The sequence below is a fragment of the Macaca mulatta genome, chromosome 20, assembly GCF_049350105.2.
Source record: "Macaca mulatta isolate MMU2019108-1 chromosome 20, T2T-MMU8v2.0, whole genome shotgun sequence".
NCBI classification, from domain to species: domain Eukaryota; kingdom Metazoa; phylum Chordata; class Mammalia; order Primates; family Cercopithecidae; genus Macaca; species Macaca mulatta.
This window is the reverse complement of record NC_133425.1, coordinates 51922389-52207051: the sequence shown is the minus strand read 5'-3', so window position 1 is coordinate 52207051 and position 284663 is coordinate 51922389. Positions and strand designations below refer to the sequence as shown.

General features: G+C 43.9%; 10 protein-coding genes, 4 long non-coding RNA genes and 1 other non-coding gene across 27 annotated transcripts; 5 read left to right on the top strand and 10 right to left on the bottom strand.

Moving 5' to 3' along the window:
* Positions 1-2702: 2702 nt before the first annotated feature.
* Positions 2703-4053, bottom strand: MT1M (metallothionein 1M). Its single transcript, NM_001301296.1, is given in 3 exon segments — positions 2703-2946; positions 3293-3358; positions 3943-4053. Coding segments are annotated over 3 exon segments (186 nt in total). The 5' UTR covers positions 3971-4053; the 3' UTR covers positions 2703-2854.
* Positions 4054-8226: 4173 nt separating this feature from the next.
* MT1E (metallothionein 1E) lies at positions 8227-9560 on the bottom strand. Its single transcript, NM_001195830.1, is given in 3 exon segments — positions 8227-8465; positions 8814-8879; positions 9464-9560. Coding segments are annotated over 3 exon segments (186 nt in total). The 5' UTR covers positions 9492-9560; the 3' UTR covers positions 8227-8373.
* A 6226-nt stretch (positions 9561-15786) lies between these two features.
* On the bottom strand, positions 15787-17048 carry MT1L (metallothionein 1L). The gene is given in 3 exon segments (NM_001301288.1): positions 15787-16016; positions 16361-16426; positions 17015-17048. Coding segments are annotated over 3 exon segments (183 nt in total). The 5' UTR covers positions 17043-17048; the 3' UTR covers positions 15787-15927.
* Positions 17049-25359: 8311 nt separating this feature from the next.
* Positions 25360-26259, bottom strand: MT2A (metallothionein 2A). Its single transcript, NM_001301287.1, has 3 exons — positions 26170-26259; positions 25796-25861; positions 25360-25589 (listed from the first exon to the last, which is right to left on the bottom strand). Exons 1-3 carry the CDS (start codon positions 26195-26197, stop codon positions 25498-25500), a joined length of 186 nt encoding a protein of 61 aa, NP_001288216.1. The 5' UTR covers positions 26198-26259; the 3' UTR covers positions 25360-25497.
* Positions 26260-46759: 20500 nt separating this feature from the next.
* Positions 46760-48872, bottom strand: MT3 (metallothionein 3). Of its 2 annotated transcripts, none has more exons than XM_077983592.1 (3): positions 48676-48872; positions 47925-47990; positions 46760-47005 (listed from the first exon to the last, which is right to left on the bottom strand). In XM_077983592.1, exons 1-3 carry the CDS (start codon positions 48743-48745, stop codon positions 46896-46898), a joined length of 246 nt encoding a protein of 81 aa, XP_077839718.1. In that variant the 5' UTR covers positions 48746-48872; the 3' UTR covers positions 46760-46895.
* Positions 48873-63657: 14785 nt separating this feature from the next.
* LOC114674494 (U7 small nuclear RNA) lies at positions 63658-63719 on the bottom strand. The gene has a single exon (XR_003725650.1). It is a non-coding gene; the product is annotated as a U7 small nuclear RNA (small nuclear RNA).
* Positions 63720-69107: 5388 nt separating this feature from the next.
* On the bottom strand, positions 69108-73407 carry MT4 (metallothionein 4). The gene is made up of 3 exons (XM_015126186.3): positions 73295-73407; positions 70311-70376; positions 69108-69328 (listed from the first exon to the last, which is right to left on the bottom strand). Exons 1-3 carry the CDS (start codon positions 73323-73325, stop codon positions 69237-69239), a joined length of 189 nt encoding a protein of 62 aa, XP_014981672.2. The 5' UTR covers positions 73326-73407; the 3' UTR covers positions 69108-69236.
* Positions 73408-98936: 25529 nt separating this feature from the next.
* LOC144338028 (uncharacterized) lies at positions 98937-116679 on the top strand. 2 transcript variants are annotated; one of them, XR_013411756.1, is made up of 2 exons: positions 98937-99072; positions 113468-116679. It is a non-coding gene; the product is annotated as an uncharacterized LOC144338028 (long non-coding RNA). The 2 variants fall into 2 exon arrangements; XR_013411755.1 differs by lacking the exon at positions 113468-116679 and adding an exon at positions 101623-104563.
* Positions 116680-118151: 1472 nt separating this feature from the next.
* LOC106995034 (uncharacterized) lies at positions 118152-124854 on the top strand. The gene is made up of 6 exons (XR_013411757.1): positions 118152-118192; positions 118739-118804; positions 119818-119936; positions 120762-120897; positions 122117-122214; positions 123087-124854. It is a non-coding gene; the product is annotated as an uncharacterized LOC106995034 (long non-coding RNA).
* A 1790-nt stretch (positions 124855-126644) lies between these two features.
* Positions 126645-129133, bottom strand: LOC144338030 (uncharacterized). Its single transcript, XR_013411760.1, has 2 exons — positions 127581-129133; positions 126645-127279 (listed from the first exon to the last, which is right to left on the bottom strand). It is a non-coding gene; the product is annotated as an uncharacterized LOC144338030 (long non-coding RNA).
* On the top strand, positions 128753-161977 carry BBS2 (Bardet-Biedl syndrome 2). Of its 3 annotated transcripts, XM_001091861.5 has the most exons (17): positions 128753-129031; positions 134416-134643; positions 139040-139165; positions 139419-139481; positions 140261-140338; positions 142851-142955; positions 143039-143125; positions 146277-146412; positions 146623-146762; positions 147578-147722; positions 147807-147978; positions 149238-149367; positions 150562-150693; positions 151286-151423; positions 152404-152516; positions 160636-160784; positions 161498-161977. In XM_001091861.5, exons 1-17 carry the CDS (start codon positions 128915-128917, stop codon positions 161602-161604), a joined length of 2166 nt encoding a protein of 721 aa, XP_001091861.2. In that variant the 5' UTR covers positions 128753-128914; the 3' UTR covers positions 161605-161977. The 3 variants fall into 3 exon arrangements, with proteins under 3 accessions (XP_001091861.2, XP_014981685.2, XP_077842188.1); XM_015126199.3 differs by lacking the exon at positions 151286-151423; XM_077986062.1 differs by lacking the exons at positions 150562-150693; positions 151286-151423.
* Positions 161978-169728: 7751 nt separating this feature from the next.
* On the bottom strand, positions 169729-196176 carry OGFOD1 (2-oxoglutarate and iron dependent oxygenase domain containing 1). 7 transcript variants are annotated; one of them, XM_077986066.1, is made up of 13 exons: positions 196133-196176; positions 194278-194423; positions 188742-188822; positions 184398-184498; positions 180776-180892; positions 180065-180156; positions 179738-179866; positions 178688-178801; positions 176611-176690; positions 175905-176206; positions 171594-171716; positions 170974-171032; positions 169729-170493 (listed from the first exon to the last, which is right to left on the bottom strand). In XM_077986066.1, exons 2-13 carry the CDS (start codon positions 194310-194312, stop codon positions 170332-170334), a joined length of 1395 nt encoding a protein of 464 aa, XP_077842192.1. In that variant the 5' UTR covers positions 194313-194423; positions 196133-196176; the 3' UTR covers positions 169729-170331. The 7 variants fall into 7 exon arrangements, 6 of the variants coding, with proteins under 6 accessions (XP_077842192.1, XP_077842191.1, XP_077842193.1 ...); XM_077986065.1 differs by having other exon boundaries at positions 188742-188788; XM_077986067.1 differs by having other exon boundaries at positions 188742-188788; positions 194306-194423.
* Positions 196177-196354: 178 nt separating this feature from the next.
* NUDT21 (nudix hydrolase 21) lies at positions 196355-219899 on the top strand. The gene is made up of 7 exons (XM_015126197.3): positions 196355-196602; positions 200583-200783; positions 201884-201947; positions 208924-209013; positions 213851-213926; positions 214239-214353; positions 216257-219899. The coding sequence occupies exons 1-7, from the start codon at positions 196487-196489 to the stop codon at positions 216276-216278; spliced, it is 684 nt and encodes a 227-aa protein (XP_014981683.1). The 5' UTR covers positions 196355-196486; the 3' UTR covers positions 216279-219899.
* A 3957-nt stretch (positions 219900-223856) lies between these two features.
* AMFR (autocrine motility factor receptor) lies at positions 223857-281993 on the top strand. 3 transcript variants are annotated; one of them, XM_077986060.1, is made up of 15 exons: positions 223857-224332; positions 235298-235390; positions 240449-240613; positions 241919-242071; positions 245088-245128; positions 245291-245423; positions 247175-247308; positions 248452-248562; positions 253567-253757; positions 254087-254182; positions 256928-257031; positions 274462-274596; positions 276266-276349; positions 279347-279531; positions 280397-281993. In XM_077986060.1, the coding sequence occupies exons 1-15, from the start codon at positions 224078-224080 to the stop codon at positions 280542-280544; spliced, it is 2028 nt and encodes a 675-aa protein (XP_077842186.1). In that variant the 5' UTR covers positions 223857-224077; the 3' UTR covers positions 280545-281993. The 3 variants fall into 3 exon arrangements, with proteins under 3 accessions (XP_077842186.1, XP_028697153.1, XP_077842187.1); XM_028841320.2 differs by lacking the exon at positions 254087-254182; XM_077986061.1 differs by lacking the exons at positions 223857-224332; positions 254087-254182 and adding an exon at positions 224416-224495.
* On the bottom strand, positions 245934-257331 carry LOC144338031 (uncharacterized). Its single transcript, XR_013411761.1, has 2 exons — positions 255909-257331; positions 245934-246195 (listed from the first exon to the last, which is right to left on the bottom strand). It is a non-coding gene; the product is annotated as an uncharacterized LOC144338031 (long non-coding RNA).
* Positions 281994-284663: the final 2670 nt, after the last annotated feature.

Genomic DNA, 284663 nt, shown 5'->3' with positions numbered 1-284663 from the left:
GCCAAGAGCAACATTCATCCATCCCAAAGAGTCTTTGTATCTTTGAACTGAGATAGGCCAGATTTAGCATCCAGTGGCATCATAATCTACCAGCTGTGGCCAGGGCCACAGATCAGGTGTAGCATAGGTTCATTCATCCCTTCATTTCTGAGCTATATGACATTTGATATGTTACTTAACTAATCTGGAAGACAACATAAGCACTCCAGGCCCTGCATATTTGCTGTCCCAGTCTTGAGGCCTGTGGCTGTCGTTCCTGAGGTCATGTGATCAGATGATATGAAGGATGGAAACGGATTTTATGTCTGCTCAAAGGTGGGGGCAGCATCTTATTGAAAAGCATTTTCTGTAGAAGGTCATCCACACTCCTCCTGGCAGGGTCAGCTTGGTTGCAATTCCATTCCCAGCATCCAATCCACACCAATGCTTTCAAACCCATAAGGTTTCTCTTAGCTTTGGGATTTAACAGGATTCATTTTCCAAAAAAACCAGTGTATAGAGAATGATCATAACTGCTATTATTTATTAAACCCTAGCCAGGGGCCAGACCATGTTGTCATTTAATCGCTGCTTTGAGATATAATCTGGTTTCTACAAATAAGGAACTGGAGGTTCAGAGAGTTTCAGTGTTGCACTCAGGCCACACAGCCAGTACATGGTGAGGTGGGCTGTGAACCAGGACTGCCTGACACCAAAACCTGTGCCCTAGGCGCAGGCTGCCTTCTGAAGTCTCCTCTTCACAGGGTAGCAGTGGGCAAGCGTGCTCCTGACCTCTAGGCCAGGAGGATCATCTTCCTCTTTGAGTGAATGTCAAATAGCGTTCCCTCCACATAGCCAGGGGAACTGATTGTTGGCTTTAATTATAAGTCAGCCAGGGCCTCACTCTTTCCTAAGGAGCACCACTGCATCCTCCAAACTGCAGAATCCGCTGTCATTCCTGCATGGGCAGACGCGAAGTATTTCATGTGGAACCCATGATCACACACACTTCATTTTGCCAGGAACATGCTGTGCATGTCCTTCCATATTCCCAGTCACTTTACTGGTTGGAAGTAGTCAAGGGCTGAAATTTGAAAGAAGGACAAATTCAGCCTGAGTTTGGGAGGAATTTCCAAAGATTCAGAGCCAAGCCACAACAGGGAGTCTGTTGTCCAGGCTGGAGTCCAGTGTCGCAATCTTGGCTCACTGCAAACACTGCCTCTGGCGTTCAAGTGACTTTTCTGCCTCAGCCTCCCGAGTATCTGGGATTACATGCAATCATGCCCAATTAATTTTTGTATTTTTAGTAGAGATGAGGTTTCATCATGTTGGCCAGGGTGGTCTTGAACTCCTGGCCTCAAGTGTTACGCCCACCATGGCCTCCCAAAGTGCTGGGATTAGAGGCCTGAGCCACCACAACTGGTCTAGTTTGCTATTTCTGGTCTGCAATGAACGTCATCATATGTTCAAAGTTTGTACATCTTTCATTTCCTGTTATTTATTGATTGATTTTTTTTTTTTTTTTTTTTTGAGACGGAGTCTCATTCTGTCGCCCAGAGTGCAGTGGTGTGATCTTGGCTCACCGCAAACTCTGCCTCCCTGGATCACGCCATTCTCCTGCCTCAGCCTCCTGAGTAGCTGGGACTACAGGCGCCTGCCACCACATGAGGCTAATTTTTTTGTATTTTTAGTAGAGACGGGGTTTCACCATGTTAGCCAGGATGGTCTGGATCTCCTGACCTCATAATCTGCCCACCTCAGCCTCCCAAAGTGCTGGGATTACAGGTGTGAGCAACCACACCCGGCTATTTATTGAATTATTTCTCATTGAATCTGAAAAATGACTTTTGTATTTTATGTTGTATTTCATTATCTCCATAATCAATACTATTACACTTACCAAGGTTTAAGCCTGTGATAGATAGGAAATAAAAACTGTCCCTTCACCACAGTGTTTGAAAAGCCCCATTGGGTTAGCCTGTTTGCGTCGTTATAAGGGAATCCCTGAGACTAGGTAATTTACAAAGGAAAGTTTGTTATGACTTCCACTTCTGCAGGCTGTGCATAAGTGTGGTACAGGCATCTGCCTTTGGTGAGGGCTGCAGGAAGCCTGCAATCCTGGTCGAAGACCAAGGGAGAACAGGCACAACACGTGTGGAGACAGGGAACAAGAGAGAAAAGGGGACGGTGTCTGACTCTTAAACAGCCAGCTCTTCCTACCAGAGGAAGAACTCACTCTTCACCATGGGATGGCACCAAGCCATTCTTTAGGGATCTGTCCTCATGACCCTGAAACCTCCCACTAGATCCCATCTCCAATATCGGAGGACACATTTCAACATGAGATTTGGTACTGACAAAACATCCAAATCATGGCACCCACGTAGGATTCAAGGAACTGAGGAGCTGGGTTCCAGCACTGTACTACTTTTAAGCCTAAAATCCAATTTGGATCTGAAGTTGGGCAAGAAAATCAGAATATAAAAATGATGAATGAAGTTTCTGTGCCACATTGACATGAGACAGGAAGCGATCATGTATGACTCCCACCCATATGGTGTGCACAGTGTAATACCATTTTATAAAAGTGTAAACTCAGTAGCTGGCCTGAAGGTGTTCACATTGTTGGTGGCTCCCATTTCCATCCAGAGCCTGGTCTCTAAACTCCTGGTTTAACACCCAACCCAGCCCATTTTTTCCAAGGTGCACAAAGAAGACCAGAGTAAGATTCAAGTCAAAATTCTTTTATGACAATAAAACAATCACATATTTAATATAAAAAATTTGCAGAAAATGGCTCAGGGTTGTATTAAAAAAAAAAATCCAGGTTGTGCAGGTTGCTGTATTTACATCTGGGAGCAGAGCTGTCCCCACATCAGGCACAGCAGCTGCACTTCTCCGACGCCCCTTTGCAGACACAGCCCTGGGCACACTTGGCACAGCCCACGGGGCAGCAGGAGCAGCAGCCTGGGGAAGAAGGGGAGAGTGAGAGTGGCAGTAGACTGGACCAGCCGCCTCCCTGTTCCAATAGCAAGCCTGGCTCGAGCTCAGACGCCAGATCCAGAGGACGCTTTTTTTGTCTGGCACAGCTATGTTCTGAAACCATAGGGGGTACAGTTGAGGTTTGTGTCCCAAGAGAAACACGTTTCCCTGCTCCATCTGAACTCAGGGCAGAAAGCCTAGAGAGGGAATGACATGGCTAACAGGAGCAAAGAAATCCCAGTTCCCCAGAAGGATGCACTCACGGTCAGCCTTGGGTTCCCTCCCAACCTTAGCCACAGCCCCAGATTCCTGGAGATGGCCCCGCACTCACTCTTCTTGCAGGAGGTGCATTTGCACTCTTTGCACTTGCAGGAGCCGGCGCACGTGCAGGAGACACCTGCAAGGAAGAGAAAAAGGCAGTGGGCAGTGAGTGAGATGCAGAAGGTACAGCAGCGGGTCAATGAGTCTCCAGTGCCCCCTCCTCTGTGCAGGGCCAGCCCTCAGAGCTCCTTTCCCACTCAGGACAGAGGAACAGAAGCCGCATGTCCTCTCCACTCACGCTGGGAAGGGCAAGTACCTTCCTGTTTACCCCACCAGTAAGCTCCCAGGTGCAAACCCAACCCAGGAATACTGAGATTGCGAGCTAGAACCTTTTGTCCTGAACCCTGAAGACTCAATATCTCCAGCCCCCCATCCACCCTGACAGAGCACTGGAGAGCACTGGAGCCCAGCCAGCAGGACCCTGACCAACTGGGTGATGTGGGGCAGTTCAGCCTTGAGCCTCAGTATCCTTAAGTCTGAGGTAGAGGCCCAGGGAGGAGGGCAGTGCTCTCAGGGGCGTGATCAGGAAGAAAGCACCTAACGAAGTAAAGGAGTCCTCTTCCCCTCAGAAGTTAAAGTGCGACCTCCTAAAACCCAGAGATCCTCTGTACTGGAGCTGGGAAATGGGGATCCCAGGGCGCAGAGACGCGCTTCCTTTACCAGCGGTGCAGGAGCAGTTGGGGTCCATTTCGAGCCAAGGAGATGCTGGAGCTCCCACCAAAGACTCGAACAGGAGGTCAGGCAGCTGGAATGCGCGCTGGAACCCTGCAGCCGGCTGCTCCTCTTTTAGACCGAGGTGGGGCCGGGTGCAGAGGTCCCGCCCCGCGCTTGCTCCCGCCCCTCTGAGTGCGCGCTGCCCACGTTCCCGGGCTGGGCTGTGCGCAGCAAAAGAGCCGGGCGCACCATACCCTGAGCTCTGCGCTGTGCTCAGCGCGGGACCGCCCCCTTTTTTCGGCAGCTCGCGCGGGAAAGGGCTGTGCGGCTGGCTTCCCAGAGGTCCACGCCGGCTTCCCAGTTTCCCTGCGGTTGTTTACCAGCTTTCTCCCCGCGTGTTCCGGGACCCCAGCCTTGGCGTCGCTGTCTTCACTCCACCCCTCCCACCGTTTTCAGCTGGGCCTGTCCCAGAGCCCGTGTGCAGCCCTCTTGCTCCCGTCCCGGGATCGGCTGAGTGCCGAGCGGGGCGCGTGCGGTAGCGAGCGAGTTGTGTGCAGAGCACCCGCCACCAATGTGGCTTTCGTTTCTCCTCGTCCCCCGCCTTGCCTGTCCCTGTCTACACTGCGGTCCCTCGGACCCCCTCCTCCGTACACAGCAACACAGGGAACACGGGTCGGCCTCTCTCTCCCGTCCATTCTCCTCGCCTGAGAGGATGTGTGGGCACATTTGTCCAGGTCCTCGTTTGCAGATAAGTCTCCATGCTCCCCACAGCCTAACGGGCCACCACAGTACCGCCTGGCAGTTCTGGACATGTGGGATGTCCCCAAAGAGAGATGACTTCAGATGATATGCAGACCGTGCTTTACATTAAAAAGCAAGATGGGTGATGTGGCAAGAAGCTGTAGTCCCAGCTACTTAGGAGGCTGAGGTGGCAGGATCACTTGAGCCCAGTAGTTCGAGTCCAGCCTGGACAACATAGAGAGTCAACGTCTTTAAAAAAATACAATTAAAGGCCGGGCGCGGTGGCTCACGCCTGTAATCCTGGCGCTTTGGGAGGCCGAGACGGGCGGATCACGAGGTCAGGAGATCGAGACCATCCTGGCTAACACGGTGAAACGCCGTCTCTACTAAAAATACAAAAATTAGCCGGGCGTGGTGGCGGGCGCCTGTAGTCCCAGCTACACGGGAGGCTGAGGCAGGAGAATGGCGTGAACCCAGGAGGCGGAGCTTGCAGTGAGCTGAGATCCCGCGCCACTGGACTCCAGCCTGGGGAACAAGGGAGACTCCGTCTCAAAAAAAAAAAAAAAAAAAAAAAAAAAAAAAAAAAAATTAAAAAGCAAGAGATACAGTTATTTCTCTTCAGTATAGCTGACTATTGCATAACGTAGAGTCTATACCAGTCCCTTTTTAATCTCTTTCATTCTTTGAATCCTCACAGCAATACTAAATGGAAATACTATCTATGAACCCGTTTTGCTAATCACAGGACTACAAAGAAAAGAGTCCAAGTAACTGGCTGGTCTTCACAGAGATAAAAAGCTGTGCACTGATTTAAATCCAGCCAGCCTCTTAAAGGAAAGTGTCCATGATAAAGCCTTCCTTTGGCCCAGGTATATCATCAACACTTTTGTACTGCTGGAAATCTTTTAAACAACAGGGGCTGGGCAAGGTGCCTCACACCAGTAATCCCGGCACTTAGGAAGGCTGTGGCAGATGGATCACCTGAGGTGAGGTGTTCGAGACTAGCCTGGCTAACATGGTGAATCCCCGTCTCCACTAAAAATACAAAAATTGGCTGGGCATGGTGGCAGTCTCCTGTAATCCCAGCTCCTTGGGAGGCTAGACAGGAGAATCACTTGAACCTTGGAGGCAGAGGTTGCAGATTGCGCCATTGCACTCCAGCTGGGTGGCAAGTGCAAAATTCTGTCTCAAAAACAAAAACAACCAAAAAATCCCCAAATAAGCAACAGGAAGCTACCAGCTCTACCACGATTGCAAAAGCAATCTGTAAGTGTAATACACACACACATATTAATTTGGGGCTATCTTCCATGTGTGGCACAAGATTGACTTTCATTTTTTTCTGGCGGAAAAGAGTTTGCTCTTCATAAAAGTACGTGTAAGAAAATAATCATTTCTGTATAAAATATTAACTAAAAGATGGTGCAAGTAGTAACAGAAAGGGCATTCTTCTGTATCCGACATGAAATTTGAAAGAAGGGCAGGCCGGGCGCGGTGGCTCAAGCCTGTAATCCCAGCACTTTGGGAGGCCGAGGCGGGTGGATCACGAGGTCAGGAGATCGAGACTATCCTGGCTAACATGGGGAAACCCTGTCTCTACTAAAAATACAAAAAACTAGCCGGGCGTGGTGGCGGGCGCCTGTAGTCTCAGCTACTTGGGAGGCTGAGGCGGGAGAATGGCGTGAACCCAGGAGGCGGAGCTTGCAGTGAGCCGAGATCACGCCACTGCACTCCAGCCTGGGAGACACAGCGAGACTCCGTCTCAAAAAAAAAAAAAAAAAAAAAAAAAGAAAGAAGGGCAAATTCAGCCTGAGTTTGGGAGGAATTTCCAAAGATTCAGAGCCCAGTCACAACAGGGAGCTCTCAGGGGTCAGCGAGTGTCCTGTCAGTGACACTGGGCAGACCAAGCCTGATGGTTCCTTGTGGGGATGTGCTGGGCAGTGCTGCTCAGTGGGCAGTGCTCACTGGGGCCATTTTGCTGTTTCCTTTCTTTTCTTTTTTTGAGACAGCATCTCAGTTGCCCAGGCTGTAGTGCGGTGGTGCAGTCTTGGCTCATGGCAACCTCTGCCTCCGAGGTTCAAGCGATTCTCATAAGCTTCTGCAGGCTGTGCAGAGTGTGGTGCTGGCATCTGCCTCTGGTGAGGGTTGCAGGAAGCCTACATTCCTGGCAGAAGGCCAACAAGGATGAGGCACATCTGGTGGAGAGACAAGAAAAAAGAGAGAAAAAGGGAGGGTGTCTGGCTCTTTTAAACAGCCAGCTCAGGAGTGAAATACCGGAGGAAGAACTCACACTTCACCATGGGATGGCACCAAGCCATTCTTTAGGGATCTGTCCTCATGACCCCAAAACCTTCCACTAGTTCCCACCTCCAATATTGCAGGTCACATTTTGACATGAGATTTGGCAGTAACGAAACATCCAAATCATAGCACCCATGTAGGATTCGAGGAACTGGGGAGTTGGGTTCCAGCACTGTAGCCACTTTTTTTTTTGAGATGGAGTCTCTCCCTGTTGCCCTCATTTTCCGCCCTGTGCAATGGTGGATTTCGGCTCACTGCAACCTCTGTCTCCCAGGTTCAAGCGATTCTCCTGCCTCAGCCTCCCCAGTAGCTGGGATTATAGCTACGTGCCATCACGTGCAGCTAATTTTTTATATCTTTAGTGGAGACAGGGTTTCACCATGTTGGCCAGGCTGGTCTCAAACCCCTGACCTCGTGATCCGCCCACCTGGCCTCCCAAAGTGCTGGGATTATAGTAGCCACTTTTTTTGTTTTTTTTTGAGATGGAGTCTCTCTCTGTTGCCCAGGCTGGAGTGCAGTGGCACGATCTGGGCTCGCTGCAAGCTCCGCCTGCCAGGTTCACGCCAGTCTCCTGCCTCAGCCTCCTTAGTAGTGGGACTACAGGCGCCCGCAACCACGCCCGGCTAATTTTTTGTATTTTTTTTTTAGTAGAGACGGGTTTTCACCCTGTTAGCCAGGATGGTCTCGATTTCCTGACCTCATGATCCGCCCACCTAGCCTCCCAAAGTGCTGGGATTTCAGGCGTGAGCCACCGCGCCCGGCCTGTAGCCATTTTTTTTTTTTTTTTTTTTTTTTTTTTGAGACGGAGTCTCGCTCTGTAGTCCAGGCTGGAGTGCATTGGCGCGATCTCGGCTCACTGCAAGCTCCGCCTCCCGAGTTCACGCCATTCTCCTGCCTCAGCCTCCTGAGTAGCGGCGCCCGGCCTGTAGCCACTTTTAAGCCTAAAATCCAATGTGGATCTGAAGTTGAGCAGGAAAATCAGAAAATAAAAGTGAGGAATGAAGTTTCTGTGCCACACTTGACATGAGAGTGGAAGTGATCATATATACCCCCTCTACCCCCACCAAAATGGTGTGCACAGTGCAATGCCATTTTACAGAAGTGTGAACTCAGTGAGGTAACCTGGCTGGCCTGAAAGTGTTAACATTGTTAGTGACTCACATTTCCATCCAGAGCCTGGTCTCTAAACTCCTGGTTTAACCCCCACCCAGTCCATTTTTTCCAAGACACACAAAGAACAGAATAAGATTCAAGTCAAAATTCTTTTATGACAATAAAACAATCACATATTTAATATAAAAAGAAATGCAGAAAATGGCTCAGGGTTGTATTAAAAAAAAAATCCAGGTTGTGCAGGTTGCTGTATTTACATCTGGGAGCAGAGCTGTCCCCACATCAGGCACAGCAGCTGCACTTCTCCGACGCCCCTTTGCAGACACAGCCCTGGGCACACTTGGCACAGCCCACGGGGCAGCAGGAGCAGCAGCCTGGGGAAGAAGGGGAGAGTGAGAGGTGGCAGTAGACTGGACCAGGCACCTCCCTGTCCCAATAGCAAGCCTGGCTCGAGCTCAGACGCCAGACCCAGAGGATGCTTTTTTCGTGTGGCACAGCTCTGTTCTGAAACCATAGGGGGTACAGTTGGGGTTTGTGTCCCAAGAGAAAAATGCTTCCCTGCCCCATCTGAACTCAGGGCAGAAAGCATGGAGAGGGAATGACATGGCCAACAGGGGCAAAGAAATCCCAGTTCCCCAGAAGGAAGCACTCAGGGCCAACCTTGAGTTCCCTCCCAATCTTAGCCACAGCCCCCAGATTCCTGGAGATGGCCCCGCACTCACTCTTCTTGCAGGAGGTGCATTTGCACTCTTTGCACTTGCAGGAGCCGGCGCACGTGCAGGAACCACCTGCAAGGAAGAGAAAAACGCAGTGGGCAGTGAGTGAGATGCAGAAGGTACAGCAGTAGGTCAGTGAGTCTTCGGTGCCCCCTCCTCTGTGCAGGGCCAGCCCTCAGAGCTCCTTCCCCACTCAGGACAGAGGAACAGAAGCCCTATGTCCTCTCCACTAACACTGGGAAGGGCAAGCACCCTCCTGTTTACCCCACCAGGAAGGTCCCACGTCCACATCCAACCCAGGAATATTGAGATTGCGAGCCAGAACCTTCTGTCCTGAACCCTGAAGAATCAATGTCTCCAGCCCCCTATCCACACTGATTGCTCAGAACCTGGACAGAGCACTGGGGCCCAGCCAGCAGGACCCTGACCAACTGGGAGATGTGGAGCAGTTCAGCCTTGAGCCTCAGTATCCTTAAGTCTGAGGTAGAGGCCCAGGGAGGAGGGCAGTGCTCTCAGGGGCGTGATCAGGAAGAAAGCACCTAACGAAGTAATGGAGTCCCCGTCGCTCAGAACTTTAAATGCGACCTCCTGAAACCCAGACACCCCCTGTAATAGGGCTGGGAAACGGGGCTTCCAGGGCCTAGAGCTTCCCTTACCAGTGGCGCAGGAGCAGTTGGGGTCCATTTCGAGCCAAGGAGATGCTGGAGCTCCCACCGGTAAGGCAAAAACGCAGTCAGGCAGTTGGAAAGTGCACTGGAGCCCTGCAGCCGGCTGCTCCATTTATAGACGGAGGTCGGGCCGGGCGCAGAGGCCCAGCTCTGCGCCTGCACCCGGCCCGCTGAGTCCGCTCTGCCGGCGATCCTAGGCTGGGCTGTGCGCAGCAGAAGGGCCGGGCGCACCATCCCCTGAACTCTGAGCGGTGCGCACCGCAGGACCGCCCCTTTGGCGCCTGTTCGCGCGGGATGGGCTGTGCGCCCGGCGGTACGCGGCGTTCCCGAGGTCCAGGCCGCTCTTCCCGGTTTCCCCGAGGTTGCCTTACACCTTCCCCCCGGCGTGTTCCGGGACCCCGGCCTTGACATCGCGGGCGTCTCCACCCCACCCCTCGCCCCGAAGTTTTCAGCTCGACCTGTCCAGGAGTCCCTGTGCAGCCCTCCTGCTCCCGTCCCGGGATCGGCTGAGTGCGGAGTGGGGAACGTGCGGTAGCTAGCGAGTTGTGTGCAGAACATCCGCCACCGATGTGGCTTTCGTTTCTCCTCGTCTCCCGCCTTGCCTGTCCCTGCCCACACCGCGGTCCCTCGGACCCACTCCTCCGTACACAGTAACACGCGGAACACGAGTCGGCCTCTCTCTCTCTCGTCCATTCGCCCTGCCTGTGAGGATGTACGGGCACATTTATCCAGGTCCTCCTTTGTGTATAAGTCTCCAAGCTTCCCACAGCCTTCGGGCCACAATACCGGATGGCAGTTCTGGACATGCGGGATGTCCCCAAAGAGAGATTACTTCAGATGATATGCAGACCCTGCTTTAAATTAAAAAGCAAGCTGGGCGAGGTGGCGCTTACTGCTGTAGTCCCAGCTACTTGGGAGGATCACTTGAGCCTAGGAGTTCGAGTCCAGCCTGGGCAACATAGGGAGTCAACGTCTCTAAAAAAATAAAAAGCAAGATAAATGGTTGTTTCTCTTCAATATTGCTGATCTCTTCAATATTCCAGGCTCAGTGCATAACATTGAGTCTGTACTGGTGTCTTAACCACTTGCTTTGTGATCTTAAAGAAAAATACTATTTATGAACCTGTATTACTAAACAGACGGCTACTACAGAGTTAAAGTAATTGGTTCAAGTCACAGAGTTGAGAAGTTGTCACTGATCTGAATCCAACCAACCCCTCAAGAGAAAGTGTTCATGGATCAAGCCTTCCTTTGGCCCAGGTATGTCATCAGCACTTCTCTCTTGCTGGAAAGCTTCTAAACAATGGCAAGCCACAAGCTCAACCATGTGCAGTGGCAAAAGCAATCCATAAGTGTAATACACACACACACACACACACACACACAAAACACATTTATAGTTTTCCTGGCTGTCTTCTATGTATGGATAAGACTGATTTTCATTTTTGGAGGTGGAAAAGAGTTTGCTTTTCATACAAATATATTTAAGAAAATATTAATCATTTAAATATAAAATGGTAAGAAAAGTGTGCAGGTGGTAACAGAAATGCCAGTCATTTTATATCTGACATGAGGGAGAGAATCTTGCTCGTAGCTCGATAACCCTGGGTTGAGGATGATTTTATGGGAGCAATGAATGGCTCTCTTTGGACCACATGACATATGTTCATGTGGTAGATGACAATGACAGTATATACAGCTAGGCACTCCAGGCCTGGCTTCTTTGTCTGTAAGTAAATATCCCCCATGCAATGTATAATTATTTTTAAAAAATAATAAAGCAATAACTAATATTGTAGAATGCTTGCCAAGCACCATTCCAAGCTCCTCACATGTATAAGATTCTTTCACCTTACAAGCCAGATGCCATTATTATGCTCCTATTACAGGAGACACAGAGAGGTTGTGAGGCACAGCTAAAAGTGATAGAGGTGGGATGTGCACTCATGCATACTGTCTGCACCATCATGCCCTCACCCATTGTATTAGTTTGTTTTCACACTGCTGATAAAGACATACCCAAGACTAGGCAATCTACAAAAGAAAGGGGTTTAATGGACTTACAGGTCCACATGGCTGAGGAGGCCTCACAATCATGCAGAAGGCAAGGAGGAGCAAGTCATGTCTTACATGGACGGGAGCAGGCAAAGAGAGAGCTTGTGCAGGGAAACCTCCATTTTTAAAACCATCAGATCTCATGAGATTCATTCACTATTACGAGGACAGCATGGGAAAGACCTGCCCCCATGATTCAATCACCTCCCACTAGGTTCCTCCCATGACACTTGGGAATTGTGGGAATTACAATTCAAGATGAGATTTGGATAGAAGCCCAGCCAAACCATATCTTTCTGCCTCTGACCCCTCCCAAATCTCACATCCTCACATTTTGAAACCAATCATGCCCTCCCAACAGTCCCCCAAAGTCTCAACTCACTTCAACATTAACTCAGAAGTCCACAGTCTAAAGTATTATCTGAGACAAGGCAAGTCCCTTCTGCCTATGAGCCTGAAAAATCAAAAGCAAGTTAGTTACTTCCTAGATACAATGGTAGTACAGGCATTGGGTAAATACAGCAATTTCAAATGGGAGACATTGGCCAAAATGTTTTGGGGCTACAGGCCCCATAAAAGTCCAAAATCCAGCAGGACAGTCAAATCTTAGAGCTCCAAAGTGGTCTCCTTTGACTCCATGTCTCATATCCAGGTCACGTTGATGCAAGAGGTGGGTTCCCAAGGTCTTGGGCAGCTCTGCCCCTGTGGCTTTACAGCTCCCCTCCTGGTTGCTTATATGGCTGGCATTGAGTGTCTGTGGCTTTTCCAGGCACATGGTGCAAGCTGTTGGTGGATCTACCATTCTGGGGTCTGGAGGACTGGAGCTGGCCTTCTTCTCACAGCTCCACTAGGCAGTGCCCCAGTAGGTCCTCTGTGTGAGGGCTCTGACCCTACATTCTCTTCCACACTGCCCTAGCAGAGGTCCTCCATGAGGGCCCCATGCCTACAACAAACTTCTGCATTTCCATACAACTTCTGAAATCTAGGCAGAGGTTCCCAATTCCTGACTTCTGTGCACTCACGGGCTCAACATTATGTGGAAGCTGCCAAGGCTTGGGGCTTGCACCTTCTGAAGCCACAGCCAGAGCTTTACATTGGCCCCTTTTAGCCATGGCTGGAGTGGCTAGGATGCAGGGCACCAAGTCCCTAGGCTGCACACAGCACAGGGACCCTAGACCTAGCCCATGAAACCACTTTTTCCTCCTAGGCCTTTGGGCCTGTGATGGGAGGGGCTGCCGTGAAGTCCTCTGACATGCCCTGGACACATTTTCCCCATTGTCTTGGGGATTAACATTCTGCTCCTTGTTATTTATGCAAATTTTGGCAGCCAGCTTGAATTTCTCCTCAGAAAAGGGGGTTTTTTTTTCTATTGCATTGTCAGGCTGCAAATTTTCCAAGCTTTTATGCTTTGTTCCTCTTATAATTCTGAATGCCTTTAACAGCACCCAAGTCACCTCTTGAATGTTTTGCTGCTTAGAAATTTCTTCCATCAGATGCCGTAAATCATCTTTCTCAAGCTCAAAGTTCCACATATCTCTAGGGCAAAGGCAAAATGCCACCAGTTTCTTTGCTAAAACACAACAAAAGTCACCTTTGCTCCAATTCCCAACAAGTTCCTCATTTCCGTATAAGACCACCTCAGCCTGGACTTTATTGTCCATATCGCTGTCAGCATTTTGGGCAAAGCCATTCAACAAGTCTCTAGGAAGTTCCAAACTTTCCCACATTTTCCTGTCTTCTGAGCCCTCCAAACTCTTCTAACTCTTGCCTGTTACCCAGTTCCAAAGTTGCTTTTTTTTCTCTTTCAAAGATGAGACTCTCACTTTTTTTGTTTTTTGGTGGTGAAGTAGGCTGTGAACCAGGACTGCCTGACACCAAAACCCATGCCCTAGGCTCAGGCTGCCTTCTGAAATCTCTTCACAGGGAAACAGAGAGGTCAGTGGCCCTGACCTCTAGGCCAAGAGACTCATCTTCCTCTTTGATTGAACATCAAATAGGATTCTATCCACATAGCCAGGGGGGACTAATCACTGGCTTTAATTACAAGTCAGCTAGGGCCTCACTCTTTCCTAATGAGCACTCACCACACTCCCCAAACTGCGGGATCTGCTATCACTCCTGCGTGGGCAAACGGGAACATCTGCAACCCATGATTACACACACCGCATCGTGCTTGGAAAATGCTCGGCTCTTCCCTCCACAGCCCCAGTCACTTTGATGGATTGACATAGTCAAGGGCTGAAATTTGGAAGGGAAAATTCAGCTTGAGCTTGGGCAGAACTTTCAAAGATTCAGAGCCAAGTCACAACAGGGAACTCTCAGGTGTCAGCAAGTGTCCTGTGACTCTGGGCAGGCTAATTCTCTTTTTCTTTCTCTCTCTCTCTCTCTCTCTTTTTGAGACAGAGTCTTGCTGTATTAACCAGGCTGGAGTGCAGTGTCAAGATCTCTGCTCATGGCAACGTTCACCTCCTGGGCTCAAGCGATCCGCCCACCTTACCCACCCTCTCTCACCCCCCACCCGAGTAACTGGGAGTACAGGCACACATCACCAAGCCCAATTACACTTTGCATTTGTTGTAGAGACAAGTTTCGCTGTGTGCCACGGCTGGTCTCGAACTCCTGAGGTCAAGCAATCTGCTGGCCTCACCCTCCCAAAGTGCTAGGGTTACAGGCTTGAGCCACTGCCCTCAGCCCAGCTGATGGTATCCTTGTGAGGTTTTCATGGCCAGTGCAGATGAAAGTGTGTGGTTCACACAATGGCACCAGTCCATCGTTTCTAGTCTATAGTGTACATCACTCATGAACATATGTGCGGAGTTTGTAAATCTTCAAGTTTTCTGTTACTTTTTTTTTTTTTTTTTTTTTTTTTGAGATGGAGTCTTGTTCTGTCACCCAGGCTGGAGTGCAGTGGCAGGGTCTCAGCTATTGCAACCTCCACCTCCCGGGTTCAAGCGATTCTCCTGCCCCAGCCTCCTGAGTAGCTGGGATTACAGGTTCCTGCCACCAAGCCCAGCTAATTTTTGTATTTTTAGTAGCGACGGGGTTTCACCGTGTTGTCCAGGCTGGTCTCAAGATCCGGACCTCTGGTGATCCGCCTGCCTCGGCCTCTCAAAGTGCTGGGATTACAGGCATGAGACACTGTGCCCGGCCAATTTTTCTGTTACTTCTTTATGCATTTATTGAATTCTTTCCTGTTAAATGTGAAAAATTGTGTTTTGAATTTTGTGTTTGATTTCATTTTCTCCATAATTGACATAATTATATTTATCTTCCCACCTAAGAGGAAGCATCCTCCACCACACCGCTCAGCAGGACAGTTTACTCATCAACTTGCCATGGTTTTTGCCAAAGCCAAGATTTTGAAGCAAGTGTCAATCTGGAGCACCAAGGCTCAGGCCATGCAGCCTTCCCCAGCCTCATTGTCACTTGGTGTCTGCGGTCAGGAGTTGGGGAGCAGGTAGCAACATCCCAGCCTTGGGATGGCTTCCCTTTCTTCTTTGTAACCAGATTTTTGAAACATTGTTAGTTTATTTTTATTTTACTTTTTTTTTTTTTGAGATAGAGCCTCATTCCATCGCCCAGACTGAAATGCATTGGCACGATCTTGGCTCACGGCAACCTCCGCCTCCCGGGCTCAACTAATCTTCTCACCTCAGCCTCCCAAGTAGCTGGGACTATGCCAGGCTAAAATTGCTAGTTTCATCAGGCTCTGATCCACAATGGCCTTTTGCTATCAGCCTCTTGAGAAATCTCTCTCTTTTTGTATAAATAACAAAGTTTTAAAAATGTATTTTCTGAAATCAGTGTTTTACACACCAAAATTTAAAAAAAGGTTTATGTCTGGGAAGCATAGGTAGTAAAAAGTTCCTTCACCACGGAGTCTGAGAAGCCCGGTGTGGGAATCAAGCAGCTGACGAATTGGGTTCCACCCCTGTCATCTCTTTGAAGCCTAAAATCTGATGAGGAAACTGAAATTGGGTAGGGAAATCAGAAAATAAAAATGAGAGATGGAGAAGTTTCTGTGCCACATTTGATATGACCAGAGGTGATCATGGATGTCCCCCCATTATGATCTGGTACAGTGCAATTCCATTTTCTAGAAGATGAAGCTCAGTGAGGTAACCTGGCTTGCCTGAAGGCGCTCAGATTGTTAGCGACTCAGATTTCCATCCAGAGCCCGGGTCTCTCAACTCCTGGTTCAATCTCTAACCCTGGTCCATTAATTCGAAGTCACACAAAGGAAAGGAGAGTCACAATCAAGTCAAAACTGTTTTATTGTCATTTACATATTTAATAGAAAAACGAATGTAGCAAATGGCTCAGGGTTGTATAAAAAAAAAAAATCCAGGTTTGTACAGGTTGCTCTATTTACATCTGGGAGCAGAGCTGTCCCCACATCAGGCACAGCAGCTGCACTTCACATCCCCTTTGCAGATGCAGCCCTGGGCACACTTGGCACAGCCCATGGGGCAGCAGGAGCAGCAGCCTGGGCAAAAAGGGAGAGTGAAAGGTCAGAGCAGACTCAATCAGGCACCTCCCTGTGTCAACAGCAGGCCTGGCTCGAGGTCAGACTCCAAACCTGGAGGATGTCTTTTTAGGTTGGCACAGCTCTGTTCTGAGACCACAGGTGGTACCTTTGGGGTTTGTGTCTCAATAGAAATAGGCTGCCCTGCCACATTCGAACTCAGAGCAGAAAGCCTGGAGAGGGAATGACATGGCCAACAGGGGCAAAGAAAGGCGTTCCCCAGAAGCGTGCACTCCAGGCCAGCCTTGGGTTCCCTCCCAAGTTTAGCCACAGTGCCAGATTCCTGGAGATGGCCCCACACTCACTCTTCTTGCACGAGGTGCATTTGCACTCTTTGCACTTGCAGGAGCTGGCACAGGAGCAGGAGGCCCCTGGAAGGAAGAGATAAAGGCAGTGAGCAGTGAGTGAGATGCACAAGGTACAGCAGTGGGTCATTGAGTCTCCAGTGCACCATCCTCTGTGCAGGGCCAGCCCTCAGAGCTCCTTTCCCACTCAGGACAGAGGGAGACAAGCCCCACGTCCTCTCCACTCATGCTGGGAAGGGCAAGCACCCTCCTGTTTTACCCCACCATGAAGGTCGCAGATGCACACACAACCCAGGAAGACTCGGACTGGGGCGCAAAACCTTCTGTCCTGAATCTCAAAGACGCAGTGTTTCCTGCCTCCCACCCACCCTGCTTGCTCAGAGCCTGGACAGAGCATTGGGGCTTGGCCAGCAGCCCCCTGACCAACCAGGTGACGTGGAACAGGGCAGCCTTGAGCCTCAGAACACTCACCTGTGACACAGAGGCACAGTGAGGAGCGCAATGCTCTCAGGAGCTATTCCAAGGAGAAAGTACTGGACGAAGTAAAGGGTCCCCTTCTGCTCAGAGCTCAAAATGCGACCTCCTCAAACGCAGGGACACTGTACTGTGGCTGGGAATTGGGCATTCCCAGGCGCAGAGCCGGGCTTCCCTTACCAGTGGCGCAGGAGCAGTTGGGGTCCATTTCCAGCCAAGAGAGGAGGGGAGAGGCGAAGAGGGCGTCAGGCAGCTGGAAGGCGCATTGGAGCCTGGAGCCGGCTGCTCCCTCTGCAGGCGGAGATGGGACCGTACGCAGAGGCCCCGCCCGGCGCTTGCACCCGCCCCGCTGAGTCTCGGCCTCCTGTGGGTACAGGGCGGAACTGTGAGCAGCAGGCGGGCCGGGCGCAAGGTGTGCGCCGCGGGTGTCTTGTTTGGCGCTCGCTCGCTCGCTCAGGCCTGTGCACCCGCTCGTCCGCGGCGCCCCTGCCGTCCTGCTCCCCACAACTTCTCCATTTTCCGCATTTCCTTGTGGTTGCTGGACATCCCAGTCCCCGAGCGTTCCGAGAACCCAGCCTCTGGTGGTCGCAATATTCTCACCCCCACCACCCCATCTGCGGTATTTCGCCTTTCCTGGAGCCGGTGTGCAACCCCAGCTTCGTCCCTGGATAGGCCTGAGCCGGCGAGCGCGGCGAGGGAGTTGTGTGCAGAGAACAGTCATGGATGTGAGCCTTGCTTTCTGCCCTCCTGCCCTCTAGCACTGCCTGTTATTATCTCCACCATGGTCCTTCTGCCACTTTCTCTTGAGCCCAGCAACAGGGTGGAGGCGAGCCCACCCTTCCATTCCTCATGCCTGAGCAGTTGTATGGGCACATTTGTCTGGGGCCTCCTTTACACAAAATTCTGCAGGGGCTCCTCCAAAGCCTAGCGTGCCCACCCAACTCCAGGAGAGTAGTCCTGAAAATATGGAGTGCCCCCAAGGGCGGGATCTGCTTAGGTGACTCCAGACCCGGAGGATGCAGAATCTGTGTTCAATAAGAATATTTACCTTTCAATTTTCCTATTATGCAACAATCTGCGTGAGTCTGTTTAATCATTTTAGTTTTTTGAACCCTCTCAAGAACAATAAAAGAGAAATACTATTCTAAACACGTTTTTCCTATGGAAAAACTAAGGCACAAAGAGCCTTAGTAACTTGCCCAAAGTTATGGCTCTATGAAATGGTGCTATGCTACCTGAATCCAGTCAGCTTCCCAAGAGGAGGAAAGAAAACATAAGGATTTCTTTTGGCCAAGATACGTCTGCAACACCACTGTGCTGCTTAAAATTATTATTATTATCATTATTTTGAAACAGGGTCTCACTCTGTCATCCAGGCTGGAGTTCAGTGATGAGATCATGGCTCACTGCAGCCTCAATCTCCTGGGCTCAATCTATCCTCCCACCTCAGCCTCCCAAGTAGCTGGAACTACAGGTGCAGGCCATGTCATGCCTGGCTAATTTTTTGCTTTTTTTTTTTTTTTTGGTAGACACAAGATTTCATCATGTTGCTCAGTCAGGCTGGTCTCAAACTCCTGGGCTCAAGTGATCCACCTGCCTTGGTCTTCCAAACTGCTGGGATTACAGGCATGAGCCCCTGTGCAGGTCTGCTTGAACTTTTTAAATCAGGGGCGGAGTGCGGTGGCTCACATCTGTAATCCCAGCACTTTGGGAGGCCGAGGCGGGCAGATCACGATGTCAGGAGATTGAGACCATCCTGGCTAACATGGTGAAACCCCATCTGTACTAAAAAAATACAAAACATTAGCCAGGCATGGTGGCTGGCACCTGTAGTCCCAGCTACTCGGGAGGCTGAGGCAGGAGAATGGCGTGAACCCAGGAGGGGGAAGCTTGCAGTGAGCCCAGATCACGCCACTGCACTCTAGCCTGGGTGACAGAGTGAGACTCCGTCTCAAGAAAAAAAAAAAGAAAGAAAGAAAGAAATTTTTTAATCGGGGAGAAGCGTCTCTCTCAACCCTGGACAGCTTGCAAAGTGATGGAGATGGGAAATTTATTAAATATGTATATATACACGAAATACACATTAGAGTAATCTATGTCTATAAGTAAGACTGATTCTTGATTTTAGCACTGGTGAAAACTTTGCTTTCATTTAAATATATGTGATGATTAGTTTTATGTGTCAACTTGGCTAGGCAAAGTGTCCAGTTCCTTGGTCAAACACCAGCCTAGATATTGCGGCAAAGTTATTTTTTAAGATGTGATTAAGGTCGGGCGCGGTGGCTCAAGCCTGTAATCCCAGCACTTTGGGAGGCCGAGACGGGCGGATCACAAGGTCAGGAGATCGAGACCATCCTGGCTAACACAGTGAAACCCCGTCTCTACTAAAAAATACAAAAAACTAGCCGGGCGAGGTGGCGGGCACCTGTAGTCCCAGCTACTCGGGAGGCTGAGGCAGGAGAATGGCGTAAACCCAGCAGGCGGAGCTTGCATTGAGCTGAGATCCGGCCACTGCACTCCAGACCGGGCAACAGAGTGAGACTCCGTCTCAAAAAAAAAAAAAGATGTGATTAACATTTAAATCAGTAGTCTTTGAGTAAAACAGATGTCAGAGGGGATTTATCAAGTGTTACCTGCCCATTCAACCTGGGAGTGTCCAGAGGATACCACTTTCACCACATCTATGAGAAATAAATTTGTGAGGGGCACCTACCATCCTGGAAGAGCTGTGTGGTCACTCTTTTTTGCAGGTAGAAATTCAGTGGAAACTGCTGCCGCTGAATTGGGAACCCTAAATGCAATGGCGATAATTTGGTCCCAGTGTGGCAGGGGCCAAGCAACAGCACTTAATTGCCAAAGGCAGCATGGGCCTGGTTGTTGTCATGGATGGCACAGTGAAAGCAGAATAGTATGACTTGCAGGCCAGGAGCAGTGGCTCACGCCTATAATCCTAGCACTTTGCGGGGCTGAGGCAGGTGGATCACTTGAGCTCAGGAGTTTGAGACCAGCCTGGCGAACATGGCAAAAGCCTGTCTCTACCCCTCCAAACATACAAAAATCAGCTGGATGTGTTGGTGCCTGCCTGTAGTTGTAGCTACTTTGGGGGCTGAGGTGGGAGGACCACTTGAGCCTTGGAGGTCGAGGCTGCAGTGTGCCATGACACTGCTCTCCAGCCTTGGACAACAGAGCGAGACCCTCTCTCAAATAAAAAGAATAATATGATTCACAGAGACCTGTGGTGTTGGCTAGTTGATCATGGTGGTCGTACGAGCAAACAGAGGAGTCAGCCTACAAAAATCTTACTCATCTGTAGAATCAAAATATCTATTTCCTGTCCCCATGACTTTATGCTTTGCTGGTCTCAAGGTATTAGTTCCAAAAGGAGGAATGCTTCCTTGGGAGACACAGTGATTCCATCAAACTGGAAGTTTTGAGTCCCACCAGGCCACATTGAGTCCTCAGACTTCTGTATCAACAGGCAAAGAGGCTGGGCACTGTGGCTTACACCTGTAATCCCAGCACTTTGGGAGGCCAAGGTGGGTGGATCACCTGAGGTCAGGAGATTGAGACCAGCCTGACCAACATGGAGAAACCCCATCTTTACTAAAAATACAAAATTAGCCAGGCGTGGTGGCGCGTGCCTATAATCCCAGCTACTCAGGAGGCAAGTCAGGAGAATTGCTTGAACCTGGGAGGCGGAGGTTGCGGTGAGCTGAGATCACGCCATTGCACTTCAGCCTAGGGAACAAGAGCGAAACTCCATCTCAAAAAAAAAAAAAAAAAAAAAAAAAGAAAGAAAGAAAAGAAAAGAAACAACAACAACAACAACAACAACAAAAAAAAAAACAGGCAAAGAAAGGAGTCACTATTCTGGCTAGGGTGATTGTGGTTACTTCTTTGTAATCACAATCTCTGCAATGGAGGTAAGGAGGAGGATGTCTGGAATACAAGAGATCCCTTAGGGTGTCTCTTATTATTACCATGTCCTGTGATTGAAGCCAGTGGAAACATCCCAACTGGGACAGGAATGCATGGCCCAGACCCTTCCAGAATGAAGGTTTAGGTCACCCCACCAAGTAAAGAACCACCATTGATTGAGGTGTTTGCTGCAACAAGAGGTTTACACCTCTTTTAGGTTGTAAAAGAAGGAAGCTATAAATAGCAGCTATGACCATGTGACCAGTTACAGGTATGGAAATGAGGAATGTCATTGTTATGGGTATTTCTTCATTATGTTGTTATAACTGTGTGTGTGTGTGTGTGCGCGCATGTGCGGCAAATATTTTTGTTTTCTTCCGTCTCTTATCCCATTGTCATATAACAGGGGACGTATTAACCTTACATCACAATATTTAAGTATTGCTAACTTTATATCATACTATTTAGGTTATAGGATGTCAAGGAACATGCCTCAAGGATTTTGCAATCAGTTTTGGGAAGAGAGTTTGTGTAATTTCAGGCATACACAGGACAGTTGCCTCACGTTAGGTGGAGGTATGACCTTGTTTTAACATTAAGTATAGTTTAAGGAGATGTTTATGTCTGCCAAATTAACAAGTGGTGGACTGCAATGGTTAGTTTTATGAGTCAACTTAGCTAGGTTATCATACCCAGTTGCTTGGTCAAACACTAATGTAGATGTTGCTGTGAAAGTGTTTTTTTAGATCTGATTACCATTTAAATCAGTAGGTTTTGGCTGGGCGCAGTAGCTCATGCCTGTAATCTCAGCATTTTGGGAGGCTGAGGTGGGTGCATCACTTGAGGCCAGGAGTTAGATAATATGGTGAAACCCTTTCCCTATTAAAAATACAAAAATTAGCCGCTTAATCTGTTAAATAAAACACAAAAATTACCTGCTCTTTGAAAAATACAGAAATTAGCGTGGTGGTGCATACCTGTGATCCCAGCTATTTGGGAGGCTGAGGCAGGAGAATTGCTTGAAACCAGAAGGCAGAGGTTGCAATGAGCTGATATCGCACCACTGCACTCTGGCCTGGGTGACAGAGTGAGACTCTGTTGCAAAAAATAAAATAAATCAATACATTTTGAGTAAAGCAGATTACTCATCATTATGTGTGTGGGCCTCATCCAATCAGTTGAAGGCCTGAAGAGGAAAAACTGAGACTGAGGTCCCTGGAAGAGAAAGGAATTCTACCTGTAGACCACCTTCAGATGAAAGACTATAATAACAACTTCTAACAGAATTCCCATGCTGCCAGCCAGCCTTGCAAATTTTAGACCAGCCATCCCCACAATCACATCAGCTAATTTCTTAAAGCTTTCTTTTTATCACTATCTATCTAGGGACATTTTATTGGTTCTGTGTCTTGGGGGAAACCATGAGTAATACAAATGCATGTTGGAAAATATGAATCATTTAAAGGAGAATTGTTAAGTAAAATTGTGATGTAGGTGGTAGCAGATATGGCAGGCATCCATTTGTATGTGCCACAAGGGCATGGACTGTCCTGCTCATGGTTTTCTGTATCCAGTGCTGATCACAATTTCATGGGAAGACTGAAGACTCTCTGGACCACAGTTAACATGCTCAGGTAGTTGATGAGGAATGTAGAGGTCGCATGGCTGGGAACAGCAGGCCTGGCTTATTGGTCTGGAGGTAGAAAAACGTCCCTATGCTATGAATAAAGATAATAAAATTATAGCTAGGTTGTGCATAGTGGCTCATGTCTGTAATCCCAGCACTTTGGGAGCCCGAGGCTAGCGGATCACTTGAGCCCAGAAGTTCAAGACCAGCCTGGCCAACATGATGAAACCCCATTGCTACTAAAAATATAAAAATTAGCCAGGTGGGATGGCATGTGCCTGTAGTCACAGCTACTCAACAGGATGAGATGGGAGGATCACCTGAGCCCAGGAGGTGCAGGTTGCAGTGAGCTGGGATCACCCCACTACACTCCAGCCAGGGTGACAGGGTAAGACTTTGTCTCAAAAAAAAAAAAATAAAATAAAATAAAATAGGCCGGGCGCGGTGGCTCACGCCTGTAATCCCAGCACTTTGGGAGGCCGAGGCAGGCGGATCACAAGGTCAGGAGATCGAGACCACAGTGAAACCCTGTCTCTACTAAAAATACAAAAAATTAGCCGGGCGCGGTTGTGGGCGCCTGTAGACCCAGCTACTCGGGAGGCTGAGGCAGGAGAATGGCGTGAACCCGGGAGGCGGAGCTTGCAGTGAGCCGAGATCGCGCCACTGCACTCCAGCCTGGGCTGGGCGACAGAGCGAGACTCCGTCTCAAAAAAAAAAAAATAAAATAATAATAATAATAATAATAATAATAAAATAAAATAAAATAACAAAATAAAATAAAATCATAACTAATATTGTAGTCTGCTTGATACATGGCAAGTGCTATTCTAAGTTCTTTGCATGTATTAAGTCATTTGCTGTCACCAGCCAGACCCTATTATTCAGCCTATCTTACAGTGGAGGAGACTGAGCCACAGAGAGGTTGTGTCACCCAGGTATAAGTGACAGAGCTAGGTTTTGCAGCCATGCATGCTGACTGCATCTTAATGCCCTCAACCACCACCCTGTGTCACCATGTTCCGTGAAAAACAAGGACACTGAAAATCTGGTAGTGAGGCAGCAGTAGAAGGAGCGCTGAGCTGAGGTCACATAGCTCTGTGACCTCTCTTGGCCTCAGTATGCCACCTCTCAAGCCAGGGACACAAATGGGCTAACTGACCAAGGGCTGACCCAGCTCTGAACTCTGAGAGGCAGGGCTTAGAGCCCAGTGACATCATGATCTGCCAACTGTAGCCAAGATGAGAGACCAGCTATAGTGAAAGTTCCGGTCTCTGACTTCTAAGCTGTGTGACCTTGGGCAGGTTGCTTAACTACTCTGGAAGATGACATAATCAGTTTCGTCCCTGCACGTTCACTCTTTCACTGGCTCATGGGGTGTTCAAATGATAGGAACAATGAGAATGGTTCTTACGTTTGTTCAAATGCTGTGGCAGCATCTTAATCCCAGAGGGCTTTGTGCAGGAAGTCATCCACCCTCCCCCGGGTACACAGTCAGGAAAACTTCATTCCACGCCCCAGCCTCCAACCCAGACTAATTCTTCCCAGACCCGTTTTTCCCCAAGAGCTTATCAAGAGAGATTCTGTCTCCAACAAAGTCCATGTAAACAGAATGATCCTAATGGTTATTAAACCCTAGCCAGGAGCCAGGCCAAGATCTCACTTAATCCGTAAATAGGGATACCATCTTTTTTCTACAGATGAGGAAATTGAGGCTCAGAGAGGTTGAGTGACTCGCCCAGGCCACACAGCCAGTAAGTGGTAAAGTGGGCTGTGAACTAGGACTGCCTGACATGAAAACCCATGCCCTTGGCACAGGGTGCCTTCTAAAACTCTCTCTATAAGGAGCACCTTCAGGCAAGTGTGCTCCTGATTCCTGGGCCAAGGGACTCATCGTCCTCTTTGACTGAACTTCAAATAACATTCCCTCCACATAGCCAGGGGCCTAACCGTTGGCTTTAATTACAAGTCACTCAGAGCTTCACTCCTTTCTAATGAGCTGCACCACACCCTCTAAACTGCTGAATGCCATCAACCCTGCGTGGGCAGACAGGAAGAACTTCATCTGCAACCCGTGATCACACACACTGCATCTTGCTGGGAACATGCTGGGCATTTCCCTCCACATCCCCAGCCACTTTGCTGGTTTAAGTAGCCAACGGCTGAAATTTGAGAGAAGTAATTTCAGCCTGACCTTGGGAGGAACTTACAAAGACTCAGAACCAAGGCAAAACGGGGAGCTCTCAGGGGTCTGAAAGTGTCCTGTCAGTGACACTGGGCAGGACAAGCCTGATGGTTCCTTGTGGGGATGTCTGGATCAGTGCTGCTCAGGGTGTGCCAGCCACACACTGGGGCTAGTCTGAGAACTGTTACCAGGATGCAACACACAACTTTGGACAAATGTGTAGTGTTGATCATTCTTTTATTTTTCCTATGTTAATTTGTTCTCCATATATTTGTTGAACATTTCCTGTTGAATCTAAAAAACGGTCTTTGTATTTTGTGTCCTTTAAGCATTCATTTTCTTATTAACTCATTATTTTACCAGAGTTTAGGTCTGTGACTAATGGAAAACAAAACTGGTCATTCACCACAGGGAGTTTGGGAAACCGGATGTCAGATTCTAGCCACTGGGGAGCTGGATTTCACCCTCTGCAGTCACTTTCAAGTCTAAAATCCCACGAAGAACTGAAGTTGGGCAGGGAAATCAGAAAGTGAAAATGAGGAATGGAGAAGTTTCTGTGCCATATTTGACATGAAACTGAAAGTGATCACGTATGTGTCCCTCCTGCCCCCATACGATCTGGCTCAACGCCATTCAGTTTTACAGAAGATGAAGTTCAGTGCGGTAGCCTGGCTTGCTAGAATGCACTCTTTCTTAGCGGCTCACATTTCCATCCACAGCCCAGGTAGAGCCCTCTCAGTTCCATCGCTCAACCCAGTCCATTATTTTTAAGGCATATAAAGGAAACCAGAGGCAGAATCACGTCAAAGCTGTTTTATTATCATTCATATTATTTCATAGAAAAAGGAATGCAGCAAACGATCAGGGTTGTACATAAAAAAATCCAGGTTTGTAGAGGTCGCATTATTTACATCTGGGAGCAGGGCTGTCCCAGCATCAGGCGCAGCAGTTGCACTTGTCCGACGCCCCTTTGCAGATGCAGCCCTGGGCACACTTGGCACAGCCCACAGGGCAGCAGGAGCAGCAGCCTGGAGGCAGAGAGGAGGCGGCAGAGATGAGTACTAGGGACACAGGGAATAAGGATTCCTGCTTTCCCTGATAAGGATCACTGAGGAGGCAACAACTTCCGCGTAATGGGGCATCCCCAGACTGCTTTCATTCCCCTGAGGATGGTGGAGAGGGGACAGGCTGGGAGGACAGTGAGGGGTTAGAGGAAAGAGAGAATCCCACTTACTTTTCTTGCAGGAGGTGCATTTGCACTCTTTGCACTTGCAGGAGCCGGCGCAGGTGCAGGAGTCACCTGCAAGGAGAAAAGACAGAGGTGATAACGGTCCCTGGATACCTGAACGTGGGACGGCGTGCTAAGAGCCCGGGGCAGAGTTCCTCTGTCCACAACCGATTCCTGGGAACTTGAGCAAGCCATTAACTCAGATCTCCTTAACGGTAAAAGGAGGGCTCCGAATAACCTAGAATGGATTGAAAAATACCCTAAAACGCTTTGGGAAGGAGCAACTCCTGTCCTGAAATTGAGTGATCAGAGAAAGAAAGAGGGGTCAGAAATTGCTTCTCTAGCGCTACAGTCTATACTTGGCATCCCCAGCCCCTTACCGGCGACGCAAGAGCAGTTGGGATCCATGGCGAGTTGAAGAGGCGGCTGGAGTCGGGACAGGTTGCACGCGGGCTCGCTGGGACTTGGAGGAGGCGTGGTGGAGCGGAGCGCTGCGAGCAGTGTTTATAGCTGAAAAGAGCCGGAACGAGTGCAAAAGCCCCGCCCCGGCCGGGCGCTGCCTGCACACGCCCCGCGCTGAGTCACTCGCGGCTCCCAGCTAAACACCCGGCTGCGCGCACCGGGCCGGGCGCACCCGGCCTGCACACGGACCGCGGGAGGTCAGTTCCCTGAAGCCCGCCCACGTGCGCCCCGGGGACGCCTCGGGGCGGAAGGACCTGGGTGCAGCGGCAGGACACGGTGTACCGGGAGGACACGGTGTACCGGGAGGACACGGTGTACCGGGTGCCCACGCCGTGCGCCCCCGCCGTATGCACAGCTTCCCTCCCTCCTGTCGTGTACTCGAACCTGAGCCGTTAGCGCGCGGGTGAAAGCGGGACTTGGGAATGCTGCTTGCGTGGAAAACTGGTTGGAAGTGCAGACAGGTTACAACTCTGCGGCAGTCAAGGCTTAATAATTGTGCAGCATCACAGTAAACCCGTGGAGTTGTTACTGATGACGTATCCGTTGCATGTTGAGTACTTGAGCGTGCAACAGGGACCGTAGGAAGTGTGTTGTGTGTGAGATATCACTTCATTCTGCAACAACCCATAAGATAAGGACTCTCCCATATTCTCATCGTAGAGAGGAGAAACTGCAGGTCCAGAGAAGTTACTTGTCCAGGGTCACACAGCTAGTGAGTGGCAGAGCAGGGTGAATGCGACCAGGCCCCAGCAGATGCTGACGGTCCTCTAACATAGAGACACCAAGGAGGGAGAATAAGGACAAGAAGCCACAAGCTTGGTCCTCAGGAAGCTCAGGGGCTGGGGGAACAGAGAGGAGGAGACCCCATCCAGCCTGGGAGGAGGTGGGCCATTGCCTTGGGCCTGAGGGTAAGAAGGTGTTTGCCAGGCAGGGAGGGGGAAGGATTTGTGTTCTGGCCTGGGAAGGGAAGAACTAGCGGGAACACTGGGATCGCCCTGAGACATTTGAAAGGGAAAACCCCCACAAGAATGTTCTTCCCCTGTGGAGGCTGAGGGGAAGAGCCCAGGTGGCATCCAGATTCCTGTCTGGAGAGGCACATCCTGCCTCCCTGTCTGCACGTGTCTGGCGCTGTGTAAGGGTCTTAGATCATCAACCTCGGAAAGCCCGAAGTGTGTCATGCTAGGAGTCAGGAAGCGGTTACTGGAAGCTTCCTGGCAGGCTTAGGAAATGCTGATTGCCGCAGTGGGAGTTTAGTGAGGTGGTGGGGCGGGGGCGGGGAGGACAGGCTGTCCTTGCAACCCTTACTGTAAGTTCCTGTGGAAACGTCTTCCTAGCTCAGCCGAATCTCACTTCCTCTGGGGACCCTGTCCTGGCCCCCATGACTGTGGCTGCCCGTGGAGGTGCTGGTAAACATCCTGTTCATTCCCCTCCTGGCGCTTTCCACGCCTGTGGTATGTATAAACTGTGGGGACTCTTGGATTGGTGTCTCTGCCCCTCCTCACCAACCCCTGACCACTGGAAACGCCAAGGGCAGTCATCGCCTGCCTCTGGAATTGTGTCTTCAGCTTCTAACACAGGGCCAAGTTTGCAGTAGATGCTTAATAAATATTTGTCAAATGAATTCATGAGGGTAATGGCCTGGATTGTTCTTCCCTTCCCAGCCCCCACCTTGTATGAAGGCCGACTACAAAATGAAAATAAACACCTCTGCACCACCCTGGGACCTGTGTGCTCACTCAAGTAAAAACACCGCACAGGGCAGGAGGGGTGAGCTCTCAGATGTACTGAATTTCAGTGGTCACTCGGCCATTCACTTGCTCAGTGACCTTGGGGCGATTACATGCCTGGACTCTTCTGATCCCTGGTTTACTCATCTGTCAGATGACTGGGTTGTACTAGAATTTATATCCAAACATACTCTGATTTTAGAGCCAAGATCTTTTGAAATCTCATGACGTCTGGCAGCTCTGTGGATTGAGAGCTCTCTGGGCAGTGGGCCGATTTTGTTGTTGTTATTTATGTATGCACAGTATTACATACCAAATCCCTGGTTGCTAATAACTCAGATGGTCACCTATCCACTCAAGGCAAACAATCCAACTCTGTGAAGAAACAGAAGAGCTTATTTTGCCCTCAAAAGCATCGGTTCTAGCCCTGGGTTTGTGCCAGCCATGCTGGCGGTAAAACTTGCTTGTGGGCCTGAGCTGTCTCCTTTGAATCACTTTGACTCTGTGAGGGGAGGGAGGGATAGTGACTCAGGGAAGGTGGAGCAGGCCACAGGCCTAGTCTGTTCTTTTCCATGCCCCCAGAAGCCGCGGTGCGCTTGGGACAGAGGTGGAGAGGGAGGACCCACCTGCACGTTTGCATCCCTGACTTGGCAGGGGATGAGGGAGTGAAACCAAGCAACATTGGATGAGGAAAAACATCCCCCCGAATATCTGGTGTGAGTCATCAGTGTGAGGTGATGCTGCGGCCCTGGGCTGCATTAAGAGAGGTATGCCATGTAGAGTGAGAGAAGTTATGTTTTTCATTCTCCTTTTAGGTGCAGGGGTGGATACATATAGGTCTGCTGCCCAGCCATCCACTTGTCCTTCCTCTGTGATGATATCCTTGGTTTTCCTTTGAAGAATCACCCCTCCTTATTCCCAGGGCATATGGTTTTGATGGAGTATGTCCCATCCATGAGCTCCTAGGCCATTCTGCCTACCTAGCTACAGTAATTGGCTCTGATTGGGCCACACAGCCACGAACCAAAGAGAATCAGTGAGATTTTTGCTGGGAATGCTGGGAGAATGGCAGATGGTCTTTCCATCTGGACTTGAACCTGAGAGGAAGTGAAGTTGAGTGAGTTTCTAAAGCTTTTTGGCTCTGTGAGAAGAGCCCAAAAATAAAATAATCACAAAGGAAATGGAGCCTGACAATATCTTGGAACACCTGGATCCAGCCATGCCTGAAGCCATTATGAGCCAATCATTTCCTTTTTTGCTTAAATTATTCCAGATAGAGTCCTCACTGGCATAGTTGGGTAGAATCCCCCTCTGCCCTGAGGGCCATGTTCATTGTTGGGCTTCTGTTGTCCAGAAGACAGCTGATCACAGGGGTCCTAAGGCCCAAAACCCTATCATGTGAGCATCAGCTGAGAGAGAGAGGCAGGTTCGATCTGGAAGGGAACAGTTACCTTCAAATATTTGGCAGTGGTTGCCCCAGTTATCTGTAGCTGTGCAACCAATTACCCACAATTTAGCAGCTTAAAACAACGACCATTTTATTTTCTTTCCTGAATTTGTGGGTCAGGAGTTGGAGCAGTGCTCACTTGGGTGATTCTTTTGTTTTATGTGTCATTAGCTGAGGTCACTCGGTGCTGTTCGGCTGGTGGATGGGCTGGTCTGGAGAATCTAAGCTGGCTTCAGTCACACATCTGGCACTTTGGCAGTGATGGCTGGAGGCTGGGCACAGCTGGAACTGTTGACCAGAGCGCCACATGTGGCTTCTTCAGCATGGTGGCCTCAGGGCAATTAGACTCAGGTCATATAGGTGAGGGTTTCAAGAGACGGGAGTGGTAGCTGCAAGTCTCTTAAACCCTGGACCCTGAAACTAGTACAGGTCGCTTGCACCACACTCTATTGGTCAAGCAGTGAGAGAAGCTGCCCAGATTCAAGAGGAGGGGAACAAGACCCCCTGTCTTGAAGGGAGGAGTCAACAAATTTCAGGCGTGTCTAATCTGCCATAGTAGTCATGGGGAATAATATCGAGCTCCTGCTGTGAGTCAAGACTTGTGCTAAGAACACTACGAGTTTATCTTAAAGCCTAACACAGTCCTATAAGGCAGGTGCTGTTGTCTCCATTTTACAGATGATGCGCTAAAGAGTTACAGGATCTGTTCAGGGTAACATAGCTTGTAAGTGGCAGAGCTGGGATTTGAACCCATACCTACATGTTTATGCCATGCTGAAAAGAGGAAATTAGGCTTGCTTTCTGTGGTCCTAAGGGCAGAATCAGGACAATCGCAGTCGGTGGGGAGGGGGTAAGGTTACAGGAATAAAGATTGTGTTCCAGGTAGCAGGGTCTTTCCCCTCCTCTCCTCTCCTTCCCTCTCCTCCCATCTCTTTTACTTTATTTTCTTTTTTTAAAGACAGGGTCTCAGCTCTGTTGCCAGGCTGGAGTACAGCAGTGTGATCATAGCTCACTGCAGCCTTAACCTCCTGGGCTTAAGAGATCCTCCCACTTCAACCCTCCTGAGTAGCTGAGACTATAGGTGTGTGCCACCACACTTGGCTGATTTTTTTTTTTTTTTTTTGGTAGAGATGGGGTCGCACTATGTTGTCCAGGCTGGCCTTGAACTCCTGGACTCAAGCAACTCTCCTGCTTCAGCCTTCCAAAGTGTTGGAATTACAGGCGTGAGCCACTGCACCCAGCCAGAAAGGCCTTTCTTGCAATTAGAGCTGATTATGAGTGGAAGGGACCCCTTGGGGGATAGTTCCCTGTTACTACAGCAGAGGCCAGCAGATCCCAGCATTAAATAGGGGGATAGGAAGAGGTTAGTTTCCTTCTTCCCCGGGAGATTCTGTGACTCAGTGGCCCCCATCACAGGTACCATCTATCCGCTCTTAGTTCTTCCTCGTTCTGCGGATGCTGCCTTCATTTTGGAGGTGTATTAGTTATCTTGCTGCATTACAAATTACTTAGCAGCTCAAGACAACACACATGAACTATCTCATAGTTTCTGTGGGCAGGAATCAGACAGGCTTAGCTAGGCCCTGTGGCTCAGGATGTCTTATAGATAGCCATCAAGGTGACAGCCAGGGCTGCAGTCAGCTCAAGTGTCAGCAGGGACAGGATCTGCTTCCAAGCTCCCTCATGTGGTTGTGAACAGAATTTGGTTCCTTGTGGGCTATGGTACTGCGGCTTCCCTCCTTGTGACGTGGGTCCCTCTACAGAGCATCTCACCACAGGACAGCGAGCCAGTGAGAGGGCCAGAGTGCGAACAAGGGTGGGAGCAAGAGAGAAGTCGTAGTGTTTTATTTTTTTAATATGTATTTATTTATTTATTTGAGACAGAGTTTTGCTCTTGTTGCCGAGGCTGGAGTGCAATGGCGCGATCTAGACTCACTGTAACCTCCGCCTCCCAGGTTCAAGCAATTCTCCTGCCTCAGCCTCCCAAGTAGCTGGGATTTCAGGCGTGCGCCACCACGCCCAGCTAATTTTGTCTTGTCATCGTCTTTTATTCATTCATTCTTAGCGAAAGATGATACTAACTTTATTCAAGAGGCATCCAAGGCATGGGATCTCAATCACATGGCCTCCAAATAGTGATATGATAGTGGCCCAGGGCAGAATACAGTCCCCTTCTCTCCCCTGCCATATGGGGCGGGGATGAACAGGAAACGTTTCATTTTAAAACAGCAGAAAAATTAGGCCGGGCACGATGGCTCACACCTATAATCCCAACACTCTGAGAGGCTGAGGTGGAAGGATCGCTTGAGATCAGGAGTTTGAGACTAGCCTGAGCAACATAGTGAAACCCCCGTCTCTACAAAAGATTTTAAAAAGTAGCCAGATGTGGTGGTACTCACTGCTAGTCCCAACTACTTGGGCAGCTGAGGTGGGAAAGTTGCTTGAGCCCAGGAGGTTGAGGCTGCAGTAAGTTGTGATTGTGCCACTGCCTGGGTAGGGAGGGCAAGATTCCATCTCTATTTTTAAAAAATTAAAATAAATAAATAGGCCAGGCGCAGTGGCTCATGCCTTAATCCCAGCACTTTGGGAGGCCGAGGTGGGTGGATCACCTGAGGTCAGGAGTTCGAGACCAGCCTGGCCAACATGATGAAACCCCATCTCTACTAAAAATACAAAAATTAGCTGAACCTGGTGGCGGTGCCTGTAATCCTAGATACTCAGGAGGCTGAGGCAGGAGAATCACTTGAACCCAGGAGGCGGAGGCAGGAGAATCGTTTCTATCAGGCCTCTGAGCCCAAACCAAGCCATTGCATCCCCTGTGACTTGCACGTATGTACCCAGATGGCCTGAAGTAACTGAAGAATCACAAAAGAAGTGCAAATGCCCTGCCTCGCCTTAACCGATGACATTCCACCACAAAAGAAGTGAAAATGGCCTGCCCTTGCCTTAAGCGATGATATTATCTTGTGAAATTCCTTTTCCTGGCTCATCCTGGCTCAAAAAACTTCCCCACTGAGCACCTTGTGACCCCCACTCCTGCCCACCAGAGAACAACCCCCCTTTGACTGTAATTTTCCTTTACCTACCCAAATCCTATGAAACGGCCCCACCCTTATCTCCCTTCGCTGACTGTCTTTTCGGACTCAGCCTGCCTGCACCCAGGTGATTAAAAAGCTTTATTGCTCACACAAAGCCTGTTTGGTGGTCTCTTCACACGGACACACATGACAGTTTCAACCTAGGAGGTGGAGGTGCAGTGAACTGTGATCGCGCCACTGCATTCTAGCCTGGGTGACAGAGCGAGACTCTGCCTCAAAAACAAATAAATAAACATCAGAAAAATCATACCATTGACAATCTATAGTCAACCCAGGTGAAGATTTTCATTCTACAGATTGTTTCCATATAGTAGAAATCCTCTTTGTAAACCTTCACTTCTCTCAGTACTCTCCGTTGTTCCATAAAATAGGTATTTCTCCCTTTTCCAAATTATTTGGAAAACAGCTTCCTCCCTTCTTTTTTTCTTCTAATATTTGAATTAAGAAGTCATCATCTTTTGTAACCTAATCACGGAAGTGATCTCCCATCCCTGTTTCAGTATTCTATTCTTTTTTTTTTTTTTTTTTTTTTTGAGACGGAGTCTCGCTCTGTCGCCCAGACTGGAGTGCAGTGGCCGGATCTCAGCTCACTGCAAGCTCCGCCTCCCGGGTTTACGCTATTCTCCTGCCTCAGCCTCCCGAGTAGCTGGGACTACAGGCGCCAGCCACCTCGCCCGGCTAGTTTTTTGTATTTTTTAGTAGAGACGGGGTTTCACTGTGTTAGCCAGGATGGTCTCGATCTCCTGACCTCGTGATCCGCCCGTCTCGGCCTCCCAAAGTGCTGGGATTACAGGCTTGAGCCACCGCGCCCGGCCAGTATTCTATTCTTTAGAAGCAAGTCACTAGGTCCAGGCTGTACTCAAGGGGAGGGAATTACACCAGGGCATGAATACCAGAGTCTAGCATCACTGGGACCATCTTCAAAGCCTGGCTACCACTGGGCAAAGGTGCTGATACATGTGTGACTTCAGACTCTTTGCAAGTGCTGTTTCCTTTGTCTTGGATGCTCTCCTTAACCCTCTGTCTCCTTCATCTGGTGGGTCTCAGTTTAAAGGCAATTTGCTCAGGAAAGCCTTCCTGGAACCCCAAATAGGCCAAATCCATCTGTTACCATCAAGCACATCCCTTCTTTGTAGGACTTATTGCAATTACAGTTGCCAGTAAGAAAGAAGCTAACACTTTTCTTTTTATTTATTTTTAATAGAGATGGGATCTTGCTATGTTGCCCAGGCTGGTCTTGAACTCCTGGCCGCAAGCGATGCTCTTGCCTCAGCCTCCCAAAGCATTAGGCTTACAGGTGTGACTCACCACACCCAACCTGCTAACACTTTTCTATATCACACATCCCGTGCCAGCTGTTCAATTCTTGGCACATGTGAACTCAGTCCTTTCCACGGCCCTATAAGATGGGGACTGTTATTATCCACATTTGACAGAGGGAGAAACCGAGGCTCAGAGAGGTTAAGTAACACTGCCAGTCACTCACTAAGAAAGGGCCACACCAGGCATTGGAGCTCCAGAGCCTGAGAGGTTGGCCTTCTGTCCCTCAGCCTCTCCCAGCAGCCGGTACTGTGTGTGGCTTTTTGTTTAATCCTTGTCTCCCCACAAGGCTGTGGGCTGTGTCTGCTGCATTCATCGTCCTAGCTCTGGCACCTGGCACTGCGCCCGGCTCATGGTGGGTGCTTAATAATGCAGAGGAATGGAGAGAATTGGATCCTGCCAGGAGCTGGAAGGAGACTCTGTGAAGGGCGAGGCCCGACTTGTGGAGAGCCAGCTTGGAAAATCTGCATTCAGGGAGAAGCTAAAATCCTGCTGCATCATCCCTTCCTCACCCATCTGGCCTCAACTTTCCTTCTCTGTCTTACCTGTCCCCAAGCCCTGTGCTTCTGCTGTTGGATCGGACCCTGCCATGCCACATCCTTCTCCAAACACACACTCCAGGTTTTTTCTACCATCCTCCAAATGCCCCCTCCTCCAAGGAGTCTTTACTGAGCCCCCAACATGATGGCATCTCTCCCTTCTTTTTTTTTTTTTTTTTCTGAGACAGGGTCTTACTCTATCACCCAGGCTGTAGTGCAGTGGCTCTGTCACAGTTTACTGTGGTGTCAACCTCCCAGACTCAAGCAATCCTCTTGCCTCAATCTCCCGGGTAGCTGGACCACAGACATGCCCTAGCATGCTCAGCCAATTTTAAGAAAATTTTCGTAGAGACAGAAGTCTCACTATGTTGCTCAGGCTGGTCTCAAAGTCCTGGCCTCAAATGATTCTCCTGCCTTGGCCGCCCAAAGTGCCAGGATTACAGGCATGAGCCACTGCGCCTGACCATCTCTCCCTTCTTTTTTTTTTTTTTTTTTTTTTTTGAGACGGAGTCTCGCTCTGTCGCCTAGGCTGGAGTGCAGTGGCCAGATCTCAGCTCACTGCAAGCTCCGCCTCCCGGGTTCCCGCCATTCTCCCACCTCGCCCGGCTAATTTTTTGTGTTTTTAGTAGAGACGGGGTTTCGCCGTGTTAGCCAGGATGGTCTCGATCTCCCAACCTTGTGATCCGCCCGTCTCGGCCTCCCAAAGTGCTGGGATTACAGGCTTGAGCCACCACGCCCGGCCCATCTCTCCCTTCTTAAAGCACCCAGAGATTTTGAGTTGCACCTTCCCTCCCTCCCTGAGCCGCAGTCTTCCCATCTATCAAATGGGCACAGCCTACGTGCCTTGGCCTGGACTTCTCTTCCAGCTCTAAAGCATCCAGGATTCCACTCAGGTTGTTCTTGCAACAGTCTTATCCTCCCCATCAGTCTGTGAGTTCCCTGAAAAGCAGAGACCGTTTCTTTTCATGTATCCCCAGTGACCAGCAGAGGGCATGGTGATTTTTGGGCATCCATAAATATTTTTGTGATGAAACCGTGTGGAGGGCTGGGTTGAGATGCAGACTCAGTGGATATATACGTCTCCTGTGTGCTCGATCCCATGCAAAGCCAAAAAATGTCATTAAAAGGCTGAATGGCAGAAGATAAAGAAGAACCCAACCAGTAAAAGAGCAAAGTTGGAGGACTCAAAGTTGGAGGACTCACACTATCCAATTTCAAAAGTTACAATAAGCCACAGTAATCAAGGCTGTGTGGTACTGGTACCAGGACAGGCATAGATCAATGGAACAGGATTGAAAGTCTAAAAGGAAATCACATGTATGGTCAATTGATTTTTGATGAAGGTCTCAAAACAATTCAATAGAGAAAGGGTAGATGTTTAAACTAATGATACTGAGACAACTGGATATCCACATGCAAAAAAAAAAAAAAAAGAAAGAAATTAGATTTTTACCTCACATTATACACGAAAATTAACTCAAAATGGATCATAGATTTAAATTTAAGAGTTAAAACTGCCGGGTGCGGTGGCTCAAGCACTTTGGGAGGCCGAGACGGGCGGATCACGAGGTCAGGAGATCGAAACCATCCTGGCTAACACGGTGAAACCCCGTCTCTATTAAGAAATACAAAAAACTAGCCGGGCAAGGTGGCGGGCGCCTGTAGTCCCAGCTACTCGGGAGGCTGAGGCCGGAGAATGGCGTGAACCCGGGAGGCGGAGCTTGCAGTGAGCTGAGATCCGGCCACTGCACTCCAGCCTGGGCGACAGAGCGAGACTCCGTCTCAAAAAAAAAAAAAAAAAAAAAGAGTTAAAACTATAGAACATAGAACACCTAGAAGAAAGCATAGGAGAAATCTTTATGACCTTAGATTAAACAAAGAGGTCTTAGATATGATACCATAATCACAATTTATCAAGGAAAAAACTGATGAATTGGACTTTCTTAAAATTAAGAAGTTTTGTGCTTCAAAAACATCATCAATAAAATCAGAAGACAGTCCCAGAAGACTGGGAGAAAATATTTACAAAGCATATATCTGATTAAGGACTGGTATCCAGAATATATAAAGAACTCTTACAATTCAATAATACAAACAATGGAATTTTAAAAAGGGCAACGTCTGTAATCTCAACACTTTGGGAGGTTGAGGTGGGTAGATCACTTGAGGTCGGGGGTTCGAGATCAGCCTGGCCAACATGGCAAAACCCCATCTTTACTAAAAATACAAAAATTAGCCAGGTGTGGTGGTGCACGCCTGTAATCCTAGCTACTCAGAAGACTGAGGCAAGAGAATCACTTGAACCCAGGAGGTGGAGGTTGCAGTGAGCCAAGGTTGTGTCACTGCACTCCAGCCTAGGCAACAGAGCCAGACTCTGTCTCAAAAACAAATACATATGAGCCAGGTGTGGTGGCGTGCACCTGTGATTCCAGCTACTCGGGAGGCTGAGTCACAAGAATTGCTTGAGTCCACGAGGCAGAGGTTGCAGTGAGCCAAGATCATGCCACTGCACTCAAGCCTGAACAACAGCGAGACTCTGTCTCAAAAATAAAAATAAAAATAAAAATAAACTGGCAAAAATGCATACCGAAAATAATTGAAAGCAGGGACTCAAACAGATATTTGTATAACACTATTCATAGCAGTATTACACATGATAGCCAAAAGGTGGAAACAGCCTGAATGTCCATTGATGAATGAATAAACAAAATATGGCATAGACATGCAATGGAAAATTTATTCAGCCTTAAGAAGGAATGAAATTTTAACACATCTTACAAAGTAAATGAACCTTAAAAACATGATGACTAGGCGCAGTGGCTCACACCTGTAATGTGAGCACTTTGGGAGGCTGAGGTGGGCAGATCACGAGGTCAGGAGTTCGAGACCAGCCTGGCCAATATGGTGAAACCCTATCTCTACTAAAAACACAAAAATTAGCCAGAGTGGTGATGGGCACCTATTGTCCCAGCTACTCAGGAGGCTGAGGCAGGAGAATTGCTTGAACCCGGGAGGCGGAGGTTGCAGTGAGCCGAGATCATGCCATTACACTCCAGCCTGGGCGATAGAGCAAGACTCCATCTAAAAAAAAAAAAAAAAAAAAAAAATTATGCTAAATGAAATAAGCCAGACACAAAAGGACAAATACTGTGTGATCCCAGTTTATATGAAGTAAGTAGCATAGTCAAATCCACAGAGACAGACAGTAAAAAGGTGGCCCCAGGCCTGGGTGGTGGTGGGGTGGGGCGGGGGTGGAGTTAGTGTCTTATGGATAGAGTTTCAGATGGGCAAGATGGAAAAGTTCTGGAGATGGACGATAGTGACGGTTCACAACAATGTAAATGTAATGAAAGCCACAGCACGGTACACTTAAAAATGGTACATTTTATGTTATATATATTTTACCACAATAAAAAAGAGAAAAAAATGGGCAAAACCTTCTAATAGATATGTCACCAAAGAAAATACATGGATGGCTAATAAGCACATGAAAAGATGTTTAACATCATGAGTCACTAGGGAAATGCAAATTAAAACCACAGTGAGGCCAGGCGTGGTGGCTTACACCTGTAATCCCAGCACTTTGGGAGGCCAAGGCAGGCGGATCACAAGGTTAAGAGATCGAGATCATCCTGGCAAAACTAAAACAAAATAAAAATTAGCTGGGCATGGTGGCACACGCCTGTAACCCCAGCTACTTGGGAGGCTCAGGCAGGAGAATGGTTTGAACCTGGGAGGTGGCAGTTGCAGTGAGCCAAGATCGTGCCACTGCACTCCAGCCTGGTGACAGAACAAGACTCCGTCTCAAATAAATAAATAAATAAAAATAAACGACAGTGAGAGACTACTTTATACTTGCTAGAATGGCTATCATAAAAAAGACGGACAACAAAAAGTGTTGGTAAGAATGTGCAGAAATTGAAATACTTATGCATTGCTGGTGGAAATGTTAAGTGGTATAGCCACTTTGGAAAGCAATTTGGCAATTTCTTCAAAAGTTAAACACAGAAGTACCATATGACCCAGTAATTCCACTCCTAGATATCAACCCAAGAGAAATAAAAATATATGGCAAAGTAGAGCACAGAGTCAAGCACCTGTAGTCCCAGCTACTCAGAAGGCTGAAGTACGAAGATCAATTGAACCCAGGAATTCAAGGCCAGCCTTGGCAACATAGCAAGACCCCCATCTCGAAAATATACATATATGTATATATCCACACAAAGACTCATGCATAAATGTTTACAGCCATTTATAAATATAGCTATCATCCAAAATAGCAAAAAATGACAGCAACCCAAAAGCCCGTCAATTGGTGAATGGATAAACAAAATGCAATATGTAAACACTACTCAGTAATGTAAAGGAATAACGAATTACTAATACATACAACAAAGCGGAACGAATCTCAAAAACGTTATGTTAAGTGAAAGAAGCCAAATGCAAAAGACTACATATTGTATGATTCCATTTATATAAAATGTCTAGAAAAGGCAAACCTATAGAAACAGAAGGCAAGTCAGTGGTTGCCTAGGGGTAGGGGTGGGAGAAGGGGTTAACTACAAATAGGCACAAGGGAACTTTTGGATGATGGAAATGCTCTAAAACTGGATTGTGGAGATGGTTGCACAAGTCTAAAAATTTGCTAGTATCATTGGATTGCACCCTTACAATGGGTGAATTTTATGACATGTAAACTGTACATTGATAAGAGTGTTAAAAAATAAAAGAATATCACAAGGAGGCCAGAAACTTTGAAAACTTTCTGAAAAACAAAAAGCAGATGGAAGACAAAGGATCAGTGACCAAAATATATAAAGAGCTTCTACAAATCAATAAGAAAATGACAAATAACTGAATATGGAAAGAACGAAGAACATGAAATAGCAGTTCACAGAAAATGACAACTAATAAACCAGTAGGAAAATGCTTAACCTCATTGCTAAAAGAAAAGATGCAATTTAGAACCTAGGATGTCATTTTTCACCCACCAGGTCGACAAAATGTAAGGTTAACACCTAGGGCTGATGAAGAGATAAAGCATTGAAAATTCTCAGACACTGCAGGTGGAATGCAAATTGAAATAGCCTCAGTGGAGGGCTGTCTGGCAGGATACATGAAAAGTAATAAGGGCTATTTCCTGTGCTCCAGTGATTACACATCTCAGCTTATAACTCAGAGAAACTCACTGGCACAGGTGCACAGTCTGCATATTGAAACAAGTGGAAGCCACCTAAATGTCCATCCATCAGTTTGTAAGACAGTTGCAGAATGAACTATGATATAACCATTCCATGATGTTTTCTGTAGCAGTTATTAGATCTTTATCTCCTAACATGGAAAAATTGTCAAGACATTTTCTTTTCCTTTCTTTTTTTCTTTCTCTCTCTCTTTTTTTTTTTTTTTTTTTTTTGAGACAGGGTTGTGCTATGTTGCCCAGGCTGGAGTGCAATGGCATGATCATAGTTCACTGCTCTCTCAAACTCCCTCAAGTGTTCCTCCCACTTCAGCCTCCCAAGTAGCTAGGACTGCAGATGTGTGCCACCATGCCTGGCTCATCTTTTTTTATTTATTATTTATTTATTTTTTTTGAGATGGAGTCTTGCTCTGTTGCCCCAGTTGGAGTGTAGTGGCGCGATCTCGGCTCACTGCAAGCTCCGCCTCCCGGGTTCACACCATTCTGCTGCCTCAGCCTCCCAAGTAGTTAGGACTACAGGCGCCAGCCACCGTGCCTGGCTAATTTTTTGTATTTTCAGTAGAGCTGGGGTTTCACCGTGTTATTCAGGATGGTCTCGATCTCCTGAACTTGTGATCCACCCGCCTCCACCTCCCAAAGTGCTGGGATTACAGGTTTGAGCCACCGTGCCCGGGGCCTGGCTCATTTTTAATTTTTTTGGAAAGACAGGGTCCCACTTCTCACTTTGTTGCCCAGGCTGGTCTTGAACTCCTAGGCTCAGGTGGTCCTCCCACCTTGTCTTCTCAAAGTACTGGGGTTATAGGTGTGAGCCACGATGCCTGGCCAAGACATATTGTTGAGTGAAAAAAAGGTAAGTGGTACTATTCACTTGCGTACTTAAAAATTAGCCAAACAGAAGTGAACATTAATATGTGTAAAGCTAAAGACCCCCTTGATTCTCCTGGAAAATTCCATTTCCTTTCTATACACAAATGTGGAGTTTTTAATTCTCTTTTTATATAATTAGCATTATACTATATGTATTGTATAGCATTATATGATATGCACTGTTCTACAGCTTTTTTTTTTTTTTTTTTTTACACTTAATGGTAAGTTGTGGAGGTGTTTCCACTGCAGTATCCAAGTCTTACATCATTCTTTCTATTAGATGTTCATTATGATTTTTTTTTTTTTTTTTTTTTTTTTGAGACAGGCTGTTGCCTAGGCTGGAGCGCAGATCTCAGCTCACTTCAACCTCTACCTCCTGAGTTCAAGCAATTCTCCTACCTCAGCCACCTGAGTAGTTGGGATTACAGGCATGCACCACCACTTGGCTAATTTTTTTTTTTTTTTTTTTTGAGACGGAGTCTTGCTCTGTCACCCAGGCTGGAGTGCAGTGGCCGGATCTCAGCTCACTGCAAGCTCCACCTCCCAGGTTTACGCCATTCTCCTGCCTCAGCCTCCTGAGTAGCTGGGACTACAGGCGCCCGCCACCTCACCCGGCTAGTTTTTTGTATTTTTTAGTAGAGACGGAGTTTCACCGTGTTAGCCAGGATAGTCTCAATCTCCTGACCTCATGATCTGCCCGTCTAGGCCTCCCAAAGTGCTGGGATTACAGGCTTGAGCCACTGCGCCTGGCCAATTTTTGTATTTTTAGTAGAGATGGGGATTCGCCATACTGGTCAGGTTGGTCTCAAACTCCTGGCCCCATGTCATCTGCTTGGCCTCCCAAAGTGCTGGGATTACAGGTGCAAGCCACCGCACCTGGCCCATTATGATCATTTTTAAAGTCTACTTCTCTACTAAAGGATATTTAGCTTGTTTTGAGACTTCTGCTGATACAGATGATAATACAATCCTGGGTGAAGTATATACCCAAAGTGGCTGTACCTATTTACACTCCATCAGGGGATGGAGGTATGTAACCAGTCCCCTACCCATCACTATTAATAAAAAAAACAACCTTTTATGATTTTGCCAAATGAATGACAAAATGTTATTTTAGTTTCCATTTCCTTGGTATAATGAAGTAAAATATTCATTCTATTTCATTTCATTTGTTCTTTAGCCTTTCAAGTTTATTTTTCCATGAATTGCTTAGTTATATCCTTTACCTAATTTTTTTTTCTTTATTTGAGATGGAGTCTCGCTCTGTGGCCCAGGCTTGTGGGGAAAAGAAAGAGAGATCAGACTGTTACTGTGTCTATACAGAAAGAAGTAGACATAAGATACTCCATTTTGTTCTGTATTTGAGATGCTGTTAATCTGTAATCCTATCCCCAACTCTGTCCTTGCAAGAGACATGTGCTGTGGTGACTCAAGGTTTAACGGATTTGGGGCTGTGCAGGGTGTGCCTTGTTAAACAAGTGCCCGAAGGCAGTATGATTGTTAAAAGTCATTGCCATTCTCTTAATCTCAAGTACCCAGGGACACTTGCACTGCGGAAGGTCGCAGGGACCTCTGCCTAGGAAAGCTAGGTATTGTCCAAGGTTTCTCCCCATGTGATAGTCTGAAATATGGCCTCATGGGAAGGGAAAGACCTAATTGTCTCCCAGCCTGACACCTGTGAAGGATCTGTGCTGAGGAGGACTAGTATAAGAGGAAAGAAGGCCTCTTGGCAGTTGAGATAGAGAAAGGCATCTGTCTCCTGCCCATCCCTGGGCAATGGAACATCTCCGTGTAAAATCCGATTGTATGTTCTATTTACTGAGATAGGAGAAAACCGCCTTAGGGCTAGAGGTGGGACGTGCTAGCGGCAATGCTGCTCTTTATGCACTGAAAATGTTTATGGAGATGTTTGCATATGCACATCAAGGCACAGCACTTTTCCTTAAACTTATTCATGTCACAGAGATCTTTATTCATATGTTTTTCTGCTGACCTTCTCCCTGCTATGACCCTATTGTCCTGCCACTTCCCTTTTTCTTAAAGATGGTAAAGATAATTATCGATAAATACTGAGGGAACTCAGAGACTGGTGCCGGCGCGCGGGTCCTCTGTATGCTGAGTGCCAGTCCCCTGGGCCCACTTTTTCTTTCTCTATACTTTGTCTCTGTGTCTCATTTCTTTTCTCAAGTCTCTCGTTCCACCTAAAGAGAAACACCGACAGGTGTGGAGGGGCAGGCCACCCCTTCACAGGCTGGAGTGCAATGGCACGATCTCGGCTGACAGTAACTTCCACCTCCTGGGTTCAAGTGATTCTCCTGCCTCAACTTCCCAAGTAGCTGGGATTGCAGGCGCCCACCACCACGCTTGGCTAATTTTTGTATTTTTAGTAGAGATGTGGCTTTGCCATGTTGGCTTGAACTTCTGACCTCAGGTGATCCATCTGCCTCAGCCTCCCGAAGTGCTGGAATTACAGGCGGAAGCCACTGCACCCGGCCTTTTGCCTAATTTTTAAATCATTGTCTGTTTCTTATCTATTTATAGAAACTATTTATATATTGTATATACTGATCTTTTGTCAAACGTGTGTGTGTGTGTGTACAAAAGATCATATGTATGTAGACAGTAGTACCCCTTATCCAGAGGGGATACCTTCAAGATCCCCAGTGGATGCCGAAGCTGTGGACAGTACCAAGCCCTATATATCTTTTTTCCTATGTGTACATAGGTATGTTAAAGTTTAATTTATACATTAGGCACAATAAGTGATTAACAAATAATAGAACAATTATGACAACATACTGTAATAAAAGTTATATGAATGTGATCTCCCTCTCTCTTGTCTCATAACATCTTATTGTGTGTAATATTTTTGGACTGTGGTTGATTATAGGTAACTGGAAAGTGAAACTTTGGATAAGGGGGGACTACTATATACACACACTATATGACTCAGCTCCGGCTGCTATAACAAAATACTATAGACTGGGCAGCTTACAACAGACATTTATATTTTCACAGTTCTGGAAGCTGGAAGTTCATGATCAAGGTGCCAGCATGGTCAGTTTCTTGTCCTGGCCCATAGGCCTCCCCCACCTCACTATCTTCACAAAGAAGAGGTGTACTCACGTGACCTCTTCATGCACAAGAGGACAGGTGAGCAAGTGAGCTCTTGGTGACTCTTCTACAAGGACACTAACCCTATAGTTGGAGGGCCCCACCCCTGTAACTTCATTTAACCTAAATTACCTCATTATAAACCCTGTCTCCAAATATAGTCGCATTGGGACTTCGGGCTTCATCATGAATTTTGTTGAGGGGACGCAATTAAATCCACAGCACACAGTATATTAATAGAAACTATTGTCCTTCATCATTTAGCTTTGTTTATTGTTTAAAATTGTAAAATACGATGACATAAAATTTGCCATCTTAAAGATTTTTAAGTGTGCAGTTCAGTAATGATAAGTACATTCAGATTGTCTGCAACCCATCTCCAGAACCCTTTTCATCTTGCGAAACTGAAACTCTATATTGATTAAACAACTCTCAACTTCCACCTTGTATTAGTTTGTTTTCACACTGCTATAAAGATACTACCTGAGACTGGGTAATTTGTAAAGCAAAAAGATTTAATTGACTCACAGTTCCGGATGGCTGGGGAGGTCTCAGGAAATTTACAATCATGATGGAAGGCAAAGGGGAAGCAAGCACCTTCTGCACAGGGTGGCAGGAGAGAGAGAGAACAGAGTGGGAACTGCCAAACACTTTCAAAACCATCAGCTCTCATGAGAACTCACTATCATGAGAACAGCATGGGGGAAATCATCCCCATGATCTGATCACCTCCCACCAGGTCCCTCGCCTGATACGTGGGGACAGAGCCAAATCATATCATCCTTCCCTCCAGCCCCTGGCAACTTCCATCCTACACTTGCACCTGTCTCTGTGTAGATAGACTATAACTGCTCTAGGTGTCTCATACGCATGGAATCACACAGAATTTGTCTTTGGGTGACTGGCTTGTTTCACTCAGCATGATGTCCTCCAGGTTCATTCATGTTGTAGCATATGTCAAATTTCCTTGCTTTTTAAGGTTGAATAATATTCCTTTGTATGTATATAACACACTTTGTTTATCTATTCATCTGTCATTGGACACTTGGATTGCTTCCACTTTTTGGCGATTATAAATAATCCTATGAACATGTGTGTAAGAATACCGCTTCAAGACTCTGCTTTCAATTCTTTGGGGGTGTACCTAGAAGTGGAATTGCTGGGTCATATGGAATTCTATTTTTAACTTTGAGAACTACAGTTTTCCACAGCACTGCATCATTCTACATTCCTACCAGCAAGGCACATGGGTTCCAATATCTCTACATTCTGGCCAACACTTTTTATTTTGTATTGCTGATCCTAGCCATATTAGTGTATGTGAGGTGATTTTGCTTCTTTTTCTGTGATTTTTGTAACACAAGGCAAGCCAGAAGCAAGAAAACAATGCATGCTTAAGTTTAGAGGGCTACCCTTCAATTAGACAGTCTGTATTCAAATCCTGGCTATACCACACCACTCTAGCTGTGTGTCCTCATGCAAATTTCCCCAACCTCTACTGCCCCATCTGTAAAATGAAGTTAAAAATCATACTGATAGCCTTGGCAACATGGCAAAACCCAGCCTCTACCAAAAAAAAAAAATTAGCTGGGCATGGTGGGATGCATCTGTAGTCCCAGCTACTCGGGAGGCTGAGGTGGGAGGATTGGTTGAGCCCTGGAGGTCCACACTGCAGTGCCCTGATGGCACCACTGCACTCCAGCCTGACAGAAAAAACAAAACAAAACAAAAAACCCTGCCTCCAATCCCAGCACTTTGGGAGGCCGAGGCTGGTGGATCACTTGAGCTCAGGTGTTCAAGACCAGCCTGGGCAACATGGTGAAACCCCATCTCTACAAAAATTAGCCAGACATGCAAACTGTTCCAACACCTTTCACTGAGTAGTGTGTACTTTCCCACTGGTTTCTAGCAACACAGAGGTTTGTTTTTGGACTGTCCTCTGTGCAATTGATCTATTCCTGACCCTCCACCATTTTCCAGAGCTTTGGAAACAAGTGGAGCTACCAGGTTGGAGAAAGCTCCCTTTGTTGTTCCTTTTCAAAGCTGGCTTGGCTTTCCCTGCATTCTCCTTTTCTAAACTCAGCCTGTGTGTGTGTGTGTGTGTGTGTGTGTGTGTGTGTATGTGTATGTGTATATCTCCTGGTGAGCTTTTGAATTAACTGTCAGCAAAAACTAACGTGGAGGAAAAGTGATGTGTTCAGAGCATTGTATCCTCTTACTGGGAAATTTTGTCTCCCAGAATTTGTTTCTCCCTTCTTAGCTCACCCAGGTAAACCTGAGTGTTCTCTTTCACCAAGGACTGGATCACAACCACTGTGGATAAAAGCTCTTATTACCCTTGAAGACAGGAGGGGCTGGAGACAAACTGCCAAATGAGAAAATGTGAAAGGGAACCGAACAATGTGCTTTGGGGAAACAGGCTACTCAGGGTGGTGACCTTGGGAATGCAGCTGACCGTCAGCCAAGACAAGCCCCTGGGCCTCCTGGACATTCCTCTGATAAATCTGAAAACAGACAGCTTTGCAGAAGCAACTAGAAAATCCCCAAATTCACAGGCCCCACAGGCTAGGGGCTGGCCTTAACTCCCCCTAACTCTATTCTACAGATGAAGAAAGTGAGGTTAGGAGGTTGGAGAGGGCCAAACCTAGATGAGCCTGGTCTCTCCTGTTTCCCTAGACTTGAACTTGACTTAGCAGGAGGGTGGGGTGCCATCTGAAGGTGGAGGAGAACGCATTCTGTCCCCCAGGCTCCACCCCAGCCCCAAACAGACCAGTGGCCAAGTCTCAAGTGTTTCTTTCTTTTTTTTTTTTTCTTTTTTTTTTTTGAGACAGAGTCCTGCTCTGTCGCCCAGGCTGGAGTGCAGTGTAGTGATCTCAGCTCACTGCAACCTCCACCTCTTGGGTTCAAGTGATTCTTTTGCTTCAGCCTCCCGAGTAGCTGGGATTACAGGCACCTGCCACCAAGTCCGGCTAATTTTTGTATTTGTAGTAGAGACAGGGTTTCACCATGTTGGCCAGGCTGGCCTTGAACTCCTGACCTCAGGTGATCCACCCGCCTCAGCCTCCCAAAGTGCTGGGATTACAAGCGTGAGCCACCGCGCCCAGCCAGGGTTTCACTCAACTGGGTGGCTCCCTTGGAGCAGACCCCCCCACTGCTCCGCATCCTTCCCCCCTTTAAGAAGAGACCAGTCCTTGGCTCATGCTGTTCATGGGATTTATTGCCACTCCCCTAAGGTCAACAGGAGAAGGGGACACCAGCCACACCTCACCACAGGCATAGGTGGCACTGAGCCACCTGGCACTATCTCCACGTGCTCCACATGGAGGGGTGCTTCCTCACTCGCAGCAGCTGCACTTCTCTGCCTCTGCCTCGGCCCCCTCTCCGCCTTTGCACACACAGTCCTTGGCACACTTCTCACACTCCGCAGGGCAGCAGGAGCAGCAGCCTGCAGATAAAATGGAAGATGACCAGTCTGATGCACACTCCCGAAATCCGTCCCCATCAAAGGGGAGGGAAGGGTGCTGGGTGGGGAGTCATCCTCGTTCATTCAGCCAGGGCTGGTCACAGCCCCCTTCTTAGTCTCGCACCTGCTCTGACTCAGCATCTAAGTCGCGGCAGTGGCATCCTGCACCACCACAGGAGAGAGGTACCCAAGAAATAGACCAGAGCCCCTTGGGTGGATGCCAGGAAGTCCTGGGGGCTGGTGGGCTTAAGCTCAGGTTAGGTGGGTACTAGGCCTTAAGGAGAAAGCATCACAGGGTAAACGACCTTGAAAGGGGCCTTGAAGGATAAACTTGGGAGGGGCAGATATGACGCAGATGTAGGGGGCCCAGGAAAGCCGTGGGGAGGGGGTGGGGACCTGTGCCTGGTCTTATACCTAGGGAAGAAGGGAGCCTTCCTCCCACCTCTTAGTCTCTATGCATATTACACTGCTGTGAGCTGGGGAGATTCTGAGATCAAACTGAGAGGATCTGTAAGGCCTGAGAGAGGCCAAGGGACCGGAACTCCAGAGCTGAGCCCCAGCCTCCCTAATGGCTTCCCCAGGTTTTGGGGGTTTTGAGGGGTGGGGCGGGAAAGACTGGACCAGTGTAGCAGTCCTCAATCCCAGCTGCCATTGGAGTCTTCCGGGGATTTACAAAAACCTCTCGTTCCATGCCTAGGCCATCAATTCCTGGGTGTGGGGCAAGGGCATCTGTATTTTAATGTCTTCCCGGGTGGTTCTGTTCCAGCAAGAGTCAGAAACCACGGGATTGGGGCCTGGCGGTCTCTCCGTATCCTGCGTATCCTGCGTATCCTGCGTGGTGAGACACCAACTCCGCAGAGCAGAGGGGGCAGCGGCAGAGGGGAAGGGTCCCCGCACTCACTCTTCTTGCAGGAGGTGCATTTGCAACCCTCGCACTTGCAGGAGTCCGCGCAGGTGCAGGAGCCACCTAGAGAGGGCGACGCCACAGGAAGGGTTAATGTGGACAAACTCGGGTCCCCACGCCTGTCACGAGGAGATGGGGCACCAAGTCTCCCTGTTCTCCGCGACACAGGCATGCCCACCTTTCAGGAGGTGAAGAATAGGGAATCAGGAGCCCTTCCCCCAAGTGTCCTTGAGCGAAGGCGCGGGGCGTGGGTTTTTTTTGCAGGTACAAGGGCGCACAGTGCCGCAGGATGGGAGCGGCGGCGGGGGCTCACCAGAAGGGCAGGGGCAGGTCTCGGGGTCCATGTCGAAGCGAGCAGCAGCTGGAGGCTGTGAATGGGCTTCTCCAAGCAACTGGACGCGCGGCTTGGCTAGTGGCAGCAGGTGGCGATGCTTTTATAGCCCCGGGCGGGGGCGCGCATGCCAAGCCCGCTGGGCGCCCGCCCCTGCGCACCGCGCCGGCTCTTTGCGTTTGTGCACTTGGGCTCCGGCGCACGCACTGCGGCATCTGTCCCCTGCCCCCGCCGTGTGTGTGCACGGCCAGGGCCCGTTCGCCCACGCCCGCGCGTGCGCCCCCACTCCCACCCCGCAGTCGCTTGCACGACCCACTCCCCGCCGCCACGCGCGCGCTGCCAGTCCGCTCCCCGCGTGGGTCCCGTAGGGGACGTGCCCGCCGCAGCAGCCGCCACTGCGTGGAAGCGCGCACGTACCATCTCCGAAAGTGGAGGAAAAGGCGCTTTGCGTATTTCCCAGCTCTTCCCTTCCTCTCTTCCCCTTCATTCGAGAATTCTCCCGGATGCCAGATCTGTTCAAATGGGTTGCTGGGCTGGGGGCAGAAAGAGGCTCCTCATGTTGAGCCCGACACTGACTCTTTCACCCTCCGAGTGCCACTGGCAAGGGGCGTGTTCCATTTCCCGGCTGTCCCGCCTGGCATCTTCAGGTCCTTGACTCCTAACGCTCCATCGTAAGTAAGAAAAAGTGAGGCCAGAGAAGCGGGAATGTTCGTAGGTCTCAGAATGAGCCTGAGGCCGAGCCAGGCCTAGAACTCAGAACTCAGGTACCTAGAGGGATTGTCAGTGGGGGGCATGTTAAAATCAGGGCAGCTCGGTGAGATTTTTCTATTTATAAAAAGGAGGCCGGACATGGTGGCTCACGCCTGTAATCCCAACACTCTGGGAGGCCGAGGTGGGCAGATCACCTGAGGCTGGGAGTTGGAGGCCAGCCTGACCAACATGGAGAAACCCCATCTCTACTAAAGGTACAAAATTAGCTGGGTGTGGTGGCAGGTGCCTGTAATCCCGGCTACTTGGGAGGCTGAGGCAGGAGAATCACTTGAACCTGGGAGGCAGAGGTTGCAGTGAGCCCAAATCACGCCATTGCACTCCAGCCTGGGCAACACAAGGGAAACTGCGTCTCAAAAAAAAAAAATTATTTGGGTGTGGTGGCATGCACCTGTAGTCCCAGCTACTTGGGAGGCTGAGGCAGGAGGATTACTTAAGCCCAGGAGGTTGGGGAGGCTGCAGTAAGCCTTTTTGTACCACTGCACTCCAATGTGGGTCAGAGCAAAATCCTGTCTCAAAAAGAAAAGAGAGCCTAGGTAAAATAAGATTGATAAATATTTATATGAATATAAGGGATTTCGGTGCAAAATGAAAGGAAAAGAAGTCTAAGCTGCCAAGGAGAATCATTTGTGACTGAGCAGGGTAGTGTGAGTGAGAATGAGACCCCGAGAAGGGGAGAGGAGAGAGGTCATTGAAGTTTGGGGGCAGCAAAGAAGGGACCAGAGCTGGGAGAGGACCTCTGTAAAAGGCATTTTAAAAAAAGTTATTGTGAAGTGTTTGACTGTCACCGTCTCTGCTGTCCCTCTGAGACTTTCTGAAAATCTTCCTTACTTGCCAGTGCTTTCACAGAAGGGGCTGTGTTTCGGGGTAGATGGAGTCGAGCATTAAGATGACTCCCAAGGCCAGCGGCTCACGCCTGTAATCCCCATATGCTTTGGGAGGTCAAGGTGAGAATCACTTGAAGCCAGGAGTTTGAGACCAGCCTGGGCAACATAGTAAGACCCCATCTCTACAAAATAAATAAATAAAATAAAAATTTTAAAAATTAGCCAGGAGTGGTGGGGAGCACATGTACCCCTAGCTACTTGGGAGGCCGGGGTGGGACGATTGCTTGAGCCTAGGAGTTTGAGGCTGCAGTGAGCTCTGATCACACCACTGAACTGTAGCCTGGATGACAGAGCAAGACCCTGCACCTCCCTGCAAAAAAGATGGCCCCCAACTGAAGGCAGGGACAGAGGAGGTGTTTGACAAAGAACTACTCACACTGGAGTAACCCAGTAAAGAAATTCATCCTGAGATGAGAATTTTTAAAGCAAAGCCCGCACTGGGCAGGGCAAGAGGCGCTGCATGCTGTGCTACCACAGGAGAGGGGTACCCAAGCCAACCAAGGCTAACCAAGGTCCAAAATAGAGCCTTGTATGGAGAGTCGGAGGCTGTATTCCAGTGTAGGCTCTCACATGGACAGTGTAGGTTCTAGCCACTGGACAGTTGGAATATCAGATCTCAGAGTTCGCCAGCTCTAGCATCAGCCAGTCATCTGTTTCTTTGCTTTCATTTTGCCTAAGGGCACTGTGACCTCTAACTTCTTTGCTCTAGGCCCTGAACCTCAGGGTTTCTGTATCTAGGACCTTCACGCTTGGGATACATTCACCCGAAGCTGCCTACCCCGCAATCTCCCTCAGGCCTCGCAGATTTCTTTGGGACTGAGGTTTCAGAGCTGGCATAGCAACCTCCTTCCTGTCCCAAGGATGGCCAGGATATTGAGGGGTCTGAAAACCACAGCATCTTTCTGATACCCCCTACCCCTCATCCTGCATGTGGCCTTCAGTTCTCAGCCTCTGTGAGGAGCACGCCATGCAGGTCTGTCATTCCAAGAGGTCCCTTTCTCCCCTACCTTTATCCTCTCTGACCCCTTGTTAATTCTTACGTCTCGAAGTGGCCGGGCATGGTGGTTCACACCTGTAATCCCAGCACTTTGGGAGGCAGAGGCAGGTGAATCATTTGAGGTCAGGGGTTTGAGACCATGCTGGCCAACATGGTAAAACCCCGTCTCTACTAAAAATTCAAAAAAATTAGCCGGGCATGGTGGTGGGTGCCTGTAATCCCAGCTACTAGGAGGCTGAGGCAGGAGAATCGCTTGAACCCAGGAGGCGGAGGTTGCAGTGAGCTAAGATAGCACCACTGCATTCCAGCCTGGGTGACTGAGCCAGACGCCATCTCAACAAACAAACAAACAAACAAACAAAAACTCGAAGTTATCTTGTCTATGTTTCTGTAGCCTGTGATTCTCCTTCCCCAGATAACCGTGCAAGTCACTCCCTTCTTTCTTTACTTCTTTTTTTTTTTTCTTCTGAGACGGAGTCTCACTCTGTTGCCCAGGCTGGAATGCAGTGGCCAATCTTGGCTCACTGCAAGCTCCACCTCCCGAGTTCACGCCATTCTCCTGCCTCAGCCTCCCAAGTAGCTGGGACTACAGGCACCCGCCACCACGCCAGGCTAATTTTTTGTATTTTTAGTAGAGATGGGGTTTCACCGTGTTAGCCAGGATGGTCTCGATCTCCTGACCTCATGATCTGCCTGACTCGGCCTTCCAAAGTGCTGGGATTACAGGCGTGAGCCACTGCGCCCAGCTTTCTTTCTTTACTTCTAAGTCTTTGCTCAAATCTGCTTTCTCTGTGAAGCCAGTCATGATCACGCTATGTAAAATTGCATGCTTCGACGCCCCAGGACTTCTCATCTCCTCTACCTTGCTCTATCTTCCCTTTTTCCATAGCATTTAACGTTCACAAGCAAACTAAATAATTTATTTATTTGTAATCATTATATGTTGTCTCTATTCTGCTAGAATTTAAGCAAGAAAGAGCAAGAATCATTGTTTTTGTTCACTGGTGTCTCTGGAGTGCCTATAACAGTGCCTGGTATGTGATAGACATTCAAGACACATTTACCTGATGAACGAACGAATGAATGAGCCTGAGGTCATGCTAGTTGAGTTTACAGTGTGACTCTGCCGCTTAATAGTAATATGGCAGCCGGGCATGGTGGTGTGCACCTGTAGTCCCAGCTACTTGGAAGGCTGAGGTAGGAAGATCATTTGAGCCCAGGAGTTCAAGGCAAGCCAGGGCAACATGGCAAGACCCCTTCTTTCTCTACAGCAAACAAACAAACACCATAGCAGGTTACTAACTAGGTCAACTTAACATTTCTGTGCCTTGAGTTGCTCAACGGTAAAATGAAAATAATAGTAATAGTAATAATAGTTCCTGCTTAATAGATTTGTCAGGGACTTAAATGGGATGGCATTGGGAAAAGACTTACAGCAGGGTCCTCACCACATTGGTTCTCATCATTTACAAATGAAGAGGTCAGGTGAGGGCTCTGCAGGGAGCCTGGGTTCCTAAAGCTCCTGCTTGACACCCAGTCTCATGGTTGGCCTCAGCTCTGTGCTTCCAGAAACATAGTCACCTGTGGCCTGTAATTGGTACAGTACTGCAGATGCCAGCATGGGCCACCTGAGTCACAGACATCAGTCCTCAATCCAGACCTTGTACCCAATCCTAGAGCTTCTGGGAGAAGGGAGTTCACAGAAACTTTTACGTTTTCAATTTGACTGGGGCCAAGAGGCAAGACCAGTAGGCTGAGGGGTGGAGATCACTCAAGGTCACACTAAGGGATGGAAAATCCCCAGATGATCTCAGAAAAAAAGCAAGACCCCAGCAAACCCCACACCCTGCTGAAATTGGTCCAGTGCAGGATTAAGACTGTTGCATCGCTCTCAAAGAGTTTCCCAATTTACTATCCTGGGACTGAACAACTGGCTAGGATTTTAGGAGCCTGGGCATACAGTATACAAAAAGAGTTTGCAAATATGCAAATCTACAAATAAAGTCATTTCTTGGAGAAATCTGGATGTGTTAGTAGAATGAATGTTGAATGAACAATTTTGTGCACAGGGCAGCTGAAGCGAGAGAAAGGGCAGGGGTCTAGAAGTTCCGTGGTTTCTAGTTTCAGCTTGTCTAGTAAGTGGTGTGGTGAACGCAAGGAAGCCTCTCCTCAATTTGTGCCCCTCTTTTCACAGGGGTTGACCAGATGACTGCTAATGGCTACTATGGACAATGTCTTCCACTTGCTGGGAGTTTACCATGTACCTGGTACCATATAGAGCACTGTGGGGAGCTAATCTCATGTTATCTCACTGACTCCTTCACATATTATCTCATGGACTCCTTCCAGTTATCCTTGTGGTAGGCATTGTTAACTCCGTTTTGTAGGGAAGGAAATCGAGGCTCAGAGAGATTCAGTGGCTTGTCGTGGAGGCAGACCCTGGACTTAAATCTAAGTGCATTACTCTTCAGCCTGCCCTGATGTCTTTAATTCAATCCACTATGAATTCTAGTTATTAGGCATGCTACCCACCAGGCCCCTGGATAGTTGATAATGCTTTGATACCCCAATCAAACTTTACAGAATTGCGGAATCTTCATCTGCAACAAAGAAAGTCATCCTGCCTCCTCTCTCTACCTACAAGGCAGGTCCTCAACCTCTGGAAATGCCCCATTCAGGCCCTACATGACCTGCACCAGTTCTGACTCAGCCCACAGCCTGGCGTGTGATAGTGTACATGGTTTCCCACACAACAGGACATCAAAACACTGACTTTAGGCCAGGCGTGGTGGTTCACGCCTGTAATCCCAGCATTTGGGAGGCCAAAGCGGGTGGATCACTTGAGGTCAGGAGTTTGAGACCAGCCTGCCCAACATGGTGAAACCTCGCCTCTACTAAAAATACCGAAATTAGCCGGGCGTGGTGGCAGGCATCTGTAATCGCAGTGACTCGGGAGGCTGAGGCAGAAGAATCACTTGAACCTGGGAGGCATTGCAGTGAGCTGAGATTGGATCACTGCACTCCATCCTGGGTGACAGAGTGAGACTCCATCTCAAAAAAACAAAAACAAGAAAAACAGAACAAAACAAAATGAAACACTGACTTTAGACCTCTCCGTGAAGGTAGATTCTCCATTGCAAGCAGATCCTGGCCTGGACCAAGTTCCAGCCCACAACAACCTCCTCCCAGCACTTATCCGGAGGAGGCCAAATCTCTCAGCCTGGTGCAGTTACTGTGAGCCACAGGAACTAGCTTCTGGGGACCTACATTCTTTTAGGTCTTTCGTGATGTCGACTTCCCAATTGTCACTGGATCATTGATGCCCGGAGATCTTACCCTCAAGTTGGCAAAATGCCCCTCCTCCCCTGTCCTATCCTTTATGGAATCCTAATTAGGGAAAAGGAGTCAGACCGGTGGGACCAGAGAGAGCAAAGAGAGAAAGCAAATAAGCTCTAGGTCTACCTTGGCCCGTGCAGATCACGTACATAACTTGCAGACTTCCCACTTACCATTAAACGCCTCAATTTATCAAACACCCCCGCTGAGGAAAGAACATAAGTTAAGCTCCCTGCTGCTCCCTATCAGCCCAAGTTCCATTCTATAAAATCCTCAGAAAGCCTTTGTTTCCTTGCAGTCAGCTCCTCTTCTGCTGGTTTTGCCAGTTGCTCCCCAGCAATGTATTTTCATACTTTTAAAAAATAAATCTGCCTTTCTTTATCTACAACTGTCTTGGTAAATTCCTTTACCCCTACACCCCTGGCCCAGATAGCTATCGCTCACCTGTGACATCCTTGCCCCACTTACACCAGGGTCTGAGTAGAAATCCTGAGACTCTTCCTGAAAACTCATCCTGTGAGTACCATCTGCTTATTTCAGCAGATGAGGAAACTCAGAGACAGCATAGATTTTGTCCAAAGTCACACAGCAAAGTTATAATGAAGCCAGAACCTGAACCATGTCTCTTGACTCCAAGCCTGACTCCACTGGTCTAGCTTCCCAAAGTGAGATGAGTGTATGAAATAACCTTGAATCACATTAAAAAGCATTCTCTTTTCAGTTCTTAATGAATCTTCCTGGTTGCTCCAAGGAGACTCAGCTTGGAGCTAAGATGCCTTCAGTGCCTCCCCTTCTCTCTCTCAGCGCCCAGCTTTTCTTCTCTCTCTCAGTGCCCAGCTTTTCTTCTCTCTCTCAGTGCCCAGCTTTTCTTCTCTCTCTCAGTGCCCAGCTTTTCTTCTCTCTCTCAGCGCCCAGCTTTTCTTCTCTCTCTCAGTGCCCAGCTTTTCTTCTCTCTCTCAGCGCCAGCTTTTCTTCTCTCTCTCAGTGCCCAGCTTCTCCTTCTCTCTCTCTCTCTTTCCCTCCCTCCCTCCCTTCTTTTTCCTTGAGACAGGGTCTTGCTCTGCCACCCAGGCTGGAGTGCAGTGGTACAATCATGGCTTACTGCATCCTTGACTTCCCTGGCTCAAGTGATCCTCCCACCTCAGCCTCCTAAGTAGCTGGAACCACAGGTACACACCACCATGCCCGGCTAATTTGTGTGTATGTGGTTTTTGGGGTATTTTGTTATTGTTTGTTTGATTGTTCATTTTGGTAGAGTCAGGGCTTCACCATGTTGCCCAGGATGATCTGGAACTCCTGGGCTCAAGTGATCCTCCTGCCTCAACCTCTCATGCTGGGATTACAGGTGTGAGTCACCGTGCCCGACCCCAGCTCCCCTTTTTAACAGAGAAAGGGGTGAGGAATCAGGAAAGAACAGGGGAGCCCCACCATACCACAGTACCTAGCTAGACATTTAATAACTTGGCTTTTTTTTTTTTTTTTTTTTTTTTTTTTTTTTTTTTGAGACGGAGTCTTGCTCTGTAGCCCGGGCTGGAGTACAGTGGCCGGATCTCAGCTCACTGCAAGCTCCGCCTCCCGGGTTTATGCCATTCTCCTGCCTCAGCCTCCGGAGTAGCTGGGACTACAGGCGCCCGCCACCTCGCCCGGCTAGTTTTTTTGTATTTTTAGTAGAGACGGGGTTTCACGGTGTTAGCCAGGATGGTCTCGATCTCCTGACCTCGTGATCCACCCGTCTCGGCCTCCCAAAGTGCTGGGATTACAGGCTTGAGCCACCGCGCCCGGCCAATAACTTGGCTTTATGTTCTCTGTATTTGTCTCCATGGTTACCTCCTGTTTATGGCAAATGATTCAGCATCTCTTCCACAGTAGTGATATGAGATTTCCTTTTAAAAGAAATTTCAGGCCGGGCTCATTGGCTCACACCTGTAATCCCAGAACTTTGGGAGGCCAAGGCGGGTGGATCACCTGAGGTCAGGAGTTTGAGACCAACCTGGCCAACATGGTGAAACCCTGTCTCTACTAAAAATACAAAAATTAGCTGGGCATGGTGGCGGGTGCCTGTAATCCCAGCTACTCAGGAGGCTGAGGCAGGAGAGTCACTTGAACCTGGGAGGCAGAGGTTGCAGTGAGCTGAGACCTTTCCACTGTACTCCAGCCTGTCTCAAAACAACAAAACAAAAAAACTATGTATCCTTTTAGGCCCTGCTCAAATGCCACCTCCTCCAGGGAAGCCTTCACTCCTGCCTGCAGCCAGCTGTAAGCTCCCCTCCTTGGCACTTCTGTGGGGTCTTGTCGAGATATATTCTCCCTATAGGAGAGGAGACAAGATATTCTGACATCTCCAAGACAGACTCTGAGGTCCCTGAAGTTGGGGGCCAGGAGGGATGATTCCTTCCACTCCCACTGCCCACTCCTGTGCTTAGCAAATTTCCCTGTGTACCTGAAATGTCCTTTGAATGCTGAATGAATGAATGTGAGAATTGAGTGAGTCTGACTTTGGGCTAATTCTTTTTGTGGGACACCTTGAAGGCTGAGTCATGAAGAGTCAGGCTGAGTTAAATACGGAGGCATGAAGTTACCCTGTAGCCCCCATCATCCTGCTTGGCTTAAAAGAGTAACATGGTGGTGAATTTCATTTCAGACCACAAATATCTATTGAGCACAGCCTTAATCCAGACCTTGTGTTAGGAACGCCAGATACAAAGATGAGTAAGACAATGTCCTTCTTCACGAACCCACAGCCTGGGTGAGGAGGAAGCTGTTTAATAAAAGATCAACACATGGGTCAGGTGCGGTGTCTCACACACCTGACCCATGTGTTGATCTTTTATTAAGTGCTGTAATCCTAGTACTTGGGGAAGCCAAGGCGGGCAGATCATTTGAACTCAGGAGTTTGAGACCAGCCTGGGCAACATGGTGAAACCCTGTCTCTACAAAAAATACAAAAAATTAGCTGGGTGTGGTGGCACGTGCCTGTGGTCCCAGGCATTTGGGGGACTGAGGCGGGAGGATCGCTTGAGCCCAGGAGGTTGAGGCTGCAGTGAGCTGAGATCATGCCACTGCACTCCAGCCTGAGTGACAAAGTGAGACCCTGTCTCAAAAAAAAAAAAAAAAAAAAAAGAAAGAAAGAAAGAAGGAAGGAAGGAAGGAAAGAAGGGAGCAACGGAGGGAGGGAAAAAAAGAAAGAAAAAGAAAGAAAGAAAGAAAGAAAGAAAGAAAAAGAAAAAGAAAGAAAGAAAGAAAAGAAAGGAAGGAAAGAAAGAAAAGGAAAGGAAAGGAAAGGAAAGGAAAGGAAAGGGGAAATAAAAGAAGAAAAGAGAAGGAAAGAATAAAAATGCTGCTAGGAGTCTGCATAGTAGATTGGTAGCACCCACGCCATTTTGCATAAACTAGTCTCCCCTCTCTCCCTTCCTAGTTATTAGCTTCCCAGGTGCAGGAACAGGCAGCATTGCCTTCTCCCAGGAATGACCTTGGGGCATCAAAGATCCCTCTCACTCCTTGTTGATCTCAGTGGTTCTCAGCTGCGGGTGGTTTTGCCCCCAGGGGTCATTTGGCAATGTCTAGAAACATTTTTGATAGTGGTGGGGTTGGGGGGCAGTGGCACTACTGGTTCTAGTGGGTAGAAGCCAGGGATACTGCCAAACATCCTAAAATGCACAGGATAACCCCCCAAAACCAAGGCTCATCTGGCCCCAAATGTCAATATTGGCAATTTGAGATATCCTGCTCCACTTTATCAAGGCAGGTAACAAACCTGTCTTGATTTTTAGCAGCTCAAACATGTGAGGAAAAGAGCCGGGGAAATCAGAAAACCTGCTTCACAATCCCAGCCTTATTGCCAACTTGCACGTTTGGCCTCTATCAAATGCAGAGTGTCATGGGGTGCCCCTGCCTTGTTGACAAAGGTGTTTGGGGGCTCAAATATGTCAGATCAAAGGAGGACACTTGGGGAAGTAATTTGCAAGGGAAGGTGGACAGTAAGGCAGGTACAGAGAAGGGGGAATCCTCCATTTAGCCTCTATCTCTTGTCATCAAATGGCCCAACTTTTCCAAGATGTTTTCAATTCCAAATATTCTTCCCTTTCCTTGTCTTCAAAATTAAATTTGATAATTCATGTCATCTGTGCCTCAGATTTTAAAAACACCTGGGTCTCCACCTGGGTCTAGCTCTTCTCCCCAACTCCTCTTCCTTCTCTGTTGATTGTAGAAAATTCTGGAAAAATATGAAAAGTACATATATAACTTAAATATAAAATTAGAAGCCCACAGTACATGCTGATTTATAAATGACTTTCTTCCTTGCTTAACAGTAGATTGTGAACAACCATGACATGAATTTCACTTCTACAATTTTATTTTAATAGATTCATTCCATAATTGACTTACCCAGTACCCTACTTTGAGACATTTTGATTGTTTCCAAATCTTCACTATTATAATTCATGCTGTGATAAACATCTTGGGAGCATTTGTATGTGTATATTCATGATTCTTTTTTTCCTTTCCATACAACATTTCTTAAAGTAAACCTTCTGGCTCAAAGGATACATGCTATTTTTTTTTTTCCTTTTCAGAATGTATTTATTTATTTTAAAGAATGCTACTTCAGAAAATTTTGGGAAATTCTAAAACACAGAAAGAAGGAAAAGTAAAAATTATCTTTTACTGTGATCTGAACACAATCCCTGTTGACATTTTAGTATATTTCATTTCAGTATTTTGTATTCTCTGTGGCTTATTTTTGAAAAACCACTGCATAACTAATTTATGGCCTATTATCTGTTTAGGTTTTGCTATAACCATTCTCTGTGTTTTTGCTTTTTTTTTTTTTTTGAGACAAGGTCTCACTCTGTCACTCAGGTTGGAGTGCAGTGGCATGATCTCGGCTCACTGCAACCTCTGTCCCAGGGTTCAAGCGATTCTCCAACCTCAGCATCCCTGAGTAGCAAGCATGCACCACCACTCTTGGCTACTTTTTTTTTTTTTTTTTTTGTATTTTTCAGTAGAGACAGGGGTTTCACCTGGCCAGGTGGATCTCAAACTCCTGACCTTAACTGATCTGCCTGCCTCAGCCTCTGAAAGTGCTGGGATTACAGGCATAAGCCATAGCACCCGGTCTGTTTTGTATTTTTAATAGTCTTAGCTTACTTGAACATTTTCGTAGACTTGGACCTTAGGTTGTTTCCAGTTTTTCACAAATGTAAATAGTACTGCAATGAATCTTTTTGTGAGTAAGGCTGTCTTTCTTTTTTTTTCAGACAGGGTCTCACTTTGTCACCTAGGCTGGAGTGCAGTGGTGCAAACATTCACTGCAGCCCTGACTTCCTAGGCTCAGGTGATCCTCCTGCCTGATCCTTGCAAGTAGCTGGGACTTCAGGTGTGTGCCACCACACCCAGCTAATTTTTGTATTAAAAATGTTTTTTAAATAAATATTTTGACAACTGAGATGGAGTCTTTTTATGTTGCCCAGGCTGGTCTTGAACTCCTGGGCTCAAGCGATCCTCCCACCTCGGCCTCCCAAAGTGCTGGGATCGCAGGCATGAGCCACCATGCCTGGTCAATTTTTGTATTTTTTGTAGAGATGAGGCTTCACTCTGTTGCCCAGGCTGGTCTCAAACTCCCAGGGCTCAAACGATCCACCTGCCTTGGCCTCCCAAAGTGCTGGATTGCGGTGTGAGCCACCATGCCCAGCTTTCTTTTTCCTTCTTTTCTGAATTTATGGTGAACTCCTTAAAATAGGTTTCTAGAAGTAAAACGACGGGGTCAAGCAGGAAGACTGTTTTTATGGTTCTTTGATGTACTCATCATATATTGCCAAATTATTTTAAAAGCCCACACCTTGTGAATCTGGGTGATTTGCACGTTGTTATGGCCTGTTGAGCCCTTGGAGAGCTTGTCCTGATTTGTCCTCCCAGCAGCCATGTGTGAAGGTCCCACGACTTTTCTAGGCTGTCTTGGGCCCCAACAGCAGCCAGAGTGAAGTGAGAACGTCTGCCCTCAAAACTCAGATGATTCCTGCTGCCCCTGTCTCTGGGCCTGGAGCGCCCCCTACAGCCCACATGAGGACCTTGCCTTCCTGTCCTGTGATCTGGGCTCCTCCTGCCTTCTCACCACACCCTCCTCTGGCCTCCACCCCAGTCCAGGTATGGCCTGAGCAGGTGCAGAGTGGGTCACAGCCTCTCTGAGGTTGCCATTGTCCCTTAGGCAGTACAGGAACACAAGCCATGATGTGTCAGCCTCCTGACACAGCACTTTCCTGCTCTAGGCTGCTCTACCATGAGAGAGCTCTTATTTTTCTTGACCTAAAATCTGTTTCCTTGGTGTTTCCTCTCAATGCTCAAGTGTTATCCCTCAGGGCCACACATAGCCACTCTGCTCACTTATCCCTGCGACCTTTCTTCCCCTCCAGCTCACCTTCCCTCATGGCCTTAAAGCTTCTCCACCAGCTGGTTCTGCTTGAGCTTGGGACGAGGTCTCTCACTTCCTTGAGTCTCAATTTTCCTCACCTGTGGAATGGACAATAATCTCTATACTGCAGAGTTATCATAAAGATTCAAAATCGTACCAGTAAAAAGCCTCGCTCAGATTTTTGGCTCAAGATGGGAGGCTGAGCACATGGATGTTCCTCTCCTCCTCCTGAACACACATTGAAAGAAAGTAAAGAAGGATAAAGAGGGGAAAAGAAAAACCAACTAAAGAGCTGTGTTGGGGGAGGTGGCTGGGACAGTACATCAAGAGATCAGAGATTTTACCATTTCTGGAATACTGGAATGAGTTAAATCACATTTATGGGTAAATGAGAGTAAAGAAAGCCACAGCTCAAATCAAGAAGTGAGGAAGTCTGTAGGAGATTTTGGTGTGCTTTGTTTTGGTTTGGTGGGGTGAGGTGAGGCCGAGAGAGCAGAAGAGGAAGGAGGAGTAAAAACCAAGATGGCAGCTAATGGAAGGTCTGGCTGTAGAACTGACATGTGTTTGTCACACTGACAACCCCGTACCACTATTTTGGGCAGCCCCACCATTTTCCCCCAGGCTGAGACTGCAAGATTTTCTCTGAAGAAATTGAGTAACCAGCCTAGGAGGAGTCAGGGCTTCTAGATAAGGGTCGACCCCACAGAAGATGGCCCTTCTTCTTTTGACCCTAAGGAGTGGCCAAACTTGGCTACCATCTCCCCACTGGGCACACTAAAACCAAGCTTGCCAGTCAGCAAGCTCCACTCACCCACAGAGCCTTCTTTCAGCTCAAAGAAGCAGAAATAATTCAAGGAAAACTTAACCACATATTATCCCTAGGTCAGAGTATAAAATCTGGCTTATAATAGGAATTCAATAAATATTTGTTTAGACCTCCAAAAAAAAAAAAAAAGAGAAAACAATAAGAAATTAAAACCCTTTAACTCATCGGAATGATTCAAGAAATGACTCCAGGCTGGGCGCGGTGGCTCAGGCTTGTAATCCCAGCACTTTGGGAGGCAGAGGCGAGTGGATCACCTGAGGTCAGGAGTTCAAGACTAGCCTGACCAACATGGAGAAACCCGGTCTCTACTAAAAAAAAGAAAAAAAAATGCAAAATTTGCTAGGCGTGGTGGCACATGCCTGTAGTGCCAGCTGCTCAGGAGGCTGAGGCAGCAGAATCACTTGAATCTGGGAGGCGGAGGTTGCAGTGAGCCGAGATCGCGCCATTGCACTCCAGCCTGGGCAACAAGAGCAAAACTCTGTTTCAAAAATAAAACCTCCACTCATAAAATAAAAACAGAATATTATGATGAAGAGACATTCAAAGAAGAAGAGGGTCTTATATATTTAAGTATGGTTGACAAAATTTTTAAACATCAGTGAAAGTACTACAAAAAGTACTTTCTAATGTCTCACTTAAAAAGGTGAGAGAGAGAGAGACCCACGCACATTGAGACAGAAATAGATGCATACTAAAGGAAAATATTTTGAGACATAGAGGATTGATCCAGGAAAACCAGTAACCACTGATAGGAGTTTTAGAGGAGAAAATGGAATGGAGGGGTGAAAATTATTAAAGAAATAATTTTCCAAGACTTTAGGGGAAAAAAAAGTTATTCTTCAGAATGAAAAGGCCTAGCAAACACAGAGCATGTTGAATGAAAAAAAAAATTCAAATTTGGACCCATACTACATATCCTAGAGTGCCAAGGATGAGTTAAACACCCAAAAGCTTCCAGTGGGAAATAAAAGGCAGGTAGGTAATGTTGGTGTTCACAACAGCAGCAACACTGACTCTCAGAAGACAATAGAATAATGCCTTCCAAAGTGCTAAGAGAAAATGGTATTGAACTTAAACTGGGCACGGCGGCTCGTGCCTGTAATCCCAGCACTTTAGGAGGTGGAGGTGGGTGGATCACCTGAGGTCAGGAATTCAAGACCAGCCTGGTCAACATGGTGAAACCCCGTCTCTACTAAAAATACAAAAATTAGCTGGGTGTGGTGGTGTGTGCCTGTAGTCCCAGCTACTCAGGAGGCTGAGATACGAGAATCGCTTGAACCTGGGAGGCAGAGGTTGCAGTGAGCCGAGATCGCACTGCTGCACTCCGGCCTGGGCGACAGGGCGAGACTCCGTATCAAAACAAAACAGAACTTAACTTTGATATCCAATCAAACTGTCAGTTAGGCATGAAAGAAAAATAAAGATACTTTCTGACATTTGGGACACTGAAGTTTCTCCCAATTCATCCTTTTGGTAAAAAATTGCTTGAGGATGTACTCTAGCAAAATGAAAAGGAATCCAAGATAGAGAATGACAGGGAAATCCAAGAAGCAATGGTTCTAAACTAGGAGAGCAATGAAAATATATCCCGGAATGACAGTTGTATAGCAGATCTGGAAACAAGTCAGTGAATATTAGATCACTCAACAAATGGCGTGATTAAAAATGGAATGATCTTGGCTGGGTGCGGTGGCTCACGCCTGTAATCCCAGCACTTTGGGAGTCCGAGGCGGGTGGATCACGAGGTCAGGAGATCGAGACTCATCCTGACTAACACGGTGAAACCCCGTCTCTACTAAAAATACAAAAAAATTAGCTGGGTGTGGTGGCGGGTGCCTGCAGTCCCAGCTACTCGGAAGGCTGAGGCAGGAGAATGGTGTGAACCCAGGAGGCAGAGTTGCAGTGAGCCGAGACAGTGCCACTGCACTCCAGCCTGGGCGACAGAGCGAGATTCTGTCTCAAAAAAAAAAAAATAGAATGATCTTAATGATAAAGTAAAAAAGACATGTCTGCCCATGTGCCTACACAAGGGGGAAAAAAGACAGTTGAAATGCCAGGAAAACAAAAAAGTCCTGTAAGGAAATAATAGTCCAAATTGTAAGCAAACTAAAATGTGACCTGATTCTGAGCAAGTCTCAGAAAAGAATATTCTTCTTTCTTTTATTTCTATTTTTGTATGGGTTTTCTGGTGAGAAGTGGAAAATCTGCTAGACAAATTCTAAAAGAGCTTAACTTCTTTCTCTAAGTGGTCCACGTTTATTGATATGGAGTTATGGAGTTACATATTCTTCTTTGTGGATCCATTTATCCTTGGCTCTCCAGTAAACAGTACTTACATAATCATAATATTGTAAAAATGATTGATTTATTTGTTTATTATTATTTTTTAGAGGCAGACTCTTGCTCTGTCAGGCTGGAGTGCAGTGGCATGATCATAGCTCACTGCAGCCTCAAACTCCTGGGCTCAAGCGATCCTCTTGCCTTAGCCTCCCAAAGTGCTGAGATTACAGGCGTGAGCCACCACATCTGGCTTTAAAATTTTATTTGACATTTTATTTCAAATTTTATTTTATTCCAAATTTCATAACAACTTAACAGACAGAGCATGGAAGACTTATTCATGGTTATACAATACATCAGATTGCTTTTAGCTGAACAGTGGCTGAAACCCTAAATAGGGGGTTATTTTTCTACTGTTATGAGGCAGCCAGCGGTGGTCATCCCAGAGACGCATGTGCTTAAGAATTCTTAAGCCGCCAAGATCATCTACATTTCTCCATCCAGCTTCAATGTCCTGGTATTATTTAATTGCTTTCTTTCTCTTTCTTTTCTTTCTTTCTTTCTTTTTCTTTCTTTCTTTCTTTCTGTCTTTCTTTTCTTTTCTTTCTTTCTTTCTTTCTTTCTTTCTTTCTTTCTTTCTTTCTTTCTTTCTTTCTTTCTTTCTTTCTCTTTCTTTTCTTCCTTTCTTCCTTTCTTCTTTCTTCCTTTTTTTTTGAGACGGAGCTTCACTCTCATCACCCTGACTGGAGTGCAATGGTGAGATCTCGGCTCACTGCAACCTCTGCCTTCCAGGTTCAAGCGATTCTCCTGCCTCAGCCTCCTGAGTAGCTGGGATTACAGGCACATGTCACCATGCCCAGCTAAGCTTTGTATTTTTGTAGAGACAGGGTTTCACCATGTTGGCCAGGCTGGTCTTGAACTCCTGACCTCAGCTGATCTGCCAATCTTGGCCTCCCAAACTGCTGGGATTACAGGCTTGAGCCACCATGTCCAGCCTATTTAATTTCTTAAGGATTTAATGAAATTTTATTAAATATTTTTATTAAAATAAAATGATTCATTCTTCTAGAACTTGATGTTCATCCAGTTGAAATATTTAAAAATTCTGTCTACATATAGAAAGGTATATCTTACATATTTATGTATGTCTTAGTCAATTCAGGCTGCTATAGCAGAATGCTATAGACTAGGTGGCTTAAGCAACAGAAATTTATTTCTCATAGTTCTGGAGGTTGGGAAATCCAAGATCGAGGCGCAGACATATCTGGTGTCTGGTGAGAGTCCACTCTCTTGTTTACACGTGGCCTTTTTCTGGTTGTATCCTCACATACAGTGAGAAGAGAGACAGAGAGATCATTTCGTGCCTCTTTTTTTTTTTTTTTTTTTTTTTTTTTTTTTTTTTTTGAGACAAGGTCTCATTCTGTTGCCCAGCCTGGAGTGCAGTGGCAAAAACACAGCTCACTGCAACCTCCTCCTCTGCCTCCTGGGCTTAAGCAATCCTTCCACCCCAGCCTCCTGAGTAGCTGAGACTACAGGTGTGTGCCACTATGCCTGGCTAATTTTTGTATTTTTTTTTAGAGATGGGGTTTTCCCATGTTGCCCAGGCTGGTCCCGAACTCCTGGGCTCAAGCAATCTGCCTGCCTTGGCCTCCCAAAGTGCTGAGATTATAGGCATGAGCCACTGGGCCCAGCCCATCTCTTCTTATAAGGTCACTGATTCTATTCATGAGGACTCGACTCTACAACCTAATCACCTCCTAAAAGCCCCTCCTCCAAATACCATCACACTGGGGATTTAGGCTTCAACATACGAATTTTGGGGGCACACAGACATTCAGTCCATAGTATGTATATCTGTATATTTATCTATAGCTATAGCTCTATCTACACCAATTTAAGAGTAATGTGAATTTATGTGACTAATATGAATTGCTTAATATTACAAAACATTCCTCAGTTGCCTTGTGCAGCTTCTGCAATTAGCATAAAATCATAAATATTCTGGAAACACAAATTGGAAAACAAAAAAAGCGAGGAAATGGACAAGTCACTCTCATGGGAAATGATGTGTGACATGAGAGTCGGTTGCATTCATGCTTTTTGAGGAGGATTTGATGAGTTTATTAATTTGTCTTTTTTCTAATTTCTACACTTAAATCCTCCCTGTACTTTGAAGACAGTGTCTATCTCTGACATCAGCATTGGGACAATCTATAAAACCATCCTGGCATTCAAATATAGTCACTCTTTGTTTTGAGGACACAGGGCAAGAGATGGAGAAGTGTTTCCAAGGGCCTGAACAGTGTTAGTCACTAGAGAAGATGTTTAGGATTACTTGACCACACTGTAATGGCAAATACAAGATCCTGAGTGACAGGGTCCCCAAGTATTCTTTAATAGGGGCTTCCCCAACCCCAGGGCTGCAGTACTGGTCGGTGACCTGTTGGGAACCAGGCCGTGGGGCAAGTGAATGTGACCACCTGAGCTCTGCCTCCTGTCAGATCAGAGGTGGCATTGGAATTCCATTGGAATGAGAACCTTATTGTGAACTGTACATGCGAGGAATCTAGGTTGTGTGCTCCTTATCAGAATGTAACTACAGTTTCATCCCCAAATCATCTCGCCCTGTCCCACCGTCTGTGGAAAAGTTGTCTTCCACCGAAACTTGTCCCTGGTGCCAAAAAGGTCGGGGGCCGCTGCTTTAACACACGTGTGTGCTTGTGGTGTATGTGCTGTCTAAAGTACAAGGCCCCAGGCAAAGAGTCTTCGTGCCTGGATCTGGGCAGCATTGCCTGCAGCCTCCTTTCTGCCTCATCCATATCACATAGACAAGAGCATGGCCTCTGGGTCAGGCAGACCTGAGCTCAGTTCCCAGTTCTGCCCCTTGGAAGTCTTGTGACTTTCAGCCATTGACGTTCCTGGAGCCTCAGCATCTTCCTCTGCAAAGTGGGGGATCTAAGAGGATCCTATTATCTAACAGGATTCTCTTCCAGTGTTGTTAGTGCAGGCCTGCCCCTAACACTTGCAGAGCCTAGGGCAAAATCAAGAATGGAGGCCTACGTGCAGTTCACCCCTTGCTCTTTCCACCCTGACTTCTCCACTCTATGTAGACATAAAAACTCATGTGTCCAATCTCTGTTCACACATCCTCCCATCTCTGAATACCTCTGCCCTTGGCCATCCTTCTGGCCCAGGAGTGTACAGACTGATGGCATGGTGCACCTTCAGGAAGCATAGACAGGTGGGAGAGGGGGACTACGCAGACCCTAGAACTAGCCTTTGGGGTCCCAGGTACTCAAAGTATTGTCTAGACAGTGCTAGATGGGGGACTTATGGGAGGAATGAGCATGAGTTCTAGTTGGACTGATCTCCTGGGACCCTCGGACTCCTCTCCTGTGGGGAAGAGGAAGACCAGGTCCTCTAAAGTAGAGGGCCCAGTGCAGAGCCCTGGTTGTCTGGCTCTGAAGTGGTCCTGATAGTGCAAAGTCCATGAAATGATGTTTATAAACTGCTTAGGACAATGCTTGGCACTTATTAGGTGTTGAACACATATTAAATGCTCAATAAATATTAGTTGTTGATATTATTATTATTAATATGAGAATCTGAAGGCTGAATCTCCCTTTCAAGGATGTGATGGGAGTAAGTGAGATCCTGCAGAAGTACCTACTCTAAAGGCATTTGGATGAGATGAGTTGGCATCTCAGTGGGTATTGAGGCTGAGGTTGCAGGGTGAGTGGCCAACCTGCTTGCTGGAGGCACAAGGGACTGTTCTTTCCCCTGGAAGGTATAATCCCTTGCATTGTGTCCTTCTCAAGGTGCTTAAGAGCTCTGCGATGACAGAGAATGACTTGGCAGGGGCCTTTTCAGAGATCAAGCAACAGAAGTCTAGGATAGGCTGTAGTTCTGCTAAAATCCCTGTTAATGGAGCACCTGCTCTGTGCACAGATTCTATGCTACAGTTTCTGTCTACAAATCTGTGAAGGAGATGCATTTCACAGATGAGGAAAATGAGCCTCAACAGGGTAAATGACTTGGTCAAGGTCATGTCGCCAGGGAGGGGTAGAGTGTCTGACTCCCAGGGCCAAGCTGTTTCCATTGCACTATGATTCTGCATCTAAGGCACAACTCATGGACAGAGGGTGAAAACCTTCCTAGGGAGGCCCCGGCTAAGTTCCAAACAGGGATAATGATAGTGTGGATTATGAAAGTGATCAGTTCCAGGAAGCACGCAGTAAATCCTGCTAGCTGAGCCCAGCCCACCCTGGGGCTGCTCTGTGACCTTGGCAAAGGCTCTATTCTCACCCACTCCTGCATCTGACGGTTGCTTGACAGAGGCTGGTGGAGGAGGAGGCCGCTCTAGTCTCTGATGGGCCCTAGTTCAGGCCCTTGATGACATGAATGAAAATCATCTCAGAGCTTGGGTTTGTCTTCAGCTCTGTTGAGGATGGTGGTGTGGGTGAGAGTTGAGGATCACCCCCAGTCTCCAATGCCAGCCTCCAGGGACTTCAGCTTTCTCAGCTGTTTAGCCAAAAAGTCGTCTCCTAGGAGTTCTGCTTAGGATGTTGTTGCTGCACCTCCACCAGCGTCTTCTTCCTGGTTCATGCCTTCCAGGTCATCCAGTCCTAAAGACTGGTCCAAATAACCAAACCAGGGCAGCTAATGCCCTCAATGTCTTGACCTTGGAGATTTCCTTTAGATACACACAGCCTTCATTCATGAGTGATTCAGTGCTCAAACCCATTAAACAGCTATGTTTGCACAATGAGTCATTCTGGGCTATGGCAGGAGAGCCTGGCCAAGATTAGGTTACCCACAAAGCAGACCCTATCAAGTAGTTTCTTTGGGTGGAGATCCCAGAAAGCAATGGTGGGGAACTGGGGAGGTGAGGCAAGGAAGGAGGCCACTGTAGATTACATTAATGAGCAGGTTACTTCTGTGAGCTTTTGAAGCTCAGTGCTTCTAGAGACTTCTGGGAGACAGCATAGAATGAGTCTCAGAGTTGTTCCTTTTGAGGGGTAAAGATGCTGGGATATTTACCCACCGCCCTACACTTGTCATTAGCGAAGGGCTATTCCCAGGGACTTTAGCTCCTCAATACTCCTGGCCTGTCCTGTGCATGGGTCAAGCAAGCTTGTGCAGGAGGAGAAAGTCCCCAGGCAGAGTCGCAGGAGCTTGCAGTAGGCAACCATCTGTCACAGGTACAGGTGGGTGGCGGTTACAGGATCTGCAACAGAAGCAGCCCTTTTGGTCCTGCTGGGTTAGGGTAAAACAATGCTCTGAGCCACCAGACAACCAAGAGAGTGAAAATTTTATTGCCCCAAGTACTTTACATGAATGTGACCAACACCACATTTGGGCAAATATATAAAAAGCACAACCTATTGTACAATTATTCCACCTTCTCGATTCATGCACTGTACAGACACTTCCCAGGTTTCTCTCCTGGGAAGAGGTGGGCACGATGGATGGGTTTCATGGGCAGCAGCTGCACTTGTCTGAGCCTCCTTTGCAGATGCAGCCCCTGGCACACTTGGCACAGCCTGGCGGGCAGCAGGGACAGCAGCCTGAAAGAGTCAGGAGATGCGCAGATCTGCTATGGGTCAACACTCCCATCTCACCACTGCCCCTCCCACCACTTAGAGGAAGTAGGAAAAGAGGGGTGTGTGCATGAGGTTTCAATCCACATTAGCAAAAATCCTGGGACAGAAAGTTGAGGGATGTTAGAACTGGAAGGGATCCCAGGGGCCATCTAGAGTCCATCAGAAGCCCACAGAAAGGAGGTTTGCCAAGGTCATGAGACAGTGGCAAAGGCAACACTAGAACCTAGGGCTCATGACGCCAGGCCAGTGCTCTATCCCTGTTACCACTCGGCAGAACAGAACCTCCCCTCAGTCTTTTTCCTGCTCCAAACGCTATGGATGGCCTCATCCCTGGGTAGGCTGCAGCCATGGAGAGCTCTGCCATAGGTCTCTACACGGTTCTCGTTTCAGATATCTCCCAAATGGGTAAAAGGCATCTAGACTCCCTCCCCGCAAGCCCCAATCCACCATGGCTGGAAGATTGAGAATGGGGATTGGACCTTTCTTTCTTTTCTTTTTCCTTCCTTCCTTCCTTCCTTCCTTCCTTCCTTCCTTCCTTCCTTCCTTCCTTCCTTCCTTCCTTCCTTCTTTCCCTCCCTCCCTCCCTCCCTCCCTTCCTTCCTTTCTTTTTTGACTGATTTTCACTCTTGTCACCAAGGCTGGAGTGCAATGGCGTGATCTCCACTCACTGCAATCTTTGCCTCCTGGGTTCAAGCAATTTTCCTGCCTCAGCCTCCCAAGTAGCTGGAATTACAGACACCCACCACCATGCTTAGCTAATTACTGTATTTTTAGTAGAGATGGGGTTTCACCATGTTGGCCAGGCTGGTCTCGAACTCCTGACTTCAGGTGATGCACCCACCTCGGCCTCCCAAAGTGCTGGGATTACAGACATGAGCCACCATGCCTGGCCTGGATGAGACTTTTTTAACTCCCAGCCCATGGTGCCCCCAGTCACCATACTCACTCTTCCGACATGTTTTACAGTTGCAGGTTGTGCATTTGCAGTTGTCTCCACACATGCAGATTCCTCCTGGAAGAGAGGACAGCCACCACGAACGTGAGGATGGAGATGGAGTGGGAAACAAGGCATGATGCCGATTGTCACAGTGGCAAGGCTTCTGGGCTGTCCTTAGGGACTGGCTGGACGAGAGGGTGACAAGGCTGCTGAGCATCACCCCAGTGTCAAGAACCATGCAATAGTCCACAGTCATAGGCCATGGATGGGAACTGGCATGGCTGCATCAATCATGCCTGGGATAATTGTAAAAATGCAGATTCCTGGGACCAACCCTTGAGATGTTCTGATTCATAAGTCTTGGTGGGGAAATGGAGTCCATATTTTTGAAAAGCAACTCAAATAATTCTTAAGTATAATGAGAACCAACAGACGAGGCCAATGTTTCCAAGCCCAAGGTTCCTCTGAGAACTATCAAAGCCTTTCACCCTCTCTTGGCTAGGCATACTGGCTCACGTCTGCAATCTCAGCACTTTGGGAGGCCAAGGGAGGTGAATCACATGAGGCCAGGAGTTTGAGACCAGCTTGGCCAACATGGAGAAACCCCATCTCTAAAAGAAAAAAAAAAAATTAGCCAGGTGTGGTGGCACACACCTGTAATCTCAGCTACTAGGGAGGCTGAGACACGAGAATCTCTTGAACTTGGGAGATGGAGGTTGCAGTGAGCCGAGATCGTGCCACTGCACTCCAACCTGGGTGATGGAGTGAGACTCTGTCTTTTTTTTTTTTTTTTTTTTTTTGAGACGGAGTCTCGCTCTGTCGCCCAGGCTGGAGTGCAGTGGCGCGATCTCGGCTCACTGCAAGCTCCGCCTCCGGGGTTCACGCCATTCTCCTGCCTCAGCCTCCCGAGTAGCTGGGACTACAGGCGCCCACAACCGCGCCCGGCTAATTTTTTTTTGTATTTTTAGTAGAGACGGGGTTTCACCGTGGTCTCGATCTCCTGGCCTTGTGATCCGCCCGCCTCGGCCTCCCAAAGTGCTGGGATTACAGGCGTGAGCCACCGCGCCCGGCCGAGACTCTGTCTTAAAACAAACAAACAAACAAACAAACAAAAAACCCTTTTACACCCTCGTCACCTTCACAAGTCAAGATGAAAACCATGAATGGTTTAAGAAAGGTGAAGGAACATCAGTGAACTCAAAACAAGAGCCACAGAGCCACACTTTGTTTTGTTTTTCCTTTCCTTTCCCTTTCCCTCCCCTCTCCTCGCTTCCTCTTCCCTTTCTTTTTCTTTCTTTTCATCGTTCCTTCCTTCCTCCCTCCCTCTTTCCTTCCTCTCTTTCTTCCTCCCTCCCTTTCTTTTTTCTTTCTTTCTCTCTTTCTCTCGCTCTCTCTCTCCCCCTTTCTCTTTCCTTCTTTCTTTCCTTTTTCCTTCTTTCTTTCTTCCTTTCTTTTGACAGGGTCTTGCTCTGTCACCTAGGCTGGAGTGCCATGGTGGGAACACAGCTCACTGCAGCCTCAAGCTCCTGGGCTCAAGTGATCTCCCTGCCTCAGCTTCCTGAGTAGCTGGAACCACAGGCACACATCACCACACCTGGCTAATTTTTTAAATTTTTGTAGAAACAGGGTCTTAGTATATTGCCCAGGCTGGTCTCGAATTCCTTGGGTATAAGCGATCATCCTGCCTTGGCCTCCCAAAGTGCCAGGATTACAGATGTGAGCCACCACCTTGGTTTTATACCATAATGACTATCTACACTTAAAAAAAATTATCCCATCTTTCATTTTCAGTTTCAAAATGCTGGAAGCTTCTGCCTCTTTTGCAAGTTTTTGGTACAGAGATGTCCAGTTAAAAGACAAAGGAGTCTTGTAAGACTTTATTTCCTTCCCTCCTTCGTTCCTTCCTTCCTTCGTTCCTTCCTTCCTTCCTTCCTTCCTTCTTTCCTTCCTTTCTTTCTTTCTCTCTTTCTCTCTTTCTCTCTTTCTCTCTTTCTCTCTCTCCCTCCCTCCCTCCCTCCCTCCCTCCCTCCCTTCCTTCCTTCCTTCCCTCCCTCCCTCCCTCCTTCCCTCCCTCCTTCCTTCCTTCCTTCCTTCCTTGGGTCTTGCTCTATTATCCAGGCTGGAGAGCAGTGGTGCAATCCTAGTTCCCTGCAGCCTCGAATTCTTGGGCTCAAGCGATCCTTCCATCTGCGCCTCCTGAGTAGCTGGGACTAAGGTGCACACTACTACACCCAGGTAAGTTAAAAAAAGAATTTGTAGACATGGAGTCTCACTATGTTGCCCAGGCTGGTATTGAACTCCTGGTCTCAAGTGATTCTCCTGCCTCAGCCTCAAATTGCTGGGACTACAGTCGTGAGCCACAGCACCCAGACTTGTGAGACTTCTTTATACTATTTCCATGATTGTAAAAGCCCAGGATGGCTTTGAACCCCGATTTCTCTCCTTCTGACCAACATGCTCCTGTGGAATTAAGCAGCTTCAGTGACTCAAGAGTCCACATAAGTTAGGGGAGTCCACAACTCCCCTGACATCTGCAGGTGCTTAATGGTTTTAGCACTTTCATAGCAGCTCTGGGATGTGGTTGGCTGGGAATAAGGAATCTCAGTCTACAGATGAGGAAAGTGAGGACCAGAAAGAATAAGCATCAGGGAGGGGATGGCAGTGATGGACCCAAACCAGGTTGCCAGGTTCTGGACCAGCGTTCTCCTCACTCTGGTGGGTGCCCTTAGGGGCCAATGCTAGAAGGACCAAAGTTTGCAGGTCCCCTGTCAGCCATTCCCTGAGCCAGGATATCAATTCTAGAAAATCAGGCTGGGAGCCAACAGAGAGTAGGAGCTGCCTCACAGGTGGCCAGTCCACCTGTCAGCTCCCAGGACGAACCCCATTGGTGGCTCCTAATTAGAGGGAAGATAAGTTTTCATCGGGGACCTGCAGACTCCCTGTAGGAAGCTGGTCCAAGGTTCCCAGACCCCAGGGAGGGCTTCCTTACTCACCAGACATGCAGACACATTCCCTGGGGTCCATGGTCCAGGTGTCCGAAAGGTTCCAGTGCTGTCACGGCTGGGGAAGGGAGGCTGAGTGATCAGCAGCCAGAGGCTCCCCATTTATAGCCATGTGGGTGTAGTCTGCAGCTCACCCCACCTCTCCCTGGGGCCAGACGCCCTGCACACGGCCCAGCCAGGCATCTTGGGCTGGGAGTTGGGAAGAGTAGGCGGAGGAGGGCAGAGGACAGACCGAGCAGTACAGTCATTTGGGTGGCTTTTCACTAGGGGTGCAGGTGGCTGCACCCACCTCACCCACCCACCTGGCAAGGTTTCAGGGAACCAGGCTGAGGCTCAAATGCACACATGCAGCTCAGATCAGCAGCTACGTCCACCCTGTCTCCAAGTCCTATAAGTCCTATGCATTCTGTTATCTGCCATTTCTGTTTCCTCCTTCATAGGGGCTCCTCCTGCCTCAGCTTGGGGCCTCATCCTATCTTCCCTGGTTGACTGTAAAACCCCTTACTATGGGCAGGTGGGGGCCTCTATCCTTGGCCCTGAGCTTTAGAAGGTCCCACCAAGAACCTCTACTGGCCACACCCTCCTCATGAGTGAAAGGGTGGAAAATCAGGGAGTTGTGCCCACCCAGAGCATGCAAACTTTCCTTCTAGACCACACACAAAGCAGATGCAGCAAGAGGGGACTTGGGGGAGATTTAACCACCTCTTCACTCTCCATTATAACCCCATTCTTTGGTATGGGCGGCTGAGTACTTTTCAGTTTATTTGTTTGTTTGTTTGTTTTGAGTTGGGGTCGCATTCTGTTGCCTAGGCTAGAGTGCAGTGGCTCGATCTCGGCTCATCGCAACCTCCACCTCCCGGGTTCAAAGGATCCTCCTACCTCAGCCTCCCAAGTAGCTAGGACCACAGGCGCAAGCCACCACACTTGTCTAATTTTTTTGTGTATTAGAGATGGGGTTCTGCCACACTGCCTAGCCTGGTCTTGAACTCCTGAGCTCAAGTGATCTGCCCGCCTCAGCCTTCCAAAGTGTTGGGATTACAGGCCACCATGCCCGGCCTACTTTTCAGTCTTTTGTAAAGTGCCCTATAGAGGATGAAGCTTCAAGCTTCCCTGACAAGCTGCCATCTGCACCCAGTCCCCATGGAGAAATTCTGGAGCTGGTGCTGATTACACTTCCTCCAGGAAGCCACCTCTGATCGCTCCCTTTCTTAGTTGGGAGAAATCTCTCTCTCTATCCCTTGGCTGATGTGTCTGTATATTTCTCATGACATTTACTACTTGCTGAGCTGCTGTATGATTATTTGTGTTGATGGCTCTTACCTTTCTCGCCCCAATCTGGGAGCTCTCAGGTAAAAAACCTGTGCCTGAAGCATCTCTAAACCCATTCAACATTCTGCACAATGTTGGATGAATGGATGAATTAATCAGATGAGTAATCAAAGGACCAAAGGCATGAGTGAGAGAGTGGATATATAAGTGAACAAATGACTAAGTGAGTGACGAGTGGACAAATGCATGTATCTCCTGCGTGTGGCTCTACTGAGGACCTCTGCTGAAATATGCTGTTGCCATTCAGAAAGGCAAAAAATGGGCCTGGCCATAACCATGGGAGATCATTCCTCCAAGTTCTCAGCTTGGTGGGGTCTCCATCATTCATCCATAAGGACCACTTGGGCCTCAGTCTGACCCATGGAACCATGGATTTTGGGCTGAGAGCTTCTAATGAGGAGAAAGGGATTTGGCTCCATGGTCATCAGCAGGTCACTGTGGCAGGCACTGGGGAGGGGAGGAAGGGGCAATACTGTAGTGATCCCCAAGTGGTGCCCTCCTTAAAGGAGTTCACAGCCTAGTAGGGGACATGTATTCATTCATCACCCTCCAAGGGTCAGGCACTGTGCTGGGCACTGGGGAGCCAATGGTGAGTAAAAGCAGTTTATGGTTCAGAAGGTCTGGAGGACATCTCAGCCCAGGAGATCCATGACCAGGTGTGGCTGCTCCCAGAGTCTTGAAGCTGGATCCATCTTCCCAGGCTTGCACCCCCAGCCCAGTTCTGGCACATCTCTCATGGCAGGCCCAGCCTCCTCCACCTCTTGGGCTGCCCTCCAGCAAGTATTAATGGCTTAGAAGGTCTGGCTTAACCAAGTGAGACCAGAGACAGGAAGGGATTTTCCTTCACCTTATTGAAGCCATCTCTCTCCCTCCTCTGCCTAGGCCAGGAATCGCTTTTTCCTTGGATGATGGACAGTGTGAAGTTGCTTAAGGCCCCAACTGAATGCTAATATCAAAACCAGGCCAGATGCGGTGTCTCATATCTGCAATCCCAGAACCTTGGGAGGCTGAAACGGGAGGATTGCTTGAGGCCAGGAGTTCGAGACCAGCCTGGGCAGCATAGGGAGACTTGTTTGAGCTCTGAGACTCAGAGCTGCTTGACCTCTCTGAGCCTCAGTTTCCTGATCCGCAAAATCAAGCTCGTGCAAATGACAACCCTACAGCACTGTTGTTGTGGAGGTTAAATGAGAGAATACATATTAATCACTGAGTTCAAAATCTGGCGCAATATTATTATCACCGACATTATTACTATTAATAGGATTATCACAATCTGTATCTAATACAAATTGGTAGTTTGGTTTGGCCACCCACCCATTTGCATGTTTCAGGCTCATAGATCACCATATGGTTCTGTAGTCCTGAGCAGGATGCATTCATCAGCCGTAAATATTGTGGGGTTTTAGCGTCGGGGCTCCCAGCTTTTATACTCAATGGAACTTTTGAGTCCCAGGGCCAAGAGAGCATGGGGCACTGTCCTTTCTGATTCTCTTTGCTGCAGTTTCTCTCTGTTTGGAAGCAAAGTTGACGTTTCACCTACAGAGGCCTCTCCTGGGGGGTATTTCTGGCCTTATATGTAGGAGTAGGCATGAGACCCTGGGGGTAAAATCAGAGAGGGCAGAGTGGCCTATGGGGCACCAGCTTGAATCCCAGAGGATCAGCACTGGAAGAACGCTGCTAAGTCAGAAGCCAGCCCCTCGTTGTCCAAATAGGAAAAACAGGAGCCCAGAGAGACGGGCCAAGCCCTGCCACTGAGCTTAGGTTGGTGACGGGGGATATTTGAATTTGACTTCTCAGCTTGTTGCTGGCACTCATGCCTTACGTCCAAAGCCCTCGTGACAGAATTGTTCAGCACATTAAAGCCTCTGTGGCTTTATAAGCTGTTTATTAATTAATTTTTTATTAGAAAAAATTGAAACATACTAAAAAGTACAAAGAATAGTATTCCAAACACCACTGTATCTACCACCCAGAATTAACAGATGTTGACACTGCCCTATTGCTTCAGCTGTTTTAAGAAATAAAAATTCAACAGGGCTGAGCACGGTGGCTCATGCCTATAATCCCAGCACTTGGGGAGGCCAGGGCAGCAGGATCGCTTGAGCTCAGGAGTTCAAGACCAGCCTGGCCAACATAGTAAGACCTTGCCTCTATTTAAAAAAAAAAAAAAAAAAAAAAAAAAGCCAGGTGTGATGGCATACAGCTGTAGTCATAGCTACTTGGGAGGCTGAGATAAGAGGAATGTTTGAGCCCAGGAGTTGAAGGCTGCAATGAGCTATGATTGCATCACTGCACTCCAGCCTGGGTGACAGAGCAAGGCTCTATCTCAAAAAAAAAAAAAAAAAAAAAAAAAAAAAAAAAAAAAAAAATTAACAGATTAATGGCTCTAAACACCACTTATGTGCTGGTTGCCCCCAACTTATGCTTCAACCCAGCCTCTCTTCCGAACTCCAATCTCGTAGCCTGGCTGCTACTCAATACCTCCATGTGAATGTCCAACAGCATCTCAAATTCCTCCTGTCCTCAGCTGAGCTCCTGCTTACCTCCTGCCAGATCCTCCCGCAGTCTTGTCTGCCTCCATGGCTGCTACCTGATTTGAGCCACCATCATATACCCTAGACTCAGCACTTGTTTCCTAACTGGCCTCCCTGCCTCTGCTCCTTTTGCTATCCTTTTTACCTCTTTCCAAACCCCCTAATTAGCCACACAACACTCAGAGTGGTTCTATTAAAATAAAAGTTACAACCAGGCATGATGGCTCACGCCTGTAATCCCAGCACTTTGGGAGGCTGAGGTGGGTGGAACACGAGGTCAGGAGTTCGAGACCAGCCTGGCCAACATAGTGAAACCCTGTCTTTACTAAAAACACAAAAATTAGCCATGCATGGTGGTGCGTGCCTGTAGTTCCAGCTACTCTGGAGGCTGAGGCAGGAGAATTGGTTGAATTTGGGAGGAGGAAGTTGTGGTGAGCTGAGATCCTGCCACTGCATTCCAGCCTGGGCAACAGAGCGAAACTCTGTCAAAAAAAAAAAGAAAGAGAGAGAGAGAGACAGAAAGGAAGGAAGAAAGGAAGAAAGCAAGTGAGAAAGAAAGAGAAAAGAAAAAAGTTACATCGTGTCACTGCTCTGCTCAGAATCCATTAGAAGCTTTCCATCTCACCTAGTAAACAAAAAAGCTCTTGGCCACCAGGTCAGCCCCTGTTCCCTCTCTGCCTTTGTCTCTATGGCACTTCCCAGCCTCTCTGCCGGCTCAATACTTGAACTTGTCAATCATGCCTCAGCCCCAGGGCCTTTGCACATCTCTAAAACATCTTCCCCTAGGTATCTGCTTGAGCTATCTGGAGATATTTTTCCTCTCCTTCAGGTGAGGTAATCTCTGGCCACTTTATCTGAAATCTCCACACTATGTGTGTGCCATTTTGCTTTCTTTTTCCTCTTTGGTACTTTTCACCATGAAACATACTATATATTTTGCATATTTGTCTAGTTTATTGTCTGACTCCTTTTCCAAAATGTGAGCTTCACATGTGCAGGCATTTTGGTCTGTTTTGCTCACTACCATATACTCAGTGTCCAGAAAAGTACCTGGAACAAGGCAGGGGCTCAATTTGTTGAATTGAATATATTGAAGTTCCTTTTATATTTCTTCCCAGACTCCTCCCCCCTCTCTCCAAAGGAAGTCAATGATAAAATTCAAGTGTATTCTCTCCATTCTTGTTTTTATTCTTTTCTTATGTATGTGTATACATGTATACAGTATTGCTTTATGTGTTTTTTAAAAGTACATAAGTGGTACTATAACGTAAATATTGTTCTACAACTGTTTTTTCCTTCCATCTTTATGTTTTTTTGTTTGTTTGTTTGTTTTGTTTTGTTTGAGATGGAGTCTCACTCTGTTGCCCAGACTGGAGTGCAGTGGCATGATCTCAGTTCACTGCAACCTCTACCTCCCAGGTTCAAGCGATTCTCCTACCTCAGCCTCCCAAGCAGCTGGGATTACAGACTCCAGCCACCATACCCAGTTAATTTTTGTATTTTTAATAGAGACGGGGTTTCACCATGTTTGCCAGGCTTGTCTCAAATGCCTGACCTCAGGTGATCCGCCCACCTCAGCACCCCCAAAGTGCTGGGATTACAGGCGTGAGCCACCACGCCCGGCCCCATCACCATGTTTTTGAGATCTATCTATGCTGATGCCTGATTATGATATCACATTGTATGAATACACCATATTTTCCTTATCCATTCCCCTACTGACATTTAACTTGCTTTCACATATCCTCTATTACAAAAATGCTGCAAGGAAAGAATAGTCCCATTCATGTTACGTAGATAGATGAGTGTTCATTCCTCCCTAGAAGGATGGCTAGGTTGTATGGGGCAATTGGTCTCCAAAGATCCTATGCCAATTTATGCTCCTTCTAGCAATTTCTGAGAGTCCCCATTTCCCCAGTACCTCCTCCGACACTTCCTTTATTCAGACTTTGAAAAGTGTGCCCACCTAATCAGTGTGAAGAAGTGCAATGGTATCTGAGGTACAATGTGTATGTTTCTGCCTCCCAGCTTCATCAACCATTAACATCCAGAGAGTAAGCTATGGTCCAGTCTTCCCCATTCTGACTGTCGTTTCTCATCAGCCTTTCACTCCCTAGCAAGAGACAACACGGTGAAGATCATGGGCTGCAGACCTTCAGACTTGGTTTTCATCCTGGCTCCTCTCTCTGTTTGCTGCATAACCTCAGACACGCCCCCTTGTCTCTGTGAACTTCAACTACAAAATGGGGATAAGTGGGTCTATTCATGAAGTTATGGTGAGAATTGAGAAAATAAAGGTCTGACATTTAACGCACCAAGTGTTCAAGGAATGGTAAATGATATTAAGGTTTCATGTTTATAGTGTTTATAGTGGAGGGATAAGGCAACTTGATATGGAGTCACATATATCTGGAGTTCAGCCCCAATGCTTTCAACAAGGCACGTCACCTCTCTAAACACCAGTGTGTCATCTTTAAAAGGAAGATGATTATAAATGGAAGAACTACTCTCTTAGAGTAGTTCTAAGGAAGCCTCTCTTCCCAACCCAAATATATGCACAAACACATGCAAAATTCTGCTTTTCTGGGACCCAATTCCACTCTGGGAGCCCCAGTAAGGAACTCCACAGCCAATGTGTAGCCAGCCTCCCAGGAGGTGGGTCCCAGCGCTGTGGATTGTAAAAACCAGGCCAAGGCTAATTAGGAGTTGCCTTGCTCAGGGCCCAAACCACCTGTGCACTAGGCAACCTTCACAGACTCTCCGGGGCTTGCGGCTGCTGGTTAATTACATGGGACTCGGCTCCACAGCTATAATTCAGTACCCACTGGGCAAGTGAAACCCTCTGCTTTGCACACAGCCCCCAGGAAGGATGAGTAAGGCTGAAGCCAACAATTACCCACACTCATTGCCCCCAGCAGCAAAGTGACTGGTCCAGGTTGGCTGGCAGCCCAGATGCTGGCTTTGGAGAGGGTGAGGAGTCTCCCCGTCCGTTCTTTCTTCCTTCCCTCCTCTTTTCTTTCTTTTCTTTGTTCTTTTCTTCTTTGCTTGCTTTCTCCTTCCTCTGTTTTTTTTTTCTTTCTTTTCTTTCTTTCTTTTTAAGACAGAGTCTCACTCTATCACCCAGGCTGGAGTGCAGTGGCATGATCAGAGCTCACTGCAGCCTCAAACTCCTGAACTCAGGGCATCCTCCTGCCTTGGCTTCTGGAATAGCTGGGACTACAGGTGTGCTCCACTGCGCCCAGCCAATTTTGTTTTTAAATTCTTTGTAGAGACCAGGTCTTGCTGTGTAGCTCAGGCTGGTCTTCAACTCCCAGGCTGAAATGATCCTCCTGCCTTGGTCTCTCAAAATGTTGGGATCATACATGTGAGCCACCTTGCCCAGCCATTTTTTACCTTTCTTTTTTCTTCTGTCCTTCTTTAATCAATCTTTCAGCAACAATATTTAAGACCTACTGCATGCCGAGCTTTGAGCTTGCCCTCTGGATGGGGTGAGTGAACCAGACACAGAGCTGAGCCGTGGTCTTGAGGAGCTTGCTTTTCTAGTAGGGGTGATGAGTGTGTCCATGACTATCAGAAAAGGAGAGCGCAGGCAGGGTTTCTATGAGGGCACACAAGGGCAGGGGGGCACTTGAACCACCCCAAGAGTGAGCACCTCCTGAAATGCTGTGTCCTAGGCAACTCACCCATCTCACTCTTTTTTTTTTTTTTGAGACAGAGTCTCGCTCTGCCGCCCAGGCTAGAGTGCAGTGGCGTGATCTTGGCTCACTGCAAGCTCTGCCTCCCGGGTTCACGCCATTCTCCTGCCTCAGCCTCCCGAGTAGCTGGGACTACAGGTGCCCGCCACCTCGCCCGGCTAGTTTTTTTGTATTTTTTAGTAGAGACGGGGTTTCACCGTGTCAGCCAGGATGGTCTCGATCTCCTGACCTCGTGATCCGCCCGTCTCGGCCTCCCAAAGTGCTGGGATTACAGGCTTGAGCCACCGCGCCCGGCCTCACCCATCTCACTCTAATCTTGTCCCTTCATTTCTGCCAGTCTAGGCAGCCTCCAGGTTCCTCATGGGATGTTGGGGCTGGACTAGGGGTATTCAAGCTGTGCATGCTCAGAGCCCCAGGGTTCGTGGAGAATGGTAGGGGCTGCTGTAGGTGGGATGCTAGGTCCATCTGTCCCCAACTTTCCCTATCTACACAGGCAACTCCTCTTTCAAAAATCTGTTTTATCCTGTACATCCCACCTTTCCCCCCTCACACATAATGCCTTTATGGTACCAGGGGAGATAGTGCTGAGTAAGAACCAGTTGGAAAACTGCTGAATACAGGCCCTGCCTAGCAAGGTTAGTGGACTTGCCCAGGACAACAGAGATTTGTAGCAGATCTGCGTCTGCAGTCCCAAGTGGACGGAGCTCATGGCTCAGTGCTTTTCTATGTTTTTTCTTCTTTTTCAAATTATTGTTTTGGCTGATGTGGTGGCTCATGCCTATAATCCCAGTAATTTGGGAGGCCGAGGAAGGAGGATCACTTGATCCCAGGAGTTCCAGACCAGCTTGGGCAACAGAGGGATAACTTGTCTCTGTAAGAAATTTTTTAAATGATGGCCAGGGCGCGGTGGCTCACGCCTGTAATCTCAGCACTTTGGGAGGCCAAGGCGGGCAAATCACAAGGTCAGGAGTTCGAGACCAGCCTGGCCAACATGGTGAAACCCCACCTCTACTAAAAATACAAAAAAATTAGCCGGGCACAGTGGCACCTGCCTGTAATCCCAGTTACTTGAGAAGCTGAGGCAGGAGAATCTCTTGAACCCGGGAGGTGGAGATTGCATGAGCCGTGCCACTGCACTCCAGCCTGGGCGACAGAGTGATACTCCATCTCAAAAAATAATAATAATAATTAAAAATAATTTTTAAAATATAAAATGAACCAGGCGTGGTGGCACATACCTGTAGTCCCAGCTACTTTGGAGGCTGAGGCAGGAGGATTGCTTGAGCCTAGGAGGTCCAGCCAAGAAGCTGCAGCAAATCATGATTGTGCCACTGCACTCTAGCCTGGGTGACAGAGGGAGACCGTGTCTCTAAGAAATATTTTTAATAGAATAGAAATTATATTTTATTCTCAACTATTTTTAAAACAGACCAGAATCGAGAATTAAATACGAAACCTTCGGGGGGCGGAGCAAGATGGCCGAATAGGAACAGCTCCAGTCTCCAACTCCCAGCGCAAGCGACACAGAAGACCGGTGATTTCTGCATTTTCTTTTTTTTTTTTTTTTTTGAGACGGAGTCTTGCTCTGTCACCCAGGCTGGAGTGCAGTGGCCGGATCTCAGCTCACTGCAAGCTCCGCCTCCCGGGTTTACGCCATTCTCCTGCCTCAGCCTCCCGAGTAGCTGGGACTACAGGCGCCCGCCACCTCGCCCGGCTATTTTTTTGTATTTTTTAGTAGAGACGGGGTTTCACCGTGTTAGCCGGGATCGTCTCTCGATCTCCTGACCTCGTGATCCGCCCATCTCGGCCTCCCAAAGTGCTGGGATTACAGGCTTGAGCCACCGCGCCCGGCCGATTTCTGCATTTTCAACTGAGGTACTGGGTTCATCTCACTGGGGAGTGCCGGACGATCGGTGCTGGTCAGCTGCTGCAGCCCGACCAGCGAGAGCTGAAGCAGGGCGAGGCATTGCCTCACCTGGGAAGCGCAAGGGGGAAGGGAATCCCTTTTCCTAGCCAGGGGAACTGAGACACACAACACCTGGAAAATCGGGTAACTCCCACCCCAATACTGCGCTTTAAGCAAACAGGCACACCAGGAGATCATATCCCACACCTGGCCGGGAGGGTCCCACACCCACGGAGCCTCCCTCATTGCTAGCACAGCAGTCTGTGATCTACCGGCAAGGCAGCAGCGAGGCTGGGGGAGGGGCGCCCGCCATTGCTGAGGCTTAAGTAGGTAAACAAAGCTGCTGGGAAGCTCGAACTGGGTGGAGCTCACAGCAGCTCAAGGAAACCTGCCTGTCTCTGTAGACTCCACCTCTGGGGACAGGGCAATAACAAACGCAGCCGAAACCTCTGCAGACGCAAACGACTCTGTCTGACAGCTTTGAAGAGAGCAGTGGATCTCCCAACACGGAGGTTGAGATCTGAGAAGGGACAGACTCCCTGCTCAAGTGGGTCCCTGACCCCTGAGTAGCCTAACTGGGAGACATCCCCCACTAGGGGCAGTCTGACACCCCACACCTCACAGGGTGGAGTACACCCCTGAGAGGAAGCTTCCAAAGCAAGAATCAGACAGGTACACTCGCTGTTCAGAAATATTCTATCTTCTGCAGCCTCTGCTGCTGATACCCAGGCAAACAGGGTCTGGAGTGGACCTCAAGCAATCTCCAACAGACCTACAGCTGAGGGTCCTGACTGTTAGAAGGAAAACTATCAAACAGGAAGGACACCTACACCAAAACCCCATCAGTACATCACCATCATCAAAGACCAGAGGCAGATAAAACCACAAAGATGGGGAAAAAGCAGGGCAGAAAAGCTGGAAATTCAAAAAATAAGAGCGCATCTCCCCCGGCAAAGGAGCGCAGCTCATCGCCAGCAACGGATCAAAGCTGGATGGAGAATGACTTTGACGAGATGAGAGAAGAAGGCTTCAGTCCATCAAATTTCTCAGAGCTAAAGGAGGAATTACGTACCCAGCGCAAAGAAACTAAAAATCTTGAAAAAAAAGTGGAAGAATTGATGGCTAGAGTAATTAATGCAGAGAAGGTCATAAACGAAATGAAAGAGATGAAAACCATGACACGAGAAATACGTGACAAATGCACAAGCTTCAGTAACCGACTTGATCAACTGGAAGAAAGAGTATCAGCGATTGAGGATCAAACGAATGAAATGAAGTGAGAAGAGAAACCAAAAGAAAAAAGAAGAAAAAGAAATGAACAAAGCCTGCAAGAAGTATGGGATTATGTAAAAAGACCAAATCTACGTCTGATTGGGGTGCCTGAAAGTGAGGGGGAAAATGGAACCAAGTTGGAAAACACTCTTCAGGATATCATCCAGGAGAACTTCCCCAACCTAGTAGGGCAGGCCAACATTCAAATCCAGGAAATACAGAGAACGCCACAAAGATACTCCTCGAGAAGAGCAACTCCAAGACACATAATTGCCAGATTCACCAAAGTTGAAATGAAGGAAAAAATCTTAAGGGCAGCCAGAGAGAAAGGTCGGGTTACCCACAAAGGGAAGCCCATCAGACTAACAGCAGATCTCTCGGCAGAAACTCTCCAAGCCAGAAGAGAGTGGGGGCCAATATTCAACATTCTTAAAGAAAAGAATTTTAAACCCAGAATTTCATATCCAGCCAAACTAAGTTTCATAAGTGAAGGAGAAATAAAATCCTTTACAGATAAGCAAATGCTTAGAGATTTTGTCACCACTAGGCCTGCCTTACAAGAGACCCTGAAGGAAGCACTCAACATGGAAAGGAACAACCGGTACCAGCCATTGCAAAAACATGCCAAAATGTAAAGACCATCGAGGCTAGGAAGAAACTGCATCAACTAACGAGCAAAATAACCAGTTAATAGCATAATGGCAGGATCAAGTGCACACATAACAATCTTAACCTTAAATGTAAATGGACTAAATGCTCCAATTAAAAGACACAGACTGGCAAACTGGATAAAGAGTCAAGACCCATCAGTCTGCTGTATTCAGGAGACCCATCTCACACACAGAGACATACATAGGCTCAAAATAAAGGGATGGAGGAAGATTTACCAAGCAAATGGAGAACAAAAAAAAGCGGGGGTTGCAATACTAGTCTCTGATAAAACAGACTTTAAACCATCAAAGATCAAAAGAGACAAAGAAGGCCATTACATAATGGTAAAGGGATCAATTCAACAGGAAGAGCTAACTATCCTAAATATATATGCACCCAATACAGGAGCACCCAGATTCATAAAGCAAGTCCTTAGAGACTTACAAAGAGACTTAGACTCCCATACAATAATAATGGGAGACTTCAACACTCCACTGTCAACATTAGACAGATCAACGAGACAGAAAGTTAACAAGGATATCCAGGAATTGAACTCATCTCTGCAGCAAGCAGACCTAATAGACATCTATAGAACTCTCCACCCCAAATCAACAGAATATACATTCTTCTCAGCACCACATCGTACTTACTCCAAAATCGACCACGTAATTGGAAGTAAAGCACTCCTCAGCAAATGTACAAGAACAGAAATTATAACAAACTGTCTCTCAGACCACAGTGCAATCAAACTGGAACTCAGGACTAAGAAACTCAATCAAAACCGCTCAACTACATGGAAAGTGAACAACCTGCTCCTGAATGACTACTGGGTACATAACGAAATGAAGGCAGAAATAAAGATGTTCTTTGAAACCAATGAGAACAAAGATACAACATACCAGAATCTCTGGGACACATTTAAAGCAGTGTGTAGAGGGAAATTTATAGCACTAAATGCCCACAAGAGAAAGCAGGAAAGATCTAAAATTGACACTCTAACATCGCAATTAAAAGAACTAGAGAAGCAAGAGCAAACACATTCGAAAGCTAGCAGAAGGCTAGAAATAACTAAGATCAGAGCAGAACTGAAGGAGATAGAGACAGAAAAAACTCTCCAAAAAATCAATGAATCCAGGAGTTGGTTTTTTGAAAAGATCAACAAAATTGACAGACCACTAGCAAGACTAATAAAGAAGAAAAGAGAGAAGAATCAAATAGAGGCAATAAAAAATGATAAAGGGGATATCACCACCGACCCCACAGAAATACAAACTACCATCAGAGAATACTATAAACACCTCTACGCAAATAAACTGGAAAATCTAGAAGAAATGGATAATTTCCTGGACACTTACACTCTTCCAAGACTAAACCAGGAAGAAGTTGAATCCCTGAATAGACCAATAGCAGGCTCTGAAATTGAGGCAATAATTAATAGCCTACCAACCAAAAAAAGTCCAGGACCAGATGGATTCATAGCTGAATTCTACCAGAGGTACAAGGAGGAGTTGGTACCATTCCTTCTGAAACTATTCCAATCAATAGAAAAAGAGGGAATCCTCCCTAACTCATTTTATGAGGCCAACATCATCTTGATACCAAAGCCTGGCAGAGACACAACAAAAAAAGAGAATTTTAGACCAATATCTCTGATGAACATCGATGCAAAAATCCTCAATAAAATACTGGCAAACCGGATTCAGCAACACATCAAAAAGCTTATCCACCATGATCAAGTGGGCTTCATCCCTGGGATGCAAGGCTGGTTCAACATTCGCAAATCAATAAACATAATCCAGCATATAAACAGAACCAAAGACAAGAACCACATGATTATCTCAATAGATGCAGAAAAGGCTTTTGACAAAATTCAACAGCCCTTCATGCTAAAAACGCTCAATAAATTCGGTATTGATGGAACGTACCTCAAAATAATAAGAGCTATTTATGACAAACCCACAGCCAATATCATACTGAATGGGCAAAAACTGGAAAAATTCCCTTTGAAAACTGGCACAAGACAGGGATGCCCTCTCTCACCACTCCTATTCAACATAGTGTTGGAAGTTCTGGCTAGGGCAATTAGGCAAGAGAAAGAAATCAAGGGTATTCAGTTAGGAAAAGAAGAAGTCAAACTGTCCCTGTTTGCAGATGACATGATTGTATATTTAGAAAACCCCATTGTCTCAGCCCAAAATCTCCTTAAGCTGATAAGCAACTTCAGCAAAGTCTCAGGATACAAAATTAATGTGCAAAAATCACAAGCATTCTTATACACCAGTAACAGACAAACAGAGAGCCAAATCATGAAGGAACTTCCATTCACAATTGCTTCAAAGAGAATAAAATACTTAGGAATCCAACTTACAAGGGATGTAAAGGACCTCTTCAAGGAGAACTACAAACCACTGCTCAGTGAAATAAAAGAGGACACAAACAAATGGAAGAACATACCATGCTCATGGATAGGAAGAATCAATATCGTGAAAATGGCCATACTGCCCAAGGTAATTTATAGATTCAATGCCATCCCCATCAAGCTACCAATGAGTTTCTTCACAGAATTGGAAAAAACTGCTTTAAAGTTCATATGGAACCAAAAAAGAGCCCGCATCTCCAAGACAATCCTAAGTCAAAAGAACAAAGCTGGAGGCATCACGCTACCTGACTTCAAACTATACTACAAGGCTACAGTAACCAAAACAGCATGGTACTGGTACCAAAACAGAGATATAGACCAATGGAACAGAACAGAGTCCTCAGAAATAATACCACACATCTACAGCCATCTGATCTTTGACAAACCTGAGAGAAACAAGAAATGGGGAAAGGATTCCCTATTTAATAAATGGTGCTGGGAAAATTGGCTAGCCATAAGTAGAAAGCTGAAACTGGATCCTTTCCTTACTCCTTACACGAAAATTAATTCAAGATGGATTAGAGACTTAAATGTTAGACCTAATACCATAAAAATCCTAGAGGAAAACCTAGGTAGTACCATTCAGGACATAGGCATGGGCAAAGACTTCATGTCTAAAACACCAAAAGCAATGGCAGCAAAAGCCAAAATTGACAAATGGAATCTCATTAAACTAAAGAGCTTCTGCACAGCAAAAGAAACTACCATCAGAGTGAACAGGCAACCTACAGAATGGGAGAAAACTTTTGCAATCTACTCATCTGACAAAGGGCTAATATCCAGAACCTACAAAGAACTCAAACAAATTTACAAGAAAAAAACAAACAACCCCATCAAAAAGTGGGCAAAGGATATGAACAGACATTTCTCAAAAGAAGACATTCATACAGCCAACAGACACATTAAAAAATGCTCATCATCACTGGCCATCAGAGAAATGCAAATCAAAACCACAATGAGATACCATCTCACACCAGTTAGAATGGCGATCATTAAAAAGTCAGGAAACAACAGGTGCTGGAGAGGATGTGGAGAAATAGGAACACTTTTACACTGTTGGTGGGATTGTAAACTAGTTCACCCATTATGGAAAACAGTATGGCGATTCCTCAAGGATCTAGAACTAGATGTACCATATGACCCAGCCATCCCATTACTGGGTATATACCCAAAGGATTATAAATTATGCTGCTATAAAGACACATGCACACGTATGTTTATTGCAGCACTATTCACAATAGCAAAGACTTGGAATCAACCCAAATGTCCATCAGTGACAGATTGGATTAAGAAAATGTGGCACATATACACCATGGAATACTATGCAGCCATCAAAAAGGATGAGTTTGTGTCCTTTGTAGGGACATGGATGCAGCTGGAAACCATCATTCTTAGCAAACTATCACAAGAACAGAAAACCAAACACTGCATGTTCTCACTCATAGGTGGGAACTGAACAATGAGATCACTTGGACTCAGGAAGGGGAACATCACACACAGGGGCCTATCATGGGGAGGGGGGAGGGGGGAGGGATTGCATTGGGAGTTATACCTGATGTAAATGATGAGTTGATGGGTGCAGCACACCAACAGGGCACAAGTATACATATGTAACAAACCTGCACGTTATGCACATGTACCCTACAACTTAAAGTATAATAATAATAAATAAATTTAAAAAAAAAAGAAACCTTCTCACATTATCAAATACTAACATTAAGTTCTATTCATTTCAATTTTTTAAAGAGATGAAAAAAGTCAAAGACTGTGGAAACTCCCTGTGTAATCTTCCCTGATCTCGTTCTTACTCCACCACCAAACCAAGGAACCAATTTTACAAATTATGTGTTTATCATGTCCACATAGTTTTCTTTCATTTTTTGTGACCTATACTGTCTCCAGACCACGCATAGTTTTCTGCTTTTACTGCATATGTATGTGTCTATAAAAATTACATAGTCTTGTGTTACAGGTTTATAAACCTTGTATAAAATGGCATCATTCGCCATGTAGCTTATTATCTTTTTTTGTCTTTTTTGTTCCTAAACTGGGAAGTTATTAAAAATCAGAAGTGTGGAAAGACAGAGACATCCCGTGTGTCTGAGAAAATGATATAAACTGGTCCCAAAGTGGGACTGGTGAGTGCTATGTCCCACCGAGCAATCACAGGCTGCAGCATCAGCATGTTAGAAAGAACACTGGACCACAGAGAGGGGCCCCGCGTGGCCAGAGATCTTATGATAGTGTGAAATTTCAAAATTGACCTACGATTTTAACTGCTTTATGGTATTCTACTATAGAACTATTTCACAGTTTCTCCTTTTCCCTGTTGATGGGCATACAGACATTTCCACCTTTTCATTATGATGAACACTCTTGCAATGAATGTCCACATAGACATATTTCCTTATTTGAAATCCATCAGTTTCTCTAGGGGGCATGCCTAGGAGTGGACTTGCTGGTTTGAAGGGAATGTGCTTATTCTACTTTACTAGATATTCCCAAATCACTCACTGTAGAGGTTGACACTCCCACAAGCAAAGTACTCAAGTATCCATTTCTCTACATCCTTGTCAACACTTGGTATTATCAGACTTTCTAATCGTTTCTTTTCTTTCTTTTTTCTTTTTTTTTTTTTTTTTGGAGAGATGGGGGTCTCACTATGTTGGCCTGGTTGGGCTCAAACTCCTGGGCTCAAGTGATCCTCCCACTTCAGCCTCCCAAAGTGCTGGGATTACAGGTGTGAGCCACCATGCCTGGATTCTAATTTTTGCCAGTTAAACAGTGTGCTAGGCTTTGGGTTAGCCTTCTGGTTGAGACAGATACAACAGATATGAAATGTCACTTCCTTGGTTGTGGATTTACATTTCCCTAATTACTACTGAGGCAAAGCACGCTATCGTAAATTCTCTGGCCATGTGGACCTCCTCTCTGTGGTCCAGTGTTGTTTCTAACATGCTGCACCCCATGATTGCTTGGCCGGACACAGCACACACCAATCCCAATTTATATCATTTTCTCAGACACACTGGGTGTTTCTGTCTCTCCACGCTTCTGATTTTTAATAACTTTCCAGTTTAGGAGGCTCAAAAATGCCCTTGGAAGATGAAGATGATGAACATACTGGTATGTCCCCAGGGAGGTCGCCCAAAGTAGCTGGGGAGTGGAGGGAGGTGGCAGCCGGGATCAGCACCCTCGGCCTTCACGTCCACCAAAAGCGGTTGCTAACCCCATGGGGGATGGTCTTACCGACTTGAGCAAGGTCTGTGTTAGGTTCCTGGCACTTTATCCCCTGTTCATTTAGAACCTTTTTCTTCCAGTTGTAATTAATTCATAGCAAGGAGTTCTGGACTTGGTCTGTAATGCCTCTCACAAATACTTGAAGAAGAAGGAGAGAAGCAGAGTAACTTGGAATTGACAAAATTCTAGATATGCCAGAGCTCTAAGAGCAGGAACATGGTCCAAACTTTCTCTTAGTCTAAACCCCATTTGCAGATTGGGAGCCTGAGGCCCACAGGGGAAGTGCCTTGCCTATCATTCCACCCCAATGCGACTCAGCTGAGTGGGCTGGCAAATTGGGGAGGAAACTCCAGGTGCCTTTGAAACCTCTTAGGCGGCTATGGAGTGTGGCCATTTGCAGAACCAACTTCTTGGATGAAGCAATCGCGAGGACCCCACAAAGTGCCATGTGGTTCAACCTGTGGTACAAAGAAGGTTTTATGATGTCATTGAAGAGTTCAGACACCCAGAAAAGAAGTCGTTGGCGGGCATCACAGAACCATATGCTCAGATGTGAAATTAACTAAGGCGCCCCAGTGCACCTTAAAAAGAGCCTATCTCTTCTCTCGTGCTCCGTTTTTTTGTTTGTTTGTTTGTTTTTTGTTTTCTTGAGACTGAGTTTTGCTCTTGTTGCCCAGGCTGGAGTGCAATGGTGCCATCTTGGCTCACTGCAACCTCCACCTCCTGGGTTCAAGCGATTCTCCTGCCTCAGCCTCCCAAGTAGCTGGGATTACAGGCACCTGCCACCATACCCAGCTAACTTTGTATTTTTAGTAGAGATGGAGTTTCACCATGTTGGCCAGGCTGGTCTCGAACTCCTGACTTCAGGTGATCTGCCTGCCTCAGCCTCCCAAAGTGCTTGAATTACATGTGTGAGCCACTGCGTCTGGCCTCATCTCTTCTTTTCCTTCTTCTCCCTTTTCTCTCCTCCTCCTTTTCTCTCATTCTTCCTTTACCCTCTCACCTCTCATTTGTCTCCTGTCTCTTTTCTCTCTCCTAGTGCAAGAACACCAGCCTGGGACTCAGAGCATCTGAATCCTCCAGACTCACCCACTGGCATCACTCACTCACGAATTCACTTCCCTGCCCGGGCCTCCATTTCCTTGAAAGAATGAGGTGTTCACACCTGGAAGACTACTCAGGCCCCTCCCAGCTCTGTTCCTGGAGTAAGGAGACAACCTTTTGGAGGATGCCTGTTCCTAAGATTTCCAGAGGGGCAACCCCTTCCCCAAGCCAATGTTCCCCAAAACTAGTTTGTATAGAAGGCATTGGGATCATAGACACTCTTGGGAGAAACCTCACTGATTGTTCATTGTCCTAGGCACTTGTTGCTCATGCTTTTCCTCCAAAGACATGGGTGTGAATTCAGCAGCTCAGGCCCTGCAGCCCTCGCAGGGTGCTCGACACAGAGCGGGTTTCCAGATTTCCACCGTTTCCTCCTGTTCTGAAATCCCTGGGATCTGTGAGCTTCTGTTTGAACAGCCCTCAGGTAGCGGGACCAAGGCTCAAACCAGAGAGTCCTTACCCACCTAGCAGGGATTTCACTACAAACCCAGACCATTGTACACTGATTGTGTGTTGATTTCTCCAGTATGAATATATAGTCCTCTGAAAATAATAAGATCATTGGCTGGGTGAGGTGGCTCGCGCCTATAATCCCAACATTCCGGGTAGCTGAGGCCAGAGGATAGCTCGAGCCCAGGAGTCCAAGACCAGCCTGGGCAACATAGCAAGACCCCCATCTCCACAAATAAGTTTAAAAAATTAGCCAGGCATTATGGTGTGCACCTGTGGTCCCAGCTACTTGGAAGGTTGAGGCAGGAGGTCCACCTGAGCCCAGGAGGTCGAGGCTGCAGTGAGCCATGATCATGCCATTGCAGTTCAGTGGGTATCAGAGTGAGACCCTTTCTTAAAAATATATATATTTTATGTATATAAAATATTAAAATATTGTATATAATCATATATATATCAGGCCAGGTGCATGCCTTTGGGAGCAATCCCAGCACTTTGGGAGGTGCTTGGGAGTAATCCCAGCACTTTGGGAGGCTGAGATGGGCAAATCACCTGAGGTCAGGAGTTCAAGACCAGCCTGGCCAACATGGTGAAACCCCATCTCTACTAAAAATACAAAAAATTAGCTGGGCATGGTGGTGTGTGCCTGTAATCTCAGCTACTCAGGAGGCTGAGGCAGGAGAATCACTTGACCTGGAAGGTGGAGGTTGCAGTGAGCCAAGATAGTGCCACTGCACTCCAGCCTGGGTGACAGAGTTAAGACTCAGTCTCAAAAAAAATAAAATAAAATAAAAATAAATCAGATAACCTCCAATTAATGTTAAGTAGAAAAAACAAAGGCAACAGTTTGAGCATTTATAGAAGGAGAATAATTAGCCGCAGCATTCATTTCTTGTGTTGTAAAGGGGCTGATGACAGAGCTTGTTGCCCCCATCAGTAGTGCCTGTGGGTTACTGACCTAATGTCCTCACACAGATTGGATCTGGGGAGCCCAGCCTGAGAATGAGACAGGGTGGCCACGACAACCCTGGCTGGGCATGAAGGCCTGGGTGTGCTAGAATTCCTGGGCCAGATACAGGTCTGAGGGAGCCTGGGGTGGACACAGATATATGCTGTCACTGCTTTGATTCTCTCTCTCTGTCTCTCTTTTTCTCTCTCTCTGTGGCCTTGGGCAAGCCACTTGTCCTCAGTTTCTCTGCCAATAAAATAGGGATAATAACATATCCCTTTAAGGGTGCTTCTTAAGAATAATTGGCCAGTTTTTGCAGGGCACTTTGAAGAAAATTGCTGTGGGGATGTTCTACTGGCCCTGGAATTTTCCTTCATGCAGATATCAAACAGACAAGGATGGCCAATGTTCTGATTCTGGCACTCCCAGCCAAACCACTTTCCCCAGTTCAGTTGGAAGGGAGGAAGCGGGAGGGGCTGTGATCACAGCCTGGGCCTGCCTAGAATATTAAAGGCACAACCCGGCCTTTGATGCCTGCCTGCAACGCTTGTTAATTTTAATAGGAAGTGAGCAGAGTGCAGAAGGCTCTGCCTGGCAGAAGAAAACAGGTCGAGGCCAAAGAGGATGTGTGCCAACTAAATTTAGATCTTGTTTGGCTTTGAAGTGCTTGGCCCCAGTGCTAGAATTACAGGACCTAGAGGTCAGCAGTTGGGAGGCAGGGGGCTGGGGAAAGTGTAGACCTTAGGCCCCTCAGTTCCCAGCTCAGCCAGGAGCAAACAGCCCCATCTCAATTTGGGAATCACCTTAGAGTCAACAATATCCAGAGCTGATGAATTCCTGGGAAACTTTGAATTAAAGAAAGCAAACTTAAGTGCATTCAGGGGCTAGGTGGTTAATACATAGGAGTGAAGTAGGCTGACTGTAGGTAAAAGGGGGTGGTGGGTGGGGACTATGGCAAACTGTCTGAGCTTCAGTTGAATATTGGGATTTGGGAATAAGGGTCAAATTTTGCTGGCTCTTCTGATTTTTTGGTGGGGGGAATTGGGGCAGGGATGGAGTCTCACTCTGTCTCCCAAGAAGGAGTACAGGTGGTGTAATCTCGGCTCACTGCAAGCTTCATCTCTGGGGTTCAAGTGATTCTCCTGCCTCAGCCTCCAGAATAGCTGGGATTACAGGTGGGCGCCACCACACCCGGCTAATTTTTGTATTTTTAGTAGAGATGGGGTTTCACCATGTTGCCCAGGGTGGTCTTGAACTCCTGACCTCAAATGATCTGCCCACTTCGGCCTCCCAGAGTGCTGCGATTACCGTTGTGAACCACCATGCCCGGCTTAGCTCTTCTGGTTTTATAGAGAAATTGAAAATCAGGACTGTGTGTGTGGCAGGGAGGCGGTGGGGGGTGAGGTGATATTGCAATTTTTAAACATGGACAACTTTTAAACCATGACAAGGAGCTGTTCCTTCTGGGGGGTGGCACTTCAGGAGCAGAACACTCCGTAAGATCCTTCTGAGTCAAGGCCGTTGGAGGAGATGCTTCTTTGCCTTGAACTCTTTTAAACTTCAAGGGAGACCTCGAATCCTTCTAATCGTTGAAGCATCCATCCCTCTGCATCCACTTTGGGACTTTATAGATCTAATTCAAGCCAAGCCTCCTTTTCTCCACGTGGAGAAAAGGCCTCATTTCCTAGCTCTGTCATCTCATCATCCCTTTGATCTCTGTAGGCATCTGTAGTTGCCTGACAAATACACCCAGGTTTGAATGCAAATGCTCCTAAAGTGTCTTCACCCACCTTTCATCCTAGGGCTTCTGGAGAAGTAGAACACATGTACCTGCTGACACGGGCCCGAGGACATAGGGAGGCCAGAGAGTGACATCTTTTTACCAACCCCACAGGAAGCAGGAAGATGGGATGATTGGACACTTCTTTTTTGTTGTTGTTGTTTGTTTGTTTGTTTGAGACGGAGTCTCGCTCTGTTGCTGGAGTGCTGTGTCAGGCTGGAGTGCAGTGGCGCAATCTTGACTCACTGCATCCTCCGCCTCCCAGGTTCAAGCAATTCTGCCTCAGCCTCCCAAGTAGCTGGGATTACAGGCATGCCACCACGCCCAGCTAACTTTCTGTCTTTTTTGTTTGTTTGTTTGTTTTTCACCATGTTGGCCAGGGTAGTCTCAAACTCCTGACCTTGAGTGATCCACCCGCCTTGGCCTCCCAAAATGCTGGGATTATAGGTGTGAGCCACTGCACCTAGCGGCCACTTCTCATGGAACGGATGCCTGGCAGAGACCCGCTCATGTATTCATTCATGCATTTATTACACAAATATTTACCAAGGTCCTAAGATGTACCCAGCTCTAGATTGCATGCTTCAGAGGTAGCAATCCTTTAAGCAAGTCCTTGCCCTCCTAATTCTAATATTCTAATAGGGGAGAGAGAAGACAGACAAATCATCACACCCATGAGTAATCACAAAGTGTGATATGTGACATGGAAGAATACAGATACATGAAGGGAAATCCAATTCAGACAAAGAAGGTGACCCTTCAGCTGCAACTTGTGGAGGAAAGAGCATTCCTGGCAGAGGGAACAGTATACGCAAGGGCCCTGCGGCTGGAAAAAGTTTGACTTTTTTGAGAAACTGAGAGAACGCCAGTATAGCTAGAAGTAGTGACTAAGGGGAAAGCGTTTACTGCAAGAGCTGTGAATCAAATGCCTACAGGGTTTAGCAGGTTTCACAAATGAGTAACGTGAGCCAGGTCAGAGACAATAGGGAACAGTGGAGACTGTGGCAAAGCAGAGAAAACATGACCTGTAGAAAAGAGGCAGCTACTGCTCAACTGCAGCCAGTTTTATACATATGGAGATGGAAACAGTGAGTTCAGTGTTGCCAGATATATTGATTTTTCAAAAGAACCTCTAAATAGATAGTTTTATACAAAATCTCCAATTGAAAAAAACAACATTGAGATCCTCACAACACATTTGGCAGCCTGGGTGTTACCTCCTTGCAGCTCCTGAACTGGGTAAATCCATAGGGGAGAATCAAGGAATTGTACAGCAGGGAACGTCTCACACTCCTGTGAGGAAACTGAGGCCCAAAGAATTCTCAGCCCTCAGCCCTTGTTCCATAGGTGGTTTCCTGAGGAACAAGGGACATTTCAGGTGGGTTTTCTCTTTGGGCCCCAGGCAAGCTTTTACTTTGGGGCTCAGTTTTCTAATTTGCAACTGGGAGGGTTGAGGCCAAGTTTGGCCAAGTTTGGCGGCTGCCTGGGGCTGTGGTGTGTGGGGTAATTAGGGCTTGGAAATGACTTTGAAGCTTTCCAAGGCAGAAGAAAGAGCTAAGTACACAGTAAAGCTCAGAAGGGGATTTCAAAGGCTTGTTCCTTAAAGTGTTACCATATGCTTCATCTCATCCCATGTCCAGGGGGCGTGATCCAGAGGGTATATGAACAAGTGGCTGTGCTCTGCTGTGGGAACCTGGGGAGCACCCCAGTATATTCACATCTCCCCTATTACCCTATCTTTTCCTTTAGTTCCCATTTTCTTTCTCACCCAGGTACTCAGTGAGTCCCTTCTCTGTGCCAGCCATGGTACCAGGTAGAAATACATCCCCACGGAGCTTGCAAACCCAGCAAGGAAAATAGGGAATCAGAAATTCCACTTGCATGACCAGGTGCGGCGGCTCACATTTGTAATCCCAGCACTTTGGGAGCCCAAGGTGGGTGGATCACATGAGGTCAGGAGCTCGAGACCAGCCTGGCCAACTTGATGAAACCCTGTCTCTACTAAAAATACAAAAACAAACAAACAAACAAAATTAGCCAGGCATGGTGGCATGTGCCTGTAATCTCAACTACTTGGGAGGCTGAGGCATGAGAATCTCTTGAACCTGGGAGGCAGAGGTTGCAGTGAACTGCGATTGAGCCACTGCACTCCAGCCTGGCCAACACAGCGAGACTCTGTCTCAAAAAAAAAAAATTCCACGTGTAGTGTGCGTTACAAAGTGGAACTTGTAGGGGCCCTAGAAGCCACAGAAGCAAATAACCCTTTTAAGGGCTTAACACCCCCCAGTCCTGGGTAAGTGATGCTACAGTTGAAATCTGAACACTGAGCTGGAGTTAGCCAGCGGGGAGGAGAGGATGGGAGAATATCCTGGGGAGAGGGAGCTTCCAGGATCAGAGGCTGGAGGGAGGATGAGGGAGCTTAAGGAGTCTCAGACCTTCAGAGCCCCAGAGCCCAAGGTCAGACGATAGACTGGCAGCTAGGAAGTGAATAGGAGCCAAATCACACACACCCAGAGCCTTTGGAGCCAGAGTATGGGTGTTTTTGGTTCTGTTTTGTTTTGTTGTTTTTGTGTGTGTGTGTGTGTGCGCGTGTGTCTGTGTTTACCTTGAGGGTAATAGGAAGTTTCTGAGTTTCAACCCAAAAGGAAATGTTAGGATTTGATTGCATTTTTTCAGAGCTCAGTAGTTACTTCCTTGATTTCATCTCCTTACAGGAAAATCTTGGCCAATGAGTTGCTTCTAATTGTATTCTTCTCTGGTCACCAAATCTCATTTTTGCATCTTAGCATCCTAAGACACCGGCACCTCACTTGCAAAACAGGTACTATTGTAAACTGTATTTGAGAGGAAAACACTGGCTCAAAGAAGTCATCTGCAAAGGTCACCCAGCCAGGAAGAGGCAGAGTGAGGATTTGAGCCTCAGTGTATCTGGTTCCAAAACCCAGGCTCTGTGCACAATGCAGGCATGGTCAAGATAATGGATCAGGATACCACCATGTTTGTAGGGGAATGAGGGAAGTGGGAGGAGGCTAACTAATCATACTCATTTGTTTATAAATAGAATACATCTGCCAGGAGACCACTTCCTGTTTGGGACAGAAATGCAGAACCTGGCAGAATGCCTGGGAAGTGACCTGTCTCAGCTACATTTCCAGGCAGAAAAAAATCTCCTACCTGTGCAGCAACCCCACAGATACTGAAGGGGAAAAAAAAAATCCCACCTATAAAATCAACATCTGCAAAGAGCTAGGTTCAGGAGGAGCTAAAGCTTTGCTCTGCGTGTGTTTGCATACTAATGAGGCTCATTACCAAGGGCCTGACCTCCAGGGTTCTTAAAATGCCAGTCTTTATCCAAGCCTTTTTTCTTTCAGAGAACATTGAGCTGGTTCCTGGGACGGATGCTGCACAAAAGGGCCTTTCAGGGCCTCCTATTGAACGAAGTGTTCTGTTCCCATCGAAGCTTTGAAAGACGTGGGGAGAAAACGAACCCAGAGTGACTAAGAAGTGCTGCTTCTCAGGGATGGGCAGATAGACGCCCTGCAACGTCCCAGGACAGGCCTGCTGTGGGATAGGGAGGCTGCCCTTGGCATGGGCTGCCATCACATACCCAACACCTTGGTAAATTATCGCTGTTGGGCTTATAGCTAGAAAACCTGAAAGGAGACATGAGTCATTGGACATGATGAGACACACATTGGTCCAAATGTTCCAGTAAGGGTGGAGACCATCCCTCATATTGTCTTATGCCCAATTTCTGCCTCCAAAGAAAGAAAAAGTAAAAACTAAAAGGCAGAAATGAAATCCACAAGCAGACAGCCCGGCGTCACACCCTGAGCCTGGTAGTTAAAGATCGATCCCTGACCTAATCGGCTATGTTATCTATAGATTACAGACATTATGTAGAAATGCACTGTGAAAATCCCTGCCCTGTTTTGTTCCGATCTAATTACCGGTGCATGCAGCCCCCAGTCACGTACCCCCTGCTTGCTCAATCGATCACGACCCTCTCACATGCACCCCCTTAGAGTTGTGAGCCCTTAAAAGGGAGAGGAATTGCTCACTTGGGGAGCTCGGCTCTTGAGACAGGAGTCTTGCGGATGACCCTGGCTGAATAAATCCCTTCCTTCTTTAACTTGGTGTCTGAGCGGTTTTGTCTGCGGCTCGTCCTGCTACATTTCTTGGTTCCCTGACTGGGAAGCGAGGTGATTGGTGGATGGTCGAGGCAGCTCCTTAGGCGGCTTAAGCCTGCCCTGTGGAACATCCCTGTGGGGGACCCTGACCAGCCCGAGCGACGCGGATCCTGAGAGCGCTCCTGGGTAGGCATTTGCTCCGGTTGGACGCCTCGCCAGAGCAGTGCCTGGCAGGCCCCTGTGGAGGATCAACGCAGTGGCTGAACACTGGGAAGGAACTGATACTTGGAGTCCAGACATCTGAAACTTGGTAAGACTAGTCTTGAGAACTTGCTCACTCCATGTGAGTGGAAGTGTGGCCTGATCACCCACAGCCTGCCTTTATCAGCACTTTGGTTTGGTTTTGGTTTTGACTTGGTTTGAATTGCTTGATAGGACCGGTCTTGGGAACTTGCCCACTCCATTTGAGTGGAAATGAGGCCTGATCACCCACGGTGTGCCTATACCGGCACTTTGGTTTTTGTTTTTGACTTGACTTGGATTGCTTGATACTTTGGTTCTGGTTTTGACCTGGCTTGGATTTTTGGATACTCTGATTTTGGTTTTGATTTTGGTTTGGTGTAAATTACTAAAGTGTGTGTGTGCCTTTTTTACCCGTTCTTTGTTTTGCGGTGTGTGTGTGGTGTGAGCATGGTGTTTTGTCTCTAGGAAACACGGGTGAGGCACAAAGTAAGCTCACCCCACTAGGAACTTATGTTGAAAAATTTCAGAAAAAAGCATTTAAGGGAGACTAAGGAATACTATGACACCAGGAAAACTTAAAACTTTGTGTAAGATAGACTGGCCAGCATTAGAGGTAGGTTGGCCATTAGAAGGAAGCCTGGACAGGTCCCCTGTTTCAAAGGTATGGCACAAGGTAACCTGTAAGCCAGGGCTCCCAGACCAGCTCCCATACAGAGACACTTGGTTACAGCTGGTTTTAGACCCCCGCCCCCAACACACAGTGGTTGAGAAAACAGCAGCATAAGCGGCTGGCAGAGGCAAGGAAAGACCAGCAGAGAGAGAGAAAGGAAAGAGACAGAGAGGAAAAGAGGCAAAAAGAGAGAGGAAGAGACAGAGAGGAAGATACAGACAAAGAGGGAGTCAAGGAGACACAGAGAGAGAGAAAGAAAGAGAGAGACAGGGAGAGAGAGACAGAGGCAAAAGGAAAGTCAAAGAGAGAGAGACAAAGTCAAAGAGAGAAAGAAAGAAAGAAAGAAAGAAAGAAAGAAAGAAAGAAAGAAAGAAAGAAAGAAAGAAAGAAAGAAAGAAAGAAAGATGATTTAACATTAACCGCTGAAAATTCCCTTAACCCAGCAGGTTTCCTAACAGGGGATCTAAATCTCAATTACCATACGAAGGTCTGACCAGACCTAAGAGGAACTCCCTTCAGGACAGGATGATTGATGGTTCCTTCCGGGTAATTGAAAAAAAAAAAGCCATCTATACTAATTCTAATTTGGACAAAACAAGGTCTTAATAATAGCAAAGGATAGTTAAAATTCCAAACTTACAAGATTTTCAACAAAAGTAAAGTTTGCTAAAAGTTAACAGTGTCAGACGGGCGCAGTGGCTCACGCCTGTAATACCAGCACTTTGGCAGGACAAGGCAGGCGGATCACAAGGTCAGGAGATCAAGACCATCCTGGCTAACATGGTGAAATCCCGTCTCTACTAAAAATAAAAAAAATTAGCCGGGCGTGGTGGCGGGCGCCTGTAGTCCCAGCTACTCAGGAGGCTGAGGCAGGAGAACTGCGTTAATCCGGGAGGAGGAGCTTGCAGTGAGCCGAGATGGCGCCACTGCACTCTAGCCTGGGCGACAGAGCGAGACTCCATCTCAAAAAAAAAAAAAAAAGAAAAACAGTGTAAGCTGTATTATAGTAACTTCTATTCTTGTGGCCTTAGACAGTCTAGTCCACAGACATAAAAAAAGGTTCGTTTTGGAAACAAATGGTTATTATCTTCGAAAAAAGAAAAGGGAAAAAAGGGGGGGGGTGGAATTTATATAAAAAGAGTGTTATATGGTAAATTCTTGTCCTGAAATAAATTAACTGGTTGTTTAAAGAAAGAAATGTTTGTAGTAAGTCAGAAAGTTAAGGCATGTCGAAAAATTGCCTGTAAAAGTCGTGAAAGAAAAAAATGGTTATAAAAATAAGTGTGTTAAAAAAAGAATTTATGCAAAAAATGTTGTGTAATTTAAAAGTAACCATTATGAGGAAGCATAAGTAACCTTATGAGGAGGCATAAGAATGTATATTTTTACCTACATTAAAAAGTTTAAAAAATTATTGTTTTGAAGATTTAAGCAAGTTTTAAAACATTAATTGTAAAGAAAATTCTGTGTTTAACATATTAGCTAAAGTTAAATAAGTATCATCCAGTTTTTCTGTGGACTGGACATTAAGTAAAAGCATAACAGGTTTTTCTTAAAGCACCAACCTGCTCTTTAGCAAAAATTATAAAAGGTTAAAAGAGTCTATAAAATCTTACCCTATAGTAAAACATTAAAAATTAGATAACTATGTCTACAAGGTTTTATTAAAATTAGGTTTAACATTAATAACACACTAATATAAAGATAACATTTAGCTTATCTGGTATAAAAATCATACAAAAAGCATTATTAAATATAAAATAGTGTTTAGCTTTCTTTGGTCTAAAAACTAATAAAAATAGGTGCTAAAGGAAATTTCTCAGTAAAAAGGCACTAAGGACTATAAAGTCCACTGCCAAGGTCCCCACATTTAAAACAAAAGGTCAATTTCTTAGAAAATATATACTTGGTTTATCTTCCACTTTCATTTCTCTCAAAAACTAAAAGTCTTTTAGCACATGTACCACCCCTAGAATTTCCAGTAAACCAGCACCAGCCTGAAGATCACGTTCTCATCGAAAGGTGGAAAGAAGAAAAACTCGAGCCATCCTGGGAAGGACCCTACCTTGTGCTGCTAACCACCAAGACTGCTGTTCGTACAGCAAAAAAAGGATGGACTCATCACACCCGAGTCAAGAAAGCACCACCCCCTCCAGAGTTGTGGGCCATAGTCTCAGAGGAAAATCCTACCAAACTAAAGCTAAGAAAAATCTAACTCTTTTCATCTATTCTATTAATCTTTCTTCTTTCTGTGCTCTATTGCTGACCATCTAGTTATTAACATAACCAAATCAATTTCACCTCAAACTATTGCATTTAGTGCTTGCCTTGTTATACCCTGTGGGGGACTTGCCAAGTCAAAGACAGCTTTCTACTTCAGAAAAGTACTTCTGTCCCTCCTGACTCTCCTCAGACTGGGCACTGGTAAACTAGGACCATTTAATCCAGGGAGATTTTGATAAAGACTCCAGTGCCAACCATGAGTCTTGCCCCCCGATGTAGAGCTTTCATGCCATATTTGGTCCAACGTTCTGTGGACCACTAAAGAGCAAAGATTGACTGCCCCAACCAGTTTTTGTAATTTCCTAAAACCATACATTCATTTTACTAGAGGATCATAGAAGTTAAAGACTTAAAACAAACTGTAGCAATTAAGACAGGATATCAAGATGCAAATGCCTGGTTAAAATGGATCAAATATTCCATTTGTGCGTTAAACAAAAGCAATTGTTATGCTTGTGCACATGGCAGTCCAGAGGCCCAGATTGTCCCCCTTCCACTAAGGTGGTCCTCCAGTCGACCAGGCATAGGCTGCATGGTAGCTCTTTTCCAGGATTCTACAGCCTGGAGTAATAAGTCATGCCAAGCTCTCTCTGATATATCCTGAAGTCCGGCACCCTTCAGGTCAGCCCCCGAGGGCCATCCAGCTTCTTCCTCCCAATACTAAGTTCACTTCATGTCTCTCACAACAGGGAGGAAACAGCATTCCTTGGAGACCTGAAGGGATGAGATGAGCTTAAGAATTTTCAAGAGCTTATCAGTCAGCCCTTGTTCATCCCCGAGCGGATGCGTGGTGGTATTGTGGTGGACCTTTTATTGGGCACTCTGCTGAATAACTGGAGTGGCACTTATACTTTAGTCCAATTGGCTATCCCTTTCACCCTGGCATTTCATCAATCAGAAGGAAAAAAAATAGGACATCGTAAAGTGAGAGAAGCCCCTTATGGGTCTTTAGACTCTCATGTCTGTTTAGATGCAATTGGAGTCCCATGAGGAATACCAGATCAATTTAAAACTTGAAATCAAATAGCTGCAGGATTTAAGTCCATATTTTGGTGGGTGACAGTTAATAAAAATGTAGATTAGATAAACTACATCTATTACAACCAATGGCAATGAGGTTTTCATGAGTTAAAAGAAAAACTCATGTCGTCCCCAGCCCTGAAGCTACCTGACCTGACAAAACTCTTTACACTCTATGTGTCAGAAAGAGAAAAACGGCAGTTGGAGTTTTAACCCAGACTGTGGGGCCCTGGCCAGGTCAGTGGCCTATCTCTCAAAACAACTAGACAGGGTTTCCAAAGGCTGGCCCCCAGGTCTAAGGGCCCTAGCAGCAACGGCCCTGTTAGCACAAGAAGCAGATAAACTAACCCTTAGGCAAAACCTGAATATAAAGGCCCTCCATGCTGCGGTAACTTTAATAAATACCAAAGGACATCATTGGTTAAGAAATGCTAGATTAACCAAGTACCAAAGCTTACTATGTGAAAATCCCCACATAACCATTGAAGTTTGCAACACCCTAAACCCCACCACCTTGCTCCCGGTATCAGAGAGCCCAGTTGAACGTAACTGTATAGAGGTGTTGGACTCAGTTTATTCTAGCAGGCCCAACTCCGAGACCATCCTTGAACATCAGTAGACTGTGAGCAGCATGTGGACAGGAGTAGCTTCGCCAACCCCTGCCAAGTGACTCTGAAGAAGACGACAAGCCCTGCTCCAGTCACACCCGGAAACTGACTGGTCCACGCACGGCCGAAGCATGAGGAAACTCATCACAGGACTCATTTTCCTTAAAATCTGGACTTGTACAGTAAGGACTTCAACTGACCTTCCTCAGACTGAGAGCTGTTCTCAGTGTATACATCAAGTCACTAAGGTAGGACAAAAGGTTGCTACGGTCCTATTATTTTATTGTTATTATAAGTGTACTGGAACTCTAAAGAGAACTTGTTTGTATAATGTTATTCTATACAAGGTATGTAGCCCAGGAAATGACCAACCTGATGTGTGTTATGACCCATCTGAGCCTCCCATGACCACAGTTTTTGAAATTTCCACAATTATCTCACTCATGGCCTATACAGCAACTTTTTTTCTGGTTCAGGATCTAACCCAGGAACAACAATTACATTTAGTTGTCCTGTATTTTATTCTCTGTTCACGTGAAACCATTCCTCAGCTTTTCTTTTTCCTCATGAGCTTGACAGGTTTCTTTTGTTTTTAAAAATAGAGATGGGGTTTCACCATGTTGCCCAGCCTGGTCTGGAACTCCTGGGCTCAAGCGATCCACCCGCCTTGGCCTCCCAAAGTGCTGGGATTACAGGCATGAGCCACCAAGCCAGGCTGACCTTGACAGTTTTGAAGAGTATAGGCCAGTTATTATATAGAGTGCCCCTCAAGGTTTGCCTGATAAACTTTCTTAAGATTAGATATAACAGTTTCTGCATTTCTGTCAGCAACAGAAATGATGCTGTGTCCTCAGTCTGTCCTGCCGAGAGGTGTGTGATGTCAGTTTGTCCCATTACTAGTGACATACATAGTTTTAAAACACAAAAACAATTAGCTTATATTAAACAAGCTACTTTGCAACCTCCCCAATCAAAAATTGTGATCATCTTTATTTTTTAACATTCACTATTTTTAGTTTTATTTGTTTGTTTTTCTTTGAGATTGAGTCTTACTCTGTCGCCCAGGCTGGAGTACAGTGGCATGATATTGGCTCACTGCAACTTCCACCTCCCAGGTTCAAGCGATTCTCCTGCCTCAGCCTCCCGAGTAACTGGGACTACAGGTGCCGACCACCATGCCTGGCTAATTTTTGTATTTTTAGTAAAGACAAGGTTTCACCATGTTGTCTAGGCTGGTCTTGAACTCCTGACCTCAGGTGATTCGCTTACCTTGGCCTCCCAAAGTGCTGGGATTACAGGGGTGAGCCACTGTGCCCAGCCAGTTTTATTTGTTTTGAATAGATAATATAGTTATATGGTATAGTATAGTAACTGGACTACAGGCATGTGCCACCACACCCAACTACTTTTTTTTCTTTTCTTTTCTTTTCTTTTTTCTTCTTCTTCTTCTCCTTCTCCTCTTCTTCTTCTTCTTTTTTTTTTTGTAGAAACAGTCTCACTATGTTGCCAAGGCTGGTCTCAAACTCCCGGGCTCAAGCAGTCCTCCCACGTCAGCCTCCCAAAGTGCTGGGATTATAGGCGTGAGCCACCACACCTGGCCAGCGGGCTCCTTTGATCCCTCTAGAAACAGGCAAGATTTCTTGGAGACCAGTCTAGTAGATGAGGTGGGACACTCCTTTGGGCTCAGAAAGCAAGGTCTGGGTTTCAAGTGATGCTGTAACCATCTTTCCATGGTGAATAGATATACTGCTACATCAGCATCTAAGGAAGCTCGTTCCGGTCCTGTTTCAGGGAAGCCCAAGATCCACAGGTCAGAGGCAAATGGTGGGAGTGAGGGTCTGAGAGCGCCATGAGCAGGAGCTATAGACTGGGACGGTAAGCCTAAGCCTGAGCAGGGCAGCGTTCCAGCCAGACTCTGGTACTAATCAGTCAGCTGGGTGACCCTGGGCAACTCCTTTTTTCATCCTTCTTTCCTCATCTGTACAATAGGCATAATTCCACCACTACATTTATTTGTATTTTTGTTTTTTGGTTGTTTTTTTAGAGATAGGTCTTCACTCTGTTGCCAAGGCTGGAGTACAGTGGTGCCATCAGAGCTCACTGCAGCCTTGAACTCCTGGGCTCAAGCGGTCCCCCTGCCTCAGCCTCCTAAGTAGCTGGGACTATAGGTGTGTGTCATTGCACCTGGCTAATTTTTTTATTTTTTGTAGACATGGGGTCTCTCTATATTGTCTAGGCTGGTCTTGAATCCTGGGCTTGAACGATTCTCTTGCCTCGGTCTCCCAAAGCACTGGAATTACAGGCATAAGCCACCATGCCCACCCAGCCAACATTTAGCTGTTTTGAGGAATAAATGAACTAATCTGTAGGAAGTCCCTGGTACTCAGCAGGCACTTAGTAAAAGTAACTACAACTTCCCAACCCAACAGGGAGGTAGAAATCACAGCCAGCAGGTGACCATGGGGGCTCTCCCAGTACACACCCCTTTCAAAACCCACAGGACAGCAGCCCCGCCCACATCTGCTGGACTTGCTGAAAGGCATTGATTTTGATGACAATTTCACTTCCTTTGATGTATCATTAGTACTTCTAGAAAGCCCAAAATACTGCCTTCCTTTGAGTCAGGGACTGTTCCCCAATAGCCCCTATTCCTTCAAACTATGAAACTGAAGGGAATACTTTCTTTGGTCAGGGGTTTTACTGACTTTTCCTGGGATGTGGGGTTCTTACCCCGTGTGGGAGGCTATGAGACTCAGGAGTCATTCAGTCGTTCCCTTCATTCAATAAATATTAATTGAGGGCCAGGCAGTCTTCCACCTAGGTACTTGGAATAGATACATCAGCAAACAAAACTGGTGAATATCCCTGGCCTCGTGGAATTTACATTCTCAGAGAGGGCAGGAGGAAATAGAGTAAACATAACCAATCAATCATGCAGTTTGTTAGATCATGCAGTTGTTTGTCAGAAGGTAATAAATGCTATGGGAAAAAGTACAAGTAAAGAGGCCCAGAAGTCGCCGGGGTAGGCAACATGTGGTGTATACAATCAAACGGTCAGGGTGGGCTTCTTAGAGGAGACGCAAAGCCCTTCAGCAGCCCTGTGAAGTGGTGTCCATTTCACAGATGGTGCAATTGGGGCAGAGATGGGCTAAATAACTTGCCTGAGGTCACACTGCAAGAAAGGGCAGGACCAGGATTCTAGCCCAGGCTGACTGGCTTGAGGCTGCATTTCACCAATTCCTTATATAAGAGCTGCAAGGAATCTGGGGATGAGGAAACTGAGGCTCAGAGAAAGAAAAGAAAGTTGCTAAAAGTCATGGAGCAGGAGGAAGTGTGGGGTTAGAGGTGAGAGAGGTGCCCTAGCCTGGCATTCCCAAAAGGGAGAGGTTTTTAGATGATCCACAGAAAAACTTTTGTTGTTGTTGTTTTAAATAGTTTTAATTTATGTATATGAAAAAGAAATTATAAATGCATTGAAAATAATTTCACAAAGATTAAGTGCTTAGGATGAATAATTTTTTTTTTTTTGAGACCGAGTTTTGCTCTTGACCCCCAGGCTGGAGTGCAGTGGTGCGATCTTGGCTCACTGCAACCTCCACCTCCCAGGTTCAAGTGATTCTCCTGCCTCAGCCTCCTGAGTAGCTGGGATTACAGGTGTCTGCTACCACGCCCGGCTAATTTTTTGTATTTTTAGTAGAGACGGGGCTTTGCCACGTTGGGCAGGCTGGTCTTGAACTCCTGACCTCAGGTGATCTGCCTGCCTTGGCCTCTCAAAGTGCTGGAATTACAGGGGTGAGCCACAGTGCCTGGCCAGGATGAATAATTTTTAAGTGAGTTAATTTAATGAAGATAGTACTAAATAAACTATAGCACAGTAGAACATAGTTATGGCAAAATTTAGAGGACAGTGCTGCATGCTGAAGTTTGGAATGTTTTGCCTTCAGTCTGTTATAGGACCAACAAGTTCGTATGACCATGGTACAGTAACAGAAAAATACTCTAAGACAGCAGGGTTTGCAGCAGAGAAAGTTTTTGCAGAGCACCACATAAGGAGATAGAAGAAGACTCAAATCCATCTCTCCAAGGAGTGCTGGGCTGGGGTATTTTTTGAGGCAGAGTCTCACTTTGTCACCCAGGCTGAGCTGGGGTTTTTAAGAGGATCATGGCAGGTGAGGGGCTGGAAAATTGAGGTCATTGATTGGTTGGGGTAAGAGGAATGAAATCATCAGGATGTGGAAACTGGGTTTTTTGGTGTGTCAGCTTCTCATGGTGTCCTTCTGACCAGCTGATGTCAGTGGAGTCCTTCAGGCCAGCTGACGTCAGTACTTTCACTGTTACGCAGGACTTGAAAGACTATCTCAAATGGAAAACAACATTTCACAACATTCAAGTTGTTATCTACAGAGCAGTTAAGGGGTGGCAGGGTTTATGTCATTCGAGGGCAAGAGGCAGTGAATGACCATGAGGAAAGAGGCCAGGGAGCAAGGTGACCTAGTGATTAATGCTGAATGTCCTGAAAGCTTGGTTTAGTTTCACTTCCCTCCCTCCCTTGTCAGCTGATTAATTTTATAAACTTTATAGGGATGGTTTCAAATCATAGCTTCCCAGGGCCAGAGAAGGAGATTTTTGGAAGGGCCTGGAAACTCAGCCTCCTTGTTCAAGGATCCCATGTTGTCATCACCACAAGCCTCCCCACAAACTGTCCCTGCCTCACTGCCTGCACCTGTGGGAACCAGCCCTTTTTATGGACAATTTTATCTTCAAAGTGCTTTTGGTTTGTTAATTGCCCGGTGCAGCCCTGCCAAGGATGGTGGTTCGCACCAAGCCCACTAAAGAACCCAAACATCCCTGATGGGTTGATGTGAACAGCGTGGGGAAGACCTTGCCAGGCTGTCTTGGCAAGGCACGGCTCTGAGTTAGAGAAGCCTGGGAGAGAATCCCAACTCCACCACTTTAATGCATCTCTGGGAGCCTCAATTAATTATTATTATTTTTTGAGACAAGGTCTCACTCTGTCACCCAGGCTGGAGTGCAGTAGTGCAATCGTGGTTCACTGCAACCTTGACATCCTGGGCTCAAGTGATCCTCCTGCCTCAGCCTCCCAAGCAGCTGGGACTACAGGTGTGCACCACTATACTGGCTAATTAAAAAAAAATTTTTTTTGTAGAGTCTGGGTCTCATTATATTGTCCAGGCTGGTCTTGAACTTCTGGGCTCAAACAATCCTCCAGCCTCAGCCTCCCAAAGTGTTAGGATTACAGTAATCTTTTTAAACCTATGAAATGGGGATAATAGAATTGTCAGGAAGACTCGATGTAACAAATGGCTGTTGCTCCCTTTCATATCTAAGTGTCACATCCTCCACATGGCATTCGGTGTTGGGTACCATCTCTCCTTTAGCCTCCAGAACATTCTATATGTTCCTCTTGTATAACACAGATAAGTTGTCTGCCTTGTATTGGGGTGAACTGTGTCCCTGTCGCTCCTCGAGGGTGAGGTTTGTGGCTAAGGTATCATTATATTTCTCTCAGTAGGAAGCCCAGGGCTTGGCACGAAGTTCAGTAAGTGTTTGCATGCCTGAGAGGCAGCTCATGTAGTAAACAAAACAAGAGCAAGGGCCCTAAAGTCCCACTCTGTGGGTTCAATCCCTGGTTCTGTCCTTCACTGCCAGGGGATCTTAGGCAAGATACTTAATCTCTTCCTGCCTCAGAGTCCAGACCTGTAAAATGGGGGCAATTAATAATAGCACCTACAACATCAAGTTGTTGCGAGGATTAAGTCAGTCAACATGGTTAAAGTGCTTATAACAGTAGCTGCTGTGGGATGAGAGCCATACAGTCGTTGGCTGTTATTTATTGTAACCAGCATCTAGCACAGGGTCTTTTGCCAGATGTGGCCCCCGTAAACTTTGTAAAGCTGACCTAAAAGACTAAACTCCTATCCCATCCTCTCTCCGTGCATACACATACTTTGCAGGTTTATGAAATTCTACCATTTCTTTTTTCCTTTTCTTTCTTTCCTTCCTTCCTTCCTTCCTTCCTTCCTTCCTTCCTTCCTTCCTTCCTTCCTTCTTTTCTTTTCTTTTCTTTTCCTTTTTTTTTTTGGAGATGGAGTGTGTTACTCTGTCACCCAGGCTGGAGTGGCAGAGGTGAGATCATGACCCACTGCAGCCTTGACCTCCTGAGTTCAAGCGGTTCTCCCACCTCAGCCTCCTGTGTAGCTGAGGTCACGGGCGCACACCACCATTCCTGGCTAATTTTTTATTTTTCATAGAGATGGGGTCTCACTACATTGCCCAGGCTGGTTTCGAACTCCTGGACTTGAGCAACCCTCCTGCCTTGGCCTCCCAAAGTGCTGAGATTACAGGCATGAGCCACCGCACCTGGCCTGAAATTCTACCATTCCTAATTCATTCTTTGGAGTTAAGATAATGTACTTATTAAAATGCAATTGTTGTCATCTTCAAATATTAGTTGAACAGTTCCTACATAAAAGGCTTTGTGCAGAAATACTATGTGGCCTTAAAAAAATGAGGATGCTCTCTAAAGCATATGAAATGAAAAAAGAAAAATATAAAACCGTGCATGTAGTATTCTACCATTTATGGAGTACACAAAAGCTAGGTAAGGCGTATGTTTAAGAAGAGAGGACTTACCTGTGTAACCACAGACCATGTGTGGAAGGAGACCCAGGGAACTCTGTCAGTGGGGCGTCTCCAGGGAGGGGATTGTGGTGGCGAGGACTGGGATGGGAGGGGGACTTTCTTTCATTCTACACATTATGTCCTTTTTAAAGTAAATATACTTTTATTTCTTGTAGGGATGGGGTTTTCCCATGTTGCCCAGGCTGGTCTCGAACTCCTGGGCTCAAGTAATCCACCCGTCTCGACCTCCCAAACTGCTGGGATTATAGGTGTGAAGCCACCATGCCTGGCCTTAAAGTAAATATCCCAGTACCTTGGGAGGCTGAGGAGGGTGGATCACCTGAGGTCAGGAGTTTGAAACCAGCCTGGCCAACATGGTGAAACCCCGTCTCTACTAAAAACACAAAAATTAGCCAGGTGTGGTAGCGGGCATCTGTAATCCCAGCTACTCGGGAGGCTGAGGCAGGAGAATCACTTGAACCTGGGAGGTGGAGGTTGCAGTGAGCTGAGATCATGCCACTACACTCCGGCCTGGGTGACAGAGGCTCTGTCTCAAAAAAAAAAAAAAAAAAAAAAAAAAAAAAAAGTAAATATACGTTTTATTGTGATAAAATATATATAACATAAATTTTACCATTTTAACCACTTTAAGGTATGCAATTCAGTGACATTAAGCCACAAAGCTGTGTAACCATCACCATTATTTCCAGAACTTTTTCATCATCCGCAACAGAAACTCTGTACCTATTACACGATAACTCCCCATTCCCTCCTCCCCCCAGCCCTTGGTAACCTCTATCCTACTTTCTGCTTCTATGAATTTGACTAGGTACCTCACATAAGTGGAATCATACAATATTTGTCTTTTTGTAGGTGGCTTATTTTACTTAACGTAATGTCTTCAAGGTTCATCCATACTACAGCAGGGGTCAGAACTTCATTCCTTTTCATGGCTGAATAATATTCCATTGTATGTACCGACCATGTTTTGTTTCTGCATTCTTTTGTTGATGGACACTTGGGTTGCTTCTGCCTTTAGGCTAGAAGCATTATCATGAATAATACTGTTGTGAGCATTGATGAAAGTGTTTTTTTGAGTCCTTGTTTTCATTTCTTATTTTTTTTTTTTTTGTGAGACGGAGTCTCGCTCTGTCCCCCAGGCTGGAGTGCAGTGGCGCTATCTCGGCTCACTGCAAGCTCCGCCTCCCGGGATCACGCCATTCTCCTGCCTCAGCCTCCTGAATAGCTGGGACTACAGGCGCCCGCCACCGCGCCTGGCTAATTTTTTTTGTATTTTTAGTAGAGACGAGGTTTCACCGTGGTCTCGATCTCCTGACCTTGTGATCCGCCCGCCTCGGCCTCCCAAAGTGCTGGGATTACAGCCGTGAGCCACCGCGCCCGGCCTGTTTTCCTTTCTTTTGGGTATATACGTAGGAGTGGAATTGCTGGATCATAGGTAATTCTGTTTAATCTTTGAGGACTTGTCCTGTTTTCCACAGCACCATTTTACAGTTCCCCTAGCAATGAACAAAGATTGAATTCCAATTTCTCCACATCCTCATGTATGCACTTTTATACCTTTTAATTTGGTATATCAAAGTATTACCTATTCAAATAAGAAATTAAAGAAATATTTCTAAAAGGCTCCGGGCTAAAGAGCTCAGGTGGGTGAGTGGAAGGTGAAAGACACCAGCGATAAAAAGCAGCCCTGCTGTTCAGAAGGAGCGCATGGCGGGGAGTCAAGAGAACTGACTTAGCCTTGACTCTGCATTGATTGGTTGCGTTCTTACATTCCCCTCTGAGACTCAGTTTCCCCAGGGGTCAAAGGAAAGGGCTGGATCAGGTGCTCCTGAGTTCCCTTCCTGCTCCATTAACTAAGGACCCCACATAGATAGGTCAGAAGGGAAGCGTGGACAACATCCTCTCCAAGTGGGTGCATACTCTTGGCTTGCATCCCCCACCTCCTTTCCTCACTGGCTTCCAGGTGGCTTAAGCAAGGCAGGAGACAAGGGTGGGAGGAGAAGGAGGTTGAGATTTTCAGTGCTTGCTTCCTGCTTACACTGCTGCCTCCAGCAGCTCCAGCTAGGTGCCCTCTCACTGGGTTCCTGAGACAGAGTTTCCTTATTCCTTTAGGCCTAGGGGTGGTGTGTTCATTTGCTTGGGCTGCCCTAACAAAGTACTACAAACTGAGCAGCTTAAACAACAGAAATGTATTTTCTCATAGTCCTAGAGGCTACAAGTCCAAGATCAAGGTGTTGGCAGAGTTGGTTCCCTCAGATGCCGTGAGAAAGAATTTGTTCCACGCCTCTCCTGGCTTCTGGTGGTTTGCTGGCCATCCTTGGCATTGCTTGGCTGGTAGAAGCATCATCCTGATCTCTGTCTTCATCTTCATGTGGTACCCTCCCTGTGTGTGTGTCTCATGTCCAAATTTCCCCTTTTTATAAGGACACCAGTCATATTGGATAATGCATTCGATTATGACACCCTACTTTGATTTTCTCTGCACAGCCCCTATCTCTAAACAAGCTCACATTCTGTGGATAAGGAAATTGTGGTGTATATATATACATATATATGGATAAGTTTCCTTATCCACAGATATATATGATATATATGATACATATATCACATATATATGATGGAATACTACTCAGCCATGAAAAGGAATGAATTAATGGCATTCACAGTAACCTGGATGAGATTGGAGACTATTATAAGTGAAGCAACTCAGGAATGGAAAACCAAACATCGTATGTTCTCACTTATAAGTGGGAGCTAAGCTATGAGGATGCAAAGGCATAAGAATGACACCATGGACTTTGGGGACTCAGGGGAAAAGGGTGGGAAGGAAGTGAGGGTAAAAGACTACAAATTGGGTGCAGCGTATCCTGCTCGGGTGATGGGTACACGAAAATCTTATGAATCACCACTAAAGAACTTACTTATGTAACCAAACACCACCTGTTCCCCAGTAATCTTTGGAAATAAAATTGTTTTAAAAAAATTTAAAATGCAGTTTTTGTTTCATTGGTATCTATGTCTAAAAAACATACTGCCAAGTCTTGCTTGTTTCTTTTTTTCTCCAATAAGAAGAAATTTACGTAAAAAAAAAAAAAAAAAAACCAAGCTCACATTCTGAGATACTGAGTCACCCCAAAACAGGTGGTCCCAGCTTCCCCTTTTGCCTGTTTATCCTGTGTGGTGTCCCAAATCCTACTCTCCATTTCACGTCTTCACAGTCACAGGTGAGCACGCCTTCCGCAGGTGAGCACGCCTTCCGCAGGTGACCACGCCTTCCGCAGGTGAGCACGCCTTCCGCAGGTGAGCACGCCTTCCGCAGGTGAGCACGCCTTCTGCAGGTGAGCACGCCTTCTGCAGGTGACCACGCCTTCCGCAGGTGAGCATGCCTTCCGCAGGTGAGCACGCCTTCTGCAGGTAAGCACGCCTTTTCTGTGTTGTGCAGGGATCCATCAAGCCCCTCAGCACCTCGGCCAGTTCACTTTTGTCGATGGATTTGTCATTTAAGACCTAGTCAACCACACTGGGAGGGTCCAAAAGACATGATTTTTCCAGTCCTGTCAGAAATAAATCTGTGAGAGGAACCCCCACATCCTTAAGAAGCTCTGTGAGGCCAGGTATGGTGGCTCACACCTATAATCCCAACACTTTGGGAGGAGGCCGAGGTGGGCAGATGTCTTGAGTCCAGGATTTGAGACCAGCCTGGGCAACATGGCAAAACCCATGTCTACGAAAAAAATACAAAAATTCTGGGTGTGTTGGCACACAGACTTGTAGTCCTAGCTACTCAGGAGGCTGAGATGGGAGGATCACTTGTGCCTGGGAGGTTGAGGCTGCAGTGAGCTGTGATAGTGCCACTGCAATCCCGCCTGGGTGACAGAGCGAGACCCTGTCTTAAAAACAAAAACAAAAAAGGCAGCAGTACTGTGATTTCTCTGTAGGCTAGAACTTAACAGTGGGAACTGCAGTCACTGAATTAGGAAACCTAAATCAAATGGGAGTAATTGGATTTCAGGATGGCAGGGCTAAGTGGTAGCATCCAACTGCCAAGGACAAGCTGGACATAGTTGCTGCTGCTGAAAGAAAAGAGAATCTGGGGACCCCAAACTCACTACACTGGAGGGAAGTTAAGTTTGGGAACTGAGTCATGCAAGAGACTGCCTTTTTTGTTCCCAAATAGATAGCTGTAATTTCGCATGCTTACTTTATCTTATGTAAAATGGAGTTACTGAACACCAGAAAATGCATCACTGACTTTTCCCCTACTCCCTCTTTCCACACAAAAAAATGTATCGATTCACTGAGCGCTAATCAGAGCCTCACAAAAATGTAACCACTTGGCTTCATTGCCTACTCTCTCTCCTTTTTTATTTCCCTTTCTCTCCTTGAGGAAGAGGAGAGGAAGCTCTTTCCCCTTTAAATATCAAAGGGGATAATGCTGTTTCCCCTTTAAGTATCAAAGTTCCTAAAATCCTCTTTGGAACAAGCACAGGTCTCAGATCCTACTGTGACTTGTGTTTCTTTTTCCCAGTCACATCCTTGACCTTGGCAAAATAAACCTCTAATCAATTGCCAAAAAAAAAAAAAAAAAAAAAAAAAAGGAGGGGGGAGCGCTGATCTTTGTTTCTCGGTATCTTCCTCTGGAGAGTTCTACAGTGTTGGCATGGCCCTGATCTCTGTGTTACCTCTTGTTTGCACCTGGGAGCTGAGGCAGGTAGAGGGAAAGGGAGACTTTGGGTGTAGGGAGCCAGAGGAGGTTCTCATGACATGTCCACATCTGCTTTAGAGTTCTGTTTCTCTCGGAGCCGGTCCCTTAAGGAAGATGTGATGCTAAAGTGTGCCCAGGTTGATAAAGAAACTAGGAATTGCATTCCCCAGGATCCCATGAAGGGGCCACATGGGGGTTTCAGCATCGAGGAGGCTTGGAGGGAAGACGATACATCTTCAAGTACCCGAGAAGCTGACATGGGCAGAGTGATGAAGCCAATCCGTTTCCACAGACTGATAATGTGGCTCATTATGAGTTGGGCATTTCTGAGAATTTCTTTTCCAGAGACAGGATCTTGTTCTGTTACCCACGCTGGAGTGCAGTGGTGCGATCATAGTTCACTGCAGCCTCGACCTCCTGGGCTCTAGCGATCCTCCCACCTCAGCCTCCCGAGTAGCTGGGACTACAGGTGTATGCTACCATGCCCAGCTAATTTTTTTGTATTTTTTTTTTTTGTAGAGACAGAGTCTTGCTCTATTGTCCAGGCTGGTCTCAGCCTGGGAACTGCATTGAAATGTAATGGCCTCCATGTGAGATGTGAGCCACCCGCACACAGGAAGTATTTACACAGGGGCAGGATGGTGATTCTCGCCTTGGGCAGAAGCCTGGGCTGGTGATCTCTCTGGCTCCTTCCTACCTGGAAATGCCATGAATGTGGAAATGGAACTTGGAGTTTCCTTTAGTCTTCCATGTCCCCTGAGGACATGATGTTCAGATTCACAAAGCTGCATATTGCTTTCAGCTATAGGAGTTTGTACCAAAGTAGAAAAACTCAAACCTTCCAGAGCAGGTGCTCCAGAGGTTGGCTTCCCGCTCAAATAGGTAGTTACTAAAGCTGAGTCAAGCCTGAGCCAGCGTCTGATGCTAGTCGCACCCAGGAATGGCTCCAGGGGGCTATAAAGAGCACACTTCTTGGAAAATGGAACAGACTCCAGCTATCAGCTTTGATCTAAACCCAAGACAGGATGGGCCAGAAGCCGGGTCCTCTGCCCCTTGAGACCTGGGCTTACTGCATCCAGGTGTGGCCTCCTCTAATTTCAGAATCATTTGAAGACTTCTTAGCTCTTTGTTGCTCTGGCAAAGCAGGCTTGTTATTGTTAGCACATCTCGGGTCACACCTTCCCATCAATTTCATTTACTACTGTGGGTTTGGCAGGTGGAGATGAAAGTGGGAGGAGTTTTTTACAGATCCTAACAATGAAAAGATTAAGAAGAGTAGGTTGGTAGATTGAAAACAATCACAACTCATGTAAGTTATATAGTCATTTCAAAATCAGAAGCTTATGCCTGGCCAGGCATGGTGGTTCACATCTGTAATCCTAGCACTTTGGTAGGCGGAGACAGGTGGATCACTTGAGGTCGGGAGTTCAAGACCAGCATGGCCAACATGGCGAAACCTGGCCTCTACTAAAAATACAAAAATTAGCCCAGTGTGGTGGCGCACACCTGTAATCCCAACTACTTGGGAGGCTGAGGCAGGAGAATTGCTTGAACCTGGGAAGTAGAGGTGTGGAGGTTGCAGTGAGCTGAGATTGTGCCACTGCACTCCAGTGTGGGTGACAGAGCGAGACTCTGTCTAAAAAAAAAAAAAAAAAAAAAAAAAAAAAAGAAGCTTATGCCAAAAGCCAGAGAATGTTAGAAAAGTAACAACCATATCAACAAAAATTAATCAAAATGCTTGGAGTGAATTGTCTGGTAAGGCTATTATGATATTTGGATCCCGGTGGGTCAAATCTTTCTGATTTTCCTAAAAGTAATTGACTGAATAAATCTTTGAATGACTGAGGATGCGATGCTTTATTGTTATTTATAAAAACATGAAGTCCTGATCCTCATATGTGTGCAAATGGTGATCACTCTCCCATGGCTTCCCTTCTTTGCTTCCGTAGTCTCTGGCTCACTCATGTTGCCTACAATCTTAAGGATGCCTAGAATCTAAGGATACTTATAGTAATAATATGCTATAATATTATTAACCAAACTACACTCTCCAGATTTCACCAATTTTCTCACTAATGTCCTTTTTCTGTTCAAGGATCCAGTCCAGGATTGTACCCAGGATTGCATTTAGTGAATGTTATCTGCATGATATAGAGGTGGTAAATGGTGCAAAACAAGAAAAAGAAACATCACTTCTCAATGCTTATTAGTGCAAAACCATATAATCTATTCTGTACTTTTCAATGGGGAGAAGTTATGTAGGTGAATCCTACAGGCTGGGATAGATAGAGCAGGGTGATGTGAGAGACTAGGGGTGCAGGGCAGTCCTCTCTGAGGAAGGGAGTGTTGAGCTGAGATCTGATTGTAAGAGCCAGGTTTGAAACAATCTAGGGGCAGAGCATTCCAGGTGGAGAGAATTGTAAGGTGGTATAGTAGGTCCTGCCAAATGAGTTATTTCAGATGTGAATACTGATTTATTGAAATAGGCAATCATTCATTCACCAAATATTTAAAGAGCACCCGCTAGTGCCAGGAACTGTTGAAGGTGCTTGGATGACATTAGGCTAGAATGTTTCTTGCCGGGGAAGCCAGGCCAGGGAAGTGTGTGAAGAGGGATAGGCTGATGTTAAGCTAGGATGTAGAGCTGGGAGGGATGCTTAGTGAGACTTCTGAGTTCGACCAAAGTTAGGAGGGCCTGCAGACCCATCTGAGTTCCACTGGGGACGGGCAGAAGTCAGGGGTGGATGCCTGAGTCTTGATTCTCAGATGAGCCGAGAAGCCTAGGCTGGAGCTTGAGGAGATCTGGAACCTGGAGTAGGAGGTGCTTAGTTTCACGTTGAGATTGGTGCAGAAGGCTCAGACCCCACCCCTTCACAGCTAGACTTGAAAAGATTTGGGGCAGAACATTTCAGGTGGATTCCAGGTGGAGGGAACTGTAAGTGCCAAGGCCAGGAGGTGAGACCAAATTTGATATGTTGGAACGATTTCCAGACACCAGAACTCTGTAGGCCAGGTCAGGAGTTTGGATTTTATTCCATGTGTAATGGGAAGCCACTGGATAATTTTATATATGGGACTGACATGATTTTATTTTTAAAAATTAACTTATTTTCTTGAGACAGTCTCACTCTGTTGCCCAGGATGGAGTGCAATGTTGTGATCACGGCTCACTGCAGCCTTGACCCCCTGGGCCCAAGCCATCCTCCCACTTCAGCCTCACAAGTAGCTGGGGCTACAGGTGAGCACCACCCCACCCAGCTAATTGTTTTGTATTTTTTGTAGAGATAGGGTTTTACCTTGTTTTCCAGACTGGTCTCGAACTCCTGGGTTCAAGCAATCCGCCCACCTTGGCCTCCTAAAGTGCTGGGATTACAGGTGTAAGCCATCACACTTGGCCATTTTTAATTTAACAATATTTTAAATCACTTTTCTTGAGGCATAATTTACAAATAACAAAATACAGTCACTTTAAATGTACAGTTTGGTGAGTTTTGACAAATATATCCAAGTACGTAACCACCACCACAATCAAAATACAGATAGAGCCTTCTTATCACCCCAAAAAGTTCTCTTTACAATTGATTCTCCTATTACTACCCCAATCTCCAGCCTTAGGCAAGAGATCCTGCAGATCCTTTGCCCAACTTCCTGGAGTTACCATCTTGCATAACCATGTATGTTTGTCAAAACCGAGAAATTAACATTGCTACAGTATCACGAACCAAACTATCAGCTCTAATCAGATTTCACCAATTTTCTCATTAATGTCCTTTTTCTGCTCCAGGATCCATTCCAGGAGTGCACCCAGGATTGTATTTAGTAATCATGTCTCCTTATTCTCTTCTGATCAGTGAGTTTCTCAGACTTTCTTCATTTTTCACGAACGTGGCAGTTTTGGGGCAAACTGGTGAGGTGTTTTGTAAAATGTCCTTCGATTTGGGTTTAGCTGATGTTTTCTTATGATTAGAGTTTATAGATTTGGGGAAGAAAACCACAGAGATGACGTGCCCTTCTCATCCCAACATATCAGGGAGTATTTGACACCAAATTCTATCGCTGGTGATGTTAACCTTGGTCACTTGGTTAAAATTGTGTCTGCCAGGTTCCCTCCTATGAAGTCACTATTTTTCCCTTTCCATAATCTACTTTTTGGAATCAGGTCATGAAGTCCAGCCCATCTATAAATGGGAGGAGAGTTAAACTTCACCTCCGGAGTGGAGGAAGTACACATATACTATTTGGAGTTATTTATTCATAGAGAAAGCTTCTTTTTTTTTTGAGAGGGGGTCTCACTCTGTCACCCAGGCTGGAGTGCAGTGGTGCGATCTCAGCTCACTGTAACCTATGCCTCCCAAGTTTGAGCAATCCTCCTGCCTCAGCCTCCTGAGTAGCTGAGACCACAGGCATGTGCCACCACACCCAGCTAATTTTTGTATTTTTGGTAGAGTCAGACTCTTGCCATGTTACCAGGCTGGTCATGAACTCCTGAGCTCAAGCAATCCGCCTGCTCAGCCTCCCAAAGTGCTGGGATTACAGGCATGGGCCACCGTGCTTGGCAGAGGAAGCTTTTTTTTTTTTTTTAAATAGGGGAAATAACAGTATATTTGTATTTTGCTGGAAGTGATCCAAAAGGGAACAAAACACTTGTGAGAGTTTCTTTGGTTTATTCAGTAAGTGTTGAAAATATTTGCACACCAGGACTTTTCTCATTTATAAAAACCTTAATAATATACTTTATTTAGCACAATATATGCAAAATATTATGATTTCAAAATATGATCAATATAAAAATATCAGTTAGATATTTGAAATTCTTATTTTATGTGAATTCTTGCAGATCTGTCTTGTATTTTATGCTTACAGCTTATTTCAGTGAACTAGCCACATTTCAAGTTCTCAATGGCCATATGACTCAGGCTACCATATTGGAGAGCACAGCTCTAGACCTTTTTGAAACCAGTGCAGGACAGGCCGGGATCTTGGTGAGTGTGCACTTCATTCTCCAGTCTCCAGTCTCTCAACTCTATCATCTTTGTTGTATTTTTGTGACCGCAATTCCTGAAAGTTCATGTTGAGGAAGCATCTTGATAGTGACATTTTGTTTTTTTGTTTTGTTTTGTTTAGTAGTTAAAACAATATTTTTACTTGATTTTTCTCTATTTTATTTTTTAATTTTTAAAAAATTTGTGAGTGCCTAGATGTATATATTTATGGGTTATGTGAGATGCTGAGATACTGGCATGCAATGTGAAATAAGCACATCCTGGAGAAAGGGGTATCTGTCCCCTCATCCTCTCAAGCATTTCTCCTTTGAATTACAAACAATCCCATTATACTCTAAGTTATTTCAAAATGTCAATTAAGTTATTATTGACTACAGTCACCCTGCTGTGCTATCAAATAGTAGGTCTTATTCATTCTTTCTATTTTTTTGGTACCCATTCACCATCCCCACCTCCTCCCCGATGTCTAAATTCTGAAGTGCCATTTTTGGATACTGATAAAGCTGAGAGCTAGCTACCTAAGTACCTTGAATTGTGACAACAATTCTTCTCCCTTTCCCAGCACAGTGATTTCATAGTCATCTTTTCTTTCTGTGTTTTCTTCATAGTGCCTTTCACACTGCTCCCTGATCTTCCTCTGTTCTTACCTTTGAACTTTTAAAAATTGAACTTCTCATTATGGGATAATTATAGATTCACAAGCAACTGTAAGAAATAATATAGAGAGACCTCAAGTCTCTTTACCCATTTTCCTCTAAAGGTTACATCTTGCAAAATGTTATTTTCTCTCTTTTTAAAATAAAGATATTTGGCTGATTTGTGAAGGCAAAGTGGGAGCAGAGAGACTGCTGGGAGGTGACTGTGACTGGGTAGAGATTTGGACCAGGAGAGAGCGAGAGAAGATGCCGGACCATGCTGCCATTCTGGGGGAGAGGCAGAGGTGAGCTGTAGCCACATGACCCTTACAGGAAACCCTGATGCTTAACTCCAAAAAGAACCTTCTTCACCAAGGCCAACTCAAAAGCACAGTCTGTGTAACAGTCAGTTTCCAGCAGGAAAGAGGGAGTACAACGTGTTTACAGTTTAGGGGAGGAAAAACAATTTGCCCTTTACCTTTCTGAGTTCTTAGCTGGGACCCCTGCTAGCATTCGCAACAAAAGACAGATTAACAAGAGAAAAACAAGATTGTATTAACGTGTATATATCACACGTGCATGGGAGACAGCCAGGGAATGAGTAATTCTCAAAGGGGTGATTTAGAATTCCAGCTTATATAGTATCTCTGACAAAAGACAATACATTTTTAGAGAAGTGATAAGACAAAAAGGACCTTGAGTCCAAGGGATCGCAAATTGTAGGAAGGCAAATATACAAGAAACTAATGGTAGATAAAGACTGGTTAGAAAAATTTGTTAGGAAGATTCCTCTGATCTAATAAGGCCCTGAAGACATCTTCATTAATCGACCTTTGTCCTTCCCAGTAGGAAGGGGAGGAGGGATGCCTATGTCCTGCTTTAGGCAAATAGAGGCAAACAGAAAGCTTTTCTTATATCTACTTCTTCTCAGCTGCTTTCAGCTCAAAATAATCCTCATGCCAAATGGTATATTTGGTGTGGAAGAGCCTGCTACCTTTCAACAGAACCAGAGTTTAATGAAGGGACAATTTACAGAGGTGTGGGCAGGATTAGGGACATCCAGGAGAGATGATGAAGCACCTAGAGACTAGCACACTGGGAACTGTCACTGTCCCTAACCCTGAAGGAAGGAGAGAGAGAGGTGGCATTACAGGGCCCAGGGAAAGTTGGAGTAGAGGTTGAGGAACTACCCGATAGAAGCAGTGGTGGTAGGTAGAGGAATATAACCACTGCCAAAATTACACCCAGCAGCGGGAGAGGAATCAATTTTTTGACCTTTCTCCCCTCCCATCATCTGATTACCTGATGGTGCAAGGAAACGGGCCATGAAATCTGCCACGGTTGGCCTTCTTAGCATAGACCAGGAGAGAGGAGAGAGAGGATGGATCTGGAGAGGTGAATGGAGAATAACAGAATACAATTTCAAAAACTCTACAGTGGGGGAGCTTTAGAAACAGTTCCTTTATCTGTACAGGGCACATTCTTTTTTTTTTTTTTGAGATGGAGTCTCGCTTTATCTCCCAGGCTGGAGTGCAGTGGCATGATCTTGGCTCATTGTAACCTCCAACTCCTGGGATCCAGCGATTCTCCTACTTCAGCCTCCCGAGTAGCTGGGATTATAGGTACGTGCCACAACACCCAGCTAATTTTGGTATTTTTAGTAAAGACTGGCTTTCAACATGTCGGCCAGGCTGGTCTTGAACTCCTGACCTCGTGATCAACCCACCTTGGCCTCCCTGTACAGGACACATTCTAGATGTGCAGTGATTCCATTTTAATGTAAGTGCTTCTCTCTTAGTCTCATTTTCAGCAACTCTTTCCAAGATTATTTACAGGCTTGATCTATAAGCATCTAGGAAACACTGTGGACCCTGGCCTCACCTGGGGGTGGAGCAAGGGCCTGAGAGGAGGGCTGCACAATGCTTTGAGGGATAGGGGATCCTGGACACTGGGATGTGTGGCCTCTCCAGGGATTTTCGAGCCCATGAAAATGTCAGAGAATCCACCATAACAAGAGGCCATTGGGAGCTTGGCCAAGGGTATCATGCGATTGGATATCTCAAGGTTGCTTGTGACAAACATGAAACTGGAGGTCCAAGACCCTCTGCCCCTTTTCTGGCACCACTAGGTATCCAGGGTTCTGATGGGTCTCTGAGGGTGGGGGTGGGAGGTAACTAACACTGATTTCAGTGGCTTTTCCTACCACTTCCGTGGGATATGTGTGTGTGGTGTGGTGGAATTTGGGCTTGAATTCGTTTCTGATCCATAAATTGGGGATAATAATATTACCTCCTTCACATGATTATTGGGAAGATTGAGATGATCATATAAGTAAATAACTTAGCAGTCTGGAAGTGCTCAACATATGTTAGCTATTAGTAGCAGTCGTAGCTTTTCCTCCTGTCTACTGACCGGAAGGTACTGTTTCTGCTTTTCATATGACACACTGCAAAGTGACTTTGAACATATGATTCTTAATTTCATTTCTTGCAAGTGTGAAATGAGCTGACAGAAGAGACCAACATGGAGAGCTTTACCCCCACAGCCCACAGCAGACACATCACAGAGTTACCAGGAATTCCAGAAAGGAAGTCAAGTGATGAAAGACTGAAGGACAGGAAGCCTGGGAGGACTGCTCCCTAAGGGAAGCTGGGTGGAAAGTTCTCACGGAGTCCAGCCCTGTTCCGCCTGCTCTGTCCCGGGGGTCTCTCGGACCCTGTCCCTCTGCGAATTGAGGAGTGGTCCTAATTGCCAGTTGCCTTAAAGAGTTTGGGGAAACTGAAGACTGTGGTCCTTTATAGGCAGGTTCTGGATCAAGAAGGGTGGGGGAGGCCCTGGATTTGGATTCCTGAAATCCACAGACAACCCTGCCCTTACACTACTTTATTTTAAAGGTTTTGTTTTGTTTTAAATTACAAAAGTAAAACAAACATGCTGAAAAACAGCATAAACATACACAGTGCATAGGCCGGGCTCAGTGGCTCATGCCTGTAATCTCAGCACTTTGGGAGGCCAAGGCAGGTGGATCATGAGGTCAGGAATTCAAGACCAACCTGGCCAAGATGGTCAAACCCTGTCTCTACCAAAAATACAAAAATTAGCCAGACATGGTGGCAGGCACCTGTAATCCCAGGTATTCGGGAGGCTGAGGCAGGAGAATTGCTTGAACCCAGGGGGCGGAGGTTGCAGTGAGCCAAGATCGTGCCACTGCACTGCACTCCAGCCTGGGTGACAGAGTGACAGAGTGATACTCCATCTCAGAAACAAAACGAAACAAACACACAAACAAAAACATATACAGTGCATAAAGAAAAAGGCAGAAGTCCTTCTCCAGGTGGCCTCCCTGCCCAAGTCTGCTCCTCAAGGTGGGCCCTGCAGCTGCTGGAATCTCCTGTGCTGGGGAGCCCTCCATGCTGCCTCCCTCCAGGCCTTTAATCCAGTCTTGAGGTGCCTGAATCTCTGTTTTTTACACCTGCACACCCTCTAGTGGGGGTGCTTTGCAAACTCAATGTGAGGACAAGAAGACGGAGTGGCAGGTGGCAGGTGTGGCCTAAGGCACCCTCCCATCAGGCTCCCCCGCCCTTGGAAATTAGGATCTTCAATTTTGGTCCTGACCAATTCCCACTAAAACTTGGCTACTAGTTTGGTTTTCCAATCCCAGGGCCAAAAGGAAACTGGGAGCAATGCTACCTACTAGCAAAAGAAAAAAGATCAAATTTGTTAGAACAGTGACCCTAACTAGTCAAAGGCAGTGCTTTCACCTAGAGGTAATAATAATAACCATTTCTGGGAGCCCTTACTGAAGGCCAGGCTTTGCTTTAAGAATGAGGACTGCTAATATTTCTCTTTTCTAGATGAGGACGCTGGTGCTCAGGGAGGTTCACTGCAGGAGGCAGGAAAGTGCAGTGGTGAGGAGGTCAGGCTCTGTGGTTTGACCACCTGGTCAGCTATCCTGGTTCTGCTGCTTATTAGCTGTGTGACCCCAGGCTTACATCATGGAGTCTCCCATGACTTGGTTTCCCCTCTAGTAAAACAGGGATGATGACAGTGTCTCCCTCCAAGGGTGGTGGTGATTAAATGAGTTAGTATGTGGCTGGGCATTGTGGCTCATGCCTCTAATTGCAGCACTTTGGGAGGCTGCAGGAGGAGGATCACTTGAGCCAGGAGTTTCCGGTTACAGTGAGCTATGATCACACCACTGTGCTCCAGCTTGGATGACAGAGTGAGACGTTGTCTCAAAAAAAAAAAAAAAAAAAAAAAAAGTATGTGTAGTCCTGGCACAGAGAAGATGCTCAATAAATATGAGAACTGGGATTAAATAGTGGGCCTAAATCTCAGCTAGTGGCTGATGGAGGAGGCATCTGAACCCGGGTGTGATATGGTTGAGGGTCAAAGGCTTACCTGCTATGTAGTGCTGTCTCCCTAGAGCCCACCAGCTCAACTCCTCAACTCCTGTCCCACCTTCAAGGACTAGATCCTCGGGAGTCCCAGCTCTCACTGATGTGAGGATGACACGGGTCTCCTCGGAAGAACCAATGATTCCTGGTGAGTCTTGGGAGGCAGAGAAGATTATTGGACATTTGGCAGAAGAGGGTCAGCCCTGGGCCTTTCTCCTCAGAGGAAAACCTGTAAGTCCCCTGCCCTGATCAGTGCTTGGCAGGGAGGATGGGGTATTCCCTATCTCTCTAGGGATATCCTAAACTCAAGTACCCTCATTATGATACATGATCTGATGGAAGCGCAGGGTAAGTGTGGCTGCCTCCTAAGGGTGGAAATAGCAGTGAGGGAGGCTGTCAAACATGATTTGCTGGAGTGGTGATGTCCAACCTGAGTCTTCAAGGACGGGGGGAAGTTATGAAGGGAGGGGAAGGACATTCTGGGTAGAGGGCACAATTTGAGCAGAGAGGCTAGACATGGCATCTGAGAAGGATCAAGTCTGAAGAAAGAAGAAGCAAAAGATGAGGCGGGCAACAGTGGTCAGAATTTGGAAATCTTTGTGTAATCTGCTGAAGTGCTTGGACTCTTTTTGATTGAAAATAGGGAGCCAATGAAGAGTTATAGAGGAAGTAACAATGGTAAAGTTTTGTCAGGTGTACGTAGGATTGTAGGATTATTGTATGGTTATCCCATTTTACAATCCTATGTAGGATTGTAGGATTATTGTATAATCATATATTATTATACATTATATATATAATCATACAATAACCCTATGTAGGGTTGTAGAATTATTGTATGATTAAGTGAGATGATACATATAAAGTTCTTAGAATGGCACCTAAAAAATGCTCAGTAAGGCCGGGCGCGGAGGCTCACCCCTGTAATCCCAGCTCTTTGGGAGGCCGAGGCGGGTGGATCACGAGGTCAGGAGATCGAGACCATCCTGGCTAATGCGGTGAAATCCCGTCTCTACTAAAAATACAAAAAATTAGCCGGGCGAGGTGGCAGGCGCCTGTAGTCCCAGCTGCTCTGGAGGCTGAGGCAGGAGAATGGTGTGAACCCGGGAGGTGGAGCTTGTAGTGAGCTGAGATCGCGCCACTGCACTCCAGCCTGGGTGACAGAGCGAGACTCCGTCTCAACAACAGCAACAACAAAATATGCTCAGTAAATGTTAATGATGTTGATGCTGATGACTGTAATGTCCTATTAGGAAGAGAAATCACAAAGTTAGAGGCCACCAAGGCAGTCCATACAGTAAGTAAGGCGTGGCCAGGTGAACAGAGGCCAAGACCAGCCTTACATAGAAGTCCAGGACTTGTCTGCCTGCTGGAGTAAAACCCAAGCTTCTTGGTCTGGCTCAGAAGCACTAGGTGACCTGGCCCCTTCTCATACATTAAGCTCCAGCCACATTATTTTCTTTCTGGTTTTCAAACATGTCCAAACTGGTCCTGTGCCCTTACTGTTCCCTCTGTCTAGACTGCCCGTCCCTCACATTTTTGAATGGCTGCCACTTACTTGTCACAAAGTTCTTGGTTCAAATGTTACTTCCTCTAAGAGACCTTCTTGAGCCCTAGAACATCAGCCTTCTCGCCAGATGAAATGATCTTACTTATTTTCATGTTTAGTGTCTGTTGCTTCCTATCCCCTAGAGCATGTAAACTCCATAAGGGTATGAATTATATCTTTCTTGTTCACTGCTGTATCCCTAGGTCCTTGAACACCATCCAGAACATGGATACCCTCCATAAATGTTTATCAGGAAAAAATAAAGGATCTGAAATGATGTCCATTAGAGAGTCATTCCTTTCAAGCTATTCCTGGGAGAGGTAGCTGATCAAGTTGTGATCGGCTAGTAATACAGCTGAGTGGATTCAGTGAAATGATGATTTTGTGTAGGTAGAATCTGGGGACTAAAGAGAAGGGACATCACAAAACAAAGTAAGTTCCAATGACCCAGGGTAATTTCCATGGCAGGGCTGGTCAGGGAGCTGCTATAGGACTTAGGGTGTAGACAGGTGACAGAAGGGTAGGGGTGGAGATGAGGTAGAAAGAGGCTGGGTCTCAGAAGCATGGTCCATCAGAGGGGGACTGGAGGGCCACTGGCTCAGGTCTTACATTCCATCAAGATCTTTAAATTTAGGCTGGGAGTAGTGGCTTACACCTATAATTCTAGCACTTTGGGTGGCTGAAACTGGAGGATCACTTGAGGCCAGGAGTTCGAGGTTACAGTGAGCTGTGATAGCACCACTGCACTCCAGCCTGAGTGACATGAGACGTTGTCTCTAAATAAAATAAAATAAAAATCAATTTTAAATAGTAAAGATTACGAATCTTAGTCTTTTAACATTAGTATTTTGATATTATCTGCAAAAAGAGGTTACAAATAGTCACAGACACACCAATAGGCTTGAAAAAAAATGCTCATTCATATAACTGTAATTACAAAATGCAAGTATCAAGACTATTCCAGAACTCGTCTTTTTTTTCTTTGAGATGGAGTCTCGCTCTGTCACCCAGGCTGGAGTGCAGTGGCATGATCTTGGCTCACTGCAACCTCCGCCTCCCCGGTTCAAGCGATTCTCCTGCCTCAGCCTCCGAAGTAGCTGGGACTACAGGTGTCCACGACCACGCCCAGCAAATTTTTGTGTTTTTAGTAGAGTTGGGGTTGCACCATGTTGGCAGGCTGGTCTTGAACTCCTGACCTCAAGTGATCCACTCGCCTTGGCCTCCCAAAGTGCTAGGATTACAGGCGTGAACCACCGCCCTCGGCCCAGAACTCATCTTTCAAGACCTGCCTGCAGCATCGGACACAGTTGTTTTCCTCCTCCTGGCCACCCTCTCTTCGAGCTTCCAGGACACTATACTCTCCTGATTGTACTTCCTTGCTGGCTACTCCAAGTCTCCTCTAGCGGTCCTTGCTCATCTCATCATTCACCCCAGATTGTCCATTGCCAGAAGGCAGCAGAGTGAGCCCCGGTGCCTCACCTGAAGTTCCTCTGCAGGAACACCCTCCCTCGAGGCTGGCTTCCTCACTTCCTAATAGTCCTTGCCTGAATGTCACTTTCTCAGAGAGGTCTCTTTCCTACCACCCTACTTAACATTGCATTCCCTCCAACCCTCTCTCCCCTTTTCCTTCCCTGAATTTCCTCTCTGGTACTCACTACCAAATTACATGCATTTCTTGTTTAGTGTTTATCTCCCCTGACTAGTATGTCAGTTCCAGGAAAGCGGAGGTTTGTCTTTTGTTTGCTATTTATTACCTAGAACAGTGTTTGACACACAATAGGCCCTCAAGGAAATTTTGTTGGTCACTTTTCAATTTTGCAGGTTTGCACTTCAAAATATATAGGGAGCCTTACCGGGAGCCCTAAACCGAACGTGAGTCTAAGGATTGGTATGGTTTTCCTCCACACAACGGCTAAAGCAAGGGACAGAGCCGACACTCAAGAAATAAATCTTGAATTAATGACTCTCTGGAGTTGCGTAGCATTGTGTGAAGTTTGCAGGGTGCAGTTTGGTTGTGGTGCTAGAAGGGGAAGCCTCGGGGCTGAACCTGTAGGCTCATCAGTGGAGTTCAACTCACAGAGGTAAATCACCGCAGTGGGAATCAACGGCAGCCGCAGCCCAGCAGGGGTTCCACCACACAGCCGCACAAGGCGCCGCGGCTCTACCGCGCAGCCGCAGAAGGAGCGGACGGGTCTGCGCAGCCGCAGGAGCAGCAGGCGGTACGTGGACGGATTCGTCCGGCGCTGTCTCGCGTCAGGCGTGAGGCGGCTGGGGCCCGGCAGGTAGTGTCTCTGCACTCCTCACCTGGCCGCGGGAAGCCGGCTGCGCTGCGCTGGCCTTGAGCCTCCAGCCCTCCTCCCCTAAGCCGCCGCCATCATGCTGCTGCCTGTGTTCACCCTGAAACTGCGCCACAAAATCAGCCCCCGCATGGTGGCCATAGGGCGCTACGACGGGACTCACCCGTGCCTCGCGGCCGCCACCCAAGCGGGCAAGGTAACCGCTCCCACCCGCAGGGAGCCCGGGCCCCGGTGAACCCCGGAACCTCCGCCGGCCGCGCCCCGGGACTCCGCCCCCCTCCGACCCCGCCCCCAGCCCGTGTTGCCCGGCAACCGGTCGGCTAGCGCCTCGTAAGCTCCATCCTACAGAGGACAGTGGGGTCTTAGAGGAAGAACTTTTCTGAGAAGTTGACGTTTTCTTGTCGTCAGGCGAGGTCGGGGTCCCTGGACATAAGGAGCTTAGAAAATAGACGTCTCCGGAGGGAAGGGGCTTGGTTCGGGTTCCAGTAATAACCGACCCCAGATTCAAGCCAAGGGCCTCTGCTTGTCACTTGGAACTCGGAATTCCTCCCACTCTCTCACACTGCTGCTGCTTCTTTTTCTTCTTCTTTTTTTTTATTTTGAGACGAGTCTTGCTCTGTCGCCCAGGCTGGAGTGCAGTGGCACGATCTCGGATCACTGCAGCCTCCGTCTCCTGGGTTTATGTAATTCTCCTGCCTCGGCCTCCCGACTATCTGAGATTACAGGCGCCCACCACCACGCCCGGCTATTTTTTGTATTTTTAGTAGAGACAGGATTTCACCATGTTGGCCAGGCTGGTCTGGAACTCCTGACCTCAAGTGATCTACCTGCCTCGGCCTCCCAAAGTGGTAGGATTGCAGGCGTGAACCACTGCACCCAGCCTCTCACACTGCTCCTTTACCGAACAACAACGACAAAAGAATGCAATACAAAACTTACTCAAATTGCACTTTGATCCTTGCCCATGTACATTCAGTTCTTTCTCCATAATTTATTCACTAAGTATTAGGTGCTTACTTTGTGTGATTACTGGGCAAGATGTGAGAGTCAAAGAAATAAAAGAGACATGATCATTTAACATTCACCAGACTTCTACCGAACACCTTCCGTATAGATTTTGGAGACTCGGATGTGAAAGGAGTCCCTACTTTCAGAAAGCTTATAGTCCGAAAGTTAGCAGACAAGGCAAATCAGAGCCCTGTGTATTTGACGGCGGCATGCCCAAAATACATGGAATGTAGTGACAAGGCTAATAACAGGCACAGAACTTTATTACATGAGTCATCTCAGCATCATTGCTACCAGGCCAAGGGTGGCAGCATGGCATAGGTATAGTGTTTCTTGGCTCCAGTATCTACTAATTTCATGACCTTGGGCAAGGCACTTAATAATAGTACCTAATATGTGGAGTCATGAGCTTTAAAGTTAATACATTTGACAATACAGGAAGCAAATATAAAGCGCTTGATATACAGGAAATGGTCACTAATTGTTACCTGTTATTTTCTTTTTATGATTCTCACTTTATTGACTAGAAATTGCAGTTGAGAGAGGTTCAACACAGTGCTTGGGGCCACTCAACTAGAAAGTGTGGAATGTAGTCAGAGTGCATGTTGTCTGACCCAGTGTGGATTTAATAAGTTAGCATTTGTGTAACAATTTATAGTTTTTAGGACCCTTCCACGTATATTGTATGTTATATGCCTTGAGATATGGAAGTAAAAAGAAAGGCTGCATTTTCATTAAGTAGTATAACTGAGTTAAGCTATTAATACGGGATCTGGCACGTCATGATGTTAGTTATTGTTACAGTTAGAAGCCACTGACAGGCTGGGTGCAGCGGCTCATGCCTGTAATCCCAGCACTTTGGGAGGCTGAGGCGGGCAGATCACCTGAGGTCAGCAGTTCGAGACCAGCCTGGCCAGCATGGTGAAACCCTGTCTCTACTAAAAATATAAAAATTAGCCAGGTGTGGTGGATGCCTATAATTCCAGCTACTTGGGAGGTTGAGGCAGGAGAATCACTTGAACCTGGGAGGTGGAGGTTGCAGTGAGCCGAGATCGCGCCATTGCACTCCAGCCTGGGCGACAGAGTGAGACTCGGTCTCAAAAAAAAAAAAAAAAAAAGCACTGACAAATGCCAAAAAGAACTTCATGTTGGTTGTGCTGTAGGTGCATAGCAGATACATAAATGGACTGAAAATATCCCATTGATCTTAACTCAGCCCCTAATTTGACGGCTTACTATGTGCTGAGCAGTGTTCTTAGCCCTACAGGTGCATTGGAGAATGTGACAGACAAGTTTTGCCCCCTCGAAGCTTACATTTGAGAGGGGGAACCAGGCAGTTAACCGAATATGCAAGTGTTTTCGTAGGAGAAAAACAATAAGGGATTCAGTATGATGGGAGCTTACTGTTTTTGTTTTAGATAGGTGGTCAGATGGCCTCTAATAACATTTGATAAGAGGTTTGAAGGAACTGAGGAAACAAGCTCTGCAGATTTGTGGGATAAGAGCCTTGCAGGCAAAGGGATCTGCAGGTGCAAGGGCCTCGAGCTGGAGATACGCGTGATGTGTTTCAGGAGCACAAGGAAGCCACTGGGGCTGGAAGGCAATGAGGGTTGCCATGAGGTAACCACAAGCCAGATCATATAGGAACCTAAAGGCCATGGCAAAGACCTTGGTTTTTATACTGAGTAAGTTGGGAAGTCCCTGAGGGTTTTGATAAAGTGGGTGTTGGAATTTGCTTTATGTTTTAGATAAAGGCTAACTGGCTGGTATGTGGAGAACAGATGTTCTATGATGGGATGCAGGAAGGTAGGTATCAGAGTAGAAACAGGGAGATCAGGCAGAGGTCCCTAGGGCAGCCCTTAGATAGGGTGTGACCTGGAGTGGAATGCAGGAATGCTTGATTCTAGGGCTGTTGTCGAAAATGGCCAATAAATAAATAAATAAAATAAAATAAAGGAGATCCTTTGTCCTGTGTAATTGGATAGATACTTTGTGTTCAGCCCTATAAACAAATCTAAAAAGTTCTGACCTGATCTTCTGTCTCGAGACCTTAAAAATAATTAGTATTTTATCACTCAATGCTATGGATATATTCTCTTAAAAGCAATTAAAACATTTCAGCTAGGGTTAAAGCCTGCATCTCTAGAAACAGGACTTTATCATTACATCTGGGACCCTGTTGTGAACATGGAGCTGACTCTGGGTCTTAGCAAGGATATATATATCCTTTTTTTTTTTTTGAGATGGAGTCTTGCTCTGTCACCCAGGCTGGAGTGCAGTGGCGTGATCTCAGCTCACTGCAAGCTTTGCCTCCCAGATTCACACCATTCTCCTGCCTCAGCCTCCCGAGTAGCTGGGACTACAGGTGCCCACCACCACGCCTGGCTGATTTTTTGTATTTTTAGTAGAGACGGGGTTTCACCGTGTTAGCCAGGATGGTCTCGATCTCCTGACCTTGTGATCTGCCCACCTCGGCCTCCCCCAGTGCTGATGTTACAGGCGTGAGCCACTGCGCCCGGCAGTAAGGATATTTTTAAAACGAGTCTCTGTCCGTGCATGGTGGCTCAACGCCTGCAATCCCAGTACTTTGGGAGGCCAAGATGGGCAGATCAACTGAGGTCAGGAGGTCGAGACCAACCTGGCCAACTGAAACCCGTCTCTACTAAAAATACAAAAATTAGTTGGGCGTAGTGGTGCACCCCTGTAATCCCAGCTACTCGGGAGGCTGAGGCAGGAGAATTGCTGAGACCCGGGAGGCAGAGGTTGCAGTGAGCTAAGATTGTGCCACTGTACTCCAGCCTGGGCAACAGAGCAAGACTCCATCTCAAAAAACATATAAATAAATAAAAGGAATCTGTTGCAGGGTGAACATTAGAGTTTTCCTCTGGGGACATTTTTTTCTCTCACGGTAATGCTTAGGGGTCAGTTGAATTTACCTTGTTTGCAGCACCTCCTCAGCTAGAACAGATGTGTGAACTTCAGCCAGTCCTTTGGAAACCCTGGGAGTGGTCCTTTTGTCGTGTGACTGAGGTTGGCTTTCTTTCCTTGCCTGAAGGGACAGACTTGTTTCCCTGTGGACTCTCTGGGTGCAGAGAACAGCAGGAGTGAACTGGGGGAAAGTCTGATTCCTGAGACCCTTGTTGCTCTTGATAAAAATTGCAAACTCTTTCCATTCCAGTAAGAATGAATATGGAGCCTGTAAGCTATTTCCCCTCCTTTTCTTTCTCAGCATATTGGATTTGTGGAAAACTCTGTAAGAATTGGTTTGTTCAGAACTGTTATAAAAGGAAGTGTGATGTGGTGGTGGCTGGAGCTCAGGGTCTGGAGCACATCAGGCTCTTGTCTTAGCCCTGTCACCGGTCTCAAGACCTTGGCAAAGGGCCTTAACTCTTCCGACCTCATCTGAAAATCAAGGGTTGATGTCAGGTTCAAATGCAATTAACATTGACCAAAGCATGTTGTCAAGTGTTACACAGACGGAACATGAAGGCAGTGTTCAGTGGCTGCACATCTTTTCTATGTTTTTAGTCAATTCTTTTGAAAATTATTTTTTGTTGAATAGGCTACCTTGGGTAGGTATTAATTTAAAATTAATTCTGTTTGGATTTATGTGAAAGAGATAAAATACTCATGTAAATTTTATGCATTTTAGAAATAGAAGGGGCTAGAGGGACCCCTAGTCCAGTATTTTTCATCCCCCCAACCTTTTTTTTCATGTTGCCCACCTTGGAACTTTTTTAGACCATGAAGATTTCCCCAGTGAAATTCTGATACCTCAGATATACTGTATATCTCTTTTTGTACTGTGGTCCTGTGGTCCTGCGAAGGGCTACACGATTCCTGTGTTGCAAACCCATTTACCTGTCCTGGGAGTGATCTCGCCCCTCTGGAGAATGTATTTTCTAGTCCAAACCTCCTTTTTACAGATGAAGTTTAGGAAGGTTGAATAATTTATGCAGACACTCAGATTATATTTATGATAGTTGAAACTGTTGAATTGATTATCTTTGGTCTAATTACTTAGTTCTACGTCACTGGTATAAATTATGAAAGCTTTCAAGATACTTGATTTGCATGACTCGGTTTAAGTTTGTGAAACAGGTTTACTAAGTAGCAGACCATTTTAAGGTCTAGGAAGTGAATTCATTAGGTGCTCGGATGAAAGATAATAAAGGTAGTGTTTATTCTGTTTTCCATAATCTTCTTGGTGTGTGGCAATCGCATTGAAGCTGGTAGCAGCTTATTCTAGGTTGATCAGGAAAAGGCTAGCTTCTAAGAGTGCTTTGACATCCTGCTGGTGGGTAGCATGTAAGCTGGCCTGGTAAACAGTGACTAGATCTTGTTCATTACCCTGTTCCTTACAAGGCTAAGAACCACTGGATTTCCATGATTCATAATGACTGAAAGTTGTCCATGTATTGAACTATGTACGAGTGTTTTAAGTTTCATAGGAGATTAAAGTGACTTCTTGTTAATGTGGATGTGTTAGTAACCTGGTTCTTTTTTTAAAAAAAATGTATGACAATAATTTTTTATATTTTAAGGGAATGTAATTAATTATTTTTGTTTCAGGTTTTTATTCATAATCCTCATACACGGAACCAGCATGTCAGTGCATCCAGGGTCTTCCAGAGCCCCCTGGAATCTGATGTTTCTCTTCTCAACATTAACCAGGCAGTCAGCTGCCTGACTGCAGGCGTATTGAACCCTGAGCTTGGCTATGATGCCCTTTTAGTGGGGACACAGACTAATCTTCTGGCTTATGATGTCTACAATAATTCGGATTTGTTCTACAGAGAGGCAAGTATGACCTTTATAACCATAAAATTGTCATTACTCATTAATGTCCATTTTTTATGCTTAGAAGAGATCAGATCATTTATTTTGGTATGTTGATTATATGACTGTTATAGTGTACATAAACAACATGGAGATTTTGCTATTAACATCTGCTTTATGTACTCGGAACTTACTTATTTGGTTATGGTTGCTAATCACTTGGTGACACTCGAGCTTATCTCTATGAGGTGTATCTGTGATACCACCATCTGTCAAGATCTCCTGTTGAAAATTCAACCAAGACCTGGAAAGCCATTAGACAGGTCTCCTGGTGGACTCGCATTCAAGTTTAGTGCAATAGTTTGTAGGAGAAGTCCTTACTGTAGCCTACCACCTACAGGCTGCTGCAACTTTAATACCCAAGCAATTCATGTTTATTACAGAAAAGATAAGGAAGTAAAAAGTAAAAGAAATTACACCTGTTTTTTCATCTAAAAATAACACTTCACACTTGAATTTTTGAACTGAGATTTTTTACCAAGCATATATGAATACATTTTGTAGTAAAATTGGATCATATATACATGTAGCCTTTTACTTGTTTTTACCCTATAGCAGCTTTATTAAGATATGATTCACATGTACAACTAACCTACTTAAAGTATACAATTCGGTGGTTTTTAGTGTATCCAGAGAGCTGTACAACCATCACCATCATCAATTTTCAACATTCTTATTACCCCCAAAAGAAAATCCATACGCTTTAGTATCACTCCCCATTTTTCTTTAACCTCCTAACCTTAGGCAACCAGTTATCTACTTTCTGTCTCTAGAAGTTTGCATATTCTAGACATTTCATAAATAATGGAATTATATAATATGTAATCATTTGTGAGTGCCTTCTTTTTCTTAGCATAATATTTTCAAGGTTGATCCATGTTGTAGCATGTGTCAGTAATTCATTTTTATGGCTGAATAATATTCCATTGTATGTATCTACCACATTTTATTTATCCATTTATCAGTTAATGGACATTTCACTCCCTGGCTATTATGTGTGGCTCTTTCATTCAATAATATGTTGTGAACATCTTTATATGAAGTTACTACATACCCGTTATGTCATTCTTATTGGTTCTATAGTATTTCATTGTTTTAATATAATTTGTTTAACCATTCCATGTTGTTGAACATTTATGTTATTTCCATTGTTTCTCTATTACAGTTCATAGTGTAATAACTGTATATCTTTGACCACTTCCCTAATTATTTCCTGAGGATAAGTTCCTGAAAATGCAGATGGTTTTCTTTCTTTTGTTTTTGTTTTTTGAGACGGAGTCTTGCTCTGTCACCCAGGCTGGAGTGCAGTGTCATGATCATGGCTTACTGCAGCCTTGACCTCATGGGCTCAAGCAATTCTCTCACCTCAGCCTTCTGAGTAGCTGGGACTACAGGTGTGTACTACCACGCCCAGCTAATTGTTTATTTTTTAGAGAGATGGGGTCTCACTATGTTGGCCAGGCTGGTCTCAAACTCCTGGGCTAACGCAGTCTTCCTGCCTCAGCTTCCCAAAGTGTTATAATTATAGATGTGAGCCACTGCATTTGACTGGTTGTCTTCTTTTTTTTGTTGACGTAAAATGTACATACATGAAAATTGCACAGACCTTATGTGTACAGTTCAATGAGTTTGGATCCCTGTAACCAATACCCCAATAAAAATATAGAACATTTTCATCACCTCAGAAAATGTTGTTGTGCCCCATTCCAGTCAGTTTCTATCTCCCATAGACATTCACCGTTCTGACTTCTATCGGCTTAGATTAGCTTTTCCTGTTGTTGAACTCCATACAAATGGAATCATACAGAACGTATTCTTTGGTGTCTGGCTTCTTTCACTTCACATAATGCTTGCAAGAATTATCCATGTTGTTGCATATAAAAGTATCTTTTGTTGTTGTTGCTAAGTAACAAAAATAGTATATTCCATTGTGTAAACATACTATGGTTTGTTTATCCACTCTCTTGGTGATAGACAAGTGGATAGACATTTGGGTTGTTTCAGTTTTTAACAACCATTTTCATATAGGACTTTTGTTTTTAATAAGACTTTTTGTATAAGACTTTTTGTGGATATATGTTTTAATTTATCTTGGGTAAATACCCAGGAGTGGAATTGCTGGACTGTATGGTTTATAAGAACTTTATGACACTGCCCAACTGTTTTTGCAAAGTGGTTGTATCACTTTACACTCCTGTCTGCAGTGTAGGAGAGTTCCAGTTGCTCCACATCCTTTGTCAACATTTGTTGTTGCCAGTCTTTAATTTTAGCCATTTTGGAAGGTGTGAAGTGATATCTTACTGTGGTTTCATTTTGCATTTCTCTGATAATCATTGATGCGGAGCACCTTTTCTTGTGTTTGTTGTCCATTTATGTGTCTTCTGTGAAGTGTCTTAAGTCTTTTGCCTATTTTTTATTGGTAGTTTGTCTCTTTATTATTGATTTGTAGACATTTCTTGGATATACTGGATACAAGCTCTTTATCAGATTTATATATACTAAATATTTTCTCCCAGTCTGTGGCTTGTTCCAGTAGGCATGTGTCTTTTGATGAACAAAAGTTTTTCATTTTTATGAAGTCCAACTGATCACATTTTTTCTTTAGTGGTTAGGACTTTTTCTGCCCTTTGCCTATTTCAAGGTCACATTGTTTTTGTTCAGAAGTGAAATTAAGTTTAGGACTATATTAGTCAGGGTTCTCCAGAGAAACAGAACCAATAGGATATGTACATATTAGAGGGGGAAATATTTATTTTCAGGAATTGGCTTATACAGTTGTGGAGACTGGCAAGTCAAAAATCTGTGTAGTGGGACAGCAGGCTGGAGACCTAGGAGAGAATTGATATTGAAGCTCAAGTACAAAGGCTGTCTGCTGGTAGAATCCCTTCTTCCTTCGGGGAGGTCAGTCTCTTTTTTATTAAGTCCTTCAATACTTGATAGAAAGTACTTAATAGAAAGTATTGAAGGACTTACTAGTAAAGTAGATTATTATCCATAATGTGCGTGGGCCAATTAATGTGTGAGGCCCACCCACATTATGGATAATAATCTGCTTTACTCAAAATCTACTCAATTTACTCAAAATTTGGCCCAATTAATGTGTGGGCCAAATAATGTGTGAGGCCCATCCACATTATGGATAATAATCTGCTTTACTCAAAATCTACTGATTTAAATGTTAATGTCGTCTGAAAAATACCCTGACAACAGCTCTAGAATAATGTTTGACCAGATATCTGAGTACCATGGCCTAGCCAAGTTGACACATAAATTAACATTACAAAGACCCAGCTTTACAATTGCCTAGTCAAAGACTTTTTTAAAAATGAGATTTTTGATAGATATTGGTAAATTCCTCCCTAGAAAGATTACCATTTTCCACACCCCCCTCAATGATGATCATGCCTGTTTCATTACACCCTAACTGGTAGTGAATATTATTGTTCTTTTTCATTGCTAATCCAAAAAGTGAAAAATGATATACAGTGAGAAAGAACATTTTTCATGTTTGTTGAGTGTATTTCATCTCTAATATTTCCTGTTTAATTTTTTGGTTGAGGTGTTTACCATTTTTGTATTTATTTGCCTTTTATTAACCTTCTTCTTATATTAACTTTTTGTCTTCTATATTGCAAAGGTTTTTTTCCCACTTCATTGTTTACCTTTTAACTTTATTATTTCTTTGGCCATTTAACAGTTTTAATTTCTTATGAAACCTTTTCTTGCCTATATAGCCAATCTTCATAGTTTTCCTACTTAAAGATTATATAAGTAACAGTTATTTTCCTGTACCATAAACAGTGTTTACAAAGATGTACCTGAGTCTTTCAAAAATAAATTAACTTATGTAATTTATTCAAGAAGTTTAAAATATTTATTTTGGATGGTGGGACCATGGGTGTTTTATTATTCTTTGTACTCTTTAGTACAAAGAATAGTAAAGTTAAAAAGAGTAGTAAAGAACTGGATTACAAGTATTAAAAAGGTTTCCATCCAAAACAGTTAAAATAAATTACCAAGTTTGGGTGCTTAAAGGCGTAAGTCTTGATTCTCTGGAGAATTTGCCCTCTGAAACCTGTGGTCCCAGAGGGCCCACAGAGTACTGTAGCTGCATTTTGTAGTGGCTTAGTGTGAAAGCCAAGGCTCTGATTTACCCTGTATCTGTGCTCATCCTTGCAAAAGCCACAGGGTTAGGTCTCAGTGGACAGCCCTGGCTGCCCTCTCAGGAGACCATCTGGCTTCTCACAAATGATGACAGAGGAATTTGGGTGTCCAAATAAAAATATGGATATACATTACCTTCAGTGTGCCTGCAGATTATTGTGTCTAAGATAATGTGTCCTTTTACTTTTCTTAGGTAGCAGATGGGGCAAATGCAATTGTGCTGGGAACGTTGGGAGACATTTCTTCCCCTCTTGCGATTATTGGTGGCAATTGTGCTCTGCAGGGTTTTAATCATGAAGGAAGAGATCTCTTTTGGACGGTATGAAGAAGAAAACATTCTTTTTGGTACCCTTAAGCATTTTCACTTTTAATGTTGTTCTTTTTTAACCACCAACTCCACTGAGTAATTAAAATATAGAACAATATTTATAATTCTGTTCTTTAAAAAAGGATATGAATAATTTGAATAGCATTCATTCGTGTTTTGTGTAATCCTCTCCTTCATGTAGTTAATATATTTGGAGTAAATGGAAAAATGATGGCATACTAATGATTTGGGGTTTTATTTTCAGGTTACTGGAGACAATGTTAATTCCTTGGCCTTGTGTGACTTTGATGGTGATGGAAAGAAAGAGGTATGTGGGGGAGGAGATACCTCTCTTGTGTGTTCAGCCAAATAAATTTTGCCATGACAGTGACATTGGTGCTCTGTTGCCTAAATGATCAGAAGTTGGCCTTATTCATCTTTCTCTTCTCTTTTGAACAATAAATCACTTGTGCTTGTGTCATAAGTACAAAGATCAAAGCCATGGTGTTTCAGAGACACAGGAGAGGGGAGAGAGGGTAGAAGAGTTGGGATTTCAGTTATATTCACAGTCTTATAAATTGCTCCTAATGCTTTGAAACCATATTGTATGTAGTTTTCAATTTTGGCCAACTTTTTTGAGGAATCTAAATGTTTTAGAGTTTGGCTTTTAGCCTTTGAAATTATGGTTACCCTAGAAATTAGCTTCTTGAGGAGTCAGTTGGTGTGAAGTGCTGTGTTGGGCACTGATTTGCCCCTCTCTTGTCCATGGACACTGGGCTCTGGTGTTTGAACAGGGCTTCCATCTGTAGGCAGAGAAAGTTGCTGATCCAGGGAACATTTTCAGGTACTCAGGGAAATAACGTATTCTGGCAAGATGTGCAGCTCCTATGGCAGGATAAAAGCTGCTGTAGCCCCTGTTTCTTCACTGACTGAATCTTCTGATCCTCCCATTAGAGGGAGCATTTCTGAGCATCAGACTATTAGGAGGTTGTCAATCTTGGGTGGCAGAAACAGCATGCAAAGTATTGTGCAATTTTTTTGTTTTGTTTATGGAAATTTTGTTGTTTTCACTTACTCACCTAAGCATGTATGGTATTTCCCCTTCAGCTTCTTGTTGGATCTGAGGATTTTGATATTCGAGTTTTTAAGGAAGATGAGATTGTGGCAGAAATGACAGAAACAGAGGTAAGAAGCGCCACCTCGAACTGTGGTAACCTTGGGCAAGCTAGATTAGCACCGTCAGATGAAACACCAAGTGAGAGTGCTGGGGCAGCTCCCAACCCAGGTGGTTTTAGGATGAAAACTGGGGGGGTCAGACAGAGCTGTATGTTATGGAAAGAAAAGCAACAAAAATCCTAATTAAGATATATTTTGAAAAGACTGATTAAATAGAGAAAAATTATTGAATATAGTTAAATACAAAAGGCATTTCTTTTAATGAGTTAATACATGCAAATAATAATAATGGCAACCATTTATTATGTACCCATCGTATGCCAGGTTGTGCTGTAAGTACTTTATATGAAGTAACATATTGAATCCTTATAACAACCCTAATAGGAAGATAAATTATTATTATTTCCATAGATGAGGAAAATTATGTTCTGGTTTTTTGTTTGTTTGTTTGTTTTGAGACAGAGTTTTACTCCATCTCCCAGACTGGAGTGCAGTGGTGCGATCTTGGCTCACTGCAAGCTCCACCTCCCAAGTTCAAGCTATTCTCATGCCTCAGCCTCATGAGTAGCTGGGACTATAGGCATGCACCACCACGCCTGGCTAATTTTTGTATTTTTAGTAGAGATGGGGTTTCGCCATGTTGCCCAGGCTGCTGTTGAACTCCTGACCTCAAGTGATCCGCCCATCTTGGCCTCCCAAAGTGCTGGGATTACAGGGGTGACCCACCGGGCCTGGCCTGATGTTACATTTTTTGTTAAGTTACTTGTACATGGTCTTTCTTTTTTTTAAATTAAATTAAATTAAATTTTATTTGAGATGGAGTTTCACTCTTGTCGCCCGGGCTGGAGTGCAGTGGCGTGATCTTGGCTCACTGCAACCTCTGCCTCCCAGGTTCAGGTGATTCTCCTGCCTCAGCCTCCCGAGTAGCTGGGATTATAGGCACCTGCCACCACGCCCAGCTAATTTTTGTATTTTTAGTAGAGATGGAGTTTTGCCATGTTGGCCAGACTGGTCTTGAACTCCTGACCTCAGGTGATCCATCCGCCTCTGCCTCCCAAAGTGTTGGGATTATAGGCATGAGCCACCATGCCCGGCCCGGGAGTCTGTTTTGTGTGTATGTACTTAGGTGTGCTTTCTCCTTCATTAGATTCTCAAAGGGGTTTGCAACCTCCCCCGCCACTAAAAAAAAAAACAACTTGAGAATCCCTGTCTGATAGATGCTGTGTCCCGCATTCTCATATCCCTTTCATTCTAATTTGTGGTAAATCTTTCCTTCTTTGGTGGGAATCATTCAGATTTTGTTGGATTTTTACTGCTTGTTAATACTAGATGTGAGGCGACTGAATTCTTGAAACGCCTCTTTCCTAAATCCTAGAAAAGAGGACAAGAACCTGGAATAGGGTTAGGGATTTGAGGGGACTTGTTGATCTTCTAGTCCACAAAAGGAAGAAACTGGTGAACTAAGGAAGCAGTAAAGGAGCTCAGGAATCGGGGGCTACATTTATGAAAATGGACTTCATAGCATTGTTCATTTGCAGGGTCATTTTTCTGTTCTCTTTGTTAGGTTTTGCTCCTAGTTCAGATATCTTTTCCCAGATCAGCAAAATCATGATTCATTTGGCAGTTGAACAGTACGAAGTATTGTCAGAAGAATGCCTTGAGCTAAATAATTCTGGGATCCTACACAGCACTTTGTATTCATAGTTAAGTGAAGTGGGTGGTTTTGTAGAAAAGCTGTAGGTGTAAAGGAAATTATATAACTATTCTCTGCTTTATACAATTTATTTCTTAATATCTCTTGTATTAGGAGCAGAATTAGAAAGTAGATCTGCAGGATCATGGATATCATTAAGCTTTGGTTTTAACTTTAAAGGAAAGTTTTGTTCAGTACCTCAAAGTTTATCCTTTTAAGGATGTCAAATTCTTGAACAGTCCTATACATATTTCTGTATCTCATATGCATTCTATATATTGTAACATACTAAACAAATACAGGTGCCTGTGTTTTTGCTTTTCAAAGGATTATGTGTTCTTTCTTTTACCTCTAGCAAACAAGTTATGTCATAGAAAGAAAAGTATATACATGAAGTAAGATATTCAATTGTGAATTGTTACAAGTCTTTTAAAAATTGAGACTGTAGAATGTTATAAGTTAAGTATTAATCATTAAAGCCTCTTGGGTGAACATATATCTATTGTATATGCAGTGTAGTTAGCTTATTTCTTCCTTAGTCCTTCAGTTTTTTTGTGTTTTTTAAAAATAATTTTCTGAAACTTGCCACATAAGGTTGCTCTAAAACACCAAACTCTGTGAGTTTATTTAAATCTGATTATACAACTGTGAAGTAGATGACATGTATCATAGAGAAGAGGAATACATTCCCCACTAATGGATTGGAAGCGCTTTTAAATCTAATTTTAACATAGTTGTAATAAGGAGTGTGAAGTCTTACAAAGCTGTACTTGACAGTAAACTGGGCCTTAATGAAAAGATGTTGTGTTTTTATGGATTGTTTTGCAGGTAGTCACCTCTCTTTGTCCCATGTATGGCAGTCGATTTGGTTATGCCCTTTCCAATGGCACAGTTGGAGTTTATGACAAAACAGCTCGATACTGGAGAATTAAAGTTAGTATAATTCAGCCTTTCATATTCAGGCACTTGATACTTACTGTGAGACTTCTGTGCTAATTATTGAAATTCTTTTTCAGTCGAAAAATCATGCCATGAGCATTCATGCTTTTGACCTTAATTCTGATGGAGTGAATGAACTGATAACTGGTTGGTCCAATGGGAAGGTAAGTTTGAATAGCAAAGTTCGGGTATAATTCAGAGTAATAATTGTCCAAGGTGTATTGGCTGTAGGACTTAGAACAGTAACATTGGGATGTAAACTTCAGTTCGTTCCTTGGCAGTGTTTTCACATTTAACTTAATAATCTTGACACATTATTCCTGCTATCATTGTCAAGAGCTGCAGAGTGAGAGACGGTTAAGTCTCATAAGAGGTGTTTGGGGGAAATCTTCAAGGAGATTCTTTCTAAATCTCTTATTTGAAGTACTGAGAATCCATCAGCCAGATTGATTCTAGGTGGTAGAACAGTAAAAAAGAGTTTTAAGGAATTGTTTCAATAGCTCTTTTCTAATAAATCTTCAAAACTGCCTGACAACTTAGCACTAATGGGAAGAATCATGTTAGCATATTGTTTTCTGAGCTATAACTTTAAAATAAAATCCTTTTGCTTACTTTCCTTTTTTAACTTCAAATCAGAATTTTTTACAGTCTTTTGGCAAGTCAGGATTGTCTTCTTAGAAGCTGCCTAGGTAGCTGCCAGATCTCCATGGATACCATTTGCCCTCGCTTTCTTGTCTTGTCAGTGTTGGATTGCCTGAAGGGGATCAGCAAATTCTTACCTTTTCTTCTTTGGTTTATCTTTACTTTTCTCTAGCACCTTTGTAAACATTCCTTTGGTGTTATGTGGAGAACAGATTCTAAAAAGCTACTCTGTTGATTTCTGCTTCTCCACTTAGTTTTGTCATTAGTAGGGGTACTAAAAAATTATAAGACTGTATAGTTGCTTATTAAGAAATATGAAAATCTGTGAAATGGATGTCTGAGTTGGTTTGGGCTGCTGTAACAAAATATCATAGGGTGGGTGGCTTATAAACAACAGAAATTCATTTCTTATAGTTCTGGAGGCTGGGAAACCCGCTATCAAGGTGTTGGTAGATTCAGTGTCTGTTGAGGGACCACTTCCTCATAGACAGGAGCCTTACAGGGTGGAAGGGGCAAGGGATCTCTCTGGGCCTTCTTTTGTAGGGCACTAATCCTGTTCATGGGGGCTCTGCCCTTATGACCTAATCACCTCCCACAGGCTCCACTTGCCAATACCATTCATTACCTTGGCTAATAGGATTCAAGATAGGAATTTTGTGGGGGCACAAACATTCAGATCATAGCAGTGGATCATATTTTGAGGGAATATAAATTATTATGACTGACTTAAGAATTAGAAAACTACTAGATTTGAAAACTTGTCAGGTTACCTCGAAATATAATTCTTGACCTAGATGTTTTTGTAGTTAAATGCTTTTGAAATTTTAAGGACTTTCTATTATGCAATCTGTTCCTGAGCATGAAAAAGATAAGAAAATTATATAAATGGAAAAACTGATTATCTACATTTAACAGAAATATACAGAAAGGAAATATACAGATCCAACTTGTGAATACGGGTGTGAAAATACTAAATAAATGCTGCCAGCCAGTTAACTTTGTCTTTTGTATGTCATTTGATGAGTTGGAGGGCCATCCTTTCCTTTCAGGGTAAAACCTCCCTGTTGGATTAAGCAAAAGATCAGAATATCCACAGAAATATTAATTTATAGTCCTGCTTCTTAGTTAGTAAATGAGCCTTCTTATTTGCTAAATATTGTGGAAATGCCATGGTAGAAGCCATTAGGTAGCTAGGCTTTAACTAGTAGAAAGATGCAAGTTCAGGTTAGTCTGAGTTAGAGGGCTACGTTAATGTGCTTTGGTAAAAATACAGGTCATTCATTCTTTCACAGGCTTTAGCATTGATAATTTTCGGGCTTCCATGATGTTATTAATAGCATGGATACTTGACAGTGATATACTGTAGACAAAGGGTAGGCTGTAACCTAAATTACTTTATGTTTTTATTGCAAAGTTTTGCCCAGAAGATTGTTTATGAAAAGACAAAAATAGTGAGTAGCATTGGTCATCGAAATGATTGCTCTGCTAGATTTTCTGTAGCTAGCCTTTTGTTGATAATACCTGTGTCCTTGCCTGGAACATAATCACCTTGTTTTTTTTTTTTTTGAGACGGAGTCTTGTTCTGTCACCCAGGCTGGAGTGCAGTGGCACGATCTCAGCTCACTGCAACCTCCACCTCCTGGGCTTGAGCAATTCTCCTGCCTCAGCCTCCCAAGTAGCTGGGACTACAGGTGCGTACCACCAAACCCAGCTAATTTTTTGTATTTTTAGTACAGACGGGGTTTCACCGTGTTAACCAGAATGGTCTCCATCTCCTGACCTCGTGATCCGCCCGCCTCAGCCTCCCAAAGTGCTGGGATTACAGTCATGAGCCACCGTGCCCGGCCTCATAATCATCAATCATTTTAAGTGATGGTCATTTATGATCACTTCTGAGATGCATTTGTTTCTGATCAGTCATTTCTTTATTCTCTCTCTTGGGAATGGGAGACTTAGAGGATAGGAGAGCTCTCTAAAGATCTGAATGGTTTTTGTGTGGAAGAGAAACTCTTAACAGGGTTGTTGTAAAAGGTTGTGTGGTGGAAGATTGGGCTAACTGTAGTTTTTGAACTTCAGATTCAACATACTTTACACACTTATATATAATAAAGATGCAATTTTTATATAGAGCTAACATTTATTACGTACTTCTGTGTGTCTGGCCCTGTTGATATATGTTAACTTTATTGGGCCTCATTATAACCCAATGAGGTATAGTACTGTGAATTTCTCCATGTTCTGGTTGTTGATTGCCAGATGAAAAGACCAAGCACAGAATGGTTAAGAAGCTTGCAAGATGCCTTGGATAGTATGTGGCAGAGCTAGATTCTGAACCTGAGCAGTTTGGCCATTAAGCCCATGCCGTTTTGCACTGTGCTGTGTGTACTATATGTTCTGCCTCTTAGCAGACACATTTCTTCAAATGAAGCATTGTGTGAAGGCCAATATGAAAAACAGCTTTTATTTAAAAAGAAGAAAGCACAGCTGCTTGAGGCTCTTTAGGGTCCCTCTTGGCCCCAGCAGTCATATGTATCTCCTGAGAAGTCGTAGGGCTTCATAGAATACTCTTGAAAACTGCTAGACTAAATGACCTTTAAAGCTGATTTTTATTTTTAAATTGTGGTTTTTAAATGTGTAGCATAAGCAACTTTTAAATTTGTGTTTTGTTTGTAGGTTGATGCTCGAAGTGACCGAACTGGGGAGGTCATCTTTAAGGACAATTTTTCTTCTGCAATTGCCGGTGTGGTAGAGGGAGATTACCGGATGGATGGCCACATGCAGTTAATCTGCTGCTCAGTGGATGGGGAAAGTAAATTGGGATGAGAAAAATGCTTAAAAAGTCACATTTTCCATTTGAGTGGGTCAGAATGTCAGGAAATTTCACCAGAAGTACTGAGATCCTGTAGTTCTAATAAATTCACCAAAGTTGGGGAGAACTTAGGTTTTTGTTTTTAAGAGCAGGTAATTGATGACCTAAAAGTATACCTGGTTATGCTTGGAGTTTCTTCCTTCTGTTCAGTCCGGGGCTATCTTCCTGGCACGGCTGAGATGAAGGGGAACCTCATGGACACCAGCGTAGAGCAGGACCTGATCCGAGAGCTGAGTCAGAAGAAGCAGAATCTGTTGCTGGAACTCCGTAACTATGAGGAAAATGCCAAGGTAGGTCTTAATGTGACCAGGTAATGGAGGCTGAAATGTTGAGACTGACCAGGAGGATCAGCAAATGCGGAAGAATGACAGTGTCATTGCCAGGGTGTGGCCTTTTTTTGCCAGTGTCAGAATTGAGAGGGGATATATCCTTTGATGTTGAAGTTTCACTTCCAGGTAGTTAAACCGTAGAAATGTTTTCCTGATTATTCAAGGACATTTCTTGCAGCACTATTTATTTATAGCAGTGAAAGCAGCTGGAAGCAACTTAGGTGTTTGTCAGCAGTAGGGAGTATGTGCTGGGGAATATTAAGCAGCTCAAAGAGTGAATACTTGGACTGATGTGGAAGGGTATTTGTCGTTTTACTAAGTGACGAAAGGCAAGAACAATATGTATAGAATGTCTTTTATCTTTTTCAAAAACAAATAATTTAAAAATTGGCAATTGTAAAAACTGTGTGTGTATGTACAGCAAACTGGCTGAAATGTTCCTTTAATTTGTCCTGTCGTGCATTACTATATTTGAATTTGGTGTACCAATGGAATTTCTTTGCTTACTTTAAAATAACAATACTTAAAAATGTAAAAGGCATGGTGGGATACAGTGGACCATAGCCATAGAAAGAGGCAAGGGTATTTTCCCACAGGGCCAGATAGAGCAAGGGAGCACTAATGAGGTGAGTTCTCTGAATTCTAAAGAATCAGATTACTATAATAATAAGATTCTGGAAGCTCTGTCTTTTGAAGCTGAATAGCAGTGTTATTTAAAATTGATATTAGTTCAGTGTTTTGTTGACTGACTAGGAAATGGTTGGGGTGTTTTGCAGGCTGAATTGGCCAGTCCACTGAACGAGGCTGATGGGCATCGGGGCATAATCCCAGCCAATACCAGGCTCCACACCACGCTGTCAGTCAGCCTGGGGAGTGAGACCCAAACTGCTCATACAGAATTATGCATTTCTACTTCTAATGGTAAGACAGTACTCACAGCTGGTGTTTAGAGGCACCTGCGCCATCTCGGAGTCGGTGTTAAACTGTTTTTCCTCTTCCCTGCAGACACCATCATCCGAGCAGTATTGATTTTTGCAGAGGGAATTTTTACAGGTGAAAGCCACGTGGTACATCCCAGCATTCACAACCTCTCCAGTTCCATCTGCATCCCTATTGCGCCTCCCAAAGACGTCCCTGTGGATCTGCACTTGAAAGCGTTCGTGGGTTACAGAAGCAGGTGACCCTTTGCAAGTCACAGTTCATTTCAAGACAGCACTTAAAGGAGGGCAAGATATATATATTTTCCATATGCCCAGTGGATTCTGGGGGCTTGAGAAACCGTTTCATGGTTCTATCTACCCAAAGTTTCCCGTGACCTTTTATTTCCTCAATTTGAAACCTGTAAAAAGAAAAAGAAAAAACTGACATGTAAGTTTAAGATGGTTCTTGGCAGGGCGCAGTGGCTCATGCCTGTAATCCCAGCACTTTGGGAGGCTGAGGCAGGCGGATCACAAGGTCAGGAGATCAAGACCATCCTGACTAACATGGTGAAACCCCATCTCTACTAAAAATACAAAAAAAAAAAAAAAAAAAAATTAGCCAGGCGTGGTGGTGCACACCTGTAGTTCCAACTACTTGGGAGGCTGAGGCAGGAGAATGGCTTGAACCAGGGAGGCAGAGCTTGCAGTGAGCTGAGTTCTTGCTACTGCACTCCAGCCTGGGCGACAGAGCGAGACTCCATCTCTTTTTTTTTTTTTTTGAGACTCTTTTTTTTTTTTTGAGACCGAGTCTCGCTCTGTCGCCCAGGCTGGAGTGCAGTGGGGTGATCTCGGTTCACTGCAACCTCCACCTCCTGGGTTCAAGCCATTCTCCTGCCTCAGCCTTCCGGGCACTGGGACCACAGGCGCCCACCACCACACCCTGCTAATTTTTGTATTTTTAGTAGAGGCAGGGTTTCACCATGTTGGCCAGGCTGGTCTTGAACTCCTGACCTCAGGTGATCCGCCTGCCTCGGCTTCCGAAAGTGTTGGAATTACAGGCACAAGCCACCACGCCTGGCTAAGATCGTTATTTTCTGTTTTTAGTCAGGTGATCTCATAATCACAAAATGTTTAATTGATAATTTGTCAATTTGTAGTATTGGCCACTAAAACTACAAGAGTTAGGATGCAACTTTATATTACAGTCATACATAATCTCAGCTAGTGAAGAAAACCTGCTATATTTGTGGAAGATAAGAGACTTTTTACATCCCCTTTATGGTGTTTTAAACCCTTAGTGCATGCAGGTATATATGTAGACTCATGCTATCTTTAAATCCTAAACCTTATATATTACTATAGTACTTTAAGCCTCAAGTGTTTTGAGGGTTCCTTCTTAAGTGAAACCCTTAAATATCATTTGATGACCCAGAAGTGGCTTTATTTTCTGGGCCTTGCATTTTGAAGCAACATTCTATATAAAGCAATTCTCTTATGTTTCATTGATTGGCCATAGCACCCAGTTTCATGTATTTGAATTGACAAGACAGCTCCCTCGATTCTCCATGTATGCGCTGACCAGCCTGGACCCTGCCAGTGAGCCAATCAGTTATGTTAACTTTACCATTGCAGAACGGGCACAGAGGGTGAGTATCTCGCTTTTCTCTTTCAATGCTTTTACACAGTAGAACCCTTTAGATGTTATTTATAGAAGGGAAAATTACATGAATGAGTTATATTGGTGGCAGTAAATAGGATATGAAAGAATTCTCTAACTTGGGGGTGGCTTATAACCTGTAATAAAAATATTGCTAACATATCTTCTCTCACTTTGAAAAAGCACCTGAGCAATCCTGTTATTGGTGAATTCTTACCAGTGTTTAATTCCTCTCTTTCCGTTGTGGTCTTAGTGTGGTTGTCCTGGTGTAGTATTTCAAGAGGAACCTGCAGCAAGATGAAAAGATAGTGGGACTTGGAGCTAAGAACGTTTTTGGCTACGTTAACTCATTAAATTCTTAGTGATCTTGGGGAATTCCCCTCACCAGTGTGAGCCTCAGTTTTCTTATCTGTAGGTGAGGATAATCTTACCCACCTTTTTTGGGGGAGCCCAAGGATTACATGATTGGTGTAATAGTACCACCTTATACATTTGAAAGAACTGATACCGGTGGACTTTAACCTTGGCTGGGCTTTGGAATTCCTGGTGGGACTTTTTAATCATGTGGATTCTCAGCCCTCTGCCTGGCCGGTGGAACCACAAACTCTACAGCTGGGCCCTTCCAGAAGGTCTCATGGGTGGTTCTCTTGTGGAACCAGTGTTGCAAGCCACTGCATGGTGTTGCTGCTATTAACATTAAAACTTATATTTTCCTTATTGTGTGGATATATCTGTGGTGTGTGCCCATGTATACTTCATTTTACACTTAAAGAATAGAATGGAATGGTTTTAAGCACACTACATTGTCCAGGTTATACCCACAGAAGAGCTGTTGTGTAACAGAATCAGCATCATACCTGAATCATTTGTACATTGCATATTAGACTATGTATAAGTAGAAGACGCAATGAAATCATATCTGCTGTGGGGCCAGGCATAATTATGAATGTTACTTAAGAGCATGGGTGAGGTGAGAAAAGGGAGTGTGACTAGTGTTTTAGTATTTTCTTGGTGTAGGATGACATATAATTCTTTTTTTTTTTTATCCTCAACAAAGCAGTAAAACTAGAAAGGAGAACTCTTCCCTCAAGAATGGCTGTACCTTCATATTTAGAGGCATATTAAAAAAAAGAATGTCTGTACCTTAAAAGTGGAGGCTCATTTCATTGTGTTCATTTTTAAGGCTGTTGTATGGCTCAGTCAGAACTTTCTGTTACCAGAAGACACTCACATTCAGAATGCTCCATTTCAAGTGTGTTTCACATCTTTACGGAATGGTGGCCACCTGTATATAAAAATAAAACTTACTGGAGAGGTAATGTTTAATATAATGGGGCATAGATTTCTTTTTTAAATTTATTTATTCAAACACTTAGACCATGGAATGAGAAGGGCATGGATTTCTCATGTGGTGTTTACCATTCAGTCCAAAGTGAGGTGGGGGACATCAATGTCAAGGTCATAAAACCACATGTTTTGTTTTATTTTTTTCACATGGTTTAACTTAGTCTGTTAGTGTTACCATCTTAGACACTGGGGTATAATCTAGAATAGATGTTTTCTACCTCCTTCCCTTCATCTCTTCCTTGTCTAATTTGGAAAGAATTGAGAATACAGAAGTCAACAAAAACATTTTCATTGTTTGGATGATTTTGTCATTTCATTTCTAAGGCTAGAGGATTTACCTTTTAGCTAGCTGCTGGAAATAATGCAGTTTGTAATTTCTTTGAGAGATAAACTTACCTTTTTCAACACTGCCTATAAATATTATAGGAGTATAATATTTATAATATATATTATATATATAGTAGTATAATATAATGAGTATGGGGAAATTCAGGTACCATTTTAGCTAAGTTTGTTTAATGGCTGAAGATGCTAAACTTGTCTGTTTTTTCTCTGGGTAGATCACTATAAATACTGATGATATTGATTTGGCTGGTGATATCATTCAGTCAATGGCATCATTTTTTGCTATTGAAGACCTTCAGGTAGAAGCGGATTTTCCTGTCTATTTTGAGGAATTACGAAAGGTGCTAGTGAAGGTGAGGGCACGTGGTAGATGCATTTGTGAGAATGTGGTAGTCTAATAATATCTGAGGAGATTAATGATACTACAGATGTACTTGTAGTGATGTTTTCAAGAATTTTTGCAATTCTTGAAGTAAAAATTGAACTAGTATTAGAGAGTTTACCACTTAAGGATTTCTTTTTTTTTTTTTTTTTTTTTTTTTTTTTTTTTTTGAGACGGAGTCTCGCTCTGTCGCCGGGCTGGAGTGCAATGTCCGGACCTCAGCTCACTGCAAGCTCCGCCTCCCAGGTTCCCGCCATTCTCCTGCCTCAGCCTCCCGAGTAGCTGGGACTACAGGCGCCCGCCACCTCGCCCGGCTAGTTTTTTGTATTTTTAGTAGAGACGGGGTTTCACCGTATTAGCCAGGATGGTCTCAGTCTCCTGACCTCGTGATCCGCCCGTCTCGGCCTCCCAAAGTGCTGGGATTACAGGCTTGAGCCACCGCGCCCGGCCCTAAGGATTTCTTTTATAAAAGGAAGTGTTTAGCTCTTGAGCACCATGCTTGCTTTCTTTAGTTTAAAGTGATGCATTTAAACATTAACATTTTCCTTTGTTAGCTCTTCATCTTATTTGTAGTATCTGCTTTGGTCTTCAGTTTAGGTCTTTCCAAAAACCCAAATTCAAGATAAAAGAGCAAAATAAAGAGGATTGTGATTGGCCCCAAAGTATACAATATTCCCACTGCAAATCCCTGAAATATTAATATGTGTGTTATGGGGGCTCCTGGTACTAAAGCATGGGGAAGATTCACATGGAGTGTCCTGTTGAAATTGGAGGCAGCACAGATGAGTTAACTTGTTAAGAAAGAGATGAAATAACGGGAAGTAGCTTAATTGGTATAAATGAATAGAGGAAAGAAGGGGTCTCTGTATCTGGTAAATGGTGTCTTTTCATTTGTCTGGGTTCAAGAAGTTTGTGAGGCCTTTTTCATTCCTGAGTGTTCATGGTCTCCAGGTGGATGAATATCATTCAGTGCATCAGAAGCTCAGTGCTGACATGGCTGATCATTCTAATCTGATCCGAAGTTTGCTGGTCGGAGCTGAGGATGCTCGTCTGATGAGGGACATGTGAGTATTTGTCATGGTTAGAACAGGTACAAGGTTAAAAATGTGAGCAGTATGGAATAGCAACTCTCAGATGTTACCAGTAGAAGTATAAATTGTTACATTGACTTTGGAAAATAACTTGGCATTATCAGTAAAGTTGAAAATGCATGTCCTCTATGACCCAGCAATTCTATTCCTGGTTTATAGCTTAGAGAAAGTTACAGCTTAGTTATATGTATGCTTATAAACCAGGATATTTATATAAGAATATTTGTAAAGCCATTGTTTATAAAAATCTCAAAGTGGAAACGATCCAAATTAGCATGAACAGTGTAGCAACAGTGGATGAATTGTGATATATTCATACAATGGAATACTACACAGCAGTGAGAGCATATGAATCTCCATGACACATAAGAGCAAGGAAAAATCTGATAAGCATAATACACACTGAAAGACTTAAAAGACTATAAAATGTATCCATGTGTATAGTTAGAGAAAAGAGTAAACTGTATAGTTTGGGAAACATGCAATAAATAAAAATATAAATAAATTCAGGGAAGAGATTATCATATAAGATAGTATTTTCTCCCAGAGAAGGAGGGACTATGTTCAGAAAAAACACATTGGGAAACTTCCTGTCTGATGTCTTGTTTGACTTTGTTAAGTATTCTGTGAATTTTTCTGAATATGTAATATTTTACAATAAAAAAGTTAAGTATGTGCAGGTCTTCCTTGGTGCTTGCTAGGATGCCAAATTTACCTTGCCAATAAAATGTACTGAGAAAAATTCAGTAAAATAGCTAACAAATCATAGATGAAATTTATATGTATATATTAGGGGCAAGAGTTCACCCAGAGTGCTGCTTGTGTTTTTTTCTGAGAGGCCTGAATTATTGGCAAATAATTATAATGGTTTTGCTCAGAGGTAAATGGTTTTTAAGATAATTGTATTATTGAAAATTTCAAACACATACAAAGGTACTTGAACATAATGATTTCATATATACCACCCACCCAGCTTCAACAGTTATCAGCTAAAGACTGATCTTTTTTCATCTCTACACTCACCTTCTTCCCCTCCCAGGCACTAGATAATTTTGAGGCAAATTTTGGACATTGTGTAATTCTAGCCACAACTATTTCAGACAAAGGGCCTTTCAATATTATATATATACACACACATATATGTATATATACACATGTATGTATAAAAACCACAATGCCATATCACACTTAGAAAAATACAATAATTGTTTAATATTACAAATATCTCATCTGTTTACATGTTCCCAGTTGTCTTATAAATGTGGACATGTGTGTTTTAAGTTGGCTTGTTCAAATCAAGATCCAGATCAAAGACCATACATTGGATTTAGTTGGAAATCTTTTAATCCACGCTTTTGCTTGCCCATTCAGTCTCTTCTCTCCCTTTCCTGTGGGGTCCCATTTTGGATTTTGCTGGTTGTATCCTTGTGGTAATGTTAACTTTATTCTTCTGTCCCCTGTGTAGAAGGGATAGTGGTGGATCTGGAGGCTTGATTAGATTCAATTTCAAATTTTGGCAAGAATATTTCCTGAGTAGTGTTGTTTACTTCCGTGAGGAAGCATGCAATTTCTGATTGTTTCTTTTTATGATATTATCAGCCATTGATGATCATTGCCTAGATTCATTATTTCTTTTGGGGTTTGCAAAATAGTGATATTCTAATTCTGTTATTTTCTTCATATGTTAGTTGAACTACTTCTATGAAAAATAATGTTCCCTCATGAATTAATGAATTACTTGGTTCCCTGAGGTACAGTTTGTACAGGAAAGACAGGTTCTTTATCAGCTTTATTTAATGGCTTTAAAATAATGCATTGGTCTCCAGCATGCACTAAGTGACCAGTGAGATTTTTAAGTCCTTATATACCCATATATTTGAACATATTTAATGTGTTTCAATTTATATCAGTTATTATTATTTTTTTGCAGCTAGATTTTCCAGTCTGTGGGTCTATAGAAGTCTCTTTAGGTTGGATACAGTTGCCTTTGGACATGGTCCCATTAATTTGGTTGGTTCTTTGTTTTCTTGTGTGATGAAATGTTTTAGGCTTATCTGGTACATGCCCAGTCTAAATATGGAACCAGCCATTTCTCTCCAGTCCTGGTTCTTTTACATGAGAAATGGTATTTAGAGATCATGGTCTGACCACTAAAGGTGTTCATTGCTACTGGGTTGATTATTGTTTTTAGGCCTTTTCAGTGAATAGAGCTAGGAAATTTTTTTTTCAATGAGAAAATATGAGTTCATACTATTTACCATTCAAATTTATGAATATAGGCTCTTAACTTTGATTTTATTACTGCATCTCTTCTCTCTCACATTGAAAATCATGGCTTCAGGCTGGGCACAGTAGTTTACACTTGTAATCCCAGCACTTTGCAAGGCCAAGGTGAGGGGATCACTTGAGCCCAGGGATTCAAGACCAGCTTGGGCAACATAGCAAGACCCAGTCTCTGAGAAAAAACAAAAAAAATTAGCTGGGCATGGTGGTGCATGCCTGTAGTCCTAGTTACTCAGGAGGCAGAGGTAAGAAGATCTCGAACCTAGGAGTTTGAGGCTGCAGTGAGCTATGATCATGACACTGCACTCCAGCCTGGGATGACAGAGCAAGATCTCTTTTAAAAAAGTGGGGGAATATCATGGCTTCAATCAGTATCAACATAACTATTTATTTGCTTCATTTTACAGCACAGACACAACATTTAAGAATATTAGCCAAGTTGTTATCAACAATATGATTGCTGAAAACAGTTTAAGATTTTTTTTTGTGTTAGTTTTTTGTGCCTTTAGGGCATATCCCAGCAGGGAGTTTCAGTCAAATTACTGTATCTTAAAATCATTTGAGATTATTTCTCTTTTGGTTATGCCACAGATTTGATACAGAGTTAGGTTCCTTGTTTTATTTTGCTCTCAGTTTTGGAGGATTGGCATTTTTACCTTTTTGGTTTAATTTTATTACATATTTACTACAACCTTTTTGTGATTCCAAAGTTAGATCTATAAGACAGGCATGCACAGAAAAGTCTAACTTTCCATTCCTGTGACCTTCTTTTTGTTCTCTCCCTTTTACTATAACCAGTTGAATATTTAACTATATACACACAGATATATACACACACACCTCTTCATATCTTAGATTAAGTCATAGTATGTATACATCTTTTTCTCCACCTTGCTTTTTTTTTTTTTTTTTTTTTTTCAGATAAGAGTCTTGCTCTGTCACCTAGGCTAGAATGTAGTGATGCAGTCACAGCTCACTGCAGCCTTGACCACCCGGGCTCAAGGGATTGTCCCACCTCAGCCTAGTGAGTAGCTGGGACTATAGGCATGAGCCACCAGCCCGGCTAATTTTTTATTTTTTTGTAGAGACAGGGTCTCACTATGTTGCCTGGGCTGGTCTTGAACTCATGGGATCTACTGATCCTCCCACCTTGGCCTCCCAAAGTGCTGGGATTACAGATGTGAGCCACTGCATCCAGCCTCCACCTTGCTTTTTTTTTTTCTTTTTTTTTTTTTCCACCTTGCTTTTTACATTTAAAATATATATCTTGGAGATTTTTCCACCATGGTATAGAGAAATACATCTCATTTGTCTTTACAGCTACATAGTACTCCATTTTCTGACTGTTTTTCAGCCAGTTTCCTCTATTTGGATTGTTCTTTTGCTACTGTAGATAATGCTTTAATGAATAGTTTTGTTATGTAAATCTTTTTTTATTTTTGCCAGGATACCTTTGAGAAAAAGGCTTAACAAATGGGATTACTGCAGTAAATGATGCATGCATACAGAATTTTGCAAGATCTTGTCAAATTCTCCGTAGGTGTTACATCATTTTGTATTCCCATAAGCAATGTATGAGATTGCCTGTTTCTCTTCAGCCTCACCAGGGGGGTGTGTTGGCATACTCCAGTAGATGAGAAATGGTCTCTTAGTTTTCATTTTTATTTTTTAAATTTTATTTTATTGTGGTAAGACCACAGCATGAGATCTACCTTCTTAACACATTTTTAAGTGTATAATACATTATCGTTGACTATAGGTGCAGTGTTGTACAGCACATCTTTAGAGCTGATTCTTCTTGCTTAACTAAAACTATTGGTAAGCAGATTCCCATTTCTTCTTCCCCTTTTTCAACTATCATTCTACTCTTTGATTTATGAATTTGACTATTTTAGATACTCAATGCAAATACATAATATTTGTCCTTCTGTGACTGGCTTATTTCACTTAGCGTAACATCCTCAGAGTTCATCCATGTTGTCACATATTGCAGAATTTCCGTCTCTTTTAAGACTGAATAGTGTTCCATTGTTTATATATACTAAATTTTCTTTATCCATTCACCTGTTGATGAACATTTATGTTTTTTCCACATCTTGGTTATTGTAAATAGTGTGGTGATGAACGTGGGAGTGCTAATAGCTCTTCAGGGTCTTGACTTCAGTTTGTTTGGATAAATACCCAGAAGTGAGATTGCTGGATCATATGGTAGTTTTTTTTTAATTTTTTGAGGAACTTCTAAATTGTTTTCTGTAGTGGCTGCACCATTTTGAATTCTAATCAGCAGTGTACAAGGGTTCCAATTTCTCTACATCCTTGGTAACGCTTGTTGTCTTTTTTTTGGATAATTGTCATCCTGACAGAGGTGAAATGATATTTCATTGAGGTTTTGATTTGCATTTCCCTGATGACTAGTGGCATTGAGCATCTTTTTATATACCTGTTGGTCATTTGTTTTTCTTGTTTGGATAAATTTCTATTCAAGTCCCTAGCTCATTTTTTAATTGGATTACTAGTGTTGTTTTTTTTTTTTCTTTCGCTGTTGAGTTTTAGGAGCCATTTATTATGTTCAGCACTGGGCATTTTTCATTGTTTTAATTAAGGGCTATTTGCATTTCTTTTTTGTGTGAACTATTTGTCTGTTTACATATCAGGTACTGTCTTAGTCCATTTTGTGCCTCTATAATAGAATACTTGAGAATGGGTAATTTATAAAGAAAAGAAGTTGATTTAGCTTATGGGTCTGTAGGCTGGGAATTACAAGAAACATGACACTGGCATCCACTTGACTTCTGTTGAGGGCCATGCATGAGGTCAAAACATGGCAGAAAATGTCAAAGGAGAAGGGGACATGTGTGAAGATGCAAAGCCTGAGGGGTGCCCTCGCTTTATAACAACCTGCTCTTTTGAGAACTACTTCATTCCTGCATGAGTGAGAACTCACTCCTGAGAGATGGCATTAATCTATTCATGAGAGAGCTGCCCCCATGACCCAAACACCCCCTACTAGGCCCACCTCCCAACACTGCTCCGCTGGCATTTAAACTTCAACATGAGTTTTGGTGGGGATGAACCACATCCAAACCATAGTGGGTATATTAATCTCTTATGTGTGGTGTAAGTTGCAGATATGTTTTCCTGAGTTTGTCATTTGGGTTTTCCCTGTGCTTAGATTTAAAAAAAAATTTTTGCTTTAATGTTGGTTTTTGCCTTGTAAGAGCTTTTAAAATTTTTTATGTAGTCAAATTGATCACTCATTTTCTTAATACTTTATTTATTTTTTCTGAGATGGAGCCTTACTCTGTTGCCCAGCCTGGAGTGCAGTGGCATGATCTCGGCTCACTGCCACCTCTGCCTCCCAGGTTCAAGTAATTTTCCTGCCTCAGCCTCCCAAGTAGCGCTACTACACCTGGCTAATTTTTGTATTTTTAGTAGAGATAGGGTTTCGCCACGTTGGCCAGGCTGGTCTCAAACGTGTCACCTCAGGTGATCTGCCCGCCTTGGCCTCCCAAAGTGCCGGGATTACGGGTGTGAGCCACCGTGCCCAGCCACATTTTCTTAATACTTTTACATTTTGTGTTACTGTTAGAAAAGTTTTCTTTAACACCAGGGAATAGAGTAGTAATTCACCTGTTTTCCTTTAGTACTTGTACATTTTCCTTTTTTACATTAAGTCTCTGTTCCAGTTGGAGTTTATCCTCGTGTTCATATAAATAATAAACTCAGTTTTATCATTTTCCATATGACTGTCGCATTATTATTATAATATTATTATGTGTGTGTGTGTGTGTGTGTGTGTGTGTGTGTGTGTGTAGGGTCTCACTATGTCACCCAGGCTGGAGTGCAGAGAGATCACAGCTCACAGCAGCCTCAATCTCCTGGGCTCAAGTTATCTTCCCACCTCAGCCCCTGGAGTAGCTGGGACTACAGGCATGTGCCACCATAGCCAGCTAATTTTTGTGTAGAGCCAGGGTCTTGCTATGTTGCCCAGACTGGTCTTGATCTCCTGGGCTCAGGCGATCTGCCTTCCTTGGCCTGTCAAAGTGCTAGGATTACAGGTGTGAGCCACTGTGCCTGGCCACATTGCATTATTTTAATACTACTTTTTTTTTTTTCTTTGAGATGGAGTTTTGCTCTTTTTGCCCAAGCTGGAGTGCAGTGGCGCTGTCTCAGCTCACTGCAACCTCTACCTTCTTGGTTCAAGCAATTCTCCTGCCTCAGCCTCCCAAGTAGCTGGGATTACAGGCATGTGCCACCATGCCCAGCTAATTTTTTTTTGTATTTTTAGTAGAGATAGAGTTTCACCATGTTGGCCAGGCTAGTCTCAAACTCCTGACCTCAGGTGATCCACCCACCTCAGCCTCCCAGAGTGCTGGGATTACAGGCGTGAGCCATGGTGCCGGGCCTGATACTACTACTTTTAAAGTTCATCATGCTCACGATGATTTCAGATACTGCCCTTATCATATATCATATTTCTGTACACAGTTGAATCTATATCTGGATTTTCTGCACTAGTCCATTGGTCTGACATGTCACGTCATTTGACAATATCATTCTTTTTTAAAAAAACAATTATTTTGAGACAGAATCTCACTCTGTTGCCCAGGCTGGAGTGCAGTGGTGTGATCACAGCTCACTGCAGCCCTTGGCCTCCCAAGTACAAGTGATCCTCCTACCTTAGCCTCCTGAGTAGCTGGGACTACAGGCACACACCACCACACCCTGCTAATTTTTTTTTTTGGTAGAGACAGGGTCTCACTATATTGTCCAGGCGAGTCTCGAACTCCCGACCTCAGGTGATCCACTTGCCTCGGCCTCCCAAAGTGCTGGGATTACAGGTGTGAGCCACTGTGCCCGGCCTCTTTTCCTATAGTTTTACCCTTTTCAAAATACCATATAAATGGAATCATACGATATCTATATCTATATATCCTTTTGAGTCTGGCTTCATTCACTTACATAATGTCTTAGAGATTCATCCCCATTGCTGCATGTATCTGTAGTTGGTTCCTTTTTATTGCTGAATAGTATTCCATTGTATGGATATATGGTATTTATCCATTCACCAATTGAGGATAACTGGGTTGTTTCCAGATTTTGGTGAGTAGAATAAAGCTGCTATAAATACTTGCATACAAGTTTTTTGTAGGCATATGTTTTCATTTCTCTTGGGTAAAATACCTTACAATGGGATTGCTGGGTCGTACAGTGTGTGTTTAACTTTATAAGAAACTGCCAAATCACCTTTCAAAGTAGTTGCAGCTTTTTGTATTTCTGTCCACAATGCATGAGAGTTCCACTTGTCCCACTTCTTTGCTAGCATTTGGTATCTTCAGCTATATTTTTCTTTAGTCATTTTCATTGTTGCGTAGTATAGATCTCATTTCTGTTTTAATTTTATGACTTTGTTTTTAAAACTTTGATAAAATACAAGGCTGAGTTGTCAACCAGGCCAAATTAGTTGAATGAATATTCATCTGAAACTTCGAAGGTGAGCTGTCACCTTGCTCACTTGTCCGTACTCCCAGCACAGTGGGCTTGAGAATTCTTAACCACCTAAATCAAAACCAACCATTGACCAGTAACCAAGGAAGGCCATTTGCCTTTTGTTTATTTGGAAAGAAAAGAATATTTTTGTGGAACTTATCCATATTTTCAAAGCAAACTAGCAGTTACTCCATTTTAATGAAAATATAGCTTAAAAATAGTGTCTTCTTTTCTTTGTATGTCCAAGAAGTTTGCAAGTTTTTCTTAAAGCTTGCCGTATCAACATGAAATGATGTCAAATTTCTACTGATTTGCACAGGAAAACAATGAAGAGTCGTTATATGGAACTGTATGACCTTAATAGAGACTTGCTAAATGGATATAAAATTCGCAGTAACAATCACACAGAGCTGTTGGGAAACCTCAAAGCAGTAAATCAAGCAATTCAAAGAGCAGGTCGTCTGCGGGGTAAGTCTCTTAACACTGCACTTTCATCTGTAATGTTTTTGGTGGAACTCATTGAAGATAGTGGTAACATCCAATAATTCATATTGGGGCTGAAAGTAGCATACCTTTCACACTCCAGAGCTGGCACCAGTCACTTGTGTTTCAGCCAGTCAGCCTGGTGTTTGGCTTTTGTCTCCGGACTTCAAAGGGAAAGAAAACCTTCAGCTCTTTTTCTTAGATCTTCCTGCATCCTCTAAAGAAAAACCTACTATATATAACCCAAAGGAAATATATAAGCATATATAAAACCATCAAGGCCCAATTAGCAAAAAAGAGACTGAAAATTAATGCTGTGTCTAACTTAAAAATTTAGAAAAAGAACAAGAGGGTAAACCCAAGGAAGCAGAAATATAGCCAGAGATTTATACCTGAATTCCGCTGTTTTGGATTGATGTTTTGACCTCTTTAGAAATAATCTTTGCTAGGTGACTATGAGCTTTGATCCTTTTCTGTAAAACCGACTGTTGGTTTCTAGGTTTGAGACAGTCTTTAAGTCAGTTTTTTCAATAAATTCCCTCACCAAGTTATCTTTTTTAGAGAATGGTAAGATAAATTAGTTATATTTCACATATAACTATTTTCCCTCCTGGTTTTATGTTGTTTTAAAACTGGCCTCTAATTTTATAATTTCACATCTAACAATCTTTTGGTTCCTGATGTTTCTTCTCATGCAGTTGGAAAACCAAAGAATCAGGTGATCACTGCTTGTCGGGATGCAATTCGAAGTAATAACATCAACACACTGTTCAGAATCATGCGAGTGGGGACAGCTTCTTCATAGGAGAGGAAAATACAGGTCATGAAGTTCTTGGCAAAGATTTTCTGTTAAAAACCTATGCTGGTTTGCTTTGGATCATACCCTGGTGAACCCTAGGTGCTAAGAATGAAAATAACCTTGGTGAGTTGTATAAATTAAAGACAGAGAACTACTTGTGAAGATAGATTCACTTTCTATTTTAAAATCAGTAGTACTGTTGCTGAATAATACTAGGTTTGTATGGAATAGGATGAATGCTTTTGAAGTATTAGGGCTTCAGAGTCCAATTTTTGCTTATTTATGGTATATAAATACATATTTTTTCTTGAAATTGTAACTGAATTTGTACTTTTCAAATTGATTATCTACTTTTTAATTAAAAGGTAAAGATGTTAAACTTTGTGTTGATTGATTATAAAATCACCACCAAATCAGAATTGCCCATTTGTATTTTGTAGAGAAAAACAAAAATGTGCACTGGGTGCAGGGCTCATGCCTGTAATCCAGCACTTTGGGAGGCCAGGGCGGGCGGATCATAAGGTCAGGAGATGAGACCATTCTGGCTAACACAGTGAAACCCCGTCTCCACTAAAAATACAAAAAAGTAGACGGGTGTGGTGGCACTAACCTGTAGTCCAAGCTGCCTGGGAGTCTGAGGCAGGAGAATTGCTTGAACCCAGGTGGCGGAGGTTGCAGTGAGCCGAGATCATACCACTGCACTCCAGTCTGGGTGACAGAGCAAGACTCCTGTCTCAAAAAAAAAAAAAAAAAAAGGATGTTTGGGCTGAGCGCAGTGGCTCACACCTGTAATCCTAGCACTTTGGGAGGCCAAGGCGGGTGGATCCCCTGAGGTCAGGAGTTTGAGACCAGCCTGGCCAACATGATGAAACCCGGTCTCTACTCAAAATACAAAAAATTAGCCAGGTTTGGTGGTGGACACCTATAATCCCAGCTATGCAGGAGGCTGAGGTAGGAGAATTGCTTGAACCCGGCAGGCAGAGGTTGCAGTGAGCAAGATCGCACCACTGCACTCCAGCCTGGGTGACAAGAGCGAAACTCTCAAAAAAAAAAAGTGGATATTTGGATTTGTGTGCTTGTTAATCACCGAAAGGTGGGTGCAAACAACAAATTTACATTAAGGAAGAGTCAATTTAGAGTGATCACTTTGTTGGGGTAATGTTTGCTGCTGTAACAAATAGACCTCAAAATCATAATGACTCATTTTTCATTTGTTCTGTAAGGATATCTCCATAGTTATGCAGGGACCCAGGTTCCTTTAATCATGTGGCTCTGTCATCCCCTACGACAAACTTTTCTACCTGAGTTCCCTAAAGGAATAAGCCTAAGGAAAAAGGTTTGGGTGACTAGTTTCACATTCAGTACATACAGTGGAGGGAGGTCTTAGGACAGTGGGGCTTTATTATCTCACTTGGAACACTATTTGACAAGGGCTGTCATAGGGCCTTGTGGTTATTTACAGCCATGTGCCAGATAATGAAGTTTAGGTCACCATAAGATTATAATACTATATTTTTACTGTACCTTTGTGTTTAGCTATGTGTAATTACACAAATACTTAGCATTATGTTACAGTTGCCTACGGTATTCAGTATAGTACCATGCTGTACAGATTTGTAGCCTAGGAACAACAGGCTATACCATATAGCCTAGGTGTTGAGTAGGCTATACCATCTAGGTGTGTTTAAGCGCACACTGTACGGTGTTCGCATGATGACAAAATAGCCTAACGATGCATTTCTCAGACTGTATCCCTGTTGTTAAGTGGAGCATGACCGTATAGCTAAGCTGGTAGAAGAGAGTAAGAGGAAAACATGGCTTCTTTTAAAAGTGTGGTCTGAAAGTAGCACACTATCATTTCCACTCGGAATTCCATCGAATCACGTGACCACATCTGCAGGGGAGGCCGGGAGATGGAATCTAGCTGTGTGCCTGTGAGAACGCTGGTATTTGTGCCAACAGCTAGCAGTCTCTTCTTTAGGAAAAATTTTGCCCTAACGGAGATTTCAGGACTGGTTTAATGAGTGAAACTTCAGTTAGTTTTAATATCTTAATAGCATTCATAAGCAGTTTAGTGGAAGTGGTGCATTTCCCTGAGGTTAGTATACATTAATTTTACTGATTTTGATGTGGCCACTTTAGGATCGGCCCTCCTGTATCTGAAATGTAAGCCTTATGGAGTCCTAATTATGAGAATATGCTAATACTTTTGTTTTCCATTTTCAACCTATAAACTCAAGAGATAATCCACATATACTGTATTATTTTCAGTCTCCAAAATAGTAAAGTATCATCGTAAATCTGCCTCACATGGAGGTTGCAGTGAGCCGAGATCGTGCCTCTGCACTCTAGCCTGGGTGACAGAGGAGACTCCGTCTCCAATAAATAAATAAATAAATAAATCTGCCTCACAGAGGAGGAAACTGAGGCATAGATAACCTCCTTTTCAGGTCACAGAGTTAGTGACCTGTGTGACCTGTCTAGTGACTCAAGACAAAACTTGAGTCCTACTGTTGAGTCTTTGTTTTAACCATAGTCTAATTTATACCATTTGAGATTAAAATCTCTAGTTGGTGCTAGTTTTAAATTATATAATGCCATTCATTTTTAGGGAGTCTAGTAACATAATCTCATCAAAGGTCACTCTGTTGTTCTTAAGCCAAAAAACTTCCTTCTTAGACCTAAAAATACTCATGGCCAGGCTAGAAGGCATTGACCTGCAGCAAGACATCTTAAGTTGTTCTGATTTATAGGTTATTTTCACAGTAATTTGATCCTGTTGATGGCAGTGTCTATTTCACAGATGAGGCTCTGAGCTCCAAGACAGAGTGTCCTGTACAGGGTCCCACAGCTGGGTAAGCCCTGGTGTGAAGGAGGTGTTGGAACCAAATAGTCAGGGCCTCTTTGACTCCAAACTTCCCAAGCAAGTAAAGACTGGCTGAAGTGAAAACATTCATAAAACATGCAACTGCCTTTTTTTCCCCCACTTAGAACTCATCCTGTTCAGCTTAGGAATGAGGAAAAACTGGACAAGGAGAAATGAGTTTATCAGCAATTTCTCTATTTTGTTGCCATATGTTTCTATCCTGATAGAATCTGAATACTTCTAGAAGCTACGGCGAAGTGGTATTTCACTGCTGAATTATATTGAAGCTTTGAGCACTGAGCTGTCATTTAAAGCTGACTTTGAGGATTTTGATATCTGAGAGAAAGCTTTCAGTACCATAATTCAGGTTCTGAGGATTTTTAAGAGTGTAATTTTTATTATTTCCCACCATGACTGCCTATCCAGTACCTCAAGGCCCCACTCAAATGCTCTCTCCTTAGGTGACCTTTCCTCTCCCATGTCTACTCCTTAACCCTTATTAAATTCTTTACCTAAATCTTAATCCCCTGTTAAGCAAGAATGGTGTCTGCATCTTAACCAGCATCACCCTCGCCCCAGTGCTGAGCTAATGCCTTGAGCATAGAATAGCATCTGCCGCTCTGCTTGGGATTATCTGTCCTCAATACGCCTGTCAGCAGCTTCAGAAATCAAAGAACTAGGAACTTTAAAACTATTATGCAACCCTAGAAGTGTTTTACAGGAATGATTTTCAACATTGTTATTAATGTTTCAAATTTTATAATTAGCAGTTACAGATCTGCCAATGCACAGTCCTGTCATTATAGAACTAAATTACCTCCAATTTCATTTGGAAACTCAAGTACAGTAAGACACCCATTACAGCCTGGTGTTTCGCATTTTGCCTTTTTTCCATCTGGCCCCTGCCCACACTCTATGCTCTAGCTCCGGAGTCATCTTGTGATCTGTACAGTACAGAATCTGCTTTTCCTAAAAGTGATGTCACATGGACAGTTCCCAAGTCATTTTTAAATTGTCTTTGTGGACTGATTTTGCATCAGAAGAGAATCATCAGGACACCCAGTTCCATGCAGGCTGGAGAGCTCTCCTCTGGCATCATTTCACTAGATCTCCTCAACCCAGGACCTTTTCAACAGGGTTTGCGCTTCCTCCTTGTTTAGTAGTGGTAAGTATGTCACGGTGTTGACGAGATAATGTACCCCAAAACTTCTTATTCAAGAAATAACTGCCAGAACTTTGGGAGGCTGAGGTGGGTGGGTCACTTGAGGTCAGGGGTTTGAGACCAGCCTGGCCAACATAGTGAAATCCCATCTCTACTAAAAATACGAAAATTAGCCAGTGTGGTGTTAGGCACCTGTAATCCGAGAATTGCTTGAACCTGGGAGGCAGAGGTTACAGTGAGTTCAGATCACACCACTGCACTCCAGCCTGGGTGACAGAGGGAGACTCGATCCCAAAATAATAATAATCATAATAATAAAGAAAAAAAAATACTGGTCTAGGAGAGGTAACCCAAGCTTTGATTTTTTTTTTTTTTTTGGGTGAGGGGTGTTCTGTGGGGGAAGAAACCCACACTTTGGTGGAATTTTGAGAGGAATCTTTAAACAGTAGACAAGCCTAGTTCAAAACTAACAGATTATTTTTCTTGGAACCTTCATTTTCCACATCCTTAAAATTAAGGACTAATGTTATTTGTAGGGTACTTCCTTAGACGTTTTATTTATGCAAATATGTTCACAAGTTTTGTGAAAATGTTCCTCATTTCCAGTATGGTTAACATAAAAAGAAGAAGTAGTGAAGTAGTCTCTGTAAGGCTGTTCTCTTCCTGTCCAGTGCTGGAGCTTGAAGGCCATAGGGCAGGTAGTCAGAAAAGATGTGGAGTTGGGGAGAACAAACTGCAACCCACAGGCATGGGCTAGAGCCCATGAGGATGCTAAAATCTGTCCATTTTTGTTGCTTCTGACCTTGATGGTGTGGGCATTCTGCTGAAACAGACCCTTTGCAGAGGAGCTGAAGGAAGATCCATCCAGGGGAAGGTGGAGTGGTTGCAGGCCCAGGCACAGGTGTGGTTCACACCGGCAAGGTGTGCCAGCTACTCAAGGGCTGCTGCATTGGACCCTGCAGATCTGGCATAGGAATTTGTGGCTCATCCTAACCTGAGACATAGGGAAGAGAGTTGGGAAATGTAGTTCAGTCTAGCCAAGTTGAAAAATGACAAAGCTACCAGTGGCTGTCATAGGATGGTGGGATTTCAGGTGATCTTTAGATTATTACATGTTATTACCTCACAATGAGCATGTATTATTTATATAATAAAGTCTGAAAAAACAGAAAGCTGTTTTTTTTGAGACGGATTCTCGTTCTGTTGCCCAGGCTGGAGGGCAGTGGTGCAATCTCGGCTCACTGCAACCTCTGCCTACTTGGTTCAAGCGATTCTCCTGCCTCAGCCTCCCAAGTACCTAGGATTACAGGCATGCACCAGCATGCCCAGCTAATTTTTGTATTTTTAGTAGAGATAGGGTTTCACCATGTTGGCCAGGCTGGTCTCCCAACTCCTGACTTCAGGTAATCTGCCAACCTTGGGGCCCCCCAAAGTGCTGGGATTACAGGTGTGAGCCACTGTGCCGGGCCCATGGAGCTATTTTCTTTGGGGATAAAAATGGGAGTTATAAGAATTGGAGACTCACTATTAAGAATAAAGAGAGAAACCATGTATTTTATAGGTGAATATCATAGCTTTTATCTGAAAGAGGTATAAACAAAGATGCCCATGTTCTAATTCTTCTTTTGCTACCTAACAGTTGTTGACATTGGCCCCAGGCCCTAAAAAGTAATCAAGATGCAAAATGAAGTACTATAAGGAAAACAAGCTTCGCTATCACTGTGTGTCTTCAGTGCAGAAACACAATCTGTAAGTTACACCATCCTTCACAGTCTAAGAGGTGCTGCTGTAGATGATGTAACTGATAGCAACATCAGAGTTGGGCTCTTAGGGATTCTCTCCCCTCAGACACCCGAGTCCCTTTTTGTAGTGTATAAAAGATGGTGTGTTGACAGATTATAAACACACTGAGATAAAGGAGACACTAACAAGCACATTTTTAACATTTGTGAGGTAGATTTAGATTTGGCTTTCCATAATTGGAAAATTGGCCTTGGATGGTACCTACAGCCATGAGTCTCAAACTATTTTCCAAGGTTGGCATACATGACAGTGTCACCTACCTAAGCACTTTTCCCTGGCTCTTCCTGAAGTTATGCCACTGACACCCTTTCTCCTCACTCATGAAAACACAACAGAAGGCAAGTGAGATGACCTTCAGTCAGCTGGAACATAGAAAAGGCAAGCTGTGACATAAACCATTAGTAACAAAGCATTCGCAGTCCCACTTGAGTGCTGCTACACTATGGTTAAAAAATTGTGGTCTCCAGCCTGGCCAACAGGGTGAAATCCATTCTCTACTAAAAATTTTAAAAAATTAGCTGGGTGTGGAGGCGGGTGCCTGTAATCCCAGCTACTCAGGAGGCTGAGGCAGAATTGCTTGAACCCAGGAGGCAGAGGTCACACTGAGCCGAGATCATGCCACTGTACTCCAGCCTGGGCCACAGAGTGAGACTCCGTCTCAAACACGCACACACAAAATTGTGGTCTCCAAAATAGTATTGTGTAAAATGGTTCGTTACCATATGCATAAGGGAAGACAATGTTAGAACTAGTTCTAGATATTTCTTTTTATCTCATCATTTAAAAATTAGTGTTTTATAACTACTAATATTAGTACTAATAGAACTAATATTGCATGCGTAATATTACTACATGCGTAAAATATATAAATATATTTACATAAATATAAAAATTAAAAATATATATAAATAAATAAATCTCCATATCAAGGGCATACCTGCTAAAACATTTCGTAACTGGCTGGGGTACAGAATTAAACCTTTTTGAAACTAAACCTAAAAGACAAAGCGAAACTCATTTTCATTTAAATGCAAACTTCAGGAAAGAATGAATATTCAAAGTTTTAGGAGATGAAAGAGAAGAGTGGTTAAGAAGTTTAAAGGCCCAGTGCTTTTTCTATTAATTAGTAAAACCCACACTAAATGCTACTGCAAAAGCTAAAAATAAATGTAAAAAAGAGAAAGGAAGGAGACTGTGTTGGGATGGAATGAGAACAGCATCTTTCATCCACCCATGCATACCACACATAGGTAATTATGATATAACTCCCTGGAACAGTTCAAGAAAAAAATTAACAAGATGCACAGCCTCTTGGCATTCTGATGTGGCTTTTTAGCATTCCATCTCTTAAAATAAAAAGCAGGCAGGGCGCGGTGGCTCACGCCTGTAATCCCAGCACTTTGGGAGGCTGAGGCGGGTGGATCACGAGGTCAGGAGATGGAGACCATCCTGGTGAACACGGTGAAACCCCGTCTCTACTAAAAATACAAAAAAATTAGCCGGGCATGGTGGCGGGCGCCTGTAGTCCCAGCTTCTAGGGAGGCTGAGGCAGGAGAATGGCGTGAACCCGGGAGGCGGCGGAGCTTGCAGTGAGCGGAGATCGCGCGAATGCACTCCAGCCTGGGCGACAGAGCAAAACTCCAGGATGGAAAGGCAGTGGGCACTTGGAAGTGACTACACATGGCAATAAGCAGCCTATCTTCTTTACCAACCAGAAGTTTCTTGGGGCATGTGATGGTAGGCCAGACCCTTTCCAAAGGAGTAATACTACACATTGTCTAAGCCTACACTGTCCTGTGAGAGTCATGGTGGAACAAGGCCACAGGCAGTGGGAGGAAATGTGATGACTCACTGTGTCAGAATTCTAAGGCCCAGCATGATCAGGATGTAAGGCTCTGTAATTTTCTAAACCAGCATGATTGAGAAGAACAAAATCTGCAATCATTTTTTTTTCCCTTCTTTTTTTTGAGGCAGAGTTTCACTCTTGTTGCCCAGGCTGGAGTGTAATGGCACAATCTTGGCTCACTGCAACCTCTGCCTCCTGGGTTCAAGCAATTCTCCTGCCCCAGTCTTCTGAGTCGCTGGCATTACAGGAATGTGCCACCAACCCCAGCTAATTTTGTATTTTTAGTAGAGACGGGATTTCTTCATGTTGGTCAGGCTGGTCTTGAACTCCCGACCTCAGGTGATCCGCCTGCCTTGGCCTCCCAAAGTGCTGGGATCACAGGCATGAGCCACCATGCCTGGCTGCAATAACTTACGAGTTTTTCTAAAAAAACCGAAACGCTGGAAACATGGATGAATCATAAAGACTTTATGCTAAGTGAAACCAGTTACAAAAGGACAAATACTGAATGATTCCACTTATATGAGAAATATGAGTAGTGAAGTTGATGACAGAGACAAAAAGTATGGCTGTTGCTAGGGGAAGGGGGGTGGGGAGTTATTGTTCAATGGGCACAGAATTTGGGAAGATGGAAAAGTTCTGGTGATGGATGATGGTGATGGCTGGACAAGGGGAATGTACTTAATCCACTGAATTGCATATTTAAAAATGGGTAAGCTGGTCAATTTTATGTTATAAATATTTTACCTCAATAAAAAAAAAGATTGAAGTTAAAAATTCACTGAAGAAGCCAATATGGAAAAAGAAGGACTCAATGTTTTAAAAAAGCCAACTTTTTTTTTTTTTTTTTTTTTTTAAATCAAGAGATAAGTATGTAGCTCCAAGCTCAAGGTCTTGGTTGAGGACAGTCATTATGAGTCCTAGTAAAAGACAACCAGTTTTAAGAACACTGTCAGGCAAGCTACCATGTAGCTCTCCTTGACTCCATGCTTAGCTCTTCCAGACTTCCCAGTACTGACGAAGGGTCACATTTTTGTTCAGCTTTGTCCAGTGCTGTCATTCATAATATATGAATGAAAAGTCCCAGAAACCTGTTCTGTTTGGGAAGGTTTTCTTTTGTTCCAGGCTTCGGTGGTTAATATGCTTGACAAATTTCAGAGTCTCTCTATCTCTGTAGACCAATGCCAAAGAATTGTTTTCTGGATTCACTGTTAGCAGCTGAAAAAGAAAAATACAATGACACATCAGAACATAGAACTTATTCTCAACTCTTGGATGATTAATCATGGAACAGATGGTTTCCATACCAAGCACTTAATCTGGGGATAGAGGGGTCCTCTGAATGAACCTTTACTAGGGGTGGCTGTCAAGCCATTTTCCAACAAGCCCTATTCCAGCATATAACTAGAAAGGTACTTACCTATTATATTTATTTCTTATACATTGTAAGATTTGTGGCAATGCACAAGGCTCTTAATTTGGAATTTCTCAGGAGGGTAAAATAAATACTTACTGAGTATCCTTTAGCATCTTTATTCCATGTTGAGTATTTTCTACTAGAAATTAGAACCATTGCCTGGCAGACCAACAGATTTATTAGCTAAAGATATTGGTAAAAGGTCATAAAAATTGGGTCTTTGAAAAATGAAAGCATTCTGAATAACTAAAAAGGATAGTTTGCTATCAGAAGAAACTTACCTCTTCATCTTCACCTTTGGCAATGTAAGAAGTAAAACCACCATATTCTGGCTCCCAGCCTTACAAGAGAAAAACAAATAGCATTCAGAAAGCCCTCATTGCAAGAGTTGCATCATCTGTTTAAATCACTGACCCCATGCTGCTTAACAGTGGGCAATCTGGGAGTTCAGCAGTAACTGGTTCTATGACTTATGAGCTTGAACTTATTATCATCTAGTTTGTCATGGATTCCCTTCCCCTAAATGCCTAATTTCCTGAGACAGTTGAACTGAAATGCAGACTTATTTCAAAAAACTTTGAATAAGAAAATTAAGAGAGAATTAAATGCTAAATATTTTCCCAGAAAGGCAATTACATAAAATCTATAGATCTGGGAGCACACTTAAGGGAAAATTATGGCATGGTCCATCTCCCCATTCCCTAGTCACAGATATAAATCCTATTTTGAACTGGGAGACTGGAACTCATGACCCCTAAAATCCCTTCGACTTTGAGATCCCGTGATCTGAGATTCTGAACTAGGCAAATTACTTATGAATTGGTTCAGCTGGAAAGGGTCCCTCAGAAGAGACTGCCCCTCCTATGGGGAATAATTCACTGCTTGCTTTCCACTCTCTTACCTTCACAGCCACAGTAGAGAATTAAGTCTAGGGCAAATTCAGCCTTGCTATGGTCATGAATTAAAGTGTAGTGACCAGTCTTCCAACGCCTCAGTTCCCCTTGGCATGTGGGGACACTTGATTCTAAGAAGGAAGAAAAAAGAAGGATGAGCAATTTTAAAAAATAACCTTGATAGAACTGTTAGATTGTAAGGGAATGATAATTAGGAATGATACAGCAATACGGGGAAACCATTCCTTTCAAACCTTTGATTGAAGTGCTATTCTACCAATCCAGCCTTATAAAAGATTGTCAGAAATTACCAGCTCTATTTTGGGGTAAAAAAGTTGAATTTTGGGCTGGGCACGGTGGCTTATGTCTGTAATCCCAGCACTTTGGGAGGCCGAGGCAGGCGGATCACCTGAGGTCAGAAGTTCGAGACCAGCCTGACCAACATGGAGAAAACCTGACTCTACTACAAATATAAAATTAGCCAGGCGTGGTGGTGCATGCCTGTAATCCCAGCTACCCGGGAGGCTAAGGCAGGAGGATTGCTTGAACCCAGGAGGCTGAGGTTGTGGTGAGCTGAAATTGTGCCATTGCACTCCAGCCTGGGCAACAAGAGCAAAACTCCATCTCACAAAAAAAAAAAAAGTTGAAGTTTGATTTCTCTCTATAATAATAAATTTCAGATGGAAAAGAAGTCTAGTTGCAAAAAATATATATATATATAAAAACCATGATTATTATTTTATCTAACCTTAGCGATTTCTCAGCATGTTATTACCTAAAGTAGAAACCAGGAAAGGCAAAGATAGACCTGATTACTAAAATATTTTATAAAATTTAAACCATGCTGAACAAAATTAAAAAATAAACTATTACAACCTGTTAAACAGAAGGTTAATACTCCTCTGAGGCAGGCAGATCACCTGAGGTCAGGAGTTCAAGACCAGCCTGGCCAATATGGCAAAACCCCGTTTCTACTAAAAAATACGAAAATAATAGCTGGGCATGGTGGCGTGTGCCTGTAATCCCAGCTACTTAGGAGGCTGAGGCATAAGAATCGCTTGAACCTGGGAAGCAGAGGTTGCAGTGAGCTGGTATCACGCCACTGTACTCCAGCCTGGGTGACAGAGCAAGATTCTACCTCAGAAAAAAAAAAAGGTTAATACTCCTATATGTAACTTTTTTTTTTTTAATAACTGATAAAATGACAAAAATCCCAAAGGAAAATACACTGAGGTAATGACAGGCAACTCATGAAAAAAAATCAAGTAACCAAAAAAGGGAAAAATATACAACCATGCACCATTAGTCAATGATAGGCAAATGCCATTTTCACCTAAAGAATAAGCAAGTTGGAAAAGAAAATACAAGTTTGCTAGGAAGAATGAAATCATCATCATGTACAATGCTGGTGAGAGTGCAGACTGACACAAGTTTTGGGGAGGGCAATTTGGCAACTGCCTTAAAATTTTGAGCAGTCTTTGATGTATCACCATACTTCTGAGAAGCATTCTGAAGACACAATGGTTGCATCGTTTGTTATGACAGTGAAGAACTGGAAAAAATCTAAATGCTCAACACAGGACTGGTTAAGGTCATCTGATCCAATAGATTGCAGGCATTAAAAATTATACTAGAGAACAGTGTTTTTCAAAACTTTCAGTTGTGGCATACATTCTTGAAATAAAATCTAGAAATGCTATGTTGGAAAGCAGATACATGTAAAACTGCTTTGGTGGGCAGGGCGTGGTGGCTCACTCCTGTAATCCCAGCACTTTGGGAGGCCAGGAGATTGAGACCATTCTGGTTAACATGGTGAAACCCCACCTCTACTAAAAATACAAAAAATCAGCTGGGCGTGGTGGTACACACCTATAGTCCCAGCTACTCGGGAGGCTGAGGCAGAATTGCTTGAACCTGGAAGGCGGAGGTTGCAGTGAGCCGAGATCACACCACTGCACTCCAGCCTGGCTGTTGCAAGACTCCATCTCAAACAAACAAACAAACAAAAATCCAAAAAACTGCTTTGGTGGAAGGGTTTCCTAAGTGAGGAGGGTGTATAAACCTGTTCTATCGTTATAAAGGATGTAAAAGGATGAGAAAGAGGTTTATGAACTATTATGTGGAAAAAAGATTACAGAACAATATATATGTTCTGTTTATTATATTAAAATCATATCATTAATATCATTATATCAATAATCATTATTTATTACATTAAAAATACATGTGTAAAAATATACCCCCCATATGTGCATACATGTATATGTCTACATAGCAAAAAAAAAAAAAACAGTGAAAGGATATATTCCAAATGCTAATATAGCCACTTATAGATGATTATTTTCCTTTTGCTTGTTTTCTAAACATTCTGAAATTGACGTGTTAGTTTTTTAAAAACATCTTAAAGTTATCAGGTCTGTAATGTTATCTCACTAGATGTGCCCCATCTATGCCAATGTTTAGCACTGCTATCATATGCCCAGCAATTTGATAGTTTTTGCCAAGATTTATAGCTTCTATTCAAGATGGTAAACTTTGTAATCAGTGACGTTTCTCATTCACTTTTGTATTCCCTACTCTGCTTTGGCCCAAGGCCTCTTGTATACAGTAGATGCTCAACAATGGAATAAAGCATCTTTTGGCTGCCCATATAGATTTTATCCTAAGTTGCAGGTTCCCATAAAAATGAAACCAAAAAAGGAATAGAGCTGGACAAGTTTTGGCCAGGTGTGATGGCTCACGCTCATAATCCCTGCACTTTGGCAGGACAAGATGGGAGGATTACTTGAGTCTAGGGGTTCGAGACCAGTCTGGGCAACATGGCAAGATCCCATCTTTACAAAAAAAAAAAAAAAAAAAAATCAAGAAAATTAGCTGGGTGTGGTGGCACATGCCTGTGATCCCAGCTACCTGGGATTACTGAGGCAGGAGGATCGCTTTAGCCCAGGTCAAGGCTGCAGTGAGCTGTGACTGCGCCACTGCACTCCAGCCTGGGTGACAGTGCAAGACCCTGTCTCAAAAAACAAAACAAAATCAAACAGAAGTGGATAAAGTTTTTAAAAAATCCCTTTGAGACTAAGACTCCATGGATACTGAGTCTGGTTCCTCTTAGGGTCTGGGCATAAATGCCAGTATCAATTAACACGGAAAACTAATCTTTCAAAGAAAGGCTACCTTGTGTATTAAAATAGCACAGAAAAAGCCACCTGGGTCTGGTTTTTCTAAATATCTGCAGTGGCCAAAGTGACTGGTCAGTCGGTTTTGGAAGGCCACAGAATGAGTTATGTTGCTTTCAGTTAGCATCTCAAACCACTGATTTTGTTTCCCCAAGTATCCACCCCTTGTCTTTGCTCTCCTAACTGCACAGGGTTTTCAAGAAATCTGAGTGGAAGCAGGGAATGGTAAACTGGGTGACAGATATTCTCATCTGACATAGTAATAAGTGCTGAAACATCTAAGCTGAATTTGTCGCTACTTGGTTAATGGTGCCAGTATTTTCACAGGAGTGTTACCTCTTAAATTTCTTGTATTTCTCTCTTCTCCATATTGGTTGCAGATGATTAAACTTCTACTTGTAATAATTTCCTTCTACTTGTTTGTCCAAATTCAAGCAAGTTTTCTTAGGCTGTTACATTCAGATCTGAGTTTAAATGGCACTCCTCAGAGAGGCTTTTCTAGATCACCTATTTAAGAGGCTACTCAGTCATTTCTTTTTCTTTTCTTTCGTTCTTTTTTTTTTTTTTTTTTTTTTTTTGAGTTGTAGTCTCTGTTGCTCAGGCTGGAGTGCAATGGTGCAATCTCGACTCACTGCAATCTCCTCCTCCCCGGTTCAAGTGATTCTTCCACCGCAGCCTCCTGAGTAGCTTGGATTACAGGCGTTCACCACTATGCCTGGCTAATTTTTTTTTTTTTTGTATTTTTAGTAGAGACGGGGTTTTGCCATGTTGGTCAGGCTGGTCTCGAACTCCTGGCCTCAGGTGATCCGCCTGCCTCGGCCTCCTAAAGTGCTGGGATTATAGGCGTGAGCCACGGTGCCCGGCCTACTCAGTCATTTCTTGTCATATAACCCTATTACAATGTTTTGCATAGCACTTATCATTACTTGACGTTTTCTTGTTGTTTGTATATATATTTAATCTCTGTCTTCTTCTACCAGAATGTAAGCTCCCAAAGACCACAGACCTTGTCTGTTTTGTTCTTCAGCTCCCGAAATAGGGCTTAGGGCACAGTAGATGCTCAGTAAATGTTTGTTGAATGAATACATGTTTGAATGGTGAATGGTTAATGGTAAGTGAGGACAAATCCTAACAACAGCTTACCTTTCTTTGTTTCATTTTCCTCTGGCTCTGGGTCTGTCTGGTCATTGTTCTGTTGGCTGTTGTTGCTGATGGCTGTCTGATTATTCTCTGGCTCAGGAGGACTATGGCTAGTCCCTTCTTCAGTGCTATCAGCGGCTTCTTCCTCTTTTTTGTCATTCATCTCTTCTTCCGAAGGGGCCAAGAAATGAAGCTTCAGGCCTGTGAAGTTGGAGAGCAGCAAGAATAGTGCCTCAGAGCGAAATAACTTCATGCACTCCTTCAATATCTCAGGAAGCTTACTCTCCTCAGCTTTCTCATAAAACCTGAAAAACAGCAATGTCAAGTTGTTCAGCAGAGCCACAGATGTAAAATGACTCATGGGATAAAAGCTGATCATTAGCTTTGTACCTCTCTTCCTAAATCTTGGCACAGCTTACTAAAGCACAAGTTATTACAATAGTGAGATTTTCTTAGGATTTGGTTAGGACATCCTGCTACTGGATGTCCCTGAGAACAAAACATCATTAGGGCAAGTGTCCTATTATTGGGTGTGAGCTTTGGTGCATGATTGTATATTTTTTCCTGTTGGTTATTTGACTTTCTTTCATGAATTGCCTGTCATCACCTCAGTGTATTTTTCCTTTAGGCTTTTTGTCATTTTACTAGTTATAAAAAAAAGTTATAGGTGCTGAATGTAGAAGCAAATATCTCAGATGACGGGTTCTACCTTTTGTTAGGGGGACCTCGGCTACTCCATTCCACATCTCCATGCTCCAAGGCCTCACAGACTTTTGCGAATTTCTCAGGCTAGAAAATGAGCAGATAAAGCAGCAGTCAGCAGATCTCCCTATTACCCCACACTGGTTTGGCAGGTACAGCAGCTCTGCCAAACACCAATCTGGCTAATTCCTAAAAGGCGCAGTTGATTGTCATTCCTTTCTTTTCTTTTCTTTTTTTTTTTTTTTTGAGACAGAGTTTCGCTCTTGTTGCCCAGGCTGGAGGGCAATGGCGTGATCTCGGCCCACCACAACCTCCACCTCCTGGGTTCACGCGATTCTCCTGCCTCAGCCTCCCAAGTAGCTGGGATTACAGGCATGCACCACCACGCCTGGCTAATTTTATATTTTTAGTAGAGATGGGGTTTCTCCATGTTGGTCAGGCTGGTCTCGAACTCCCGACCCTCAGGTGATCCATCGCCTTTGGATTCCCAAAGTGTTGGGAGTTGGCCAGAGCCACTGCGCCTGGCCGACTCTCACTCCTTTCATACAAGATCCCCTACTCCTGCTGTGGTAAAGCCAGGGTGAAGACTGGATACATCATCGGCTTGCTTTAGTCAAGAGATCTGAGTGCCACTGTGGCTCATTCTCTTAAGTAGTTATATACCTTACGTCAATCTGCTCAACCTCCCAAACTGCTGCGTTTATAAAATGAGGATCATAATACAGACCATAATACAATTCACAAGATGTTGTGAGGATAAAAAAATTAAACTGCATTACAATCAAGGTCATTACCATGACAATCTCTGTATAACAATTCAGATTCTCTAGGCCCCTAATTTAATAACCATTTTAAATTCAGAAAGTTAAGTACGACACAAGGAAGCTGGTTAATCTATTAAAATATTCTCCACAAGAGGCTTTCCATTTATTTGTTTAATGCAGTTTCCCAAGCAGTCCTATCCGTTATAAATGTGTGAAAAAGGAAAGATCCCATAGCATGGTTTAGGTAAACTCAATTGAATAGGGTATTCAGTTTATTTACTATAATACTTCTCAAAATCTTAATATGCTAATGTCAGCTATAAAATTCCTAGAGAGAGACAGGATGTAGAGTCTCTCAACCTTTTTTCTTGGAGGAATAGCTCTTGGGACCATGGTTCCATGGGACCCACTGTAAAGTGCCATGCCAGCAAAAGTTATCTTATTGGCCTTCACAACAACTCTGTGAGAAAGACAAGGCAGGTATGAATCCCAGTTTAACTGAAGACAAAATAAATACCCAGAGTGATTTAGTGATCTGCCCAGGTTAGTAAAACCAGAGCCAGGGCATGAGAATAGGTCTTCTGATTTCTTTTCTTTTTTTTTCTTTTGAGACGGAGTCTTGCTCCATCACCCAGGCTGGAGTGCAATGGCACAATCTCAGCTCACTGCAACCTCTGCCTCCTAGGTTCAAGTGATTCTCCTGTCTCAGTGTTCTGAGTAGCTGGGATTACAGGTACATGCCACCATGCCCGGCTAATTTTTTTTTTTTTTTTTTAGTAGAGATGGGGTATCACAATGTTGGCCAGGCTGGTCTTAAACTCCTGACCTCAGATGATCTGCCCACCTCGGGTTTACAGCGTGAGTCACTGCGCCCAGCCAGTCTTCTGATTTCTAATCTCTTTCTACTATAACAAGCTGCCTCATCACTGTCAAACGTTCATCAACAGATATTGCTCTATTAGTAATCTATTTTTAAAAGTAATAAGAAGCACCATATTAGATGAATAGAAAGGTAACTACACACAACTCCTTTTCAGGGTAGAAGCTTGTGTGTGTGTGTGTGTGTGTGTGTGTGTGTGTGTGTGTGTTTAAGACTCTAGAGAACTGAGGAATACCCAAGGGATTCTTAACCCACTAAGCACACCGCTGATACTGTTAGTGTTATCATCATTTCTGTATTTCATTTGAAGACGGGAATGACATAAACATTCTAATCAGGAACAAAACAAAAACTCCCCAGTGATGCCTATGCACCCATTCAGGAAGCAAAACTGCATGCCAAACAAAATATTCAGAACAACATACGCTAAGCCTACCTACCTTAAGAAACTCCTTCAGGAGAATTTCAGAACTTTCTTCAAACTCTTCTTGAATTTGAACTTGGTAATCCATGTCCAGATAAGTAGGGTTGATCCAATCATACAAAATCTCATGCTTATGAAAAGGCAGCAGATGCAAAATGTGAGTTAATAATTCCTATTGCTTTTGCTCTTACATCATTTCACACTAATAAAATACATGCAAATCCTCACTTCATAAGTTTCTCCTATTAAAGTACTGGGAAACTCTGCTTGAGAAAGACACTATCAGGCCGGGCGCGGTGGCTCAAGCCTGGAATCCCAGCACTTTGGGAGGCCGAGACGGGCGGATCACGAGGTCAGGAGATCGAGACCATCCCGGCTAACACGGTGAAATCCCGTCTCTACTAAAAAATACAAAAAACTAGCCGGGCGAAGTGGCGGGTACCTGTAGTCCCAGCTACTCGGGAGGCTGAGGCAGGAGAATGGCTTGTACCCAAGAGGAGGAGCTTGCAGTGAGCTGAGATCCGGCCACTGCACTCCAGCCTGGGTGACAGAGCAAGACTCCGTCTCAAAAAAAAAAAAAAAAAAAAAAAAAAGAAAGACACTATCAAAAGTTTACTTAAGAAAAGTGGAGGCCCGGTGCGGTGGCTCACACCTGTAATCCCAGCACGTTGGGAGGCCAAGGTGGGTGGATCATTTGAGGTCAGGAGTTCGAGATCAGCCTGGCCAACATGGTGAAACCCTGTTTCTACTAAAAATACGAAAATTAGCCAGGCATGGTGGTGGGCGCCTGTAATCCCAGCTACTCAGGAGGTTGAGGCAGGAGAATCGCTTGAACCTAGGAGGTGGAGGTTATAGTGAGCCAAGATCGCACCACTGTACTCCAGCCTGGGCAATGGAGCAAGACTCTGTCTCAAAAAAAAAAAAAAAAAAAGAAAAAAAGAGAAGTGGAAAGGGACGGGGCAAGCTCAAGGTACAGTTTCATTAAAAGGAACAGCTAATTTTAAAATCGGAGAAACAAATGATATGCTATAACTCCTAAGGTAAGGATATCAGCAATTCTTCTTACATCTTGTGGGATATGAGGGCTCCGAGGTATGGGGGGTTCAAAGTAGTTGGGAGGCCTAGTCAACGATGGACCATGAAACCAGCCACTTATAGACAAACGTGACTTTTCTTCAGACAGGACTTCAGACACCTGAAAGGACAAGCCCAGGAGCACATCAACACGAAGAATAAGGGGGATTACTGCCAATGCACATTAATTTCAGGGTCCTCCATGTTAAGCATTAAAACAACATCGGATAACAAGTCTAACAGGAAGCTGTCATGTTTGGATAATGGGTGATTAAAAAGCATAATCCTTGGTACTCTATTTGTGGCTTACAATCTTTACCTGGTGAAAGGACACAGGAGATACTTCAAAGAAAATCAGTTTGTTCCACGAAGGGATAAGAGACTTGACAATCTGCTTCGGCTGAAAGTGTTCTGCACCAGGAGAGAACACATCCATAAATGTGGTTCATTACCATTAACCACCTCCAGGCTGCCTCATTTTACTCTTGACAATTTCCAAACTTCTGAGGGCATCTTGATGTGCCCTTCAGACCCTGAAATACTGCCCTTTCCATCTGTTTCACTCATACTTGCAAGTCTGACTACGTGGCATCTGTTCTTACTACACCATCCATCTATTATTGAGAAGGGCTGGAATAAGTTCTCAAAGTTTCCTGGAGTCAACTTCTGGTGCTAGACATTCAAAAAAACCTTGACTTTCTGTCAAATGGACTGGTCCTGGCAGATTCATAGCCACAAGCAGCTTTGTATGTACTCTACCCTTCCACAATCAGTATTCAGAAGCTCAGTCTGACTGTTTCTCATCTTAAATGGATTCTAATTGATCTCTGGAGTCATTTTCAAATCTAACTTAAAGAGGTGGTTGTCAGGGCTGGCATTTATTCCCCTTGAGGTAGTCACTATAATAAATAGCTTCCACTTCCTTTGAGGAGTACAGACATTGTAGATAAGAACATGATACTGAATCAACTCAGCTTTAACTCAGAAGTGGCCACTGGTGGTGAAGTGCATGCACTTATACTTATCTTACCATCAATGCTGTACAGGTCCAGGGTACCACCCAGGCTCCTGTCCCAGGGAGGAACCAGGTATAGGATGAAGGCGATCCGGCGCCCTTCCAGCTCATCATCATGGCACAGCAGGGCATCTGCAATAGTTTAATGCACACCTTAGATCCCTGCAGACAGTGACCAGCTGACACCTGACTGTGCATTTAATATCAGTCCATCTGACATTCAACTGTAATGTCCGCTCCAGCTTTAAAGGTCTTCCAGCTTTAAAATGACAATTCTCCTCTTTTATAAGTAAACAAATAAGTCAATACAGAAAATTCTAAAAACTCTAAAGAGCACATAATTAGATAGATCCAGATATAACCATGAACAATATTTTTACATATAATCTTCCAGTATTTTTCCTGCATATATGTATTTACTTTTTTAAAAGAGTAGCATCCAGCAGTGGCTATCTGTGGCCTGCTTTTTAAATTACATGGCAAGTATCTTTCCCTGTCAATATACACACTTGGCATCACTTTTAATGGCTGTAGTTATTCCACTATATGGATTATGAACTTACCTCCTTCCCCCCTTTAATAGATTTCCTATTGTTAATTAAGTTGTTTCTGTTTCTTAGCTATTATAAAGACTAATTTAATGAACATTATTGTACATGGATCTTTTGCACTTGTTCCCATTAATTTCATGAGGGAAACTTCTAAAAGCCATGTCGTGGGGCTAGCAAGATAGGCATCTGTGCAGGCTGAGAGGGAGGGAAGGCTATGGTGAACTGCAACCAATTACACGTGGAGGAATTGTTGCAATAAATGAATAAATACATTGAAGATAATGGGAGCCAGGTTTTTCACTGCTCAAGAATGGAGTTACAAATATGGAAATGCAGAAATCTAGAATGAATCCTGTGGTGTTCAATTGGAACTTGAAGAATCGACGTGAATTCAGTTTCCTATATCTATAGTTTTATAGATCTGTATATAGAAATATAGGCCGGGCATGCTGGTGGCTCACGCCTGTGATCCCAGCACTTTGGGAGGCCAAGGCAGGTGGATCATCTGAGGTCAGGGGTTGGAGACCAGCTTGGCCAACATGGCAAAACCCCATCTCTACTAAAAATGCAAAAATTAGCAGGGCATGGTAGTACATGCCTGCAATCCCAGCTACTCAGGAGGCTGAGGTAGGAGAATCGCTTGAACCCGGGAGGCAGAGGTTGCAGTGAGCCAAGATCACACCACTGTATTCCAGCCTGGGCAACAGAGCGAGACCCAGTCTAAAAAAAAAAAAAAAAAAAGAAATACACTCCAAATGTAAATGTATGTGTGTGCATCCATGTGTGTATGTACATGCATACAGATATTCACCACTTCTTCACACTGAAAGGGTCTGGGAGCAGTGACACCCTAATAGCAAAGACACTTAAGAGTCCAGATCTTGATTGTTAAGTATCATTCTTCACTAAAAAGAACCAGGATTCTTTGGAAGAATGGCCAACTCCAGGTCATTCTAGGACCTTGGCATGGAAAATCTTGTTTTGCAGAAAGTAAGAAAAAAAAAAAAAAGAATGATGGGGACATAGCAAAAGGACACAGAAGTCAGTTTGAAGGGGTTCTCCTTGATAAATCAGGGACAGTATGAGCATCAATATAATGACAGTAACTGATAACATGCTCATTACACAAATAGCAATCCATAAATCCATACCAATATAAACAAATGAATGAATAAATATATCAGGAGAAATGTCTTCTCTAGAGTGGAATGACAATAAATGTAGAGAAATTATTGTTATAAAATCACCATCTGGCAACCTTCATGGTAATAATTTAGCAAGAAACATCAGAGAATGCTAAAATAAGCAAATCAAAATTTGATGAGAAATGGGATATTTACATAATCTTAAAGTATCTCCCCACAAAATACATACCGATAGAGAAAAAGAACAGTGGAAAAACCTGATGTCAGCCACCACGTTAATCAAGTGATCACAGTTAATATCACTAATCATGTGACACACTGAAACCATGCACCACCTGATACAGTGAGAACACAGTATCAATTGTGTAATCCTGCCAAAAACATATGGCCTGAATCTAATCATGAGAAAACACCAGACAATCCCAAACCGAGGAAAGTTTTCCAAAATAACTCATCTGTAAGTCTTCTAAAGCATAAAGATCATGAAAGTCCAGGAAAGATGGAAGGGCTGTTCTAGATTGAGGGACGCTGGAGAGACAATATTATAACTAAATGCAACATGCAATCCTGGACTGGGTCTTTTTGCTATAAAGGACCAAATAATGAAGCCTGCATGGAGCCTGGGGATTAGATAATCCATTGATGTTGAATAAGGCATCAACATTAATTTCCTGATTCTGATGGTTTATGATTATCATGTAGGAGAATGTCCTTGTAGAAATTACTGAAGTATTCAGGGGTCATAGAACATCATGCCAACAACTTACTCTCAAGTAAAACAGGAAAAAATAAATTATTTGTACTATGCTTGCCACTTTTCTGCAAGTCTGAAATTACTTCAAAGTAAAAAAAAAAAAAAAAAAGATACTGGCTGGGTATGGTGGCTCACACATGTAATCCCAGTACTTTGGGAGGGCAAGGCAGGTGGATCACTTGAGGTCAGGAGTTCAAGACCAGCCTAGTCAACTGGTAGAACTCCCATCTCTACTAAAAATACAAAAATTAGCCAGGCGTTGTGGCATATGCCTGTAATCCCAGCTACGTAGGAGGCTGAGGCAGGAGAATCACTTGAACCCGGGAGGTGGAGGATGCAGTGGGCTGAGATCGTGCCACTGTACTTCAGCCTGGGTGACAGAGGGAGACTCTGTCTCAAAACAAACCAACAAACGAAAAAAACAAAAAACAAAACAAAAAAGAAAACATGGCAGTAAATGAAGATATCCTATGATCCTATGTATCACCAAGTCATCCTCTAAAAGTTGTGAGCCATCTATACTTCCAGGACAGTGTATGAGAGCACACTCAAATGATTATTTTATTTAGTAAAATTTAAAAAAGAAAAAAACCTTTTCCTTCTGGGTGAAAAACCAAGCTTGTATCCAAAAAAAAAAAAAAAAAAAAACATTTATATGCTCAGAAAGGGAAATGGAAGGATGCACCCCAAACTGGTGACAATGGGTACCTCTGAAGAGAAGAGGGAGCAGGGAGAAGGTGAAGAAGGCTATCATGGTTTTACACTATATACCTACAATATTGATTTTTTTTTTCCTTTAAGAATGCTTTCACTTATTGCCTTCAAAATAAAAAAGAGAAGGGAAAATAGCATTGAAGGAGATGGTTGTTCCTTAGGAAGTCTAAGAATAGAGTTTATATATCACTCTGAATTTCTTGATATTTTATGTACAGTTGGTGTGTATGTATGTCATGGGGATTTTGCTGAAAATATGGTCAGTAGCTTTCATCATATTCTGAAAGACAACCACTGCTTATGCCTTCCAATAAGGTAGGTATTTCTGTCTATGAACTGGGTCTTTATCAGGAAGATCCGGATGCTTTGCAGGGACATTCAGTTGAATGTTTTGGTGCACAGATACCATCTCTCCATTCATGTTGAATTAAAGCCTTTAAATCTTATAGACACCAGGTCTTTATCTTCCTTACCGGTGAATTCATATTTAGCACAGGACATGTCAATGGTTGATTCCAGGTCAATTTTAGAAATATCAGAAAGCCAGGACCGGAAATCTTCAAACAGAATTTTCCTAGAAATGTAAACAAAAGATAATTTGTTATGCCACAGTGTGGGATCTAGGCCACAACGATTTGGATCTAGGCCACAACTTTTCTTTCCTGGAGATCACATTGTATTCAAGAGATCCATTCTCAGATCACATCTGAGACATTCTGAGAAATGTTTCTCAGTTCAAATTTGCATAGTTTAAGTCTAATGTTCCCAGAAAAATAAATGTAAATCTCTATCTACATTGTTTTTGTTAGTTTTTGTTCTAATGGTTCATGTTTTCTCAGTATTTTCTTTCTCCTAAATTTAAAGTATGCCCTATCAAGGCAGCAGTTTGGCCTTTGTCATAACAACCCATCACACCAATGTTCTAGTCCAAGTTACTGGTTTTCAGACAAGTTTTTCAGCACTAAAATGGAAAGCTCAACTGTTTATATTTTCTTTTCTTTCTTCTTCTTTTTTTTTTTTGAGATAGAGTCCTGCTCTGTTGCCCAGGTTGGGGTACAGTGGTATGATCTCGGCTCATTGCAACCTCTGCCTCCTGGGTTCAAGCGATTTTCCTGCCTCAGTCTCCCGAGTAGCTGGGACTACAGGCGTGCACCACCACGCCTGGCTAATTTTTATATTTTTAGTAGAGATGGGGTTTTGCCCATGTTGGCCAGGCTGGTCTCCAACTCCTGACCTCAAGTGATCCGCATGGCTCTGCCTCCGAAAGTGCTGGGATTACAGGCGTGAACCACTGCACCTGGCCTCAACTGTTTTTCTTTACACACTTTACTTCACTTCCAATGCCAAATGTGTGGACTTATCCCCCTACACTGTCCAATTCTCTGACACCAGCTGAGTGTCTTAAAATTCAATTCAATTCTGACACTTTCTACCAGGGGTTAATAAAGGTTAAGGGCTTAGTCCCATGAGACTGCCCCCAGTGTGCCCCCTCCCCCAACCCCACTTCAGATACTGATTACAAGTTCAAGTTGTGACCCATATGCTTCTAACCAAACAGTTATAAACTGGAGGTTCACATTACTGCCTCCTTAGGTTTGATAATTTGCTAGAATAGCTCACAGAACTCAGAATAAGTTTGTTTACTAGATTACCAGTTTATTATAAAAGGATACAACTGAGAAACAGTCAGACAGAAGGGACGTATAGGGTGAGGTATGCGGAAGGGGTGTGGAGTTTCCACACCATGTCCTCCCCAGGTACACCACCCTCCCAGCACTTCCATGGGTTCAGCAATCCTGAACTCCTTTGGTTAGGGTTTTTGATGGAGGCTTCATTACGAAGGAATCATTGATTAGGTGACTGGCTATTGGTGACTGACTCAACCTCCAACCCCTCTTCCCTTGCAGAAGGTCAGAGAGGTCTGTGCCAGGAATAGAGACCAAGACCAAATATACATTTATTATAAATCACAAGCACTAATACTGGTACCACCATTTAATGAACACTTGGGTGGCACTGTTTTAGAAGATTAAAACAACTTTAAATGGCAATAATGATGAGTGTTGAATTAAATGCATAATAATGAGTATAATTTTTCATAGAAGTTCTGATGCTAACAGGATACCAATAGAAAATGGTGAACGCTTCCATTTACCAGCTAAACTGGCTCTCCATGTAGAAATCTCTTAACACAATTTATAACTCACTCAACCAATCAACTTTGAAATTATGAATTATTACTAACCTTGAGGAATTAAAAACATTTTTAAAAGATTTACATTAGTTCAAATTACGCTTACAAAGATACTTAATATTTTTTTGGATCATCCTACTCCAAATGCACATAACTGAAATTCCCATAAAATAGAACTGTCCTGTTTATAACTAAATATCAAATCTCCAGGTTGATCTCTAAGGTTTCATTATGAAATACCTTTTTGTATTATATACTACTCAAACCAAAAAATTCCATTATCAGCTGTGAACAAGCTTAAAGAACATTCCATAAAATAATTGTGCTCAGTCAGTCCATATAACTTTTAAAGGCAGAGTTGCAAATCATATAAAATGGGTCAGGATAGCAAACTGCTGAACCAGGCTTCAGATAATGTGAGTGAGAAGTATTTCTTCAAGTCGTGATACTTTAAGCAACTAATAGTCTTAAATCCTTTACTGGTAACATCAGCTTTCACAAATTCCAGAAAAAGCTCTTCTACTCTACTATGAAAGTGTCACAAGGTCGGGCTTATTTTCTGTCATTGTTAGCATTTGTTAATTGTATTCATGAAGGAACTCACAGAACCCAAGTGGGAAATAAAAAGATCAGCTCTCTGTAATGATTAAGGAGTTGCAGCTTGCTCACCATCTGGCTGTAAGCCTTCGGTGTGGAATGTAACTCAGTCCCACATGAAATGCTTAGCAGAGGGGTGTTGTGAACTAAGGAGATAACGCCTTAATGCATGATAATCTTTCTTTAGGGGGAAAAAAATCTAAGTAAATATGAAACATAATGTGTTACAGTTAACACACAAGCAATACTTCAGGATTTAGAATAAACTGTGCAAGCTGCCTATAATACATGGAAGTATTGCAGAGAAAAAAATATATAATGAGAATAATTTGTATCATATAGATGAAAAACAGCTATTACAAAGCAACATATACTTATTATAGAAACTAGGAAAAAATCCCATGTAAGCAAAAAACTGTTAAAAAAATCTGTATTCCTACTAGCAAGAGTTAAATACTCTATTTTTCCAAATCTTTTACTTTGTACACACAGACACCCAAATGTAGGTGTGTGTATCTCTTTTTAAAATAAGATCGTGTGATGTGAATCCACTGGTCAGAAAAAACAACAAAGCATCAAATTGTGTGTATTATTTTTTTTCTCTTGACAAAAATGTGTTAAGTATCATTATTTTATATATTACTAAGAAAAAAAATGCTGTCAATTAAAGTAGGACACAAAAGTGATTGTGTGAGACACTAGATCCCAGAGGTGTTAAAATGTTAAAAGTTTCTTAGAATTGAGAAAATAGATAACTACCACATTCGTGTGTCAAAACTCGTATGTATCATATTTAATGGTTGTAGAGTTTCCACTTTATGTTTTGTACTATTATGTTTAAATCTCCATGGGCCATAAAATTTGTATATAATTTTTCAATATTATAAACAATATTACAATAAATAATCTTGTATGGAATCTTTGAGCATATCCTTATTTTCTCAGGATAATTCCTTTTTTTTTTTTTTTTTTTTTTGAGATGGAGTCTCGCTGTTGTTGCCCAGGCTGTAGTGCAATGGCTCAGCCCAACCTCTGCCTCCTGGGTTCAAGCAATTCTCCTGCCTCAGCCTCCCGAGTAGCTGGGATTACAGGCGTGTGCCACCATACCCAGCTAATTTTGTTTTTAGTAGAGATGGGGTTTCTCCATGTTGGTCAGGCTGGTCTCGAACTCCCGACCTCAGGTGATCTACCCGCCTCGGCCTCCCAGAGTGCTGGGATTACAGGCGGGAGACACCGCACCCGGCCCTCAGGATAAATTCTTATAAGTGAAATTATTCTACAAAAAGATATGCATACTTGTAAGGGTTCTGATACATCTTTTAAAACCATCTTCTGGCCGGGCGCGGTGGCTCAAGCCTGTAATCCCAGCACTTTGGGAGGCTGAGACAGGTGGATCACGAGGTCAGGAGATCGAGACCATCCTGGCTAACACGGTGAAACCCCGTCGCTACTAAAAAAAAAAAAAAACTAGCTGGGCGAGGTGGCGGGCGCCTGTAGTCCCAGCTGCTCGGGAGGCTGAGGCAGGAGAATGGCATAAACCCGGGAGGCGGAGCCTGCAGTGAGCTGAGATCCGGCCACTGCACTCCAGCCTGGGCGACAGAGCGAGACTCCATCTCAAAAATAAAAAATAAATAAATAAATAAAACCATCTTCTAAGAAAGACTGCAGCAGTGTATAAAGGTATCTATCTATATCTGTCAACACTAGAGTTTTTATTTTTAATACTTACCAACCCAATGTGTGAAAAATGGTATCTCCAGTGTTAACTTCTGTTTCCTTGATTACTAACAAGATTGAGCATTTTATCACTCAGAACTTGGGTCTTGGAATCAGACGGACTTAGGTTTGTATGCTAGCTCCCTTAATTTTAAGCTATGTAAACTCAATTTCTTGGTCTCCTTCCTCCTCTACAAAGTGGGTTAACAATGTCAACAAGAATTATATGACATACACAATATTGTAACATTTAAAGCACTTACTACTCTGCCTGGCACATATTTAGTACCCAACAAATATGATTGTTTACCTTAAAGCAGAGATGTGAGGCTCTCTTCTCTTCTTCAAATCATCAGACTTGATCATGAAAAGAGAGAAAAAAAGGGATTTCCTTCACATAAGAGACACACAAAGGAGAGCTGTTTAGTGAGTGTTCTGGTCCTAGCATTGTCATTAAGAGCCCCGACTCTGAAGCCAGGCTGCTTAGGTTTAATACAGGGCCCTCCATTGGATGGGTCTGTGACTTGCCAAGTTATTACTCTCTGGGTTTATTCATTAAACAAATACTTAAGTTTTTATAGTCTACTTTCTACACCTGTTGAGGGAGATAGACAACAGACACAAAAAGCAGATTAGTATAAAGATGGTGAGAAGTGCCTAAGGGAAAAAAAGAAACCCAGGGAAAGAAGAATGGGGAGTGCTCAGCCTGGAGGGTGGTTTGCAATTATAAATAGGTTGGCCAAGGTAGACTTCAGGGAGGTGAAACAAAGACTTGAAGGAGGCTGGAAAGTGTGGCAAGGGAATATCAAGGCACAAAGCATTCAAGGCCCTGAGCATGAAGCATGCCTGGCCTATTCAAACTATTGCAAGAGCAGAGATGGAGAGGGAGGGCAGTAGTAGATGAGGCCAAAAAGGCAATAGTGGGGCTAGGTGCCGTGGCTCACGCCTGTAATCCCAGGACTTTGGGAGGCCAAGGTGGGTGGGTCAGGACTTTGAGACCAGCCCGACCAACAGGGTGAAACCCCGTCCCTACTAAAAATACAAAAATTAGCTGGGCGTAGTGGCGCATGCCTGTAATCCCAGCTACTCAGGAGGTTGAGGCAGGAGAATCATTTTAACCTGGAGGCGGAAGTTGCAGTGAGCCGAGATCTCGCCATTGCACTCCAGCCTGGGCAACAAGAGCAAAACTCCGTCCAAAAAAAAAAAAAAAGAGTAATAAGGGACTTAAAGCCATTTTAAGTACTTTGGCTTTGACTTAAAGAAATGAGAGGCAGCCGGGCGCGGTGGCTCAAGCCTGTAATCTCAGCACTTTGGGAGGCCGAGACGGGCGGATCACGAGGTCAGGAGATCGAGACCATCCTGGCTAACACGGTGAAACCCCGTCTCTACTAAAAAATACAAAAAGCTAGCCGGGCGAGGTGGCGGGCGCCTGAAGTCCCAGCTACTTGGGAGGCTGAGGCAGGAGAATGGTGTAAACCCAGGAGGCGGAGCTTGCAGTGCACTGAGATCGGCCACTGCACTGCAGCCTAGGCGACAAAGCGAGACTCCGCCTCAAAAACAAAAAAAAGAAAAGAAATGAGAGGCTTCACCTGATGATTCCTGAAGCAAAGAAAAAAAAAAAAAAAAAAAAACCAGAGTCATTGGAGTTTTTGAGAAATAACAATTTTAAAGATAATATCTGCCTAACACATAATAATCCACATAATTTCAATTTCTTGAAAGTGTATAATTCACTGGATTTTAGTATATTCACAATGTTGGGCAATCATCAGCACTTCCTAATTTCAGAACTTTTTAGCACTCCAAAAAGAAACCCTTGTGCCCATTTAGGTAGTCATTCCCTCTTCTCTCCTCCCCTCAGCTCCTGGCAACCACTTACCTATTCTGGACATTACACATAAATGGAATCATATAATACATAGCCTTCTGCATCTGACTTCTTCCACTTAACCTAATGTTTTCAAGGTTCATCCATGTTGTGGTAGTATCAGTATGTCATTCTTTTTAATGGCTGAGTTGTATTCCATTCTATGGGTATGCCACATTTTGTTTATTCATTACTTAAATTGTTTCCACTTTTTGGCAATTATAAAGCTGCTATGAACATTTGTGTACAAGTTTTTATGGGAACACATTTTTAATTATCTTGGGCCCATTTACATTTTAAAAAAATACAATGACTTCAGCGACTGTCTAAGCAGGCAACAGTAGAAGGGAAAATGGTTGATACACTAATAGAATAATCCCTGGGAGACACAGAGAGCTTGAGCCTGGTGTTGGCCTTTGGCAGTGAAAGTAGTAAGAAGTGGGCTTCTCTGGATATACAGTGGCATGTCATTTACACTCTAAGAAATTTGTTGTGAGGTGATTTCACTGTTGTTCCAACATCATAGAGTGCATTTACATAAATCTAGATGGTAGAACTTACTATACACCTAGGCTATATGGTATAGCCTATTGTTTCCAGGCTACAAACAACCTGGCATGTTACTCTACTGAATACCACAGGCAATACAATAGGAAGTATTTGTGTATTTAAACATATCTAAATATAGAAAAGGTACAGTAAAAATAGGTGTTACTTTATGGGACCACTATTGTATCTGTTGTTGACAGAAAATGTCATGTGGCCATTGCCTGTATTTTGAAGGTGGAGATAGCAGAGTTTCATGATGGACTGGATATAAGGTGAGAGAGGAATCAAGCACGACCTCCTTTTTGGCCTGAGCCCCCAGAAAGATCAAGCTGCTATTAACTGTGATGGGGAAAACTGCAGGTGGAGCAGATTTAGAGGGAGAAGACCAGAAGTTTAGTTTTGAACTTAAGTGTCAGAAACTCATTAGATATCCAAGAGGAGGCAAAGCCATGAGACCCACAGAAATCTGTGTACCTAGGGAAGGAGGCCAAGCATTAGGATGCAGAGTACTCTATCATTAAGAAGTCAGGTGGAAGAGGAAAACCTAGCAAAGGAAGCTAACAAGAAATGGCCACTGAGGAAGAAGAGAAACCAAGAGAGCATGGTAACTTGAAAGTAAAGTGAAAAAAATGTCTCCAGGAAGAACAGTGATATAGTAGGTCAAATGCTGCTGATGAGCCAAGGAAGAACTGAAAACTGATTATCGGATTTAGTAACATGGAGGTTATGGGTGACCTTGACAAGTGTAGTTTCAGTGCAGTAGTACAAGCAAAAGCCTGATTAAAATGGGCTTACCAGAGACTGACAGGAGAGGAATTGGACACAGTGCAGACAACTCTTATAAGAAATTCTGCTGTCAAGAGAAGCACAGCAATTGGGTGGTAGCAGAAGGGAAAATTAGGTCAAGAACTTTGTTTTTTCTTATGATAAGAACTAACAGCTTTTTTTCTTTTTGTTATGTTGAAGGGAATGATCCAGAGAAAAAGAAAAACTAATGTAGTTTCCTCAACTGTGAAACAGGTATAGTAATGGGATTGTTTTGAGGATTTAATGAATAAATATAAAGCACTTAGCATGGCATAAATTATGCACTCAATAATGCTTGCTTTAAAAAATACAGAATATTGGGCAACTCCTAATGACAGAGTTGGTTGTGGGAGTTGGAAGATGTCAGAGACCCAATTATCAAGTCAATTCATACCACAAGCAAAGAAAAGGGCATGGATGAGGATTAAAGGGGCAGGAGAATGAAACCAGGTTTTACATCTACTGTCAGGGTGAAGAGTTCCTGTCTAACAGAGATTAACAGTAAAAATTATTCATAGTAGTTTCACCAAACTTCCAAAGTAATGGCAGCTCCTTTTTTTTTCAATCACCCAAGGCTCTTTTTATTATTTTGCCTTTTATCTTCCAGTTTTTGTTTCTTTTTTTTTTTTTTGGAGGTGGAGTCTCACTTTGTCACCCAGGCTGGAGTGCAGTGGCGCGATCTCAGCTCACTGCAACCTCCACCGCCCGGGTTCAAGCGATTCTCCTGCCTCAGCCTCCTGAGTAGCTGGGATTACAGGTGCATGCCACCACACCCTGTATTTTTTGTATTTTTAGTAGAGATGGGGTTTCTTCATGTTGGTCAGGCTGGTCTCGAACTCCCAACCTCAGGTGATCCACCTGCCTCGGCCTCCCAAAGTGCTGGGATTACAGGCGTGAGTCACTGTACTGGGCCCTCTTCCAGTATTTTTAATCTTCCAAATTGCATTAAGTAAAAACTATTTTGATGTTTCAATTTTAGTAATCAGATGCATATGGCCCTAAATCAACAAGAGGCCAAGTGTGTGATAATTACGATAGCAGGCAACTGTGGTTTTGTGCAACCTTACCATGGAAAGCAGTTTAGTTTTCAGCTTTCTGAATTATTAAGAGTCATATCTTTCATGTATTTATCCTGGTTAATTCAGTCATGTGTATAAGGCCCAAAGACAGAAAGATCTGGGGAAGGTCAGGATATATCCATCTGACCAATCAGCTCTAGCATAGAAGAATAAGAGAGAGAAATTCGTTACTTACTCTCTTATCCCAGATAAAATAAAATGGGAAAATGCAAAAAAAAAAAAAAAAAAAAAAAATCTTCACCTTTTCATTTGTCTTTTTTTTTCTTTTTTTTCCCAACTTGAAGCACAGATGTCCCTGAGGTTTACAAAGGATTTCTAAGAGTGACATCCTCCATGCACTGAAAGATATACCCCCAAACTGGGGAAACCAATGACCTGTATTTCTATACCTAGACTAGGCTGTGTCTTCCAGGGTAGAAAAACCAACCTTAAAAAAAAAACAAAAAAGAGATCGTCTTTTCTGCCCAATTAAACTGTCCACCAAAAAAAAAAAAAAAAAAAAAAAAGAATATTAACTCTTTGCCCTACTGCAATGTAGACCATACTGTAATATAGCAAGCCACCTGAAACAAAAACATGAACTCAAAAGTTTATTTTATTTCAAGATGGAATTTTGCTCTTGTTGCCTAGGCTGGAGTGCAATGATGTGATCTCGGCTCACTACAACCTCCACCTCCCGGGTTCAAGCAATTCTCCTGCCTCAGCCTCCCAAGTAGCTGGGATTAAAGGTGTGTGCCACCACACCCAGAAAATTTTTGTATTTTTAGTAGAGACAGGGTTTCACCATGTTGGCCAGCCTGGTCTCGAACTCCTGACCTCAGGTGATCTACCCGCCTTGGCCTCTCAAAAGTTCTGGGATTACAGGCATGCACCACTGCACCCAGCCCGAACTCAAAATCTTAAATGGCAATTGTCTCCCAACGTACAACTCTCTTCATCATCATACCACTTACCCACATGTACTTAATCCCTTTGTTTATACATATTCACTCATCGGCTTAATTTGTTTCTTCACTATCTCTATCACCATCACCTTCACCCCTATTATCACTTCTGGCCTGAGCAACTGGAAAGATCAAGTTGCTATTAACTGTGATGGGGAAACTGCAGGTGGAGCAAATTTAGAGAAGACCAGGAGTTTAGTTTTGGACTCAAGAGTCAGACACTTACTAGACATCCAAGAGGAGGCAAGGCCATGAGACCCATAGAAATCTGTGTACCTGGGGAAGACATTATCACTTTCCCCATGCTGCAGATGAGGAAACTGAGAAGTCTTTGAGAGTACAGAGCCTGCACTTAAAACACTAGATTTTGAAGTCTTACAGGACAGGCACTGTCTAAGGCTTCCATATAATAATTACAGCACTTAACATATAGTTAACATTCAGTAAGCTTGGTTAAATGAAGGCATGCTCTTAACAATGTCAATGCAAGGACCCTTCAAGGCAAACCCATCCTAAAACCTCAAGGCAAAAGGTATTGAATGATTTCAGAGACAGTGAATTTCTGAGCTGGAAGAGTTAATGTGGCAGGGGAATAAATACCTGCTGGAACTTATATAAATCATTATACTTCTCATGGAAGTCCAAGTTCATCAGTTCCTTCTGAAGCCCTTCCAAGAAGTCTTGGCTTTGGATGAAGTTTGAGATCACGCAGTGAAGAAAAGGGTCCATGTCCATGACAATGACTTCTGTTGGAAGGAAAATATTATCTATGGCTTTTTTCCTTTTGTATTTTTGACCCCCAAGTAACACAGCACCGCTAATACGAAAGGGGATGGTCATGAATTTTGGGGAACCTAATACTTAAAGTCTAAGATTTGGGGAAAATATCATAAGCTCTGACCTTTCTTCTTTACCCATGAAATACTACTTTTTAAATATACTATGGTTACAACACAGTCCTTGAGATGAGTGATGGGTGATGTCACTAAATCAAGGTTCCTACTCTTTTTTAAAAATGTGTTTCAATGATTACATATTGAATTGAATGTATTTTAGATTCTTAATTCATTTCCCTCAAACTTTGGGTAGCATGTTAAATGAGAGTAGCAATACTGGCCAACAGTTTCCCTGCTTTTTCTTTTCCTAAGTTATTGTCAGAGGCATTTACTACCTACTGTACTTAAAAAAAAAAAAAAAAAAAAAATTCAGGTCAATTCAGGCATAACCGCCTCTAATTCCTTGATTTCTACCCCAACATTTACCCACTGCTTCCAGCTGGCTAGATCCCCATCCTGTAATCATCAGCACCACCTACCATGTCCCAGGCCCATTATCTCATTTAATCTTTTCAACAGCTCTGAGGGAGACATTATCACTCTCTCCATCCTACAGATGTAGAAACTGAGAGAACAGAGCCTGCACTTTAACACTACGCCATCGTTTTCTATAGGCATCCAGCCTACCCAGGACTCACCTCTTCAAAGCACTTGACAACGAAAGAGAAATTACGGCAAACTCTAGAAGGGGATGCCTGGCGCATGAAGCAGAGCTCTGAACACATAAGGTGATATTTAAAACTGAGGCTGGAATCGTTCAACGTAGGCTCCTTTCCTTGGTCAACGCGCGTTTATTTTCATACAACATGGAGTCAAACTACAGGCGCGTAGAGACGAGTACACTAGGGAGCCGAGCTGGCAGCTCGCCACAAATGCCCTGGCTAGACTCTCCTGGGACAGCCGAGCAACGCCCTTGCAGGAGAAATGACATCAGCTACTCCCGTATTTGTCCAGATGTGTATTGGGCCTTACTCAGGGAAACATTTACTGAAGCTTGCAAGCATTAGTGTATTGCTCCCATTCACAGACTTTCTGACGTAAATACTATGAACTATCCCATTTTACTCAGGAAGCAACTGAAGTTCAATAAGGTTAATTCCATTGCCCGGCGACGCGCAATCAGGGGAGAGGATTCTAACTCAGTAATCTGTGACTCCAGAATGCAACTATCACTTGCATACCCTCTGCTTCCCAAAACTCTCCGGCCTCCATTTCTCCCTTTTCTCACATTTCTAAATTCAAACCGAATTTGGAGTGAAAGGGAGCAGCAGCCGAGGCAGGAGGATACAAGGTGGTCAAAGTCCTCCAAGAGCGTCTTCCCTGGCGGCCCCGCTACCCAGGGCTGCGCGCGAGTCCCAGGGCTTTTTCAGAGGTCCCCAGATCCCCGCGTGGCGGCCCCTCCCTGAGAGCACCCGGTTACCGTGACTGAACGGCGTCCTGCGGCTCCAGGCCTCAGCCACCTGCTTTTTCAAGGTTTCTTCCATAACAGCGTCCGAAAACTCCGCCATCACCTCCTTCTTTCCCTTTTTTCCCACCCGGGCTGGGCCAGGCTCCGCTGGCCGCTTCCCATTCATCTCCTCCCAAGGTACAGAACCACGCCACACTGATCAAGACGCTACTTTCCTGAGGGGACTACAATTCCCGGCATGCCTCCTTTACTGTGTTTCCAATGGGAATCACCAAAGCAAGAGGAGGCGGAACCTATACCCGGTTTACCAATGGGAGCTCCAGCTATTGCAGCCATCCCACCAGCTATTGGCCCAATGGCGCTCGGTCTGGCAGGCCACCTCCTCTCTACTTCCTGCCGCCAGAGGCTCCGGGTTCACTTCCGGCGTGCCTACGCCTCCTCTTGCGCTCTCCTGTTAATGGCGGGCGGTAGCTGCTGAGGGGGTTGCAGATAACCGCTTCCCGCACCGGGAAAGTCTCCCCTGCCTCCCACTTTCTGCTCGCCGCCAGCGCCGGAGCTCGCCAGCATGTCTGTGGTACCGCCCAATCGCTCGCAGACCGGCTGGCCCCGGGGGGTCACTCAGTTCGGCAACAAGTACATCCAGCAGACCAAGCCCCTCACCCTGGAGCGCACCATCAATCTGTAAGTGCGGGGCGGCCTTGGCGGGCATTTCTCTCGTGAGCGCTCCTACAGACACTCCCGCGCGTCCCCGGCTTTTCGGCGTGCTTCACGCCTCCGCACCTCCCAGCCTCCAACTCCCGCTGGCGGATGCGCGCCTTCCTCGCTCCCTCAGGCCCCTTTCTCATCCTCCTACCTCCGGGAGTTAAGAGTCCTTTTCTGTAAAGGAAGGCTTGTTCCCATCCTATGTATTCGGTCATAATGGGGAAAAACGGAGTTTGCTTTTAACTCATCCTTTCCCCACCTCTCCAGAGGTAACCAACTTCAAAATGTGTGTGTGTGTGTGTGTGTGTGTGTGTGTGTGTGTGTGTTTTATCCTTCCCGTGAAATGTTTATGCTTTGGCATCACGTATATGGTATTGCTTTGTGATTGTTGATGTGGTACGAATGGTATAACCTAGTATCATTTTTGCACATTTCACTCTGACAGTAAGCTTTCGAGATCCAGCTGTAATGCCTAGGTCTAGTTTTTTTCCTTTTAATTGCTACTTAAATATTTCGGTTTATGAATACAACACATGTTATTCATGTGCTCAGGGCTGTCTGCCCTGCCTCATGCCTTATGCCTTCGCGTCGTCTGATGATGTCTCAACGCCAGCATCCCAGGCACCCCAAGTAGGCCCCTCCTTGGGAGTAAGGATGCTGCTATGGTTGGGCTTTCAGACTGGAGGGAACCAGAATGTTTGTACCAGAAAACCCATTGTGGGCTGTGTTTTATTTTCAACACCTTTCCGTTTCAACACTTGAAACCATTGCATTTCAAGGTCACTCTCAGCAGCAGACTCGCTGTAGCAGGTAATTGACGTTTGAGATGTCTGAAGAAATTGTCAGTAATGCTTTTTAAAATCGTGTCTGAGGATTTGTTTTCGAGGCAACGTGGTGCCTCTATTTTCCTGATGGAGGAAAGTGGCCAGTTTATGCCAGTCTGTGTACAAGTGCAAGGATTTGGTGGTATTGATGTTTTCGTAGGGCAGTTTAGGTGTTTCTCTTGTTTTATATTAAAATAAATGGACGTTCTCTCTCCGTCCCCCAACCAAAGTGATTTGAAGTTGAAAAGATGGTTAACATTGTTTTATTTTGTAAAATGTGTTGGCTTGGAAATTTAGATGATGGAAATGCTGGGTTTATAAAATCTGGAATTAGTCGATAGTTGTGTGTATAAAAGTCCTCAGGAGTGGCGGCTCAAGACTGTAATCCCAGCACCTTGGGAGGCCGAGGTGGGAGGATCACTTGAGGCCGGGAGTTGTAGACAAGTCTGGGCAACATAGGCTGTCTCTACAAAAATGTTTTTAAAAATTAAGAAAAAAATCCATCAAATGGTAAAGGCAAATGTTATCCTTTTTAAAAGTATGAAAGCACAGCTTCTGGGTTACTTTCAGTGGTGATTAGAGCTAAAACCCACAGTCTTTTCTTGTTTTGTCTTGATTACTGAATTAATTTGCACCAAGCCATTATGTAGAATTAACTTGGCAAAATAGTTAGCTTTCAGCAAGATTTTAATCTTCGCTCTATTAAAATTATGGGTTGATTTACAGTACATTTCTTCTCCTATATAAATATAAATATTCAGAAATAATCATTGTGTTGTGAACTTAAGTTCACCTGAGTTAATATTAAGTTGAAAACAAATGCGCTCTCCCCAGTATATTTTCTTTCAGGAAATATTGCATGAATGCCTACTTTGTGCCAGGCACTGTGCACAATACTGGATATACAGTGGTGAGGAAGTAAGGTGTAGCCCCTGCTTTATGAAGCTCACAGTATGATGAGAACAATATGTATGTCTGGGCTGGCACTCTGATTTCACAGGTGAAAATTCTGACATTTCATCTTGACATTACTGATATATTGGAGCTGGCTCTTGCAACAGAGATGTGTAATGGCTATCCTTAATTCTTTCTAACTCAGGTTGTGAGAATTAAATGTTAATATATGTAAAGCGTTTGAAAAAATTGCCTGGCACATCGTGCTGTGTAGCATATCTGCTGCTGCTATGGATGATGGTGTTAGATTTAGCCTTGGGTCTACTGGGGACGTTCTTTAAATCTTTAAAGCATCCTTGAAATGGTATATTTTAATTATTTTATAGCTTTTTCATATGCCTAGAACTTGGCTTCTGAAATTAATTTTTTTTTTTTTTTTTTTTTTTGAGACGGAGTCTAGCTCTGTTGCCCAGGCTGGAGTGCAGTGGCCGGATCTCAGCTCACTGCAAGCCCCGCCTCCCGGGTTCACGCCATTCTCCTGCCTCAGCCTCCCGAGTAGCTGGGAGTACAGGCGCCCGCCACCTCGCCCGGCTAATTTTTTTTTTTTGTATTTTAGTAGAGACGGGGTTTCACCGTGTTAGCCAGGATGGTCTCGATCTCCTGAACTCGTGATCCGCCCGTCTTGGCCTCCCAAAGTGCTGGGATTACAGGCTTGAGCCACTGCGCCCGGCCTTAAAGTAATTTTTAAAGTTTTGGCAACCTTGATTTTTTCCCCCTTTCAAGAATGGCTGAGTGTAGTAGATGCAATAATGTTGACTATTAATGTCAAGGGCTTTTGGTAGAATAGATACTATAGGTGGGCAAATGTGGCGTAAATTCTTACTCAAAGGCTTCTTGCTGTAAGGCTTTAATTAAGGGCGTACGACATATAAGTATGGAATTTTTAAGTATCTTTAAAGAAAAATTTGATCCTTATTAGGCAAGATGAAAACTGTCTTTAACAGTTTGAGCCATATTTTAAATTCTTGGTAAAGGGGTGGGTAGAAGATTCAGATGAGGAGAAGGAAACAATAAGGAGACTGAATAGAATAAATGCCCAAGGCTAGTAAATAGGGTTAGAGGACAGAAAGAGAAAGTAGAAGAGTTGCTGTGAAAAGGAAAGGCTGTGGTGCAAGAAAAATCTGAGGATAGTTGACTGAGAGAAATAGAAAATAACTGGAGGGATGTTGATGAAAAGTGGTGGCTTAGTTTTAGAAAAAAGAGATTAGCCATTAGCACCCATAATTAAAACTTTCTGATTAGATTAGTAGTCAGAGGAATGCAGGGGGACATTAATTATTAGCCAAATTGGTCTTGTTGGAATAGCAGCCATGGTCTAAAACCAGATTACTAATGTTCAGATAACCATTTCTCTAAGCATTTAAGGATAGTGTTATCTACACTTGAAAGTTAAAGTATGGAGGAGTAGCTTGATCTCATGGAAGCTCTGGCTTTTTTTTTTTTTTTTTTTTTTGAGACGGAGTCTCACGCTGTTGCCCAGGCTGGAGTGCAGTGGCGCGATCTCGGCTCACTGCAAGCTCCGCCTCCTGGGTTCACGCCATTCTCCTGCCTCAGCCTCCTGAGTAGCTAGGACTACAGGCGCCCGCCACCGCGCCCGGCTAATTTTTTGTATTTTTAGTAGAGACGGGGTTTCACTGTGGTCTCGATCTCCTGACCTTGTGATCCGCCCGCCTCGGCCTCCCAAAGTGCTGGGATTACAGGCTTGAGCCACCGCCCAGGCTGGAGTGCAGTGGCGGGATCTCAGCTCACTGCAAGCTCCGCCTCCCGGGTTCACGCCATTCTCCTGTCTCAGCCTCCCAAGTAGCTGGGACTACAGGCGCCCGCCACTTCGCCCGGCTAGTTTTTTGTATTTTTTTTTTAGTAGAGACGGGGTTTCACCGTGTTAGCCAGGATGGTCTCGATCTCCTGACCTCGTGATCCGCCCGTCTCGGCCTCCCAAAGTGCTGGGATTACAGGCTTGAGCCACCGCGCCCGGCCGGAAGCTCTGGCTTTAAGAGTCCAGAGAACAAGATTCCAATCTCTACTGTCTCATTAACTTTAGTTATGTAACTGTACAAATCCTGTGTCTCTGAGTACAACATATGCACTTTTTTTTTGTACTGTGGTTTCTTTATGCTAATGTCTGTCATGGTAAATTATATTCTTCAGTTCTCATGTTAGATGTTTGTCTTTGGATCACAGGTACCCTCTTACCAATTATACTTTTGGTACAAAAGAGCCCCTCTATGAGAAGGACAGCTCTGTGGCAGCCAGATTTCAGCGCATGAGGGAAGAATTTGATAAAATTGGAATGAGGAGGACTGTAGAAGGGGTTCTGATTGTACATGAGCACCGGCTACCCCATGTGTTACTGCTACAGCTGGGAACAACTTTCTTCAAACTGTAAGTAGTGTTGGAAATTAACAGCAAGACAGTTTTTAGTAGGATTGCTGTTTATGCAGCTGTGGACTACAATTTTAGCCCTCGGTCATTTATTTCAACAAACACTGCTGTTAATGATGTCTTTAAAAAGAGAAAATCACGAGTAATTTTTCTCCATTGCGGTGCTCGTTTATTTTCCTAACTAGTAATCTGCGTGTTTCTATATGTTGTCGATGTTAGTGATTGAGCTTGGTAGAAACCCTGTGGAATAGTTGAGTTCAAGATCAATGTCTAGATGTCATTGTAGCATCACCAAGAACAATTGGTATTTCTTTCTTGGTATGATTTGCATTTCCTATTCTTAAGATGACTTAGGTTTTTGTGGATAACAGTTTATTTTTTTGTCATTTAAGCTCCTGCATCTCTCAAACATTTGATCCACAACTATTTGACTAGATTATACCAAAAAGAAAGGTCTCCAATACTTAGATGGCGCTCTTGAAAAAGTGTCCCATTGTTTAGGCCTAAAGAATATGATCCATTCCTCTCTGGGCATTTCTAGACTCCATTATCATCAGATAGCTTCCAGAGACGAGATTGGGATGGACTGGTGGTTAGCAATTTTGTTTATGTTTGTGCTATGTTATGTATTCTGTTGGTTTAAAACTAGGGTTTATGTGATGGGTACATATGGACATAAAGTTGGAAAAAATGAACACTGTATACTCCAAAGGTGGGGAGCGGGAGGGAGAGGCGAGAGTTGAAATACTTCCTGTTAGATGTTATGTTCACTGTTTTGGTGATTGGTTCACTAGAAGCCTAAACCTTAGCATTACACAATATACCTATGTAATAAACTTGTACATGTACCCCTTGAATCGACAATAAAATAAAAATAAATATATACAAAGAGGAAAAAAACCTAGGGTTTGTATACTGTTAGTCTGGGGAATTGACATGAATTCAAGCATATTCTCCCCCTTCACTTTGATACTTGTTTTGATTGCCTTATTACACTGAAATATGTTACTTAGTGACTTGATAGACATAACATTTATTGTGTTCTTTGTTATCTCCAAATTGCATTAAGTTGAAAGCTGAAATTCTTAACTTTTATACAGACCTGGTGGTGAACTTAACCCAGGAGAAGATGAAGTTGAAGGACTAAAACGCTTAATGACAGAGGTATTTTTCTGTTTAACCTAACTTTGCATACCATCAACTTAATAGTTAATTTGGCTTTTAATGTCTTGTAAAAAGGATGTTTATTTTGGAATATTGAGTTTTCAATAAATACAACTTAAACCCCAGAATGTTAGTACAATGTTGATTTTTTTTACAAGTTGAACTTACACTTACTTCAATTTTTAAAATGTTAAACTGTGTCACAGCAATGATAAAAACTGACATTTAAGTATTACTGTGCTAGACACTGTTCTAAGTGCTTTACATGTGCTAATTCCTTTAATCACCACCACAACTCTAGGAAGCAGATATTATTAAGTTTAAATTACTTCTTGTTATATAGCTAGTGTGTTGTAGAGCTAGAGGTTTGAATGCAGGTAGTTTTGTTCAAGAGTAGGCCTCTATGGAATTTTGAAAAGAGAAAGACGCCTGTGTTTTCACTTTTTTCACATATTTTTTAGACTTTGCCCAAATTATTCTACTTTTAAAAAATCATTGTAATGCCTGCATGTAAAGACTTGGGGCCAAATGCATAGATACTGAGGATTTTGAGACTGTAAGTTGTTTTCAATGTTTGTTTTCTTCTTTAACATGCAGTTGCCGCCTGCCCCCTTTACAAAACTCATACATTCTCTGTGCAAAAAGCTTGGCAAACACAGAAAAGCAAAGGAGAAACAAAACTAAAGTCACCTGTAATTCTCCTACTTTTGACCTATTGGTTTGTCTTTCTAGTATTTCTAAAAATGTATTATAACTCTTAAACATTTACTGTGCTTGGACTTCCATTTATGTAATGTCTGGTACAAAGATGTAAGTGCAGTAGGATTGAGGGAGTGCAAAATGAGAGACTCACAAAAGCAAAATTTTTGGAAACTGGAAAACAGATGGGCAAATTATAACTAACTTGGCAGAAACCTTAGTCCAACAGACAGGCAGGCAGAATCCAACACTGCAGAGTACCAGAATGACTGAGGAACTGAAGGTGCTAGGTACTTATGAAAGTGGGGGCATGCATGGGCTGAAAACTGGACTGGTTCAAAGTATATATGAAGTATATTTATACAGGTTGAGTATTCCCTGTCTGAGAGCTTGGGACCAGAAGTGTTTAGCTACTATTTGATAGCACAATAGGGTGATTATAGTCAGTAATCACTTAATTGTAAATTTTAAAATAACTAAAAGAGTATAATTGGATTGTTTGTAACACAAAGGATAAATGCTTGAGGGGGTGGATACCCTGTTCTCCATGATGTGAATATTATGCATTGCATGCCTGTATCAAAACATCTTGTGTACCCCATACATATATACATCTACTATATATGCAAAAAAATTAAAAAGTGATTAGGATTTGGGATTTTTTTTCAGGTTTTGGAATATTTGCATTATGCTTACCAGTTAAGCATCCCATATACAAAACTTGAAATGCTGCAATGAACATTTCCTTTTTTTTTTTTTTTTTCTTGAGACGACGTCTCTCTCTTGTCACCCAGGCTAGAGTGCAATGGTGTAATCTCGGCTCACTGTAACATCCACCTCCCGGGTTTAAGCGATTCTCCTGCCTCACCCTCCCCAGTAGATGGAATTACAGGCACCTGCCACCATGCCTGGTTAATTTTTGTAGTTTTAGTGGAGACGGGGTTTCACCATGTTGGCCAGGCTGGTCTGGAACTCCTGACCTCAGGTGATCCGCCTTCCTTGGCCTTCCAAAGTGCTGGGATTACAGGCGTGCGCCACCGCACCCGGCCTGAGCATTTCCTTTGAACATCATTTCAGTGCTCAAAAAGTTTGAGATTTTGGAGTTTCAGATTGGGATGTTCAATCTGTGTATCTAGATTGTCTTCCCCACTCTGTAATTAGGCAAAGACTGGCTGATGATTGATTCTCTGTAGTAATTGAATCAGAGAACAGCTAGCAATGAAAAAAGTTTAGGGGATGGGGAAGAATAAGCAAGAGTTCCCATTCTGAATAGTCAGACTCTTGGACTTCTATTAGGCTGACAGGATGTTAACAATTGGGCTTATTTTTAAAAAATTTTTTTTGAGTCAGAGTTTTGCTCTTGTTGCCCAGGCTGGGGTGCAGTGGTGTGATATCCAGTGTGAGCAATGGTTGCTCACAGCAACCTCTGCCTCCTGGGTTCAAGCGATTCTCCTGCCTCAGCCTCCAGAGTAGCTGGGATTACAGGTGCCCACTGCCATGCCCAGCTAATTTTTGTATTTTTAGTAGAGATGGGGTTTCACCATGTTGGCCAGGCTGGTCCCAAACTCCTGACCTCAGGTGATCTGCCTGCTTTGGCCTCCCAAAGTGCTGGGATTATAGATGTGAGTCACCGTGCGCGGTCTAAGCTTATTTATTTTTTTTAGAGACAGGGTCTCACTCTGTTCCTCAGGCTAGAGGATGGTGGTGTGATCATAGCTCACTGTAACCACAAACTCCTGGGCTCAAGCAATCTTCCTGCCTCAGCGTCCTGAGTAGCTAGGACTGCAGGTGTGTGCCACGATGCCTGGCTAATTAAAAAAAATTTTTTTATAGAGATCTTGCTATGTTGCCCAGGCTGGTCGCAAACTCCTGGCCTGAAGAAGTCCTCCCATCTCAGCCTCCCAAAGCATTGGGATTACGTGCATGAGCCACCAGGCCCAGCCAACAATTAGATTTATATATCCCAGGCTGAGGGTTGGAAATCTTGTTTCTGGAAAAAGTGACCAGTCCAAGAAAAACTTCAGATACTGCCATTTTGGAGCTGTCTTAGTCTGTTTAATATTGCTATAACAGAATACCTGAGGCTGGGTAATTTATAAAGAAAAAGATTTATTTGGCTCACCAGTTGTGGTGGCAAGATTGGGTAGCTGGCGAGGGCTTCATGCTGCTTCCACTCATGGTAGAAAGCAAAATGGGAGTGGGCATGTGCAAAGAGATGATGACATGGCAAGGGACGAAGCAAGAGTGAATCCGGGAAGCCACGCTCTTGAACAACCCAGTCTCCAGGGAACTAATCCATTCCTGATGGCAGAAGGGTATTAAAACTATTAATGAAGGATCCACCTCCATGACTTAAACACCTTCCACTAGGCCCTGCCTGCCAACACTGTCACATTGGGGATCAGATTTCAGCATGAGTTTGGGGGCAGGGAGACAACCCATATCCAAAACAAAGGAAGAATTTTCTATAGAAATAATGTAGTCCTGGACCGGGCACAGTGGCTTACATTTGTAATCCCAGCACTTTGGGAGGCCGAGGCGGGTGGATCACGAGGTCAGGAGTTAGAGACAGCCTGACCAACATGGTGAAACCCCGTCTCTACTGAAATAAAAAAAAAAATTAGCCGGGCGTGGTGGCGGGCGCCTGTAATCCCAGCTACTCAGGAGGCTGAGGCAGAAGAATCAGTTGAACCCAGGAGGTGGAGGTTGCAGTGAACCGAGATCACGCCACTGCACAGCAGCCTGGGCAACAGAGCAAGACTTCGTCTACAAAAAAAAAAAAGAAAAAAAAATCGTAGTCCTATCACTCATGCACACAGAGGTGACAATTAAGCCTCTTGTTGCTTCTACCTTGTGAGTACACAACCAAATATCACCAGGCTTTTGGAGAAAACTTCTTAACAAGAAAGAGATCAAAAGAAGCAAAAGGACCTTAACAGAAGCAGTAAATTCAACCATTGACAAAACTGTGATTAATATTCTTGGTTAAATAAGAGGAGATTTTGCATCTGTGAAACAGTGCTGTTAAAAAGGCATTTTAGCCAACAAAAACCTCATGGATATTTAAAAAAATGTTGGAAGAGATAAAAAATTCAGTAAAAAGTTAAGAGTTTCATTCTACCAGAAAATAGAATGAAAAGATGATAGAATGTAGGTAAGAAAAGATAAAATTAGTGGGTCATTCTAGAAGGACCAATATAAACTACGGATAAATAGAACAGAGTAAAGGAAGAATTAGTAAAGCATAATTGGAGAAAATTTCTCAAACCTCAAAGAGCATGAGTTTTTAGATTGAAAAGGCCTACTGGCCTTGCTTCTATAGTGAATGTTTAAAGATCCATGCAAAGGCATGTCATCATGAAATTTTAGATCCTACAAACAAATAAAAAGATCCTAAAAGCTTCCAAAGTGGGAGGTGGAGGATTGGTAAGTAGAGAGGTTAAATGCAAAACATCAAAATCAGAAATTGCATTAAACTACCCAGAAATAATTCTGGAAGCTAAAGGATGGTGGAGTGTTGTCTTTGTGATTTTGAGAGACTATGATCTCTGTCCAAGAATTTTCTAATCAAACTATAAATCAAATGTGTGGGTAAAAGTTATTTCTGGACATGCAGAGTTTCAAAAAATTTCATCTCTTGTACCTTTTCTCAGGAAGCTACTAGAGGGTGTTCACCCCCAAACTGGAATAAAATAAGAAGATAGAGAATTAGAAATATTAAGATCTAACAACATAGGAGAGAGACCAAGAGAAACCCTAGGACTCCAGCTGGGAAGCAGGGTTGAGACTATCAAGTACAGATTACAGCAGGATGATAGAAAAACGTATCTTAGGCTGGGTATGGTGGCTCATGCCTGCAATTTCAGCACTTAGGGAGGCCAAGATGGGCAGATCACTTGAGCCTAGGAGTTTGAGACCAGCCTTGGCAACATGGCGAAAAATTAGCCTCGTGCGGTGGCTTGCACCTGTAGTCCCAGCTACTCGGGAGGCTGGGGGACAGGGGAGGCTGAGGTGAGGGAAGCACTTGAGCCCATGAGGTGGAGGTTGCAGTGAGTGGAGATCACACCACTGCACTCCAGCGTGGGTGACAGAGTGAGATCTTGTCTTGAAAAAAACAAAAACATGTCTTAGAAAAGATGAAATTAATAGAATAACTGACAATTGATATTTGAATTGAGAAGAAATTTAAATTCTCGTGGAGAATGTGGGAAACGAATTTAGTGATAGCAAAGGAAATGAAAGTTACTAACTAAAGAACAGGAAGATTGAACAAGTGAGGAGATATGGTTACTCTGTTGTGACTGATCTACCTGATCATACTAACTTAAATACTGAATGTTGACTTAACCAAATATTGATAATGGGAAGATGCTGGAAGAAAAAGTATAACTAGGTCATGTGATTTTAATATCTAAATTCTCATTCATAATAGAGGGTTATAGGCTTTTAAAAAAGTTTTTAAAATGAAAATCTGGGCGCGGTGGCTCACGCCTGTAATCCCAGCACTTTGGGAGGCCGAGGTGGGTGGATCACGAGGTCAAGAGATCGAGACCATCCTGGCCAACATGGTGAAACCCCATTTCTACTAAAAATACAAAAAAGCTGGGTGTGGTGGCAGGTACCTGTGGTCCCAGCTACTCGGGAGGCTGAGGCAGGAGAGTCCCTTGGACCCGGGAGGCGGAGGTTGCAGTGAGCCGAGATTGCACCACTGCACTCCAGCCTGGGCAACAGAGCGAGACTCTGTCTCAGAAAAATAAAATGAAAATGAAAAATCAAGAAACCATCATAAAAGAATATTTTGGCTGGGCATGGTGGCTCACACCTGTAATCCCAGTGCTTTGTGGGGCTGAGGCCAGAAGATTGCTTGAGGCCAGGAGTTATAGTGAGCCATGATTGCGTCACTGCGCTCCAGCCTGAGTGACAGAGCAAGACCCTATCTCTTAGAAAAATGTGGTTTTGAGGCCCGGCACAGTGGCTCATGCCTGTAAGCCCAGCACTCTGGGAGACTGAGGCGGGCGGATCATCTGAGGTCAGGTGTTTGAGACCAGCCTGAACAACAGGGTGAAACCCCGTCTCTACTAAAAAGACAAAAAATTAGCTGGGCATGGTAGTGTGTGCCTGTAATCCCAGCTACTCACGAGGCTGAGTTAGGAGAATCACTTGAACCTGGGCAGCGGAGGTTGCAGTGAGCCGGGATTGTGCCATTGCACTCCAGCCTGGGCAACGAGCAAAACTCCGTCTCAAAAAAAAAAAAAAAAAAGTTTTGAAAAATATGACTTTACATTGAAGAAACCTGATAAACAGTACCTCAGCCAGGTGATCGAGGTTGGCATTAGTGATAAGCCACATTGATGCAGCGTGTACCCTTGATATGATGGTGATGAGAATGGCCCTTTTACCTCTATTTTTCTTCCCAAAAGCTCATAACCTCAGTTAATTGAGGGATGTTTTACAAAATACTTGACCAGTGTTCCTCAAAACTATCAAGATCATCAAAAACAAGGAAAATATGAAAAGCTGTCACAATATAGAGGAACCTTGGAAGAAATGAAGATTAAGTGTAATATGGTATCTTAGATGGGATCCTGGGACTGAAAAATGAAAAAGGACATTAGGTTAAAGATTACGGATATCTGAATAATATATGGACTTCAATTAATAACCTTGTCTTGGTATTGGTTGATTAGTTTGACAAATGTGCCTTACTAATGTGAGATGTTAACAATAGGGGAAACTGGGTGTGGGGTATATGGGAAGTCTCTGCTAAAGTTTTGCAAGTTTTCTGTAAATCTAAAACTACCCTAAAATAAACCGTTTATTTAAGACCAAGAAGAACGCTTTAAAAATAGAAGCAAATAGGGGAAAAACAACCAAGAGTTGAAAGTTATAGCCAGTGGGAATGGGTGAAGCAGGACAGAGAACTGCAGTTTCTCACCATGAACATTGTGGAACTGTTTTTGGCCACTTAAAATATGTAGAGTATGACTTTGATTAAAATAAGTTTAATGTTCTGCTATACAAATTAATAAAAATGAAAGTTGAATTTTGAACACAGTTTTTATGTTAATACTAGCTTGCCAATTTTGAACTAATATTATATGTCTTGGGCAGAGTGACATCTATAATAACAGATTATAGAGATGAAATCTATATGGAAGGCATATTATCCCTTTGTCTCTATTAGGAGCACTGCTAAGAATTTTCTTTTCACTGAAGAAGGGGATTCGTGAGTACATATATTTAGTTGTTCACTGGCTGTCTTATTTCTTTTTGACAGATACTGGGTCGTCAGGATGGAGTTTTGCAAGACTGGGTCATTGACGACTGCATTGGTAACTGGTGGAGACCAAATTTTGAACCTCCTCAGGTTAGTGTTCAGTTATATTTGCTAGGCATTTTGGAAGCAGAAAGCTCGTTTAATTCTAGCCACTTTAAAAAAGATTAAAGTAGAATTTGACTTGAAATTTTCTTTTCTTCCCTCCTTAATTTAAATTACAAAATTAAGCCACGCACTTCTTATTTTAAAGGAAAATGTAAAACAAATACAAGGCTGGGCAAGGTGGCTTATGCCTGTAATCCCAGCACTTTGGGAGGCCAAGGTGGGTGGATCACCTGTTGAGGTCAGGAGTTTGAGACCAGCCTGGCCAACATGGCGAAACCCCATCTCTACTAAAAAAATACAAAAATGAGCCGGGTTTGGTGGTACAAACCTGTAATCCCAGCTACTCAGGAGGCTGAGGCAGGAGAATTGCTTGAACCTGGGAGGCAGAAGTTGCAGTGAACCGAGATTGTGTCACTGCACTCCAGCCTGGACAACAGAGCGAGACTCCTTCTCAAAATAAATAAATAAATAGAACAAATACAAAAGAAGAGAGAATGGTAAAAGTGAATGACTTGCGCTACCCGTTATCTGCCTTTAACAATTAGCACATCACAGCCCCTTGTTCCACCGCACCATTCTCCTGCCCTTATCTTGGATTATTTTGAAGCGTATCCTAGCTATTCATTTCAATTGTAAATATTTCATTGTGAATCATAAAAGATAAGGATCTCTTTAAAAACAACCGTAGTTCTGTCATTATCATACTAAAACAATTCCATATTATTGTCAAATATATAGTCACTGTTCACATATCCTGATTATTTCAATTTTCTTTTTATAATTTGTTTGGATTAGGATAGTCTCTAAAGTCTCTTTTACACAGTTGGCACCTTTTTTTCCCTTGTATTTTATTTGTTAATGAAAATAGGCTAATGTTTCCATTCTAATTGCATTCCCCTGTTGTTGTTGAATATGTAGTTATTTCCCCTGTGTGTCATGCAAATTGATAGTTAGATTGAGAAATTGTATTCAGGCTCAGTTAATTTGGGGAGGGGTAATAAGGCTTGTCATAGGTGGTATATTATCTATTGCCGCATAACAAATTACCTCAAAATTTAGCAGCCTTTCGGCCTCTGGGAGTTGCTTAGGGTGGTTCTGGCTTAGGCTCTCTCATGAAGTTACAGTCAAGTTGTCAGTTGGGACTGCATCATAAGGCAGAACTGGGGTTAAAGTATCTGATCTCAAGCTTACACTTGTGTGTTAGCAGACTTCTCGGTTTCATCTGGGCTGTTAGACTAAAGCTTTGCTTCAGGTGTTGCTGGCTGTTGTCTCAAGGTCTCCCTCAGTTCCTTGCCATGAGAACATCTCTAAAAGGACAACTCTCAGGCAGCTGGCTTCCCCCAGGCTGTGTGTTCCAAGAGATAGTGAGAGACAGAGTGCTAGAGGAGTGCCCAAGTAGGAACCCTTAGTCTGTGATAACCTAATCTTGGCAGTGGCATACCATCACTTCTGCAGTATGTTGTTGGTCACACAAGCCAACCCTGGTACACTGTAGGAGGGACTACACAAAGCAGTGAATACCAGGAAACAGGAGTCATTGGGGGTCATCTTAAGGCAGTCTACCGCAAGTGGTATAGTGTACTTCCATCAGGAATTTAAAAATATTTGGTTGTCTCTTTTTATAATGTTAGCAGCTCATTGATGATCATTTCCTGGTCTATGAATTCATAAGGGTTGTGATCCTCATGTAAAAAGAAACTTATGTACTACTGAAGTATGTGGTTTGTGTAGAAAAAAAAATATATGCTGCTTTTCCTTTACTTAACATTTTTCAGAAGAATGATTTAATTCCTTACCATCATCTAAAGACTTGACTTTATTCAAAAGAGAGGATAAGACCAAGACTTGGGTACAGGCAATTTGAGAGGTGATTCCAGGAAGCAGCAGAATACAGGGAGAGTGAGACCAGAAGCAGCAGAAGTAAGACAGGGCATGTTACTGATCTTTTTACACCTGTGGGCAACTGGGTTTGTTCTGTTAAGGACTGGGAACCATGTGGAATGTACCTCGTAATTGTCAGAAAGATAGATGGCTAGGGACTCCTATCCCCCATGGGATAATGAACTCCCTTGCACTTCCATGTTGAGTCTGATTGCTTGTTGAGACAGTGGCAGCAAACAGGGAACTCTCTGATACCTTTCAAACACAGCTGCCCTGAAATCGGAGGTTGTGTAATGGGGGCACACACACACACACACAAACATGTTTCATTGACCTTCAAAGTGTCAGTATGACCTTTTGGATTTAAATAATTTGAAATATTTTAATCCACGATAATGAGTGATAATGTTACTGATGCTCAAATATTCCTATTTTTGCTAATGGTGGAACTTCTTAAAGTTGAATCCTGAATTCTTTTGGCAAATTAAAAAGCCCTATGACTTTATAGCTCCTTTACATGACAAGATGTTTCAGGTCAAGCGCTGCACAAAATATCAACCAAGCAAAAGACTGTTCTTTTCTTTTGCTTCTGACTCCCTCGTATGGCAGAGGGACAGGAAGATAGGAGCTGTGGAAGCTGATGCTGGTGTTCACTAAGAATTGCCAGGAACACATCTTGGCTTTAAGGAAGAACAATTTCATATGGAAACAGTGAAGTTACTTGTTCAAAGATACATAGTACAATTATTCTAAACTTTTTTCGGCTTTCTGAACATCCCTTGATCTAATTGAAAAATCCTTAGTAGTGACCCCAGTCATTTTCCAGATAACTTTTCTGAATATCCTCACTCATCTCCCCTACCACTGTCCTAGGACAGTTCCCTTCATTCACTAAAGCCTAGAGTTTGCCCTGGTGGTATTCAATATAAGGTAAGTGTATTGATTTATTTAGGAAGCCTAGAGTGTTAGTTAGGTGTCAGTGGAAAAGGAGCCTATCATCTCCCTATCTCAGTCTTTTTGTATAAACTACAGTCGACTTAAACATTAAGACCAGAGAAGAAAGGCTTAAAAAAATAGGAACACGTAGCCTTGACAGCAGAGGAAATTTGGGGAAATGCTACTCATTTTGTTTGGTCATGGTTTGGGAACTTTTGTTGTATGCGATCCACAGATCTCTTAGCTTGTGCTGTTCAAGCCACTTCTCACTTCTCTGCGACTGTTATTGTATCTGGTTTTCATGACAGTTTAAGGAACCTCCAAAGCCTGGGACAATTGCCTCAATTCATTGTACCCTAGGGATGGCTCTAGTATATAATTATTCTAACTGGAATACTGGTTAGGTGCCAATGAGTAACATAGTGGAAAATAACATAGGCTTTTATAATTAGATAAGAGTTGAATAGATACAGTTAAATCTTGGCTTCACAACTTGGCTGAGTAATCTTGGGAAAGATACTTAGCCTCTCTTAGCATGCGTTTCTATGTAAATTGAGGATGATGCTAATACCTCCTTTTGGCAGCTTCTGCTTTTATCTCACTTTCCCCTTTTATCTGTTTTCAGCAATTTTAAATTCCCCCGCTCAAATACAACTCCAACAGCAAAAGTAGATTTCTCAGTGTATTGTGGATTTATACAAGAATTGTATAACCCTTAGACTTTTTTTTTTTTGTTCTCTGTGTCAGAATTTTTCCTTCCCGGGTAGCAACTTCCCTCTCTGATTCTCTTCATCCCTTTAAATTCTCTAAATTTCATCGAGTAAAATGGCTTTGGCTTTGCCCATCTGGCAAAACTTCATTTAGACTGCTCTTCTGGTATTCCTGAAACATGCACCCTGGGATACGGGGAGGTTTGAGGTTGGGGCTGGGAGGAGGAGCAAGAAGCATCTTGTCAAATGCCTCACAGGCTATATTTGAATTTTTAATGTAGTAAACAGGTCTACATCAGGATTCTAGACTGTTTAACGTACTGATACACACATATATATTTATATATGATGATGGTTATTTTTTTTTTTTTGAGACAGAGTCTCGCTCTGTTGCCCAGGCTGGAGTGCAGTGGCACAGTCTCAGCTCACTGCAAGCTCTGCCTTCTGGGTTCATGCCATTCTCCTGCCTTAACCTCACGAGTAGCTGCGACTACAGGTACCCGCCACCATGCCTGGCTAATTTTTTGTATTTTTAGTAGAGACGGGGTTTCACCGTGTTAGCCAGGATGGTCTCGATCTCCTGACCTCATGATCTGCCTGCCTCGGCCTCTCAAAGTGCTAGGATTATAGACGTGAACCACAGTGCCCAGCCTATATATATATTTAAAAACAAAACAAAACAAAACAGCTTTTAGGCCAGGCATGATGGCTCACACCTGTAATCCCAGCACTTGGGGAGGCCGAGGCAGGCGGATCACCTGAGGTTGGGAGTTCAAGACCAGCCTGGAGAAACCCTGCCTCTACTAATAATACAAAATTAGCTGGGCATGGTGGCGCATGCATGTAATCTCAGCTACTCAGGAGGCTGAGGCAGGAGAATCACTTGAACCCGGCAGGCGGAGGTTACAGTGAGCCGAGATTGCGCCATTGCACTCCAGCCTGGGCAACGAGAGCGAAACTGTCTCAAAAAAAAAAACAAAAAAAAACCCAAAAAACAAACAAACAAAAGCCTTTATTAAAGATACTAATTAAATCAGACTTCATTATGTTGTAAGTATCTGAAGCTATAAATCCTGTGACTACATATTTTATCTTGAATGGTTGACTGGTTTACTGCTTGTTATTTTATATGCATTAAAGCATTTATTTACTAGTGTATCTGTTAGATAAGTCCTGGTAAAGAGAACAGAAAGTAGTATGCTTCTCCCAACAGTTTATACTATACTGGGGAGTAAGCATGTAAAGAAATGAAGCCATGGAATACATGTTAAAGTTGTATTCATTTGTAATTTCAGTATCCATATATTCCTGCACATATTACAAAGCCTAAGGAACATAAGAAGTTGTTTCTGGTTCAGCTTCAAGAAAAAGGTAAGTTAGTTTGTTTTCGAAGGTAACCATCTAAAAACTTCTGTACAGTAATTTCAAGGATACCTCTATTTGTGTTTTTCGCAAAGTTCCTTGAATTTGGGGTTTATTGTAAAACTAAAAATACACACCATGCTTTTAGTTTAAAATCTGTGACTAGGAAATGTACCTTAAAAGACATAACCAAAATGTGTTAATGAGATTATCTTTTTTCTTAAACTTTTTGTTAAATGTAAAATTGGTAATTAATTTAAAAATGAAATGGAAGCAGTGATTATATAAGAACTTATAATAATGAATTCTCTTTTATTTTAGCCTTGTTTGCAGTCCCTAAAAATTACAAGCTGGTAGCTGCACCATTGTTTGAATTGTATGACAATGCACCAGGATATGGACCCATCATTTCTAGTCTCCCTCAGCTGTTGAGCAGGTACAGAAAGTTGAACATTTTTTGGTTCATCCATATTAACTGTAAAATTTAAAATATTCTGAGCCACTTGAGAAGGTATGGTTCATGAATTTTGGTCTTTAAGGAAACTATTCTAGTAGTCTCCTAGGTCATGTGCAAGCCATAGATGAATTGTGACTAATACCATTCCCAGACTATTAAGTTTCGGCATGACATTCTGGTATTTGTGCAAATGCTCTTCCCTAATTCTGATATTCTCAAGAGTTAAGGTTGATGTCTTTATTCAAAGAAGAGATGGTTAAATAGTCAACAGTGTGTAAACATGAGTGGAGTTGTCTGTATAAAAATGTGGCAAATTGGCTGGATGCAGTGGCTCATGCCTGTAATCCCAGCACTTTGGGAGGCTGAGGTGGGTGTGTCACCAGGTTGGGAGCTCAAGACCAGCTTGGCCAAGATGGTGAAACCTCATCTCTACTAAAAATACAAAAATTAGCCAGGCGTGGTGGCTGGCGCCTGTAATCCCAGCTACTCAGGCTGAGGCAGAGAATTGCTTGAACCCAGGAGGCAGAGGTTGCAGTGAACCGAGATCGCGCTACTACACTCCAGCCTGAGTGACAGAGCGAGACTCCATCTAAAAAAAAAAAAGGTGGCAAATTGAATATCTTGGTGTAATATATTCTCTTTCCTTTTTTGAAACTTACTATATTTTGGCCCACATTGAGGCTTGTGGGATTAGGTCCTGAACTTTTACATGGGGTTTGAATCTTTAGGCAGTTAGAGTGATAAGAAATGCAGTTTTTTATTTTTTTAATTTTTTTATTTTTTGAGACAGAGTCTCACTCTGTTGCCCAGGCTGGAGTGCAGTGGCATGATCTCAGCTCACTGCAAGCTCCGCCTCCTGGGTTCACGCTATTCTCCTGCCTCAGCCTCCTGAGTAACTGAGACTACAGGCGCCGCCACCACGCCAGGCTAATTTTGTTTTTGTATTTTAGTAGAGACGGGGTTTCACCTTGTTAGCCAGGATGATCTTGATCTCCTGACCTCGTGATCTGCCCGTCTCAGCCTCCCAAAGTGCTGGGACTACAGGCGTGAGCCACCGCGCCCGACCGAAATGCAGTTTTTTAAAAACTGACTTGTACTGGTTGAGGTCTCTATTAGAGCCAGCCATCGATAGGAATTGCAGAATAATATGGTGGTTATGAATGTAGATTCTGCAGTCAGTGTTTGGATTTGAATCACAGTCTCAATACTTGCTGGCAATGTGACCTTGGAACAAACTATTTTACCTATTTGACTGTTTCTTCATCTGTAAATGGGGATAGTAGTCTCTACTTCAGAGGATTGTGAGGACCAAGTGAAATAATGCATATAAAATGCTTACAACAGTGCCAGTAATCTGGTACATACTTAATAAATGTTAGTGAAATTGGCCTTTTGTGAAAGCTTATTGAGTATGAAATTGCTCTTTCTACTTCGTCACTAATCAAACTTTATCTTTTGTCACTCCACTTGGGCCTCCTGCTAGATTACAAGTTGAAATGCATATGGGGGAAAAAGAGTCATATTATTTATTCAAACAGCTACTTGCCAAGTGCAGTATCTGTGCTGAGTAGTCAGAGTATAAGGACATGTAGAAACTTTTCCAGCATTAAGGAACTTAATAGTGGATAATTAATCAAATTTATAGTCTTAATTTTTTTATTATAAGTATTCAGCAACAGTGTTTTTAATGCATAAGATGTGACCAGTGGGAGAAAATTGGTGTAGAAAATGCCAAACATGGTAAAAAGGCATTTGAAGGGGAAAAAAAGAAAATGCCAGACATGTTAAGAGAGGGTAGAAACATCCAGATAAATTTCTTTATCTTACGTGGAAAGTAGTATGTACTGTCTTTAATAAAGGTATTGTTCTTTTTAAAATTCAGGTTCAATTTTATATACAACTGAATTCCTGCGCAGTGGAGAAGTAAAAGAAGCCGCTTGTCTCTGTGAGCACAGCTATATACAGTGTAGAATAAATGTGGTAGAAAAGTTTTTTTGGTTTTATCTCTTTTGCGATCCCTAAATTGCCACCTACTTTCTTTTGTTTGAATAGTAAAATTAATATGAAGAACTAGATAGTGGTGTAAACAAATGTGATAATGTTTATTTACTTTTGGTTCTACTCATACTTTTTGTACAACATTAAAGAAAATTGACTTCTTTTTTTATTTTAATTTCTCATTAAACTTCTAAAATTCTTGTAGGTAAGGATCATTTTTCCCTCCACCTTAGGATGGTGAATGTTACAACACAATGACAGGTTTAGGTCAGTCAAGTTTATTGAACCCTTGCTTTGATACCATTCTTGGGCACATACTCCAAGACTGTATTATATTTTTATGATGAAGAGCTTCCATTACTTTTGAAAACTGTGTTTGTCTGATTGAGTCCAAGGTGCAACTCCTAAATGAATTGTGTTGCAGAGAACTCCCAATATAATTCACTGGCCAGTACATTTTATAACCATCCAGGCCTTGGTTTGCAAGCAACAGACCTTAAACGTACAGGAAACTATTAAAATTGGCTTGATCAGCAATCATAGGAATTGGTATAAGAAGAGACTCATTTAGAGCTCAGTTTTCTTCACATAATGGGGATATTAATTATTTGTGCTGTTGCAAAATTATGTGTCTTATTCTTAAAGCCATGGTAAAAATAGTGATCTGTGAAGGAAATTTCTAAAATTGGACGTATTAGGTTTTGAACTCTGAGATTGCACAAATATTCAATTAACTTGAAGTTATATACATAGAGAAGAAAATTTGGTTTTAGCAAATGACGGAGCCTTCGAAAATATTTTTGGAATAATGTGAATCAACCAAAAACTGGGGGTAAGGCAGAGGACAGATTTTGTCAGGTTAAGAGAAAAATACAAAATTTTAAAAACTTTAAAAAGTACTGATAAATTCAGATCAAATTTGAGGGAATAAAAAATATTAGAGCAAAGGAGTTTGCTGGTTGTGTCGTTATTTAATGATCAAAGTGTAGTGTGTATGCCTTATTATAGACTTGACTGTAGGCTTAATGTAAAAAGGAATCTTGCCAGATGTAGCTACTTAAGGAAAAAAGGGTTTTTAATAGGAATGAACTTTTGATTAGTATGGTACCAGTCACAGGGCTATTTTCCTGAATATTGGGTGATGACAAAGGTATATGATACTTGAGAAAATCAGGCCAAGTGTAGCTGAGCAATTATATTAATAAACACTCAAGTGTTTTTAGTTGGGGTCATGCCAAACCCTCACATGGTAGTTAAGTAGTGAGTAACTGTGCGTGTCCTTAGTGGTAGGTGAGTACCAGTCCCCATGACCAAAAATGCCCCCTGATTTCCTTTGAAAAAGCCACTAGTTCTGTGAATTGTCCTTTTCCCTCCTGCCCCTAACAGTCCTACCCCTCTAGCCTACATTAGCATATTTCTCATGTATTTTGCTGGTAAGCTCATCCATTAGCTGCATCCTTCAGCTATTCCTTTAGATCAGGGAGCAAGACCTTTAGATTGGAGGAAGTGGATATGAAGATGGATTGATTCAGCTCACCTTCCATGATTGCTTCTGAGGGAAAAGCTACAGTGGCCACATTTCAGATGTTCACTTTTGCAGTTTGGGGAGGATAGAGAGAGGTAGACTTTTTGTTGTGTGTTTTATAAAGTGCTCTCAGTAAGGAGTGTTTGAGTTGAAGAGTCATCTGATTTGAGGCCACTCATGTTCTTTGTAACTTTGACAAATTCTTCACTTCCCACTTTCTCACTTCTTCCCAATATACAGTAAGTACATGAGCCAGTCATCCATACACTAAGGCCTAGTTGAGAAAAGCCTTTGATTCAGGATGGCTGGGTTACTAACCTTGGAATGTAAGAGATCTGGTTTTGAATGTAAAATTCGTAACACATAAACGGAAGTCTTAAAAACTTTTTGCTCTGGTCAGTTACAGGTGGATCCCAATAATTTGTTTTTGGTTTTCTGATGGAAATAATAGAACTAGGGGAAATCAAATCTGGTTGGTAGATGTCTACAGTATTAGAAGAGGGTATAAGTGCACTGTTTAACACTAAGTTCTTTTGATACGTAAGTTCTAATACTTCCAGAAACTGTGCATTCCAGATCTACATACTAAATGCTGAATCATTTTGAAATGGGCTCTTGATTAATAGACCCATATTTTTTAGTGGCTCCTATGTTGTACATTTGTCTAAAATGAAAGCTCTCATTTGCGTTCTAAAACTACAATATATGTCATCTTATTTTCCCTGAGTAATCCAAGTATAGTGCAGATTCTATATAAAACTACTAAATGACACTGGAATATGTTGAATAGATTGGGGGAAAAAACTATAAAGTTTTACACAATTGTTTGTAGTTACCTTTAGGATGGACTTACCCCTTTGGAGAAGAGTGAAATTTGTTTTTTCGCCATGTGATGGAAGACCATTGTGATTTTTTAAAAAAGTATATAATACTTAAAATGGCATAATAATTCTGCACTTGAATTTGTACTGTTAACAGCACATTTGGAAGAATTTTAAACTTTTTATTGTCTTATAACTAGCATTCACTTATTATTTTGGATATTTAAGGGTTCCATTAAGTTAACATTGTATTTGGACGAAGTGTAACCAAATTAGCCAGTCTGTTTTCGTCCATGTTTAATTAGAAGTGAGAGGTAGAAGTACTTCAAATTCAACAGGCCAGCAAGCAATCGGCTTAAAATTCCCTTCCTTAAATGTTGTGCTCTTATGCTCTCGGCTTTTTAATGACTTTATTTTTACAGTACTTGTTCAGTCACTTGAGATGAAATGCTTGGGGTAGCTTTTCCATCCTCAAACTTAATGTTTTTACTGTAGTTCATAGTGTTTGGAACAGTATGTGCCAATCACTGAGACTGCTTCAGAGTTTGCAGTTTTGTAAGTTTCATTGCCAAAGAAGGCTTAGTGGTTGTTGACTGTAGTATAAGTCAACTTTCTGTAGCATAAGATTTGATTTTCCCATACTTACCCCACTTGTTATACATCATTGACTATTTGGGTTAAACTGGACTCATTTCAAGCAGTTTGCTTTTGTTGTTCAAATCGTGATGAGAAACTTAATACTGTAATTTGATTTGAGCCATAAAACACATTTTAATATTAGCTTGTATTATATTTATTAAGCTTGTTTTTGTGGGGAAAAACTTACTAAAACCTAGGTAAGTCTAGATTGGGCCAGTTTAGGTGTATTTTGTATTTTAGTAATGGATCATATCGTAAAAATAGAGATAAATTGGGAAGATATATTGATTATGCTGTTCTGTTGATGGAAAGGTCATGTATTTAGAAATTTAAACTTTTGGTTATTGTGTTTATATCATAGTATACAAGCATCATTTATAGTTTGGCTTTGAGAACTTTTCTGGTATTACGTTTATGGGAAATGTATAAAAGAAACAAGTTTTGGTTATATTTTTATATTTGTAAAGTAAAAGTTTGGTTAAAGTGATCACTGTTCTTTTTTTATTTTATTGTCATTTCAATAAAAAATATTTGGAAGAGAATGACTCTGTGATTGTTTTGGGATAGTCCTGTATGTGTGGCTGCTGACCCTACTGTGCTAGTAGAAATCTTGCATGGTTCTTCATTGTGAGCGGCCGAGGTCCTTTAGGTAAGAGACAGCTTAGCATAATAGCAAGGGCCTGATGGCCGGGTCATTGATGTTGCCCTCGCCTTGTGCCCCACACACTCCCACCCATCCCATTATGTGTTAGCAGTGTTTTTAGCAGACTTAGTTTCCTGCGGTGTGAAAGGGTCACTAGATTTGGAACATGAAGGCCAGAAGTTAGAAGTTGCGTTGTTAACTGTGTGTAGTCCATATCATTGGGGACTGAGGCCGTTTCGTCATCTGCAAAGAGAGGGTTGACTCCTTTAGTTATTTTCTCAAACTTGCCTGGAATTCTTAATGTTCTATGACACACACTATGCCTGCTGCATATGTAATACTGTGTAATTCAATGTCATGTTAAATAGAAAGTTTACCCAAAATATGGGAATATATGTGTGTCTGATAAAACTATAGCCTTTTCAGCCTTTATATCTGAACAGAAGTTTGAATGAAACCTGATAGAAAGTAATTGAAAGGTTTTTCTGAAAACTTTACTACTTGTGTATTTTATAGCAGGCACCAGAGGTCTATGAAAAATAAATATGAGGCCGGGCGCGGTGGCTCAAGCCTGTAATCCCAGCACTCTGGGAGGCCGAGGCGGGTGGATCACGAGGTCAGGAGATCGAGACCATCCTGGCTAACACGGTGAAACCCCGTCTCTACTAAAAAAAATACAAAAAACTAGCCGGGCGAGGTGGCGGGCGCCTGTAGTCCCAGCTATTCGGGAGGCTGAGGCAGGAGAATGGCGTAAACCCGGGAGGCGGAGCTTGCAGTGAGCTGAGATCCGGCCACTGCACTCCAGCCCGGGCGACAGAGCGAGACTCCATCTCAAAAAAAAAAAAATAAATAAATAAATAAATAAATATGAAAGAAAAGCTACAAATAGCAATGTATCCATTAATTTAGTTTTTCCTCTAAAAACTTGAAGAGTTGGTTATTTTTCTCTCTGCTAGATTTAGCTGTGGAACATATTGGTCCAGCTGATGAAACACTAGCATGCCATGGGAATACATTTAAAGCTACTGGATTAGATAGTGAAGTTCAGCTTCTAGGATTTTGAGAATCTTAAGCAACAACAAAGCCACTCAACCAGTCTCACATGATGGTGAATGAGGTCATGAATATGAAAGGACTTCAGATATTTTAAAAATGAAAATAGCATTGTATCTAGGTATGAATCTTAGTCCACACAAACTGATTTGCCTGAAATAATTATTTTATTCCCTTTAAATCAAACCAAGTCAGAACCACCATCCCACAAAGATGGCAGGAAATTCAGTCTATCAGTCATAATGGAAATGAAGGAGCTATTTGAAGTCTCAAATCTAGAAGGCATAGTGGTATTCTGAAATGAAGGTGGTGGTGACGAGGAAGCTCGAGCTTTCATCATGGACTCTACTGATTCTTGTCCAAGCAGGACCAGCCTCTCAAAGTCTGATGCTGTCATCAGTCTGCCACACTTGGGGCTTGGGACACAGCTGACAGGTAGCCTGTATGTTGATTCAGTCTCCCCAGGCACATTAAGCATTCATCCCTTTTGGGTCCTGCCTCCTCCCCTGGTCCTCTCATGGAGTAAGATGCAGTTACCAAGAACTAGAAGTATTGGTTAAGACTTAAGAAGACTTGTTTGGTTATTGCCAAAATGTCCTTCCTTGAGACAAGGGTGTGCAAAGTACCTTCTTGGAGTGGGAAAGGAAAAAGTAATGGTAGAAAAATTACTAATTCTAGTAAAAGATCCAAACACAAACCGTTTACATTCTTTAAAAATGCAAACAAAAAATAAGCTTTTATAGTTGGGTTAACTTCCCCTGTTCATGTGAAGTTTCAGAAAGTCCAAGCTTCTAAAAGTTTAATAAGGGCAGATCTATTAAGAGCAGCCTGTTTGTAAGGGTGACAGGACAAATTTGGTTTGTGATAGTTTAGAACTACTGTGGCTAGGATTGAATAAAGATTACCAGTTAGTGGTTTAAAAGTTATGATGGCCCAGATCTTGACCTGTAAAGTAGAACACTTCCCTGAAAATTACAATATTTTTTCAAAATAAAGTTTTCCTTTGTTTTACTGATAAAGTTTAAAGTGTAGCATTTTAATTGCATGGCTGTGGGAAAAAAACCAAAGTGAACTCAAGTCTAGTATTCATATAGACCTTGTTTTAAAAAAATGCACGTGTACAAAGGTAAGACCTCTCCTTGTCCCGGTAAAACTAAACGTTCATCAAAGACCCTTTAACAAGATGTTTCTAAAATTTCCAAAGTGGAATGGTAAGCCTGAGAGATCTTTTGTTTTATAGTTAATAGACTTTTAGAATATTAGGCATGAAGAAAGACTTTGAAAGATAATTTGGTCCTTTTCTTTAGAAAGTTTGGAAAATCCTACAAATATTTACAGAGCACCTACTCTGGGCTGGGAAGTATTACAGGCCTTGGGGATGCAAAAGGAATAAAACTCCCAAGGTAACATTTTTTTCCCTTTGGTAACAGCTTATTGAGATACAATTCACATATTGAGATAGAACTATTTAAAGTGTACAATTCAATGATTTTTCAGAGTTGTGCAATCATCACCTCAATTTTACATTTTCATCACTTTGAAAACAAACCTGTCCCAGCCAGTGACTCACGCCTGTAATCCCTGCACTTTCCGAAGCCGCGGTGGGAGGATCACTTGGGCTCAGGAGCCACAGACAGGTCTGGACAATATAGCAAGACGCTGTCTCTACCAAAAATTAAGGATTAGCCACGTGTGGTGGCATATGCCTATAATCCCATCTACTGGAGAGACTGAAGCAGGAAGATTTCTTGAGCCCAGAAGGTGGAGGATGCAGTGAGCCATGCTCCTGCCACTGTACGTACTCCAGCCTGGGCCACAGACCCTGTCTCTTAAAAGAAACCTGTGCCCTTTATCACCCCCTACCTTCCCTCTTCCTCCCATCCCTAAGCAACCATTAATCAACTTTCTGGGTCTGTATATGTACTTGCCTATTGTGGACATTTCATATCAATGGAATCACACAACACGTGGACCTTTGTGGCTGTCTTCTTTGACTTAGCACGTGTTTAAGGTTCATCCCTATTGTAGCATGTATCAGTAGTTCATTTTTATGACCGAATAGTACATTGTATGGATATATCACATTTATCTACTCATCACTTGATGGACATTAGCGTTGTTTCCATCTTTTGGTTGTTAGAATGGTATCAACATTTGTGTACAAGTTTTGTGTGGAGGTATGTTTCCACTTTTCTTAGAGGACTGGAATTACTGGGTCAAATGGTCACTCTTGTTTGACTTTAAGGAAAGGGCAGATTATTTTCCAAGACAGCCGCACCATTTGACATTCTCACTTCTGGTGTATGAGGGAACACATTTTTATTTCCCGCTAAATCAGGTTCATTTTTTAGTTTCTGCTGGAGGCTACTAGTAAACAGCAGAAACTTGAAAGACTGTTAATATTTTTTCTTCTGGGGTTTTGGGCACCAGGGAAGCTGCTCGGCCCCTAGGAGTGCTTGGGGGTAACTAGCTTCAGAGGGTTAATGGTGGGGGTTAAGTGGGCAGCGGCCTGGTGGCCAGGGTCCCCCGCGCCCTGAGGCCCGGCCCGCCCGTCAGCGCCTGCGGGCCCGAGTGACGCCCGCGCCGCGGCCGGAGCAGGTGCCCTCTGTGTCCGTGGGCCCAGCCGAGCCGTGGTGCGGGCAGCGGATGATGCTGGGTGCCGGCCCCCGGGGCCTGAGGCCTGGGCCTACGCCCGCTAGGCGGCGGCGCGACCGCTGGGGGCGGGGGACGAAGGCCGCGCCCCTGCGCCCGTCCCGCCCGCGTCCCGCTGGGGGCGGTGGCCTGCCCGGAGCCCGCCGAGGCTCTTCCGCGCCGGCAGGGGCAGCAGCGGGAGCAGCGCGGGGCGGAGCGGCGCCAGCAGCCAGGAGCGGCCCGGCCCGGCCCGGCGTGGCGGCAGCGGCGGCGGCGGCAGCGGCAGCGGCAGCGACAGCGACGCCAGAGCCCGTGGGCGCCGTTCGCGAGACCGCGGCAGGGGCCCGGCCGCAGCGCGGGGAGGCCCGGAGACCGGAGGTCGCCGCTGCCGCCATGCCGCTGCTCTTCCTCGAGCGCTTCCCCTGGCCCAGCCTCCGCACCTACACGGGCCTCAGCGGCCTGGCCCTGCTGGGCACCATAATCAGCGCCTACCGCGCGCTCAGCCAGCCTGAGGTCGGCCCGGGCGAGCCGGACCAGCTAACGGCCTCGCTGCAACCCGAGCCGCCGGCGCCCGCCCGGCCGAGCGCGGGGGGACCACGGGCCCGCGACGTGGCCCAGTACCTGCTCTCAGATAGCCTCTTCGTGTGGGTGAGCGAGGCGACCGGGCCCGCGGGGCAGGGACGGGGTCCGCTGCGTCACCCTTTATCCGCGGGGGGCGTGGTGGGCCAAGGGGCCCCTGCGCCAGGGACCCCGGAGGGCAAGCGCCTGGGGGGCGCGGCCTTGCCTGCGGGAGCGCTGCCTAGGTAGAGTGGTGAGGCGCTGGGGGGCAGCGGGGGGGAACCGCGGGCGGGAGGAACATCATGTGGAGTTGCGAGGAGGAGGCCCCGAGGGGCAGGGCAGCGTTGGGGGCTCCGGGAAGGGAGTCGGGGAGGCGGCGGGCGAGGGTCTGCGTGGGGGTGCGGACGGGGCCCAGGGCAGGAGAAGGGGTTAAAGGGCAGTGGGGAGGAAGGGGCTGGGGACCCTCGGGAGAAACTAGACTAAGATCTCAGAGGGCAGGTTCAAGGGGAGGTCGGGATCTGGGAGTGCGTTATCCCTAGGGTTGGACAAAGTAGAGGGAAGTTGAAAGCTTTTCCCACTTGGTCAAGCATGGGATTGTTGTTAGCGGGTTTTCTTCCGACGAAAAGGAGAGGGCAGAGGGGAGAATTCAGACGTTGAGTATGGGGGAATTTTCAGCACTTGGATGTCTTTGGACATTCCAGTTGGAGAGAGGCGTCTCCTACAACTTTTTTGCCGGTTAGTATTCGATTGTCCCCTTTGGGAGCTGTTTAATGAAACAAACACCAGGCAAACTGTGCTTCCTTTTCTGCTGCCTTTACCTGATGATTCATGACAGTTTTCCTTTGATGTATGAACACAGCAAAACATTCGCAGTGTCAAGAGGCAGCCCATCATGTTAACTGAATGTTTCTTATTTGAGGATCTATTCTAACGCAGTTTCCAGGTTGTCTGCCCCCGCGAGATAAGCAGCATTGATAAGGCACACATGCTGGTTTCCTTCATTAGAATAGATAATTTCAGACTGAGCAGATCAATGATATTTTGGCTACAGAATTTTGCTTTCACCTTGGCCTTGAATACTTACGTAAATCCCACAGTGATCAGAAAAGTTTCTCCAGGATTTAAAGTCTCACTTGGATTTAATATGGCTTCTTGGATTTTGTCTCCTTCCAAGTTCCCATTTGGGGTTGAAAGTAGGCTGTAAATGACTGAGAGATTAATATTCCAAGTTGACAGGATGATATGCAACTCATTTGTTATAATTAGTCCCACTGTGCTTCATCAGGAAGCGGTGGGATTTATGGACTCTGTGGGCTGTGGATTAAGTCTCCTGGTCCTTCTGATGGAGAGTTCAGTAGAAGGCAGTGAAGGGTGAAGTTCCTGTTTGTCTACTGCTGTGTAAAACTGAACTTTACAGACCCAAAGAAGGGAGAAGAGAAAGAACTCACCCACATCTCTTGCTTAATTTCAAATCTGATTTTGCATTTGAGTTGCAGGTAAACAACTTAAAGTGATATAGAGAGTGTTTTTGCCATATGTTAAGATTATAATGTAGTCTTTGATATTTTTTAAGTCTGAGATATAAATAAGCCTTTGAGAAGGAACCCTTATTTTATTTATATAACAACCTTGGCATTATTTAATGGATTTTCCCCCGCAGGACTTTCTTTTGATAAAAGCCATGTTCAGATTCTAAGGTTAATACCTCTTCAGAAAACATTACATAAAAGGCTGTTGATTTTTCTGTGATGATGATTACTTTTTAGGAAATTTCCTTTTCTTCCAGCATTTTCAGTAGAGGTCTTACCTCTGGCAAGTTTATCACTTCTTACTCTCTGCTGATGATATTTTCATTTCTCAGTTGATCCTAGTGCTGTTTTTCCTCCATCTTTCCTCTGGGTGTTTATTTCCACGTGTTTATTTTGGCCTGCTTTGGTTTCTCAGAGCCTCCATGTGCTCACTGTGAGTTTGTCTCATCACTCAGTGTTTATGTAGTTTCTGCTTTAGCAGCTGAGTAGAAGTGACAATCTCAAAAGCCTTCCCCAGTGGTGGGACAGATAAGATTGTTGAGTGAATACCCTATGTGGTGGTGCCTTTGTCAACTGGATCCTCCCCTAGTTCTGTTGAATTCGGATTCAACTTTTTCACAAACACTGCCTGCCAAGGCCAAGTAAGACAAAACAAAGACTGATCCTTCTGCCAGTGCAAGTCCTGCTAGATATTGTTTAACATATTGCAGTTCCTAAAACTTATCTTTGTGGAGCACAGTTTAGAATAATATCGGTCTGATAGCATCACAGGAGGTTTTTCATGAACAAACTCAATTTAAAACCTTTTGAAGGTGTTATTTTGGGCACTCTGGAGGGCATATCTGTGAACAACACTTTCCCCTACCCTCAGTAATATGGCACAATTTTACAGGTGATAATAGATAAATAAAATGCAGCAGAGTTTGGAGGAAAAAGAAAGGAATTGTGCCTAGGGAAGGGTTCGTGGAAGGTGGTGTTTGAACCATCTTGGAAGGTGGGAAGGGTCTCAACCAGCAGCAATGGGTATTCCAGATAAAGAAACCAGCATGTGGAGCTCGGTCTGGCTGGGGGAGGACAGTGCTGGGCACAGGCAGGGTGGTCTGGAAGCTGGGCTGTTAAATAAAAAATCTGTTGAATCTTCTGGTTTAAGAGGGAGGTTGAGAAGGTGAAGAGGAGACTGGGGGGTGAAGGAGGTGGGGCAGGTGCCTCTGCTGTGAGAGGAGGAGGTGAGCAACCCCTTTGAAGGTTTCTTTCTCAAAGTGTGGACCTCTGGCAGCCTGGTATGTGGTCATCTGGGGTACTTGTAAAGTGTAGTTTCCCTGGGGATCCATTTCAGAGAGAAGGGTGGAGCCTTGGAATCTTCATTTTAATGAATGCCCTAGGTGATCTGAGGGACACTAGTGGTTGAAAAACTAACCTAGGAAGAGGCTGGAGTATGGTGTCATGTAACCTTGACCTTGCTTGCTCTACCAAGTGTGGACAGTATTGGGGCTTAAGTGGGGGTGGGGCATGGAGGAATAGGGGTGCTGTCATGATTTCTTTCAGAAGATAGTCTGGGAGCAGTGTGGAAGATAGAGTTATGTAGAGTGGGAAGAGGACGGGAGATCTAGTGACCTATAACTTCCTCCTCCCAAGGGGGCCTCTCCAGGTGGCCCTCATACATGACATTGAGAACGGATTTGGGAGGAGGCTTCTGGGTTTTTACACTAACAGATATGTGGGTTTGACCTGACCTTTTGTTTCCCCTTGTCTTTCTAAAACTTCCACCCTAAAGTTTGATTTCAGATGAGTTTTTATTTTGTTACTCATTTCTGGGCTATTTTACATTGCTCAGATAATGCTTCTATTCAGCTCCCTCTTGGTCCCTTCTAGCATGGTTTTGGATTGTTCAGGTGTTTTGGCTTTTTCATTTTTTAATTCTTACTCATTACTTTTATTAGTTCCCTTTTCTGCTTTCTTAAATATCTGCTTCTAAAATTCTAAGAGCAAGATATGCAAATGGAGAGATAGAAATATGAAACTAGTGTCAAGGTTCTGATTAATTGTGCAAATAATATCATTTAAATAGAACTCTCAAAGGGAAAAATAACTACAAATAAAAGTGGATAAAAGTGAATTGACCATTTAGAACAGGGATTGGCAAACTCGCGGCCTATTTGACTAGGCCTATTTTTGTCTTAACAGCTAAGAATGTTTTTTATATTTTTAAAGGGTTGTAAAACAAATTAAATAAATTAAGGAAGTTCCAGAGCCTAAAATATTCACTGTCTGAGAGTACGTTAGAGAAAAATTGGCTGACTCCTATTTTAAAGAGCCTATTTTCATATTATTATAACACTTAAGGGCTGGGTTCAGTGGCTGACACCAGCAGTCTCAGCAGTTTGGGAGGTGGAGGCTGAGGCAGGAGGTGGGGGGATTGCTTGAGGTCAGGAGTTGCCCAGGAGCTGCCCAGGAGTCTGGGCAACATAGTGAGATCCCCTGCTCTACAAGAAAAAAAAAAAACAAAAGAGCTGAAAGTGACTTCCTAGGTATGAGTCTCTATGAGTTGACTATTTCAAGGTATATGAGGAAAAAATGTTAGCTCCAGAAGTGTTGGGGCAGCTGAAGGAAAAAACACTAAACTTGTGAATAATTGGATGTGAGCCTAGATAAATTAAAAATAAAAGGAATGCCTTCTGGGTAAGGGAGAAGGGGACTACTATTTGATCACCTCCTAGGTGTGCTTTGCATGTGGACTGTCATCTATTTCCCTAGTATTGTTAAAGGAGGAACACAGTCATCATCTATGTGATGAGGGGGGGAGTGTGTGCATGTTTGTATAATGTGTTTGTCTCTGGGAGCCTGCAGAGAGGTAACAGTACGTGGATTGTCCTTAAAGGGAGGAAACCACCAAATGGTAGGGGGTGTGGGGGAGTGGTGCTGGTGTAGGCAGGTGTCTTAAAAAATATCCAGGTTGACCGTGTCTTGGAAACAGTTCCTGGTAGTTTAATCCCGTGTCTTTGCAAGCTCATAAATAAGCCCCCATTGGTGGCCAACATTTTACAGGGTCAAAAACACCTGTAGGGTTACATGGTGATAAATGCACCTTCCTCTCTTTTCCTCACAGTCAGGCCTAACTATTTTATAATTTAGTTTCTGTTTTCTCCAGTGGAAGAGTAAGAACCATTCTGGAGGGGACATTTTCCTCCTGGGCCTTGGAGTGAAGGGAATTAATTTTGAGCCTTGAGTAAGTCAGAGTTGCTGGGATCACTGCTGCCTGACCTGCTACACTCTAAACAGGGACAAGTAAAACTTGTTTTTATTTTGTGTAGACTGGAAAAAAAAAAGGCATTTGGTGAATTTTTAAAAAATGATTTGAAGCTTTGACAGCACTATAGCTATGAGAAACATTCTGAAGTGTTTTAATATAGTTGAATTTTTTTTTTTTTTTTGAGACAAGAGTCTTTCTTTGTTACCTAGGCTAGAGTGCAATGGCATGATCTCGGCTCACTGCAACCTCCGACTCCTGGGTTCAAGCGATTCTCCTGCCTCAGCCACCCAAGTAGCTGAGATTACAGGAGTGCGCCACCATGCCCAGCTAATTTTTTCTATTTTTAGTAGAGACAGGGTTTCACCATGTTGGCCAGGCTGGTCTTGAACTGCTGACCTCAGGTGATCCACCCACCTTGGCCTCCCAAAGTGCTGAGATTACAAGCATGAGCCACCACGCCCAGCCATAGTTGAAATATTGTGCTGTAACAGGCAAACTTGTTTTGGTTTGTTACTCATATGGTGAGAAAAATAATGTGGAATTGTAGAACTAGTCAGGTTAGTTTAGTAGATTCTAAACTTTAAAAAAATTTTAAAAAAATAGATAATGCATGCTCAGGGTACAAAAGTTAAGGGGTACAGGCCCGGCATGGTGGCTCACGCCTGTAATCCCAGCACTTTGGGAGGCCGAGGCGGGAGGATCACCTGAGGTCAGGAGATAGAGACCAGCCTGGCCAACATGGGGAAACCCATCTCTACTAAAAATACAAAAATTAGCCAGGCATGGTAACAGGTGCCGGTAATCCCAGCTACTTGGGAAGCTGAGGCAGGAGAATTGCTTGAACCTGGGAGGTGGAAGTTGCAGTGAGCCGAGATCGCGCCACTGCCGTCCAGCCTGGACGACACAGTGAAACTCCGTCTAAAATTAAAAAAAAAAAAAAAAGTTAAGGGGTACAGAAGTGATATGCAGTGAAAAGTAGATCTCTCGCTCTCTCCCTGTTACCTGCTTCTCTCTTCCAGAAATGGCAATTATCAGATTCTTGTAGAAAGTGCTGGTGTTAAGTAGGAGACTAAGAAATACCCAAATTGATCAAGTCCTTGACAGTTCACACATATTATACAAACATGTATGTGCACATATTATTTCCTTTTTTTTTTTTTTTTGAGACGGAGTCTCGCTCTGTTGCCCAGGCTGGGGTGCGGTGGCACGATCTCGGTTCACTGCAAGCTCTGCCTCCCGGGTTCATGCCATTCTCCTGCCTCAGCCTCCTGAGTAGCTGGAACTACAGGCGCCCACCACTGAGCCCGGCTAATTTTTTGTATTTTTAGTAGAGATGGGGTTTCACCGTGTTAACCAGGATGGTCTCGATGTCCTGACCTCGTGATCCGCCGGCCTCGGCCTCTTAAAGTGCTGGGATTACAGGCGTGAGCCACCGCGCCTGACCCCGGATTTCTTTTTCTTTTTTTTTTTTTTTTTGAGATGGAGTCTCACTCTCACCTAGGCTGGTGTGCAGTGGCACGATCTCAGCTCACTGCAACCTCCGCCTCCCGGGTTCAAGTGATTCTCCTGCCTCAGCCTCCTGAGTAGCTGGGATTACAGGTGAGCACCACCACCCCTGGCTAATTTTTATATTTTTAGTAGAGATGGGGTTTCACCATGTTGGCCAGGCTGGTCTCGAACTCCTGACCTCGTGATTCTCCCTCATCTGCCTCCCTGAGTGCTGGGATTACAGGCATGTTCTACTGCACCTGACCCAGGGATTTATTTTATTTATTTTAGTTTACTTTTTAAGCAGTTTTTTTTTTTTTTTTTAAATCAATGTCACTCCGATTGCCCAGGCTGGAGTACAGTGGTGTGATTTTGGTTTATTGCAGCCTCGACCTCCCTGTGTCTAGGGTGATTCTCCCATCTTAGCCTCCCAAGTAGCTGGGACTACAGGCACACACCAGCATGCCCAGCTACGTTTTTTGTGTTTTTAGTAGAGATTGGGTTTCACCATGTTGTTCAGTCTGGTCTCGAACTCCTGAAGTCAAGCAACCCACCCACCTTGACCTTCCAAAGTGCTGGGATTATAGACATGAGCCAATGGGATTTGCTTTTAAATAAGGAATGCTCCAGTTAAGTTTCTTTCAGTATAGGTTGAGAATACTTTATCCAAAATGCTTGGGACCAGAAGTTTTAGATTTGGGATTTCTTTCCTGGATTTTGGAATATTTGCATATACATAATGAGATATTTTGGGGATGAGACCCAAATGTAAACGTGAAATTCCTCTGTTTCATATGCACCTCATACACATACCCTGAAGGCAGTTTCATTTTTCCCTTAGGGACACTCAGTAACCTCTTGTAAGTCTGCATTTTGACTGTGACTCATTACATGAGGTCAGGTGTGGAATTTTCCCCTTGTGGCACCATGTTGGTGCTCAGAAAGTTTTGGATTTTGGAGCGTTTCAGATTTTGGATTTTTGCATTAGGGGTGCTCAGTTGTATTTACAGTTTTTCAAGCCTTTGTTAACTGAAGTTGAGAAGTTATATGTATAACACAATATTATTTATTTATTTATTTATTTATTTGAGGCAAGGTCTCACTCTGTTGCCCAGGCTGCACTGTTGCCCAGTGCAGTGGTGCAATCACAGTTCACTGCAGCCTTGACCTCCTGGGCTCAAGAGATCCTCCCACCTCAGCCTCCTCAGTAGCTGGGACTACAGGTGCACACCATCCCACCTGGCTAATTTTTGTATCTTTTGTAGAGATGAGGTTTCACTATGTTGGCCAGGCTGGTCTTGAACTCCTGAGTTCAAGCAATCCCCCGACCTTGGCCTCCCAAAGTGCTGGGATTATAGGTGTAAGCTACTGTGCCTGGTCAGTATTTGTAATTAACATATAATCATTATAATTAAGGCATTTTTCTATAAATAGACATGTAATGTTATTAATAATCATTAAGGTGTTTTAAAAAACTTTGTTTATAATCTTAAAATAATTTTCAGTTGCTTTCAATCCTTTGTAGCTTTGGTTACAAAGTTCACAACAGCTTTTCTCCTTTTTACATAAATTCCCTTTTTAGTATCAGTATACTCAAGCTTTTTTTTTTTTCCTGCTTAGCCATGTTAATTTTCAAATCTTCATTTAAATTAAAATAGGAAGTGGTTGTCTATGGGTGATGGGATTATAAGAGACTTTTACTTTTTTTTTTTTTTGATAAATTAAAGATACACATTTTTTATACCTTATTTGAATTCAAAGACTTATTTAGGCTGGGTACAGTGGCTCATGCCTGTAATCCCAGTCCTTTGGGAGGCCGAGGCAGATGGATCACTTGAGCCCAGGAGTTCGAGACCAGCCCGGGCAGCATGGTGAAACCATGTCTCTACAAAAAAATACAAAAATTAGTGTGGTAGCTCACACCTGTAATCCCAGCTACTTGGGAGACTGAGACAGGAGAATAGCTTGAACCTGGAAGGCGGAGGTTGCAGTGAGCGGAGATTGCGCCATTGTGCTTTAGTTTGGGCAACAGAGTGAGACTGTCAGAAAAAAAAATAGACTTTTATTTAAAGAGTTTGAGAAATAGTAAATAATACTTTTTTTGTTTGATAACTTGAGATGTGTGTGACAGTGCTGTTTTCAATAGAGAAATGTTTAAGTGCCCCTAAATTTGTTTTTTTTCTCCATCATTACTCTCATGGTAGCCTGCTTGGCCTTCTGTTAAACTGCTTACCATGTTCTATCTCTTGTAGATTCTAAAAGTTCTTTGAGTTTAGGGTTCAGAGTTCCATCATTTTTCTGATTTCCCACATGCCTCGAACAAGTGCTAAATGTGTTGCATTTATTTTTTAAATTCGTATGACTACATGTAAAAACAGGAAGAATTCTTTTAAGAAATTGCGTCGTAATAAAGCTGGGGCATGTTTGTCTAGGGGATGTGACATGAGGGGTTGTGGTTTTGTCTTACAACATTTCTCTTAGTTAATGTGGCTGAGATTGACTGGTTAGATCACAATGAAGGTGAGTCTCTTTAGCATCTGTTTCATCACCTTAAAAATGAACATTTCAAGTTACCTGAATTGTTTTTTCTTTTTTAAAAATTTTATATATTTTTCAGTAGGGGCAAGGTTTTGCTGTGTGTTCCAGGCTGGTCTCAAACTTCTGACCTCAAGCAGTCCTCCCACCTTGGTCTCCCAAAGTGCCCGGATTACAAGTGTGAGCCACCACGCTCCTGGTGATCTGGACCATTTTGAATTGGCCTGTTACACAAATTAGGATATTTGGGGCAACTAGTTTCAGCTTTTGTTCCTGGTTGTTTGAAGGATTTAAGTACTAAAACAGTTTATTTTTTCAGCAGAACTATTTTTGTTTCAATCCATTAAAAATATATTACATACTTTGGCCCATTAGGCAGACAGAATAGAACTAAATTTAATCATTTGTAATGAATCAGGGTTGCCCTTAACTGTTCTCCCAAGGGAGGGATGGTGTGAGGTACTAAACAGACCCTGAGGTGATCTCAGGGATCTTGCTTTCTTTTTTTTTTTTTTTGAGGTGGAGTCTTGCTCTGTCACCCAGGCTGGAGTGCAGTGACCGAATCTCGGCTCACTGCAAGCTCCGCCTCCCGGGTTTACGCCATTCTCCTGCCTCAGCCTCCCGAGTGGCTGGGACTACAGGCGCCCGCCACCTCACCTGGCTAGTTTTTTTTTTTTTTTTTTTTTTTTTTTTTTGAGACAGAGTCTTGCTCTGTCACCCAGGCTGGAGTGCAGTGGCCGGATCTCAGCTCACTGCAAGCTCCGCCTCCCGGGTTCACGCCATTCTCCTGCCTCAGCCTCCCGAGTAGCTGGGACTACAGGCGCCCGCCACCTCGCCCGGCTAGTTTTTTGTATTTTTTAGTAGAGACGGGGTTTCACCGTGTTAGCCGGGATCGTCTCTCGATCTCCTGACCTCGTGATCCGCCCATCTCGGCCTCCCAAAGTGCTGGGATTACAGGCTTGAGCCACCGCGCCCGGCCTAGTTTTTTTTTTTTTGTATTTTTTAGTAGGACGGGGTTTCACCATGTTAGCCAGGATGGTCTCGATCTCCTGACCTCATGATCCTCTCGTCTCGGCCTCCCAAAGTGCTGGGATTACAGGCTTGAGCCACCGCGCCCGGCCTCGGGATCTTGCTTTCTTAAATTACTCTCTTCTGTCCCCTTTCTTTCTTCTTTAAAATTATCATTTGCTTTTAAAAGTAGAGGGAAGAATGACTTGGCAAGGGTAATATGGTAAATGTAGTGAATCAGAGGCAGAAGCAGCTTTACATTGAATTGGAGTTCCTTTTCATTTGCTCTCAACAAGTCATCTGTACTGTTTTTATCAAGGTCCTTTTGGCTTTTTGGAGTCATTCAGAGTAATGTGATACCCCACAGTAATCTCTGGGTTGGAGACAGCCAACTCTTCCATTTTGTAAGCATTAAGATTTGGTGTTTAGGTGTAAGGATATTCATCATTTAGGGTTTTATTTTGTTTTGTTTTGTTTTTTAAGTTTTCTCATAGACTGTTGAAGAAGGCCTTAGTTTTGCATTGGTATCCCCAGGTTGCCTTTCATCTCTTAGCCCCTCTCACCAGTTTTCTTTTCCTTCTGTTTTCCCCATTCCACCCCACTGCAGTGCCACAGAAGCTTTACTTCAAAGCCAACACCAAGCATGGAGCACATTTATCTTTTGGTTGAAAGATTTTTCCATTCCAATAAATGTTAAAATATTCTCTCTGTTATATTTTTTGGTTATTAGTTTCTCATGATGAGACTTTTTTTGTGACCATCCACACTCCTACCCCTGCCTCCTATTTGTTTGGCAGGGTAGAATCTCTGCCTGCTGGATTTTACTATTCATGGTAACTTCAATTTCTAGAACAGTTTTCTTTAAGGCTATCAAAATAATGTTGGAAATGAGGTACTTGGGAAGGACCTGCAGTTTACAAGGTTCATGTAGTTTTGCACAAAGAGTACAAAGTATACATACAATTCAGTTAAGGATGAAAGATAAGGTGGCCTGCTGGAGGGTGCATATTGGAAGAAGAGCTGTGACTTATTTGGTAAGCTGGTGCCTCTCTTCCCAATCCTTACCCCTAACACCCACTGCCCAGAACAGTGTGCCTTTTCAGATATTACTTATCTTGCATTGGGAGAGAACCAGAAAGGCTCAGTCACTGGAAATGATGGCTGAATTCCTAATATGAGATTTTTAGAGCTGCTTTTATTTTTCAGCAGGAAGAAATAAACTTCCTTTCTCCGATTTGTTTACAGGTTCTAGTAAATACTGCTTGCTGTGTTTTGATGTTGGTGGCAAAGCTCATCCAGTGTATCGTGTTTGGCCCTCTTCGAGTAAGTGAGAGACAGGTAAGGCTACACTGAAAGGATGGATTCTTGTGACTAGATTTTTTTTTAAACTTTGTATTTCTTATGATTTCAGATGTGTGGAAAAGTTCCATGAATACTACAGAAAACTCCTATATACCCTTTATCCAGATTCGCCTGTTGTTAATATTTTGTTCCATTTGCTTTAATAGTCACTTTTTATTTATACATACTTTTGTTCTGATTCATTTGAGAGTAAGTTGTGGACATCATTACCCCTTTACCCCTCAATACTTCAGTTTGCATTTTCTAAGAGCAAAGGCATTTTTACAGCACAGTGATTAAAATTAGGAAATTTAACATTGAAAAAATACTTTGTCTAATCCACAGTTCATATTCAGTGCAGCCAAGTTGTCCCAATATTGTTTTTTATGGCTGTTTTTCTTCATGATTTTTAGGAATGTCGTTTTTAGAGAAGCCTAGATTTGTTTGATTTTGAATGATCATAAATGTCACTCTGTAGAATGTGGGTTCTTTTCCAAAAGAATTTACCAGGACAATTTTCTCTGTGGGAAGGTGAATTAAGAATTCTAAAAGCATAAAATTAGGAGATTTGTTCTTGTTTTGGGTGAGATTGTCTGAAACTGGAAAGTGACTCAGAACAGGCAGGGAACGCTTTCAATGAAGAATTATGCCACAAGCATACCGTATAGATTGGCAGTTCCCTGAGGATTTGAGTGGGTAGGGTGTAGATTTTTTTTTTTTTTTTTTTTTTTTTTTTTTTTTTTTTGAGATGGAGTCTTGCTCTGTCACCCAGGCTGGAGTGCAGTGGCTCAATCTCAGCTCACTGCAACTTCTGCCTCCCGGGTTCAAGCACTTCTCCTGCTTCAGCCTCCCAAGTAGCTGGGAATACAGGTGTGCACCACAGCTAATCCATGTATTTTTAGTAGAGACAGGGTTTTGCCATGTTGGCCAGACTGGTCTCAAACTCCTGACCTCAGGTGATCCGCCTGCCTTGGCCTCCCAAAGTGCTGGGATTACAGGCGTGAGCCACCGTGCCTGGCATGGTATGTTTTAAAGTAAGAATTTAGAACTGGCCTTCAAAATCACAACATAAGAACAAAACTGTGTTTTATTCTATCTTATCCCAGTGATAAGACACAGGAACCTACTACATGAAAAGCACAACAGCAGCTTTACTTTGTATTCAGAATGTTCCATTCTTTCCTTACCTACCCTTTTCAACCCAAATTTCCTTTTATAAAATCAACTGAAGACCTGGTTTAGAGCTGACATGTATTACTTGGTGGTTGAGCCCTTGAATGTCATTGTGAACAGGACTGTTTTGTATTCCCAGAGATTTTTCATTAGTTAGTATTCAGTACTTTCTCCAGTATCAACTCTAGAGGTCTCCCAGATAGGTTCTAAATGCTGTCTTTTTTTTTTTTTTTTTTTTTTTTTTTTTTTTTTTTTTTGGAGACAGGGTCTTGCTCTGTTACCCAGGCTGGAGTGCAGTGGTGTGATCTCTGCTCACTGCGGTCTCAACCTCCTGGGCTCAAGCAGTCTCCTCCCATCTCAGCCTCCTGAGTACCTGAGTGAGACTACAGGCATGTGCCACACCCGGCTAATTGTTTTGGTATTTGTAGAGACAGAATTTCATCATGCTGCCCAGGTTGGTCTCGAACTGTTGAGTTCAAATGATCCGCCCGCCTCAGCCTCCCAAAGTGCTGGAATTACAGGTGTGAGCCACTTCTACTGGCTTAAATGCTTCTTTTGATACTTCTTCAAGTTTTTCTTCAAATTTTTTATTTGTAGACCAGAAATTGGTCAGGCCAGGCAGACTTGGTGGATTGATCTGGCACCAGTGGGCTTTATATACTTGCTTTTCCCTAAAAGGTTAGTTCTATCAGGTTGAAATTTATAGAAAGTATAACCTTGGAGTATTTTAGAGATTTTTTTTTACTAGATCCAGAGGTAATTATAATGAGCCTATTTATTTATTTATTTATTTATTTTTTTGAGACGGAGTCTTGCTCTGTCGCCCGGGCTGGAGTGCAGTGGTGCGATCTCGGCTCACTGCAAGCTCCGCCTCCCGGGTTTACGCCATTCTCCCTCCCGAGTAGCTGGGATTACAGGCGCCTGTCACCTCGCCCAGCTAGTTTTTTTTTTTGTATTTTTTAGTAGAGACGGGGTTTCACCGTGTTAGCCAGGATGGCCTCGATCTCCTGACCTCGTGATCCGCCCGTCTCGGCCTCCCAAAGTGCTGGGATTACAGGCTTGAGCCACCGCGCCAGGCCTAATGAGCATATTTCTTATCCAGCTCCACTTTTGGTTTTTTCAGCATCGATCGCATCTTCCCTGCTGTTCTATGTTGGTTTATTTGATGTTTAATGTCATCCAGTAGCATCAATTAGGAACCATTTTGAGTTAGAAATCCCTAGGATTGACATGGGTTTGCTCTGTGGGTGCTTAAAGTTCTAGAAATAGAGTAATGCTAGAGGCAAAGACATCGAATATCTAAAATGATTAAAATGTTAAGTGGAGGTTTAGAGCAAGGAAGCTTTTTGATTTTTTTTTTTAAGTGCTTAGTGCCTAGTATGGCACTTGTCTAACCATTTCACATATATTATGTATAATTCCCCCAAAAATTCTATGAGGTATATGCTGTTATTGTAAGACCTATTGTATAGATGAGGAAACTAAAGCACAGGGATGTTAAGTGACTTTCCCAAGGTCACACAGAAACTAAATGGCAGAGCCAAGTGGCAGTATCATTCAAAACCAGGGCACAAAATGTCCTAAGTTCACCTTGTACTTTTCCTGCATCAGGTCTGGAAACAGACATTCACCAGTGATTCCTAGTTCATGTTATTGGGCAATGATATTTAGAAGCCAAGTTGTATACTGACTGAGTGTGCTCATTGTTACTGGGGTGTCTCTGCCCTTTTGGTGGATCGAGTTAGGGCATAGTCTATGAGTTTTTTCCACTTTATTTTGTTCTCTACGAAAGATGTCTGGTCAGAGTACAGTGCGTTTAAGTTCTCAAAATCTTTAAGGAGTCACATTATTAATTTGTAGTACATTTTGCTTTTTTCTGTTTATTTTTTGAATTTCTGAAACAATTACATGGTTCCAAATTACATATAAAAGCATTCTTTTGGGAGACAAAGGTGGGATCACTTGAGCCCAGGAGTTTGAGACCAGCCTTGGCAACAGAGGGAGGCCCCATCTCTGTAAAATATATATATAAAAAACATTAGCCATGATGTCATGTGCCTGTAATCCCAGCTACTCAGGAGGCTGAGGTGGGAGGATCACTTGAGCCCAGGAGATTGGGGCTGCAGTGAGCTATGACTGGGCCACTGTACTCCAGCCAGGATGACAGAGTGAGACCCTGTCTCTTTAAAAAAAAAAAAAATATATATATATATATATATACACACATATATATATACGCACTTAGAATCATGCTTCCATAATTATCCTCTTCACTCAGTTCTCCCTGAGCCCCCTAGACGGCTTGATAGTCTATTTTAACATGTGGGGTGAACTAGACCCTCCTTATTCTCTCCTATTTCAGGGTTAGTGAAGATTGTTAAAACTGGAAGCCCTCTGTGTAAAAGAGTACAGTAAAGCAAATATGCATACACACTGCCCATGAGAATATATACTTACAGGACTGATTTGGAAGTTAGGTAGATTTTACTATAAACCATAAAAACATTTGCAATTTTTGATTTGACAGTGCTGAAGTAACTCATACAAAGATACATACAAAAATATTCAGCACAATTTTTTCTTTTTTTTTTTTTTTTTTTTTTGAGACAGAGTCTCACTCTGTTGCCCAGGCTGGAGTGCAGTGGCACGATCATGGCTCCCTGCAACCTCCACCTCCCAGGTTCAAGCAATTCTCGTGCCTCAGCCTCCTGAGTAGCTGGGATTACAGGCATGTGCCACTGCTCAGCTAATTTTTGTATTTTTAGTAGAGACAGGATTTTGCCATGTTACCCAGGCTGGTCTCGAACTCCTGGGCTTAAGTGATCCGCCTGCCCTGGCCTCCCAAAACGCTGGGATTTTGTGTGTGAGCCACCACGCCTGGCCCTCATTGTAATGTTTCTTTGAATGGTGAAAATTTTAAAACAGTTTCAGTGTCCATCTTTAGCCATTAAAACGGTATATTGGTATATTCAGAGAATATTCATTGACATTGGTAAGGTTCTCACAATACGATAGGTGAAAGAAAGCATTGTGCAAAAATTAATGTGTCTTGCACATAGGGAAAAGACAGGAAAATTCATAAAAATGGTAAGGCATCATTTTTTGTTTTCTTTGTCCTTTTTATGCCCCATTTATTATGGGCTGGCAAGTGATTGTGTTATTTTTTAATTTAGTAATTTTTTTAAAAAAGTCTAATCTTTTCTATTGTGTGAGAATCTGGAAGGTAGAAGTAGTAAAAATGATAGCCCTTACCATTCTTTTTCATTGTGCATTAAAAATGTAAGCATTTTTTTCTTTTTTTTGAGAGATGGTCTTGCTCTGTCGCCCAGGCTGGAGTGCAGTGGCATGATGATGGCTCACTGTAGCCTTGACCTCCTGGGCTCAAGCAATCCTCCCACCTTAGCCTCCTGAGTAGGCCTGGGACTACAGGTATGCACCACCACTCCCAGCTAATTTTTGTTTTTTTGTTTTTTTTTGGTAGAGATGGGTTTTCACCATGTTGCCCAGGCTGATCTCAAACTCTTGAGCTCAAGCTGTCCACCTGCCTCGGCCTCCAAAAGTGCTGGGATTACAGATATGAGCCACTGCGTTGGGCCTATTTCTTAATACATAAGTTACTAAACTCATATCACTATCCTTTGAATAGCTAACATACCATAATTGATTTAGGGTTATAGTCCAGAGTTTATAGATTACTTTCTGGGTGTCTTACCTCTGTTCAGATGGCTGCTTTTTGTTTTTTCTTCTGTTTTCTTGAGGACAAGTGTTAGAAAGCCAAGTGTGGAATACATCTTCCATAGAAACCAGCTTTTGTTATGGTAACTTCCCTCAAATGGGGTAGGTGTGATAGTACTCACCTTCATAAACATTTTTCTTTTTTAGCATCTCAAAGACAAATTTTGGAATTTTATTTTCTACAAGTTCATTTTCATCTTTGGTGTGCTGAATGTCCAAACAGTGGAAGAGGTGGTCATGTGGTGCCTCTGGTTTGCCGGACTTGTCTTTCTGCACCTGATGGTTCAGCTCTGCAAGGATCGATTTGAATATGTGAGTTTTTAGCCAAGCTTTTTGCTTGCTTAGTCACACGTTTGCCAGCTTTGAATTGTGTAACGTGAATGAGCCACAGCAGGCATGGTCAAGGTGGCTCTCCTGGGAAGACTTCTAGATCAGGCCCCCATTGCCTGTTTCTTGAAGAACTTTCTACAGCAGCCAAGAGATGCAGAATCGTAGTCTCCTGGTGAGCTTTCTTCCCAATCCCATAGTGTTTACATTACAGCTCACGTGGGGTCACTTCACCTATGCAGACTGTTTTGTTCACAGTGCAAGGAAACCTTGATACATAAACAATAAAATCTGGTCTTTTCTAGATATTTTCTGTTCCAGTCTCCTTCTGTCTCCCCCAGCTTACCCTGGTTCCTGGAGCTCTTCTTTCTGACTAGTTTATACTCTTTCCACCCCGGGCCAGGACTGAATTAGTTCCCTTAGCTTCCTTGGTTGCAGAAGTGAATCCTTTTGTGTCTGGTACAAGATCTGTCACTTGGTTTCAGATCATAGCTGTATGGGTGAACCCCCACCCATTAGTGACCTGAAGTAGTCTCATGAGTCCCAGATAAATGTGCACCCACAATGCTGCCCCTCAGTTAAACCCACTCCAGGGCCGTGTTTTTCCCTGTCTTTACCCAGTCCACATGGACCTTGCACCTTGGTGTGAGTTAATCTCACTCTCAAACCTTTATTTCTTTCACATTCAACCCTCATTTGAAGCCACAAACAGGAACTTCTAACCTCCCAAACTGGTTTTTTTAATCTCCGCCTGCGACCTCAGGAGTTACAGCTCCAGGCCTTCTTTTCAGACAGTTGCCTCTCTTTGCATAGTGCTGACATCACATTGTAATAGTGGTAAATCTGCGCCTGGATTGCATTTCAGTTGTTCTAGCCCTAATAGACTGGGAATGCCAGTTTCAGAGAGGAGGACTAGAGCAAGATTAAGAAAGAAATACAACAGAACAGGCATGTCCTGAGTCCTGTTGAAGGTGAGAGGAGAGAGTTGTATACCCTCAGAACATTGCTTCTAGGGGTTTATAATCCCAGTGCTAGGAGGATCCTTGAGAGTAAGGGATAAAAATATAATGCATATTGTTATATTCAGTATATTATATGACAAGGATCTCTAAATATCAGCTCATGCTCATATTTGGGTTATTGTAGAATAGGACCGTATAGTAGTGGGATGCTTTTCTGTGCTTAGCACAGAACCCTAAGTAGAGAAGCCAAGATGGACCTTGAATTTCTCAGTGAAGTTTAACACTTCCATGAAGAAGAATGAGCAGTTTCCCACTGTGTGCATTTCAGCTTTCCTTCTCGCCCACCACGCCAATGAGCAGCCACGGTCGAGTCCTGTCCCTGTTGGTTGCCATGCTGCTTTCTTGCTGTGGACTGGCGGCCGTCTGCTGCATCACCGGCTACACCCACGGAATGCACACCTTGGCTTTCATGGCTGCAGAGGTGAGATGCTGGACGCAGGACTTTCTCAGATTGTGTTTCTGTCTGTTTTCAAGGAAGCTGGATGTTTGACAGGTTATTTTCACCCAGGAAATGACAGATGGATATTTGGTCTTTCATTTTAACAAGCATTTCAGTTCCTTTTTGTGTGCTGGGTACTGGTACTGAATGCTTTTGTGTGGTATTTTATGTAATTCTTTCTTTACATAGGGGATAAAGATTTTACAAAATGATGAATATGTAAATTTTGAAGGAAAAATCTGGTCTATTCATGAATACTTTAAGATTTAAAAATTTTTTACTCTTTTAAACCTTTCTGAAAATACCAATTTCTGTTCAGTAGAAATAAAAATTCTCCAGCCTGGCCAATATTGTGAAATCCCATCTCTACTAAAAATACAAAAAAAAAAATTAGTTGGGCATGGTGGCGCACGTCTGTAGTCCCACGTGCTCGGGAAGCTGAGGCAGGAGAATTGCTTGAACCCAGGAGGAAGAGGTTGCAGTGAGCCAAGATCACGCCACTGCACTCCAGCCTGGGTGACAGAGCGAGACTCCGTCTCAAAAAAAAAACAAAACAAAAATTCTTTGTATGTCCTTATATTTAATGGCTGTATTTGCTTTTTCCTTAGTCCAAAGGCAAAATACCCATAATAAGTATTGTTAATTAAAAAATGAGATATTAGATAAACTGAAGCTAATTGGCTAATGTCAAAACACTTACTAAATGTGAACTACTAATTAGGAATTTGGTAGAGCAGAGTTAAAGTTTATTTCTGTTTGACAGCATTCATTTTGGAGTACATTTAGTAGTGTAAGTAAAATTAGAAAAGGAACATTTAAATATATAATGTTAATTATCATATTATAATATAATTAAAATACAATAGTCCTAATATAAACACTAGGATATGTAATCTTAGGTGAATACTTTCTGTATTTTAAAAATATGCAACTGTATTTCATCTTGACACAAAACCTGTTGAAAAATCTATTTATAATGACTTATTGCTTTAGGTATATTATATTGCAAAGCACAGTTAGAATGCTACTTACATTTGCCTTCTTTTGGTTCTCTAACTTTCAGCTAATATTAGTCCAAACTTTGAAAAGGATATACCTAAAAATAAACCCAATTAACTTAGGCCTGTCAGATCATACTATAGTATATACTTTTATTTTAGCTTGTTAGTGTTTATTCTTTTAAGATAATTTATCATATTACAGATTTGATATTTTAAACTAAATAATTTCTTATATTCATAGTGTTTCTCCTGTAAAATATTTTTCACTTACAAATGGGAATTTAATCTAAAACATAAACAATGTAATAGTTTTATTCTACTAGATTAAGAGGACTTTTTTCTTTTTTTCTTTTTTTTTTTTTTTTTTTGAGACGGAGTCTCGCTCTGTCGCCCAGGCTGGAGTGCAGTGGCTGGATCTCAGCTCACTGCAAGCTCCGCCTCCCGGGTTCACGCCATTCTCCTGGCTCAGCCTCCCAAGTAGCTGGGACTACAGGCGCCCGCCACCTCGCCCGGCTAGTTTTTTTTTGTATTTTTAGTAGAGACGGGGTTTCACCATGTTAGCCAGGATGGTCTCGATCTCCTGACCTCGTGATCCACCCGTCTCGGCCTCCCAAAGTGCTGGGATTACAGGCTTGAGCCACCGCGCCCGGCCGAGGACTTTTTTCTTAATGAAAAATATATATATATATTTTTTGAGACAAGGTCTCACTCTGTTGCCCAGTCTGGAGTGCAGTGGTGCGATCTCGGCTCACTGCAACTTCCACCTTGTGGGCTCAAGTGATCCTCCCTTTTTAGTCTCCCCAGTAGCTGGGGCCACAGGCATGAACCACCATGCCAGGCCAATTTTTGATTTTTTTGTAGAGATGGGGTTTTGCCGTGTTACCAGGCTGGTCTTGAACTCCTGAGATCAAGCAATCGGCCTGCCTTGACCTCCCAAAGTGCTGGGATTACAGGTGTTAGCCACTGTGCCTGGCCATCAATTTCTATAATAAAAAATACCCTTCAAGACCAGCCTAGCCAACATAGAAAGACCTTGTCTCTACAAAAAAAAAAAAAAAAAAAAAGTCACAAGAGGCTTATTTTGTCTGCCCCTCCCCTCCCCCCTTCCCCTTCTCCCCTTCCCCCTCTCCCCTCTCTCTTCTCTTCTCTCTTCTCTCTTCTCTTCTCTTCTCTTCTCTTCTCTTCTCTTCTCTTCTCTTCTCTTCTCTTCTCTTCTCTTCTCTTCTCTTCTCTTCTTTTGCTTTTGACAGAGTCTAGGGTCTGGCTCTGTCACCCAGGCTGGAGTGCTGTGGTGCAATTTCTGCTTACTGCAGCCTCCACCTCCCAAGCTCAATCCATCCTCTCACCTCACCCTCCCAAGTAACTGGGACTACCGGCACGTGCCCCCATGCCCATCTAATTTTTGTATTTTTTTGTAGAGATGGGATTTCACCATGTTGCCCAGGCTGGTTTTGAACTCCTGAGCTTGAGCAATCCTCCTGCCTTGGTCTCCCAAAGTGCTGGGATTAAAGGTGTGATGTGGCTGGCCTTATTTTGCTTTTGCTTGCTTTCATTCTTTTTTCTGCTGGTGGACAAAGGGAGTGCACAAAGCACTAGGGAGAGAGCAGGTCCTCATGTCTACGATAGCAGTACCTGAACTATACTTGGAGTTACAGCATCACCCTTCTGAGTAATCAGTGATAGTGACTTAATGCTGTGTGAAATAGAATTGATGGTCAAACTACCAGGATAAACCTCAAGATTGTAGGGGGATTCCCAGGGGATAGGTGTAATTGGTTGTCACTTATTAACAGGACTTTTCCTCAATAAAAGTTGAGTTTCTATGTCATAAAAATATTTTATGGAACTTTGAAGCAGAGAAAATAAAATAATGGGTAAACTTGAACAATCTGCTTTTTAATTGAACTGAGAAATGTTTGTCTTTTATCATTTTATAAAAATAAGTTTGGTCTGAGCAACGCTAAATTTTACTAAAAAGAAAATATCCTTTTTTATAGTCTCTTCTTGTGACAGTGAGGACTGCACATGTGATTTTACGGTGAGTGAAACTGGAGAGGGAGGTGATTGAGGCCTACTCATACAGTTGATTTTAAGATGTAGCAGGTATGAAATATATAAAAATCTGACTAAATTACAGTATGATTAAACCAAATTCAGTTGTAACAGTAAATTACTAAGGTGTTTTCTCTCTTCATTACAGATACGTAATTCACCTCTGGGACCTCAATCACGAAGGGACGTGGGAAGGAAAGGGGACGTACGTCTATTACACAGACTTCGTCATGGAGCTCACTCTCCTGTCCCTGGACCTCATGCACCATATTCACATGTTGGTAAGTTTCCTCAGAAGAAGCTCTAACAGAGGGCAAGCCTTTCAGAATCAGGAACAGTAATGGTTTCTTTATTAAAAAATGAAACTTTAGGAATAAGATGCGGATGGACTACTTAAAAGACTAAAAATGAATGTGGCTGCAAACCCTCCCTCTTTTTGCCACTGGGTGTAAGGCAGTGCCGTGGAATTGCTTTGGCTGGTGCCTAACTCAGGAGGTGTTTGTTGTCCTGGGAGACTTAGTTAACTCTGCTGACCAAGTCAATAGATTATTCTTTTAGCATGAAAGTAAGGAGCTGCCTTTCCCCAGTTTCTATGGCTTTAAATATTTAGCAGTTACTTTGTAGGTGGTAATGGGAATTCCTGCAGTGTTAGCTACTTCATGGATTCATACATTTTCCATCTTTGTAATTAAAAAAAGTCTTTATACTTAATTCCTACATTCCTACTACCATCATTGTTTACATTTTACTTTGATATGTTAGAAGTTACAGTGTCATAGATCTGCTTCATTGGTTGGCCTTTCAGTGATCTAGTAATGGTGAGAATTAAAATAGTTGGTGGGCAGTTTATTTAAATTATAAGCCCAGTAAGTATCATTTAAAAATTATTGGGCTAGACATGGCACATTTCTAAGTCTGCTTTTTGAAAGAAACTTTGAAAACATACTTTTTAAAGAAAGCATGTAATTCTTTTTTTTAAAAAAAGAGGCTCGGCCGGACGTGGTGGCTCACGTCTATAATCCCAGCTACTGGGGAGGCTGAGGCAGAGAATTGCTTAAACCTGGGAGATGAAGGTTGCAGTGAGCCGAGATCGCACCAGTGCACTCTAGCCTGGGCGACAGGGTGAGACTCCATCTCAAAAAAAAAAAGCCTCCCTCCCCCCTCAAAAAGGGGACAAATGGCCAAAGATAACTCTTAAGATTTTTTTGTCTTCTTTTTTTAAATTTTAATTTTTTTCCTCATGCTTGTTTCCTGAAGATTTTGTTGTGTTTAACTGCTTCTTTTAACAGTTTTCTTTTTATGTATTTGAGTACATACCTTCATAAATTGAGATATTTTAGACATATAGACATATAGTTTTAAAAATGTATTATGAACATTTTCCTATGCTAGCATCAGTTCTTCTAAGCCGTTTTAATACTTTCAGGATAAAAATGTCTTCAGATAGCTGTACCATGATTTAATAAACCACATCTCACAGTGGGTTATTTAGATTATATTCGGTTGTTTGCTATTTCACATTTTTACATATTTTTTATCATGTATTAGTTTGATAAAATTAGTTATATCTTGCTTTTTTTTATTTATCTAATATAGTCTTCCCATAATTGACCTTCAGAACTGTTACATATACAAATATAATAGTGTAATATGTAGTTGTATAATATAAATAAATGTAATTAATGAGTATATAATTTTACATTATATAAGTTTACAACCTAACTGTTCTTCTGCTGGACATTTTGTTCATTTTCATATTTTCTCTTTTATAATTTCATGGATAGACATCTTTTTGCATAAAGCTTTTCCATTTCTGATGAGTTTCTCAGGAAAGATGACTGGCAGTGGAGCACCTAGGCAGACGAGGATATGCCTTGTTTAGAGTAATGAGATACATCTGTGTATTTCCTTTCTGAAAAATATTGCAGTTCACCATCGCCAACAGTGAAGAGCTTCTGCTGCATACTGCGCCTTCATCACTAGCAAGTTCATGTTCACTTTTACCATGTATTTTACTCTCTTTCTTTCTAAGTTATTTGGCAACATCTGGTTATCCATGGCTAGCTTGGTCATCTTTATGCAGCTTCGTTACCTGTTTCATGAGGTGCAGCGTCGAATTCGTCGGCACAAGAACTATCTGCGTGTGGTTGGGAACATGGAGGCCAGGTGAGGAAACATAAGTTGATGTTGCCTAAGTTTACTCATTTTAGCTTTTTAATAACAACAGATTCCAGAGTATGTCAGAATGCATGTTTGTAAACTGCTAACAGTGGTGGAGAGGAGAGGCTCTGGAGTCAGACTGCCCGGGTGTGAATCCCCGCTTAGGTGCTGGGTGATTTGGGGCAGTTTACTTCATCTCTAAATTAGGGATGAAAACAGAACCTTCTGCCTGAACCTTTGGGAGAATTTGGTGAGATAATTCGTGTATTTAGAATAGTACTGGGCACGTAGTGCTCAGTATTAGGCTCTTATTCGTCATGATTTTATTGTCATTATTATCAAATAGACGCTTCATTGGGCTTCTGTCCTGCTCATTTCGTGAAAGTGGGTCTCAATTATTCTCTGCATATGCATGTTTACACACACATACTTAACCTCATTGAAGGAGGCACTCTTTTGCCAAGCTGAGGCTAAACCATGCCTGGAGGTGCAAGATTAATGGGTATCCTCTTTGTGCCCAGGGGGACAGCCTGGATCACTTCTTTGTGGCCAGGGACACAGATTGGATCTCTGGGGGCCTTACTTCTCTGATTTGTCTGGATATGTTCTCCGATGTCTTCACTAAAAGCAGTCATTGTTATTATTACTATTTTGGAGACGTCGTCTCGCACTGTCACCAGGCTGGAATGCAGTGGCGCAATCTCGGCTCACTGCAACCTCCGCCTCTTGGGTTGAAGCGATTATCCTGCCTCAGCCTCCTGAGTAGCTGGGATTACAGACGCCCGCCACCACACCCGGCTAATTTTTGCGTTTTTAGTAGAGACGGGGTTTCACCATGTTGGTTAGGCTGGTCTTGAACTCCTGACCTCATGATCCTCCTGCCTCAGCCTCCCAAAGTGCTAGGATTACAGGTATGAGCCACCGCACTCGGCCTAGCAGCCATTATTTAGACAAAGTTCCTGTGCATAAGTTTCTCACTCACTTTTTAATGGGCTTTGAAGGTAAATTATATTTTTGATTATCAAGAATGTTTTGCTGAACACGCTTTCTCTGTAACTGTGCTGTGATATAGGTGCAGTCTATCAAGTGGTGTTTAGTGTGTGTGTGGAACTGACCAAGGTTCCTGCTGGGCTTGTTTTGTTTCCACAGGTTTGCAGTTGCAACTCCAGAGGAGCTGGCTGTCAACAATGACGACTGTGCCATCTGTTGGGACTCCATGCAGGCTGCGCGGAAACTGCCCTGCGGACATCTTTTCCACAAGTAGGAGCTTTGTGAAGGGCCCTGTGGGACGGGTGTTCTGTCCAGGGTGTGTGGGTGCTTTTTGTACCCAGGCTTGAGACTCATCCTAGTGGAGGAGTGGGGACATTACCTCCGCCTGGCCTTGCTGCTGGCACTGCGTGTTCTGGGAAGCTCTTGGGTGTCCTTCTTTGTTCCTTAGCCTCTTCCCTACATCATAGGACTGTTTCCCTCCCATAGTTTGCCATCTTAATTTCTGGGTATGGTAACTGTCTTCATATTTCTTCTCCATTTTAGCTCTGAAGTACAGCAAATATGTCTGTAAGATTTAAAAGAAAGGATTAGCGGGGAGTCCTTATTTTCAGACAGCTTATTATCTAACTGGGAGAGAGAGAATATATAATTTTGCATTTTGTATATGCCCAAAAGAAGCCTAAAATCTCACCAGAGAAGTGGATTGAGATGGGTTGTAGACCAGGACCACTAAACAGCACAAAAGAGCTGTGTCTGTTATCAAGGATTACAAATAGTCTCTTCTGTAATCCTTCCAGATGGAAGTAGATCTAAGATGTCACTGGGGCTCTGTCTGTCTCACATAAATGACTGTGTGTATAAGTTTGATGTTTTGATGTTAATGGACCTTGAGGTACCTTTTGGCCTTTTGCATGTGTTTTCAATTTTGCATATTGGGAAAGTTCTGATCTTTGCATCTTTAATCTTCCTTTCTTTATTTTATAGTCTCAAAGGGTTTTTCTTCTTCTTTTTTATATAGGGCTTTGGAGCTAGAGTCTCAGTAACTCAACACATTGTTGACAGATTTTTTTTTTTTTTTTTTTTTTTTATGTGCTGAGTGCTGTGTTAGGCTCTGGGGATAAAATGAAAATGACTAGTGTGGTCATTGCTTTCCTGTAGCTTACAGTCGAACGGAGGATTCAAACGTGAATCAGAACCAGGCATATTTATGAATTTTAAAGTATCAATGAGATAAGTGCTTTAAAGCAAAGGAACATAGTTCTTGAGAGCTTGTAATGAAAAAATCCGACTCAAACTTGAAGGAAGTGACTCTTGAGGATAAGTAGGAGTTAAGTCAACAAAAGGAGGGATCAGGTGGTACTAGGTACTTGAGAGAGAGGGTGCATCTGTGCAGCAGGAAGAAATGGAAGAGACTAAAAGAGAAGCTGTGTGGCTGATCCCAGAGAGTAAAGGACAAGGTGTCCGCTGAGGCAGAAGACACATAGGCAGGGTCTGGAGGACCACTGGGAGTGGTGAGATGCTGTTGAACATTGAGTAAGGATTGGCGGGTAAGATTTGCTGTTTGAAGAGATCCAGGGGGATTGGTTAGTAATGGCTGCAGTGGTTCAGGGGTAATCCTAGCACTTTGGGACACTGAGGCAGGTGGATCACCCAAGGTCAGGAGTTTGAAACCAGCCTGACCAACATGGTGAAACCCCACCTCTACTAAAAATACAAAAAAATTAGCTGGGCGTGGTGGCGGGTGCCTGTAATCCCAGCTACTTGGGAGGCTGAGGCAGGAGAATTGCTTCAGCCTGGGAGGTGGAGGTTGCAGTAAGCTGAGGTCACGCCATTGTACTCCAGCCTGGGCAACAAGAACGAAACTCTGTCTCAAAAAAAAAAAAAGAAATTGTAACTTGGACTCTGGTGGTACAAGTAGAGTTAGTGAGAAGACAGATTTGAGGGGATCAGGAAGGATGTGGTGCTAGACCAGCTGAGGGAAAGTGAGGAATGAAAGAGGTGCCAGGGTTTCCCTAGTTGTGCGGGTTGGACAGTTGGGTGTAGAGCGGTGCACGTTCGTTGAGGTTGGGAAGACCAGGGAATTTGCACACATTTCTCAAAATTATTTCAGTTAGCCCCTAAGGAGCTTGGAGGCTAGTTGGGAAGAATAAACTCAGAATAACTCTATTTTAGCTCAGAAATAATATCTTCAAGCATATGTTAGATTAATTCTATGATTTAATTTCTTTGAGGCAAAATTCAGATAATATACATTTAACCATTTTAAAATGTACAGTTCAGTGGCTGCTAATGTGTTCACAATGTTATGCAACCACCCTTCTCGCTAGTTTCAAAACCTTTTTATCACTCCACAATAGCGCCTCATAGTCACTAAGTAAGCACTCTTCATTCCTTCCTTCTCCATCGCCTGGCAACCACTAATCCACTTTCTGTCTCTATGGATTTACCTATTCTGGACATTTCATATAAAGGAATCATATAACGTGACTTTTTGTGACTGACGTCTTTCGCTTAATATTTTTTGAGGTCATCCAAGTTGTAGCATGTATCAGTACTTCATTACATTTTATGGGTGAATTTAAGTAATTTTATAAATTAAACAATTAGTTTATCCATTCATCCATTGGTGGACATTTGGGTTGTTTCCACATTTTGACTATTATGAATAATGCTGGTAGGAACATGTGCTTGTGAGAAGTATCTGTTTGAGGACTTGTTCCCACTTCTTTTGGGTATATGCCTAGGAGTGGAATTTCTGGATCACGTGATAATTCTGTTTAACTTTAGAGGAAATGCCAAACTGTTTTCTACAGCAGCTGTACCACTTGATATTCCCACCAACAATACCTGAGGGGTCTAGTTTCTTCATACATCTTGCCAACACTTGTCATTTTCTATTTTTGTTATTATAGCCATTCTTGTGGGTGTGAAGTGTTATCTCATTATGGTGAATTTTGTTTTGTTTTTTAGTAATAATTCTTAAATATAGTTTTTTTATTCTGGTAAAATATAACAAAAAATTTACTGTTAGCTATTTTTAAGTATATGGTTTGGTGGCATGGAGTATAGTCATATTGTTGTATAGCCTTCATCACCATCTATCTCCAGAACTTTTTCATCTTATGAAACTGAAATTGTCTCCAGTATACAGAAAGTCCCTCTCTGTTTCTCCCGAAGCCCTTGGCACTCACCATTCTATATTTTGTCTCTATGAATTACTCTAGATACCTCTGTTGGCTTTGGGTTTAGTTTGCTATTTTTCTGGTTCTATAGGCATAAAGTTAGGTTTTTGACTTGAGAGCTTTCTTCTTTTTAGGCATTTTCTGCTACAAATTGGCCTCTGAGCATTGCTTCCACTGCATCTCATAAGTTTGGATACGTTGTGGTTTTGTTTTCATTTGTCTCAAAGTGTCTCATTTCCCAAAGTGATTTCTTCTTTACTCAGTGGTTGCTTAAGAGTTAGGATTTAATTTTAAAACACTTATCTGCCTCGGGTTGAGTGAACAAATAGTTGTTAGGATGTGCTCTTGGTTGGCTTTACTTTGTAGCTTTGGGAATGATTGTGTGCTGAGAATCTAAGGCAAATTCATTTTAATTTGTGATAAAGGTAATGCCTATATTCTTGCAGACACAATAGCTAGATAATTTGTTGCTATAGAGGATATTTTTACAACATTTCAGAGTCCAGTGAATAGATCCGTTTTCTCTCTAAAGTTTGATTTCTCTCAGTTAAGGAACTCTAGCATTTTTTTCAAAACAGAAAACTATATCTAACTAGTTGTACTCACCTTGGAGTTTTTAGGCTGTTATATTTAATGTGGGAGGATTTTGCACTCTGTGAAATAAATTTAGATTTGCTTATAAAAAGTATGTCACAGTGTAGCGTTATTGGAAGGCAAGGATCTTGCATACTTTTGTAATCCCCCGCAAGGCTAATGTTATTCTACTAGTGGTGTGATTTCAGGGTGTCACTAGGACAAGTGGACTTAAAAAAAATCACTTATTTGACTAAATTATCACAGACAAATTATAGGTATTTAATTATTGCAAAATATGATAGAGTTGGGTATATACATACAGACAGATGACATTATTTTGGAACACGACTGTCACACACTCTCATGACACGGAGTGAGTAAGAAGTAGCTCTATCTTGGCCTCTAGGAAACTCCTGTTACTTATGTACCATTTGGTTGCTGGAGACTCTGAGGATTATCGTATTATGGTGAGGTTTTCCTTTATAACTTTATATCTACACATGTTCATAGATATTTAAAAGAAGATACAGCATTTTTATTGAGTGCCTACTTGCGCCCTTAGAGAAAGATAACAAATTCTCATAAAATGGGAGGGACCTTGGAGATTAATTCATCCGGCCATCTCATTCTTTAGTGGAGAGGACTAGTCAAGAGAGGCTGAAGGGTTTGCCTGGATCACACAGCTAGTTAGAGGGAGAATTGGGACTGATCTCACATTTTCTGCTTCTTACTCTAGTATCCTTTCCTTTAATGGACACCTCAAGTATTTACTGAGTGTCTACCATAATTAATGCATTATCATCTCCTGAGAGAGGGCAAAAGAAGCTTCAGCCTTGTTGGGAAAGCAGCATGCAAAGAGAAGAGGGTGGAGGAGGTTGAGGTGGTGAATGGAGAGGAGAAGTTACAGGTGAGCCAGGGGAACGGGGAGGTAAGGACCTGTAGGGCTGTCATGCTTAAGGAAAAAGCAGATGGGAGGTCTTAGCAAGTTTGGTGCCAGATAAGTGAGTTGGAAGGAGAGGAGCTTGAGTGAATGAGTGAGATTTTTGACATCAAGATTTTGAAGACAAGGCCAAGGCTATGACTGTGCTAGTGGTAGCTAAAGCAGAGTGAAAGATGTGAGCGTCAGAGTGGAGGACTCAAGGATACGAGAGGCCAGGGTGTTGGATGATTCAGCCACATGGATTTTGAAGTAGCCAAATAGAATTGGATGAGAAGATGGTGAGCCATGCTAGGAAGTCCCATTGAAAAGGGGTCACAACCAGGAGCTTGGTAGATGACTTCATATGGTAAAGAATTCATGTTCCCAGCAGGACACGCTGGAAGTGTATTAAAATGAAGTAGGGCAAAGAGGTAATGTCCATAAATGCTTCTTAACACTTAAATCTCACTAGTGGTGGAGAGAAAATCAAATTGGAGCACATTTGACAGATCCAGAGTACTTCTGGGTGAATTCTTACAAAGTATGCTAAGGAACAGTCGAGGATGCTGACGTATGTTCTTTTGGACTTTTTGGTAGCTCCTGTCTTCGTTCCTGGCTAGAACAAGACACCTCCTGTCCAACATGCAGAATGTCTCTTAATATTGCTGACAATAATCGTGTCAGGGAAGACCATCAAGGAGAGAATTTGGATGAGAATTTGGTTCCTGTAGCAGCAGCCGAAGGGAGACCTCGCTTAAACCAACACAATCACTTCTTCCATTTCGATGGTTAGTTGGTTTCAACCTCTAAAACTATACCTAAGGGATGTTCTCCCCTAGGCAGATACTATTTTAATTATAAATTGCCCTGTACAGACCAGTTTAATATTATGCAGTCATGTGCCCCATAACGACATTTCAGTCCATGACAAACCGCATATACGGCAATGGTCCCATAAGATGATAATGGACCTAAAAAATTCCTGTGGCCTGGTATTTACTACAATTTTTATCATTACTTTAAAGTGTACTCATACTTACATAGAAAAAAAATTTACTGTAAAGCAGCCTCAGGCAGGTCCTTCAGGAGGTTCCAGAATAAGGTATTGTTATTCTAGAAGATGACAGCTGCATGCGTATTGCTGCCCCTGAAGACCTTCCAGTGGTACAAGAGGTGGAGGTGGACCACAGCGATACTGATGCTCCTGACCTGTGTAGGCTTAGGCTAATGTGTGTGTTTGTATCTTAGTTTTTAGCCAAAAAAATTTAAAAAGTAAAATTAAAACTTTTAGAAATAGAAAAACTCTTGCAGAATAAAAAAGAAAATATTTTTAATAGCTGTACAGGGTGTTTGGATTTTAAGCTAAGTGTTACTACAAGAGTCAAAAAGTTAAAAATTAAGTTTATGAAGTAAAAAACTTATAGTAAGCTAAATTTAATTTATTGAAGAAAGAAACATTTTGTCATGAATTTAGTGTAGCCTAAGTGTACGGTGTTTATAAAGTCTACAGGAGCACACAGTAATGTCCTAGGCCTTCACATTTCACCACTCACTGACTCACCTAGAGCAGCCTTAATCCTGCAAGCTTCATTCCTGGTAAGTGCCCTATGCAAGTGTTTTGTGTTTTTTTGTACCATATTTTTACTACATGTTTTCTATTAGATATGTTTAGATACACAAATACTTAGCACTGTGTTACAACTGCCTCCAGTACCGTAACATGCTGTACAGGATTGTAGCCTAGAGCAATAGACTATATCATATAGCCTGGGTGTATAGTAAGTTATACCATTTAGGTTTATGTAAATACACTCTTATGATGTTTGCACAACGATGAAATCACCTAGCAACACATTTATCAGAACGTGTCCCTGTTGTTAAGCTACGCATTGACTGTATTTCAATTTTAATTGAAAGCATTTAGGTGGGAGGGATGGATAGACAGATGGATAGAGATAGAACAAACAGAGGGATGCCAGGCATTTTGCCCGATTCCATGTCAGTATGGGCAGGGTGGGGCAGGAGGGTGGAGAAGTAAAACTAAATCAACCATGCCTTCGTAATTAATTAACACTTAATTAGCTCAATAGTTAACCTTTCCTAATAATGTATTGCATTTGTGTAGCATTTAAGCATATAATGAAGGATCATTGAGAAGCCTTTCTAGTGAGTACCACAAGCAGAATCAGAGCTGGAACCCTGTTGCTTTGTCCATAAAATATAAATGTTCTGCCTCCCAGCAGTGTTAAAAGGAGTTGTAATGAAAACCACACTTAAAATTCTAAGGCTGTGACATATCAGGGTCTGGTTGATCATCCTTCCTTAATTCACATTAAGCTGCTGTTGATTTTCAACAGTCCAGTACTGCTAAATTCTGTGAGTTCATGTTTATAATTGTTACTGTAACACAAGTGTCCCTGGAATTTTGTTAGCAGTAGTGCTATTCACATCCCCAATTTGAGTTTCAAGAATGGGGTACAGTGGGGATGGTGTCATGTTGGTGAAATCCTTCAAAGAAAGGACCAGGGGGAGTAGAGTCATATCTTCTAAAAGAGTAGGTGGGGCTACTTGGCTGGCTGCGCCCAGAATGTTAGAGGGGTTTAGGGGGCCTGGTTTGGTGGCTGTGAATGAAGGGCTCTTCCAGGTAAAACTTCTGAAATATACTAGCAATATTGGAGATGAGACCTGGCTATCCAATCCATTATTTTATGAATTATGACTACTAAAACTTTAGTCAAAATAGATAAACTCAACTTTATTTCTCCCTAGTTAGTACATGAAATAAGTATCCATTTCTTAAATGGGTACATTTTGTTTGTACCCATCTCAAGACCTTTGAGATGGCCATTCCACTTGATTTTCTTTCTTTTTTTTTTTTTTTTGAGACGGAGTCTTACCCTGTCTCCAGGCTGGACTGCAGTGGTGTGATCTCAGCTCACTGCAACCTCCGATTCCCTGGTTCAAGCGATTCTCCTGCCTCAGCCACCCAAGTAGCTGGGATTACAGGCACGTGCCACCATGCCTGGCTAATTTTTGTATTTTTAGTAGAGACGGGGTTTCACCGTTCTGGCCAGGATGGTCTCGATCTCCTGACCTTGTGATCTGTCTGCCTTAGCCTCCCACAAGTGTTGGGATTACAGGTGTGAGCCATTGCGCCTGGCCACACTTGATTTTCTATTCCATGCATCAGAGTTTCTTTGTGAAGGAATGAAAAGCAGCCTTAAACGTGTAGCTTGATATTGGGTTGTTTTACAGCCTATTCTTGGTGCTGTTGTATCTTGGGCTCCTGTTTTCTTCGGGAAATAACAGAAGTAGCAGACTTTTTGGTGCTGTTAGTCTACAAGCCTGTGTTGTAGAATAGCATGATTTAAAAAGAATTTTGAATCAGAAAACCAAGGCTTTTAAGATTAAAGAAAAAATACTTCCTGAAAGTAAATGTGAAAATGCCTCCAAATGAATAGTCATTTGTGTAGCTCGTGAAAGAGAGGAGCCAAAGCTCATGTGTTATAGAAGCTTAGAGCCTTGAAAAGCTTCTTCATCTCCCAGGCTGAGCGTGTGAGGGTGCTGGGTTGGGCTGCATCCAGCCCCCCTGGAAAGCAGGATTGCTCAGCAGTGAAGGGTTCTAGGGCTTGCCTGTCTGGCTTCACATCTTGGCCATCATAGTTAAACTGTGTGATCTTGGACAAGTCCCCTAACTTCTGAGTGCCTCAGAGACCAAAGACCAAGGGTATTAGTGCTGTATCTTTGAGAAGGATACTAGGAGAATGATAATAGGAGGTACCATGTGGGATGTAGTGAGGATTAAATGAGCTAGTCCACGTGGAACACTTGGCATGAGAGGCCTGCCATATAGGAAGCCCTCAGTGAACACCAGCCATTACAGCGGCTGCTGTGAGAGCAGATGATGGGGGAAGGAGTCAGGGCTCTGAAACTTATTCTGGATTCTTGTTTGTTTCAGGGTCTCGGATTGCGAGCTGGCTGCCAAGTTTTTCGGTTGAAGTGATGCACACCACCAACATTCTTGGCATTACACAGGCCAGCAACTCCCAGCTCAATGCAATGGTAAGGCCTGCTAGCTGCGTTAAGAGGATGACTAGGAATTAGGAGGGAAGGAACAGCTAGAGCGTGTGTGCTGGGTATATGACCTTGTTGGTCTTACTCTGCTCTGGCAGAATAGAAGGAATTTTAGGGGCTTCTTTTTATTTACTGGGACTGTTTACATTCCTGTGTTTTAAATTTTGAAACTTTCATTTTATTTCTTTGGCGGATAATCTAACCTTTTCTGAACACTACTAGGTTCACTCTGTTGTAATCTAGGCCTACCTTGGGACTCCTTTGATTTTAGCCAAAAAAAAAAAGACAGGGTCTTCCTTCATTGCCCAGGCTGGAGTGCAGTGGTGCAGTCTTGGCTTACTGTACCTTCTACCTCCTGAGTTCAAGCAATTCTCCTGCCTCAGCCTCCCGAGTAGCTGGGATTATAGGCATGGACCACCATGCCTGGCTAATTTTTATAGAGACGAGGTTTCACCATGTTGACCAGGCTGGTCTCGAACTCCTGGCCTCAAGTGATCCGTCCGCCTTGGCCTCCCAGAATGCTCGGATTACAGACGTGAGCCACTGCATATAGCCTTTAGCCAAAATATTTTGGGGAATTATCGACTGGAGTGAACGATGTGCCTTGCATTAAAAATTTTATGAGGCTGGGCACTGTGGCTCACTCCTGTAATCCCAGAGCTTTGTGAGGCCGAGGCAGGCAGATGGCTTGATTGCCCAGGAGTTTGAGGCTGCAGTGAGCTATACTCACACCATTGCACTCCAGCTTGGGTGACAGAGTGAGACCCCATCTCTAAAAAAAGCAAAGAGACTGGGCATGGTGGCTCACGCCTGTAATCCCAGGACTTTGGGAGGCTGAGGCAGGTGGATCACATGAGGTCAGGAGTTCGAGACCAGCCTGGCCCATATAGTGAAACCCTGTCTCTACTAAAAATACAAAAATTTGCTGGGCATGTTGGCATGCACCTGTAATCCCAGCTACTTGGGAGGCTGAGGCAGGAGAATCGCTTGAACCCGGGAGATGGAGGTTGCAGTGAGCCGAGATCACACCATTACCCTCTAGCCTGGGCAACAAGAGTGAAACTCTTGTCTCAAAAAAAAAAAAAAAAATTGTATGAGGCTCACCAAATGTATGTTTTTGTTCCCCATTTTTTCCTCCTTCGCCTCCAAAAATTGTGTATGTGTGTGTGTGTATGCATGCACGTGTGTATGTGCCTTGAAATGTTGAGGTGTGTTGTTGGCTCAAGGATATTGTTTGAATACTTCAAGTTTCTTTGTATTTTTCCAAAGCAATGTGTTATTATTTTACAATGATGGAGAAACATGTGCAAACCAGTGCAAATCCAGTGCAAACCACCTTAGTCCTGCTTGGATTAGGGCCTCTGGCTGACCTGCATAAGCCCGGCCAGTGCTTTGGAAGGTCGTTGGTTTATTCATTAGTTAATCCTTATTGACTGACTGAACAAATTTGAGCTGAGAGCCTGTTCCTGAGATAGGCACTGTGGCGAGCATAGCACCTGCAATGTCAGTAAGGTAGACTCAAGTCTTACTCTCAAGTAGGGTAGATACTAACTGGGGAGACAGGTCATAAATATAAATAAGATGACTGCTGATGGTGATGAGTGCTCTGGTAGCAGTAAGGTAGGCAGTGTGGTGGAGTGGGTGGGTAGAGGCAGAGGAAGCATTTTAGAGGAGGCATTTGGAGATGTTCTGTTTGAGGGGTAATATGTATGCTAAAACAGGAAGGATGAGATGGAGCTGGATCGGGGGAGAGGAGGCAGTGGAAACAGTAGGTGCAAAGGCTATGAGGTAAGAAAGTGCTGGGAACTGAGAAAGGTCATTATGGTTGGGGCCTAGCAAGTAGGGAAGCAAGACTGTGATATAAATTGAGATTTCAGAGCCAGAACATGCAGGGTCTTACAGGCCACAGGCAAATTTAGATCTTGTAAAAGTATTAGAAGGCCATTCAAAGCTTCTTACAGACCCCGCCACCACCACCAGGGGACTGACAGGACATTTAACAGAATGATTTTGCTTCTGGGAGGAGGATGAATTATAGAAGGTCAGAAATGGAAGCAACAGGACCAGCAATTAGGATGTTGCTGCAGTAGTCAAGGCAAACTCACATAGGGGCTTGGACAGGGGTATTGGTAATAAAGGTGAAAAGAAGTGGCAGGTTTAGGACAGTTTTATAAGATGAGCTGGTGGGACTTGGTGCTTTGGTTGGATATGGGGGATGAGAGAAGTGGCAAAATGGAAGCTGCCTTGTTGGGTTTGAATTAAGCAGCTGAGTTGACAGTGGTACCATGTACTGAGATGGGAAGACTCGGGAGGAACAGGCATGAGGATGGGTCACGGTGTTCTGTTTGGGTAAGTCTGCAATGGTCTGTAGGCAGTTCTAGACCTCAGTGAGTAGATCAAGCGAGAGATGCACATTTGGGAGATTGAAGCCTGGAGGTGACATCTAAAGCAGGGGGCAAAGAGAAGAGGGCCAACATCTGAGCTCTAGGTCCTGCCATGTTCAGAGGTCTGGCAGAGGGAGGAGCCATGACAGCTGGTGGAGAGGGAAAAGACCAGGAGAAGGTGGCAGCACAGCACAGAGGAGTTGGGTTTCCAGGAGGGAAGAGTCAAGCGTGTGGAATTCTTACAAGATGAACTCATAGAAGTGCATATTGGATTTGGCAGAGTGGGAGTGATTGATTAGCTGGAAAAGAACCAGCACTTTTCATGGCCCAAGGGTTTGGACACTAGATTGTGGTAGATTGAAATGAATGGGAGCTGAAGAAATAGACCATACCAGGAAGTATGTTACAAAGAAGGACAGAGCAGTAGAGGTGGTAGCTTGATAGGAGTGTGGCATCCAGGGGAGTGTTTCATTTGTTTAAGATTTTTGAATAGATCATTTATTTACAAGTTCAGAACCTAGAGAGGAGTATACAGTGAAGTCATGCTCCCATCTTTTTCCCATGTGCCCAGCTTCTACGCCCCCTAACAGCCTGGGTTAGTTTCTTATGTATTATGTTGCTCCAGAAGGCTTATAGGCACATACAAGCCAATGCTAGTACATATTCTTTTTCTGACAGACAAGATTAAGAAAGTGAATTTTTTTTTAAATTTTTCTATTTTGGTAAAATACATTATATCTACTATTTTAATATTTTTCAGATGCACATTTCAGTGGTATATTCACATTGTGCAACTATCACCACTGTCCATCTGCATAACTCTTTTCATTTTGCACAATCAAAACCCTGTACCAAGCCTGTCCAACCTGTGGGCTGCATGTGGCCCAGGACAGCTTTGAATGCAGCCCAACACAACTTTGTGAAGTTTCTTAAAACTATGAGATTTTTTTGCCTTTTTTTTTTTTTTTAAGCTCATCAGCTATCGTTAGTGTTAGTATATTGTATGTGTGGCTCAAGACAATTCTTCAGTGTGGCCCAGGGAAGCCAAAATATTGGATACCCTTGCTCTATACCCATTAAACAGTTAACTACTAATTCTCCCCTCCCTCTAGCCTTTGGCAACCATTATGCTACTTACTTTCTGTATGAGTTTAACTACCTAGGTACCTCATATAAGTAGAATTATACAATATCTCTCATTTTGTGACTGGCTTATTTCACTTAGCATAATGTCATCGTGGTTTATGTTGTAGCACGGGTCAGAATTTTCTTCCTTTTTAAGGTTGAGTAATACTTCATTATATGTATATACCACTTTTTATTTATTAATCTGTCGATGGACACTTGCATTGCTTCCACATTTTAGCTATCATGAATAATGCTACTGTGAACATGAGTAGGCATATATTTCTTTGAGACCCTGCTTCTAATTCTTTTGAATACTCATGAGTCTTTTTTGTTTGTTTTTAAGACTAATTTTTTAGAGCAGTTTTAGGCTTACAGCAAAATTAAGAAGGTACAGAGATTTCCTGTATACCTCCTGTGCCCACAGATGCACAGCCTTCCCCATTATCAACATCCCTCAGCAGAGGGCACATTTGGTACAGTTGATAAACCTGTGTTGGCACATCATAATCACCCAAAGTCCATAGTTTACATTTGTGTTCCCTCTGTAGGTTTGGACAAATACATAGTGACATGTATCCACATGATATAGAGTATTTTCAATGCCCTAAAGATTCTGTAAGCACTCTCTGCCTTTCCTTTCCTCCCCCATCCTCTAGCAACCACTGATCTTTTTACTATTGTCATAGCTTTGCCTATTCCAGAATGTCATACAGTTGGAATCCTGCAGTATGTAGCCTTTCAGATGGCTTCTTTCACTTAATTATTTGCATGTATGTTTCCTTTATATCTTTAAGGGATTGATAGTTCATTTCTTGTTAGCACCAAATAATATTCCATTGTCTGAATATACCACAATATGTTAATTCATTCACCTACTTAAGGACATCTTGGTTGCTTCCAGGTTTTGGCAGTTATGCATAAAGGTGCTATAAACATCTGTGTACAGGTTTTTATGTAGAGATAAGTTCATAACTTCCTTGGTTAAATGCTGATATGGTTTGACTGTGTCCCCACCCACATCTCCTCTTGAATTCCCATGTGTTGTGGGAGGTACCCAGTGGGAGGTAGTTGAATCATGGGGGCAGGTCTTTCCCATGCTGTTCTTGTGATAGTGAATAAGTCTCACAAGATCTGATGGTTTTTAAAAAGAGGATTTCCCTGCACAAGCTCTCTCTCTTTGCCTGCCGCCATCCACATAAGATATGACTTGCTCCTCCTTGCCTTCCACCATGATTGTGAGGCCTCCCCAGCCATGTGGAACGTCCGTTAAACCTCTTTCTTTTGTAAACTGTCCAGTCTTGGGTATGTCTTTATTAGCTGCGTGAAAATGGACTAATACAGTAAATTGGTACCAGGAGTAGGGTGCTGCTGTCAATACCCAAAAATGTGGAAGCAACTTTGGAACTAGCTAGCAGGCAGGGGTTGGAACAGTTTGGAGGGCTCAGGAGAAGACAGGAAAATGTGGGAAAGTTTGGAACTCCCTAGAGACTTGTTGAATGGCTTTGACCAAAATGCTGATAATGATATGGACAGTGAAATCAAGGCTGAGGTGGTCTCAGATGGAGATGAGGAACTTTTTGGGAACTGGAGCAAGGGTGACTCTTGTTATGTTTTAGCAAAAAGAATGGCGGCATTTTGCCCCTGCCTTCGAGATTTGGGGAACTTTGTACTTGAGAGAGATGATTTAGGGTATCTGGCAGAAGAAATTTCTAAGCAGCAAAAAGTTCAGGAGGTGACTTGGGTGCTGTTAAAGGCATTCAGTTTTAAAAGGGAAACAGCATAAAAGTTTGGAAAATTTGCAGCTTGACAGTGTGATAGAAAAGAAAATCCCATTTTCTGAGGAGAAATTCAAGCTGGCTGCAGAAATTTGCATAAGTAACCAGGAGCTGAATGTTAATCCCCAAGACAATGGGGAAAATATCTGCAGGGCGTCTTCACAGCAGCCCCTCTCATCACAGGCCCAGAGGCCTAGGAGGAAAACATGGTTTCGTGGGTGGGGCTTAGGGTCCCTGTGCTGTGTGCAGCCTAGGGACTTGGTGCCCTGTGTCTCAGCTGCTCCAGCCATGGCTGAAAGGGGCCAGTGTAGAGCTTGGGCCTCTGGCTTCAGAGGGTGCAAGCCCCAAGCCTTGGCAGCCTTCAGGTGGTGGTGAGCCTGCAAGTGCACAGAAGTCAAGAATTGGGGTTTGGGAACCTTTGCCTAGATTTCAGAAGATGTATGGAAACACCTGGATGCCCAGGCAGAAGTTTGGTGCAGGGGTGGGGCCTCCATGGAGAACCTCTGCTAGGGCAGTGCAGAAGGGAAATGTGGTATCAGAGCCCCTACACAGAGTCCTTGCTGGGGCACCACCTAACGGAGCTGTGAGAGGAGGGCCACTGTCCTCCAGACCCCAGAATGGTAGATCCGCTGACAGCTTGTACTGTGCACCTGGAAAAGCTGCAGACAGTCACCACTAGTCCATGAAAGCAGCCGAGAGGGAGGCTGTACCCTGCACAGCAGCCACAGGAGTGGAGCTGCCCAAGACCATGGAAACCCATCTCTTGCAATCAGCGTGACCCAGATGTGAGACATGGATTCAAAGGAGATCATTTTGGAGCTTTAAGGTTTGACTGCCATACCTTATTTCGGACTTGCATGTGGCCTGCAGCCCTTTTGTTTTGGCCAATTTCTCCCATTTGGAATGGCTGTATTTACCCAATGCATATATCCCTATTGTATCTAGGAAGTAGCTAACTTGCTGTTGATTTTACAGGCTCATAGACAGAAGGGACTTGCCTTATCTCAGATGAGATGTTGGACTGTGGACTTTTGAATTAATGCTGAAATAAGTTAACACTTTGGGGTACTGTTGGGAAGGTGTGATTGGTTTTGAAATATAAGGACATGAGATTTGGGAGGGGCCAGGGGCGGGATGATATGGTTTGACTGTGTCCCCACCCCAGTCTCATCTTGAATTCCCATGTTTTGTGGAAGGGACCTGGTAGAAGGTAGTTGAATCATGGGGGCAGGTCTTTCTCCTGCCGTTCTCATGATAGTGAGTAAGTCTCACGAGATATGATGGTTTTAAAAAGAGGAGTTCACCTGCACAAGCTCTCTCTCTTTGCCTGCCACCATCCATGTAAGATGTGACTTGCTCCTCCTTGCCTTCTGCCATGATTGTGAGGCCTCCCCAGCCATGTGGAACTGTAAGTTGATTAAACCTCTTTTTTTTTGTAAATTGCCAGTCTTGGGTATGTCTTTATCAGCAGTGTGAAAATGGACTAATACAAAATGCTAAACAGCATGATTGCTAGATCAAATGGTAAAATTGTTTAGTTTTCTTAGAAGCTGCCAAATTGTCCTCCGGAGTGGCTGTATCATCTTGCGTTCTCACCAGCAGTGAATGAGAGTTCCCATTACTCCATATCCTCCAGCATTTGGTGTTGTCAGTGTTCCAGATTTTGGCTATTCTAATATATATGTAGTGGTGTCTTGTTTTACTTTGCATTTATCTAATGACATATGATATGGAGCAACCTGTTATATTGTTATTTGCCATTTGTATATCTATCTTTGGTGAAGTATCTATTAAGGTCTTATACCCATTTTTTTGACGAGGGAGGTTGTTTTTTTATTGTTGAGCTTTAAAAATTCTTTGTATATTTTGGATAGCAGTCCTTTATCAGATGTGTCTTTTACAAGTATTTTCTCCCAGTCTGTGGCTTGTCATCTTATTTTTGACAGTCTTTTGCAGAACTTTTTACTTTTAATGAAGTCCAGCTTATCAATTATTTTCTTTCATGAATCGTACCTTTGGTGTTGTATCTAAAAAGTCATTGCCATACCGTAGGTTATTTATTTCTCTGTTATCTTCTAGGGGCATTATAGTTTTGCATTTTACATTTAGGCCTGTGATCCATTTTGAGTTATTGTGAAGAGTATAAGGGCTGTGTCTAGATTATTTTTTTGCATGTGAATGGCCAGTTATAGCACCATTTGTTGAAAAGGGTATCTTTTTCTCTGTTGTATTGCCTTTGCTCTTCTGTCGAAAATCAGCTAACTATGTGGGTTTAGTTCTGGGCTCTCTGTTCTGTTCCATTGATCTATTTGTTCTTTTGCCAATACCACAGAGTCTTGATTGCTGTAGCTTTGTAACAAGTCTTTTAGACAGGCAGTGTCATATTCTCCAACTTTGTTCTTCTTCAATATTGTATTGGCTATCCTGAGTCTTTTGTCTCTTCATATAACCTTTAGAATCATTTTGTCAATATCCACAAAATAACTTGCTGGAATATTGATTGGGATTGCATTGAATCTGTACGTCAAGTTGGGAAGAATGGGCATCCTGACAATATTTAGTCTTTCTGTCCATGAACATGGACTATCTCTCCATTTATTTCATTCTTCTTTGTTATCATTTATCAAGATTTTGTAATTTTCCTCATATAGATCTTATACGTATTTTGTCCTAAATATTTTGTTTTGTGGGGGCTAATATAAAGCATACTGCACTTTTAATTTCAAATTCCACTTGCTCGTTTCTGTATATAGGAAAGCAATTGACTCTAGTATTGTTAACCTTGTATCTCACAACTTTGCTTTAATTGCTTATTAGTTCCAAGAGTATTTTTATCAGTTCTTCCAGATTTTCTATGTAGACGAGCATGTCATCTGAAGAGTTTTATTTCTTCCTTCCCAATCTGTTTACCTTTTCTTGTCTTACTGTATTAGTTTGGACTTCCAGGATGACATTGGAAAGCAGTGGTTAGATGGGACATCTTTGTCTTGTTCCTGATCTTAATGTGAAAGCTTTGAGTTTGTCACCATTAAGCATGATGTTAGTGGTAGGGTTTTTGTCGATATTCTTTATCACAGTGACAAAGTTCCCCTCTATTCCTATTTTACTGAGAGTTTTTATCATGAATGGGTGTTGGATTTTGTCGAGTGATTTTTCTGCATCTATTGATAAGGTCATGTTACTTTTCTTTTTTAGCCTGTTGGTAATATTGAATTATATTAATTTATTTTCAAATGTTGAACCAGCCTTACATACCTGGGATAAATACCACTTGGATGTAGTGTATAATTATTTTTATACATTGTTGGATTTGCTAATATTTTATTGAGGATTTTTACTTATGTGTTTATGACAGATATTGGTCTGTAGTTTTCTTGTAATCTTTCTCTGGTTTTAGTATTAATGCTAACCTTATAGTATGAGTTAGGAAGTATCCCTTCTGCTTCTATCCTCTGAAAGAGATTGTAGAGAATTGGTATAATTTCTTCCTTAAATGTTTGGTAGAGTTCACTAGCGAACTCATTTGTGATAGGTGTTGTAGTCTCCAAATCTATTTGTTTCTCTTTGTGGTTCTTTTAATTTTTGCCTCAGTTTGTCTGATGCTTTGTTGTTAGGTGTATATACTTTATTAATTAATTTAATTTAATTAAGTAATTTATTTTTTGGAGACAGAGCCTCACTTGGTTGCCCAAGCTGGAGTGCAGTGGCCCGATCTCGGCTCACCGCAACCTCTACCTCCTGGGCTCAAGCGATTCTTCTGCTTCGGCCTCCTGAGTAGCTGAGATTACAGGCATGTGCCACCACACCCGACTAATTTTTGTATTTTTAGTAGAGATGGGTTTCACCATGTTAGCCAGGCTGGTCTCAAACTCTTGACCTCAAGTGATCTGCCTTCCTCGACCTCCCAAAGTACTGGGGTTACAGGCGTGAGCCACTGTGCAGCAGGTATATATACTTTAAAGATGCCATGTCTTCTTGGAGAATTGACCCCATGATCATTTTGTAATGCTGTTCTTCATCCCTGATAACTTTGCGTGCTTTGATGTTTGCTCTGTGAAAGTAATATAGCTGCTCCTGGTTTCTTTTGGTTAGTGTTGGTGTGGTATATTTTTCTTAATCCATTTTCTTTTAATCTGTATGTGTCTTTGTTTTAAAGTGGGTTTCTTGTAAACAACATTCAGTTAGGTCTTGGTTTTTTTTTTATTTACTCTGACAACCTCTCTTATTTGGTACATTTAAGCCATTGATGTTCAAAGTGATTATTAATGTATTTGGATTAATAATTACAATTTTGTTAATGTTTTCTATTTGTTGCCCTTGTTTTTTGTTCCTATTTTTGTCTTCCACTCTTTCTCTGCCTCTTGTGGTTTTAATTGAACATTTTTATAGAATTCCATTTCTCTCCTTTCTTAGCGTATTAGTATACTTCTTTTTACTTGTTTTAATGCAGGGTTGTCCGATCTTTTGGCTTCCCTGGGCCACGTTGGAAGAAGAAGAATTGTCTTGGGCCACACATAAAATACACTAACACTAATGATAGCTAATGAGCTAAAAAAAAAAAAAAAAATTAAAAATATCTCATAATGTTTTAAGAAAGTTTATAAATTTGTATTGGGCTGCATTCAAAGCTGTGTGGGCCATGGGTTGGACAAGCTTGTTTTAATGGTTGCTCTAGAGTTTGTAATATACATTTGCAACTAATTCGTTTATTTTCAGATAACACTGTACCACTGCATGGGAAGTGTGAGTACCTTTTGATAACAAAACAATCCTAATTCCTCGCTCCTGTCCCTTGTATCATTGTTGTCATTCATTTCACCTGTATGTGAGTACATAAGCACACACACGCACGAGCACACATAAACTGAATGCGCTGTTGCTGTTATTTTGAACCGAATGTTCTGTTAGATTAAGGAACAGTTTTTGTTTATCTTTATTTATACCTTCTTTGATGCTCTTCCTTTCTTTATGTGGAGCTGAGCTTTCTGACCTATATCGATTTCTTTCTCTCTCAACAATTTTTTATTTTTAACATTTTTTGTAAGGCACGTCTCACAGCAACGTATTCCCTCAACTTTGGTTTGTCTGAGACAGTCTTTGTTTCTGCATCACTTTGGAAGGATAATTTTGTGGGGTATAGAATTCTCTGTTGGTGAGTCTTTTCTTAACACTTTAAATGTTTCCCTTCGCTATCTTCTTGCTTGTGGGGTTTCTGAGGAGCTGTCAATGTCATTCCTGTCTTTGCTTCTCTAGAGGTAAGGTGGTTTCCCCTCTGGCCTCTTTCAGGATGTTTTTCTTAATCTTTGATTCTCTATAATTTGGATTTTATACCGTTGGTGTCCTTTTATTTTCTTTATTTTTTTATTTTTTTATTTTTAGCATTTGTCCTGCTTGGCACTCTGTAAGATTGCTGGATCTGTGGTTTGGTGTCTGACATTAATTTGGGAAAGTTCTCAACCATTATCATTTCAAATGCTTCTTGTGTTCCTTTCTCTTTTCCTTCTGCGATTCCTATTAAGTGCGTTTACACCTTTTGTAGTTGTCCCACAGTCCCTGAATTTTCTACTCTGTTATTTTCAGTTTTTATTCTCTTTGCTTTTCCATTTTTTTGAGATGGAGTCTTACTCTGTACCCAGGCTAGAGTGCAGTGGCACAATCTTGGCTCACTGCAACCTCTACCTCCCAAGTTCAAGCAGTTCTTCTGCCTCACCCTCCCCAGTAGCTGGGACTACAGGCATGGCTAAATTTTTGTATTTTTAGTAGAGATGGGGTTTTACCATGTTGCCCAGGCTGGTCTTGAACTCCTGACCGCAGTTGATCCATCTGCCTTGGCCTCCCAAAATGCTGGGATTACAGGTGTGAGCCATTGCACCTGGCCTGCTTTTCCATTTTCAAAGTGTGTATCTCAGGCTCAGAGATTCTTCCCTCAACTGGGTCCATCTATTAATAAGCCTGCCACGGGAATTCTTCGCTCGTGTTGGTGTTTCTGGTCTCTGGTACTTCTCTTTGGTTCTTTCTTAGGATTTCCATCTGCCTACTCATGCTGCCCGTCTGTTCCTGCATGCTGTCCACTTTATCCATTAGTGCTCTTTGCATATTAATCATAGTTTTAAATTCCCAGTCTGTTAATTTCAGCATCTCTGCTCTGTGTGGCTCTGATGCTTGCTCTGCCTCTTCAAATTATGTTTTTTGCATTTTAGTATGCCTTATAATTTTTTCATGATAGTTGAACACCATGTACTGTGTAAAAGGGACTGTGGTGAACAGGCCTGTCGTGATGTAGGTGCCGGGGGAGGGAAAGAAGTATTCTGTAGTCCTGGGATTAGAGCTCCATCCTTTAGTGAGCCCGTGCTCTGGACTGTGAACTTCAACCTACTTCTCCGGTTTCCCTCCTCCTGTGGGACAGGATAGCTCGAGTGGACTGGAGTTCCCTCTGGTGGGTGCAGCTCTAATCAGACCCCAGCAGATGAGGTTCTGGTTGAGTAGTTTCTCCTGAGGGCAGACGTTGTTAAGAACAGAGTGTCCTGGCTGATTTCACTGAGGTGCTTTTTCCCTTCCCTGTGCTGGAAGCAGGAGGGGATGCTTGTAGGATCACTGTTGGCACCGAATCTCACGGTATTACAGGGGAGCTCCCTCGGCCTGAGTGCCCTGGAATTTTTACCTCTCCGAGTTGTTACACTGAGTCTGTAGCAATTTGTCAGTTACAAGTCAGGTTTTCCTCCACGCTCCCCCCCCCACCTTTTTTTTTTTTTAAGACTGAGTCTCACTCTTTCGCCAGGTTGGAGGGCAGTGGCGGGATCTTGGCTCACTGCAACCTCTGGTTCAAGCAATTCCCCTGCCTTAGCCTCCTGAGTAGCTGGGACTACAGGCGTGCACCATCACACCTGGCTAATTTTCTGTATTTTAGTAGAGATGGAGGTTTCACCATGTTGGCCAGGATGGTCTCGAACTCCTGACGTCAAGTGATCCACCTGGCTCGGCCTCCCAAAGTGCTGGGATTACAGGCGTGAGCCACTGTGTCCGGCTGTTTTTTTTTGTTTGTTTTTTTTTTTTTGAGACGGAGTCTCGCTGTGTCGCCCGGGCTGGAGTGCAGTGGCCGGATCTCAGCTCACTGCAAGCTTTGCCTCCGGGGTTTACGCCATTCTCCTGCCTCAGCCTCCCGAGTAGCTGGGACTACAGGCGCCCGCCATCTCGCCCGGCTAGTTTTTTGTATTTTTTAGTAGAGACGGGGTTTCACCGTGTTAGCCAGGATGGTCTCGATCTCCTGACCTCGTGATCCACCCGTCTCGGCCTCCCAAAGTGCTGGGATTACAGGCTTGAGCCACCGCGCCCGGCCTGTTTTTTTTTTAAGGGTAGATTCGAAAGTACGTCTGGTATGTGCATAGGAATGATCACCAGAGGGGTAGAGATTGATGGGACAGAACAAGTAGAAGAGTCAACTGAAAGAACAAGCTAGGCTAGGGTGGGGAGCTGAGCAGGAGAGAGGGTTGTGAGGAAGGATGGATATCTAGCTACAGGCGTTTTGAGATTTGGTTTAAAAAGAAGGCGTGGCTCACAGCCAAGGGGTGGAAGCAACTGAAATGTCTGCTGGAGATGGATGGATAAGGAAGATATGGCAAACCTGTACAGTGGAATAGTACTCAGACTTCAAAAGGAAGGGAATCCTCTTGCATACTGCAGCATGAATGAACCTGGAGGACATTATGCTGCATGAAATAAGTCTACCACAAAAAGACAAATACCACATAAAACGCTTACAGACAGCAGAATGATGACTGCAGGAGGGCTGGGGTGAGGTGAAATAGGAGTGTTTCCCTTAGATATAGTTTCAGTTTTGCAAGATAAAAAAGTTCAGATCTGTTGCACAGCTATGTGCCTGTGATTAACACTGCCACACTATGTAGTCATCCCTTGATATCTGGGGATTGGTTCTAGGACCCCCTCCTTCAGATACCAAAATCCATGGATGCTCAAGTCTCTGATATAAGATGGGACACTTTAACCCTTAATAGTTTAAGGTTAAAAAAAAAAAAAGGCGAGGGGAGAGGGATACTCTTTGCATATAACCTGCATACATCTTCCATATATTTTGAGTCATCTCTAGACTACTTCTAATACCTAATACAATGTAAATGCTCTGTAAATGGCTGTTACACACTGCATTGTTTAGGAAATAATGACAAGAAAGCCTGTGCGTGTTCAGTACAGACACAGCCATCCTCGGCCTAACTATACAGTACATGTCAGTAACAACGTAACACTTGATCCAGGGCTGGCTGAATCAGCCTGTGAAACTCACCTATATAGTGGTACTGAGGGCTCACTTACACTTGACAAATGGTTAAGATGGCGAATCTTATCTGTTTGGGGCCATAATAAAAGAAGAAGGAAGCATGACTCTCCTGGTTCCTCTTTCTCCTTAAACCTCAGCTGGGCTGTCAGCAGAGAGTGAGGGTGACATCTTGGTGTGCATAGGTGGCCTGGGAGTTTGGTAGCCCAGTGCAGCTACTGCTGGGCTCATGGCAGGCATTGTGGGGGTTCTTTGGGGCCAGGCAGTTGTTGAAGCTCTGCAGCTGGACCACCCCACCTGCCTCCTTTACAAAGTCAGACTTCAAGGGTGTGCAACCCTCCTAGGAATCAGAATTCCATTCTTGGAGTTGTTTAGAATTATCAGGCAGGCTCTGGCTGTTCTTCCTCCAGTTCTGTGATGGTTTGGAGTGGACTATTTTTGGTACAACTAATTTACTGGAACCATGCATTTTTTATTAAGATCTAATAATTAACTTGCTGGATTTTCTGGTAGAAAAGCTTTGGTCTAGTAAAATGGATCTTAGGCATTTTTTATTTGGGAAATGAAGGAGAAGCTGTGTAAGAATAAAGAGAAATTTTATCTGATTTTAGAGGTTTTTATGGACTCTTGCCCAGTTAGGTTTGACCTGACCTGGGAAAATAATGATCAACTCATGTTTACATAAACAAGCCGACTGCAGGAACGAGGAGGCCCTGGGGGCCCTGGGCACTGCTTATCTTGCCAACATTCCACCCCCAGCAAGAGCTCTAAGCAGAATTTGGTGCTGACCTTTTCCTTCAAGGTCCTGACGTTGACATACTCCCTGCTCCTTCTACAGTCAGAACAACACGTTCCTAGGAGCTAATACCTCAGGGGGACTTTATTGTGCCTCTAAGGCGATTATTTTTTTCTTCCTGTTTTTTGTTTTAGTTATTAGAACCTTTCCAAAAATAAAACCTTGAATGTAAACATTTATAGAATTAATTTACATATGTGGGAAAAAAATCCAGAGCTGCTTGAATGAAAGTATGGATGGTGGTGTGGCCAGGCCTATGCCTGCTCTCCCTACACATACACCCACCCTAGAGCCCTATGTAAACTCTGAGATGTCTCCAGAGTACAGTTTGAAAACTACAGCTCCAGGGCAATATAAGGAATTTGCATTCTCTATAATTTTTTTTTTGAGGCATAATTGAAATAGAGTAAAAATTTACCCTTTTTAACATCCAGTTCAACACATAATTGTGTATCTATCATCATAAGATATAGAACAGTTTGATCCTCACCCTCCAAAACTCCACAGTGTCCTTTTGAGAGGTGACAATGGCTAGCAGCCCTCACTCTTGGTGCCTCCTCGGCCTTGGCGTCCACTCTGGTGGCGCTTGAGGAGCCCTTCAGCACGCCACGGCACTGTGGGAGCCCCTCTCTGGGCTGGTCGAGGCCGGAGCCTCTGCTTGCGGAGAGGTGTGGAGGGAGAGGTGCACGCGGGAACTGGGGCTGCTCACAGTGCTCATGGGCCAGCGCGAGTTCCGGGTGGGCGTGGGCTCAGCGGGCCCCGCACTTGGAGTGGTCGGCCGGCGCCGCCGGCCCCTGGCAGTGAGGGGCTTAGCACCTGGGCCAGCAGCTGCAGAGAGTGCGCCAGGTCCCCCAGCAGTGCCGGTCTGCCGGGGCTGCACTCGAATTCTCCCCGGGCGTCAGCTGCCTCCCTGCAGGGCAGGACTCTGCGTCAGCTGCCTCCCCGCAGGGCGGGACCTGTAGCCCGTCATGCCCGAACCCGCCCTCCATCCCCGCGGTGGGCTTCCGCACTGCCGAGCCGCCCCCTGCTCCACCCCGCTCAGTCCCATCAACTGCCCAGGGGCTGAGGAGTGTGGGTGCACGGCGCGGGACTGGCAGGCAGCTCCGCCTCTGGCCCCGCTGCTGGATCCACTAGGTGAAGCTAGCTAGACTCCCGAGGATAGTGGGGACTTGGAGAACTTTTATGTCTAGCTAAGGGATCATAAACGCACCAATCAGCACTCTGTGTCTAGCTCAGGGTTTGTAAATACACCAATCGGTACTCTGTATCTGGCTAACCAAGTGGGGACTTGGAGAACTTTTCTGTCTAGCACTCTGTGTCTAGCTAAAGCATTGTAAACGCACCAATCAGCACTCTGTGTCTAGCTCAGGGTTTATAAATACACAAATCAGCACTTAACATGTGAAGGAACAAACACTGGACACACCATCTTTAAGAACTGTAACACTCACCGTGAGGGTCCACAGCTTCATTCTTGAAGTCAGTGAGACCGAGAACCCACCAATTCCGGACACACTTTTGTAGTCACCTCCTTCCCCCACCCTCAGCCCCTGGCAACCACTTCCTTCCCTGCCTCTCAGCCCCTGGCAACCACTTCCTTTCCTGACCCTCAGCCCCTGGCAACCACTTCCTTCCCCGACCCTCAGCCCCTGGCAACCACTTATCAAGTTTCTTTCCCCATAATTTTACCTGTTTCCAGATGCCATATAAATGGAATCATACGCCTGGCTTTTGAGTCAGACCTCTTTCACCTAATATAATGTATTTGAATTTTATCCATGCTGTGTGTATCAGAAGTTTTTTCCCTTTAGAAATTATATCTTAAAGGAAAACACATTTTTATACCCAAGATATTTTGAGCTTTAAAATGAATACTTTAAAACATTTATTTATTTGCTATATTTACAGGTTACAAGTGCAGGTTTCTTACATGCATGTATTGCGCAGTGGTGAAGTCTGGACTTGTAGTGTTACCTCACCTGAAGAGTGAACATTGTACCCAATAGGTAGTTTTCCAACCCTCCCCTCGTACCCCCCCACCCTCCCACCTTTCATAGTGCAATGTCTGTCATTCCACTCTTGATGGCCATGCATACTCATTGTTTAGCTCCCACTTATAAGAACATACGGTATTTGACTTTATGTTCGTGAGTTATTTCACTGAGAATAATGGCCTCCAGTTTCATCAGTGTTGCTGCAAAAGATACGATTTTGTTTTTTTTTATGGCTGAGTAATATTCCGTGGTATATATGTGCCTCATTTTCTTTATCAAATCCTGTGTTGAAGGGTGCTTAGGTTGATTCTATATTTTTGCTACTGTGAATAGTGCTGCAATAAACATATGAGCACATGTATCTTTCATATATAATGATTTCTTTTCTTTTTTTTTTTTTTTGAGACGGAGTTTCGCTCTTTTTGCCCAGGCTGGAGTGCAATGGCATGATCTCGGCTCACCGCAACCTCTGCCTCCTGGGTTCAAGTGATTCTCCTGCTTCAGTCTCCCGAGTAGCTGGGATTACAGGCATGCGCCACCATGACTGGCTAATTTTGTATTTTTAGGAGAGACGGGGTTTCTCCATGTTAGTCAGGCTGGTCTTGAACTCTCGACCTCAGGTGATCCACCCGCCTCAGCCTCCCAAAGTGCTGGGATTACAGGAGTGAGCCACCGCGCCCGGCTATATATAATGGTTTCTTTCCCTTTGGGTATATACTCAGTAGTGGGATTGCTGGTTCGAATGGTAGTTAAAATGAACACTTTTTAAAACTAGAATATTCTAGCCGAGCCTCTCTTGGGATCCAGTTGGTTTTCTGTGCTCTTCTTATGTTGAAATTGATGCTGTCCACAGTTGCCTGTTTGGCTTCCTGGAAAAATACTAAAGAGACTACAGTGTGAAGGTAACCTACCGAATAAAGGTGGCTCCCTTACCTGTGTTTTCAGGGCATGATGCCACATTCACTGCCCAAAGCCTGCCAGACACTGTGACTTCAGTGAGCAACTGTTGACAGTGAACGTTTCTGTGGACTCTGTATTTGTATTCCTATAGGCTCATCAGATTCAAGAGATGTTTCCCCAGGTTCCATACCATCTAGTGCTGCAGGACCTCCAGCTGACACGCTCAGTTGAAATAACAACAGACAACATTTTAGAAGGGCGGATTCAAGTACCTTTTCCTACACAGGTAAAACTGGGGTTTTAAAGCATGATAAATGGATTCTATCTTCACAAAGATTGAATACTGTAGGTTAACTGTTTTAGTTACTTAACAGCTCAATATCATTTATGACTTAATGAATGGTTTCTATCAACTCTCTTAACTTTGCCTAATGAATAACTGAGAACAGACACATCAAAGATAAGGTGAGTATTTGAGTAGCTTGTTATTCAAATATATACTCCAAACCAGCCTGCCCTTGCCAGTCCAGGAAGTCATAGTGTTGGTTCCTATTGGACAAGGATTGGCAACATTTTTTTCTTTAAAGGGCAGGTAATAAATATTTTAGGCATTTCAGGCCACACAATCTTTGTCGCTTCTCAATTCTGCTGTCATAGTACTATACAGCAGCCGTGGATAGTATTTAAGTAAATGAGCAAGACTGTGCTCATTTATAAGTAAGTAGAGTAGAGTAGTGAACTTGACCTTCAGGCTGCAGTTTGCCAACCCCCTGCTCTAGGAGCTGTGCCATTTGTCCCTAGTTGGCTTTGCATACTGGTTTGGTGTTCCACTAGCTACCATTCATCTATCTGAGGTGGTATTTTTGATTTTTAAAAAGGTCAGATCTCTACTTTGATGAGCATAAGAAGTATTAATATAGATGAGCCTTCTGGCAGGACCATGGAATTTGCATATGACCAGGGAATAATCTACCCCAGATTATTCAATTTTAATATGTAAAAATATGTGGAAATCTATTAATAAAATTCTAAAACCTGAGACTCTTTGAAGAAGAAACAGCATAGACTCAGTCACATGGGCTGAGATATTAGATGTGGTTCCCAGTTCTCAGCTCTTTGACCTGGCTGTTGGCTGTGGATTTCCCCGAAGGCAGACTCTGGGACAAGGATTTGAATGCACATAGTTAGTTTGGGAAGTGGTCCCAGGGATCACAGGTTGTGTGTAGGGATGTGAGCTGGGGAGGGGAGGGTGGCCAGTAACGGGTTTGTTATCAAGCAGGTTACCACTGTGGGTAGCTGAAGCTCCTTCCCATTTGGGGCCTCTGGGATCCAGTGCAGAACATATCCCTCGCAGGAGATGAGGAGCTGGTGTCTTCACAGAGGAATTCTCTCCCTCACTGGCTGAGGTCTGCCTCTGGGGGTGGCTGAACTACCTCATACAGCCACAGAAAGTCCTCAGGCAATGAAATACAGACACTGGCCAGCCAGCACTGAGGTGGTGAGACCTTACTGGCCGGTCCCCAGAGTGTCTGCAGCATTGTGTGAGATCTTTAACTGGCTAGAAGGACAGTAACAGCAGCACCTGTTTCATAGGATGCGAAGATAGATGAGACAGTCATGTCCCAGTTTTCCTTGGTGCCATGCTGAAGTTACGTGTTCAGTCTGTGTTCTCTGCTGTTATCATTGTTTTTGTTGTCTAATTACTGTTACTCAAAAGCAAACTAATTGTGGGGCCAGTTGCTGACTCTAAGACTTGGAACTCTAGGTTAGGCCCCAGGCTCCTTTGTCTTGCTTTTAATCTTTATGGCATTTTAATTTCTGTGGTGCTGTAGACTTCCTTAGAGTTACAGGCTGGGTTGGGTACCACAGCTCCCTCTGCACACCAGGGTTTCCCTGAGTCTGTGATTTGATTTCTGAGTGACTCTGGATTGTTTGTGGTGCTGTTTTTCTTCCAGCGGTCAGATAGCATCAGACCTGCATTGAACAGTCCCGTGGAAAGGCCAAGCGGTGGCCAGGAAGAGGGAGAAACTTCTGCTCAGGTAAGACCCGCACTCTAGTGAGAGAGTTCATGGAGCTGTGGAGGCGGAATGTGGTCCAGTCCCGGCAGTGGTTCTTCCTCAGTCCTGAGGCTTGCAAGGCTTAGGGCAAGAGTACAGAAGAAACTGTGCTGTATCCGCCCCAATAATGAAGGGCAGCCAGTCAGGCTGTGCCCGTGGTGTGGCCTGTTTCCACCCAGAGCTGGCAGCCATTGCCTGGGGATTGCCCTCATGCTGGAGGAGAAGGGGGTTGTCTTCCCCTGGGCCAGCCCTGCCACCTTGAGCCTGAGTGAGAGCCAGTGGAATGACAGAAGGAAGCTGGGCTGAGGACCTTGAGGGTGCCTGGACCCATCTAAACCCAGATGGGGATGGCCTAGGGCAAGCTCTCCAGGGAGCCGAGGCCATTGAGATGCCCTCCCCCCACCTCACTTGTCAAACTCAGGATTTCCAGATACTTCCGTGCATTTTGCAAAACTGAGACTGCCTGAGGCTGGGTGGGGCTGGGGGAAGCCTGGCTTTCTTGAGAACCAGATCTGTCTGTTGGCCCACTTTGGGTGCCTTGAGGTGGCCACCCTAACTCCAAGCAGCAGGGTCGAGGCGCCACCTCCCCCAACCCCCACCTGCGCCCTCCTCCCTACATCTGTGGTCCTGGATCCCACTCCTCTTCTGTGATTCCCTTTGCTTCCTCAGTTACCATACTGTCAGAGCACTTGCTTATGCGACCACAAATAAAAACTGAACAACCCCTCCTTGGCCTTTCTGTGTTGGCGCCGTGCAGGGCTTTCCTGCACACTGACTTGGGTCTAGGGTGGTGCTGCCTTCCTTACCGGGGTGCGCAAGGTCTCCTCTAGAAGCACTGGTGAGTGACACAAGCTTTCACCTCTCGTGTTTTACAGATAGGAAACAGTAAACACTACTAGGCCAGTAAACACTACTGGCTTAAGATTTTCATATCCACATCTGTAATTGGATTATGCATCATTTGTGAAATGGTGCATGACTTCTAAGGAAGGGGGTCCATGTCTGCATTTCCAGTTTTTGGATAGCTGGTGAAGCTGAGATATGGACGCTGGGTGGACTTGGGGGCATCTGTGGGTACAGCACATTCAGTCCCTGTCTTGATTTTCCACCTCTGCTTCTAGAGTTAGCATGAAGATTTCTGGATTTTATATATATATATATAAAATAGAGGAAAGTATGTGTTTCACAAGAAACCTTGCTGTGCAACATTTTTGGTCATTTGTGAAGAAAAAGTCCTTGAGTAACAGTTAACAGAAACCTCACTGTAGCCAAGTAAGCCCTTCCACTCTCCCTCTGTTCTAATCTCTGCCCTGCCCCGCTCAGGCTGGTCTTAGGCATGCAGCTGCACAGAGCAGGGGCCGCAGTGGGCGGCTCTTGTCCTTCTCACATCTCCTCGCCTCCTCACTCACCGTTCTTTCTAACCTGCCCTAGGGTCAGGCTTAGAGGAGATGGATAGGATAGGACAGTGAGACCCCAGCGTGTGTGTGTGTATGTACGTACATACATGTGCCAACTATTTGTGTCTGTGTGTGTGTGTGTACATGTTCTGCCAACTATCCCCCTGTCCCTCTCTGGCCCCAGAAACTCCTCCTTTGACCCTGGGCTGGCTATTGATGACCACTCCCACCCTCATGGGGGTCCCATTACCTCTCCAAGTGGTCCTTAGGGCAGAGTTGTTTTCAACAACCTTAGGTTGGTTCCGTTGTGTAGGAGGCCTTTCCAAGCTCCGGAACACACACAGTGTTGTCTGTTGTCAGTGGAAGGGCAAGCGTGCTCCCGTCACAGCTCCCCACCTGCTGTGTTTTTATTGACTTCTGCCAGTTTCTTTCTGTGGATTTGTTAAGTGTGGGCAGCCACCAGGTCCCCCGTCCTTTGACTCTAGGGGATACGAGTGGTTCTCTTGAAGTTCACTCTCAAGCTTAGCTGAAGGCAGGAAAAAATGAGGGTAGCTCCAGCAGGGACTCTGAAGTAAAACAGCCTACCTCTCAGCTGCACCCACCTCCGCTCTGTCACAGCCTAGCAGCAGGCGATGGGCTGACCCTGGCCAGCCCAGGGCTGCATCTGGGAGCATGAGCAGCGCAGATGGTCAGGCACCTGCTAGGACGCGGGGGTGCCTGGGCATTGTCGTGGACTTTGGAGCTTCAACCAAAGCCAAGGAACCATATAATCTATCCTGTCTCTTTTCAAAAGATCCTTAGGGCCGGGCACAGTGGCTCACACCTGCAGTCCCAGCACTCTGGGAGGCTGAGGCAGGTAGATTGCCTGAGCCCAGTACTTTGAGACCAGCCTGGGCAACAAAGCAAAACCCTGTCTCTACAAAAAGTACAAAAATTAGCCAGATGTGGTGGCATGAGCCTGTGGTCCCAGCTACTTGGGAGGCTAAGTTGGGAGGATCACCTGAGCCTGGGGAGGTTGAGGCTGTGGTGAGCCGAGATTGTGCCACTGCACTCCAGCTTGGGTGACAGAGTGAGACCCGCTCTGTAAATAAATAAATAAATAGATGCTTAGCAGTTTTCCTTTTTACCTCTGTTTTCAGAGTCAATTGAGGATATAAAATTTGTGCAGAAGATTTGATAAGACTGGTTTACATTTTTGAGCAATTAGTAGAAGTGAACAGAAAATTCCCAGGATGTAAACTCACATTTGTCGTGTTGGTAGCATATTCTGAGAGTGCAGGTTGAAGGTGCTTAAGTTTTTCATGCTGGAAATCATTTCCTTATCCCTCTGATACTGAACATTCTGTGTGAGTCAGGCCCTGTTCTTAGTACTACTCAAGCTATAGGCAGCAGGCCTGCCCTCAGGGAAGCTGCTGCTCCATTAGCTGTAGCTTGTGGTTCCTAGTTTCTGCCTCCCTGCTTGGCAGCAGCCTTCTCTTTGCATCCAGAACTACCTTGTCTAGGGTGCGCTGTAGGTGAGGAACCTGCTTAGGAGGGAGGCCTGTGCTCACAGCTGCCTCCTTGCTTCCTGCCCCATGTCCAGACCGAGCGTGTGCCACTGGACCTCAGTCCTCGCCTGGAGGAGACGCTGGACTTTGGCGAGGTGGAAGTGGAGCCCAGTGAGGTGGAAGACTTTGAGGCTCGTGGGAGCCGCTTCTCCAAGTCTGCTGATGAGAGACAGCGCATGCTGGTGCAGCGTAAGGACGAGCTCCTCCAGCAAGCTCGCAAGTGAGTCGCTTCTCCAGCCCCGCTTGGCATAATCCAGGTCAAAAACCAGTGGCTGAAGGCCGTTGGCAGGCCCACATCTTCTCTTTTTAAACAGATGCCAACAGTGAAAAGCCATTACATGCCAACCTAAAACTCAGATTTCAAGCCTGTCTTGAAAAATCCAGAGCATCTGGTAACACTGGCCCCTACTGGTCTACCTCTGATGCTGGTACTCTCAGTTATCTCCTGTGCCCCTTTGGCCACGCTTGCCAAGGGAGCACTTGTGTGCCAACCTATTCTAAGCCCTTTATATGAATCATTTTCACAGCTCTAAGAGGGATCTCTGTTAACCCATTCGGCCGACACAGAGCTGTCGTGGAGGCCGGAGAGGTTAGCCCTGGCCTGGCCCTGGTGTCTGCCTCCCAGGTGTCCTCCCTCTTGACCACTCTGCCTTTCAGCCGAGCATTATGAACACACATGGAGCATCTGTGCGTCACACCCCCATGGTTGGTGGCAGCTGCGGCAGGTGTATCCTGTAGATAGAGGGGGTTTTGTTCCAGCTCTTGAGGACAGGGCCAGTACTGTGTTCATCGAGTGGGTTTGGGCCCTGGCAGACCCTGTGATTGTGAGGGTTCTGTGCTGTGTCTGTGGGTAGAGGGGAAGGGCACAGAGAGACAGCACGGAGCAGCACTGAAGGGTTCCTCCCTGGTGCAGAGAGAACTAGCTCCCATCTGTTGGGGGCTGGATGTCTTGGTCATGAGGTGGTGCTGAGTGACAGCTTCATGAAGGTGCCTGGACGTGGGGAGATGTGGAATCAGCCTTCTGGCTGTGTTCCACAGCAATCCATCTCTCCCATGAGACAGAAAAAACTTCTGTTTTTTTCTAGACGTTTCTTGAACAAAAGTTCTGAAGATGATGCGGCCTCAGAGAGCTTCCTTCCCTCGGAAGGTGCGTCCTCTGACCCGGTGACCCTGCGTCGAAGGATGCTGGCTGCCGCCGCGGAACGGAGGCTTCAGAAGCAGCAGACCTCCTAGCGCTCCCTTGCCTTCCTCAGCTGCCTCCTGCGCCCTGTGCCCAACCGACCGGAGGAGGCCTGTCCCAGTTCTGCCCGCTGTGTGGAGAAGCGGGCTTGACTGCATTGCCGCTGTATAAAGCATGTGGTCTTATAGTGTTTGGACAGCTGACAAATTTAATCCTTCTTTGTAATACTTTCTATGTGACATTTCTCTTCCCCTTAGAAACACTGCAAATTTTAACTCTAGGCATGATCTCTTCTGGTGTTGACTGGACTGCTTGGGGTAGGGGATGATCAGGAGGAAGTGAGCAGTCGCCTGCCTGCAGCAGGCAACTTCAATTCCTGCCTCGTGTGTACATCCCACAAATGCAGGTGTCCTGAGCACCACATCCAGTGGGAAGAGTGTCGGGGAGACGCACAGTGTGAGCCCGCCCCCACATCATGGGGTAACATCTGTTATCAAACCGCTGTCCTTGTTGTGGAAGCACGTAGACTGTGCCAGAGGCCAGGCCCACGGGCTCAGGCACCCCTGAGCCAGCAGGGCGTCTTGGAAAAATAACTCTTGGTTCAATACCTGGAGCAGAGGAGGGGAAAGCCCAGGGCTGCAGGGTGTGACAAAATCACCCCTTTCTGTCCCACTGTATCTGGGACTTTCTGATCCCCCAGTCCAAAGCCGGCTTGATTTCCGCGAACTCTGGTGCTCCTGCATCTCATGAGTGTTCCATGGGTTCCCTCCCCTCTCAGCATTTCCTTGTCCCCTCTGGACCTGCGGAGTGGTTAAGCAGCAAGCTTTGGTTTATGGTTTTCATTCACTGGTCAAGTACATTAGGCAATGCTAAAGCCTGTGGGTTTGGTCCTTGAACAAGATGTGGGCCTTGCAAGATGGGAGAGTAAACCTCGAAGGGCTTTATTAAAGAAATAAAAGAGAACTTTTGTATCTTTCATCCTGGGAGCACTGCGTTTTCCTAGCTGTGTTCTTCCTGGTTTAATTCAGCAGAGAAGGTAAGGTGTGAACCTACATGCCTTGGAGCAGGCCCAGGTCCCAAATCTCTTCAAATTCTTCACATGTTTAACTTTAAGGATTTGAACCGTGCAGTCTTAGGTTGCAGACTTCAGTTTTATGCCCCACTGGATTACTTTTTTTTTTTTTTTTTTTTGAACTGTTTGAAAGCTTTGTTTTGTGGTAGTCCTTTTGGGAAGAATCCAGTATTATCTACAATTATTGGCAAAGTTTAAATGTATTTTACATAACTGAAAGTTTTTAGAATGTTGAAAAGTAATTGAAAAACGTGATAGGTAAATTTTTAGGCAAAGATAATTTATTTCAATAAATCTTTCAAAAGCCTTACCTTGAAATGCTGTTAGTAAATTTCTGTGATTTTTTTTAAAAAAAATTTTGTTTTGCTGAGAGCATAGCTATTTGTTTTTATTGTAAAACAACAGTAATAATAATAAAAAGCAAACTCTACTGATGTGTGTGGCTGGAAGCTAAGGCATCTCTTTCCAGAGGTGCCAACGTTAAACCCCATTTTGATTTGGATTTTGTGTGTACTATTTTGGTTGGAGGGTTTTCCCCATGTTTTTGAATTGGGAACTTTTATTTTTCCTAGTAGTATATGTGGAGGAGGCAGAACTGCATTTTTCTTCCCCTTGTATTTATATCATTTTTTTTCAGGTAAGTGGGTAACAGAAGATTATTTTACTCTCCTCGAATTACGTTATGCTTTACACATTGCACCCACTATAGGTGCCACTAATTCCACATATTCACATGTTTCTGATGTGTGAGAAGACAAAATTATTTGGATCAATTTTAGAGGGTCTTGACACATTACAAAACAGCCAAACCACAGTGTTTAGAGCAGGGGCTTATTAAGTAGCTTAAAATGATCCAAGAAGTGAAGTTCTCAGTCTGTCCTCCATTTTACACCTGGATACTTAAGGATTTCACCACTTCCTGGGGGCATCCGGGACAGGTGCTGAGGGTAGTGGCAGTTATGCTGGGGCTTCCCCTCCCAGGACCCCTTTTGCTGCCCTGGCTAACTGCAGGGTCAGGCAGATGGTCCTCACACCCAGCCCCTGGAGAAGCAGCACTCAGGTCGGGCTGTGGGTCCGGGTTTGTAAGCGTAGCAGCAGGAGCGTCCGGGTGCTCTGGCGGATGGTGGTTGAGCTGCCCCTGGCCTCTGTGGGCTCTTTTGGAATGAGGCTGTGTTGCCCTCTCCATTTTCTTAGTGGCCCTGTTTTGTTGACCTCCTGGATTCTCGTCAGTTTTTGTTGCCTTTTGAATGTTGAGGCTTTTATGTACCATAGAGGATGGTGGACCATGTGGCTATTTTCCTTGTGTTGATGTGAATCCAGGTGCCCAGGTGGCCTCTTGGGCCTGATTTTCCACTTGGGCTGAGTAGACAATGTGCCCTTTTATCTGTAGCCAGCCGACTTGATCCTGTCAGTGGTGACTTTCAGTCCTGCTGGAGCAGGACACACATGGAAAAGGAAACCACGGCCTTGCCAACAAGCCCTGGTGAGGAGCAGCGGCCGCCTACCTGCCCTCGAAGGCCCTCCGTCATCTGGAGCCTCCGTCTTGCCGGGCTGCTGCTTATCTGTTAGGTTAGACGTGGTTCCAACCTTGGCTGCATGTTAGAATCACTTGTGGAGCTTGCAGATAGTCACTTACTGTAAACAACCGCAGCGAGCCGCCTCTGGCAGCCCTCACACACGCAGGGCCAGGCTCTCACAGTGCGGGACAGAGCAGTCTCTGGGACCAAGGAGATCAGTCATGAAATACGAGAGGGCAGAGTTGACTTGAGAAGAATCTGTCCACTTGCAACTCTTGGGGTTCTGGTTCTGCGGGGGAAAAACAGGTTTCTCCCCAAGAGAGGAGTCTGTGATGCCTTTTCTGTTTTCCTTAAGAGCTCTGAGTCATTAGAGGTTCCCTCTAGATCTTTTCATGTGGTAGCCAAGATGGCCAAGAAAAAAGAGGAGGGAAGAGGGGAAGTAAGTGGGAGGATGATTTTTAGGAAACGAAGTGCACAGAGGAAACAAGCACATCATTTTTTTTTTTTTTTTTAAAAGAGGGGGTTCCAGTCAACTAGAAAAAAATTACCAAAAACAGGATCCCAAAAGAGAAAAAGCAGGAAGGCCTTACCAATATAAACATATATCCTGAATATCAGGTTTTAATTAAGCTGACTTCTAACCGTAGAGCTCTTGAAATCCTTTCAAATCTCGTATTACCCGATTTTAGCTGGGACAAACAGCTGGTATTTCTGGGTTTTGGATCTTTTTAACCAAAGATACTCTCCCAGGTGGCAATGCCTTATCCACAAACATCAAAAGTCACACAAATATCAAACCAAAAGGAACTAATTCTCTGGGAATGGAATTGGCTTTAGCAGTGAAAGGGCTTTTTTTTTTTTTTTTTAAATCTTGCAGGGCATCTAAAGCAGGCGGTTTCAGTGTTTAAAGGATTTTAACTGGTTTCAGATCTGATGTCAGCCGGAATGTTGCTCGGATCATTCTCTGAATGTTAGCATTCCAACATCACTGTCAGTTATTAGTCCTGGTTTAGAAAAAAAAAATGTGTTGGGTCTGCTTTTTATAATCTCAGTAGTTTTATTTGTGTTCATTTCCCCCCTTTAGAGAATTACTCTTTTAATTACTTGTCTTATTGCCCTAAGCAACTGCCAGCTAGGCAGCAAAGGCGCATTTTGGAGCCCCGTCTTCATTGGGTGGTCTAACTGGGCAAAGAACAGTCAGGAATCTGGCAGCCCCCAGAGCCAGAAGAGGTTCACGGTGACTCTGACTCTTCGACTTTCTCAGTAGAGTTTCAGGGCAGAGATCAGACCTGGAGGGATTCCACAGGTGGCGATGATGGATACCTTTTGTTTACCTCCTGAATAGAGGCCGTTTTCTCAGAATTTCTTCTAGAAGGTTTTTAGGTACCATTGGAAGTAAATCTCCTATTTGATTTGGTTCTAATTAGAACTAGCTTTTTCCAATTGTGTGCACAGATAAGCTAGAGGGGGAAAAGGATCTTTAAAAATATATATAACAGATAGGTTCTGCCCCCACTCTCCTTGTTGCAATTTAATTGGCCTTTTTGCTGCATCCTTTCCAAAAAATGCTATGACCTCCCATC

Bases quoted from the DNA above. Each gene is read 5' to 3' on its own strand.
- MT4 (XM_015126186.3), bottom strand. From the start codon at position 73,325: ATGGACCCCAGGGAATGTGTCTGCATGTCTG. The intron at 70,377-73,294 runs GTGAGTAAGGAA...CCTCTCTTCCAG, and splicing joins GGAATGTGTCTGCATGTCTG to GAGGAATCTGCATGTGTGGA. The intron at 69,329-70,310 runs GTGAGTATGGTG...TGACTCTTTCAG, and splicing joins CTGTAAAACATGTCGGAAGA to GCTGCTGTCCCTGCTGCCCG.
- AMFR (XM_077986060.1), top strand. From the start codon at position 224,078: ATGCCGCTGCTCTTCCTCGAGCGCTTCCCCTGGCCCAGCCTCCGCACC. The intron at 248,563-253,566 runs GTAGGAGCTTTG...ACTTTTTGGTAG, and splicing joins TGCGGACATCTTTTCCACAA to CTCCTGTCTTCGTTCCTGGC. The intron at 279,532-280,396 runs GTGAGTCGCTTC...GTTTTTTTCTAG, and splicing joins CTCCTCCAGCAAGCTCGCAA to ACGTTTCTTGAACAAAAGTT.
- MT3 (XM_077983592.1), bottom strand. From the start codon at position 48,745: ATGAAGGGGAAGAGAGGAAGGGAAGAGCTGGGAAATACGCAAAGCGCC. The intron at 47,991-48,675 runs GTACGTGCGCGC...CGCCCTCTCTAG, and splicing joins TTCCTCCACTTTCGGAGATG to GTGGCTCCTGCACCTGCGCG. The intron at 47,006-47,924 runs GTGAGTGCGGGG...TTTTATCTGCAG, and splicing joins ATGCACCTCCTGCAAGAAGA to GCTGCTGCTCCTGCTGCCCT.
- MT2A (NM_001301287.1), bottom strand. From the start codon at position 26,197: ATGGATCCCAACTGCTCTTGCGTCGCCG. The intron at 25,862-26,169 runs GTAAGGGGCTGG...TTCTCCTTGCAG, and splicing joins CAACTGCTCTTGCGTCGCCG to GTGACTCCTGCACCTGCGCC. The intron at 25,590-25,795 runs GTAAGTGGGATT...CTCTGCCTCCAG, and splicing joins ATGCACCTCCTGCAAGAAAA to GCTGCTGCTCCTGCTGCCCT.
- NUDT21 (XM_015126197.3), top strand. From the start codon at position 196,487: ATGTCTGTGGTACCGCCCAATCGCTCGCAGACCGGCTGGCCCCGGGGG. The intron at 201,948-208,923 runs GTATTTTTCTGT...TCTTTTTGACAG, and splicing joins TAAAACGCTTAATGACAGAG to ATACTGGGTCGTCAGGATGG. The intron at 214,354-216,256 runs GTACAGAAAGTT...TTTAAAATTCAG, and splicing joins CTCCCTCAGCTGTTGAGCAG to GTTCAATTTTATATACAACT.
- OGFOD1 (XM_028841321.2), bottom strand. From the start codon at position 196,087: ATGAATGGGAAGCGGCCAGCGGAGCCTGGCCCAGCCCGGGTGGGAAAA. The intron at 180,157-180,775 runs GTAAGATAAGTA...CTCCTGGTGCAG, and splicing joins GGACCTGTACAGCATTGATG to AACACTTTCAGCCGAAGCAG. The intron at 171,033-171,593 runs GTAAGAGAGTGG...TTCTCTTGTAAG, and splicing joins TCTCTACTGTGGCTGTGAAG to GCTGGGAGCCAGAATATGGT.
- BBS2 (XM_001091861.5), top strand. From the start codon at position 128,915: ATGCTGCTGCCTGTGTTCACCCTGAAACTGCGCCACAAAATCAGCCCC. The intron at 143,126-146,276 runs GTAAGTTTGAAT...TTTTGTTTGTAG, and splicing joins CTGGTTGGTCCAATGGGAAG to GTTGATGCTCGAAGTGACCG. The intron at 151,424-152,403 runs GTGAGGGCACGT...CATGGTCTCCAG, and splicing joins TACGAAAGGTGCTAGTGAAG to GTGGATGAATATCATTCAGT.